Here is a 240,818-nt window from a genome sequence, read left to right as displayed (position 1 = left end):
ACCCTATGGAACCTATCTGAACATAGGAAAATAAGGCTAAGATGATACAGCATCATCTTAAGGATACAAGCAGAATTCCACAGGAAAAATGTCACAATATATTTTCCTCTATTTTTCTGTGCTATTCCCTTGGTACCCACCATAGGCCATTTCTAGATGCAGGACACAGGAGCTAGACTGCATGTCCAAACAGTTTGCTTCTTAAGTTCAAGGGATTGTTGTAACAAAATCACCAAAATAATTTAGGGAAGTACAATTTTAATATCTATTTAGCCTGTTGGCCACAGCAGCCAAACTGGCTCAGTACTGGCCAAGGCTTCATTGATATTCTCACACAGACCTGAAAAGAAAGAAAGGCAAAAAAGTTAAATCTATCATCTACCTGGGGAAGAAGACATGACACAATCAAACATTAATAGATATACATCACTGAATGGAAACCTTAAATACTATCAATTTAATCACTAAATCAGGCAAAAATCCTCATTAGGGGAGAAAATAACTCAGTCGTAAAGAACTTGCAAGTGAAATGAGTTCTAAGAAATGCTGATCTCAGACTATGTTATGCAGCCTCTGCAAGTTTTCATTACAAAACACAGACACTTTCAAGATACGTTTCCTGAAAGCTTTTTATTTTTAAAGTTCACAGAAAGAGGGGAATCAGAAATAAATTGGAGTCATATAATCTTCCATGAGAAACTTTCTCAATTTTTTAAATTTGCCTTTCACCACTTAAGAAATGCAAAAAAAATATTATGCTTATTATGGCACAGAAGTGCTGAAGTGATGGTCGTGGCATGAGTGATTCATTTGTGGAATACTGAAAAGAAACTTCTGCAGGACATTTATCAATTTTTTAAATTTGCCTTCCACCACTTAAGAAATGCAAAAAACTATTATGCTTATTATGGTACAGAAGTGCTGAAGTGATGGTCATGGCATGAGTGATTCATTTGTGGAATACTGAAAAGAAACTTCTGCAGGACAACTATTGGTACTGAGCCCAAACTCTCTGTCAGCTGCAGCCTGGAGTTCAATCTTCACATGGTTGAGAAGACACTTTCATTATATACACTGCTTTTTTCTGCAGTTCATAACTTTATGGATAAATTAGTCTCTTGGGTGAAATATTTTATGCTTGTCTCAATCCAAAGGTTAATTAGTCTGGAAGCATGATACAATTCTACCAGCTCACAGAGCTCTGTAACACAGAGCTGAAGGTCTGCACATGAGGACACTGATCTTTCTTGTCCCAACCCTTGTCCCACACTGCACCATATACAAAGGTTGTGTTCTCTCCAAATACCACAGACTCTCTGAAATGCACCATTCTCACTTTGTGGATTGCCTTCCACTTCATCTATTTTTATCAAGTCTGAATAATCCTGACCACATAGAAGCTTTTAACTTCACAATGCAAAGATGGATGAAATCTTCACTATTTACCAGAAACTAGCAGCATCTCACTTCCTCAGCTATACTGAAAGGATAATTAGGGAAGCTTTCAGATCAGAAACTTCCTTTTTATTCCTTCCCTCTAAGCATCCATCAGAGAAGAGAAAGCAGCAGTTCTCCAACATGAAAAAACCCCTTAGTGACATGCAGTATCAGGACTGCCAGGGCTGCAGACTTCTGCCCTGCCTCAGCTGGTCCTTCCAGTCCCTCTCACAATAATACCTCCCTCACCTTATCACTGCACAAATCCCCCTCCACCCAGGATAAACTCACAGCTGAACCTGGCTTTAGCCCCTAAATCACTGATTTATTGCAAGTCAGCCCTGCTCCAGCAGGCAGTGATGCCCCTCTGAAGGCAGACTGGGCCACACGTTCCATTTACTCCTGTCGATGTGGTAGCTGAGAATAAAAATCCCTGACTGAAACAAGAGACTGAAATGGGCTCAGTGCAGGCACTCAGCAAGAGAATTAGACCCAGCCTACATTTGCTTTTCTGTAATCAATAACAGATACCAGCTTTCAGGAGGAAAAAGCAACAGAGAGAAAAAACCTTCCACTCTCTAGAAGAGACACAGCATCACTAATGATGTTTGTAAGGATACCTGTGAGCAGGCTTTGGTATTTGCTTATGCCAAGAGAACAGCACTTCATCAGAACAGTCATTAAACATGAAAATATTCAGCTGGCATAGACCAAGAAACATGGATTGTCTCCCCCCTGCTCAGGTTTCTTTCTCCACTTATTTTTTGTAGGAACCTCACTTTTCAGTCTGTAACAGAAGCACAGCTTAGTCACACACTGTGTCAGCCTTTTGGCCTGGTCACAGGCACTCCAGGGGACAGGAGAGCACCTGGATGTGAGTACAACCCTACTGGGCACCTACTTTTTCTTCATTCAATAATAAAAATGCTTTTTAAGATGTGATCCTGAAAGAGAGCTGAAAAACTGAAATGAGCAACATCTATTTTTATCATCCATGAGTGTTCTAAACAATCTCTTAAAACGCCATTGCAGGACCTGTCAGTGCAGTTCCACAGTACAGGGTGCAGACATGAATACACTGAGTCATGAGTGTTCTAAACAGTATCTTAAAACCCCATTGCAGTGCAGTTCCACAGTACAGGGTGCAGACATGAATACACTGAGTTTTGCAGGCATGGGCACGCTTAGTTCACAGACCTATCCATGCAGAGTCACAAAATGCTGAAATTCAATTCTGCTCAAAAGGTTCCCATGCAAAGCATCATCAGGAAACTGCCATCTGGCTTGTCTTCTGCATTCCATCAGAGATCATCTGTGCACCTTGGAGGAGGCATCCATACTGCAAGGCACACTTGGCCTGCAGAACTCAAATGGTTTGTGACAGGGTGACGTGGCTGGCTCCCAGAGGCCACATCCCAAACTGAGCTTGAAGGCCTCCTGGGGAAAATGAGAAGGTTAGTAACTTCAAATAAAAAATAAATATACAATATTTACAATATACAATATTGTATATTGAAATATACAATACACAATAAACATACACACATTTACAGACAATTCTGTGACATTCCTGTACTTGCTTTCAGACTGTAACTGTTCAAGGAATACCAGCTATCACAGCATAGAAAACACTGGCTCATAGGTGTAGCATAGGCAACTTTATGGTGTCTCAGAATGATCCATTTCAACTCCTCACTTCTGTGCATACAAAAATGTTAAAAATGCCTGAAGCAGAGTTTGCTGCATTCCAGTCAAACTGTTGTTCTCACTTCAATTTAATCACCTTCACATGCATACTTACTGAGTGCCTCTATTCATAAATTGCATTTTAATAACCCACCTAATTGCCTCCTTTTCCCTAAGCAGATAAGCTTTTAAAAAGACAGAATCTTTGGTATCTACTGCTACTGGCAAAATTCAGATTAGTTCTGTAGATGTTTCTATCACTTCCTGCAAAAGGTGGCTGAAAGAGGGAAAGAGAAAAAATTGAATAAGGCCTGAGGAGTCCAAATAAGTGTTACTGCAAATGAAGCAAGGCACAAAGCTCTATCAACTTGACTTTGTACACTTTTTATAGTGTGGCAAAACTTGCCTATAAAATAAATATTTGATTAAAATATTTACTACAATTGAAAGAGTTGGATTAGGAAAGGAAAGCTAAGCAAATCCTCTAAGGAATTCTCTAAGATTCATTTCTATACTGGGTCTAGACCATTTCTACATGGTCTGTGCACAGAAGATTTCACTTGGTTGTTGTATTAGAAATTGCTCAGGATAAAAAAAAAATAAAAAGGTTTTCAGACTTTATGAAAAGTCACCATTATATCAGATTTTGGATATGAAATCATTCCTTTTGAAGGACATTATCTAAAAAAACCACCCCCAAACCCAACACACTATAGGCACTGTAGGAATGCTTTAGTTTTAATCCCTACTCCTGGGCCTTAAGCCCCTGCTACTGCAAACAATCCCAGCTCTTCACCAAGAAGTGCCACAGAGAGGTGGAGTAGGCAAATGTTTACCTTCCCATAATGGATCATTTTGTACCTTCAACATCTCCAAGCCTAGAATATCTTTGGAGATAAAAACCAAGGCTTTAGTTCTCGAGCTGCACCACTCTGCTGTTTTCTGTTCTCTGGAAACCTCAGTGGCTTCCCCACAGCCCTCCCAGGCTCACAGGGCTCTGACAGTTCTCCTCCTCTCACCTGAGGCTGGGATGCCACAAGCAAGCTGGAAGAGAATAAAACAGGACAAAAATGTTTATGCACTCAGATTTGTATGGGCTGTGCAACAGGAAATGCTCAGAATCACATTCTAAGAAAAATATACTGACTCTGATATTATGTGTGATTATAGATAATTCCTAATAACTTTAGAGATATATGTATAGTACTTACACCACGACTGCATCAGGTAAGCTTTATTTTGGTTAAGGTGGAGAACAAGTTCCAAAAGCATGGGACAAAAGCTTCTCCTCACTGACTGATGTGTTTCTACACAGGCACAGATTTGCTCTTCTCTTCACAAATATCACTGTATTATACAGACAAAACCCTTTTAGCATACATTCATCAGTAAATGTCCAGGAAGAACAAATCAATATTCCAAACCAGAATGTACAAATCACAGGCAACAAAGCACATTTTCTGGGAACTCAGAAACTACAGAATACAATGGTACAATTTATAATGTTCTTCATCCTGATGCCACAGTCGATTTTCTTCAGTGCAAAATCCAGTGCACTGAAAATTCTGAAAGCACCTAAGTTCACATTATATGCAGTCAAAATACAACACCTGTTTTCTACTGGATGTGGTGAAGTCCTTTCACGTTTTTTGGCCTTCTTTTTAAGTAGATTCAGCAAAGTCATAATTTTCGTTTTACTTTCACCAACTCATAGAATTCTAGACTTAAAACTGCCTAAGGTGAAAGGACTGATCTAAGGGTTTTATTTAATGGGGAAGAAAAAATAATAATAAAAAAGAAATCAATATATTCCAGAGTATTTTTATTTTTGTGAAGAAAGCTTTCAATATGCCATGCCGAAGTCTGCAAAGTGGGTTAAGTTTTTATTGTCAGAATGACATCTTAAATAACGTTCTCCACAATGTCCAGTTATTTAGTAAGAGGTGACTTCTTCTAAGATTTACTTCAAAGTATGGTGGAAAGAATTTGCCCATTTACAATCCAGAAGCAACCACAGAAATCCTGTTACTGGGTTTAGGTCCTGCCCTTTTTTAAGCTTAACCAAAAAGAAAATATGCTCAGAAAAGCATTAAAGTATTTTTAAATCAAGACAAAGTGAAATAACAGTAACATTAAAACCGGTTTTTAGAATCTTTCCAGAAAAAGGGGCAGAAGAGATGGCTTCAAAAGAACCTTTAGCAGCGAGATGTCAACACAGTGTTTGAACACAACCATAATCCACATTCAGAGAACACAGGAGCTACCCATGAACCCAAAGTAGCAGCCAATGCAAGTATCTTGTTTGCTCCAGTTCAGAAGACATGTTTCATGTGCTTGATTCCATATGTTTTGAAGAAAACCATGATGATCAATGCCCACAGTCCTAAAATAAATCCTCCAGGAGGATGCCAGTCCTTTTGTTTTGGTTTCTGGAAAAAAAGAAAAAACAAAGAAAAAAAAGTTGTACTTAGTTCTTACAATAAGAAGTTCACTGTGTTTATCAACTGCAAAAATATAATCCTTGCAGTAGAACAAAATAAGCTGTATTTCTTCTAGAAGTAGAAGCATCTTTGTGATTGATGGAGAGGGTAATGGGAGGCAAGTTGCCACTCAAGCAGGGAGGGTAAGTACCACAGAAAGGCCACTGGAACTGTGCCTGAGACAGCACTTTGCCCGTATGTATTGGTATCGTGGGACATGTTCCAACTCATTTGTTTGGACAGATTTTCTTGTATTTGGTCTCATGTTAATACAAGAGAAGAATTCTTTAAGTATGAAAAACAGCTCCTACAAGTGAAAATGTGAAAGAGAAAAGAGAGTGTTGTTTTTCCACTACCTGTTTTCTACAGCTGCTTTTGTACTCAGAATTATGTGAATAAATAGATATCTGACCACATAACAAGCAAAGACTCATCATTACAGCAATATAATAAAACAAAAGAGGATTGTTTTCAATGTCAATCACATTTCCCAGGGGCCTCATTGAGTCTGTCTTTCCCTAATGTAGAAAGATATTGTGCAATTCAAACTTTTGCCTCCCTTCAACAAATTTTTCATCTTCAGTAAAAAGCCATACACAGCCTGGAATTGAAGGCCTTTTCTGTCTCACACATAGCAGCTAGACAACGTAAAACTTGCCTGTCTTTTTCCTTCCCTTACTAAACCAAAAATTCAGATACTCCGCAGTCAGAGAATAGAGAAATGGATTGTAGGAGGTAAGAGCTGCCATGTACCCCAAGATCTGTCTCTGGGGCTAAAAATAAGGTGACTATATGAATGCAAAATTTTAGTTAAGACTATCATGACAAAAATACCAGAATTATAGTATTTAGAAGTATAACAGTCCCTCAGGCCTGTGCCTGCTCTTGCCCTCAACAGGTATGTTTTACACATCTCCCAGGCAGACAGGGATGATTTACTATTACGATAATAAATACTGAAGCGCTTGCTGAGATTTTTATTCCTGCCTTGCTGAAAGATTTGCACCATTTTGTCCTTGTGCAGAATGAGACACAAGGGGTACAAACCATTTTGGTTTTGTTGCATTTAAGTCAAATTTAAAATTCTCTTTCTGCCAAGTGAATAACTATTACAAAAGATGTTGCCGTTTTAATTTCAGCATCAATCCACACAGAGAAGCTTGCTGTTCTCTGCTAAGTGTACCAGTGAGGCTGGTGAACTTTAATGAAAGAAGGAACAGTCTGCAGTATCTGTTCTTTCAAAACAGCTTTCCTATCAACTGAAAAACAATGTTTGTTGACTGCTCAGCTCCCACTTTATAAATCACACATTCTTAGCTTTAGGATTTTTCTGTAAGTGCTGCAATTTCTGCTGTGCCTGCAATTAAAAAGTAGAACAAATAGTTGTATCACCTGAGACACCCAAAGAACTTGGCAGTCTGAAATATTAATGATTTTACTCTGATACAGGAATCACAAAACCAGCATTATAATTTGCATCAACCACAACAAAACCAAAGATGTGAGCAGAGCAGGTGGCTCTGTATGCAAAGCACTGAGCTCCCTGAGCAGCACTCGTCAGCTGCAGCGGGTGCTGTTGGTGATCTGCCACCTCGCAGACATTCACAACTGCACATCTCCACATAAACATCCCTGAAAATCAACTCTGCCTGTTCAAAAGGCTGCCAGCACACCTTGCTTCTGAGAGTAACAGCACATGACACTTCTCCACACAAAGGGACTTTCTTGTTTAAATCTTTCTAATTAACCTGTAACTTCGTATGCATATTGCAGTGCCTGTTCCATCAATCTCTTTGTACTATCAATCTTTCCCTTCTTGGATCTCAGACAAGTATCTTACCACAAAGTGGCACCTGACCCTTCAAGACAAATGACTTCAATTTGCAGCCAGTGACACTAAAAGCCTCTCTTTCCTATTTTGTATAGAACACGTAATTTAATTTCTTTAAAGAATTTATATGAATAAATATTTATAAGGTGATCTATGAGTATGGTTTTACATTTTGTCATGTCTTGTACTGAAGTCTCCATGGAATTGTGCAAGGGAAGAGAGGCCAGTCAGCAGTGGCTCTGCACTGGGAAATCAAGGACGTGTATATAGTCAGTTTAAAGTCAGGGGATGCAATGTTAAAATGTAAAGGATTAAAACCATGAAGGCATGACGAAAATTATATGAGGCTGTATAAGAGCTACATACTCAGTAATCTTAAAAATAAATTATCCTAATAAGAAAGATTTACAGACCCAGAAACTGAAATATACACATAAATACTATACCACAATAAAAGGGCAAAAATATTCAACTCTGTTGAATATCTGTGTAAGTCAATATCTCTAAATGGTTAATTGAGCACAAAATCATACAGAAATAGGCCAGTATTTTCCATGAGGACATCAAAACCTTATGAATATCTAAAATGGGATTACACAGATTCACATTTAAATCCACAAAGTATACCTGCAAGAGCTGAAATACCTAATTTCATTTAAATTAACTTGCTCATAGATTCCCAAGAGAGTTCACCACTAAATTAAAAATATAATTAGTTGTCAAACTAACAAGTTCATCTTTCTAAAATCCTAACAAATACAACACAGAAAGCATCAATAACAAAACTCTGCCTAGGTGGGCACATAGCTCAGCAGCAGAGTGCTGGAGTTCCTTTACAAAAAGCTGCTTTTGGCAGCTGTGCATGGCCCCATCTGCACAGGACATGGAGCCACTGCCCCCATGGCCTATGCCAGCCAGCTGTGCTTGTCACACTCCAGCTGTGCCCCTGCCAGCACAGAGCCAACAACTCCTCCCCTGGCAGCACCGGGCACTGGGATGGGATGGGATGGGATGGGATGGGATGGGATGGGATGGGATGGGATGCCCCCCCAGAAACACACAAGTGCCTCACCCATACTGCTGCAGAAGCTGCCGTGGCTGTTTTGTGTAGGCAAAAGGGGAAGAGTCACAGAGATATTTCTCTTAATGGGAAGGACTATTACAGTAAGAAAGAATTCACTTTAACAGCAAATGAAAATCTTTTTTAGACCCACATCCTGGAAAAGGATTTAGAAAAGCCAGAATTTCTTTCTATGCTTATACGGGTTTTGTGGCCACAAGCCTAGATAAATTATCTCTTTATATCAATTTTAGGATTGATCGGATAGCATTAATTTAAGTAAATTTTTTCACAGATTCCGAAAAAACAAGTATTTCTCCTATGACTATTGCCTAGTTCAGAGTCTTATTTCAGCAGACTTCAGTGACATTCAGGCAATTTTTACACATCAGGCCATTTTCTCACCTGCAAGAAAATGCTAAATGGACCAAAACCATGTTAAGTGTCATAGTATTTTGATCTGCAATTTATTATCTATCACTATTATGTTTCAAATTGATGTGAGAATGTGTACTACAGACTGGCTGCACTACCTACAGATGACACAAAACTTGTTCATATTTGGGACCGCTCTGGAGGAGCAGAGGCAACTTTTCACTCAAGTTATTCTGAATTTCACTGTGGTACCCACCAGTAGGAACTGCCTCTGTAACCAACATTTTTAGGTATTGTGATTCACACAACACAATCCCATTCCAAACACCCTCGTTATTCCCACACTAATGGCAGTAATGCATAGGTGAAATGCACATTCAGAATGTGCATGTGCACAGTCTGTCATGAACAAATACATTTAGCAGCTTAAGGACTAGTCATTATGGAATTGCTGGAGATTCCAAATTAAAAAGACAGGTAGCTAAGCAACAGCAAGCTTCCTCCTGTGAACAGTTTTTTGCTGTACACTTTCTAGTTCTGGTAGACTCATTATCCTGTGGAACCTAAAAACAGTTAACAGAGAGTTGCTCCAAGTACTGTAATTAAGGAGAGGATAAAACAGTGTATTTTCAAACTGGATGGGTCTATAGGGACCTGAATGGAAAGTATCCAAGACTTTCAATGAAGGTGTTTCATAAAACATGCAATACATGTTACTCCAATTAAAATGTGCTTTATGAAAAAAATAATTTTAAAAAGCTGAAGTGTTAGTTAGAGGAAGAATGGTTTAATTTTAAAATTTTACATCACAACAGAAATAAGATTTAAAACATCACATATTAATATTTCACATGGACAACACTGTCTAAAACTAATCTACAAGGATAAATTCAAGTCTTTTCCACACCAGAAGACTGTCGGATTATAATATCCAACAGTCTTCCAACAGAACTCTGTCTTAATGTTCTCAATAAGCCCAAAAATATTGGTACAGAAAGCTTTGGGTTAAACTCACAATCCACATCTGAACAAGCAGACAGGAATTAAGTAATTGCCAAATGAAACAGGGATACAAAATTCTTCAATCTCCTCCAGTACCTTTTTCCAAAGAGGGCTTTAAGAAAGGGTGCAAATGCTTAGAAATGAGTGTGCACATCATCCTTGTTGCAGGGGATGTTCTCCTACCTGAGGCAGATGGTGTGTGTTTGTAGCAGGAGTGCAAAATATCCCTGTGCAACTGCACAAAAATAACACATCAGAAGCACTGGGTGCCAGTGAGTCCATTAAAGTGGCAGCTATTGGATTTCAAATTAATCCCTGCTTAATTCTCACTGCACTTTCAGCACTGAGTGTCCTAGAGCCAGTTCTGGCCTGTTTATTGCAGCACACGTGGTCTAAAACATCCAAGGGTCTGGGGCTGCCTGGCAGACAGCAGCAGCTACAGCCAGGAGAGGGGTTGTGCACATCCTCTGGGGGCTTCCCCATCTCCCCTAGTCCTGGGGGCCAGCAAGCACTCACAGAAAAATGAAGCACACTTGTCTGTGCAGTGCTTGCACTCACTGGGATGAATTTCACGTACTTTGGGGGCAAGTTCCAAATTTTCATCTTGGTCATTCTCCCTTTAAATTAATGTTTCTTTTTCTTCCACTGCACACCAAACGTTTTCTTTCTTGTTCTTCAAAGTATCAAATTTTATGTGAGGCTCTGTTGTAAAGACCAGTATAGAAACCTTAAAAAAAATATCCACGTCCCAAAACAAGTCTTTGGAATTTAAGGTGAACCTCAAATCCAAAACTGGAACAATCCATTGGCTTCTCATCTCAGAAACCTGATCTCAAACTGAAGGAAACTCCTTGGAAAAGCTAAATTCTGCTACAGAATGCACTGTGCCAAGAGTACACTATGTATTTTCTAGAGGCACTCTCAACAACTCAGGTTTACTTGCAATTTGGAATTTCAAACTGGGTAATCCTTTCAATTCTCATGATAAAGCAGACAACAAAGTTTCTTTTCAGAATGAATTTATATGTATCACAAGCAAATCACAGCATAAAAATATGTCCTCAAAGCTTTCAGTGGAAGTCTGCACTTCTAATTTGTTGGGTACCGTTTGGACTTTGGGGTCCTCACAGGGGAGTGGAGGAAATCAAATAACTGCAGCCACCAAGTAATAGTTTAATCCTTTCTGTGCCCACAGCAAGATTAAAGTCATAAGAGAACTCCAGCATCAACGGTGCCTGTTAATCTGCAAAACAATTTAAAGTACTTTTGTCTAATCTCCTGGTTTGTATTTATTAACCACACTGCCATGATTACTGATATCTCCAATATTAATAAAATAATGAGGGAAGTTCATTCATCAACAACAAAAACTCACAAAGGGTATGGGAAAAAACAGCAGCTAAACTAAATTAACATCAATACCAACAACTGCATTTTAACATTTACTTTGTATAATCATTGTAATATGTACAATACTGTTATGATAGCTTTACTTTTTCATTTCCTTCCAGAATTCATAATCTAGAAGGGCTTTTTTAAAATGAGCTTCTACTTATTACTGCCTGCTTTCAGATTTATCTCTTACCGTTTCACAGCACTGTAAAGTGCTTTTAGTGGTTTAACAATTATTCACTAATCTTCCAACCTGTGATACAATACATAATATACAACTTCTAATCAAAGGGAGCCTTGCCAGCACCTGGGAGCCAGGGCAGTTGAATTCCCAGACAAGTCAGTGCTCAGCTGAGTGATGCCCACCCAGCAAACACAACAGGGATTGCAGCAGGGGGACTCCAGCTGCAGGTGTGTGATTTGCTACACCCAGAAAGAACACAGAGACCATTCCTACCTGTCCTCAACAGCCTGGCACAGGGCTGAGCTCTCACCTGCTCTGCTGACACTGAGCTACCTACTGGAATTCACAAATGCTTTAGAGAGGAGATGAGAAAAGTCAGATTAGGTTTTATTTAGAAAAAAAAAACCAACAAAACTGCCTCTATTTAAGGTATGCTAAGCAAATTGTTATATTTTAATCAAATTCATACCCATATATGAAACCATGATCATGATTTTCCACAAAGGCCACCTAAGTCAACAGCAAATATATGAATTACATTTGCAAACACAAAGGTTCACACCAACTGAAGCATGCAAAAATACCAGATGAGCAGCTTAATTAAGTAGACTTGGTATTCAAAACTCAGTTACAGCTACTTAGAAAAGCATGTTCCTTTTTTAATATGTTTATATTTAATTAATTTAAACAAGAGGAGGATTATTAGCAAAAACAAGACTAAATACAAGAATTCAGTGCTTAGTGTCACGCCATGAATGGAAAGATAAACTCCTTGAGGTCCTTACAGTGGAGGGAGTCAGAAAATGACAAAAACACACACTGGTGAGGCAGACCTCAGCAGAGAGAAACCTCCAAAAATCATCACATATAAAAGCAAGTCACTGCCACTGAAACTATGGGTTAAGCAGACAGAGACAGCAGAGAACAAAGGAGGTGAAGGCTGCTAGAGGGACAAGAATATTTTGTATTCACAGAAATACCGTGGTGTAAATAGGGCCAAGCTATTCTCAGAGTGTAGGAGAATGGATCACAAGCAACCTCACCCCTGATGAGTTGCACTGTAACAGCCTTCCCTGAACAGGTCACAGCCATGTCCAACAAGGATGGGTGTTACACAGAGTGGCTTAGCTGCTAGGAGGGAAGAGTCTGCTGGCCGTGCTGTGAGGAGGAAGGCTCAGCAGCTGTGCAAGGGACAGGAAGGAGCCGGGCGGTCTGCACCAAGAAACAAGTGAAGTGTCCTGTCTGCCTCATTTCCATCCCCTACACAGGTCTGTAGCCACATCAGAGCACTGTTTTCCCAAGAGCAGGCACTGTGCACCTTCCCCTGGGAAAAGATTATCTCAGTCTTCTTCTGTGCAGATCTTGTTCACACAAATGCAACACTGCACTGCCAGTGGGATCAGACCAGAGGCAAGCTCTCAGCTCTGCAGAGCCAAGGCCCCCACACAGGGGCACAGGCACTCATGGGCTCCCACTGTTTCATGTAGGATCATTATTCCAAGTACCAGCCTCATCCAGCCCAGCCCTTCTGAGGAGCACAGCCCTCCTACTTCCTCCTAGGAACTCTGACTTGGATTTCCCTTAACATGTCTCTGAACCACAAGGTGAGTCCACTCAAATGCTTTAAAACCAATTTTTCTAAGGAAGGTTTTACTCCTAATCTTATAAAATTAATTGTATGCTTACAACTTCCATGATGAAGTGTCATTCTGAGTATTCACATTCAATCAAAGTTCTTTTTCTGTTTATATAGAGAAACCATGATGTTAATAAATTATTATGCTGTTTCTTTCAAAGTAGTAGTGATGGTTCCAATCACACTTCTGTTTCTGCACGTCCCGTAAGTATCTATTCATTTACTGCCAGGTGACAGGCTGTATTAACAGCAGATGTTAGACTGCATTAGTTCTCATACTGAGTATGCCACATTGAGTACAAGATCTAATCAAATACTTCAACGGCTACATTTGAAATCCTTATACACATAGTTTTAAATGTCCATTTCTCAAATCTCTACAGCTATAATTTAAAATGCTCTCCATTACCCTAAGCTCTGTGCTGCATTATATGCATGTGCAGTAAAGCTCAACATTTTCTAGCTCCAGTTTGTACAACTTGAAACAGCATTACAGAAGGCAGGCATGACCAAATGAATGGAGGGAGAAGCAGGGCTGAGGCAAAAGATGCCTTCACACTTATAAGAGCAAGATCAAGTATGGCTGTACTTTTACTGCATTTCATTTTCATTTTCAGTGACAAACCAGTGAGTAACAGCTGGTGACAGACCTGTTTGTTCCCCACCGCCACCCAGCTTTTACAGGTGATTCTGTATTCAGTAGTTTTGAACTCATAAGCCAAACAAGTGTTCTTACCCAAGTTTATGTTGTATGTACTCTCTTATGGGAAAAAGAAAAAAGACCTGCTCTGAAATATCAATCCAATACTTTTGGGTACCCAAGCTGCTATAGAAAACAAATCATAAAACATGGACACAGTAGTCACACAGGCACTTATTTAGTGGCTGCACATAATTACACCTCCACAAAACAGCCATTTCTGTTACACTTAGTATGTCAAAGGACAAGGAGTCCCAGAGAGCAGATCCATTGCTGCAGAGAGTTTTTGTAGGCATTAAGACAAAATAACAGGTTTATGGTATCATAAATAAGCACTGCTCCCGTGACATTTGCATGACACAGCTCATCAGTCAAATACTATGTGGGGCTCACAGAGAGCATCTTCCTGCAACAATGAATGAGTGCAGCTGAGGACACACCCCCCCAACACCCTCCCAGAGCACCACACGTGACAGGTACAGAATCAACAGCTTCCAAAAGAGTCTGTAAAAAGGACCAACCCACACACGGTTTTATCTAGGGGCAAACCATTCCTGCCTCCATCTACACTAACCACAGGTTACTGCTCTATTGTCCAGCTGTCATTCAGTCCCCTCTAAGCACCACTCATCACCCATTTGTCAGCCGTGTATTTGCAGATAGGCTTTCATGTCAAGCACTCCTGAAAAGAATGAAATCACTGGCTAATTCACAGGAACGCCCATCATGACAGAAGGAATCACTAGCACAAAGCTCAATCACAACCCCATGCAAAGAATTTGCACAGGAATCTGGATGCTGTCCTGACTGTCCAACAGTATAAACACAACTGCTCCATTACCAGAGTCTTCATTCATTTACCCCTTCCGTTCATTCTTCAAATGGAAATGATTTCATCAAATTTCAACTCTCTGAATTATTTAGGAAAACAATTCTAGACAGAGCACTAGAGAGCAACCTGCCAATATCTCTGTCTGTGGCCATTCATCAGTCCTGTCAAGAGCTCGTGAGTTACATTTCTGTGCTCCTCACAGCATGCTACTGAAGAGTAAACAAAACATAATTAACTTAACACAAAGAAAATCACCAATAACACCTAGGATTACATGGTTAAGTGGGATAAATGTGTGAATATATTTGCCTTCCCCTGAGGAAAAATGTTCAGAAAGGTATTTGCTGTCACAGCACCACAAAATATATCAAGATTGATAACATTTATTTTTTTCCTTATCAATGTGAGCTTATTGGTAACACCTACTTTTTATGCTGCATAAGCTCAGAAGAAATACTGTTGATAGAAGAAAAAAATCTAACAAAACTCCTACTGCTAATTTTACCACTCACTGGAATACCATTTAAATAAACACTGTCTATCAGGGAAGCTTTCATGTGTAAACAATAAAAAAGTAATGATTAATAAGCACTCTACAAGGTTATGTGAGAAATGAAAATGTTACACAACACTGAACAGACACCAGAAAATGGAATTAAATCTTGCATCTTGGACAATGTACTATAAAATACTTCAGTAATGTGTTTGATACAGCAAGGTCCCAATCCAGCATATATTTAGTGACAGGTAACATAAACTGGGTCAAAAATTTAGTCTTACACTCAAATTACACGTGTGCTTATACATACACCAATACTGTGCAACATCAAGCAATACAATAAGAATAAAGACTACAAAATACATTTTGCTTTGCCTAAGGATCTTACAGCATCCTCTCCTTCCCTCTACCCAACACACATCCATGCTCACACCTGGCTGTGTAATTCCTGACATTTTATTGCAGGGACACAAATACAACCCATCAGAAACCAGAGATCTCAGTTAACAGCCACAGTGGCTGCTGAGCCTCCTCTGCAGCTTCATCTCACCAAAACTGCAGGAACAACACTTTTAGTCAGGCAATTCCCAAACACAGCTTTGGGGAGAGAAGGGCTAAGGAACAATCAGAGCCCTCTAAGGTTCATGTGAAGAGACACTGCAAGTGGGTTTTGACAGAAACCATTCAGCAGCACCAGGAAAGTGCTGAAGCAGAATGTGCCTCACTCCTGCAAAACAGCAAATCTCTGTTCTTTCACCAGTTTCTACTGCACACAGCCAGAAAAAATCTGGCCTGGGTGTAATCTGGGGATGCCAAAGCAACATTTTCATAGCCCAAACAGGCTTCAGCAGAAAAATCAGCTGCAAGCTAGGAAAGGGGCCCTTTCTCTGCATATAAAAAACAGTGTCTTACTAATCAATGACCACTATGGAGCATTGCTTACTTTACATTTGCCAGTAAATCTCGCTCCAAATGCAAAGCCTGGTCCAAAGACTCCTCCTATGGAACAGCAAAGCTGTTCCAAAATAAAAAGTAACCAAAATAAAAGTAACTTTGAAACAGCATTCCTGCTGTTAATACTGTATCTAAGAAAAGAAAAAGATATTTGATTTACCATTAAAAGGATTTGATAAAGTCTTCTGTTACCTAGGGAAGTCCTAAAATTTATTCTAGGCCAACCATAAATTTTGAATTACTACACCACAGCAGTATATAGACAAGATTTATATTTTTTTAATTTAAGAAAGATTAAAAAAATAAATGTAGCAGTAGCTCTTCATTCCACAACATCTTCAGCTTTTACTATACATTAAAAGACAATGAATAAAGTAATTTCTTTTAAATGTAGACTTATAGTGCTACTGTTCACAATAATAATAATAATACTAATAAACATTATAGTCTCTACAACCCCGTAATTCTACTGCTAGGAATTATGTCTTCTCACTAAGGTTTTTGTGGCTTAATTGTCTTCATGTAATATTGATATCTGGTACTTGGATGTAATTAAGAATAGGGGAACCATTCTTAGAGTACTATTCCAATCCATTAGGTAAATTTTCTCACTATGATATGAAAATTTTCATCTACTTAATTAGCACACCTACTTCTTCCATGCCTAAGTGCACCTAAGCTGTGTTTTATGATGGCCCAAGGAAAGGAAAAAGAAACCACAACACATCAATTATGCCTCCACTCAGTTGTACAAGTATTTTAAAATGTGTGAACAGTTAAGACAAAATTGAAAAATTACCATAATAGGCTTTTGACACTTCCCCGCTTAAGCAAAAATTAATTCTAACTCCCTGTTTTTATGCAAAGCCTTTATAATTTCTCTAATCTCAAGTTCCCACGAGAGAGAACACAATTCTTTCAAGTACAAGTATGTGAGGCTTGGCATCTTCTCTTTTTAGTTATGCAGTTTATTTGATGGAAGTCTAAACTGCTAAGCCTCCCTTTGTGCTTAATATAAGCCATCCTCAGTGGAAATACAAGTTAATTTAAGTAAAATGAAGTTTTAGGAAGGATGCATTCTCTTGCACAGAAAGCCTCACTTAAATCAAAGCTTTTTTAAATGCAGCATCTGTTTCCTGAATTGCTCTAGAACCTGTAATAAAATAAACTAAAAAGAAGAAAAATTTTTAAAAGGTACTTTTACACATTAAACATATAAACATAAAACCAGAGAAATGGAGCAGCTTACCTCCCATTTTACTGTGTTTTGCAGCCTCACCTTGTATTGTACATGAAGACACTCTTGCAACACAATGAATTAGCATGTTTCAAGCATCATCTGTTTTATTAATGGCCACTATTATTAAAACCTACTGCTTGTGTTACTGCTTGTGCATCAGCTGTATTGTACTGCTGGGATGCACTGCCATACACACTGAGCTGTGTGGACCACATCCTAAATTCTCAGTTTTTCCACAGCACTGCTTAGCCCTGAAACACACCTGAAGTATTTGTACATCCCATACTTTGCTGCAGCAAAAGTCAGGGGTCTGTTCTGATGCCTACAAACCTATTAAGGTCACAGACAGCTTGTGCAGTTCTTTAGTCTGTTCCCATGAGAGGCAGAGGTATATTATTTGCATACCATTATGTACTGAAAAACCTATTCAGCTATCCCCACTGGAGACAACTCACCTCACTGCCCTAAATAGCATTCACTTTTCCAATATTTGAAGGAACAGCAAGTAAATGGAACCCAGTGCAGACAAATCCAAAAAGACTCAAAATATCTAAGAATTTTGACTTATAAATAACAAATGCGAATGAATGCAGACCAACATATCACATAAAAATATCATGGAAGCAAGGAATGATGAAAAAAGTGAATTATATGCTTAAGAGAGGAATAAAATGTTGAGAGTGGAAATGGCTGAGGAGATAATTTTAGGAAAAAAGCCGATATTAGCCAAGCTTATTATGACCACAAAGGAGAGAAAAGAGTCTCAAAGCACAGAACTCACTTAAAAATAGCCTCCTCACATTTGCAGTGACAGCTGCAGTTCTAATATCATCTGCCCAAAACAAAGTGAGACAGGTATTGATATTTTACCTATAGCAGGGTGCAACAGTTCACATGATGTCAGTAACTGAGACCCATGGGACCTGTACATGTTGGTTCCTCAGTACCAGCTGCAGTACTGTGAATATTTGCTGCAACCACAAATATGTTCTTACATGCCCTAATTGTCCTCCTCGGTTTTATTCTCCCCATAATTACCATGTTTGGAATAAACATCTCCCAGCCTCTGCTCAAACCCTTTTTCCACTTATCCTTCCTAATGTCAATACAGCCACAAAGAAGGGAGAATATAAATAAAGTATGTGTGTGCTTTGTGCAGAAAGTCAGAAGAGATTAACATAATGGTCCTTTACAGCCTCAGTCTGCAAATCAGAACCTCTCGCTGTTAACCTTGGCTTGCTTTATGCCAACCTGCTATGTGAAGTTCACTTCAAGCTCTAAGCATTTTTGAACCTGTCTGTTTCTGTAAAGCTCTGAGCACAGATAAAGCACAATAGAAACAGTAACCACTGCCTTGAAATCACAGTTGTGAGCAGGTCCTGAAGAACAACAAAAGGGGATCATGGCACAATCAGTCCCATGCCAAAACAAAGACACAGAAACATCAATAGTGCGTAGTGAAAGGCTTGTGCACACAGGACCTTCAAACACATGGCTGCTTCAGCTGACAAGAAGCAAATCAATTTTTTGAATATAAGGAATATAATAATTTTTTGAGTCCATGGCTATACCGTTACTACCGACCCTTGAAATGCAGTTATTTGAAGTTCAGATGAGTAAACCCCAGAGATCTACAGCACTCTATAAAGCCTGTCATGTTACAGTCATTTCCTGAACATCTTCCTTCATTTTACATCTTAAATAGTGCTTATTAAAAAGAAATGGTTACAGGAATTACCTCTTAAAGAAGCTGCAAATCCAGTGCAGCACCTCTAACAATTATAGCTACTATAGAGCCAGGGTATCTTTTCATATATTTTTTAATAGTACATCTGACAATTCTATATGCTGGTGGGTAGGAAACTGATGTCTCATAATCCACAAAATGGATGAGGCTACAGTCACATATAAAGCCTCATATTAGCAGTATTCTCAAGGGCAAACTGAGCACTCCCATGATATGCACAAAAGCCCCAAATTTATTTCCATTTTAACTTTCCACAGTAACAGCTATTTTTACTCTCATCTACTTATGAGAAATATAAACAAAAACTTTCAGGAATACACTTTATCTGATACACTTTTTAGCTGATACTACATATCCTAGTTGGCTTTAGAAATTCTGTAGTCACATACCCAGCCAGCATGAAAAATGCCCTTTTTTTCCCAAGCAGTACTTTGCACCATTGCTGTGCTTAATGAGCACAGGACTCTACCAGCACTGGTGAGAGTGAAGTGTGGCCACTTGAGGGGCAGCCCCTTAAATTGCTCCAAGCTGTCTGTCAAACTGATCTCCCATCCTGTGCCAAAGAAGAATGGAGATAAAATGCCAATCTGTACATGTCAGGGTTTCACAGGCTGGGAAAGAGAAAAGAAAGATGACCTCTGAAAACTGACAGATCAGAGTTAAAACTTCTTTGTCCAAACTGCAGGATCTGGACAGCCTAAAACAGTCATTTTGAAAACACTGCATCAGTTGTGTACACGCCTGCTACTGCATCTCCCTGAAGAGGAGACTGGTTTTGAGGGAGAGCATGGACTGGGGGTTGCTGTCACCTTGCTGGGAGCCACTTCTGTGAAGAGGGGATAAAGTCACATTCCAAGACATGTGACAGCAGAGACTGGATTTTACTGATGCCCAGAGCTCATAATGTACATGCTCATTAAACAGAACATATTGATAAGTGTTCAATGAACTGTTCTTAATAGTGTGTAGGAGGAAAAACAGGTCATTCTTTAAAATATCCTTTGGTTTCATTTTTTAAAAATGCAAGAAAGGACATAAAGTTGCATGTTTTAATGCATAAACAGGGAAGAATAGGTGGAGCATGCATGCAACAGTTCTGGCAAGAAGAAGCTGCCAAACACCATCTCAAATGTCTCTGGGATGCTGGAATGGGTAAAATTTCCCCTTCCTGGCTTACAGAAAATGTTCAATGTGGTATTTCTAGTATGAAACAGTTAAAAACAAGAACCACAGAACTGACTGTTCAGGCTCCTCATGCAAGATACCTTCCAATGCATTTAGTTATTCAATCCATTGTATTCAGCTATAATTGGAAAAAAATCTAATTCTACATTCAGTTCCCCTGTAATGCTTGGTCAGCAACAAAAAGCACTCATGGTTCTTTTCTGGCTCTGCTGAGCAGTGTTGTGTACAGACAAAGGAAGTGCTCCCCATGCATTAATACTTTGGCACTCCAGCCCTACATAAATGAAGGTCTCCGTAATTGTTGCTAAATTTTTAACATTTAGGAAGCAGCATTTGAAAGAAAAGTAATTCTCAGATACTTATCTTTATTCTGTCTTGAAGACTAAGAAGAGATTCCATGTAATATTTCAACAACAAAGAGATAAACCAGCAGAACTTCCCCTGTGGTTGAGAAACAGTAAAATAATGGCCCTGGATAGGCAGAGAGTGATCACCCACAAGAGTCCTTTAATGGGAAGATGGAAGAGAAGAGACTGTTTTACTACATCTCTGCTTCCAAGAGGGAAGATAATGGTCAGATGAAAAACAACAAAACAGAAGCAGCCCTGTCTTGTCAGTAAAAACAATCAGTAATTTATGCTAACTCCACATCATGGTATTCTGTGATTTGAAAAATTTTAAAAATTACATTGTCTGTATTTTACAAAAATACTTTACGCTGCACTCAGATAAGCTGTATTTCAGGAAAGTTATGAAGTTTCATGTGGCTAATGAGCTATGTAATTTCTGAAGAAGAAAAGAAGAGAGAGAACCTCACTGTTTGTGTCGACTACTGGATACATTTGAGTACCATCCCCGTCTCTGCAGTAGTCCACTAGATAAAAAAAAAAAAAGCCTGAAAAATCTCTGGTTTAATGGTTTGCCAGTAAAATATTTGTACCATCTATAAGCAAGTCAAGATTGCATTTGGTGATTTCTTGCAGCGAGTCAGAGAAATAGGGGACTGTGCCACTCTTAATACATTACATGACTCATACACATTGCAAGATTCTGCACCTCACCTGTTTGAATCAAACTTAGTATTAGAAGAAATCTTAGGGAGTGAACTTCAAAGCACCTATATGCACCAAGTAGCACAAGGTGTTGGCAGGAATACCTCTGCTGCTCTGTGACATTATTTGGTTTGGTTGGCAAAAGTGTGCAGTAATAGCTCTTTTCTTTTGGTCCTTTTAAGCACCAAGTTTTCTACTAGGTAGCATTCAATTTAAAGAAAGCTCAAAGGATTTAAATAATCTCTAACTTATGCAGCAGTAAGAGAAACTAAGTCTATACACTGTTTACAATTTAGGGGAAAAGCAAGTTTTTACATGCTGGATGACATCTAGTCATGATTCCACTTGAGACCACTTCCATTATAGTTATAAAATGTAGCCAAATCGCCTCTAGGTTAAACAATTCACAAACATATGTTTAATACAGAAAAGAAATGGAAAAAACCCAAACATAGCAGACACATTAATTTCTAACTCCAATACATCCCAAGTGTCCTAGATGAAGAAAGGTTGAGCAGAAGGGGTACAGCACACCTGGGTTTAGCTCTGCACAGAATGCCTGAGCCTCAAAAACCACTTCAGGTGAGCTGGTGAGGAAGAGCAGACAACACATTTCCATGAAGTGCATCAGCAACATCTTTTCTCACCTGTAGTCTGGACCAGACAGATGAGAGCACTGGCAGGACAGGCTGCTGTTCTCCAGACACTCCAAAATGGCCACAAGAAGGGGCCATGCTAAGGGGACAACACTCGTCTTCAGCAAGTTGCTCAGCACTGCAGTGGTAAAGCCTGAGCAGGCAGGTGTCCTAGGGCAGGCTGACATGTCACAAGGCTTTTTGGTAGGAAGCCAAGTGATGTATTTTGTTAAAATAAAACTGGACTCTGAAGTCAGTGTACTTTTTAATATTTCGTATGAAAAATTCAATTTTCAATCATCCTGACAAAATCCATTTTTGACAAAGAAAAGCATCCCTGCCTGAGCAGACCTGTGTCTGTGCTAGCAGGTACAGCAGAACCTGGACCTTTTGGTGAAAGGTTATATTTTATCTCTGACATCATCCAGCTGAATACCATGACCAGAGTTCTAAAAAAGTTCTATGCTTCAAAGTTATTTTCAAACACAGCTACATGAATGGATTTTCAAAGAATGTATAAATAGCTGTGTCTAAAACTCTGCACATCAAACCTGAGACATCTAAGTATTACAAGTTGTTTTTGAAGCCCTTAGCCTGTAAAGACACAGTAAAATGCAAGTATCACTTACCAAAGTACTTTAAAATTTTTAATAAATTAATATTCATAAACAAAACCTCCTGTCTGCATCAAAAATAAAAATAAAAATCTGGGTTACTGTTGTGCTATTAAACACCTTGCATACTAAGCCAAAGTTCTGAACACTAATGGCTTTATAAAACATTTATAGGAACAAAGACTCCATCATCAGGACAAAAGCAGACTGGGAGTGAAGGGAACTCCTGAACTTTATAACTGCCAAAGAGCAGCTACAAGGCAATGGGCAAGGAGCTGGTGTGATCCCTGAATTTTAAAGCTATGTTTTCAAGACTGTATCACCATCTGATGGGTTACTTTTCATACTGAACGTTTCACACAGATTGTAAGCCACATAAAACCACTTCAATGTTTGTGAAAATATTTTAAGTCAGAGAGCTAAAATTGTTGTGTTATAGATAATAAAAAGATACTTCAAAAAAAATCTATACGACATAGTGTGTTCTATTTTCTTAATACTATTTCAACAATTTCTGGCAAATGCGGCTGAAGAAAACCTCTGTCAATTAAATCAGCATGAAACCAGAATAACATCAACAAACACAATAAACTAACCACCCTCTACAACGTGAACATGAACAAAAAATTGATCTTCAAAGCAAAAGGATTTTATCTGGGGGAAGGGGTGGGGTGGGTCACAGCTGCAAACTTGTTACAGAAGCACAGAAATTATGGAAACCAAGGCCTTCCTGCCAGAATTACTGCAGAACTGCAACCCTGCAGGATCCTTTGATGGCCATCAGGCTGCGCATTTTGAACTCTGGCGATGCCCCTGCCATCATCTTTCATAAACTTCCTGTTTAACTTCCCTGTGGTGACTGCAGCCAACACTGCTGCCCGAGGCTGGAGTGAGCCCAGCCCCCAGTGCTCCACACCCTGGAACAGAGACATCTCCTCCATGGGCCAGCACAGCCTCCCAGCCAGCTCCTGAAATTACTGAAGGCTTTTGCCACTGAGCCTTCTCATGGACAGGCAACACAAATGCACAGGTTAAAACTTGTACAAACCAAACCAACTTATATCTCCAAAAGGAAGCTCAATCTAAATTAATTGGCTATTACATGTAACATTGAAAAAATACCTAAGGAACTCCTTATTTTTAAGTAAATCTGCAACTGTAAACCATGTCAGATTTCAAGTAAACTGTACAATTTCCACTGCAGGCTGCAAGTCACTTTCCTGAAATACCATCCTAGTTTAACAGCATGTTCATTTATCTGCTTAATGGTTTGAAATGGACTAAAATAAGTATGCAAGTTGATTGTGGTCTGAGTTTGCTGTTTCATTTTGTTTTCAATTATAACACCATCAGGAGATCTGGTGTTTATCTGCTGAAATGTGCCTTTCATCAATAAAACATTCTTCCATCAGTAAGACACCTATAACAATTTACGTCTCTTCAATATCCTAAATCCTGATTAGGCCAAATATGTTAACACACACTGACATTCCAAGCACAAGCACTGGCACTGAAGTTAGGTACTTTTATTAAAATGACGTGCTGAACTGCAAGGCCAGCAATGAATATCATTTATGATAAATGGAAACAATCTTCTCAAACGCAGTTTGCCCTGTTCTTCCACCAGACCTGTTTTGACTAAAGACAAGTGCAGAATTAAAATCATTGCTCCTTTTCCTCCTCCTTCTGGTTTGGGTTTTGGTTTGGGGGTTTTTTTTTTGCCTTATTCTAAGTAGCATAAACTTACTGTAAGTAGCAGCATTGTATGCATGGCTGTACAGAGAGAATCTCATTAAAAAGGCTGTCTCATGTGGGCATTACTCTGAAAGTTCAATTTTTGCAAGTTTATATTAATGACTGCATTCCTTTACCAAGCACTAGAGGCTTTTTATTTCAGTTAAAAGCACAAGGAATATTTTAGTTGTGTTCAGGAGAATAAATTTACCCAATTTTAAAGTTGGATAGTAGTAGTGGCTAAAAAGTATAATTAAAATGTACTTTATACATTATACTCATTCAGGATACCTGTCCACCACTGTGAAATTTTAATGCATAGTTATGCTATAAGTACACAGCACTGATGCTGTTATGTATGTTTAGAGTATGCATGTATCCATTTGGATACAGCATCATAACACCACAAATACTATTCACTGTTCTTACTCTTGTCACTTTTTAGTTTCTTATAATTATTTCCTTCTTTAGAGCAAAAAAAAAAATCATTTTTTATATAAACAAGGCCACTGCACAACTTTCCCAGCTGTGCCAGGTCCCTCAGAAAGGGTCCAAGGGGTTCTCTGCAGAGCTGATTCAGCATGATGCTGGTGCAGTGATGCTCAGCTGGTTGCAGGCTCAGACGGGGCATCAGCCTCACACAGAGACAGGGCAAAAACTCCCTGTCCCCACAGCTGAACAATGGTCCCTTTATCTGGCTTCTCTGCATCCAAGACATTTGCAGTTCTGTTGGGTCTGCTCTGCTGCCTCATGCAGACCCCAGCTCTGTAGTACTGGCAAGTTCAGCAAACAGGTAAGAGCACATAAACCCAGCTTTTTGCCTTTCACACACAATGTTCTATTGCAGTGTAGCACACAGTGGCCAAATGAACACTCTGTGGTTATTACCCACCTAATGCTGTAAAAATATTGCTATGACATTTGGTCTGCTCGACCATTTTAAAGGTTAATTCTGTTTCCTATTTGAGCTTTTCCTCTAGGTGAGCCATTCCATGCACTTTCTATTTACTGATTCCAAACAACCCCCAAACTGTTTCATTGCTCACTCTCACTGTTAAGAACATATTGACTGGCTGCCTGCTCTGCTGTTTAATTCATTTATGCTGAGAGTCAGGCATGAAGACAGAATTTTAAATGTGACATTTGCAGGCTGTTGGGTCATTTGAAGCTCTGACAACACCAGGGAGTTCCTGACATACAAACTGGTCCTGATTTCCAATCTTCCATGTTCTGAACACATCAGAAATTCTTCCCGAAGGTGCAGATTTCAGCCAAAAGTTTTAAAATCCCTTGTGCTTACAACTTGCAGGAAAGGCTTGTACACTTTAAGGTTTTAAAATAAAGTTTATGTTTCCTTTAAGGTAAAACCAGCACTGCCTGCAGCATGAGACTCAATGCTTTAAAACACTTATTGACTAAGGTATTTGGGAAGATCTACAATAATAATTGATACACAAAAAGTTGTTTACAAAATTCTATTAAGGGACTTAGTAGACTTTTATTTGCTCCTGTTGATCTTCAAGTGTTTAAAAACAGCTGAGTCTGAAACCACAGATTTATCTGATATTGCCTATCTGGCTTAGTGCTACTCTAACCAGTACCAAGTCCCAGTTTTCAGTCTGGAGATTTTCCTTATCTCAAAGCAGTGAATGGACTGCACCATTTTGTCTCCCAACATGAATTGTCATTATCTTCCCCAAATTTCAGGTCAATTTTTCAGAGCATACTTGATTACCTGGAAGACACCATACAGCCAAAATACCATTAGGAAAATAGTAATGTGACCTGTTTAGCCCTGACTTAAGAAAACTATAATTACTTATCCCTGAAGCAGGGCTCACATCTACAAAGTTTAACAATTATTTATTTTATTTTAGGAAAATTCCAAATGACTTCAACAGAATAGGTCATTTAGCCTCCTTTGAAGGCATCCCCAAGAAGGGGGATGCTAAGTCTCCCCAGCCGTGTCTGACACAGGTTTTATGTATGCTATTTAGCCACAAGCTTTTCCACACAACAGGCAGAGCTCTCTGTGGCTGACAGCAAAGAATGAGGAGACACCTGAATGCAGACTGGGTACCTGATCTACCCAGCAGGATGGACTGAAAACCAGGCCTTGATCTCTGAGGAAAGAGGAAGAAGGGAATATAGAATCTTCTGCACAGAAAAGATGTCTTCTTCCTCCTTGCCATGAATTGGGGGAGACATGTTGCAATAAAAGCTTTAATTCCAGTTTGTATGTCCACATCATCCCTCATTTTTTTAACCTAAATCAATAGCACAGTATTGCGTTTAAATGAAGACAAAGTTAGAAGGCACAATCTAGGAAAAACAGAAACCTTTTTTTTTAATTGTGCAAAACAAAAAGCAAACAAAAAAACCCTGTTCATAGCAGCAAGTATGATGATACTCCTATAGTCAGAAATAAAAATGCTGCTAATTCAGGATTGTATTAGGAGGAGAGATTGTTTTCCCTGCTCAACTCATCATGACAATTATTCCACAATGATGACTCCATACTTTGGCTGCTTTTTCAGGAAGGGGAATATGATTTAGGTCAAGATGCAAATTCAGATAAATTAATGGATTTTTTTTCTTTTCTATCAGCAGACATACAACAATTTTAACAAGTAGCTCTGAAGTGTTAACCATGTCATACAGCAAGCATCTTTTCATTGCCATGTTCAGAATGAGACTTTTATAATTTAATAGTTGTCATCTGAACAAGAGTATCTTGTTTATACATACTTCCAGCACAAGGACATTAATTCTGTGTGACCTAGAAAAGCAGTTTAAGTATTACAGCTGTTCTTTACTTTCAAAGGAATTTTTAAAATAGAAAGACTTACCTGGTGTATTATCTGAGCTACAGGAAGTTGTTCAGCATATTTTAGTGGCTCTGTTGCCAACTCCTCCTCTGGAAACCTAGGAAGAAAGTAAGTTCAAGTTCATGTTTATCAAAGTTAGTACAATGATTACCAAACTAAATTAATGAAATTAACTGTTTCAGGCTACTGTTTTTTTAAGGACGGAGAAAAATTGTATTGTATTACAATAATGGAATGTATTTTTTATAAAGTTGAGTGAAAAAACAAATTTATAGTAAACAGAAATGCTCATAACATTGTGCATTTTTTTTCCCTGACATAAGACACAAATTTAACAGCAGAAACCTAAGAAAACCTTTAAATTTTGTTTTAGGTGAGCGAGGACTGATGAAAGCTGGATTGAAATCCCCATGGAAAAAAAGTCTTATGCATTTACAGAGCAGATTCAGCACTGTTAACAATACAAGCTTCTTCACTCAATCCTGCCATCATAACTCAAGTATGACCATCTCAAAAGGCAGGAGGGATTGTTCACCATTTCCCAGTTTTGCTGCAAGTGCACAGCCGTGTTTAGATGTGGTAGAAGTTCAACACCACAAATATTCATGCATTTGCCAGTACAGCAGTGTGTAGTTCTGGTTACCAAAAAGCCAAAAAGCTAGTGTGAAAAAAAATATAGAGAGTCAATACTTCCCAAAGAATATACATCATAACCCTTTAAACTTTGAATAAACTGTGGTTGCAGCTGAAAAATTGGAATCCAAAAGCAGTGTCTTAAAAGAATATTTACATGATAGTAGATTAATATGAAAGCATGTTTTAAACCCTTCAACCATGCTGCTTTCATCTACTGGAACTGCACAGCATGTGCTACATTTTCAAAGTATCACTCAAATTTTTCATCAGCCATTCCTCTGTTTTTCTGAAGAGTTCTGAATATAGGAATTTGAGCACTTTGACAAGAAGTGAAGGGGGAAAAAAAGATCCTTACAAAAACAAAGCCCTTCTCTAAGCTGATGCAGAATTATTTTCAGACAAAACTGTGGCCAAGACATTATTTTTGAGGCTCAAACCTTATACCTATGCTGATCAAAAAGGATCCATACCTGCTGGGTTCATTGACCTGCAGACCAGCTGCCAGGTAAGTGTGAGAAACTCCTGGCTTGGTGTCTGCACTGGGAGTCAACAGGCTGTGGAAAAGGAGAGGACAAAGTGCACATCTCTTCCCTTTCCCACTACTGAATTTCTGCTGTGGTTTGAAAGGCTTTAAGCTCAAATAAGAGTCTGAATATCCAGAAATTTGTAATGAACAGAGTATGAAAGTCTTACAGTATAAGAAATTTAAAAGCAGAGAACAAAAGAAACACAGCAATATTTCAAAGATCATAGTGGCAGCCTGTCTAGAACTGTTTAATGTGCTTAAGACAAATTAAATAAGCAGGCTCTGAACTGCTGAAGCTGGTCTACAGATAGAGCTCATTTACCGATATGCTTTTTAGAGCTTTTGGATTATTATGACAATGATGAATTCATACTTTTTCCCATGAAATACACTGCTGTTGTAGTCCAGTGCAACCATCAGAGCTTAGAGGGGGCTCAGCAACTCCACCACAGAGTGCAGAAGGAATCTTTCCACTCAGTTCCTCCCTACTGTCTGTCATTGGTCCTGATTGGCAAACATGATGTGTGAATTGGAGATTATTTCTGTTCTGCTGGGAGCCCATTAGCTGACACAACACCTTGATTTATGGATACCAGCTACCTAAGCCTATTTTTTAGCCATAGTTCTAGACATGAAACAACTGTACACACAACACAATATTCGTCAATATCTTGAATGCTTATCTCTACAGTTTTTGCAGGGACACTGCAAATCTGGGGGAATTTAAAAAAAAAGAGTATCTCAAGTCCCAAAATTAAACACTTGAAGCTGAAAGTAGGAGCTCAAATTACTATAAATGAATATTAGCAGAAACAAAACAAAAAAAAAGTTTGTCTGTCTGTTGTGTCAAGGACCTTGTACATTTGGCAGTGTTTCTGTTTAGATGGAATCACCATTCCCTTGCACTGTCAAACATACTCCTTGTCAACTGCATGAAAAAAAAAACTTTCCTTCAAATTACAAAGGATTAAAAAAGATAAAGAAAAATTATCAAGATAATTTTAAGCCTTAGGAAGCTTAACTAAAAAAAAAGAAGAAGGGGAGAGTAGTAGCATTTTGAAGTAATTAGATTTAAAATAAAATTATGCTGATAGAAGCCTTTCAACATCAAGAACATCAAGAAAGACATTTTATTGTTTTTCTAATTTACTTTCTGAAAAAAACCCCAAGTCACTTGAACTACACAGCATTTTATATGTAAATGAATTATAAGATATAGATTAGTTAGGTGGACATTCTAATGTATTTAAACAAACATCTACATTTATATACCCACACTCTAAAATGTTTACACACACGCACAGATGTTTTGGAAGAGATGTTCAGAACTGTTTTTCTCAAATTTTTTGCTGTAATGCCATGAACTTTTTGTATATGTGTTTAGTGATGTACTAACAGTCAAGTCTACAAAAGACTTTTGATTCTTCTCTCCTGCAGATAAGCCTAAAATCCCCTGCAAGTGGGAACAAAGGGTGTGTTTTACCCAGTCATTTCTGTAAGAACAGAGACAGCTCAGGACCATTAAGATCAAACCCCACGACAGAGCTCACAAATGGCTGAATTCTCTCCCCCAAAGCAGGGGCTGCATCCCCAGCTGGCTGCTCCAGGCAGGTGCTAAGCCTTGAACCACTCACAGACTTTGTCCAGCTGGGGTGAGCCACACTGGTGACAGGGGCCACACTGACAGTGACACTGACGTGGCTGCAGGACAGGACGTCAGCGTGGCTCACAACACAGCTGCAGCCTCATCCTGTCTTGGAGAAATCATCTTGGTCACCTTGGTCAGTTTTGCCATGGATCAAAGAAAGCCCATCAGAGCAGCCTGTACCCAGGAGAAAGAAACCTGCTGCAAAACTGCTCCTTCGTTTTAGCCCTAGGAATAGCAGCCCACCAGCACTCCTAGACTGGCAGAATGACCTGAAAAAGCAGTCCTCTTCATAAAAGCACCAGGGATAGAAAGGCCTAGGGGGCAGAAACAGGTCAACACAGAAGAGGATGTTCTACTTCCTCCTCTTTTGCAGGGTGGAGGGGGAGAACATGTCAGGATAAAGATCATGTCCAATACAATTCTTCTGACCTTGTCTCTCCCTTTCACAGAGGGACACAAGCAAATTGGTTACTCCTTCCAGAGATAATTTCCAGATGCCTGGGGATGCATTCCCTTTTGCTCAGACCTAGTTATGTCAGGAAAAAAATCCAAATACAAAAACCATCTCAGCTGATGGAATTTATGCTCAAATCACATGTGGCAATTTGAGGCTGTAATTTCACTACATTAGTTGGCCTCATTGTGTTTAGTTCATTCATATTTGACACTTAAACCTTTATAAAATTAAGGACTAATTTGTTGTAATACAGTTTTCTTTGTATGTTTAATTTCTTTCAAAACAATTATATTACAGAATCAAAGGTAGTTTTTCATGAATTAATTTTCCAGTAAAAAACAGCCCTTTCTGTCTCAATTGAGCATGACAGCAGAGTGCTGCCAACAGTGGCAAAGCAAGCTAACACAGTGGCATATCAGCATATACGGCATCATGCCTGACAGCTGGTAATGCAAAGCATAAGGAGATCTTGATTTTCAGGGAGAAGAGTAAAAAGAATTGTAAAATCAGAAGAGAAGTGGGAAGCAGAAAGAGATAGCAGAAGAGGAGGATCTTGAAAAACTCAATTTAAAAGCTATTTTCATACTGCCACTATGACTGCTCTTAGATGAAGGAAAGTGAGCATGAAACAGAAACTGTGGAAAGTGAATCTAAATCCAGTAAAACGTGTCAAGATATTTGGTGAAATATCTTATTTGTTATTTATATTTGTATGCTCGCTCTTAGGGAGACAGTCAATGTGTGCTAAAGAAAAATAAATTCTGAGCAAGAGGAGGTGGCACATTCTTCCACAAGTGCAAACCCAGCCCATGGTCTTCCACACAGAATAGCTGCAGTGGCTTTTGAGCAGAGATGTATTTTATCTTCTGCAAGTATTACAAAAATACAGGGGAGAAAAAGTACATGTGATCACTAACTGGTTTGTTCATGGCAGAAACAGGCTGTTAAGACATTTAAGAGACAGAAAAGTCTAGATAACATAAAACCTGGCTCTCTGAGTTAATATAAACATTTACTAATTATAACAGGCAGCAGGACTAATACTAGTATTTCTTTCTTCTTATATGTTCTCTAGACTTGATGGCTCAGAAAGGTCACAGAATTTCACACCTATGACCCATGTACAGGTAATACTGCATCTCTTTTGAAATTCCTGTTCTTTGATGGTAAGTCCTAATAAGGAATCAACTCTCTTGGAAACTACCCAAACTGGCAGTCAGAGTGTGAACAGGGCACAAAGGGCTATCAGACACAAAACTGAATGAGCAGAAGGGGTTTGGGGATCGCCATCTTTCTTTCCTCTGTTTGTAGACACAAACAATTTGTACCACTCAAGTGCTGCCTGGCCTGTTTGAGACATGACCTCTGAATAATGTGAATGAAAATACAGGAATGGGCCAGCATTGCCCATTGTAGAAGCAGCTCTGAGCAGAAACATTGCAGTTGCTCGGACAGACAGCATGAGCCCGAGGGATGCAAATAACACAGCAGTGCCTAAACCTGATACCCAAGACTGAAAGGCTGAAATTATTAATCTAAACCTGTGTATAGCACTGATAGCTTTATTGACTGTAAATACAGGAACACACTTGCATCTGGCAATAAAAAGAAAACAAAATACCAGAGCTTTATGCACCACATCAGAAAAAGTTATTAGCTTTCCTATTAAAGAGAGGCTGAAATGGGCTATGTCGGGTTTGAGTGAATAGTTTTTAAAATTGGCCATTGAGAAATTTATCTACCATATCCATAGTACAGAAGATTAAGAATTAGACATTGGATTGATGCCAGGTACTTGATCTATCTGTTAAATCCTAACTTCATACATATTTAAGAATTGGGTATGTTTAAACAACAGAAGCACTAAGATACATGGAAAACACCACTGCTTGAAAAGGTGGGATCATACTTCACTCTGCTCTTCTCTCAAGAGTATGCTCATCAATGCTTTTTTCCTCTTTATAAGAGAATGCCAGATTTGTCTACACGAATGTTTACCACATGGATAGTCACAAATAAGAGAAGCAAATACTTGAGAGCATCATCATTCCAGGGAACTTCCTCACAGCATCTCCTTCCTGGCAGTTTCTTTAGTTAAAGGGTCAAAACTCAGTGTACATTTTGTTGCTGCAACCTTTGCTCAGGTCAGTGTGGATGTCTCCCTGCAAAGACCTAAAATGCAAACCACTTCCTTCACTACCCTAGTCCTGGGCTTTGAACGCTGAGCAGCTGGGGGCTGACCTTGCAGGGCTGTCTCACAACACTAACAATCATCTCTGCCCTTCACTGCTGTGCAGTCTGAGTACCTTTGGATGGGAAAACCACTGCTGCACATCCAGAGATGAGGAGAGGGGGGAGCTGTGGTGGAAATGTACAGGCATTTCACAGGCACAGCCAAGATTCTCTTCTGCAAATGCTGTGACTCAGTAACGCTTGCAGATGGCAGACTATCAAAGACACCTTCAAAGGAAGATTGTACAAAAATGAACAATAGAGTATGAAGATAAAGGAAAAAAATAAATTGACAGAAAAAATATCTTTGATGTGATGAAAAACTAAATCAGTGTTAGACAAAATCAGTTTTATAATTTTTTGAAGAAGGATGCTACTGACTTGCATTGTGAAGTAAAATTAACCACTTCAGCTTGTTGGCCTTTACAAAGAGATATTCCTGTGGAATAAAGCAGCAAAAACATCTTGCAGTTCAGAAATGCAAAATACTTTCTGTAATCTGCTCATTTCTTTTCAAATAAATGTGAAAGATTTTGACCCAAACTAGTCACACAGAGTTATTCCTGGAGTTTAAAAAATACCTGAAGTCTGTGAGTGCACAGCACTTTTTCTTGGACCTGATCACAGAAAGGTCTGCTGGTGTTCCCAGAGTCTGCCAGACACAGAATAAAAACAGAATAAAAATTGACTGAAACAAATGTTTCCTCTGTCTTTCTGTGATCCACACAATTTCTTATGTGAAGAATTTCAGGTGATTAACCTTTGTCAAGCCACATATTCTTAGCCATCCTAAGATCCTAAAGAGGTAATAGAAATCTAAAGTGTGTTTTAACACAGGCTGACCAGTATTGTCTCCTCTTTTCTAGCCAATGACTTTTGTCAAAAAAATGTTGCTGAAGGGATTCTCTGTTCTGCCTGTCCTATTTTTATTCTGAGGCAAGACAGAGGGAAGGAATTAAAAAGAATATTAGCTTAAGTAAGCAGAACTGACTTTCCTGCTACTGGAAACCACATGACCTATAGGGCTTCATTTTGTTATCTCAACTATTCCACATTTTAGGTAAATTAGAAAATCTCTTTTGAATTAATTTAAAACTTCCACACGATGATGCTGCTGAAGCACAAAATGCTAATCAAAAGTTGGAGATAAAAAGACTCACTAAGTCTCTCCTCTATCACTGAAAATCACCATTTGAGTCCACAGCTAAAAGTAGGTGCTCATGGCTTAATGTCAATTCATTCTCACAACAGGCAGGTTTTGTGGGGGAAAAAAAGAATACAAGTGTCAAATTTCCCAAACTTGGGCCATGTTTATAAAGACAAGTCCAGCAATATCAGAGGATCTTCTACTGATGCTTCAAGTCAGTCAAAAGAGAACATTTCCCACCTCACTGCGCAAATGTTTGATCCAGTTTGAAGTGTGTATGTGTTGCCCTTAAGAACCAAGGCTGCAAATTTGCCCCTTGAATCCATTCCCTCCTAATTGCATGGGAAATGTTTCCAAGAGTGGTTAAACACCACACAGGTTATTAATTATCGCTCTGTGTCTGGAAACCTATGAATGAATTTCACAGGAAACTCAAAGAACAAAGTCCAAATCCTCCCATGCCACCACATCCAGTTTAAATACTGCTACCAGTACATGTTGGAATTATACCTTCAACTGGATAAAGCACACTTGTTCATTTTTCACAACTGAAAGTTTATCCACAATGCCTGATCTTTATGTAGACCAATTCAACACCACCTGCCAGTGCACTGCAAGTCAGGAAAATCAGTAGGAAGATGTTTTTAAATCAAAGAATTAACCTGGGAACTTGCCAGGATAGCAGTTCCATTATTTAGTGGCCACAATTAGTCTTTATAGCAAAGTTGATTTTGTGTTTAATACTACTGTTCCTTCCTGCACATATTCAAATTAAACAATGTATCTGTATTGGTTTGTATTGTTACACTCTTCAATAAGCACCTTCTAAAAACCCCATAATACACATATTTTAAGTCCCAATATTTCTACAGCTACAGTATATATTTCTATTTTTTCAGTTCAAGAGTCACATAATGTTCTATCCAGCTGTAATTTCTCATGAGATTCTTAGTTCAGTACACAAATCTGTCAGAGTAGCAGTGTTCTCTGCCAGTTCTCTGCCCAAAGCCATCCTCAGACCTTTTACCTTACCCCCTTTCATTTCAAGCTTCCCATTTTGCTTTTTTGACCCTTTACTCCAGTCCACCAAGGGAGGTAACCACACAGAATTACAGAAGTGTTGTGTCTAAGGTACTTTCAGAGACCATCCAGTTCAGCCTCCCAACATGAGGTCAGGTCAGCCATGGCTTTGCCCAGCTGAATCTTCACAACCTCCACATGCTAACTCACCCTTCTTTGCAAACATTTCTCCTCATGCACAGCCTGAACCTCCCAAGTCACAACCTACAGCCAATGCCTCTTGCTGCCACAAGAAGAGTTTACCTTAACCACCTCTGTGACTGCATTCCAAACAGCTGCAGCCTGCTGCTACATTTCTGCCTTTGAAGGGCAAGCAAGCCCAAATCTCTCAACCAGCTCTCTCACAGGATGTGTGCCCTCAGCCCTGACCATCTTGACAACGTCTCTCAAAATCTTTATTGAAGGGGAAGGCCAAATGCCAGACACAGTTTCAGGTAGGGCTTCAGCAGTATCAAAGAGAAATTACAACAGTATTGCTCAATCTGCTGATCAGACTCGTCCTCGTGGAGCTGAGAAGGCAGCTTGTCTTGTTTATTGATGGTGATGGCACTGGTGCCCATCACCACCTCCAGGTCCTTTACAGCACGGCTGCTGATCCTCCTGCCAGATCCCAGCCCCTATGGACAGGATGCTACAAGGGAAGGCACCAACTGTACTTCTATCCACAAGTGTATAAAGGAGCATACACTGGTACCAGTAATAGAGCCAGATTTTCTTGAAGCATGCTATACCCTAGGTGCTCAGAAAATTAATCATAAAAATTACAGTTCTGGGCTTTTGAGAAATGGTTTACTGTGCAATCATGTCTCTCCTGAATACTAGATGTTGCTTTTGATCTTTTTTGCTACAACATGATCAGTAACACATTTCCATAATGCAGACAACCAAGATACACCAAGAATTGCAGAACACAGTACTACAAAATTTAATCAACTGTTTTCCCCTTTTTCACCAGTGCTGTTCTTCTCTGTAGCCAACTCTAAGGGTCCTAAGAGTGGTCACAGCAGACAGAAGCGAGTAGCACTCCAGTCAGCCAGCAAGAAATGCTTTATTCTCCTGTCAATGCATGTACCTATGTAAGAATATATTGCTAACCACTTTAGAAGGGATTTGCTTCATAGAAAGCTGCATAGAATATATGTAGCTCTTAAGCTTTTTATCAATTTCTTTGTCATCTCTGGGACCATGATTTTCTTTTATTTATAGATGACTTGTGCACTATTTTTGTCTGCATTCTGGTTTGTTTGTTCTTGTTAATGGCAGATGAAACCTCCAGTTCAAGTACAAACATTTAGACATTATATTCTCTGAGGCCAAGGTACTGCTGGTTACTGAATCTGCTGATGTTGAACAAAGAATCTATTAATGTTTGATCCCTTAAAGCAGTCATCCTTTTCTTCATATTAGTATTTTATGGGCTGCCTTTCTATCCTCACTTATTTCACAGTATTAGAACCAAAATAGACTTGTCTCCTGTCCACCACAAACTAGTGTATATTAACTAGTATTCTATATGAAGTTCAGTGACTTTACAAGATTTATAGCCTTTAAGCCCATACAATTTAAGTAATCCCAGGAACAAATGCAGAAGCAGCAAATCATACTTTTCCTGGGTCAAGCACAGGGCATGCCACTTGCCAGCCTCCCAACAGGCACATAAACTTGGGAACTCCCCTACCCATCCAGGCAAGCCACTAGGTCTGAGGCCTGAGGAACACAAAGAGGGACTTTATGTCCAATATACCTACACAAGACATACCTGGATTTGCAAGTTATTCCTAGCTGCAAAGCCAAGCAATAGGCTGGAGAAGCCAAACTTCCAATATTCACAGGTGTTTCTAATCCAAATACTTTACACAAAATCTGGCATCTCAGACACCTGCCAAGTCCAGGTTCCTGATTACCTCACCCCTCTTGCTGGGAAGGGACAGATGCAGTAGCTCAGAGCGTGCCACAGGCTATCAGCACCCTTTCTCTCTGCAGCCTCCCAGGGACAAGGCTAGAGCAGGAGCACAAACAGCTCTGAGGGATACAGGCATGTCCCTCCCATTTCTTTCTTCTCAGTTACCTTAAATTCTCTGTACAGATTTATTTGTCTTACTGCAAGAGTAAAGAGATAAAAGCATTTTAGTAGGGAATATTTATTTACAAAGTTTGCATTTATTTACATATCAATTCTGCAGCATGGTAAATGCCAAGCAATTTTTAAGCAAAGACCTTCTTTATAATGCAATAAAGCAAAAGCTACTTCTATGAAATGTAAGTTCCTAAAATATTAATTGGCACATTTTTCAACAACACCTATATGGGACGGACCCAGCTGACTGTAAAAATATGTTAGTAGAACTATTACACTAACAAAAATGTCTAATGAAGACTAGTATTAAATAGTTATTTTTGAAAATGTGACTTAAAGTTTTAAAATTAAACCTTCAGTATTCATTCATGCCCAAACTTAAGCTGACCGTGACTTTCTGAGACTGCCTTACGACAGTGGAGTACATACAACAAATGGGTTCACCTGGCTTTACTTTCAAAAATAAACCGGAATGGAATAGCAAGTTCACTCTTTTGTCAGAGGATGGCTCCATGTAGTTTCTTTTTAAACAAACACAAGGGTTTCCACTAAAATTATTTATAACTTCAACTAAGATTGGAGGCCTAGTATTTTTAATGTAATCTCAGTCTTTGTCTCATTCTTATGGTAGGTTCTTCCATTATTTGTAAGTAATTTTCTGCAAATGTTTATAATCTACAGAATATTGCATCAATAAATCTGAATGTTAAATGTATATTATCGGTAGATATCAGCACCAAGAGGCTGTGTAAAGTAAAAAAGATCACAATGCCAATCTGTCACTCAGTTTTTAGAATTTCAGTCTCTCAGCACATCTTATGTAAAAGAAAAAACTCTCCAGTACTTTTGCAAGGTCTTTCACAATCCCACACACACACACACACGTATGCATAAAAGGCAACTTTGAAACTAAGACAAAAATTAAAAGTTCATTTAGCAGAGATACTGAAGCCAGATTTCTCTTCTGACACCTTCAGATGGAATAAATAACAGTTAGAGAAACAATGGAACAACTCCAATTACACAGTAATATGCTTAAGGAAAAAACCTCCAAATTAACAGAAGCACAAAGCAGGCAAGAGCCGAAAGATTTCATTCTAAAGAATTTTACATTCTACATTATCAAATATATGAAATCTAGTAAAGAATTTACATTGTCTTGCACCTTTTAACTTCCTGTTTTACATGTTCCATGGAAAACAAACTTCCTTTTTAAATCACCCATTTTCTCTCATATTTTCATGAATGTTCAATGTGCCTGTCACCAAAACTGTTAAGAGTACTTTGAATGAGAACACCATGGTGTAAGGTGTGCATATGCAGATGTTCATTGCTCAGCTACAGTGGATCCTCACTCATAAGTGGCACTCCCATACACTGTCTCCAGTACTTTTGCAAGGTCTTTCACAATCCCCCCCCCCCCACACACACGTATGCCTAAAAGGCAACTTTGAAACTAAGACAAAAATTAAAAGTTCATTTAGCAGAGATACTGAAGCCAGATTTCTCTTCTGACACCTTCAGATGGAATAAATAACAGTTAGAGAAACAATGGAACAACTCCAATTACACAGTAATATGCTTAAGGAAAAAACCTCCAAATTAACAGAAGCACAAAGCAGGCAAGAGCCGAAAGATTTCATTCTAAAGAATTTTACATTCTACATTATCAAATATATGAAATCTAGTAAAGAATTTACATTGTCTTGCACCTTTTAACTTCCTGTTTTACATGTTCCATGGAAAACAAACTTCCTTTTTAAATCACCCATTTTCTCTCATATTTTCATGAATGTTCAATGTGCCTGTCACCAAAACTGTTAAGAGTACTTTGAATGAGAACACCATGGTGTAAGGTGTGCATATGCAGATGTTCATTGCTCAGCTACAGTGGATCCTCACTCATAAGTGGCACTCCCATACACTGCTACAACTACAATACAAGTAACCATTGGCACTGGATTTTTGTACAGCAAGAATATCAAAGTATTTTAATAGACATACCACAATGCTCTTCTACTCACTTCACCATATAATTCAGCTCTGGGTTTGGAGTTAGTAATAGCCAAAAGTGCATGATGGCAATTGAGTACGCTGGTCCTCTGCCCAAGGAAACTAAGGAAAAAAATCTTTTCTTTCTGCATTTTAAGACTGGTATCTCTGTTGCAATTTTTCTATGTGTACTCTGTAGAGGCTATACAGTACAATAGAATTTTACTGCAAAACTCAGAGTATATGTTGACTGTGGTTAGTGTACATGTTCTTTATGGCTGCTGGTCAACTGAGATTTCATGGGCGTAAGCTTTAAAAAAAATAAAAATAAAAACAACCTCAAAAGCCCCTAATCAAAACACCAACCCAAAACCCTGCATTTCTCAACGCTGGGATGAATGCAGCAAACACACCCATCCCAGCTGCTGAATACCTAAGTCACTCTGAAATGAAACATTTCCATTTCAGTAAATACACTGCACAGTACTACACTGAACTTTCACAGAGAGCTGCTCAGTGACTGCAGCCGGGTCTCATCCCAGAGTCCTGCACTGCAAGGAGATGATGCAGCATTGAGTGATGCGCTGTGCTCCCGGCTGGCACACGGACAGACAGACAGACACCAGGGCAGGTGCAGCAGGGAAGGGCAGCTCTGCCAGGCTGATGGCTGAGCAGGAGCAGCATTCACCCCCTGACTGCAGCGCCTGCCCCTTGGCACCCGCAGCCTCTGCTCAGCACCGCAGCGCCGCTGCCTTCCCGCAAGAGCTGGCAGCCTGCAGGCCACAGGGAAGCCATGCAAACTCTGCTAAAACACGATTACTGACAAGAACATGGGAGTGCTGATGGCTCTCCACAGGTAGAAATTCCTGGGGTCTTCCACTTATCTCAAAAATGTGCGGTTTCTGGTTATTCAAAAACTTTTGCTACTGATCTTATGGCTATAAAAATATGTTGACCATGTGTGGGCCATTGCATCTTCAGTAAAACCACCATTGCACAAGAGGTGTTTTCAGTGGAGGGTGGAGGATATTGAAAGGTTATATAGACTGAATTTAAGACAATGGCATAGCCAAGCACAACATGAACTGGAAAGGTTATGTTATAGTCACCTCAGGAGTACAATGAAAAAGTACAATGAAGATCTGGAGTTTCGTTTTGTGGTTTTCTGTTTGTTTGTTTCTAAATAAAACATAATAGAAGTACTGATCTTTTTGACATACACATTAACCCTTACAGACTAACCACACACATGGTATGTCAAAATTATTTTCTACTGGAACCTTATTCACTCCACTGTAAACTGGCAGTACCTTACTGTAACTTACTGTTTGAAATCTTTTCTTTGAACAAACAAATAGTTTTGACTGTATGTACACAGTAGAGCTATAAAGGTAAGTAAACCCAAAGGGAAATATAGGATAAAATGCATAGGATGAACTGCAACAAGAGAGATCCTGAGCGGGAATACTCTAAGTAGATGCCAAGCCTGGAAATGCCTCAGTCAGCTCGTAGGAAGGCTGTTATGTGAAAAAGACCAGACTAGGACAGCATTAAATATTAAATTTTAATAACTGTTGTACAAAACCTCAAATGAAAAAAACCAAAGTAAACAATCAAATAATATATTTTAATTTGGTGAAAGACACACTTTTCCCAAGTTTATTCATCTGGAGAGAAGTATTTTGCAAGGTGGTTTATTTACTTGCACCACCTAGTGGGGTTCAGTTTCATATACCAAAATAGAGGTCAGTCAGTTGTGTTCCTACCTCATGAAGTTAGTGACAGACTGCATTTTCTCACAATATAATGTTTCAAGCCTCCACAACCCACTAATAGCACCACACTGCTAAGTTCCCACACATCTATAAAAAGACAGCACAACAAATGCAAGACAACAATACTTATTTTGCTTGTATTAAGTTCTGCAGGAACTTCACACAGATGTCATAGAAAACTGTTTCATAAAGTGGTGTTTATGAGTTTCAAATGCAAAGTACATGTCAACAGTACCCTGTCAGATCACACCATACATAAACTCCAGAGTCTGAACAGATTGTTCGGTGGTAATAAGGCCACACACTGAGATTTGGAAGACTCCTGCAGGACTTTTGAATCAAACCCCTGGCAGAGGCAGGCACCCAGTGCAAAGGGTTCTGCCTGCAGGAATGAGGGCTCCTCAGACAGCAGCAACCACTTGTGACACAGCCCAGCTGCAGCAGAGCAAGCACCTCTGCCTCTGTCTGGCTCCAGGATGTTCCACCACAGTCTGTGCTCATTGCCTGGCTGCTTTATAATTCTCTGCCCCAGCATGAAACTACTACATGAAGCCCAGCCACACTGGAAAAGTTTATCAGGTCAAACCCCAACCTAATAATAGACAAGAATTAATTAAATATGCCATGTAAGGCATAACACTAAACTGATCTTGTCCAGATTGCATCCCTTTCCTAATTATTCCTAGGGAAGAACTCACTGGAGTAAGCAGTCTGTTGCATTTGATCTGGAGCAGAAGTTGTGCTATAGAGGCACTACAGAACATTTTTAGATGAGGAAATTAAACAAGAGATCAGTGCCAAAGTGCCTCTACAAATTCCATGTGAATTTTGCAGAGAAGGGACCTTAAGCATTTACAGAAATTCACACCACCTTTCCTTCTTACAAAACTCATAATTTCATTATTGCAACTTAATCAGTTTGAATTCTCTCTTCCATACAGATGTATATTTGTAAGTCTGACAGAGTTACAGCAGAGAAGACGCTGTACCCACTTTACAATATGGAGCTCATCACAAATGTTTCATTATGCAAGACTTTTTACCCTTCCATAAACTTCCACATGAGACGAGAGGAAAATACTTCTGTTTCACAGTGGTTTATAAAATAACCAAAATCTGTTTGCTCAGAAACAATGCCTTTTTTTTCCAAAAGAAACAGATGCCAGTAAGAACTGCTGTGACACGCACGCAAAGCCCCAGGCTACAGCTCTGTCTAGGACAGTTAAGTACCATCTCCTACTACACAGAATCATCTTCTAACAATGGGAGAGGATAACTGTGCTGCAGCCAAGCACACAACAACACAGTCCTTTGAAGAGAAGGCAAGAATTGAATCAGACTGTATTATAAAGAACGCATAAAGTGTTTGTTGTTCTCCTTTTCGTACTCAAACTTTTAGATTGTTTCAATCCTCATATGGAGTGGTTTTCCAGGACAGAATATTAAAGTGGTTTTTTCATCGTTTTCTTATTTGGTTACAGTTGCAACATGGGGCATTTTGCTCTATGAGGACTAAGATCAAATTTAAGACAACAGCTACACAGTAATTGGGAAAGAAAAGATGCTTGCCATTTTATCCCATGAACATTTGATGCTCATCCACATAAAATCTAATCCTGCACAACTATGAAGCAATATATAGGCAAAACACCAGACTTCTTACCCAATACAAATGCACTGCAGAATGCTGACTCCATTCAGAAAGACAAAAAAACCAAAAGAAGTATGAAAGCTCAGCCTTAAAGTTAATCACTGATATCACAATATAGGTTCAGATACAAAGAATTGTAAGACTGTACCTCTTATTTTAAGTAAAGGTGCTATTAATGGGCAGCTCACACCCCTAAACTTACCAGTGTAGCTGTTCCCTGAAATTTTTGTCTATGAATTTTAAAGCTGCCTTTGCTACTCCTGTCCTGAAGGGTCGTGCTGTGTGGTGATGGGGAACTGACAGTAGTGTCACTGTGGGCCCACATTTATCAGTAGGACTTTTGGTCATGTTTGTACCATAAACGACATTTTCAGAGCCCACTGTTCTGCATAGATTAAGACTGCAGTTGCTCAGAAAACCATTTGAAAAGGGGAAAAAAAAAAGGTACGAAAAAACCCCCAACAAACAACGACTCATAAAACTTTCAATCATTTTTAATCAAATTCACAAAAGTATCTCCTTAATAGGGTCTAATGGGGACTAAACACTAAAACTTTATCAACACTAGTCCTGTATTTAAATAAAGACAAGCTGCTGCTTATCAGGGATTTCTAAGATAAAAGCTGAGCAGTAATAATATTTGCCTTAAATTTCATTTTTATTTTTAATGCTTTATGAAATGGCCCTCATATTTTCTGTTACATTTCTGCTCTTTTTACTCAGCTATTTTCTAAAGCACTGGTGGTTGCTATGGTAACTTTGGCTTTTTTCCCCTCAATGTTCATACAGGTTTTCATCAAATCCAATGACTTTTTTTAAAATCTTATCTGCTCTATAACAATAGCTCTTTGACTAAGGTGCTGGATACTGTACCAGATGAGAATCCTGGTATTTCACAAGAGCAAATGAAAAAATTGTAAGTTTTGCTAAATTCTGAAAACTAGCAATTAAAGTGGGAGTTTTTAGGGGGTTGGTTTGTTTGTTTTTAAATGTCCGAGTACATTTCTTTCTTCCTTTCAATCTGCATATTGTGCAGTTGAAGATAAAGCCAATTTTTAAAAATAGCAATGCTTGAGCAACAGAAGACCTTGCGTAGAAACTTCTTGAAAGAAAAGTAATCACTGCTGTCTCATATAGGCTAAGAAGGACACAACTAAACTAGATGAGAACTGTGTTATTACTGCATTTCCACTATGGATTAGCATCATTCCAAATCTTCCTGTCACAGAAAAAAATCCTTCTGGTCACATTAATCCAGTATTTCTTAAGATCAGCACACAGTCTGTTACCAAGTTGATCTGTAACCTACAAGAAACAAACTGCATATGTCAACAAACACATGACACATATGCAAAGGTTTGAGCCATTTCCAAACAACACTCTTCCCTAAAAGTCTAGTTTAAATCTATTTTTCCAAGAATATTTAAATTTAGGGCTAAATTTTTCAATGTGGATTTGGTCTTAAAGGTTTGCTTTCCCTTGCATTAATGCAAAGGAGATGCACTCTTGATATTTTCTACAGGACAAGGTTATCTTTTTCTGCTCCAGATGGGAATAACCTTTCAGGAGAATTTACCACCTTACTCACCGAAAGTAACACACACAGCCATTCAATCAGACCGAGCTGATTAAATGACACAAAATTAAATGACCATACAGGACTGAACATTAAAAAAAAATAAACCCACACCAAACTTTTGGCAATAAAGAGATTAACTACTTCACTCCCTAAACAAAGAGGCAAAAGTAGCATTACTGGACTGAAGTTTTACTCCAAGATAATTACCTGAACCTGGCCCCTGACTTGCAATGCTTACAGGCAGGGCCATGCTGGAGACAATTTGATCCAGTTCAGCAGAGTGGGCTATTGAAACAACCCTTGCTACAATTAATTACCTCTAACAGTTTCATTTTCTTAAGCAGTATCAAAAACATGAGGAAAAAGAAAAAGGCTTTCCAAGCTAAGAAAATTACTGTTCTGCAGAATTCAACTCCAAAAACGATTTTGTATTACTTTGGGGATGGGTTGCATTCAATATCCATTTGTCTTGACAGTAATAATTCATCTTTTTGTCTTTTATTATGGTTATGGAAATTTGCCTTAATTTCAGGTTTTATAATCAGAAGCACACTTTTTTTTTGTTTTAGTAGATGACTAACCTGCATATTGCTCTTATTTCTGATTATATTGATTTCCTGATTCACTCCTCTCCTAGTAACTTTTTTCAATTCCGTATGTAAGAAGCATACCTAAAAATTACACTTCTATTTTACAAGGACAGGTGAAAATAAATAATCTACAATTTGCTTCACTTCATTTCAGCAATTTTTTTTCTATTCAAATTTCTGGTGAAGTTAGCTTTATTACATAATTATTCTTTTTACAATTCTAATTACATTTAACAAAATAATCTGATTACTAGATGAGCACAGTAGGCATAAAAGGCATTAACACATTAATTATTCCCTGTTTCAATTTGCATTACCCTAGTTTTACTGAGAATTCAGTTTGTTACCATGTGATGGCTGCATATTCATTTGGCACATTAAAGATGGTTGGATTTCCTCAGTAGGTGGGATCTCCTTTCCAATGATATTTGTATCAGCCACAATTTTTACAGCTTTCTCTTATGCTCACAGCAAGATACAGGCAATAGTCACACAGCAATTAGGTCTCTTCCATAGCTGCATTTTATGATATAATTACCAAGAGGTAAAATGAGCATCCCCTCCCCCCACTGTTTCTTTCCAGTCCCAACATATCTCATAAAGGACTTCATTTTACACCCAGAGAAAGCAGAAAGAAGCAGTCAGAAACTGGTTAGAAACAATTACCTAGGCTATCTAAAAACTTAACTAAGTATTTCCTCACTGATGTACTACCATAAATAAATACCACATCAAACTACTCATAACTATTATTCATCCTTTGCATCTATTATTTTCATCCATAAAACTCACAAAAAACCTAGACAAAATTCAATGCAGTGATAATGATAATCTTTTAAGAACTGCACTGCAATTTTAAATGCTTTATATTTACTATTATCTGAATTTAAGAACAGTTATAATATGGCACAGAATCACAAACTGGCTCATGCATACTCTCCCATAGTGTTAAAGAAATAATTATGTTTGCACAAAACCTCAATAGTGCAATATAATCAGAATTTTGTGACCAGAATGGAATTCCTCTGTTTGCAGAACATGTACAACTATATATAAAAACTACTTTTTTTTCTCCCACCCTCCACCACCAACTGGAAATGTGTCCTCATCCATGACCTTTCCACAGCTTCCAGTGTTGCTGGAAGCACCCTCAAGAACGACAACTGGAGAAGCTGTTTTCATGGCACAGCTGCTCGTTAGTAACTGAACAGACACATCAAATCAACACAACGATTATTACTATAAAATATTTAGAGTGACTGATGTAAACCACATCTTTGAATCTATGGCATGAGAAGTCTCCCTGCCACAGCTAGCTAGTATTTTCTCTTGTCCTTCCTAAATTACTTTATAAGCCCACAGATTAATAAAAAGCCTAGTATTTTTCAGCAGCGCCACTGGATTTGCAAACCACATAGAAATATTCTGATTTAAGGACAATTTTCTACCTAACCACATTTTTTGTGTGCACAAGGCTTCCAGTCTTAAAACATTACAGCAGAGTGCAGATTTATCCATTTTACAGATATGCCATATATTTTTATGGAGACATCCATAAGCATCTAATAAGATAGAAGTCAGCTCAGAATATTTCGTAATAAAGTACCTGTTAGTAAAAACTATATCAGAAGGAAACCACACACAAAGGAAAAAGGAACAAGGGCACTCTATTTGACAGCTGAGGAAGAAACAGAGGTTACGTCCTCTATGGCTGAGATTTAGAGCAGTTTCACTTAGTGGCTGTTCTGCTCCAATTCCCCAGCTAAAATTTAGACCTACAGCAAGAAGTCTTCATTCCTATTTTATTCTAGCAGGAAGTCATGGTTCAGACTCTTAAGTAACCAACAGAAAAAAAAATACTAGCCAGTGGGGAATTATGAAGCTTAAATATTATGTTACAGTTAAATTGAGATAAACCTAGGAGCAACTACAGAGTTCACTATATTCTCCCAAACTAAAAAGAGTTATAAATTGTTAACTATTCAGAGCTGTAACTTTTGGCCTACTATTTCAAACACAAAAATACTACTGAAATATTCGAGCATGTCTATAGTAGGTAACTTGTCTTGCAGATTACACAGGACCAGGAGCCATCTCAGAATACAAGTAACCCTTTCTGATTTTTATCTCACTCCAATTATTTAGTACAACTATAATATTATATGGACTACCCCACCTGTCAAGTTTAAATAATTACTGTGGAAAGAGAATACAACTATAACATCAAGTTTAAATAATTACTGTGGAAAGAGAAGAAAAACATCCTCTTATCTACTCCTTTCAAACAGTTTACGCTTAGGTACACTTTCTGATGGCACAGAAGATCTAACCATTCCTATCCTTCAGAGCACTGTGCTGCTTGGGAGGAAACTCAGATGGATAATCTATCTGCAAGCCAGTTTTGGAAAGCTTCTGCCAGCAGAGCAGTGGCCCTGGACTGCAGTTCCAGGAAGGCAGCCATGGGGAGAACAGATTGGCACCAGCAGCCCCAGCCTCCCGCCCCTCTGAGAGCCCAGGTGGGGTCTGAGCAAACTGCAGTGAGCGGAGCTGCTCAGCCTGACAGCCCAGCCCTGCCCCTGTACCACAGAGCCCTCCGAGAGGAGCACACAGAGCATCTGCTCTCCTTGCAGTGCATCCCCTTCCCTCCCCAGCGAGGGCAGCAGATCTGCCATGACAGCAGAGTGCGAGAGGTGAGCAAAGCGCCCGGGAACCGCTACGGCGCAGCCACGGCGTCCGGAGATGCCTTTCAGTGGCCTGCTCTGACAGCCACCTTGGCTTTCCTCAGCAGGACAAATGCACCCAGCTTTGGCCTAAGAACATTCAGTGTCCCAGGACAGCAAACCCACTTTCAGCAATGGTTAACTTGATGAGGGTACTCAGATTCCTGATGTTAAATGTGAATTCAAACACTTTTCAGAGTAAGTACAAGAGGTAACCCACTTCTACCGAGTACCTTCCACACATTCTGATGCTGTATGAACCCTAGCATGTGTCATTTATCACTGACTGCTGAAAACCCAACAGACTAATGAACAATTTTAAATATTGAGACATGAAACATAGAAATAGTGAAAGCATAAGATCAATTTAAAGATTATCATCTGTTGAAGATTAATCCGAAAGATTAGCAGAGCTTTTCCTTATCCTTCAATCAGTGTCTAAAATCATACCAATATACTAGTATTATTCTGTCTCTTCCTCTGCATCTGGTCCCTTCAGAATTGACTTCTTTGTATGTTTTTCACATAGCAATTACACAGAGAATTACACGGAAAGTACCACTGTAAAATTAAAAATCCAGCAACAGAAAGCAGGAGGAAAGTGCAACATTTTTAATTGTTTCAGTTTCTGATAAACCATTCCCTTAGTACTGTGACCAGAATGGAATCCCTCTGTTTGCAGTACATGTACAACTATATACAAAAACTACTTTTTTTTCTCCCACTTCCACCACCAACTGGAAATGTGTCCACATCCATGACCTTTCCACAGCTTCCAGTGTTGCTGGAAGCACCCTCAAGTACATCAGCTACACTTCAGCAACTTTTTTAACTAGTAGGAAGGGAAATTTAAAATGGCTATCATATAATTCAAGGAATTTATTCTAAAGCAACTTTGTATACCAATGCCCAACAATTATTCTTCCCTTCGGTACAGGAAAGGAGATTCTAGCCTTCATTGTGGTCTTGCCTTCTCTTGGGAACTGCTGGACTGAACTATTCTTGCCTCAACACTTGGCTGAGGTGGGAAGAAGACACATTCTCCTTCTCCAAACTTGCTTCTAAATTCTCATTCCTTCCTGTCACCAAAATGCTGTTCAGGTAATGCAGTGCTCACTAATTTCATGTCATATGGTCAAAGTGAAAGGGGAATTCCCTAAACAGCTCATGGTTTCAATCTATGTATTTTGGGAGCCCACTGATTTGAACCATTTCTGCATCCATAAGAAACATATTAATATTTTGGTTACATAGACAAAATAGTAATTTCAGTTTGCAATAAATTCTGGTGCTACATTACAGAATATGAACACATCTTCACACTTATACCCAGAGCAGCAACTCCCAGTTCATTTTGTGAAAGAGAAATCCTGCCTGTCTTTGTGTTCTAAATTAGCTCTGATCTCTGGGCAGATGATTAAGGGGGTTTCAACCTTTTCTGCTCTTTTTCAATATCATATAAACTTGTGCCAAATTTAACTGGCAGAGCAGAGGTGGGCTGTCACCACTCTGTAAAATCTGAACATCCGTAGTTCCCATCCCACGAATCTCCAAATAGTAAACTGGAGCCAAATGCAATTAAGTTTACTAGGATTCAAAAGATACAACCCCTGAACAGGTATTCCTCCAGCTCCCTATGTATCCTGCTTTCACCCTTTCTGTACTTGCTCTGCTTCAAGGGATACAAAAGACTATTGTGCTTCATTATTGCTTGTTTGTTTCTCCTGGTATTTACCAATAACAAACCCTTCATGCAATCAGGTTCTGCCTGCAAAAATGCTGAATAAATCCCATTTTGCAGTAAATTCTTTGTTTACAATATTACTGTCTTTTCCTGAAAGATCAATCTCACCAGAGAGTTAATATTTCGCCATCCTACAAATTTTATAAAATAATCTTAACAGTAGCTTGGGCACTTCAGTAGATGTATTCAGCATCTGTTTCTATAGATTTCTGATACTTTTGACCAAACACATAAAACAATCTCATTTTATAAAGTAATACTAAACAGTGCTCAGCATGCCATCTGTAAATCCAGTGCTTTATGTGATCAGAATCACCTTTTGTAATCACCTCTAGTTTTCTTCCCATCCTTTGATGCAGCTGTGACTTTCTTGCTCCCCTGATATCAGAAATTTGCACTGGTCTATTCAAAGACCTAGCTGGATAGAAAAGACATGCCTGGCAATAATGCAATGCTTTTTTTTTTTTAGAGTTCAGCTCTTCTTTCACAACTAACATTTCACTTCTTTGCTACAGAACTAGGTCTCAGTGCGCCCACTGAGCAGCATAACCTCTGTGAGCGTAACAGAGCCTTCAGAAACAAGCAGGGACACATCTCAATCTTCCAGACCATCATGCAGCTCACCAAAACCAACAACAGGGCTTCAGGGACTTGCATTCCAGTAATAAATGTAACAGCTCTATGATGAGAGCTTTGGTCCAGCAAACACCTGACCTGAGAAAGATCCCTCCTATTGAGAGGGCTGGAAGGTGTAGACCAAGATCAGTTTATGGTCTTTTAACCATTGTTATATAAATACAAAGGTACTCCCCTTTCCCTCCACAGCTTTGGGCAAGACATGAATTTTCAGAGGCAGAAATTTCTGACCATCCAGAAGGTCATCCCTCAGGTGCTCAAAAAAATCAAGGAAACCAGCAAAGACTAAAAGCATTTGCATATGGCTTAATACTGTATTTTTAAAAAGCATTAATGCTGCTTGAGCCTTAGAAATTTAACAGTTATGTGCACAGATTCATTTCTAGGGCATAACAAATGTTAATGTGAGCTTGGCCTCTAAATTCCAAAGACCTAAGAGCTCCACAGTCACTGCTTCCAGAGGTCTGCCTCTCTTCACCCCTGTTTTTTTTTCACTCTGCTAGAAATCACACAAGAAGGGCGTCCTAACAAACATCAACAGCAGCTCTGGTACTTCTGACAGGAAGCAAATAATAGTAATACAGTTTTATTGAAATTCCCATGCTATCTCACAGTGCTGAAAACATGCCAAAATTACATGAAAATATTTCCTGGTCAGACTGATGCCAAATACTACAGCTGTTTTCATGGTCTTCTTCAGCAGCAACATAGAGCACACAGCTACAGAAATACCACTAGGAACAGACATTAATTTTTATTTAGCACCTGGGCAGCAAAGCAAGAAGATCAAGCCAGGACCTCCATATAAATAGCACTAGAAAGAATAACAAGCACTTCAGGAGACTGCAATTATAAAGCAGCCTGCTCAACTGCAAAAATAATAGCAGGTAAAGATCACACAGGGAGAAGAGATGAAGAAGAAATAATGAAACAAAATAAGAATTTTAAATAGGAAGGTATAAAAAGGAATGAATAAAGGAGAACAAAATAAAAATATCCTGTTTCAAATATCCTGTGATATCTAGATATTTTCAAGCTGTCTAGATGATGTTAAACTCTACTAGATATACTTAAGATCTCCCACTAAATCTGCCATGCAACAATGTCAGACTGCCTAACAATATACGTGCCCAAGTCAACTGGCAAATCTAAGTCACCTGTGAAGAATGTAAAGGTACTGAACTTGATTCAAAAGCTGAATCAATAAAATACTGCCATTGACTTGCATGTGCTTCATGGCACCTCTACAGACCAAGAGGTTTCTTTGCCAATTAAAATTATACCTAGAAATAACTAACTATATATAGGTTCAACAAAGCAGTGTTGTATGAAAACATGAAATGATAGAAGCACAACAGTTGAAGGTTTCTCATAGAAAAAATACAGGATTCACACACAGAACAAAAATTTGGAGGAAGGGGGGGGTAAATCACCAAAGAAAATCTGGGCCAATAGCTACAGTTTTGAATCAAAAAACTTTTTCTTTTATAACCAAAAAAACCCCAATATCTGTTAAAATGCATGGTCAAAAATCCTTTCAAAGGAACAAAAATAAATTGTTCAAAGCTGCTTTTTAAAATACCTTGCTAGACAGGGTATGTAATTAACAAGCACAGCACTTTAGTGTATTTAAAATCTTCCCAACACAATTTATACCTGCAGTTCCTTTCGATATTGTCAGTCATCCTTATTTATTTCATACCAACATTATGATGGTTGACATTGTGCCCTCCTATGTAATTTTTCCTTCTATAGTCTTCATAATAATTTCAGTTGTATTACCTTGAAAAATTATTTTACACTAGCAGGTATAGGAGTGTGTGTACATGTATCTGTGTATATATTGACCTATCTTTATGTAAGCAAATAAAAGATATTTTATTTTATTTAGTAGAAATAAATACTTTAAAATACTTTAGGAGATCCAGCAATAATATTTAACAGCAAGTACTGGCTCACCCATTTCTTTAATTACTTGTAGGCTATTAAAAAGCACGTGGACTACAAAATCCAAATTTAGTGGAAAATAAGATAAAAAACTTCCCATTGTCCCGTTGAATTTCCACCGAGCAAGACCAAGTGGAACTCCCCGTTTCCACGCCCGCCTGATTCCAAAGGGATCCCGCAGAGCGGGGCGTGGGGCGGGCACGGCGGGACCCCCCGGTCCCGGTCATGGTTACAGCTCCGGTCCCGGTTACAGTCCCTGACCCGGTTACAGTCACTGTCCCGGTTACAGTCCTTGTCCCAGTCCCTGTCCCGGTTACAGTCCCTGTCCCGGTTACAGTCACTGTCCCGGTTACAGCTCCCTGTCCCGCTCCGCTCCGGCGCGCTGCCGCCACCTGCCGTCGCCGGCCGGGAGCAGCGGGACTCCCGCCAGGAACCGGGAACTGTCCCGCAGTTCAGCTGGCAGAATTAGTCCTGAAAGTGACTTCTGAAACGTGAAAGAACTACACATTTGTGGCACCCGGTACAGACAGAGCGGGGGTCTCGGAACAAACCCGGGCATTCTTAAAGGAAAGCGCTCTGAGCTGAGCAGCATCCACTTGCCAAATAAACAAATTACCTATGGGTTCATAAAGTAAGTTCCCCAAGGCTTCAGGACCACACAACAGCAGCTTTAATTATTAAGCACATGAAATTGAAAATAGATGGTGGAAAAGAAGAAAGGACAGGAAAGAGATACCAACACACACACGTAAAATAGACGGAGAGAACATTAGTTAGTAATATTCTGCAAATGAACCAATTACTCATAATTAGCCTGTTATAAGCATCCCTCCTAACACAAGTGACCAATTTATTTATTTTTAGGAAAACAGTCACTGCCAGTAGTGAAGAATCACAATTCTTCATAATAGAAGCATTAAATACAAAGCCTAATTCTCAAAAGAAATGAAATTAGGATGGTTTTATATGATGCTGTCTTTAATTCACTCCTTACTACCCTCAAGGGAAATATTCATCCCAATTTTTACCAACACTTTCTGCTGATACAGGTCTTTTCCTCATGACAAGAACTGAAAAGGATAAAGTGTTCCAACTGGCTGTACAGTTACAATCCAAGTTTAAAAGACACACACTCCTAATTTATTAGATGTTCCAAAACCTGATAGGTTCCTCCTCCAAAGAAGCAGGATTTCTTCTACTCCTTAATGTTGACTTTTTGCACTTGCATGGGGATTTAGACAAAACACAACCATCTGAAGCCTCAGAACCTCTAGACTGTCAGATTTTCTGCTAAAATTGGCAGCTACAGATCCTGTCAGGACTGAGGCAGCTGCAGAACAAGCCCTTTGAAGTGAACACAGCTTAGACTGAAACAGCTATGAAGAAAGGAAACAGCAGAGGAACCTTCTCTTTATTTTTTAAAGCTTTTGCTCGCAAATATTCACCTACCACTATGTGGATAGAAAGAAAGCCTCTTCTCTTGGTTAATTAGTAGTTGTTCTCTGTATGAGCCTCAGCCCAAGCCAGAGGAAACTTCAAAGGCCTCACTCATCAAATGTCACGGCACGAGCTCCACATGAAGCTGCCAGTTCTGATCTGGTTGCACAGCTATGGCTCACGCTGGGCCTGGGAGCGGATCTGTACAACCAAGTAATTGCTAAGCAATTGTGTAACAAAAGAACAAACTTCTATTGAGAAGATTTGGCAAAGTCACAGCAGTGGGCAAGATGAGAACTTGAACAGTCTGCCAGCAGTACAATCCTGCTACATGTTCATGCCTCACATGACAGCATCTTCCTTACCCATAATCTGTGTAATCAGTGGTTTACCTCTTTTGTTCATTTGGCTTTTAATGTCTTTATCTGCACCTGTGACACCTACAGCTTTAAAACAAACAAATCAGATCTAACACAGACTACTTAAGACTGTGTCAGAGTTGAGGCCTGGATTTAATTTTCTGGCTATGTTCTGTAACACAAACATTCTGTAGCATTCTACTGCCACCAGTATGTAAAAGGGGAAGAAAAAAGGTATCAAGCTAACATTGAGGGAAGAATAAAACAGAGGACATGATTCATAAAGGAATAAAGCCTTGAGACTTCATCAAATATTAAACCAATAACATCTTCACACTCAGTAACCAATGTAATATAATTGCTGATGCACTAGCAGCATATACTTGTGATCTATCAGATACCTCTTGGTCAATAAATCTTACAAACTCTTAAGGGCTCAAGTTGAATTCTCTATTTCTTTTTACTGCTTCTTCAGGGCTTTTAAAACAATGTTGGGCATGAACAAGAGTATTCATTACTATTTTGGAAGGATTATTTCACTTTTTTTTTTGTTTTGTTTAGTTCTCTCCTAAGGAAACAAAAAATAATAAACCAGGCTGTGATAGCCCCATCCTTCCCCAGCTGTTTCACCTCAGAGTGTCAACAGCCATCACATTCCCAAAAGGCACCAAATGGTTTAACTGACACTGAGAGGGTTAAGAATAAGCACTCATATTCTTTCATTCAGGAGTCATTCTTACATTATTTTGGGGCAATCAGTGGTAGCACCTATTCAAAAATTATGTAATTTGTGTTCTGCCTTCTCAACATCCTCAGTAAGAATGTTATGAACATTTAAAGAATGTTCATAATATTCTTTAAAAAAACAGAGTAATTAGTTCTTGTAGATCAGACACTCCAAAACTGCATTTTTAAAAGGCATTAATATTTTCATTTAATAAATTCACTTCAAACTGTAATTCTTATATTTGTTATAGCTAAACAGAGCTGTCATAACGAGAAGTACTAACCTCAGAATTCTGCTTAAGGAATTTATTAAGCACTCCACATCACTCTCTGCTAGAGCTATACTACAATTTTTCAGTACTTTTTAAACAAATTCCATACTTCCTCCTCCATTAAAAACATATTGTCTATAAACTCTTTCTAAATGGTAATAAGACACTGACAACTTAAGTACTTTTTCAGAAAATTGTATAAAGGAGAACTATTAAACCAGATATTAAACCAGCATGTCCCCACTCCTTCCAATTTCACAGACTGAAGTGGATTGCCATGATAATGTAATACAGCTTTCATGAAATATCAGAACATTTCACAAGGATAATATTCCTCTCTGTGCATGAGTGCCCATTTCTCAACATGATTCCATGTACGCATTGCAGTAGCATCAGGCACCAAAAATCTCTCCATTACTGACACCAAACTAAAACACACACCAAAAAACGCTGAAAATTCCAGCCAGTCATTTCCTGTTTCAGAACAGTAAAGTCCTTCAAAATCTATTTCCCCTTTCACTTATCCACAAATTAGAAACCCACACAGGTAAGTTTTCATCATGGTTTTTGACTAGCAAAGTATCTGTTACTTGCCAAGAGCTTTTTTATTCATTAGTGAAAAAACAAATTTAGTGTCACTAAGTACTGTTCTACACTAAGGAATCACAAAACTAGCTTAAGATTTATATGGTATGTACTAATGCATATGATCCAGATATAAATACTGGACCCAGTATGAAAGTAAAATATGAAATACACTAAACCTTGCAGGATGTTAATAATGACAAGGACCAGAGTTACTGTTACCTCTAAAATAAATAAAACTGCCATCCACAGGCTTGAGCAACAGTAAACAACAAGGCAGACAAGAATTTACATAAATTTATGTGTTGAAAAGTATTTAGTCCCTAATACAACACAATATTTCAATCCTTTGTTTCCCCCTCATACAGGGCAGTATCATCAAGCACAAAAGACACAGCAGAAATGGAAATACAATGCTAAATAAATCCTACAGAACAAGCACATCTTCCTTTACATCTTCCCAATAGGTGGCAACACAATCCCAAAAATACAAAGAAGTTTATACTTCTTTCTTCATCCACAAAATAATGGAAGCCCTGTTACAACTTCAATCAATGAACTTGCACCAGCAATTTTAATCAAATGAATCACTGCATCTAAGGTACAGAAATTCTCAGGACAGAATAATGTCAAAGCCCAGAGAATTCAGAGAACTGAAACAAAGCATTTATTAAAAAGCATTAGCTATTGAACACCTAATCTGATGGCTTATACTCAAAGCATATCTGGGGGGGGGCAAACTACCACAAGCAGAAATTGCAGTAACAAAATATTTAAGCACTAAAGAAGAAATGTTAAGGAAGAAAGAAAATCTAAACTACTTCTGTTGTTGTTGACATCCACACCTTGGTCTTAAGCAGCATTTATTTCCAAGGGTCAGGAAAGGAGTGGACACTTTTAAACAAAGTTTTCAGCTGACAACTTTATGACAGTAGGAGGTCCACATTTAACTCCCTGACTCCTTGTAAAAAAATGACAGGAAGTCAGAGTTCTTTTTCCTTGGCAGTTAAACAACTTTGTTTTTGTGCACAAAGCTATACAACTCAGGTCTAAACAATGACCACTCACTTGCTTTCCAAGCCAGCCACGTCCCGGTCCAAGGCGAGTGTCTCTGTGGTGATCTCCACCTTCCTGACGCTGCCGAAGAAGTCTGTGATCAGCACGTTCTGAGGGTCTCGCTGGAACAGGTCTGTTCGGTGCCCAGGCGTGGAAACACACAAGCTTTTTGGACAGACCTGAAACTGGAAACCAAGATGGACAATCACATCCTGTCCTTCATTCAACACCCTCTACACAGACCTTCCAGAATGAAACCACTGTTAAAAAGAAAGAAAAAGAATACATATAACTTGTAATGATTTCAGTGTAAGCTCCACAGCTGAAAACAATGGTTGAAAAAACACATTAAAATGCATAAATATCTTGATTAAGCATTTCTGAAAACCTTTTTCCTTACAATAATGCCACTGGAGTTTAAAAATGCTCCTGTGAAAGCCAACCATCCATTACATCTAACTGATAAACGCACAAATATATTGCTGAATATAGATGCAGCAATGCTGCTATAACCTTCCAGAAATCACAAGTGGGCATAAATTCTTCATATTTACCAAAGGGAAGCATGCAAAATTAAACAAGCTTTGATAAGCAGCTACATTGAAGGCTTCATAAAGAAGCAAAAATTTACATTTTGATGGGGGAAAAAACCACAACAGTCTTGTTTCTAATTTATAGCCTACAAATTAATGCATAGTATATTCAAATACCAAAAATGCTTTATTTAGATTAAATTCACAAACATCCTGTGACACCTACAAACCTTATTATTTATTTTATCCATGTATTTTGTCTACATATCAGATCCCCTATATTCTGCACACACTGCAACACCTGAAAGACAAAACCAGCACTAACAAAAGCAGAAGGAACAGATTTGTTGCAGCATTAAGAACACCTATTAAGTAATAGGTTTGTTATGTACCCAGCAATACAAATGCATGTTGGACACAAAGCCATTTTGCAGAAGTCCTACCACGCCTGCCACAACACAGATCACCTGGTAACAGTGCAGGTTATGTGAGTCCTTCACATTCCAGCCACACAGAACGTTCTACACAAGAGATTTAACATACAGGACTAAGAATGGCACTCTCCACGTGGGTGCTCATCTTTTTTAATCTTACATTTTCCAAGTGATTTTCACAAACAGGTCCATCGACCATAGGAACTAGAGCTCATATACCTAAATTACACCATGGGTCAGCTCTGACAAGGTTCCATCCTCATGACAAAACCACAGGTCCTAATCAGCTCAGTGCAAATACAATGTGAATTATCCCAGACTGTGACTGACAAAAACTTCTGAGTCTCAAGTCATACTTCCAGCAGCAATACTGTGCTCAGCCTGACACAAATGCACAGGCTTCTGCTGCTCATTCTCTTTGGACAACAGAGCCCTACATTACAAAAAGTTTCCCATAGAGGAAACAATCTATCTGGCTTTTCTTCATAGAGGACAGATTCTACCTCCCCATTCCTCCCCTCTGCTCTATTCCAATTTCTCTTTTATCCCTTTTCAGCCCAAGTCTATAAGCATATGGCATTAGGCTGCTTGTCCAGAGAGACCTCAGCTCACTTTCACCTTTACCTGAAGCATACAAGCACACATATACACTTAGCTCTTATTTTAACAATTCCCAACTCTCTTGCTGGCTGCTATCACACAGTTGCTAAAGAAAAGATGGAGCAAATCAAACGTTGCTATCCTCCCTGTGGTGAAAATTAACTAGACTCATCAGCATCATACTTCCATACAAAAGCCATTTGTTAATGCACACACACAAACTCTTTACAGTTTTCATTTTCATCAAAATGCTATCAATTTTCTCCAGCTTTGCTCCAATTAAGGACACAAACACAAAAACTACGTCTCTGAACTAAACTATAAAAAGTATTTGTTTTAATCCCACTATTTGAAACATAAATTTATGTTGCAGTTATACAATTAAGTCTCTTGCCAAGGTTTTGAGAGTATGAATGTCCTAAAAAACTGCATCAGCACTGAAAGTGGGAAACTGATACTGCACCCAACTAATTCTAACCTGTCCCACAACAGTTAACAACAGTTTACTGCCACAACATTGATATGAATTTGAACAAAAATATTAAGTGGCAGTGAGAAGAAAATTTCAGTGTTAAAAACCTACCCATCCACTACTACTCTGAGAAAGGACTGCAAACCAATTATACCACAGCAAACTAACAATAATAACCAAGGTCTTCTGACAAAAAAAAAAAAGGAAAAGGAAAACACTGGCTAAGTTAAGCACACTTTTTCCTATATTAATATTTTCCAAATTTTTAAAACTTCTCAGAGCTAAAGAACTTGCCCAACTTTGTTATCTTAACTTTTCTAACAACAATTTAGCTATTTTATGACAAATGACATCTAAATTAGAAATTAATTTGAATCTTATTTTAAAAGTTCAAATGTATGACATTTCAATGTAGTCTTTATTTTCAGGGAATTGTGATCAAACCTATAGTCAGTCATTTGCACAGCTTTATGCAATCCCTTAGCAACACAGATGGAGCAGGTGGGGAGTAGGTGGAGTGGATTATGAAAAATTATGTATCATTCTTTGCAGGAATGCAATAACCAAATCCTAGGTGATGTGAAGAGAAGCTGTTTCAAGAGTGGTTAGAGAAAAGTAAAGAAGTAACAGGATAGAAGTGGTGTAACAAATACACAGTACTTCACAAAGAGAAGACATTAGACAGATCAGAAGATCAAACAACTGAAGATCATTTAATTTTAAAGCTAGGTAGTGAGCAATGTAAGTTACCCTGATCTTGGAAAGCATTAATTTAAACTTAAAAAATCAGAGTTGGAGAGCTGGATAGAGTACCTCCAGTGCCAGAGTACCTCCTGCAGCTGCTGGCAACAAACCAGGTTTATATCTTTACCATGGACTAACCATATGTCATTTTGGAACTCTTAGATGAAGCCTTGAAAAGCACAGACTCAAAGTTAAGTGGTCGCATTTGCTGAAATGCGTGCAGATCATGACTCAGTACCTGATCACACAATGGTGTGGGGTGGAAGAGACCTTAAAGATCACCTAGTTCCACTTTCCTGCCAAGGGCAGGGACCCCTCCCACTAGACCAGGCCTTGAAGTCTCATCCAACCTGGCCTTGAACAGATTATCACAAATCACAACATATTTGTGTCCCTTCTCTTCCACTCCCTCAGCACCAATCAGCAGATCAATGCATGATGAGATGACTTACATGACGTGAGGAATTTACCAGTATGGATAACCTCCCTCAGCTCTTCCTGAATATTTGGCATATAAGCAAAAGTACAGCTAGGTATCTTCTCCAAAGAGCTGAAAAAGTAAACTACTTGGCCAGCTAACAAATTTCTACACTTTTCACAATAATCAGATTAACATCCTCCTGGCCAGCCACCTATACCACTTCCCAGAGAATGTCTTATGCAGTAGAAAGCACTGTTCATTTTTACTACCTTTTATTATTAACACAAATTAATTTTCTGGTTTACAGTGACATTTGAATGAACAGGCTAGACAAAGATACTTAATCAATAAAGAACTTGCATATTTTTCTTTATCAAGATTTATTTTTAACTTAGCTGTATCTCATAATTAGAAGGTATTATATTATAGGTCAGAATTTCATTCCCATAGAAATAAGAAACTTGAGTCTTAGCCACTGAATCAATTCTGTATCAACATAAAATCTGCCAAGTGTGGGTTGTTTAGAGAGAATTCTAGCACACACGTAGCAGTCAGGCTAACACCATCCTCTGTAGACAGAGAGTGGCATAAAACTTTTGAGCAGCTGCTCCTTTTACAGAAATGAATCTATGACAATATGTTCTGTAAGTGGTAGCTCTTAGATTACTGATGTGGCACAGCAGGATTTACAGCTACAAAGTACCAAAGTATAAGCCATTACTACAAACAAACTAGCACTGGAAAAGGTATAAAGGGTTAACGGAGCAAATATAATATGGTTACTTTTTATGTCATCTCACCACTGTATACATGTCACTGCTAGAGAGGCATTTTCATAAATTTTGTCATATGTTACCTGGCTGGCTTCTTTTCTTCCTTCTGCTTCATACCTGAAATCTACAATAATGTTGCCTCAGCTATAATTAAGTCCAAACACTGATGGATTTGTACCTATCTTGCTCTGGAATCTATGCAGATATACAGATTAGTCTTTGCAGGCATTTGTGATAGCACTGTTAGGATTTTAACTGTTTAATCACCTTTGTAAAACAACATCAGTGCCTGGTTTTCCACATCTGCAAAGTGTCTGTTATCCTGGTTTTAGAAGCTTCCTGTTAAAATATTTCACATGCAAATGCTTCACTCTATTGGTATGAATACTTAATGAATACTTTATTTTTTTTTTCAGCGAAAATACAAAATCTGCCTAATTTTGGTTATTCTTTTCTGGAGCTAGCAAAGCACTTCCAAATGAGGCCAATCCTTGAAGTGTTACACAACTACATTTAACAATGGCAAGAAAAAAATCCCTCCCTCCAAAGCTGCTTCCGAGAGAAACAGCAGGAGCATAAAAAGCATTTGAAGAACCCTACAGACAAAATAGATTAGTTTTGGAACTATTAAAGTCATTAGCATATTCATGAATGTTGAGTATTCTACTTACTAGGTCATTCATATTTGTCTGACTGGCAGGATGGATTTCTTCCAAGAACTCTAGCACATAGAAGGTGTATCTGTCCATGAGATGAACGCCAATCCCCAGGTCAGGCTGATGCTTTAAAGACAACACACAACAGTTATTGGGCATTTGCAGGAGAGAACCCAGCATTCAGGAGAAGGAACAGAATGTAACAGCATATTGCAAAAGTTAAGCATAATTTTTTTTTTGTTCTTAGGCAAATTATGCAAAGAAAATGGCTAGCTGTGAAAAAATCTACTTCTGGTAGACTGAACAATGCAGCTCATCTATAAACTGTGTCCTGGTAATATCCATGTTTCCCAAAAGGCAGGGAACCCCTTCTTATTGGTCCAGCATGGATCTGTGGACTTTGAAAACAGGGCTGGGAGAGTCAGTGCACCTTACAGCAGTGCATGGGCTCAGGTAATCCTGACCAGCTGCTTTTGCTCTGGCTGGGATCTCTCCTATGGCTCCTTCTGTAATTCAGCTGGGATATAATTACAGTAGGAGAAGGTGAGCATTTTGGTTTGTTTTATATCAAGCACAGTAAGTCCTAGATTGACTATTCCTCACACCCATCTCTCAGCAGCCTTCCCACAGGATTCCTTGCTAATCCTAGGCAATGCATAAACTGGCCAGCAAGCACAGAAATCCATCATTAGGCTGGTTCTTTGGGACAGCACACAAAAACAAGCAGGAACAGTACACTTACAAGTTTTGTCAAACCCCCACAAAATACCTTATCCATTCAGCAATTAGAATAAGGGAAATCTTTAGTTAGAAGTCAGCAGTAATTGTGCTTTTAATTCAGGCATTCTGAAAACTGTCTTCAGGATCACATAAATCTACTTACTGATAAAGAATCTTCTCCTACTTGGCTGCTAGCCAAGGCCATTATATTGGGTGAATAAAATCGTTCATACATGGATGCTCCTTGACAAGTATCAATAATAAATAACAATTCATTGTACCTGAAAGAAAGAAAACAGCCTCCTTACCCATTTCTACTTAAACACCATATACATACTTTGCTTTTTAGTTACCAGGGCAGCTGCTCAGAACCTAAGGAACAGGAGCTCACCTTGATCAGTTTTAGGATGTGAGTTTGCCCAAAGCAATACCTTTGAGCAACTCTAACTGCAGGAAGCTGCAAGCAAAAACTAAAACTCTGCTTTCTGAATGCAAGCTCTCACACAATTTTATTGACACCGACAGTATCACTGCTGCAGGTAAGCAAGGCCTACCAGTAAGACAAACTTAAGTACGTGTTCAGGATATTCAATATTCAATGTCTACATAATGCTTCTTTCTCACCTCCTTTTCTGCCACATTTGTTCAAAGGCATCAGCAAGTTCTACATTTGTGATTTCTTCAGAATCTTGAAATTTTAGGAAACCATTTCCACCATGGCCTGCCAGAAAAATCGTAAGTTAGGCAAGGATGTAGTTTAAAGGAAAATAATCAGCCTTGTTGATCATTTTTCTAAAACAAGGTAAACACAATACTCTTTCTACACAGACAGTCCAACAAAATAAAATATTGTTAGAGTAAAAACAATACACAAAGACCATTTCAACTGGAAATTATACTGGCTTAGTACTTCTTTACAGGCATGTTTTCTTAATTAGAATGACATGCTAAAACCAGAAAAAAAATCTTTCTGTCGATCCTTTTGTGCATTTGGACTACTGATGCTTTCAACAAACCCATTCAACTGAGCAAGCATCAATAGACTGTACACAGAAACCAGCAATTACCTGTCATATATATTAAAATATTGCTTCTGTCATCAGAAAGAAGACGTTTAGATCGTGGTGTGCTTGGTGGGATTCTTCCCGTTAAAACACGCAAGAAATTTTCAACAGTAACCTATGAATAGAAGCACAAAGTAATCTTCTAAAGATAAAAATATTGATCAGCTATAGGCTCGATTACAGAAATTAAAAAATGGAACACTAAAATATGCAGTGTATCTAACCAGACATAGCATGGTGTGGTATAAACTGCATAAACATTTTCTGTGTAAGGTTTTACTTCAGCTTAAGAATCATGTGGTACTTTTTACTATACTCCATTAACATCAGCCTATTGCTTAATTATATCAAATAAATCTACCACCATTATAATTTTTAAATATATTTACACTTATCTAAAAACCTGTAAGTATATGGCTTCATTGTGCCAAAGCTGCTCCTGTACTCACAAAATGCTCCAACATTAATGTGTGTTACCATGGAAAAACAAAAGTTGAAATTCCCTCTGCAACTCAGGAAAGAAAAGCAAGATCAATTCGATTACATAAGTCTGAGTGATCAGATACGACCCATCTGAGTGCAAGACATCCTACAAAACACCACTTCCTTTTTAAGTACATTTTAAACGCCAGCAGCAAATCCATACCCAGGAAAAAACATGATGAAAAGAATGTAGCTCTCTTCCAGTTCTGTGTCTTCACTTCTTTGTATAAAGCTTCAGAGAAATAAAACATCTACTATATACTTCAATATAATCCAATAAACCTTTAGCAATAATTCTACAGCAATATTAAACCAAGAAACTCATGTGTAATTTTGTCTCAACTGGTAAAGACACTGCCTGGTATGAAGGAATATTACATGAAAAGAAAGGTGACAGAATACAGATTTGTATACACTAATTGCTTTGCAGTAATTGCTTTGTGATTAAGTTATGGCTTTTGTTTTATTTTAGGAGCATATGCTTAAGATTAGGAATTGAAGTACATCTGCTTAATAAACAATTCACTTGCAAACCAAAATTTCCACAGTAATTTTTGTGTTGCCAAGATGAGACACTGAGCAGTCATTTCCAGAGAAATTTCAGTAATGTGATTCTATTCCATTATTTAAACATGTTTCTAGTATAATGAATTTCAAATACAAACTCAAATATCAAGGAGGGGAGGGATATGTATTTTAGACTCATCAGCTGATATAAAAACCCAGCCTAAAACCAGTAATACGAACAGAAAGACTTCCTCAAACTTCACAGATTCTGTATAAATCTTTAAACTAACACTAAAAAATAAAGACTCAGTGTTTTAATTAAAGCACAGTTACCTCATAGCTTCTGTAATCCACTTCCACATCATCTCCATAGACATTTAGCTCCATGTTTTTATGGCTAAACACAGTAGCAGGTTTGGGATTTCTGGGATTACATGCCATATCATCTGCCAGCATCAAGACAATGTGACTGTGAAAAATAAGAAAAAAAATATTTCAGACATTCTACTTTCACACAACAGACAAACAGAAATTAGAACAACACTCTTCAACAACAACAGCAACAGCTTGGATCATTAAAAAGATTCCTGGAATTGCAAGTGAAACTTTGCACAGTTATACCCCATTTCCTTATGAGCATCCTCAGGATCATGAAGATATAACACACAGAAATCCAGCTGGCTGTCATTTATCCACAGGACTAAGTCAGGCCAAAGATGAGCAGGAGAGTATTTGACAACAGCAACTTTAGCATATAGGCTTGCCTGGACCTAGGGGGACAGAGCTTTTCATAAAATAATTCTGAGATTTTTAAAGGGCACTAAAACCAACCAACTCCAAGAATCATGATAGATACTATTTTTTTATGTGATTTTGAGGTTTGTTGTGTTTCCTCAAATTTTGAGGAATTTTTGGACAACCAACTCCAAGAATCATGATAGATTTTTTTTTTTAATGTGATTTTGAGGTTTGTTGTGTTTCCTCAAATTTTGAGGAATTTTTGGCTGTTTTTTTTAATCTTGTCAGTATTTTGAAAGAAGTCTTGCAGCAAAGAAAGAAAAACACATAAAGTAAGTTTGCCTAAGGAAAAAAACATGTTCAAATCCACACAAAAATTGCTGTAAATGCTAAATAAACAGGCTCTCTCATTCTCTTTAGGTCTTCTCCAATGTCTTGGAGAGTACTCTTGACATTAGTCTAAAGCACTGCTGGCTTTTTGAGATTAATTCCAGATCTTTGGATATGGATAAGCAATGGATCTTGCTACTGAACACAGAAATCTCAGTCACACCATAGTTCTTGTAGTATTTCTAAAACTCACACTTATTTTGAGTTTAATGGTGAAGACAGAGGGATGCAAAGAAGATGAAAGTTCTCAGGTAAGGGCAGGACTGCTGACAGAATTTCTGAGGCAGTGACAAGGGCACCTGTGCTTCAAAGGCTGCACAGGAGAGAGGACAGCTGCTCCTGAATGACATCTGCAAGAACAAAAGGCATTTTTCTGTGCCTTTCAGCCCACAGCACTTCTGCAGTGCATTCCCTTGGATTTATAACCCCAAAATGCATCTAAAAATTCAGTTTCAAACTCCACTCTTTCAAAAACCAGAAAGCCACTAATTTTTTCTTTTTTTTTTTCAATATAATAAACACAGGGTATTCAGTTTCAAAATCCGCTCCTTCAAAAACCAGAAAGCCACTATTTTTTTCTTTCTTTTTCAATATAATAAACACAGGGAACAGGATGATACTGCCAATGCATCCATAGTTGAGTGGGAGTTAACTGGGGACTCCAAGTGTGCAGTTTTGGACTTGGATGAAAAAATGCCATACTCATTCAATCCATCAGAACATGCATTTTGCAGTGGTGAAGCAGGGCACACTTCTTCAGGCAGACATGCTGGAGAACCACCAGTCCTCTCAACTACCATTAAAAACCAGGATCACAAGGAATTCTGTAGGAGCCTATGGTACATATAGGTTATTACACAATGGATGCTGGTGCCTTAAATTCACTTCCACAGTTCTGACAGAAGTAAATCACATTCTGAAACAGCTGGAAGGAACTATGCCAACACTGCTAGAACTTCCAATAGGAGCCTATGGTACATATAGGATACACAATGGATGCAGGTGCCTTAAATTCACTTCCATAGTTCTGACAGAAGTAAATTACATTCTGAAACAGCTGGAAGGAACTATGCCAACACTGCTAGAACTTCCAGTAGGGACACAAAGATACTTCAGAACCTTCCTGCTCCTCTTGTCAAAGAAGATATACTGTTCTAACCCTTGTGCTATCACTAGAGAAACACAACTTGTACAGACAAAAAAAATGGTTTCTCAAATAAAATCAAGCAAAATGTATTTTTTCAAGGCAACTGTCAATATAGAGGGGTTGCTCCTATAGCTCAAAGCCTTTAAAGACTCCATGTAGTTAAAGATGTGGAAGTCTTACATCTTAGTACAGTCACAGTTACCAACATCTCCACAGTAAAAGGAAATTAAAGTACAGCAAGACTCATCTCTCACAGTAGTACTGTCATTGCTGAGTGCATTTAGCAGTTTTCACACTACACTTTCACCAGTTTGCTAAGCAGTACATTTTAGTGGCTAGATCTAATTAGCCTGTTCCAAATGGAAATTTTATTGAGCAACTTGTTGCTTTTCCTTTGGAACAACATTGCTGCACTTTTCACCACACTGATGTGCTTGCATTCTTCTTTTTCACTTTTATCCAGTTAAAGTGGGATGAAAAATGTATTTCCATACTGATTCAAATAGCATGAGATCTTTAGCGGCACATTTGCAAGAACTGGATTCAGCAAGGTTCCCTCACCTATCAGGAATGCCCAGCCTCTTGACACTTCTGTACACTGAAAGAGTATTCGCCACATGACGATAATTAAACCAGAATCGAGATGTACACACCTTGAAACAAAAAAAACAAACATATTAAACAGTGTAAAGATACAAACTGGCCTGACACATTGCATCAGAAGAACATGAATACAGAAGTATTTAAAAAATAGTAACAACTCAGAAAGAATACCGTAACACCAAGAAACTCATTATATAAGTTATGCAAATCTTAGTTGTCCCAAAGCAAAAAATTCTGAAAAGAAAAAGTTCCTAGCATATTGACTCAAGATAAAATTGTCATAAACCCTTACTAAATATAGAAAGTGGCACTTCAGGGAATAATTCAGCAACAGCAAGTGGATAAAATTTTTTCATTTACTTTCTCCTTATCAAATGGAAGAGAGATCAAAGGAAGAGTTCTCATCTCAATAGCAATTCTGGAAACATTCTTCACAAAGGCACAAGTGAATTAATTCATGCAGAAGCCACACAAAGGGAAAATGCACTGAGGACATTTGCATTTATGGAGTCAGAGTAAGAGCAAAGTGAGCTCTAACCAATACAAATATAAATTCATCTCAATACAAATTCTCAGAGTTTAATTTCTACTGTTCTAACAGGCAAGGGGTCAGGGCTCAGCCATTTCCTTTACTCCCTAAATCAGGTTCTGATTCAGACATTCCAAAAGCTTCTAGAATAGGTGACTTTAAAACCACAAAAACAGAGATGCAGGAAAAAGCATTTAGATAGTTTTTTTAATTTTCCAGCTCTAAATGTAGAGCTGTAAGTCACACTACATAGCATCTCTCTCTCTACTCTTTTCATAATAAGAACTGAGTTGTACTTAAGTAATAATAAAATTCAGCCTGAAAGAACCCCTTGTATATCTATCCCCTGTCAGTTAGGAATTCCAAAAAACCTCACAGGAATCAGTCCATGAGGACATTTGCCTTTCAGCAAGACTTAATGCTCTGAAAACAAAGTGTCCAATTTGGCTGAGACATTTTAAGGTACTATCACCTGCTCCCTGTCTCCAGTACCTCCCTTAGAACACAGTGGAAAAGTGTCTAAGCTTCAAATATAGTTACCCACACTGCAGTACATTAATTCAAGCTATTGATGAGGTGGGATTGCAGTTTGATCCCAGGTTTGAAGTGCCTGACAGCAGTAACCTCTCTCTAGTTTGCTGCTTAAAAAATTAGCAGCAACTGTTACAAAACTCAATGATGAACCACTGAGAAAATAAAACCAGCAGAAAATCTGTTCAGCACAGACAGTATAGGTTCTTGGACCTAATTTTCCACCTTCTTTATGTGTTTTTATAGGTACTAATAAAAGCATCTATTTGTTAATGGTATTAAAATAGTATATTTTATTAGTTTCAAGTTTGTACACTGTATAGAAATTATTCCTTCCATTATTTACTGTTAACTTTCCTTTTATATTGCTAAATTTTAGTATCTGGAAAACAAACAGCTGCCACTGAGTAATTACAATAGTGTTCTGAAACAAATTAGTCATTAAGACCTGAATTGTGATTAAGAACCAATTGTGCAGCATGATTCAAAGCTAATAAAAGTTACATGGCAAAGAAAAAAAGAATTAGGGTACAAACAGTCGATCTAAACACTGTGTTGCCTCAACTGATTTTATTCCCAGTCTGTTATCACAAGGTAACAGATTGAATAAGAACAAAAATGAGATACAAAGTCTGCCTTTCTGGTGAAAGAGACCAGACTTCCCTGGTATCAGAATTACACCTTTTTTTCAATATGAAGTATGCTAATTTAACTATTTTAATGCTTTTGGAACTTTTGTTTTATGAATTCTGCCATGTAGCCAGATAGATTGAGTGCTTGAAATTCAGTCATATTGAAAAGATAATTTCATTATAATGTAATAAATGTGCAGGCACAATTTCAAATTTATTCATTTCTAAATGTTTATCTTTCCATTTCTTTCAAATGAGCATGACTCTTGAATGACTGTTGCAATTGCAGCTCCTGATGAAAAACTGTCAACATTATTGGAGGAAAACAACCTGGACTATGCTTACCAAAACTGCCCAGTTATTTGTATGTCCACTTCTAAAAAACTGCTCTGCTTGATCCTGAAAGATGAAAAAAAATGTATATTTTTCAGCACTAAGAAAGAAATGACCACTCATAGTTTTGTTATTTCTACAAATAGTGTTCAGTGCATATGTTTACCACACATTGATACTGAATAGACCTTAGAAAAGCTACAAGAGAGGTGTTTTTCTTAACATTTGCACATTTCATGTCAATTAACTGATCCAAATCTTTCCCTGAAACTTGCTACAGAACAAAGAACTATTAGTCACTTGCACCTTAGCTAAAAAAGCCCACACACCTCTAGTCCAAAGGACACTCCAAGAACAAAATAATATGATTTATTGACCTACAGTTTCATCCTTAATGAGAAAAGAGGCTAGGATTCAATTCAATTCAATTCAATTTTCAAAATGCCGTAGGAGAATCTGCAGTTTGAACCCACGTTAAATTCAAGGTGGTTAAATTTATCTTCCAAAATCAGGATCTATGACAGCAAGCTTCTGTATAACCTGCGTTCTCCAGAGCTCCCACTTTCCTTTGCAGATAAGAGGGCCCTTTCTCCTCAATAGAGATCATAAATCAGGACACAACAAGGGGCTAAGACTTCACAGAGGTATGGGAATTAGTCTGTCACGGGCAACAACCCAAATCTGTTGACTCTTAAATCAGACTCTATTAACTCCGAGGAGTTCTGGGATGATGCTTGTGGTCTTAAACAAAACACACGGTAACAGAAATAGTGTTGTACTTCAAGCTGCAAACAACTTGCAGTTTAATTACTCATCCAGAGATTGTAATATTTCTATTGTTCAGGGTGCGGGGGTTGTTTGGTCCTAGTCGTAATTAATTTCAAGCATAACAACTTGTTAATAACGCAGAATTCAAAAGCAAACAACACTCCAGATGCAGCGTGGGCACAGTGCATTAAGCTAATTGCTGAGACATGAAATGACTCCCACCGTACAAACCCCCCGGCACCTGCCGAGTGCGGGGAGCGCCCCGCACCTGCGGGACGGGCACCGGCCCGGGAGCGGGTCCGGCCAGGGCCATCACACACCGCCACGAGGCACAGTGCGCGGCCAAGGAGACACTGAATTTCAGAAACCCGCAAGAGGATGAAAAGTCTGGGCGTTTGTAACTTCCAGCAGTTTGAACAAGGCACACCGGCGCCCTCGGCACGCAGAGCGCCGCGGGTCCGCCCCCGGGGCAGCGCCGGGAGGCTCCGCCCGTCGGGAGGCAGCGAGGGGAGCGTGGCTCAGTCCGGAGCCCGTGGTAGCGATGGGGGCCCTCCTGCGTGCCGCCAGCGCCTCCGGACAGCGCCGCGGGCAGCCACGGGCGCTCCCTGCCCGCCGCGGGGAGGCGGTGGGGACGCCGGCAGCACCGAGCCCCAGGCCCTGGAGGCCGCCGGGCAGCGCTGCGCCGCAGCAGCCCAGCAGCAGCAGCAGCGCGGCGGCGGAGCGGGCCCGGGAGGCTCCGGGCACGGCAGCCGCCATCTCAGCCCGCCTCCTGCGCTGCCCGGCTGCCGGAAGGGGGGCGGCGGCCTGTGCGCAAGTTCCGCGGGGCGGGAGCGCCGCCGGCCGGGACCGGGGCCGTGCCCTGCCGGTACCGCCGGCGCGGCGCCTCGGGAGCGCTGCTGTGAGCGCGCCGGGGCTTGGTCACGCACCGAGCTCGCTCGGCCTCCCCGCTCTGGAGAGCCCGCCGCAGCCCGGGTGGGCAGGGCAGGGCAGGGCGGCAGTGGCAGCCCGTCTGGCCATTGCCTTGCCACGCGAGTTCGCCGTGGCTCCGTCGTGAGCTGGAAAACACCGGCCGCGCGTCTCGCCTTTGGCTCCTGCGGGTGAAACAGCAGCCGTTCCTCTCAGCCGCCTTCCAAGAATTCTGTGAAATCCTGGGCTCTAAGAGAGCGGGGCATGGCGATCCGAGGGTGTCATAGGTCTTGGTGGCCACAGGGCTGCCTTGGCTCAGGAGAGGGACCACCTTTAGCAAGGAAGGGAGTGGGATCTAAAGGTAGATTTTTCTCTTTTTTTCATGGAGCCTTGCTATAGCTTTGCCTGTAGTGCATACATCGCTCAGAGCTGATGCATCATCAAATTTTTTATTTCAGTGTATTGAACCACTTGGTATGATTCTTTTATTTCCACTATCTCATCTTGTCACTGCTTTGTTCAATTGCCTGATGCCTTCCATTAGTGAAGATGCAGAATCTGCCCTGAACCATGGAAGCTATTTCCTGCTCCATGTACTTGTCACCAGTAATGACTTTCTCAGACAGGAGCACATTTCCATGTATTGATGTTGGAATTTCAATAGCATCACGTTTGCTGTTTTAAAGCATCACTGGTTTCCTTGATAAAAATAATCACCTGTTATTAGATGGTACTTACTCCCTTCAGAATACCATAGCCACCAGTTCCTGTTGTGCCTGAACCCTTCTCCTGTGTGAGCCTATTGTGAACCTGCTGAGAAGTGCTAGAGTTGTCAATGTTTCTTGGTGCCTGCTTGTAAGCTGCACTATTTGTCTTCTTCCACAAAGCTAAATTAAGCTTTTTTCTTGCCCCTTCAAATGCTTCCACTTAGGTCTCTTGATCATTCCCAGATGTGGTCACGATGTGTCAGTAATTCTAAAGGATTGACAAGGATAATACTAAAGGATCTCTCCAAGCATGTATTCATGCAGTTTGGTAAACTGATGAGTTGATTTCATGTGCCTCAACTCAGATAGCACTTCATTACCTTTTTGCTCCCATGTGGAGTTGGCAGAAAACCTTACAGAAGGTCTGAGCCTGTGACTCAGCTTCTTTCCTTGTTAAGGAAAGCTTAAGTAAGTTAAGCTTACTTCCTTGTTCTTTGCGTTTATTACAAATATTCATCCTTTGGTAACATGCACCTTTTCACACAGACATAATGTCAGCAGCTGTATCCTGATGATGCATCTTGGAGCCAGACATAAGTTCTGCTGTTTGTACCATGTGAAAAGTTATGTCAAATATGGCCAAAAGGTAACTTTTGGCTTCCCAAAAAAACATTCCTGACATGAGAAGTAATGAACATCTTTTCTGTGAATAAAATTTAAAATCATCCTGTTTGCTTACAAACTTCTGAACCTCCTGAAATTTGTCTCAGAGGTGACTGCAACTTTTCATTCTCTGGAATGCTTATAGTTTTAATAGCATTCTTTAAAGGTCACTGTATGATTTGCTACTTAAGAAAATAAACTGAAAAATTGGAAAAAACAATCATGTGGCATTGGAATGATATAAACACAGGTTAAAAAACCATAGCAAGCTTTCCTTACATGAAAGATTGCTTGTATGATGTGATACCATGGTTACAGGTAGTTGGGTTTGCAATCACCAGGAAAGTTCAGCTGGCTCCTGATACAAAAGTGTAGCTGCAGACTCTGGTTTCTTGTGTCCCCTGGTGTCATCTGCAGCGTGTGAGCAGCGTTTGGCTCAGCCACAGGCACACTGCAGGGGCTGCTCTTTTATTGTGGGTGTTCAGGTCCTGTTGCTGCCTTTCCATCCCAGGGCAGGGGCAGCACTGAGTTAAGGCAAGCTCAGTTGCACAAGCTCTTTGGAGTATTCCAAAAGAAGGGCCATTATTCCCTCTGATTAATATTCTGTGTAATAAAGTGCATCGCCATCTTAGGTCTGTCTCTGGTTTGCCTTCTGAATTCCCTTAGCCTGTTTGAGTGTCTTTTCTAATGGATCTAATTCTCCTTCTACTTCTGGCTCTTATTTCTTTACAGGCTCAATCTTTCTGGGCTTTAGTATTCATCAGACATGGATGAGTGTGCCAGTGCTTCAGGCATTATTCCTGGAGGTGGTATCACTTCTCTTTTTTTTTTTTCTCCAGTAAGGCAGTACCAACAGCTTTGTCCTCATTTTTTTCATCTTTATTCCCTTAGGCAGCTTTCAGAACATACTTCCATGCCTGTACAGGATTTTTTTTTTTTTTGTCTGGAAGTAAAGCTCTATGCTGTCTGCTTCTGTTTCATCATTCTGCTTTGTTTCTATGCTAGTAACTGCACTTTTCATGCTCTGAGTGCCTTTAGCTTGACCTTTGCCACAATGTGTCTTGTACTTCATGGTGAGTAATTAGAAAGGACACCAAATGTGTATTCCAAAGTTATTTGTAATTAAAACAATTGTTGAAAAAGTTTCTCTATCTGCAGCTGGTATTCACATTGGTGCACATCTTGGTGCCCTTCCAGATTCTTTCCTCCTCCAGCAGGTTGCTTGGGCCCTAATCCTCTAATTTATACCCTCTAGAAATTGCCCTTTATGAACCATCTGCCAGCTTGCTCCTGTCCAGCATGGAGCAAACAAGCCTTGCCTTCCACTGAGGAGGACCAGAAATCCCAAGTGTAACCACATAAGCTCCTAAAGCAGGGATTTGTAATACTAGAGTTCCCCTGACACTTTCTAATCATGAAATCGTCATCAAAAATACCAATTAAAGATCCATAATTTTGTTAGTATTAACCTTGATTGTATTACCTGTTTGTATCATAGTGCATCTCTTCCTTCTTCTATACTCTTATTCACTGTTCTGTGTCTGCTTTCCTGTTTGTTCTCGACTTGCATGTGCTGTCTGATAATTGTCTACTGTGTAAGAGAAAAAAACCTATCTTTGGCTGTATTTATTATGCTTACAAAATAAATATTAAAAGAAGCTCTTGCAATTACGTAAGTCAACAAGAATGATTCTTAAGGAATCATCAATAATAGCTGAATTCTACTATCCCACTTAAAAATGCAGATTTATTGCTTTCTTCCTTTTGACTATCAATATAATAGATTTAAAAAATGCCGAAACAAGTCTACTGTAGTTTGGTATCTCAGCTGATAAAATGGCAACAGTAACTAAATTATTGATTGATCTCACTCATTTGGGTTTTTCCCCCCTTCTGTTAATGGAAGGCTGGCTTGACTGAAGAATGTTTGTACTTTGAAAAGGTGTAAAATAGCAAATTAATACTGATAAAAAATAGGCAAAATTAATATGGTGAGAATAATAGATACAGAACTTCCAAAGGAAAATTATTTGAAAGAAGCCTTGTTCCTAATTTTCCTGAGCTGAAACAGTTGTACTCAAGAGTGTTTGTCAATAGATTCTCTTTGTACTCTGGCTAAATGCAGTAGACCATGCATTTCTGTTCAGCCATAGCATCAAGTGGCTTAACTCCACATTGGAATCAAATGAGACAGTATTTGTTACTGTTATTTACAAAGTGGGATTATAGAAATAATGTTTTGCAGGCCTTCTAAGGTCAGAATGGAACACTGGCAAAAACCTTGAAGCCTACAATGAAATTCAGTTGACATTTGTTCTTAATGAATTAACCACCTACCTTGTCATCAGTTCTGTTCTGTCATTAATGATGTAAATATTACCAGGCATCAAATTTCCATATTGTTGAATTGTGTAATAAACCAGTATTTCATCTTCAGAAGACATGAAATTACCAACCGTTCCAATAGTTTATTCTGTTGGTAAAAAAAAAAAAAAGGTAAAATATGAGAAAAGAAATTATGGAAAAACAGTGGCAGCTTACTGAGATAGTTTATTAGATCACATTTAGTCTTTGTGCACCAGTATTTTTCTCAATAGAAAAAGCTGAAAATACTTTCTCAAATCATTATTAAAAGAGCAAAATTGGGAAAAAGCAGTAAACCCTCCCAATGTATTATTTGTTTAAAACATTATTTAAATTACCCTCCCCATTGTATTTTTTCATTGGTATTTTAGAAGGGTTCATTCTCAAATAGAAAATTAATGGGCTTCTTAATTAGGAACAAGATAAGAATCTTAATTAAATTGCCCTAAATACAGCTAATTTTAGAACCAGTTTTACCTTTAACTTCAAGCAGTGGATAGAACATTGTGTGGTTTAGAATCGTTAAGAAGCCGTCACTTTTATCCCACTGCCAGTTCTGACATCTGTATGATAAATGTCTCCTGTGGGTGAACACACCAAGTACCTGAGCATCTCAGCAAAGTCTTCCCTGTAGGGATTGAGCTGAAGTGGCCTCAGCTCTGCTGGTTAAATTAACTCAAATAAAGGGCAGTGTTGCTGATAGACTCATTTAGCTCCCAAACCAATACTTAAAGCTATTGTGTGTACTCAAACTAGTCTTCAGCCTGCAATCTAAATATAACCTTTTGTCTTTCAAGTAATTGTCTTATTTGCAAGCAAGGGGGTTTGTATTCCATTGAGGACTACTCATCAGCTATATGAGAAAACCAACAAAACATTTGAAAAAAAAAGTCTGAATGCACATCAGCTTTACCTGGAAAAAGTTAGTATTATAAAAATCTTAGTAGAAATAAGATCTACAGTGAGCCCTGAGTCAACTTTTTAAAAGGTTACTCATACTCCAAGTCCAATAACATTGATTAATGTTAAACATTTGTACAGTGACTAAAACTGAATCCAGTGTATTGCCAGGAAAGGTTATGCAGATCAATGTGTGATGGGTAGAAATGTCATTAAACCTGATTAGTGGAAGAGTGTCTTGAGAAGCAAAATTTAATACAAATCCAAAATTAGGCCATTAAGGAATGTAAAGAAATATTCTTAATGAAATTAATAACTTAATATTTTAAAATGTAAGTATACATTGTTGTTGTTGTTCATCTTCTTTTTCTTCTTAATGTTTATCCAGGAGATTTGGGGAAGAGCAGATTGAAATAGCCCAACAAATTTTCAGACAAAACCTTACTTGTAGTTTTAGGAGCAGTTGCTCGAGAGTGGATCAGCAAACCTTAATAATTTCTCAGTCTACTCCAGCTGTGTAAAGCAGAGAGCTCATTTTCTTCTCTCTTTATCTTCATTTACCAGGATTGTGTAAAAGCTGCTGTGGATCAGGTGGAAAGTGCTCATGCTGAACTAAGCATGGAGTATCATTCAATAAACTACAAGTTCTAACTCCATGCTCTTGGAAATTAAAAGTATCTGTTTCTGTAAGCTCATTTACCAGAAACTCTTCCCAAGTACAAATGCCAGAATGACTTCATAAATTGAAATCACAGTGCTTGGCAGCCAGATTTTGCTATGATTTATAAAAATGAAGTCTCTTTGAAATTTCTTTCTGCACAGGTCAGTAAAAGGCCTTTTCACCATGACAATGCTGGCACTAAGCACAAGGTGGAATTTTACTTTAAAAATTAAATGAGCTATTACTAAGCAGAAAGTCTGGAAAAAACCAACATATTCAGCAAGGAAGTAAATCAGTGACTTGTCAACCCAGCAAATACTTTCTTTCTTAAAGGCCAAATTGTGTGGCCTAAGTTAATGCGGATATTGTGCAAACTGAGGAGAACTGCCCACAAAATAATGCATTGTTGTGAAATTTGTGAAAGTTTTTCTGTATTGTTTTGCAACTCATGAATGAAGAATTCAAGCCCCTTGTTTTTACCTGTCTTTTATCTTTGTGCTATGGAGTGTATCCTGATGAGATTTTTCTAACTGAATGAGAACATCCAGAAAAAGACCTAGTGATAATTGGAATTACCAATACATGAACATGTGCCTGTCATTTCTGTGTATCTGTCCTGTGACCTGAACTAGTTGGTTTTGCTCTTAAATGTCTATATTACATGAAAATGTAAAAGCTACGTTTGCTGCAGTTAATGACCTTTTATATTTTAATGTAGGCATTTGAATTTACATGTTCATTCAAGGTGATTGATTTTTACATGGAGAAAAGACAGCCATCAGTCAATCAGTTTAAATTAATCAGTGCCTTAATAGATGCATTTGCAAAAGTATTATCTCAGCAAAAATCACCTTCTTGCACTTGAACTCTCTTCATTTTCAAGGATTTCCTTAAACAAAATTTCTCTCATTATAATATTATGTAAATGCTTAAAAACCCCCTTGCATTTTATTTGCATGTGCATATTAAATATATATCTCAAAAAACAATAATACATCTCTTTACCAGGTACAGAAGTGTAAGTTTCACAAACAGAACAAATTAAGACTATTCTTTTCAGAATAGTTACATCAAAATTATTATATGAGGTCAAGAGTACATAACTTTCCTTGCTATTTAGCTTTAGAATAAAGATGGTAATCATTTTACATTGTTAAATGTAAAAATAATTACTGCTTTCTAGCTGTACAACACCTCTTACACAAAGATCTCAAGGCAGTCAGTGTTAATTTCATGTAATTTCAAACCTGGATACTTCAAACACTATTAAAAAATTTGGAGTGTTGCTAATTTGCATTCATTTTTGTTTTCATCTGATTGTTTGCCTGCATATTTCCACAGGATTAGGAAAACAGTTTAATTTTTTTAAATTGGTATATGTTACCATGTTGTAAGAAGCATTTTTAAACCAGATTCTTTTCCATGGATTGATTTTTGTCACATAGGAGACTAAACATATTTTGCCTTCTTTAAATCCTCATCTAGGAACCAGATGAGTATGAACTATCTTTTCTATTTCCTTCAATAATTCTGTGTCTAGTTATGATGGTCTAAAATTGCCATATTTGTTTTCAAATTCTTTTGTAAAATAAATTATTCTTCATTCATTATGCTATTTATCGCCTGTGAATTCTTGATACAAAATATATTTTCTCTCTTGTAGGAGATCCTCATATGTTCATAAATCAAAAATTTATTTTGGAAAGGAATATGTCTGTCTGTGTATTGGTAATATTGAATGGTAAAACCAGGATATTTTTCCAGAAATTTCTCATATTTCAATAAAATGAAGTCAGCTAGGAAAGCTGTACATTTTAACTCTGCAGGTCATGTTTCACTTTTCCCTTGCCCAGAGGCTGATAGAGTAAGCTTCCAGTAGAAAGCCAGTAATCAATAATTTTCAATCAATGTATATAGAAAAATGTCAGCTACACTATAGGGTAATTCAAAAAACTATTTCCAAAATTGATTTAGGGGTGATTTAGCTGTATATTGTAAAGAAAAGAGTAATTTAAGGGTTCTTCAAATATTCAAGTCTTGTCCAAATAATACCAACTCAGCTGTAAGCCAATGACCACTTTGTCAAATACACAAAAGTTAAAATAGGGTGGGGTTTTTTTTTTTAATTCCTGGACATTTTTAATAAATTAGAAAACCACAGCCACTGAGTTTCTCGCTTGTACATTTTAAATGTCTTTTTATAGTAACCTGCCTCTGCTGCTAAGGAGTTCACATAGGAGCAGAACTTTGTAAGTTCTCCTGAAAGCAGAGATCCTTAATTAACTTCTCCTGAACCCTGCCTTGTGTCATGACTCCCACATCCAGCCAAGGTGGATTTGCTTTCCAGAGCACAATTGCCTAATCTCTAACAAGGTATTTGTAAGGCAGAGCCCAGGGTCCTGTGCAGCCCTGCAGTTCAACAACTATTTCATTTTACTGGGTAGCATGACAAGAAAAAAAAGGTCTTGGTGATTCAGCAAGTGCTGAAGATTATTACTAATTTCCAATGTTATAAACTACATGGTGTTCGGTTCTATCAAATACTAAGCTATAATATTTTCTTCCATTTAGCCAAAAAGTTTTCACCCCATGCCATGCTGAACCTGAGTTCAAGTGCAGCCCTCATGTGGTAGTTCCATCAACAGTTAACTTCACTAATAAGCCATCTGGCAGGGTGTCAGCTTCTATGGGAAACAGGTGTTTGATCCAATTCTCATTTGTTATACTGTCAAGAAAGCGTTCACTGAAGTTGGTGACTAAATTCAGGCAATGTTCTTGTATGTCAGCAAAAAGGCAGGATGAATTTCAAATTAACATTAAAACATTTCTATGGTTAAAACATTTTCCAATTTCTCTCACGTCTCTCAACTCTAGCCCATTGTATCTTCAGGTGCAATTTCTTTATCTTGCCTACATTCTATGTTCTGATTTGTATCTAATTATTACATAATGTGCATATTTTAATCTCTAGATACTGCATTCTATTCATTGCGATGCAAGAACAAGAAGTTAAAGGGATGAGTTCAAGAACATTAGATCATTAAAAAATGACTTAGCCAAAATTAAAATCCTCCCCCCCACCCAAAATGTGTTCCTTACTGTAGAATTCAGAGTTGTGAGCCAATACCTGCCCAAGTTGCAGCCTTTCTGTGTCTAGAAAAGAGGGTTTTGACAGTCATTCCTCACTTTATTATGGAATATAAAATATAAAGAGAGCTTTAGCTCTAGAAAAACTAACAAGGAGAAGTAAACACCAGTGACTGACCAACATTTTGACAGCTACTGCTCTGTGCTGAATATTGGATACACACTGAATATGAAAACAGGAAACTGTACTTTTTTTACCAGAATACTACAGTTATCACCATGGCCACTTTTGAAAACAGAACATGCCATCATTATTCCATTGTGAATCCTAACTATAAAAAATTGCAATGTCATGAAACAAGACTTTTTTTTTTCTTAAGATTTATTTTATTCTTTGGAACACAAGTACCAACCATGTACCTGATCAAAATTAATGGTCCTCATTTTTGAGTAAAATCCTCATTTTTGGTCCTCATTTTTGAAAAAAAAAAAAAAAAAATCTGCACTTATAACCCACTTTCACACAAGAAAATAGCCCATCCAGGAATCCTTCTTGGCCCTAGGTAAGAAAAAATTATATCAAACAAAATTACAGTTTTTTTTCCCTTTGACTTAACATCTCAATGTTTTGAGCCACTGTAAAGATATAAGCATCAAAAAATGTTGTAGTTTTCTCAATGAGAGCAATTCTTGAAATCACTATGTGAGTTTTCTAAGCCCTTCTTACAGGAAGTTGGTATTACTTGCAATTCATTTAGCTAAAAAAGAAATAGTCAAGATGCTTATCTTTTCAAGAGCTGTACATTGTGAAAGATGATTTTCAAGTAGGGAAGATTTTCACTCTATGACTGAATAACAAGTTATAGAAATAGTGTTGTACAGCAGTAGTCCATTTAACCACTGAAATAAAACCCAAATGCCAAGTAACAGGAACTTGTACTGTCTAACAGTCTTGAGCTCCACAGTGTTCCCAAGATGAGGTCTGTAGCTGTGCTTGAGTTCTTTTCTATTCCCACAACCACCACCCACAAGTCATTATTCAGTTCAAGCCTGTTTTAGTGACTGAATTTTGCTGTGTTTTTTTGTATTTTCTTTTAGTGTTTTTTTCCCTACAGCTACACAAGTTCCCTTAGCTCATAAAGAATAAACTAGATGAACAGAAATTATTAACAGGGGACAATGCATAGATTAGAACCTTAAAATCTGTGGTTGGATCATTAGGACTTTATTGGACAGAAACCACATCACATTTGTAAGTTTTTAAAAATCAGTATCTACTGATTTGCAGTATTTAATAATCAGTTACTGAAAAAATGTGGTTTTATTTATAAAATAATCCTCCTGAAGAGGAATTTCTGTAACACTGTGAGGAAAGGGGGAGATTCAGTTTAACTGACATAAAATAAAAGCAGAAACATCAAGAGGCTGTAATGGATCAGACAGAAGGTCTGTGTAAGTGCTCAATCTGTGTTCTCCCCAATAGTGAACCACTGTCTTAGGGACAAGGAAAACCTCTACAGGTCCTCCTGTTTTTCATCTCTCAGAGATTTAAAGATTTTCTTAGGTAATAACCTTGGATTTAGAAAGTTACATAATGCTGTACAGTATCCTCATACTATCTAATTATTAGAAGCCAAATCAAGGATAAAAACTTAAATACAAAAATATGCATTATAAATGGGGATTATTTAAGAATTGTTAACAAGACAGAGAAAAAGAAATTTTACATGAAAATAAAGATGCATAAGAAAAACTTCTATTGCAAATATTAGAAGCTGCAAGAAATATATGTTACAGATTTAAGAACTGCTAAAAAATGAGAAGGGAAACAAAATTACATAAAAGCCAATGGTCAGAGGGGTGTAACAGCATTTAAAAGAGCAGCTTTTCTGAAGAAAGAAGGAAAACCGTCCTTACAACATTTGTGCAATGTGCTTTCATAGATTGATCAAAAGCAATTGAAAGACTTCACTACATATTTCAGTTCTGTATATAAATTATCAGATGATGTGCTTATGCCATAGCATGATAAGGAAACATTCTCCATTAGAACTGAAGTAAGTTTTATAAATAGTAGTCACTAAAAATAACTTGGATAAGTTGTATGGGAGTTTTAAAACAGCTGGAAAGGACAGGAAAGGGAGAAACTGGAAAGGGACTTTAAGAACTCTTGAAATACTTACATTCTGGGAATATGCTAGACGAGTACTTTCTAAGGGTGGTGGAATTATAGCCCGGGCCATCTAACATGGAACTTAGTGAAAAAACATAACTGGTATATAGCTTATATGAAATTTAATTAATGCCTGACAATGCCAGCTTCTGAAATAATAATCTCAGATCTATGCACAAATACTTGTTCAAGAAGGTTCATTTTGGCTGATGAAGAAAAAAAAAATGCTGGTCTGATGCCATTTACTTACTGCTGCAAGGTATTTTTTTTAAGAAACCTGAGTGAATCAAAATTAATTTGTATATCTATTTAATGATTAATTGATTGGCCTCGAAAGTGAAGTGTGAATGGGAAATACTAAGCGAATTTCTGTTTTGGTCCCATAGGAACTATGGTTTGGCCATGTGCTGTATAATGTTTGCAGTGATTACCAAAACCAAAGAAAATCACTGGTACCAGTGGCAGGTAACAAAGACTGGGGCAGTGGGATCTCCCAGAGGGGACAGCTCACTGGCACTGAGCACGCTGATTTCTTGGTAAACTGGGTGCAAGCAAATGTAGGAACTCATACATCAAAGAATAAAGTGCAGGTGTTGATGCTGCAGCAGAGGAACCTGGGAGAGAAAACAGTGGAAAGCAGAGCTGCTGGGAATCTGCCAGGTAGCCAGCTCAGGGCGAGCCCTGTTGCAACACCTCAGCAGGGCACAAACTCAGTCTGTCAGTGGGAAAACAACAGAATGAGGGCACTGAGGGTGTCACAGGCAGGCTGGAAGAGCAGAACAATGTGTCCTGTTTGATGCCTCCACATCCCACTCAAGATGCATATAGATAAATTGGACAGTTCAGGGAAAGGTCACAGGAATGATTATTTAGCTATTTAATTTATCATAACAAATAGGGGACTTGATCATAGCATTTCTTTAATTTATTTTTCTCAGCAGATGGAAATATGCATTTTCAAACTTTTAAGTGGCATGATCTTCTTTCTTCCCTCCCATGTTCTATTCTTCTTGGTGTCCTCAAAATGACATAAAATGTTCATTCTGGGACTTACCGCAATCTAGATCCAGAAATCAGATTTTTCTTCGTTGATTTTTCACTACTTTTCAATCAGTGATATACTTCACTTAAGTAACATGTTCAGGTACCAGTAGAAAAGAGAGAAAGGTCTGTCAGAGTAGAAAAGAAAAAATGGTGTATCAGAGCAGAAAAGAAAGGTGGGGGAAACATCAGGTAAAAAAAAACAACAGTTAATCCTGTAGCAAAAGGGATTGGAAAGGGATTTCTCATAAAAATTAAAATATCATTTGGCAATCTTGGATTAATTTATACCACACTAAATGCAATATGGGGCTGCAAGTAAGTTCCAAATTTACATTAAAATGCATACCATTTCTGGATCAGAAGCATGTAATTCAGCATGTTCTATTAAAAAGGCTGCGCATAATTGGTTTACTTGCAGAATCTAGAGATTCGAGCTGTATATCAGCCTGTATAAGCACATTAATCCAAGGATGTTCTGATTTAATAAAGACATCTAGCAGAGCAGCAACTGGTGTGACAGATCCAGCCACTAGTGCTTGAACAGGCACTAGACAAAAAAAAAAGTTTATAAAATACTGGGGTATTCTGAAGTGATTTTTGAAAACACAGAACCTAATTATGGTTTGACTGAAGGCTATGGGTGTTGTGTAATTGGTTTAACAAGAAGAATAGAACACCACATCCCAGCTGATCCCTGAAAATACTGATTCATCTTAGTGCAGCTTCATGTAGCTTTTGGAGGAAACAAGAAGAATGAGAATGGAATCTGCCCAATGGTATAGGATCCATACAAAGTTTTCAAGATGAATTTTCAGAAATGTTATCATTTTGATAGCAAAATTTTGTTCTTTCTATTGTATCTTCTTGCCCTCCACAAAAGGTAGGAAATAACAAAAGTGATCCTTGTGCCTCACCCAGTACCCTAAAGAGCTGCCTGCACCTTCAGGAGTGGCAGTGCCCTGGAGCTCAAATGAACTCCCATTCCTCTGAGCATTTTTACATCCTGTCTTATTTTCTAAGGCGGTAAGGCCACTTCACTCCCACCTGCACTCTTGATCAGACACTTCCCCAACAAAGAGCTCACCTTCGAACAGCTCCCTTTGTGGTACCTGCACAACAAATAGCCAAGCTTTTGTGCCCCTTTGGCTCATTTCTGCTTAATCCTTCACTGCCAATGTTCTTCAGATCCTTTGAGACGCTTCCACCTGAGACCCTGCTTCAAAAAGGGGCTTCTGACAGCAAACTCATAATACATTGCTTCTAGAAGGAGATACTGTAGTGTTAGATCCAAAAATATCCTTTCCAGATAGATTTCACACCTTCAGTCTGATAGATTTCCTAATGGCTGTATTTGTTCTGAGGTGGTAATTTCTGCAACACAGAATTCGATTTTGTGCAACAAAACAACATTTTGAACAATAATGAAGATGTGCATAATAATAATAATGCCTAATTTTATAGCAGGACAGGTTTTTCTGTTATTTTATTTTCTCTTAGCATTATCTAACTGAGCAAAATGCCTGGAAGCCTACAGTAAAAAAAAAAAAAAAAAAAACCAAACAAAAAAAAACAAACAAGGAGGAAAGGAGGACAAGATTTTACACAAATATATTTCACATTCCTGAGGAAGATGCTATGGAAAGCATATGAAAGGAAATATTTTTCTCTTGCCAAACTAGGACATTGGATGAGATACTAATTTACCCATAAATGTTGAGTATATAAAAATATATATTCCAAAAGCCTATAAATTGAATTTATCCAAGACAATGATAATACAGATTAATTTTTTTTGTATCAAGAAACAAATAAAAAAAATGACACCCACAAAATGCCAAAACCACAGCTCCCAGTTCCTAAATATAATGCCATCTTCTGTTAGCCCTCCTTAGCAAAGACCCTATTTTAAGAAAATATCTATTTAATTTAATTCCATCTTCCTTTTGTCAACCTTCATTTAAGGTAATTTAAAAGCAATTATGTCTCATATCTTTTTATTAGGACATTGGAGCCTACTCATTTTACTCAAAGATTAAGGCAATGTGCTTTTCGATGAATTTACATTTGGATGGATTAAAATTTTAGCAAAAGAAAGTAGGGTTAAAATCACATCCAGATTTTATGGGAGGATGAGAGAAACTGCAGAATGCTGATTAAACTCTTCAGCGAAGACCAAAGTCTTACTTGAACATATGGGAAGTGTCAATTCAGTGACTCCAGCTTCTCTAAGTAGACACCACTGGATTAATAGAAACTGGAGCTGGAAAGTCTCTTAAGCCAAACTGCAGAGACGCTTCAGCTGTGGTTTTCCAGTAGCTTTGCACTGAAACGTGTTTGCCCAGAGAGCTGTGTGTGCCCCAATCCCCTAGTGTCCAAGGCCAGGTTGGATGGGGCCCTGAGCAACCTGATCTTTCGAGTGGCATCCCTGTCCATGGCAGGGGGTCAGAACTTAAAGCCCCTTCCAACACAGACCATTCTATGATTCTATGGGCCATCCATCAGTCAGTTGCTGTGAAGGGACGTTAGTTGCTGCCCTTTATGTGGTAGCTGCTGGGAATATTTGGTTGACTTGGAAAACCAAACAGTCCAATTTGTCATTAGAGGATCATGGGACAGCCTTCTGGGCAGAATTTAGCAGTTCATGGAATGAACAAGGACTGGAAGCTTCTCTGGGAGAAAAAAAAATCTGCATAAAAAGCTGGAGGCTGAGCTGAGGAAAATGAGGGCAGTTCAATTACAGAAACAGCAAAACAAGGAACATGGCTGCAGCTGAGAGGGAGAAGCTTGTCAAACTGATATTGATCCACAAATCATATACAACGGGGAGAAGCTTCTTAAAAGACACCTGAGAAGACCTATCCATTTTCCTATCTGCCTGAAAAATAGGGATGTACATAGAGAAAGTAGTCATTCAGTGTTGTTTATAAGCTTGCAGTTATGTAACCTATTTGTGTTAGGGCGTGCTTCAGCACAACTACAAGGATATTCTGTTAGAAAAGATAATAAAGGTAAAAACTATTTGGAAAATCAGATTTGATATGGAACACTTCAGCAACCAAAATACTCTACTGTGACTTCCAGTGTGCCACAGAGTTACCACAGAAGCTACCCCCTACTTAACACTTCCCAGAGTACATCCAGAATAATGCACCTGGTTTTGGGCTCCCCAGTACAAGAGAGCTGTTAACAAACGAGTGAATTTGATCCCTGTATGGGTCATTCACTTACAAGTTGGATTCGATGTATTTCTGTGATTCTAAGTTGAGCGGGCAGCCACAAAGATGGTTAAGGGATGGAGAGCACTTATTCTTGAAGATGAGCAGAGGGAATTTGGCTTGTTCAGCCTTGTGGCAGGCTTAGAGGTACATAATAGCAACTCTCCAAGGCTGGACAGGAGACCATCATGAAAATGGAGCCGGGCTCTTCACAATGATGGGCAAGGAACAAAATGAGACATGGAATGTCGGAACTGGATAGGAGAAAGCCCTTCTTCATGTCGAGGCCAGACAAGCATGGGTTGCCCAGGAAGGCTCTGCAGTTGCCACCCTTGGAAGGTTTTGCAAGATGAGACTGAATAAAGCCCTGGGCAACCTGGTCTGACCTCAAGAGCTGCCCTTGCCTTGAGCAGAAGGCTAGACCAGAGATCATTTCAGATCTCTTCCTGTGACTCGCCGACAGATGCTCATGATTGATCGTAGTTCGTGGCTTTTTGCCAGCCCAAAGTGTATGAAACGTCTCGCTCCTCAAGACGCCCGAACACCGTGCCAAGGGCAGGGACCGCGTTACAGCGGGAGGTTTCCAGCACCCCTGCGCTAGCCCGGTGCCCAGCCCTCCCCGCGCAGCCGGGGGAGCGGGTCCGCTCGCTGCCGGGGCAGCCTGCCCGCGGCTCGGCGCCAGGCACAGCCCCTCACCGCCTCCGCTCGGCGCCTCACCGCAGGCACCCCCCGAAACTTTCCCCGGCAGCCTGCGCACGCTCTCGCTCCCCGCCGGGGGAAAGCGCGCTCTCTCTCGCTCCCTCCGAGCAGCGGGCACGGGGAGGCGGGCGGCTGCCTCCCTCCTGCCTCCCTCCTGCCTCCCTCCGCCCGCGGAAGCCTCGCCGAGGCTCCCGCATTGCACCGCCGCGCCGAGCCGAGCGCGGGGCTCGGGCTGCCCACCCGCCCCGCCGGCGCCCCCGGCCCCGGCTGGCGGAATGAGCGCCGGCGAGGCGAAGGAGTATCTGGCCCGCAGGGAGATCCCGCAGCTTTTCGAGGTAGGCGAGGCGCAGGGGGGAGGCGTTTTCCGCCCCGTCGGGGGATGCTCCGCGCTGGGACCCCGCGGCGGGCAGGGCTGAAGGTGGCTGGAAGGACGGAGCGGGCGGAGGCTGCGGGGAGCGGCGGCGCGGGGCGCCGGGCGGCAGCCGGGCCGGGGCAGCGCTGCCCGCCGCCCCCGCGGAGCCCCGCGGCCGCGCCCCTCCGCCCGCCGCCGCCGCGGAGCGAACTTGGGCGTCCGCAGGGCAAAGGAGCGCCCAGGAATGCGGGCGAGGGGCGGCTTTCATCGGTCGGGGGGAACAAAAGAGCCGCAAATGTTTAGTGAGGTGTTGTTTAGCTTCCCACAAGTTACCTGCTGCTAATGGCTGATAATTACTTCTCTGTGCAATGTGGATTTACCCCCCCGCCGGATCAGACAAGCTGTCATCTGTACATAACATACACACATATGTATTTTCCCTTGTCTGTGCTGAAGCTAGACGTTTTTCTATATATTTGAAAATTGCAGGACACGGCGAATGTGAATGGTTTAACAACAGATGCAGACAAAACTGGTTTTCTGTTGAGGCTCAAAGCTTGAGCTAGTGATTTAAAAAAATTGGTGCTTAAATTCTGCAAAAATACACTGTTAGTTGCTGTGATCAGTTAAGTGCTATAGTAAGGTCACAGATACATTGAAATTATATCCTATTTTATAAGCTCAAATGTGTGTAAATACCAGTTACTGTATAAACTATAGATAACAACTGATCAAATCCTGAATTGGAGCTATTTATGTTTACTGTTAATACCAACTATGACCCTCAAGTTTATTCACACAAAAATTAGGAGAAGCAAAACGAACAGAAATCATCCTGAAAGACATATATTGTTTAGGGAAGGTTGGATGCAGCAGGCTCGTGGAGAGGTGAGATGATGACTTATGTATCACTTTGTCAAGGAAATGTGTCAGAAGAGGGCCTGGCAGTCTTTCTTTCACACGCCCCACAATGCTCATGAGTACGATGAGTGAAGAATTAATTCTGTAGAAAGGGAGTTTCTAATGGCTTGAAATCTGTGATCAATTAAATCAGAAAGCACCTATGAATTTTGGGATTGTGGGGTATTTTTCCTGATACTGATCAAGGTGATATTTGATTATTTCTCGTGATTTTTTAAAATCCTCTTTTCATTGCTTGTGTAAGTGTTGACAAGAATATGGATGAGACACTTGTGGGTGCAGTGGTCTTTAAGGAAAAGATACATTTTAATGATGTCAAAGAGTACAAAGGATATGTAAATTTTGGGGCTCTCTAGCTTGCACATTGCTCTGTGTATACTTGCCAGTGACAGTTCTAGAGAAAAATGTAGAGGGATTTTTTGGTATTTTTGGGTTTTATTTTAGTGCAAACAGACACTGTAAAAATATAGCCACGAGCTTCCTTTCCAAGTAATTTTTATGACATTGGCAAACCAAAATAATTTGATTTTTTGTGGGCCTCACTTTTACACATTGGATTGCAATAGAGAGTCTGAATATCAAGGGATGTGGTGTTTCTGTGTGCAAAGTAAAAGACAAAGTAAAGGTGCTTGTTTTTCCCTGGCATCTATCATTATAGTCTCTGTTTCTGATCTTACATTTCAGAGTCTGTTGAATGGATTAATGTGTTACAAACCTGATGACCCAATTGAATATTTGGAAAGCTGTTTGCAGAAGGTAAAAGAGCTTGGAGGGCCAGAAAAAGTGAAATGGGACACTTTTGTCAGCCCAGAAAAGAAGACCCTGCCTCCACTCAATGGAGGACAATCCCGGAGGTCTTTTTTCAGGAATGGTAATGTATTAAAATTTAAAATTATTCTATTTCTTCAACTGTGTGTGGTGTTACATCCACTACTGAATTATTTTATACTTTATAGCAGATTATGCCTCATTCTGATTATCTGCAGGCAAAGGAGTCAAGAATTCTGTTCCCTTGCTTTTTGGCACTTGTTTTTCTCCTGCTGTAATGGATGCTAGGCAGGAGAGGAAATTGTGATCACTTTCCAGCAAAACAATGGATGTTTGCTGAGTAAATGTTTAATGTATCAGTGGAGGGATTTCTTGTATCCTACCTAAAACATTTGCAAAGATGGGGCAGATATGACACAGTGAACTTGCCTTGTGTTTTCAGTTGGTCCTTATGGATGACATACGCACCAACTTCAGTGCAGTTACATTATGTGTTTTTTCTAGTTTACATTGGAGCTATATGCTAATTTACTAAATAAAATATAAATTATAAATGCTTAGAAAAAAGTGCATCTCATAAAATCTAAGCAGATGTCATACCAATACCTGTAATTATTTTATTTGTAATGTTAACAAAGAGTAATTAGCTCGTCTTTCAGTTGCCATAGTTATTTTTCCTTGCCATCCAACATTTCATGAAGATAATAAGCAAGAATACTGTCTCTATCTCTGTGTGAAACATGTATCACTAAAAGAGTCCTGCTTAATAGTAGAGGTTATCTGCACAATATAAAGCTTTTCTTCTCAGAGGCCCCCACTGAACTCTGGGTGCTACAGGCACCATGTTCACAGAAAACCTGATGTGCTTGAAAAAGAAACACCAGAGAAAACTGACTCTGTGAGGTTGTGATTTAATAAATCTGTTAAATAGAGGCCAAAAAGATTTAATATAGCAACAGCAAGCACAATGTAAAATTATGAGATATTTATACTTTATGTATGACAATTATTTAAATCTGTGCACAGAACAGATTTTGAGTTTTCTGCCTATTTCCACAATTCCCAGTTTATCTTACTGTTTTACAGTGATGCCTGATAACTCTAACTTCCCCTACCGGCGCTACGACCGCCTCCCTCCGATCCAACAGTTTTCCATAGAAAGCGACACCGACCTTTCTGAAACTGCTGAGCTAATTGAGGAGTACGATGTGTTTGACCCTGCAAGACCTCGGCCAAAAATTATCCTTGTCATAGGTATGAGGGCAGTCATTTTGACAAGATTTTATCACTGCTGCTTTGCCTTTTGCTTTGTTCTGCAAATACACTGAATGCTTATATGAGTTTAAATACATTTTTTTCCATCTGCCAGAGCGAGTGGTGTAGGCCAATTAAGAGTGTGAAATTGTTAATGCTGGACATGGCATTCCAACTGTAAGAATTTTAGGGGTCGCAGCAAGCACCTGCACTCGTGTTCTATAAACGGGATGCCTCTTAGCAGCTGGAGAGCTCATGATTTTCTTATGAGCACATCTGCCAGTTTGGTTTCATCTTATGTAAACCTGGTTCATGCATTTCAAGGCAGCAGGATCATGTGAATCAAAGTGATCTTCCAAAGCAAGCTTAGGACTGAACTAAAACACTCAGATATACTCAAAGCTGATCACAAAAATGGGGTATTTTAAAATATTGTGTAATGTAGCTCAAAAAGGTGATATAGCACTGTTGTCCTCTATACTTAGACCCTTGTCAAATGATTGGTATGTCCAGTTGAAGTGAGAATACATTGTTCATTGCATTGGTAAATTAATCCTCCATTTGGCGAATGAATCCTGTTCCAACTTCGCAGAGAGTGTGCACTCAGTTCACATTAGTTAATTGTGCTCTCTCCCAAAGTTCTCTCTTGTGAGTTGCTTAGTGTTCTTGCTAAGCAACTCATACTTTCCAGCCTCAGACAAGCATAGGTTATTAAAAACTAGCTGCAGTGTAAATCAATTTTTTTTTCTGTTCTTGAATTTAAGTTCTTTGCATCAGTTTCCTTATAAGCTAGGTAGTTGTATTTAGAAATGTTATCACCAGGCCTAATTAATTTGATTCTCTGGATCACTTAAAGAGTTACAGCACAGGTGCCAGGCGATGCAGAATTACCTTTTTAGTGTATGAAGCTTTATTCATATTAAAGACAGATACTGCTTCCATAACAGAGAATATGTGTAGTACAATAAAAGGGAACAGAAATGTCTTCTCTGTACTACAGAATGGAAACTCTAGGAACAGCATGTCCTCTAGGCTCGGCATTCAGCAGCTCTCAGAAACGAGATACTGGAATAGATTGAAAACAGAAGACCAGGCATTTTTTTAAGTATCTGTGGTATGCCAAAGCAATTGCTCAAGGCATTTGAATTTTCTTAATCTTTTGTTTCAGAATTACAGATTTCAACATGCAAATCTCTCTATGTATTGCTGAAATGTGAAGATTGCAATTAGATGGAGAAATAACCCATACCTTCCTTTCATCTTAATTAATTAGCTACCCTTCCTTTTCATAAAGGAGAATAACTGGCTCCTTTTCAGTGACCACAGAAGGCCCTTAATGCATTGAAATCTATGTAGCTCAATTGCAGTAGAGTGATGAATGAAGGTTTGATTTAAGTGAGATAAAGAGAGATTGGCTTTCACCTCTGCAACTGAGTGCGGGTGTATTTGAAGTGAAATCCTTGAACACCAGCATGCAGTGAACAGACTGGATTTTACAGAGCTTTTCTTTTCTCCCATTTATATAGGGAATGTTGTAAACATTCCACAAAGGCTATTTCAGGTTTATATTCCCACTGAGTTTCTCTGAATCTATTACAGTATGATCTGATAGAAACACAATACTCTATGTAGCTTAGCAGCTATTGTCCATTTTTGTACAGTATAAAGACAATTTCTCCCAAATTCAACTTTCTATTGAGAAAGCACGTAAAAACACATGTTGGAAAAAGTAACTGAATAAAAGAGAAAAAAAAAGTATACTGTTCATTTCAAGAGATATTGCACACAAAAAATGTGTTACGTATTTTCAGTTTGCATATAATGACAACAAAAGAAATCACTGAAGTAATGTATTACTGTCTAATTAGAGATAAATAATCATCCTGCCTTGGTCAGGTGGTGCTGGTCCCAGTCACTGTTAGGGATAGAAATGAAGCTAAAATCCTGTCTTCCACTTTGCATATTCAGTGAACTTTTCTTTATTAATGCATTAGCCCAAGATCTTTTTAATGCTTCCATAAAGGTTTTTACAACTTCTTTGCTTTATGAAATCTATCATCCTTATAATGAACCAGGTAGCTCCAGTGCTGAAGAGAACTCACTTATAAAGGTGGGGGCTTTGTTCTTTTTCTGGGTTTGCAGAAGAAAACTCTGGTGAAAGATAAAGCTATAAAGCTGCATAGTGAGTGGATTTTAGAAAAATCAGATGGAACCAGCCAGGAGGGCACTCATCTGAATCAATGGAAAAATTAAGTTTCTAAGGTATTATAACACTAGTAAATGAGATTGTGTTTAAAAATGTTCTTCCTAATATACTTTTAAGAAACAAATTTGTACTGTTAATATAGCTTGAATTTAGAGATCTTAAAATATTAATTATCTGGTGTCATTAGCACCTTAGTTGAGTATGTTTTTAAGCTGCACTTTCTTCAATATATTACTTAATATTAAAAGAATATACCTTCCTTTTGAGATCAAAGTGTAAGGGCTAGATCAAATAAAGTGCTGTCAGCAGGCAGCTGCCTATTGATTTGTTAAATCTAGTCCACAGTCAGATTTTAAAGTAAGAAGTATTTTCAGAAATTTTATTATTAGTTGAATTAATTCTGAATTTACAACAATATATGCAAAATTAAAATAATGAACAAAATTAAATTCCAACAACTGCTTTAATAACACTTTTTGGGTGTACAATCTTTACTTGAACCTGTTAGGAAACATAATTTTAGATGCAACAAGCATTCCCTAGTCTAGACATCTTCTAGAAATATATAAAATAATCATACCTTCTTTGAGTAACCTATCTCAGAATAAGTAAAAAGAACGAAAAACAAAAGGGATTTGATTTTTCTTTCTTGTGAAGTTTGTCAGTGTGGTTTATCAAAGAGCCAGGGATGGATACATAGTACAATAAATTATGATCTGCTGTAGGAAGTAATTTTGTCCTATCACTTTTCCCTTATTTTGTCACCTGAATATTTTCCCTCAGATTGTAAACAGATAATACCATCTTGATATTATGTGTTTGGATTGATTTGGATAATGTGTTTGGGATGTGTTTGGGTTGATAAAAACAAAATGTGCTGAAAGTTTATGAATATTAAACCAAACACTTTATTAGCTATTTTCTGATTGCAATTCAGATTGAAAAAACCAGAAGTGCTGAGCAACACTTTTTTTTGTTTTGTTTTGATTTTTGGTTTCTCTTTACTAGCTAAGCAAGGCTCTCCCTAACAGAAGTGTGAGGTCTATCTACTTGTTTCAATACGTTTTTTATCAGCTATTTTATACTATTACAGACTGATGTTTTATCAGGTATCAGTTCTGGTTTTCTGCCACCTTTTGTATCTGTGCTGGAACACAAGCACTGTGTTCCTTGTTTCCAATTTTTAAATTTTCTGCACATTACCTATGTTTTGCATTTTTATTGTTGCTGGGTGCAACCTAATCTGTTTCAAACTTGTAAGGTTCGGTGAAATGCATTTGTTATGGGGAAGGCTGAGCATGAAAGGGAGCAGGGGGAACTGGAGCAGAAGTGCTTTATAGCCACTTCAGTGGAGAAGATGATTCCTACTGTGTCAGATGCTTGTGTACCCAGAGAAGGGGAACCTTCTTTATTCTAACAAAAAGGATAGATAGCTAAACTGTCTATGAGAGAGAGAGTCCAAGCTGAAAAACTAAGCCCATCTAGATCGCCTGGAATTACTGAAATGGAAGGTAGCTGTAGTCTGCTGAAAGAAGAGAAAAACTTACATCTTTTTACAACAGAAACACCAAGTGAACTGAATGAGAGAAAAAGATTTTTCAATTGTGATCTTACTGTATAAGATACACTTTTTCTTTCTTTTTTTTTTTTTTACATGTGCATTTTATGAACATCTGTAGCTGTGTTGTCTAGTTGGATGTTACAGATAATGCTTGTAGAAACATCATTTAAACTAATTGGATAATGATAAAACCCTTTGGTTTTTTTCCCCCAGGGGCATAACTAAACTGTGGGCAGGGTATGGGAACATGATAACAATTCTCTGTGCACTCTCTTGAAATGGCTCCTGGTCTTTGTTCCAAAGGGCAGGTGCAGCATCAGCATCACAGCACTGGATCACAGAGAGCTCCAAGTGACTGCTGGTGACACTGAAAGCTGTGTGGCACTGATAGTGGGGTGCAGACTGGACCCTGGTTACAGAGAGTGCCCTAAGCATAAATGTACAAATACTGTAAAGATCACCCTGCAACTAGAACTGTATTGATTATAAAAATGTTTAGAAGTTATTTATGGGAATAATACAGATAATATAAAAACAGTTACATGATTACTAACAAGAAGCTCGGTGTATTCAGATTTACTTTAATTGCATTGCTATATTTTTTTAATTAATAAAAAATGTATATATTTTTTATTAATTAAATAAAATAAAATCAATAAATTAAAATTAAAAAAAAATTAAATCAATAAATCTTGATTCTTTTTCTGTTGAAATAAAATTTAGTGTTCTCACAAAGAATCCCCCAAACTACAGCTACTTAGGATTAGTAATTATTATCAAACATTTAGTTTGGGTTTATGTATATTTCTAATAAATCTTGATTATTTTTCTGTTGAAATAAAATCTAGTGTTCTCACAAAGAATCCCCCAAACTACAGCTACTTAGGATTAGTAATTATTATCAAACATTTAGTTTGGGTTTGCTTTGTTGTACTCTTCAGTACGATACATTTTTCTACACATAAACATTTATTTTTATGAAAACAATTTCTTAGTTTTAAATATTGGATTCCAGATTCTCTGCTCACCACATCATAACATGTTCTGATTGTTTTACATGCATTCTTGCTGCTGCTGTCCAGCTCACCTTCCCTGCAGCTTTCCCTGCTATGTAACATAGGTGTTTCCAGTGATTTTGATACCCTTTCAGCCTGGGCTGTATATGTTGAGGGGTCTCTTTATTCTTCAAGTTGTCTAGCAAGCTGAACCCAATTTCTTCTCTGTCAGATGCTTCAAGCATCAATACGAAAAGCTGATATTGCATGGTTCAATAAAAGTCCTTATACCAAATCACTATGGAAACATCTCAGATAATTTTTTTTTGTATTTTTAAAATAAGGAAACCTCAGAAGCTCTTGCAAGCATATTTAGGAGCAGATTTTATTAGTTCCATTTCATGAGTAGTTCATTGATTTAATTGGCTTATTTAACCAAGTATGATTCTTTCTGACATGAACACACTTCAGACTATCTGGCTCTGTCTCTGGATTCATAGAGTTTAAGAAGGGAATAGTTCTGTTGTCTGCTCCTCTACTGTGGATCAAGAAAAATTCCATTCCAGGAATGGCTTTAGAATGAGGTCAGCCTCAAAGAGGACTCTTTTTATTTCGCAAGTGGATTTGTATTATTTTTTAAATTTCATTTTACAAACTATTATGTTTGTGATCCAGTAGATGAGACACATGGTTGGTAACAGGTCATGCCACTGTGAGATTTACTCTAATAATGCTTGGAAAATTGGTGCCAATGGAAAAGATTTCACCTGTGATTTCGTACTTCTGATGAAAGGTTAATTTAATGTTTTGCTTATGATTCACAACAGGTGGCCCAGGAAGTGGTAAAGGGACACAGAGTCTGAAAATAGCAGAACGTTATGGATTTAACTACATATCTGTTGGTGAATTGTTAAGGAAGAAAATCCACAGCACAAGTAGCAATAGAAAATGGAGCCTAATTGCCAAAATAATTACTACTGGAGAACTGGCCCCTCAGGTACACTTTCCTATGTTCATATTTACTTTCAAGGGTTTATACATCTTGTAGTGATGTGCACCATCAAGAAAACTTCCTTTATGATATTAAATAACTAACTTATTTTCTCTGTGAAAGGAAACAACCATAACTGAGATAAAGCAGAGATTAATGCAGATCCCTGATGAAGAGGGGATAGTGATTGATGGATTTCCCAGAGATGTTGCCCAGGCAATCTCCTTTGAGGACCAAGTAAGAGATTGTTTTTACTCTTAAAATAACTTATACATATCTACAACAGTTAAGCTTGTTGAAATAATCAGTCAGATTCCAAGAAAAAGCATTGCTCTTGAATCTTTGCAAGTACATAATTACAGGTTGATAAAAGATTTATGTTATATTATGTCCTGTTGTCTGAAGACAGACTATTTTGTAAAAAGACAATGTGATAATATAACCAAGAATCCAAACCTTTTGTCTCGTAATGAAAGTCCTCTCAGGATGAAGAAAAACAGTGAATATTTTCTGTGTCTTAATGATTCAGAAAGTGGAAAATATTATATTTCCTTTTCTATTTGTTCAACATAATCTCCATTAAGAGAAACATACCTGAAGCAATGTATGTCTTCACAGTGCTTTTACTGTCAAGTTTGTTACAGGGCATTGAAAAGATGAATTAAAAAAAGGTTAAAACTAGCCATGCTTTGCAAGTTTCTGTAAATCAGAAAGCTTTTTTTTTTTTAAGAAAATATGGTAGTTGTGGTTATTCTAAACTACGGTTCCAAGGTTTAGCCAGCTAAAACTGTATTCCTGAGTACTATTGACATGTTGTTTTCATGTGTATATTTTAAACTAATCTAAAAATATTTTAATTCAGTGGAAAAACAAACAACTGATGTCATTTTCTGATCAAGCGCTGCTAACATAACAGTTATGTTCACAAGAAGAAGTTGCAGTTTCAGAGCTAAATTCTTAGAGTGCCTACATGCAGAATGTTTCAGTCTTTCACAACTGCTGGTCTACTGCTGTTTCTGTACTTAGAATTCTTAGTGGCATTACCAAGGCAGAAGTAACAAAACAAAGCAGCTAATGAGGCATTTCATTAGTGTGCTTTATAAGGTATTATTCTGGGCAAAAATTAGAAAACTGAATTGAGGAAATTAAAGGAAACAGACAAAATAGTTATTACAGGAAATAGCAGTAACTGCCAGCTCTATCTTCTTATAATTAACAGAAGAGAAGATTGACTATTTTAGAAGTTAAACAGCAGAAATGTAGACTTAATGATCATTTCCTTGTGTCATGTTTTTGTCCAGTGTGATAGTGTTAAGAGCATTTCTTAGTGGCATAATTTTGTGCTGATGTTGTTTTTGATGAAAGAATGGGGGATATGAAACGGGAGGAAGTGACAGGAATTAAGTTATCCTAGGCTCAGATTAAGGAAAGGAAAGCCAGTTAAATAACACTTGATTATAGTCACAGAGAGTTCTTGCATTCTCAGTCAATTGGGATTTGTAAATCAGACTCCTTAAGGCCTGATTCTACCTGAAAGATAAACCACTAAGTCTTTTAAAAAAGTCCAGGAGCACTTCATATAGGGACACCTTTCAATCTTACCTGTTCTAAAAAATACAGAAAAGAAGGATTTCCAGGCCTTTCATAGGAGCATAGGCTGTCTGTTCAGACTCCTCCATTTCCATATTTCTTTGCAGCTGACCTGTAATATGAACATATCTGAGGCCATGGAAGTAAATGTACAAAAGCTATACATATTTCAACATTCAATCTCATATCAACATCTCCAGTGAGATATATTCAGTGCTTTATTTTGGATTTATATTTTAAATAAATAAAATATACTTGTTGTTTCTTTAAAATTCTCTGTTTAGTAAGCCCTGATGCTACTCACCTTGGTAGGAAGGTTTTGTGTTAAGGAAAAGGGACTATCAGCAGTCATGGTCATCATTCACAGGCTCACAGTCACCCATGGCATGTCAGGTAATTTACATAAAGCATGCAAAAATTTTCCAGGCACTCAGAGATTCCTCAATAGGAAGTGCAATTGAGTTGTGGAGAATTCAGTAATAGCTGTTGTGATTATTTGTCTAGGTCTGCAATTAGAGATAGTAAGGGGTTTTCCACAGCTGAGAAATGTTACAGCTTTCTTTCTAGCACTGTGAAGAAGAGACTGGTTCTCATTAGCCAAAAGTGACAAAGTGAGAAATAATTAGTTGAAATTTCAGCATAGAAAGTTTTGATTAACTAGTAAGACAATTTTAATTAGATCTACTAAGCAATGGAACATCCTTTGAAGAAAATGGTGAAGTCCCACAAAATACAAATTGTTCACGTGCCATATTCTTACAAAGACATTCCCTGTAGAACACTGAGATCTGTTGATAAGAAGTTTTGAAAAATAATTAATTCCTACTGTTATCGCTGGCTTTGTCATGAGCAAATACTTATTCCTACAGATGGTGCCTTTGAGACCATTGCATGCTTATGTGTCTGAAAACAGCAGAAAAATGTATCTGACACACATGAATTCTTTACCATTGTTTACACAAACACAATCTCCAAGAATATAGGTAGTAATACCAAAAATTAATTATAGGGAGTAGCACAAAATGAAAAGGACAACTGAGATGCCTGGTTTCTCTTGAAAGCACATGTAAAATCTAACTGTGCTGTGTTTGCAGTTAATGTAACAAATAGTGTATGCTAAATTATTTCCTTCAGTCTTATTGATCACAGAGCTGTTACTAAAACTTGATATTGGATTTTCATAATCTCTTCATCTTGTGGAAAAATCAAATGGATACATGTATGTCTGAGCTGTACAGGACCTGTCCTGCATAACATTCTGTTATAGAAATATATCATGACAACAACTGCTTGTTAAACTTTGCTTGCAATTGCTCTTGGTACTACCAGCACATTTTTATCCCTTTGACTAATCCAGTAGCTGAACTTTTCTCTGGGAAGAAAAAGTTATTTTTAGTAAACTAGTCAAAGCAAACCAACTTATGCTAACATTCCCATACATAGGTATGGCTAAAAGATGATGATTTCTTCCTTATTATGTTGCCAGACTCTCATGTGGACAGTAAGTTCTCAACATGTTGCTAGGCAGAATTGTATTAAAACACGTTGCATCTCAGTGACTAAAGTGCCTAAAATAAAGCAATGTATCATTTGCAGCACACACAGTATTTCTCTTCCTGCTCAGATCTAGAAACCAGAAGTAACAAACACTGCTGCCATGCAGTAATGTCAGTCTGGAATAAGTGCATTACAAAGCACTTTACACATCACAGGAATTTTATATTTCAATTTAAGCTTTTCTCCCCTTCTCTTCTGTTGAGTTTTCATAATAACACTGTTCCTGTCATCCATGTTTTTTGAGCAGCAAAGAAGTTTTTAAGATAGCATCAGTGATGTTTTCAGAGTTTCAGCAGTGCTCACCAGCCAGCAGGACATTGGCCATTCTGGTCACTCACACCAGCTGCATCTCTTAATGCTCAGCTACTCATTGCAGCCTTCCTGCAGCCTGGAAGAACTCAGCCATGAGCACTGCAGTATTCTTTGAGTTTATCTCAGTTTTCTTTGAACTTTTTAACCAAGTTGAAGTAAGTCCTGTATTTTTCTCTTTGAAAACTGAGTTTAATAAGTAAATTCCTCTTATTGGAAGTCTGGGATTGTTGCCAAGTCCTGACCCTCTCATTTCTTATTTCCAGAGAGCAGAGTCAATACTGCCAATACTTTTGATGGCAGTACTTTTAACAAAGCTATGAAGTTCCAAGCAGTCACAGTTGTAGGGAGAAAATGAAAACATGAATTTTAATGTCTTAAAATCAAGCAGGACTTCCATTTTATATATTCCTTTTAAATATGTGATAATTTCTATATTTTTCTCAGTTTGAACTTTTTCTGCATAGCAGTGCAGATTTAATACTGATGTATTTAGACTTTCAGTTTGAGCCTAAGCATAAAGCTGTCCTAAACCACAAATTTCATGGGTATCCATGATCTCTGCTGAGTGCAAATAGCAGAAAGGTGTTTAGGTTTCAAGGACACATTTGAAAATGCCAAGGAGAAAATGGTTTATTTACCATTAACCTGTCATCTTGAAATTCAGCAAGTCACCTGCAGTCCCAGCATGCTGAAGCATGTTAAATATCTTCCTGTCCTGCAATGCTGCAATAAAATGCTTCTGACTGGTGTATTGAACTCCAATGCCTTGTGAAAAAATTGCAGTTTGTCTTTCTGTGTAATCTCTCATATGGTTTTTATCCTTCCCGAGAGAAACAATTAACTGTATTTTTCAGTTAATTTCAATTACTGCTTTGGTTTATTTTTTTCCATCACTTCCACTCATTCATGTGATGGAAATGAAAGAAGAAATACTTCTTTGTTAGTATCAATAGAGTAAGTATAGATGTAGTTTGCTTAAAATATACTCACTGTAATTTTTTTAATAGTAAAATAAATGTAGAATAGGTATTAGAATCAATGGATGTTCATTAATGAATGTAATTTAATTGGTGATAAAAGAGGACATTTATTTTTGTAGAGATTATTTAAAAAATGTTTTATATGTCTTATATGGCCTGGGTGACAAGACTATGTTTGAGTAAAATCTTAATTTAAATAATAAACAGAGGCAATCAATTTTATCTGATTCTTTGTTTAAAAAGCTCTTAGGAATATTCATAAATGCATATCCCTCCAGTAAATAACTACTCATCTTGGCTGTAATTTGAGTTAAATTTTAACTCTCAGGTATATTCCTTAGGAAAATTATTAAGAGAATAATTGTGATAAAGTAGAACTAACTGTGTAGGTAGCACAGTATATAGGATGGTGAGAAATGCCTGGGTGCTTTCAGAGGCTGAGGAGAGCAGTCCTGTTCCTCCAAGGCTGATCCTTAGACCTCCAGGCAGAAGCGATGCCTGCAGTGCCCTCCGGGTTTGACACAGGTGTTTGTGGCAGCTGCCTGAGGGTCTGACTGCCAAGCTCCAGCTCTGCAAAGAGCTTCTCACAGAAAAGCTGCTGTCCTGGCCAAGAGTGTGGCCTCCAGAGCAGCCAGGGAGGTGGATGCAACCTTGTTGTGAACCTTCTTAAGGGAAAAGTACCTGTTTTTTGCAATAGGTTATTGCTCTGGTAAAGATATTTTTTTCTGTATAATGGCAAATATGTCTTCTTTATTTCTATTCCCCTAAACATCTCTCTCCCTTCTCCCTGATCTGACCTTCTTAAGGGGAAGGTACCTGTTTTTTGCAATAGGTTATTGCACTGGTAAAGATATTTTTCTGTATCATGGCAAATGTGTCTTCTTTATTTCTATTCCCCTAAACATCTCTCTCCCTTCTCCCTGATCTCTACTTCACTGATCCAGGTTCACATCCCTGCTGAATATGTTCCCAGAGATCTGTGTGAGGAGTGGGAGGATTATCACATGAGCAGACTGCTTTGCTGTGGTTCCTTTGTTCACTGTCTTTTCCCTGTGAATTTTACATTGCTCTCTTTAAGCTGAGCCTGGCCTGTGGAATGGTCTTATCATTCTCCTCTTCTCCCCTGGAAGCTGGAGCACTCTCCAGAGAAAGATAAGCAGTGGTTCAATTTTCTGCTTGGTAAGCAACCCTAGGCCTCAGGTTTCCAGATTTTCTGGGCAAGAGCTCTTCTCTGCTAGTCAGAGGAGACAAAGGAGAGCTCATCCATTGCTGGTCCTCAGGACAGGACCTGACGCTCTGAATTCAGAGTGGATGGAGGTGCCTGCTGAGCAGTTCTGAAGCAGAGGTCTGCTTCAGGGTAATTTCTTCATATCGGTAGCTTTTGTGTTAACACATAGGGGTTTTTATTAGTTAGCTGCCCGACACAGGTGAAAAGCTGAATCACTTGTTCCCAAAGATTCCAGTCTGCCTAATTACATACTCTAGGCAATTTGCTGGAAATTTATTTTCTGGGCAGTATGAATATGGTTCAAAAGAAGATACCAGAAGCAGATTCTATGAGCGGGATTCATTATTTGACAACATGATTCATGATTTTGCATTTCTAAACCAAGAAAATCTATGCAAACCGTCTAATAACCCAGCAAAGATGGAACTATAAAAAGAAAATAAGTAATTACAAGGGAGAGCACACATACAAAGGACATAAACCAGCTTGCTAGTAACCTTTACCAACAAGAATAAAATGCACTGTTAAATTAATGGCAATTGTTCATGAGCTGTCAGTTTTCTCAGGAGTATCTAGTAGAACATACCAGGAATTAAGAAACAGAGCATTTTCATCTTTTGCCTAACGAGGAATAATGAGAGAGAGTGTAATCATCTAATTTCTAGCAAACAACCACACTATTCTCACTAACAAGAGGAGATGTAGAAAATATCCCCAGAGAAAAGAGAGCATCTTTCCACTTATACTGCTTAATGTCAATAACACCATCAACTTGCATAGAATTACTCTCAATTTACTCCTGGTTCCAGTTTAGGAAGGAGATTCAGACCCAAAGAGAGTAGGATTTACTTACTAGTAAATATGAATCTAGAAAATGAGAGGATGTACCCACCAGTTTTATTCTGAGTTGATGCCATATGCTCTTCATCTCATTTAAAATGAATAACCAGAAGCCTGTCTGTTCCCATAGGCAAAGATTCTCCCTTCAGCTGAGTTCCAGTTAGTAAGTAGTGAAATTCCCTTCCCTGAGCCCCACAGTCCTACCTCACATGCATTGCTGGACATGAATAAAACCCTCTGCCTTGAGCACAGGATGTGTGTACTGGGGGAAATCAGCATCAAGTAATCCAGCTGTCTGTGCTGGTTCTGTACAACTTTTCTACAGGCTAAGTCTCAGAACAAAACTTATTCCCTAGCCATAACACTCAAAACCAGTTGTGAGTGTGAAAAATGGGTTTATTTTCAAGTGAGTCATAAAACCCCTTCTCTTTTGTTAGAAAAAATGCAATTTATACTCATATTTATGTAGGAGAGTAGATATGTTTCTAGAGAAGTAATCCCAGATCTCCATATATTCACTCTACTCTGTTACATTGCAGGTAGAAATATTTATAAGCATGTCTTCAGGCAGATACAGTTGAGGCAAGTGGAAGCAAAGTGGTTCATGAAAGCAGGAGTGAAATATCAATAGCATTTCAAGGGTGTATCCTAAAGGTGGTAAATGCGTGTAGGAGAAATAATAATATTAAGTGCTATTAGGTCTGTATGCCTATGCATACAGGACAGATGTTACCCTTTTGTGCACCTTCTGTTTCTTACATGGTTTTCAACTACTGCCTGATGATAAAGTTGTGTATTCTGCAGGCAAAAGTTGAATTCATAGAGACATCTTGTAATCAGATTCTGACTTCCTCCCTTGAATATGCTTGAATTACTTTTTTTTTTACACTTCAGAAAACCTTTCTGACAATACTTCATGTGAAACTAGGTTTCTTGAACTGAGAATTTTAAAGCATTGTTTTCATTGACATTTTATTTCTGTGAGTGAAGTGTATTTCAGATTAAAAAACCCACAGTGTCAGAAGAAAGGTAATCTTAGTGCCTGTGATAGTGTCTTTTGTATTATTGCTGTTGCAAAAAAATCGAGAACAACAACAGTACTCAAATTCTGTAGAGAACTTTCAGTTTTCAAAAGCAAAAGGAGAAAACTAAACCTAATTAATGAATTGTCCAAGTCATACCTTGTTATCATCCTCATTTTACAATTATAAGAAAAAAAAAAAAAGAAGAAGGAATAAGCCTAGGGTGCCCAGGGTGTGTTTTCCCATTTTCTTAAACAGTAAGTGACTTCTGCAGCCAGTGCAGTTTGTGGGAAGTAAAAGCAGATGAGAACTTGCACACCTGATGGAACCACGGTGGCACTCGGATCCTTCCCTTCCTGTGGGAAGTTCCTTTAGAGAACTCAGAATTTGATTGTGGCAAGCTGCACTCATGTTTGTGTGAGGCAGGAGACCCTCATCCTTCAGGGCTGATAATTTCATGAGTGGTCTCTTTATCTTAGGTTCTAAGATATGATGTTGTCTGTGAAGTCTTGTGGTGCACAAAAGTTCCAGCCCTGCACTTGAGGAGGTCTGGTATGACTTCACAGCCTGAGTAGGGGCTGTCCTGAAGTGAGCATTGAAAGTGAGGCCAGCTATGGCTTGGAACACCGGAAGATTTCTTACCATCTTCCTGCCACTATTATTAGGATACATGGAAATGGAAATACTAAATAAAACTACTCACTTGTATAAACTCCTTTTGTCCTCCACTGTACTAGATCCCTGATTGCCAGTTGTAATTTCTGAATCTCTGTGTAATGTATGTTAGGAAGCTTCAATCAGCTGGATATCCACACAGGGACATGAGATGTCTCTGTGCTCAGCCTGCTGCAAGGTACATCAGCCATTCCCTTTCATCAGACAGTGTTCCATGACTAACAGGCTTTGAAATCTGTAGTAGCGTTTTCTTTCAGAACCTATCTGTGTCATAATTTGGGGTTTTTTAGTACTGTATGCTTTTTGAATTCCTAAATTCCTCATTATTTTTCTATTACTAGTGAAGCAACCTTAATTTAACCAAGCTACTTTTAATAATGTCCATATTGCATGAAAGTCTAACACAGAAACTTACTTTCATAGTGTTTCATGTGAATAATTATGTGCCTTAAAGCTATTATGTGGTAGTAAAGTTAACTTTCATAATGAATTAATTCCATGAACAGACAGAATAACTCTATTTACGATAGCCTGAAAAGAGAAGGGAAAGTTACTCTGGTTTTGTTGACATTAAGGTACATGTGATAGAAGTAGGAGAGAGCTTCTTTCCCACTGGAAGTTATTTTAAAAAAAAACAGGTAATAAGGTTAATTGTTTCAAAATCTAATAGATACTCATAAATAATTACCAGAACTATTATCTTTGTAGTTTGTGTGCTCATGTCTCCAATCATCTACAATGTGTGTAAAAAATAATTCAATTTTCTTTTAAATCCTATTTAATTTTCTGTAATGATAAAGAGGCCACCATCTTTCTTGCTAGTGCTGCTTTTCAGAGTGTCCTTTACTGTTTGAATATGGCTCTGCTTTTTCACCACTTTCTGCTTCCTCACATCCACGTGCTGCTCTGTCAGTGGCCTTGTTTGTAAAGGCTAATGACCACGCCAGGCTGGAGAAGTTGTCTTGGCTTCTTTTGACTTCCTAAGAACCTTTTTGTACTCAGCCTGACAGTAAAAAAGGCCGGACCACACTTCATGTTGTATTCTCTCAAATGACAGAAACCCAGCTTAAATGGGATTTTTTTTTTTTTATTTAGTTACTAATTTTCCAGATTGTCCACATAGGAAGTTTGGACTATTCAGGCTAGAAATATGGTTGTCTTGATGCAATTGAGTATCTTTGGGTAGAGACATCTCACCAGAGAGAGCATTCAGAATATTAATTGGTTTGCTCTGGACCTTAATAACAATATATTATGACAACTATATAATTAACAAATATATAAATCAGTTATTATTTACACCATACTAGTTAGAATACATGCAGATGTTTTAGTGATGCTGGTGTATTGCTCAAATTTGACTTTCAAATTTATATTGCATGAAGCTGAAAAAGACAAAATTATTCTGTAGATAGAAAACATAATGAGAAAAATGTCTGTTTAACAGTCTTGAGCACCCACCATTGTTTACATTGTAACTAGATTATGTAATTTCTAGAATAGGAAGGCACTGTTTTTTAGTTAAAATTAAAGTATGATTTTTTTTTGATCGAGTAAGTAAAAACAGCAGAAATTACTTTGTGCTTGTATGTGTGAAAAAATAAATCCTTTCTAATCTGTAATCAGATAAAAACTTGAACCTTTTGTTTTCTTCTTAAATGCTTCTTACAGAGAATTCTAATATGTTTTAAAAGACAGCACAATGGTAGTGAAAACTTTATGGAGAGGTAGATTTCTTTGCAACAACCAGATGGAGGAAAGAACAACATCAGATGTTATGAATAAAGTTTATTACATTTATAGCCACATTGTAAAAATCCTGCAAGTTCAGGTGTCTGAGTGACTTTCAGGTGAGAGGAAACAGTCTCAGGCTGTACCAGGGGAGGCTTAGATTGAATATTAGGAAAAATTGCTTTATGGAAAAGATTGTCAAGCACTGGAACAGGGAAATTATTGAGTCACCATCCTTGGAAGTATTTAACAGATGTATGGAGATTCTGTGGATCAGTGGAGGTTTCTGGTTTTTTTCACCATAGGTACTAAGTAGCAGTGACCTCCTAAGATTGCCTGTGAACATTTAGCCTTATTCCTAAGAAAGTGGATCTATCACTGCTTTCCCAACTTCAAGTACCAGAGATATTTCTTCTTTAAATGTTTGATAGCATCTTATAAAGAAGATTTAACTGGGAAAGAGCTAGAGTTCAAAATTTTTTCTTTAGCTCGTTGCTACAAGGCTTTACTTCATGAACCACAGTGCAGGGATGGGTGTGACACATACCAGTGCTCACCACGCAGACTGAAAAGGATAGGGGAAATTAAAACCCTTCTGGCTGTCCCACCCAACCTCTTGCAAAGGGCACTGAAGCTTTAGAGAGATTTAGAGAAATAGAGAAGCTGTTATAAGAAACTGTGGCCCTTGGAACAAGTCTGTTTTCACCTGGTTCTAACCATCAGTTACCTTCATAGTGACTGCTGGATTTTAAATACTGCCTTACTTAAAGAGTTTCCAGATAGAAACCATGCATCTCTTTTCCTGCAGAATATGAGACATCTATATTTTGCTCTTTCAAAAAAAAAATTAGGTAGGGGAGCTTTCTGCTAATGCAAATGATGAACATAGCCTAAAGAAGGTTTTTGCTGTGAAGTAAAATTTTTTCATTAAATTCTTCCTTACATATCAGGTGAAACAAGTTGACTAACTTGAACATAAGATCAACAAGCCCCTCCTTAAACCTTCAAAAATCCCAGAAAATTAATGAGTACATCAAGTTCCAACTTATGCAAATGTAACATATCTGAGCCTCACATAATAATAGAATTGCTGAGTCCTGTAGTGTTGAATAACCAAATTAATCAGACTTCTTGAATTACTCTTTACAGATCTGTACCCCTGATTTGGTGGTGTTTCTGGCATGTTCCAGTCAAAGGCTGAAAGAAAGGTTACTGAAGCGTGCGGAACAGCAAGGGAGACCTGACGATAACCTGAAAGCCACTCAAAGAAGACTAATGAATTTCAAGCAAAATGCAATTCCACTGGTTAAATATTTCCAGGAAAAAGGGCTGATTATCACGGTAAGTTCTTTAGTGTATATCTCTGAAACCTTCATTGTTGTGGCTGTACTTGGCTTCTTGTACCTTTTACTTTAAGACAGGTTAGACGAGTCTAATTCAGTTTTAAATTAATAGCATGCCTATGTAAGTAATTAATGAAGAAAACTTATTCATTGAGCAGTTGACAACAGTTGAATTATTGGCATGTTCTAAGTTACAGACTGTGTCTGGTTGTAATAACACACAGACCTTGGTACCACATGTGGTATGAGAGCACAGATGGCCTGTTTCTTTGCCTTTGATACCCGAAGTATTTCACATTGGTATGTGCTCCTCACAGCAAGTGTGACTAATTCTTTGTGCTGGTCAGACTCATGACAGGTAAAAGCATCCTTAATTGCAAAGTCATCAATTAATGTTAATAGCCTTAATTATGTAATTCAGCATCTTTCTGAATTTCAAGAAGAAAATCCCAGGAAATTATTGCATTAGCTTCTCCAGAGAGTATATGTTCTGGGTTAAGGATTTTGATTAGCTCTGTTTTCAAGGATGAGAGTTCTAAGATTCTTACAAGTTTTTCTTTATTGTTGAGGAAGTGTGTATTTTGAAATGCTCCTATAGCCTTTACAAGTGCTCCTATGGAATGTGTTTCTAGCTCTTCAGGAAATATATGCCTTTGTGCATAAAGAATGTGGGGCATCGGGATAGAATTGCATTTGTGTGATGCAACCTGTAAAACAGATTTTGTTCTTATGGAGGTTTCATCTACTTTTTAACTCTGTTTTTTGAGAGTCCTGAAGATAATTTAAATTGCAATGTTCACCTTAGATATCCTCTTTTCTTTTTGAAGAAAGCAGATGTTTATGATGGGTATGGAAGTGACAATATGGCATATGAAGATTAAATTACTACAGCACAAAGGAAACAGCATATACAGAAAATATTGCACTCATTCATGCTATTTCCCTAGCAAAGGAGGCAGAAAGGAAGAAAATAGCATTCATCCTGCTGCTAATAATGCTGAACCTGGAAGACACTGAAATACTATGCAGATAAGAGCAGTGTAAGAACTAGAACAGCATAAAATAGAATTACAGTAGCCTAATTCCCAGAGGAGTGAATGCTTGAGGCAAGGTCAGACAAGGTCAACATTGACTAGAAGGAAATAAAAATATTTACATTTTTCTTAAATCCCTACCTGCTCCTTGTCCCTGCTATTTAAAGCTGTAAATCTCAGACACTTCTAGCCAGCATCATGATTCTACTCAGGGGAGAGAAGCAGGACCATTTGTCTTATGGAGTGTTATAATTTTAGAATCACAACTCATATTTTATACATGTACTTAATAAATGTTGGTCTTCATCAATATCAGATGGGGAAAAAAGAAAAATTCACTGAAATATAACTAATTATTATTAATAAGCAGGCATCATATATATATATATATATATATATAAAACTGTAATCTACTGTTGAACACTTTATGAGCAAGAAATAAAAAATCTAAATTCCCAAAGAAGATTCATTTTCACACTCAATGAAAATAAATGTTAAAAGCAGTTATTTCATACTGCTTTTAACATACTTTGGTTAATAGAATTAAGAGCCACATTCTTCATTTCAGCTCTCTTACTGGTTAGCTTCCTTAGGTGTAAGTCTTGCCCTTCATCTTTTTTTTTTTTCACATGATCTGTGATAAATTGCTACAGTACCCAGGTTGTACTTGTTTGGTGCTCTGTATGCCTTATGTTCTCAGTCTCAGCCTGGTGTACCTGCTCTCACAGTCTGATCCTGGTTTCTGTTTTTAAAGAAAGAAGTGAGGCCTCCACCTACGGTACTTCTAAGAAATAGGGAAATACAACTCTGTCCTTTCTGAAAAACTCCCTCTTTGGAATAATTATATGTAAAGTTCATTATAATTAACAGAAGTAAATATGTGATATTTTCATGAACACACAGCCTGTGTTTAAAATTCATTTTAACAATCTGTCAGTAATCTAACAAATCAGAGCCTGACTTCACTCAAATTTAAATTCAGAAGTTACCAAGACTATAACAACACAATATTGGACAGGGAGTATGTAAATAGATGCATATGCTGCCATTTACTGTTTCAGAAATTTTTAACAAATGTTAAAACCTTATGTATTGTTTACCTAGACAATAACTGCATACAAATTACCTGGTGGTGGTGGGGAGACATTAGTTTGATTAAGTTTTAAGAGGGAGAACATGCAGGTACATAGGTGACCTCAAGTACTCTAGTGTTTAGCAGAGAACTTCAGTTCTGGACACAGATTTCCAAATCTCCAGTTTATGTGGACTGTAATCCACCATAGTTAATGGTGTAGTTCCTGGAGAGGAGATCACTTTGTTACAAAAATCTTTCAGATCTCTCTCAGAGAGCTTAGCTGTTCTTAGTAGAACATATCCCTTGGTCTAGACAGAAAAAAAGTTTACAGAGCTTATTGTTGTAGTAAGTAGAAGTTTCTCTTACTGGAGGCAGGATTTGGACCAGTGTGCCTTATTGACAATGAATCTACATAATCTTAGAGCTTCAGTGTCAACCTTGATACATTAATAAATCTGTGTGCACTTAAGGGAAAAAAGAAAAGATTGGCTGTAGTGAGACAAAAATACTAAACATTAAAAGAAGACTCTGGTCCTTATTTAAACAGCCAGAACATGACAGCATCCCGTGGCATCCATGAAATGTGGATTTCTCTGATATCTTCATTGTTCCACTTTTCCTTTTAGGGAATTTACCATACTTATGAAAACATTCAGAATGACATTCAGATTAGTCAGAGAAGTAAAGAGAACCCAGAAAAAGTAGCTGAAGCTGGAAATGGATTTTGAGCACAAATTTAGAAGTTAAACAGTTGCGGGTGAGGGAAATAGCTGTCTGCCCTCATAAGCATCAAACAAGCCTAATGGCTGTCAACTGTCACAAAAAAATTCCCCATGGAACTGTGTTATATAAATTTTTTCTCTTGTTTTGGTTAAAAAAGGAGTTTTGCTATAGAACTTGCACATTGACATGAACTTTATCTAAAGGCTGTGACTTATCAAAATGCTGCTGAAGTTATAGTTTATTTCTAAAGTTTCTCTGTTATCGTACAGCTGCCCAACTTGAGATGTTGGTTTGGGCTTGTTATTTGTTTGCTTCAGAATGGTGATTCCAAAAGACTTGCACTTACTCATTCTTCATTTAATTTCAAGCTCGTCCCTAGAGAAATATGGGTCCTGCAATCCTTTAAGCAGATCCCAAGGCCCATTCAAATTTCACTGATAGCAAACTCTTATGAAAGGCTTCACAGGAACTCTCACCCGCTTTCCACGTCCTAATGGCAGCCTCTGCCAGGGGTGTCTCCCAAACCAGAATCCAGCCCAGAGAATCTTCTCCTCAGTGGAGGAACATGCACCTGGTTTGGCAGAGCACCAGACGAGTAGATGCCTTTGTTTTCTCGGTGGCGATATTTGCACGCATCCGTTCAGCTTTTGCACTAAACAATCGTTAAAAAGAAAATTTTAAAAATCCCACTCCTCCTTCCCTGAAGTGATGCTAGGAATAGGGACTGTTAGCCACCACCTCCCCCGCGTGCTCTCACCTCCCTGCTGCAGGCTCAGAATCTCATTTACGTGCCATCTGATGCCTGGATCTTGCGTCCTCGGCTGCAAAATGATACAGACTTGGCAGGAATGGTTTCCCTCAAATGTAGCCTCATTGGTGTCTGAGTATGGCCTTCCTCCCCACAGGTCAGAGATGGGGATTTGAACCTGCTTTGTTTTCTAGAGGATACTGAGCTGAGATTTTCTATTAATTGGTCCAATGCCAATAATATTTCCAGAAGCCTCTCAGTAGTTTTAAAAATACAACAGCCATAAGCCCTATTAATTGGCCCAATGCCAATAAAATATTTCCAGAAGCCTCTCAGTAGTTTTAAAAATACAACAGCCATAAGCACAGTCTTTAAGGAGCATGTGAGATGTGTTTTTAACCTGACTACTACGTAGGATCTTCAGAGTACTTCTGGCTTCTTGGGCATGACCTAGTGGACATGCAAAGAGGAACCCAGACATCTGGAGCAAACCTTCAATGTTTTAGGACTTTTTCAAATCAAACAAGGATTGTAGGCAGCTATTTGTGGGAATCTTGAAACCAGAGGTTTTGTTTGAGATTCAGGGGTCTCCCTCTGTTTTACTGTATGGTAAATCTTTATCTAGCTCCATGAATGTATATGGTTACATAATAATTTTAAAATTTCTGTAGAGAGAAAAGTAGAGGTGGGATGGGAAATAATGACTATCATATTCATTTTTTGGTGATTCAAAGCAGTGAAAGTTAAGTTGAAGCTTAAAACAAGTAACCAGAGCTTTGCAGTCACAGAAAGTCACTGAAAATTAAGGTTTGCTGTGTCTCTCCTACATTTGATAGCCCTTCTGCAGAAAAACTGGGCTAAGAGCAAGAACCTGGAGCTGTTTTCTGTAAAACTGCTGAACTAGAGAAAGCTTACACGTGTTCTAATCACTGCTAGGTTTTACACTGCGTCTCAACACTATTTATGTGGTACTGTTTTGTCAGATTTTGAAGAACATACAAAGAAGGTCCATAAATGAATTTTATCTAGAAATGAGTCTAAACAAACTGTTTGTAAATATATGCACATTTTATATGGGAATGATAGATGAGTAATTTGTGCATATATAGAAGCATGTGCACCATAAACACTTTCAAGTTTCAAAATATTTTCAGTCTCCCATTTTATGCTTTATGTCAACAAGTATATCAGACATACCAATGTCTGCCAGAGAATGACCAAGGATGGAAACTTGCCATCTGTGTACATAGAAGCATGAAGAGAAACCTTGAGGGTAGAAATCCTTTGCTGAGGTGAATAGTATCAGTGCAACACTATGTTCTCTTCTGACTTTGGAAGTATGATAATTTAAACAGCAACAAGCTCTTTGAAACCTGCCCTGCCTTATGTACACCCCGTGACTTGAATGAAAAGATGACTTTGAAAAAAAAAAGGAAACAAACTGGCCAGCCTGGCTGTAGAATTAGGCAGTGATGAGTGCATGGGCCAAGCTGATTTAGGAACTCCAGAAAGAGAGAGGGAATGTTGGTTTTGACAGCCATACTATCCCAGATTTTATCCATTTCTGGCACTGTGAAAGCTGATACATGTTTAAAATTAACAGACCGTTTTTTTACAGATCTGAAACTAAAACTGAGATAAGTAATTAAGCCAAGTTATCATGCAGAGGAATGAACTGTAGGAGATGTTTAAAATAACATGCCCTAAATATTCTTCAAGTTATTTTAAACAGTTCATCTTAAGGTAATTAAGCTGTGTCCTTTGGGTGAATAGCAGCTTCTAATTTCGTTCTTGTAGTTAAAGTGATGCTTAAAGAAGATTAATTTTTTCTTATTTAGATGAGATATATTAAGAAACTAGATTGGAAAAAATATCTTCTCTGAGAAGACCTTTTGTATTGAATCAGGAATATTTATCGTGCATAAGCAAATTTTCCTATCCTGAACCACAGCTGATTTGGTGAACATCCAACTGAAAAACCAAAGCTGCATTTCAGCCCTGCATTGCTGTAAAACAATAAAAACCCAATTTCTTACCCAAAGTACCATTAGTGATTTCCAGCTCTAATTACCAGCAGTGGATCTTCCCACTGGTGAAAAGTTCATAGTTGGTGACTTCATGATTTTATGGCAAAACCACTTTGTTGTCATTTGCTGGAGAAAATTAGCATATTAGCTCATGAAAGTTGCTACTTCAGTAGAATCAAGACAGTCTTTCAGCTCTCACACTCACAGTCCCATAAAAATGTTACTACATCTGATAGCTTGTACTTTACAATCCTAGTGTTTATTACCCTTATTTTCTGAATCTATCATTGCATATAGCATCTAAGTTGCTATCATTAGCTATTTCTATTTCCTTATGCAAGTGGCAACTGAATGTTTTTCCTGCTATACTATTCTCAGCTTTGATTCGAAGGGCAAAATGAGACTGAGTGAACTGGCCTCTAGTAATCCAATCTAGTGCCATTCTGGGATTATTTGAGCATTTCCTCCCGTTCCTTCTTTCCTGTAGATGTGCCCTGAAAGAGAAGGGAAACCTAAAATATTCTTATTTTTTAATGCGTCATAAAGATACATGTATTCAGATTTGTGAATGCTCAGGTATTGTAATGATGGAAGCCTTGAAAGTGTCAAAACGGTCAGCAGAAAGTCTGACACTCTTAACATTATGGGCTTACTCCAGCATTCTGGACTTTTATTTAGGCTTAACAGGGTTAGATGCAGGTGCAGTGTTAGTGGAGAACTGAGAAAACTGAAAGGTTACTCATCCATTGTGTGACTCAGGGTACACACTGCACTAGGCAGCACTGAAGTGAGAACTACAGCCTTCCCCTAGGGCATGTTCCCCATTGCAGAGTATCCTTTGGAGCATTTCTGATAGCTGTTTGGAGACTTTTTTTTTTCTAATGCAGGTAAAGAATATTACCAAGCAGTGCTTTGAAGAACTGTATGAAATGCTTCCTAATTAGTAAAACACCAGTAGTTGTGTCAACTCAGCATTTCACTGAAGTAATATATCCTTGTTCCTTACTTTACTGATACTTACACATCAGAAAACCACTAATATGGATATTTTGTGTTTCTTATAACTGTGGTACATCATTTTGTGTTAGCATGAGCATCTTTGCACAGCACCACTTTTTACCATGTAGACATTATCTAAAATCCTTGGCGGGGACTCTTGTGAATCTCGTGGTTTGTCTTTGCTATAACTATATATGCTTCTGTATCCTCCAGCTCAGTTATCATCTTTCCTACTTCTAGGTTAATGTTGGTATCTTTCCATCTAACATAGTACTGCAGTTAGTTTCATTAAGGGCCAGTGAACACATCTGTTTACTTTGTTGTCACCATACCACATTCTGCAATTCAGTAATCTACTTAAATAATACAACAGGAAAAGAAGCCTCACAAGACATAACACTGAAGTCAAAATTATTGTCATTTTCTGTGAGGGAAGAACTGTTGTCCCCATTCTCAACTGCTCATCTCTTTTTGTGCCAACAGTCAGTCAAACCAGTCACGGTAAAAGAAATGAAGAATTAATGCAGAAAATGTAGCATCTTTTTACTGTAACTTGCTACGATCAGTTATTTATATCTAGGATTGTTCATAAATATGCTACCCCTTGATCAGTTTTGTTAAAAATAAAATTGCTAAAACTACATTGTTTTTTGGCAAATCTTAACATTTTTTCATTGTGTTCTCCACTGAATTTTTCCTCCTGTCTTTAATCAGAATGTCAAATTGAAGCTCCACATTCATGCTTTCAATACCAGTACTTCAAAATTCTCTGCTCTGTATAGCATGCCAGGTCTTGTCTTTTCTTGTATTATACCATCCATTCTATTTTGGTAACACTATAGTTTTTCTAATGCTAAGGTCATCTCCCTCTCTTACCACTGCAAGTTGCCAATTAGGCAATTTGAAAATATACTTTCCTAGTTTCCTGCCATGTCCTGCCTTCTGGGCTTTTTTTGGTCTGCTTTACTGAAAAGAACAGACTTCTCTGTAAATGCATGGTCCTTACTAAAAGGGAACCTAGAATGTGGGCAATACAGCTCTTAGTCAGGTTGCTTATTAAATTTATTGGTCCCTAAGACATCGGAAAAAGATATCCAGCAATCCTCTTTGTGTGTGCACCTTACTGCAAGAATTTCACCATATAGGTTCTACATAATACAGATTCACATAACCCCAAGGTACGTAATTCCTGTTTCTTTTGCGAGAACATTCTCTCTGCTCTCTGTCAGGCTCTGTGTTGTTTCAGTCTGCTGTAATGGCCATTACAGGTTTTGTGGGTACTTCAGCTTTCATCTCTGACCCTGTTCATGGGGTGCAAGACACAAATGAGCTCAGTTCCAGTACTGTGAACAGAGGGTTTTCTTCATTATGCATTTCATGTTCCCTCATATTTCTTGATCTTTAGAAAGAGGGTCAGGAGCCATGTGAATTCTGAAATGAGCTTGGTTTTAAGGACTATTCATTATATCCTTGAACTACAGCCAGGAGACCACTCCTCAGAAAAATCAGTACATTTAGTAGGGTGAGTGTAATAGAGAATAAGTTAAACAAATTTGGGTATTCTCTCATAGGTTAGGTCAGCACTTGGCAACAGAAACCATGTCAGTGTTTCTTGGAAAGACGCCTCTGCTGAAACCCTGAGCTTAACAACCACTCATGTTAGTGGGAACTTTTGAAAGAATTTATTTCATAGCTTCTTGTTAAGGCTGCACAACAGTTTGTTATAACCCCAATCTGATAACATACCTTGTAAATATTAATTATTCCTTAGGGCTAAAGGTTACAGTTGATCTTTTTACATCAAGAAAATTTCAGACAAAACTGAAAGATTCCCTTTTCCCCCATGAATTACACAAGCTTGGGGACCTTTGCCAACTGGTTTTTAAAAAGTGCCTTGGAAAAAGATTTACTAGAAGATAACTGGTATTTGCCATATGAAACAAGGCCTAAATCTAACCTTTTTTCAGTACATGATTTGGCTTGAGGATGAAAAAGGACAAATAAAAAAGTCTTAAGCAGGAATAGAAGCTTGTGAGAACTTCTCTACTGGAGTATGGATGAGAACAAGCACACAGAAAGCATCTCACCCTTCTCCAGTGACTATTTCTGTGTGTACAGGAGTTGTGCTGCTCCGAGAGGAGGGTGTGCAGGGAACCTACTGGAAATGAAGTACAGGGAAGTACCAAGGGTCTCATTACACGAGGCAGAAGAGTGTTGAGCTAAATTAGCTGGTATGCAACAGCAAGAGCTTGCAGAGCCAGCAGCTAATGGGCTCTCTGCAGACTCCTGATTCCCACACTGCAGGGAGGAGGAGGCCAGCAACCTCCTCAGATCCACTGGCTTTTAAAGAAATGGGGGTGATTCTGTTCAGCGGAGAAGGGTCTGCAAGATCTTTTGTTTTATTAAATGCTTGTATTTAGTCAGTTCCCCATTTCCCTTGGCATAATATTAATAGAGAGTAAGCTTTACAGATAATTAGGATATGCCTCCAAATTATTTTTCTTCTTTTTTAGTAGAGACTACTCTCAAAAGTAATAGAATAAATAAGAGATGACAGTTCTCTGGAAGTTTGGACACTGACTTCCAAAAGCTTCTGGGAACTAGAACACTATAGTATAAACTATAGGAAATTTTCTTTCCTTTGTAGCAATAATGGCTGTAGAAAACATAGTCATTGTTTGAATTACAGTTTTAGAAAACTAATTTTAGAAAACTAATTCCAAGAACTGTCTTGGAAACGCTGTAATTCTTGTTGGTTCTGTAAATTATCACAAGTCCACTTTTAGATGGAATGAGTATTGATACTTCCTGCTTAACATTTATCATGCCTATTGGAGAGGATGGTGACCCTTAGAGTGAAAAAATTATTTACCTTTGATATAATACTCTCTAAGAGTTACAAGAGCTAATAAGATTTAGGATATGCAAAAGGAGAGAATTGGAATTGTATTAATGATTACTAATAAGGAGATTTTTGGTGGGAACACATTTAAATGTTTTTTTTGTTAAAACATATTTTTACTGTCAGATTATCCAAGTAATTTTATTCAAAATTAAAGCAAAAAAAGTTATAGAAAAAGAAAGGAACATTCAAAATATTTAGTTTTCTATCTCACTACAGCTTAAACATGTGGGAGAATAGGTACATAAAATCCCCCCAATCCCTTTCATATGCAAAAACATAGGATGTATTCATACTGTCTTTTTTTCCACTTTAAGTAGTTTCATTGCAAAAGTAAACAAACCTTCAATTTCTTTACTGTGTTCTTTTTAATTAGAATTCTAAACAGAAAAAAAGTGCAGTGGAAGATATCTTTGAGCCTTCATAAATGCAGGCTTAAAGATATCCAAGTAATCAAAACTAAACATCAAAAATCTTAATACTAAACTTGTTCTATCCATACAACTTGCTTTTAGAACTTCTTCCATTTGCTGAACATATTAACACAAAAGGCTCAGTTCCTGTTTTCCAAGGTCTGTAAGTGCCAGGATCCAGAGCCTATGCCATTCACTCTGGATCACAATAATGGTTTTAGTAATAGCTTTATCAGTAGTAAAATGTTAATAATAAAGGCAAACATAAATCACGCATTTGTTATCTTAAGGTAAATTAAAAACAACATATGGTTGCTAAATTTTCAAAATAGCTACTATTTCTAGGCACTATTTGAGTTCCAGTCATTACTACAACACTGGGGAAGGTTGACAGAGACAGACCTTCTGTGTACTTTTAACTGCTTTATATTACAAAGATAAACACTTTGAATGCACTTAATTTTGTAATTCGTTGCCCACATTTTGCTGGGGTCCCAGTAGAAATTAATATCACTATGCAGCTGCAAGATCGAGCTTGTTCTGCCAAAGCAAACAAGGGTTGAAACAGCCAGAACCACCCATACTAGCACAAGGCAGCAAATGGAAAGGTGGAAGCTTCACAGATATTTCTTTTACCAGGTCACATTGAAATCAGCCAAACAGCCTCAGTGTGAGGAACAGCACCATTGTCCCACCTAGCAGAAAACCAGAGCAGTGGTGAAGGAGCTGCTGTGATGGAGAGCAGTAGCCAAAACTATATTAATACAGAGAAAACCCCCAATTATAAAATAATTACTGTTCAGTAAATCTAAATTTACTGAATTGATGGATTCTCAGTTAGAATATCAAAAGCTCTAATTTTCCTCATACATTGAAGGAAAAGTCAGTTATAGCAGTTTTTATATGAATACTCAATATATGTTGTTCAGCTTGCTTTTGCAATAAATTATTTCTACTTTAACAATATGTTAATACTAACTATGGTATTAGACCCCAAGTGTTGGAGTTTCAGGCATTCTGTAAAGCACTTAGCTCAAACAAACAGCCAGAAGGAAAGTTGTGAAATTCTAATAAAAGAAAGCTTACAGAGGCTTCATTTTGATCTTTCTCAGGTCTTTGTTTTTATCTTTCACCTGCAACACACATTAACATCACATTACATGCATTTCTTTTCAACATCCCTGTTCCTTAGATTTAATTTAATTTGTGCTTTCCAGTTTTCTGACCAATACGTTGGCCATTTTCTGTGCCAAAATGTTTCTTGGACATTTATCGTGTTTTTTAAAGAAATTAATTTTATTAGTTAGGGATTCCCTATGATTATATTTCATTTAATAGCCTCTGGGAAGAAATATTGTCAAAAGCTTTAAAAAAGTTAAACAAATTATGTCAATCAATTCCACTTCATCCACGTGTTCTATGATATTTTAAAAATGCTTTCAGCCTACATAATCATGTGGGACTTTGTCCTACATTTGTTTCCAAAAAATACATGCTAGATGCAAGAATGTCATATTCCGTGATGACTAAAGCAATCGTTTCTGTCAGTGTCTCCTTAGCTTGCCAGCTTTCATTTATAAATCAAGTAGTCTCCTTTTTGCTCTGAAACAACATGCTCCAATAATTTAGATGTCAAAACAGAACTTTCTGGTACAGAAATTAAAATAGCAGTGGCTCACTTCTTGCTGCAGGAAACAAACTCATCCTTCCTGCAGCAGCACAATTGGAAGTTGGCTTTATGAGCCGTCCTGAACTCAGACTGACATCTGCTGCATATTATCCTCTTTGATAGGACTCCTACTTCTAGAGAAAAATAATTTATTCCATGAAAATTTAGTACTTTTTAGCTCAAGATGACCAAAGGAGGGTTTATTGTCAAGGATTCCAATACCATTTATGAAGTTTATTAATATAGAGACCACCAGTGAAAATGCTGCTTATCCTGGGTCAGAATTTAGTTAAATACACAGGAACTGTGTAACTGAGAATTCAAATTTATTTTTCTCTTCCAAGGAAAACAGAAAAGCCAAAAAATTTCAAACATTCCAGATTTTACAGTGTGAAATTCCATTTTAAAAAGCTACAACTATTGCAGATGAAATTATTTGTGTTGCTAAGGTCCTAGATTACTAAAAATGTCACATTATTTCTTGACTTAAATGCAGATTTTGCATATGAAACACCCACATCATCCAATGTTTAAGCCTATGGTTTATCCTATACTTGTTCTTGCAGCTGAGTCATTAGTCCTCGTGCTTGAATAACTGGCTAAATTTGCAGCTGAAATTAACTCAGGACATTTTTTGCTGGATTTCAAATAGTAGCATTCTTCATAGAAAGTTGTGATGATACATAGGCAAAAATTATATTTTTGTTCATAATTGTTATCAAGTCATCTAATAGTAAAAGACCAGACAACAATATTTTAGTATTTTGCTTTCAAAATCTCTTCCAAAAAGCCAACAGGAGAAATGCTATTGATCTTGAAAGGGAAATATTTGGCTATATTTGGCAGCAGCATCAGTGTTTTTCTTTAAAATTAATTGCAAACTGTCAATAGAAGAAAATAGTATTTATAGGAAGAATATAAATAGTATTTATAGGAAGAATGTATTTTTTTTCTAATTTTTTCTAATTTTTTTTGTTTTCTTATTTGAATTACAGTTGTTGCTCATTGGATCTTTTGGGGAAGCCAGTATCACTGTATATTTATTCAGGGTGCCTGTCTGTTACTTGTACATGCTGTGGGAGCTGATGCTATAAAATTATTTGGTTTTGTTTTAAACAAAACAAAGAGTGACACAGGAGCTCTATAGGCAGGGTGAAATGTATATTTTTAAAAAACTTTAATCAGGAAAAATCTCTGCACACAAACATACTGGTTAATGTAATGTAGTTATAGGGCTCACTCTGCCTGAGAAGTGCTGTTGCTGTCAAAATTAGCAAAAAAAGAAGGGTATTGAGGAAAGCATTTTTTTGGAACATATTGGTGATCAGAGCTGTTTCACTGAACTGAGTTCAGTGCTCTGAGAATGTGAATATTCCAGTATTCATCTCATGGGGTACTGGAAGAAATAAGGGAATTGTGCTGTAGAAACTGATCATTAACTGGTTTATTCCCAAAGAACAAGGGCACATCCAAGTCTCGTAGAAGCCTTCATAGATAAAGGTGGAAGAAATGCTACTGGAAGACAAACATTATTATTGTGGAAAGAAAAAACAAAGGCATCTGGGGAGAGCTGGGTAATTCTAGATCTTTCTGTAATGACCCCGTGCTTTATAAAGCTGAGTGAAAATTACAGCTTTTATTGACTGTGCTTCATGCCACTTGTTTGTATCTCTCTGCCCTTTGTCTACATTTCAAAATACTGAATTTTACATTAATGCTTCATTGTTGCAGCATCACTGAGCTCTGGTAAATAAGAAAGGCAAGCTAAGGCACAGAGGGCTGTTAAAGCTGTGTGAGGATTTGGACAGCTTCGAGTCATACCTGACTGTCTGTAATCAGTAATGTCTTTCCCCTTCCTCTGGGGTTAGGTGCATTAAGGAAAAAATCAAACCATTTATTCTAGACCCAGTGGAGGTAGAGAGTAAGATGATTTCTCCCTCAGGCTGAATGTTTTCCTGGGTTCTACAGGAACAGAGTAAAAATTAATTCATGGAGCATCTCCTAACTCAGACCATAATTAAGTTTTCCATTCAAGCTCTTCAGAAGTGATCTGTCTGCATGCTCAACACCACTGTTCTGTTTCTTTGTAATACCATTTTCCTCTTTAAAAGCAATTTCCTTTAAAAAGTAAATGCATAGTGAAAATAACTCCAATAGTGGAATGTATATTTTTTAAAATAAGGAAAAGTGTTCGTATTTCCAAGGTAGAAAAGATCTCTATTTTTCATATACTAAATAATTTCTTTGATTTTCATTAATCTTCAAAAATAATTAACATAGTTTACTTTGCTATAGAAGCAGCTGAGCAAACATAATACATGTCAGGTGCAAGTTTTCCACGATTTCCAAAGTGAATATGCACTCAGAGTTTATATGCAGAGATTCTGGCTGTATTTATACCTTGAAAAGTTCCTGCTAGAAGTAACTTATCTGAAAAGTCAGATAACCTAGAACACACACATGCAAATCATGTCCTTTTAAATGCTATGTGAAATAATGCATATGCTGCCTAATTTCGTTCTGATACCTGACAATTTCCAAGATAAATAGAATATTTATGGTGGGGGTCATGGTAGTATAGAGAAATGGCTGAAACGTTTTGAATTGTTTATTACTGACTATAATAAACTGACTTCAGGTTAAAGAAGTCAGCCAGAGTTAGAGATACAAATATGGTGGAGGATAATGGCTACTGGAAGCTCAGAGTCCCTCTAAGGAATGGAGAACATGATACAAAAATGATTGTGTTAATTGAAGAGCAATACATTTCCTTTCCACATAATAGTCACCAGCCTTCCAGATTGATACCCTTATTGGGAAAAAAAAAAATTAACCAACCAGTGCTCTTGAATATGTGCACAGGCAGAACGGCTTTGTATGTTAGTGTTATGAAAAATGTGTGTGTTCCAAACCCTCTCTGTGGCACCATCAGCTTCCCTATTAAACAAGCAATTGCTTCATCCTCTCAAGCCCATTAATTTTCTGTTACCTTGCCACCAAATTATTGATTTCTCCCCTCATCCCCAGTCACATCCAACTCTCCTTCAGTTTGTCTGCTTTCTGCTCTACAAGGGCCTGTAATTGCACCTTGTCTTTCCCATCATCTCTTGCCACCACATTGCCCGAGGCGCTCATTATTATCAGCTGAAAACTGCTGTAAGTCAGGGTGTTGCTCAAATGATCACAGCATAAAGACAGAAGTTCTCCCTCTGTCTACCTATCAAAAGCTATTACTTCACATAAATGTACAAAGACAGGCTATTACTTCTGCCACTGTTGTTTCTTCAGGTGAGAGTTACCATTTCCTTGCTGTTGCTCTGTTCAGTATTCCAAGGTATGGAAGCTGGCTTAGCAGTTTTACTGTGAGGGGAGGGAAACTGCCACAGCACCTCCGCACTTGTGTGCTGTGGCACTGTGTTGTTGAGTTTAGCATGAAATAAGAGAAAATCACTTTAAGAACAAACAAAACAAAATAAAACAAAACCATTAAAAAAAAACCACAAAAAAAACCACAAAAAACCACAAGCCTGTGTTTTGTAGTAATTTCATTGTTTATGGACTGCCAAATTAATACAAAGGGGTCTGTGAATAGAAAAATAGAACCAAATAAAAAATTAGTGGCTTTGAATTGCAACTATTTTGAGTAAATGAGTTTGGGATACAGAAAAGCTACCAGCAGTTGATGCAGAACTGTCAGCTCCACTCAGAGCTGGAGAACATTTACCCCCATGCTTGTTTACAAGTAGCCCTGACAGCAATAGATCCTTAGGTACAAGTGAAACTTGAGAAACTAATGATACACGTAGGAGGACTCTACAATTATTTATGAATCCTCTTTGGAACTCCTGCAGTAAAAAAAAAATAAGGCGCTAAGAGGCTTATTTTAGATAACCCAGCACATTTCCTTAGGATTGTAATAATGGTGTTAATATCTCCAGTTCAGTTTTGTTCTAAATTTCTGTCTGATACCAATTTGTGACCTCTGCTAATTGCATAATGTTTAAAAATAATTGGTGAGCTCTAGTGTAATTTCAGTTGTAGGTTTTTTTGTGTATGTGGTAAAATATAATATAAAAATGAATCTGAGATTTCGGAGTATTTGATGGAAAAGAATGAAAATATTAGAAATAGAGGATGGATTAGAGTGAAATATCTCTCCCCTATGTCCTCATCCTGCTGTTTTGTGGTGTTTTGAAAGTTTTTTGGTTTTGTTTAAGTGGGTCACTAAAAATACTTTATAATAGTATTATATTATACTATTTATTATATAATATATTATATTATACTATTATTACTATTATAATAGTTCCCTGAACTCCCAGTCTGCACATTCCAGCTTCATTTCAGTGCCTCTGCTTATTGGTTTTCCTGAACAAGTCTTCAACTAATTTTCTCACCCCCCATCCCATTATACTACCTTATATATTTTTCTTCACATATTTGCTGTCTTCCCATGTTGCTGGTGTTTTTCTTTTGATTTTTCCACTCTCTGTAGAATTAACTGCACAAGTCAATTGTCATTATTAAGAGAAGCAAACTAGGGATGGATCAACAATAATGAAGGAATTTCTGTGTGGGTGTCCAAAAACGGTAAAGCAGCACCTATGCCTCAACAGTGTGTCTCACTTCACCTTTTAGTATTACCAAGGGTAAAATAGAACCAGTTCTTATTTATTTTCAATCCTTCAGGAGCAAATCCCTGCCTAAATCAGGATGAATAATAACAGTGTGTTCTCATCACATTTGTAGCTGCTGAAAATCATTATGACTTGCTCAGTCTTATGACTCTCCTTATTTTACTAGGATTGCCAACTTTTCAACCAAAAATACCAACACTTCAGGGACAGTGGTGCAATCTGGCTTCTACACTAGATATCTCTTAAAAGTGTGGGAAAACCATGGTACAAGAAGCCATGTTCTCTTTTTTGCAGATTAACCTTTGTTTTTTATTTAAGAAAAAATTGATCCTCACTGCAGGTGATAATGTATGGGTAATTTTTCCACTTTCTAAACAACAATTTTGTTTCACTTCCATGGATCTGGTTTATGGATTATGAAGCCCAAAGTGACAGCTCTGGCTACATAGAGCAATACTGCAGACTTCCTGAATTAGATACTATTTTAATTTTATTAATATTTTTCTTTTAAGGAATAATCTAAAATTTTCAAATAATGGGGAATCTAAAGACATCACCAAAGACAGTGACGTCAATAAAAGTTTTGCTGTTTGCTTCCATTCTGAATTTGTCTCACTTGCTCTTCATTATTGCATCCTACAATTTTGTCTTCTGGATGTAATAACTTCTAAATTTTTTCTTTCCCATGGAAAGGTACAGGAAAAAGATCATTGTTATAGCCTGTCTGAAGCCCCTCCAGTTGATCAGCTGTGGCTACTGGAACTGCCTTGAGCATCCAGGAGCTTTCACCCCTGTGCCAAACACTACAATATTATGTTATGTTTAATTTGGACATGGCTTATTTTCTTTTAATTGACATCTACCATGTCCTAAAGTAGAGGACATTTTAATCTACTGTTGTAAATGTTATTTAACTACAAGTTTGCTTGTGGGTTTTTTAATGCTTTCTCAATTTCTAACTTTATTTCATGCTGCACAAACAAGAACTCCCCAGCAAGTCTGCTGCAATCAGATTTCTTACTAGCTTTCCTGTACTCCACTTTGAAAGGCTAGTAGCATCTCCCCCTATTTTGGGAATGTTTTAGATAAACCACCTGCAAAAACCAGCAGTTTCATTGGAGGTGAAACAGTCCCTAAGGGGCAGTGCCAGACTGAATGACACCTTCAGCCAAAATTCTAATTAACTGCGGCTTCTTTGATGTTTGCCCCCTGACAGTTGTGAGGAGAAAATTCTGCTCTTCTTTCTTTAACTCAATACATGGTACTACCAAACCTCCATTTATCATCATGGACCAGTGAGATTTGCAACTTTCAATACATAGATAATTTTTCTGTGGAGCTCCTTCTGTTGGCTGGGATTTGTTTGGTGCTTATTTAGAAACAATAATTTTCTCTCTGCCAGCAGCAACAACCACCTGCATTTCCTAGGGCGATTATTTACAATACAGAAGATCTAGAAAATATTTTTCATCATTTTTATTTAACTCCATGCCAATGACAGGCTCTGCAATTCAACAATGCTCATGTGAAAATGAGATAAATTTTCCAGATAATTCATCATTAAGCCAGTCATAGTTTATTTAAAAAAATAAAACCAAGTACAACCCCCCAATATACTTTAGGAAGGTTTGTGAAACCTTTCAGAGATTTAGATTGGTTTCCTAAAGAAATGGGATGCTCTTATCCACTGAGGTCCTCCCTAATCTTTTCCTGCCCCAACAAAACAGAGACAGCATAGAACAAAAACACCAATTGTGCCCCATGGAGGGACATGCCATAAAATAAGGCCAGACCTCAAACCCCTTTGGCCACACAGGGAAAAAATACTTTGCTTCTTCCTGCATCACTGGTAAAGAATATATCAATGCAGACAACAATACAGTTAATGTTTAATAAAGTTACCCTTCTATAAAACATAAGCCTTGACTATAATTAAACTGAGACATCCATTAAAATACCTCTAGGTGACGTAGTTGCAAATAGCTATGTATTGAAGCCAGTAGGGATTTGTTTTCAGTAAGGAAAGCAACCTATGGATTTAGACAGGTTCTGCTAAAAATACAAGTTTTACTGCTGTTTTTTCTGCGTGACTAGGATTGTTTGAGTACTGTTTATCTTTTATTCAAGCCTCCACTAACTACCAAAGGATTTAATTTTAAAATATTTAGCATTTCAGTGAAGTACAGAATTCACAAGGTTACTTAGTTTCTTTCAAAAATAATTTTTCCATGGAAGCAACCTTGCCTTCCTGTGGCTCAGGGTATTACAATTCTCATTTTGTGAGGGGAATACTGAATCTATGTGCAAGCTTCAAATAATTGGTTTTCTTTGGGTGACAATATAAGCTTTCATTACAAAGCCCAGACTTTTCAGAATGCTGAAGCACAGCTGGTGTTCTTTGAATAGGAAAGTTGGTGTTTCAAATTCTTGGAACCTTTAGAACATTTTGAGATTGATCAAGTGTTTTCTTGTGGTGAACTAGATTATTCAGAGGAATGCTATTAATGAGAAAGCAAGTCTGTCATCTCTTCAAGTGTGGTGTGACCTACACAATAATCAGACACAACCTGATTACAATTTACTGGGTTTTATGCATACACATACCCACAAAGATGATACACGTCTTCTCTGGCATACAATAGGAGCACTCTTTTCCTATCAACAAGGACATTCCAAAGCTACTTCTTGTATATTGATAATAAATTGCCCAAAAGTTTTATTTTATTAACAGATGTTATTTAACCAGCTTTATTTAAAACCTATCCTTCTACAAGCCTTGGTTTTGACACAAGTTAAAGTGTAATCCCTCTAACAGGTAAACACAAACAAATTTCTGCTTTAGATTTTTTTAAAAGCTTTGAGTTATGGCAAACACTAAATGGAGAAGAATTTTGCAAGATTAGATAAATGTCTGCCCAGACAGATAGTGACTGCTGCAGGATGAACTTCTGAGTGGTCTTCAGGTCAGACTCTCAAACTCCATTTCTAGTACCAGTCAGAAAACTCCATATATTGGTATTTATAGTAGGCTCATCTATGTGAATATGTCATGATCTAAATAAATAAAATTTGATAAATAAAATAAGGAAAATCACAAACCCACTGTCAAGCATGTTACTGTAGCAGAACTTCCCCCTGCCACAGTCACCTGGCCATAAAAAGAAACCTGTCAGACAGAGCCTAGAAAAAACTTTACAAAATTAAAGTCAAAATTTAAATTATTCATAGCTAAAGCAATGGACTGCACACTTTAAAATAGAAAGGTTCCTATCAGGAAGGCTTGGGGTGAGAAGTCACAATACACATTGATGTTCAGCCAAGTAGTAAGCAGTGCCTGATTGCCAACTTTTTTCTGTTTTTTCTTTTTAGTTTGATGCAGACAGAGATGAGGATGAAGTGTTCTCTGACATAAGTTCAGCAGTTGACAATAAACTGTTTGCAAATAAAGAGATTGCAGCAGGTGAGTTAATATAAGATTTGAAGAGCCATATTCATTGTACTGCATTTGACATTGGGATGCCTCTTTCATATTCTTCAAATTTGGATATAGATACTGTAGCAGTCTTGACTGACCTCAAACATTTGCACAACTGGGGACAAAAAAATCTCTTTATATTTGGAATCTTCGTATAGCTTATCCAACAACTTGTTTATCTACAAATTAACACTGAAATACTGTGGCAAGTTCACTAAGCTATACTATTAATACAAAAATCATGTAAGTTCTCAGTTTCAGTTGTCAGCTGTTTCAGTTCAGTGATACCTTGGTGTTCACCAGAAAATCAGTCCTGTGAGATTAATGATCATACTTCCTCCCTAATAATTGTTGTGTGAATGTAAGTCAAGTGTTTGGGGATTTATTTGTTTATTTATTATTTATGCTTACTGAAGCTTGAATATCTTCAAAGTAAAGCCTTTGAGAGACAAAGAACTGTAAAAGAATTGAAACTAAAAATCAAAGCACTGAAAATCCGTAACATCTGTCAGAAATGTTTTGCTTGAGGGCAGCAGAGGAATGTTCCTTGGTAACTTCACAACTTCTTCCTTTTACAATGGCATCCCTGGCTGTTTTTCTAATCAACTGCTAGGATTACTATGTAGATGATGTCATAAATGTCTTCTGAACCAGCACAGAAAAAGAAAATTTGGATAATGTTCTAAATGAGATAAAGATGAAGTACCAAGGTGGGGAGGGTGAGGGCAGTGAATGCAAGGGGAGTTGGGGTTGGGAGGATGATGAGAATTACAAGAAGTGCATCAGCTAAAAAGCCCACAGGAATCTAGAGGTCACCCTTGAGATAGGAGGCACAGGAATAAAGATGACTTTCTTTCTCTCTTAGGTGGCACACATTTGTTTTGTGCTTAGCCTTATTCATAGAGGCAAGAGGTTGATCCCAAACCTAAAATGGCATTCCCAGTGTATAACATTGTGTTGATAATTGCCTCTGTACTCCCTAACTGATTTAAATTCTGGACAGGAGGAAGAGGAAAGAAGTGTCATAAAGGTGCAAGCTCTGACAAACAGCTTGACAAGAGCTAAGCAATTTGCACTAACTGTTTGTGATTCCTGATGAGTTCCAGTCAGTTCCTCGAAAGTCTGATCTATTTAATAAATCCCTCACCAAAATAATTGGATAGCTATGAGCAGATGCCATGCCACATTCACCTAATTAATGCCTACTTTGAGCACTGATAATAATAAGAAGATTTGAGGGTTCTCTGAGAGTTTCTATGAGATCAGGTGTTTAATTTCTAGAGGTTGCAATTCCAGCATGTCTTGACCTCACTTCTTGTCTCCTAATCTTATTAGTTATATTGCAATATACTGTAGTTCCTTGTAGCTAACATAAGCATAGTATTTCTAGTATTTTCATGCCTCCACATCAATCTAATTCATGTTATACCTGTAAAATTCAGTTGTAATCAACTTTGTAACAATATGTACCAAAAGAAAACAACTAAAATGTTTATAGATGAGAATAAAATGTTCTCATTGTTGCCTTCTACAACATATTAAGATCGTTGCCAAGAGCAACAACCTGTCATGAAACTCAACAGCGTAAGGTTGCAATAAAATTTGTATTAGAAGCATCTTACCGAGAGGAAAATTAAAATGTAATCATTCTAATGCTAATGAGTGCTTCAACAAATTATTTCTATAATAGTCCACTTGAAATTTATCTTCTAAGCATTTGTCTTGCCCAAATGCTTATATGCAACATGTATTAATTGAGTTATTAGATGGTGCTTCAGAGCATGTTCCATAACATAAAAAGGCATTTTTATTTTATTGAGTTTAAACATGTTATTAGGAGAAGCAGTATATTTCAGGGGATAGGCTGAGATTGCTTTTATGACAGTCAGTGCTGAACTGTGTGAATACTATCATTGTTAAAATATGAATATGGGCATATTTGAGCCAATGAACCATATTGAATAGAATTGCTAGCAGGATTCAAAATAAGTAATGTATTTAAGCAAAGATTGGAAAATCATTAGCTGATTTGCTAAACACAAATGGTCCAAGGAGCAGACTTAATTAATTTGCATGATGGGTCATAGCTACCTTGTGATGGGAAGTGAAGTCAACTGCAGATAAATTTAGACAGATCAGTACAGTCTATTTTCATTGTATAAATTAATTTAGTGAACTGTGAAAAAGCAATGCTTGACATTTGCATTCGTGACAACTTAAGGATGAACACATTTTCAGAGAAAGGGCCATGAACCCAGGCTTAAAACACTGAAATGTTTTATAGGACCAAAGACTTTACAGCCATGATCCCCTAGGCTTTGAGGAATTACACGCCTGCCTGTGGCAGCCACACTCTCTCAGCTTTCCATGATCAATATTGTGCAATTCAGCTTAGGAGCAACAGACATTATGTAAAATACAGCGTAAAACATAAAATACAGCCTCATGGTGAAGGAAGGGACTGAGCACAGCCATGCACCCCTCTGGTGCAGGGCTGTCACTGTCCCTGACTATCAGACTTGGCAGGGGTAGCACCTGTCAGCACATCCTTGTACAACTGCAGCCACCTTTAATTAACCTTGTCCCACTGTGCTGTGTCACTGGATCCTCTTGGATTCCTCACAAGACAAATTTTCATGAAAGATGCCTTCAGTGTCAAGACACAAAACATGGCAAAAAAAAGGGATTGCATTCTAGCTGTCTGCTTTTTTGTATTTCAGCCTGTTCCTCCCCAGAGACCTGATGATTCAGTTAATGGGGATTTAATAAAAACTTTCAACTGCTTTATTTTTTAAATGTGCAGCACTGCACCTAACAAAATCCTCTCTTTTTTCCTCTAAGGAAAACGCAGGGCACATGAAAGTGACCAGATCTCCCTTGCCTTAAGTTTAGTCATGCAATCAAGGAAATATATTTTAAGCCCTGAGGGTACCTTTTCAGATCAGGTGCTGGCAAGTTATTTCTCCATGGCAGTAGAACTTCCATGGGCTTTCATAAATTTTTAACTTGAGTTTCCCCCTTTGCAATTGATAAAGTTACTCAGATCACTTCCTAAAGGTTCATATAAGCACAGGAAGGCTCCAAGTTAACCAAGAGCTTATTTAAGCCAAGAGATTATTTGGTGGAATGGGACAACCTTCTGAAGGAATTAAGACAAATCAAACTGTAAGCCTTTCCTCCTAATAGACAAGTATGAATTGTTTTTATAGCCTAGTTCTCATGGTACCAACTTAGCAAAAGAAAACCAATGCAACTTGCTCAGAAAAGGAAATAAATCTTATTAATAATCAACTGTTTTATTGTCAGACATGAGATGTGCAGCCTGCACATCATTGAAAGTAGCAGGGCATGTTTGCTTCCAAACACTTTAACCAGTCCTTCTTTTTTCCTTAAGACGACATTGTGTATTTCACCTTTGGTAGATAAACATTGGCACAGGTTTTACATAAAATGTTCCCAATTTAAACTCTCATTTAGAAAACCTGAGTTTTGAGCTGAGTTTTGAATTATGCACTTTCCAAGGCTCTCCCTTTGGCTTTAGCCTTGTCTGGAGATCTGCCTAGAGCAGGATTCCCAAGTGCCGGTGCCTTGCCAAGGGGCCCCCTGGTGTGCCTCTGCTGCCTGCCTACAAGCCATAGTTAAAGAGCTCATTGTTCTCCCCTGCAAGACCTGTTTTAGGAAGATTTAGTCCAGCCTTAGCAAAATATGCTCCCTCCAACAACAAACTGAGCTGGAGCATAGCAAACTGCACATGCTGCACCAGAGATATTGCAAGAACTCTGCTATGTCCCTTAATTACTTTATCTTGTCTTGGGAGTAGCTGTTTGCTTCAATTCATTTCTCATGGGTTTGTCTTTAGGCAATTTGAGAAGGGTAAAGAAGTCTGAGCATTGTTCAGTGATAGATGGTTATGGGGTTTGTTAGTTTTCATTAAACCATGAAAGAAAAGACTGATTTCAATTTTTCTTGAATATATCCTAGGAAGAAGCTATGCTTTTCCAAGGACACCAGTATTCTAATTCAAGGAAAAAAGGTTTTAAGATGCTTGACAATATTAAAATTGTATAACCATTATGGCTTTTATCACTTAAGATACATTATGCATGAGTATTCATTTTCAGCCTGACCTTTACATTTAAGTTTGCAGCACCATATTTCATACTAATGTTTCTAGCTAAGAATATGTACTGCTCTTGGTAGTTAAGTGACAGTTAATCAAGTGCCTTTAATAAAGTGCCAACAAGTGCCTTTAGAAGTGATTGATGTGTCAGAGTAGGCCAGTGCCAGTGACAACTGAGACTTAGTTAAATTATATTATCAACAATGACACGGTGTTAAGAGTGAGATGTCAGCTGTATAAGATAAATCAAAAAATTAAGATTCTTTCAGCAGCTGGAAATCTATTTCCTTGCATATATCTTTTAGAGAAAGGTATTTTCAAAAGACCATAAAGTATATATGCCAGAGAACATGCTGTGTGTGTACATGTGACACTGTCTTGCAAGGAGTATAACTCCTTTCTGTAATTTCTCTGTAGCAATCTGAAAAACTATATATGAGCACTGGGGATGGGGGCAGGGGAGTGAGGAATCAAGACAAAATCATCATCAGATGGTAGATGCAGGTCTTTCCCTGGTATCTCTTATGTAGTCCAGAAAGTTAAATTGAAGGTTAATTTGGCAGTAATTGTGATATGGATTGCGAACTATGACACCCTGGAATCATCATTTGTACCATGCAGATACAGTTTTTGGTCATCATGACATCCAGCTCCTCTCCTCTATTCTCTCTGTCAGGGACATTTACTTCACCACCCACATAGATTATTACTGTGTAAACTTCAAAAGCAAACAAACACAGATAATATATAAATGCATCTGGCACAAACTGAACTGCAAAATCTGTTATTGATAGTGCTTGTTACAGCAAGCCACCCATACAAACAACTCTAATGGTGAGAAAACAACTCCAGGTCAGCAATAGGCTTAAAACTATGTACCCCCAGAGCCAGTGCTTGCAGGAACATCATAGCAGAGACACCTGTAACCCAGGAAGGGGGGGGTTGTTTTCTTTATTAGTGATCTTGTTTCACTGAGGACATGAGGAAACAAAACACAGCTTACCCTTCCCCTGGTGTTACCTGTGGCTCCCCACATGAAGTGAGTGGTTGGACTCATCTGTGGCCAGCTGGTTATGATTTTTAGGTTTCTGTGTATCATTACAATATTTTTGTTACTCTCATTTTACTAATGCTGTGAGAGTGACTTCTATAGTCTCATGCTTATTGACAGTATTTGGTTTAGGACTGCACCATCTGGAGGACCTAGGAGACAATTTCCTTCTTTATTGCCCAGGATTGACATAATCTGAATGGGGTGACAGTGCCAGTATATGATGACTGTATTACAGCCTTCCTATGTTTATGTAGAAACATTATTGGTGGTTTATCCTCCCACTGTGGTTTAGCAATGACTCCTTCCCTACATGACTTCTTGAAATATCAAGCTCAGTTTCTGTTGTCCTGCACCTTCAGTAGTTCAGCTGAAGCTAAACTGTAAAGCTCAGCCAGGTCAAGGCTTCTCAGCAATTGGATTTTGTCATCCCAAGGGCAAGAGACTGCATTCTTCCTGGTCCTGCCACAGGAAGATGACAAGGAGAAGGGGCAGAGCCTCACAGTCTCCTTGGGAAGGGGTAGAAGAGGATGGAAATGGAGACAATTGCTGCTGGAAGCATGCTGCTGCTTTGGTGCCCTATCAACACCACTCAAGGACCCTTACCTGCTAATCAGAAATTAGTATTTCCTTTCTCTTTCTTAAACTGGTTTGTATTCTCCCTTGAGTGTGGAAATTTAAAATTGCAAGTCATGGCATGCAGAACACCCTGCCTAATAAATATGCAATCAAGCCAAAACAATTTACCATTTAGCACAGCCCTTCCTTATTAAGACCTGCAGTAGCTTTTATGGAAGTTTTAAAGGCTTTGCTAATGAAATACCATTCACCTGGGTGCTCCAGCAAACCTGAATGGTTGGTTCCTTGGATCACAGTTTTTGCACAGATACAGACAATTGGAAATAGTATAAAATATAAAATTATAAAATAAAGTGAAAGTTTTTAATCCATTTCTGAATTCTAATTTTCTTTCCTATTTTAGGGTCAAACGAACTTGATTGCAGTCTGATTATGGATTCCGGAGATGCTGTTTATACAGAATTTGACTTTGAAGACCAGGTAATTTTTCTGTGTATATGGCTTCTCTCTAGACAGTTTTCTAGTTTATATATACTGTGCTATAAAATTTGTCTAAACAAGGTGATAGCACTTTAAGGATAGGGCAAATGGATTCTTAAGTGCAATATAAGTAACATAACAGAAGTAACATAACATAAGCTGTTTAGGAAAAAAGAATTAATATTATTGTAATATTAAGAGCCTGTATCTTCCATTACTGTGTGTTGCTGAGTTTTCTCCATAAATTTAAAAACGTTGGCAAATGTGACAAATAGAATTGCTAAAATGCACTGTAAGTCTGCTGTATATTTAAGAAGAAGCAAAACTTTTCAAAAGAGCAGTATGATATTATAAGAAGTGTGAAATATAACTACAGCCAAATCAAATGTTCTCCCTATGAAAAAATGTTTTTAAGAATAAAAAACAACAAAGCCTTACAGTATGTTGAAACCAGCCTTTCTACTGATCCTGTTCAATCCACATCTAAAAACTAAATGGTGCTAAGAGTTCTCCTTGTATATAGGAAGAATGCCAGAGAGAGAAATTATAAAAAAGTTTATATATATCTTTCCCCTTTCATATCCACACTGGTAAGGTCACATCTGGATTACTGTCCAGTTCTGGATTTAATAATACATCATATGGAGATACTTTAAAAAATCCAGCAAAGGACCACTAAGATAATTAAGGGACTGGGTCATCTCTCTTACAAGGAAAGGCTGAGAGACCTGAGTGTTCAGTGGGGAAAAGAGACAGCTCAGGGGCAACTCATCAAAGTGTACAGAATTCTGAAGGGAGGATGCAGAGCAAATGGATCCAGGCATTTTCTGGTGCCCAGTGACTGGACAAGAGGCAATGGGCACAAACTGAAGCATGGGAGGTTCCTGAGGCTTGGATGCTGTGCTAAGGATAAGGGTTGTGCCTTGTTACTGTGCTGTGGATAAGCATTAAAAGAATGAGTTAGAATTAAAAAGTATAAAATAAAATTAAAGCCATATGTCTGTCACACCACCCTCCTTAAGGGTGGTGGTTTTGTATGTTTTGCTTCCTGTCTTCCACTTTTGCATGACTCTGCTTGTATTTTCTTCATGAGTACCACAAACATGTCTCTAGATTTGTAAGCAGCTTGGCACAGAATGCTAATTTGTGTTTCTGTTGTCATTCAACAAAATGCAGTTGCAAATGTTCTCACCTCTTTTCTCATTACTTGCAGAAGATATCTTTTCTTGTGACATTTCAAAGCTAGTGACAAAATGAGGGCCAACAAAACTGAATTTTCATTATGATTGAATCATTCATTGGTTTTCTTTCACAGTATTCAAGGCAACACTTTATCCTCACCTGCAAAATGTTATACGTTCTAGCTCCATTCATTTATTTTAATTTTTAGATCCCTTTACTGTTTTTTTTTGGCTCAGTTATTTCAGCTTGGCTGTTTTTCAAGGAGGCGGCTTTCCTCTGTCTCCACATCCCCTTTTAAATCCCATTCTTTCATAAACCCTTCTTAAAACATTCTCTGCCCAGGAAACTTCTAAATTTCCCATTATCTTTGTTTGTACTGTACTTTATTTTTTAGGGGATTAGGTCTATAAAGCAGAATCTATATCTATATTATGTTTGGCTATTTTGATATTAAATTTTGCATTTTAATCACATTTAAAATAGGTTCTTTTGGAAGAGTACATACTAAAGAAATTATACTCTTGGTTCATAATGTTTACATAATAGCCACAAGTTTTATAGTTACAAAATAAAATAAAATGAAAATTATACTCATATCATAATAATTTCAAACTATATAGTTCATTGATGATACATTACACCATCCATAAAAGCACTGCAGTTTTGAATGAATGTGATTCTCACATGAGATTGAATAAGACTATGATGGGACCTTATTGTTTTTGTCATTGGCAAGTATTCCTTCTGCCAGATGTGGCAGTTTGCTTTTCTCATTATTTTGCTAAACTAACCATCGCCATTTTGGCAAGAGTGCAATATTGTTAATAAAGAAGGAGAAATGAAGCTAAAACAGTACTAAAACCCCATCAGTCCAGCTGTATAAAGTGGCTGACACCAATTCACTTCAACTGCAAGTTGGTATCTTGATACTTTTTTGTAACATTTTTTAAAATAAAGATTTCTATTACTAATAAATAAATATACACATAGTTTATATGAAATGCCTTGTAGAAATATAAAGAAAATATAAAGGAGAAAGCAATTGCAACCAATTTGAAATTATGGAAACAAGTATTACATACAGAAGCAAAAAAGGGAATGGAGATTACCATGAAGTCATAATACCACCTAGCTGTCTGGTCTGAAAAACAAAATGAGGAATTATTCTCAGGAAGGAAAGATCAATAACTAAATTCAGTAGTGAGGAACTGCTCACATTCAAAACTTGAGCTCATTTTGACTGTGGCAGTGATTTAATACTCCAGTGATTTGCCACATGCTGTTTACGAATTGTGTGAAGCATCAACAACCTTTACTCAGAGAATCTCAAGTGGAAAAAGAATGTGTGTCTGGATACAAATGTGTCATGCAGTGATGTTATTGCATAGGAAATCTGTCACGAGAATGTGGGGGATAAGAAGGCTGGTTTCCAAGCAACCTTACACAGCTGAGCTGCTAAAAATGGCTGAATTTTAGGGGAACATCTTGCTAGTCAGTGAACAAGAGGAATTGGGGGTCACACAGAAGACAAAGCCACATCTGGCAATGGGTGCCTTGGTGCAGCTGAAATGGATTCACACAGATACTTTTGCATTTTCTCATTTTTGGAATGAGCCAGGAAAATCTCCAGAGTAAACTAAACCAAAAAACCATCTGAATTCCTCAGATATACATTACTTCTTCCAGAATAATGTCTCCTACTGGTAGCCAGGAGCAAGGAGATCGAGTGGTGTGGTTCCAGGCACTGGTGGAGTCCTTGGCTCATGTAGGAGGGCCAAGTGCTCCCAGAAACACCTGATACCTCTCATTGAAACAGTGCAAAGCAACACTAGTCCAAATTAAGATCTGGTTTTCTCTGGAAGAATTTGCAGGGGAAATTGATTTAAAAACAACTCGGAGAAAGCTTGAGCTTTGAATTGTACATTTTATAAATGATCGTTCAATTAAATTTATGTAACTAAATGAAAACTAAGCTGATTGTTTTCTACTGGCTGTGCATGAATACTTCAAGAGCTAGAACACTTATAATCACTAAGTCCCTACAGCACTGAAAGGCAGGAGGGAAATATCCTTTAAAAAAATAATTAAACCACCATTTTTTTCTCCAAATCATTAATAACTATTTTTCTACTCTAGTCTCAGATCTGTGATATCCTGTATTATAAAAGGAATAGTATAAGTTTTTAGAATTACTTAGAAATGCATTCTTCTGAAAAACAGAAATAAGTAAATAAATGAAGGAGATAGTACCTCTTATTGAGAATGCCTTGTAGAACAACCAGCCAAGATTTCATGTCTTAGCAATCTCTACAGCCTTGTCTGGAATAATGATTACACTACTCATGACTTGATTGGATAACATAAAAGCAAAGTAACGTGGTTAGTTTCAGATATTTTAAGCCATATTAAGACTTCAAGAATATATTTTGGGCCAGGCATTTTTGAATGCTGCAACTTTGAAGAGTATTCACAATTTGCAGAACTTGCTGTCATGACTAGTGTCTGGTCTGATAAGGATTGTTTGCTGCTGGAATAATCTCAAGTGTGATAAAGGTTTTTAATGCTCACTGTGTTCATTTATACTTGCCATTCAATTTCTCAACTTTGCCAGAGAGACTGTCAATATAATGCCCACTTGTTTCTAGAGATCAGAAAGTTTTTATTTTTAACTATTGTATTTTTAATTAGAAACCCACCATTTGGCTTATTTCAAGTGCTTTCAGGCCAAAAGGGAGTACTGAAGAATTGGCATCAGTGAATCCTATCAAAGAGGTCCAGAAGAAAAGAGCATCCAATTATTTTCTCATGAAAACAAGCCTTTCGGGACAACCTTAGCCAGCCTGAGGAATATTTAAAGTAATTAAAGGAAAAGTTAATACACACCATCAGGCAACTGGAGAAGGGATACATTGCTGTATAAGTGCTTAGACAACTTTAGAATTTGGGAAATGTGAAAATCAGGTCAACTTGAAGTAAAATCCTCAAAAATATATTTAGCCTCTAGTAATATTTGGAACAGGAGGTCACAGATTTCATAGAATGGTTTGGGTTGGGAGGGATGTGAAGAATCATTTGGTTCCAGCTTCCCTGCCATGGGTAGGAACACTTTCGACTAGACCCGGTTGCTCAGAGACTGACTCAACCTGGCCTTGAATGCTTCCAGAGATGAGACATCCACAGTTTCTGTGGACAACCTGTTCCACTGCCTCACCACCCTCACATCGACAGAACATGGAAACGCATTTTTGTGCCTTTCAGAGAGTTAGCAGTTCATAACTGAGAGATTTCTATGCCCTTGCAGTGTCATACTGCATTTACTGATTCAATTAGGTGCAAAGAAGAGATTGCCTTTTTTCTTGCCCCCCCGCCTCTCCCCCAGGTATCATTGACCTAGGAAAGGTAGATGTAAAAAAAAGGGGGAAAAAAAGAATAACCCAATCTTTGCTGCAAGTTCAGAATGTTTTATAATTAGAAATGTGACAGCTCACTTGAAAAATTCACAAGCAAAACCAAAATCAAGTGGAGGAAGAAAGCCCTGAAAGACACTTACTCATTCTAACAAGAGGAAACAGGCTCTCAATTAAAAGTTTTTGCCATGTAGTTACAATTTGTTTTACAGCTCAGTGAAGTTTTCTGTCCAAAGCACTGAAGAATCCAGGCTTTAGGAGAGCAGGAGGAAAGCTTTTAGTGAACTGATGCAAAACAGACTCCATTGGTACCAAGACTATAACAATATTTCCAGCTTGACTGATTAGCATAGCTTGAAACTTAAATATTCAAGAGACATAATGAAAAGTTCCTGAGATTCTTTTCAATGCAGAGGCAGAACACAAATATTAATAAAACTGATGAGCAAAGTGAAAGCCTCATTTAACTAAAGCTCTGTGGATTAAACCAAAGACCATTTTCCTCAGTTTACTGTGTTTCCTATCAGTTGTCACTTTGTTTTGACTCCCTTTCCCTTACTCTGAAGATTCAGTCCAAGCAATTTATTTAACCCTTTGGACACAATACTTTGGGTTAGCATAACAATACCACAGAGAGCAAACTGCACACCTTCATTAGCAGGAGAAATTTTCATTCAGACTTCTAAAGGTACCTTTCAAAATCAAATAAACATTAATTAAATTCTTCAAGTAGTCAGATTAGAAGGTCATATATTAATCATGCGCTTTCTTTTTACTTGAGAACATAAGGAACTTCTGGTGTAACAGCAGTTTTATTCAGCTATACTGTGCAGCATTAAACATTACAGGTCTTAGGAAAATGACCAAGAGTATCCAGAAGCCATTTGGGCTTTTAATGCTGAACATTTCTGTAGTGTCCATTTCTCTGATAGAAAGTGGTATCAATTTGAATTACAGATTCTGGTTATACAGGGAAACTGAATGAAACAGGAACATGGGATAGAAAAGAAAATGAGAGGATACTCAGAGAATGGTTGTAAAACTCTGTTCTCTCAACACTCGTGTTTGTTAAAGGTGGAGTCCAATCTAGTTGAGGGATATCTGCAAAAAGGCAAAACGACTAAGCATCCAACGACAGGAAAGAGCTGGAAAGGCAGGCCTAACTACAGAGAAAAGATGTTTAATAGAAATGTACTGAAGTCAGTGAACAATCTGTTCAGTTCACATTGCCATGGAAACTATCCTATTAAATGCTCTAAAAAAAAAAAAAACAGTTCTAGAAACAAAGTAATACAGTTTGCCTTACAAAATGTTTCCTGAATAAGCTCAAACCATGTGTATTTTGGTGCTTTGAAATAATTTGCAAACGCACAGAATTTTTTTCTCTTTCAAAATCACCATTGTACACTGTAATAAAGGCATGTGTTGGAAAGACTCCTGCTTTATTTTCCCCCATGCAAACCATGGCAAAATGGGCAAAAAATAACCAAGAGTTAACCTGCACTTTCTTCTGTTAAATGCCAGAAGCAGTTCTTTCCTTCTTCTTTCACAGATGTTTTTTGAACTTATTTCTGGTGATATTTATATTAGGGGAGACTAAACTGCCAAGGTTAGTTGCAGTCTTTGCATTCCAATTCTTTCCAAATTTTGAACCCAAAGCTGCTGCCTGCAGCTCTGGTGGGCAGTACAGGGCATAAGGATTCAGTTAAAATGATGGTGAGCTCAAGTGAGTTACTGGAGATTTAAACAGCAGTGACAACATTATTCTTCAATTTATGCTGCATTTATGCCTCACTGAATAATACTGCAGTAAATTATGAAGTCCTTCTCTGTGGCTTCTGGAAGTGTCTGTAGTAAAAGCATTACAATTTACAGTATCTCACCATCATTGCTGTAGGCAGCAGCAGTAGGATACTGCACCTTCCTTCCTCACACCAGCTTGCCCTTACCCTGGCAAAGTGAGGCTTTATGCCTTCATGAACAAAATATAACTTCACAGCTGAATTAATGAGTTCTACCTTTACAGTCCAAAGAACTTGCATAATTCTTGGGGAATATCAGGTATCCCACACAGTTGATGCAAATAGGATCCACAGCAGAACTTTTCCTCTTCTAACAAAAGCTGATAGAGAAATGTAAAGGTGTATTTTAAACCCATTCTGTGTCCTAGATTTAGAAGCTTTACTCAGGGCTGTGGATTGGTTCTGTTCACGTAGCCAGCATCCCTAAAGACAGCTACCAAAGCTCTTTCTTGAAAACATTTGTAGTAACAATTCTTATATTTTAAAACACTGCAGAAGGAAGTGCCTTTTTATTTCTTTTATATTTCTTAATCACTGTCAAAGTACATCCTGTATACTTTTACATACACTTATAAAACTGCAGTGATTGTAAAGATGCTTTTTTATTCTATGGGATACAAAACTGCTCTTAAAATCACTTATTTGTATTGCATCAAAGCAGAAAAGTGGCTTCCCTGGGTACACTGGAAAATAAAAAAATCCCCTATGTATTTTCAGATATGCCATATGTTTCCTATTTGGTTTTTTACTCCTTATGTGCCCCAGGATTGTGCAGTCAATGTTAGTAATTTTGGGCTTAAATACCAGTCATAAAGAGTGAAAAGTGGCCTAGTTTTAGAACTCCTTCACAGCAGTGCATCTCAAATCAGTGGACTGTTTCTTCAGATAGTTCAATTCCTTCTTAACACAGAAGTCCTTTAGAAATACTGCAGAAGCTGAAAGTTTCAGAACTGCCTAATAATAGATAAATAGATGTTGTAGTAAACCTTGAATATGCTTCTGAAATGTTAAACAGAGAAAGCCTTTGAGAAGCAAAATTTCAGCACAATTGTAAATTTTTATCTGAATAGCAGCAAATAATAAGATCTGAGGTCGCACACTGGGTTTGGGGTCTATTTGCAACACTCTATTCTTGTCCTTCTTCATGTCCATCTTTTTCTTTCTGAAAATTGAGACAGGCCTGCAGAAAAGTCTTTCTTAAGCTTAAAAAACCCTTTTAAAAAGTGCAAAATGCACATTAAAAAAACCCCAAAGCAAACCATTAACAACAAAAACCCAAACGACTGAATTTCACCTCTCAGAAGACAGCTCTCAGGGCAGAGAGGTTCTGCATGAAGTGCTGAGGTGTCTGAAGTGAGGGATCCATTCAGTAGGATTGTTGTCACCTGTCTAAAATAGGAGTTGAGCAGCACCAAGTTTGCAGTTCAAGTACACAGGGAGGCCTTCTGCTCCACTTCTCTGCTGCTGTGGTTTGATGTAAAAAAAAATTGTCCCTGGGAGAATTTGTACCAAACAGCATAAATGCTCCACATAGAGAAGAATAATTTAAGGAGTGATGGTGATTTACAGAAAACAAGAATACCAAAGGAAAAATAGTGATAACTTCCAGAAAGAATTTTGTAGGCACTGGGAGCTTTCTATAAATACAGACCTAACTGAAAACTAACTGAATACTATATGTCAAAGAATTATTTTAAAGTCAGTGATAGATAGAAGCTATGTATAGATAATATAGTTACTGAATGTTTCTAATGTCTTTAAAACACAAATATATTTTAAAATCAAGCTCCAGTTCTTCTTCAAGTTACATATAATGCTGACCCTTCTAGTTCAGCCTTTTAAATCAAATTAATATTAAAATTGCAGATGAGGTGTTTGGTTTACCAGAACACTCTTACAGTGCTGTGATGATGCAAACTGCTGCTACCCTCCTGGGAGGGGTGTTCTGGTTGCACACCTTGTTGCCCTTAAGAGGTAATTTCTATGAAATTTTTTCCAGTGTCTGGAAATCAATGTGAAACTAAATTGACTTTCATGGTTAGTAATCATGTGCATTTTTGTCATTATAAATATGTACAAAAGTTAACAAAAACCAACCCACCCCCACCCCCCAAACTATAGCACACAGATTGTTGCTTTTTTCTCTCTAAACTACCCACAGATATTCTTCTTGATGTTCTTGAAGAACATGAATGCAAAATCTGAAAAAAACAAACCAAATTTAAAAGCTAGATAATTTGATCTTGGCTTGTGACTGTTGAAAATGGGTCAATCTCTAACTAATAGGTAAAAATTTTTATATTATTATTTTTATAACTGATATAAAGTTTTCTTTTAAAAGAATAATCACAGAATCACAGAATGGGGAAGGTGGGAAGAGGGACTGCAGTGGGTCATCTGGTCCAACCTCCCTGCTCAGGAAGGGTCATCCCACAGCCCATGGCACAGGATGGCCCCTGAATATCTCCAGTGAGGGAGACTGCAGAACCTCACTGGGCAATCTGTGCCAGTGCTTGGTCACCTGCACTGTCAAGTTCTTCCTCTTGTGTAAGTGGAATTTCCGTGCATCAGTTTCTGCCTGTTGCCTCTTGCCCACTGCTCAGCAGCACTGAGCAGAGCCTGGTCCATGCTCTGACACCCCCCTTCAGATACTGACTGACTGATTAGATCCTGTCTCAGTCTTCTCAAGGCTGACCATGCCCAGCTCCCTCAGCCTGCCCTCACAAGAGATAATGGCACAGAGTTTTGTCTTTGCTAGAAGCCCGGAATTAAATGGGAATCACAGTGATCTCATCTGTCAGAATTTTGTAGATGCTATTATGAACGCTGATATTTTTGCAGTTGTATGCATTCTGAACAAAAATCACCCTGAAAAACATTAGCTCTGTACCCTCATCTTAATTTCTTTAGTCCTTTTTAACACTGATAACTCCACTCTGCTGAGGAGTATGAAGTATATAAGAAAATCTGATTTTCGATGTAGAAAAAATAATCCTTGAAGTGTGAGGGTATTCCTACTGTGTCTTACCTTATTTATTAGTTCTGGAGCAGAGGGGGTCAGAGCACAGCCACCTCTGCTTTACAGAGGCATACTTTAACACTCAGCTTGCAGAAAGCAGCTCAGGCTCAAAAATTGATTTGAAGTATAAATCAAATTTAATAGTATGGCTCATAAAATCATTCCCAGGGAGCACTGCCCTTGCATAAAACCAGTAAAAAAACATGTAATTTTTATTCGTTTAAATAATTTGTGTCTGAAACATTCCTTGGAATATTTACATTCTCAAATTCAAGCTTGAAAATTGAGCATAATTTTAAGGAGCAGTCACGCTGTATTTTAAATTCAGTCTCTTTCTACTACCTCTTTTCTCCTCTGTCTGTGATTATTTATCATTCTTGGTAAATTTGGAGAAGAAACTCTGGTTATATCTGTTAGAAATCTGAATAAAATGTATCGGGCACTTCTCACCACTCTTTAGAAGCATTCAAACAACACTGAGGTGATAAGGGAGAAGTCTACTCCATATAAAACAAAACAAAACAAAACAAAAACAAAACAAAACAAAAAAAAAAAACCAACCCAACTAAAACAGTCATGGACTGGAACTGGAGCAGAGGTTATTAATGGGTAACAGGAAAGCTTTCCCATTTCATCAGGTAACTGACATTCACAACAGCTGTCACTCAGTCCTAATGAAAAAATGTCCCTTCATTAGATTAAAAAATTAAATCTATTTTATTGCTATGTCTTAAGAGTACTGATTCATTAGCAGCAAAATTGAAAGTTCTGAAGAATTCTGTATCATTCCATTATTATTTGTTGAGACTTACTGTCATGGTTTGTTACTACAGAAATTAGGTGGGTTGGAGCTAGATGATCTTCCAACCCAAATCATTCTGTGACTCTGTGGACTTACCTCCCAACCTAGCAATGACAGTAACTGAAAAGTCATTAACCAATGAAATACCTACTACCAGTCAGATATTTACTAATTACAACTCAAGTGACAAATAAAATGGCAGTCAAAAGCCTGTGTTTTTCAACTCTAAAGACAAATGTCAAATAAGCGATTCTTTACAGGTAGCAAACTTCTCTATTTAGCGATTCTTTTAACATAGTGTTGATATTGTTTAAGTAGTTACACAGCTGTGCTCCACTAATGGGTATGTTTCCAGATAATATTTAGAGATATAACTTGACTGTAAAGGCATTTGAAATTACAGACTACCCATCTTTCTTTGGAGATCATTACAAGATGTAATCTTTCTCACTTTGCTTTCCACTACATGGAAACAGCTATACTGAGAATAAAGAAACTGCTGCTAAATCACTGTATTGCTAATGGCAGTGTGGTGTCAAATACCATTTGCTATCTAACTGGAGGGACTTTGCCTTATATCCACTTGCTAAACCCCACAGTTATTTCCCAAAGCACTCTGGTAAGGAGGCAGAGCAGTGTGTTCAGCCTGATACAGGCCAAGCCATTCACAGTTTAGAGACCTACTTGCTAGAAGGACTCAATGAGAAATGGATACTGTCAAATGCATTAAACAGGGTGCCAGACTGTCACTCTTTGCAAGGGACCTCAAACCAAATGGCACATCCAGCTCCTCACCCAGATCAGCACAAAAACTAGTTGGATTCAGTTTCTGCAATCATAGGAGAGAACAACAGCAAAACTTGAAAGAAGCAATGCTGCTTTCATTTCTTTAATTTGATTGTAAGCTTGGAATTCTGATTTTGGTTTTTGAAGGAATTTTACTCTAAACATAGTGCCTAAAAGTATTTTGATATGTAAACTTTCAAAGGCATTATAAGAAGCAGAATCTAAAATGAAACTTTTTGTATGCAATATATGCTTTGCAGGGTCAATTATTTTATTGCATTATTACATCCAAAACCAACGGACATAGGGTTAATATTGTCACTTGAAATGTAGGAAAGAGACTAATCTCTCATTTGAAAATGACACCTTTCTTTTTGTAAGATGGCAGTTCTTCTGCTGCGGTGTAATAGGCTGAGAATTACTGTGAATCAAAAAATGAAATAATTTGTGTAACCAATGTAATGGTACTTCAGCCTAATGAAGAGTACTTTATTTTCAGTGATGATGGGAACACAAGGAGAAACCTGCAAGGGTAGAGCATGAGCCCTGCAAATTACACTGGGCAGCAGTTTACCCATTCCAGTCACCTTGCAGTTCATGTCACTTCACCTCCTCCTGCAGCTTTACACATTTAAAGGTGGCTATTTCTGAGAGCTGTGCTGCCAGAAGCTATGGCTTGATAGCCATATGCTACTGAGATGACTCACATAACGTGTTTCATGCTGATGTTAGGCACTGATGGTGTAATACTGTCACATGAGGATGTGTTACTGTCAATGCTATTATTGATATTGTACAGACCAGGCTAAAGCATTGTTGGTGTGGGTATATTGACACTTCATAACCTAGACTATGTCCAGCATATATATAATTCTCACTTTTCAGAACAATAAAGAATTCCCATTCTGACAGTCTTGCTGGCCAGAATTTGTAATTTCTCATTGATTGTAATATACAGTAAGTGACAAAATAATTTTAAGTGGCTAAATCTCAGGAGAAAAAACATGCTACATCCCCCATTTCCCTGGTGTAGCTTCTCCTTGTAGTTCAACAGCCTTTATAACAACTTGTAGCTTGTGTTACATTCAGAAGGTAAACATATTTGAGATCAAAGACCAATACCATTTTATGTTATAGCTCACTTTTAGAAGTTTCTCCAGTATTGCTTTCTCACTATTAACAGCTGATCATACCATAGTGACTTCACAAGAAATTCGGGATTTGTTGTTTATATGTAATGTGGGAATTGTGCATTTGGACACTGAAGAGCCATTCCTCACAAAACCAGTGTTACAGCAGAGTTGGAAGGGACCTTAAAGATCATTTTGCTCCAAATCCCCAGCAGGGATATGTTGTACTAGACCAGGTTGCTCAAAGTCCCATCCAGCCTGGCCTTGAACATTTCCAGAGATGGGCCATCTATAACATCTCTGGAAAACATGTTCCAATGCCTCTCTATCCTAACAGTGAAGGATTTCTTCCCAAGAAGGATTTCTTCCCAAGTGAAGGATTTCTTCCCAAGATCTCATCTAAACCTACTGTCTTAGTTTAAAGCCATTCCCCCTTGTCATTCTATCTCCTTGGAAACAGTCCCTCTCCAGCTCTCCTGCAGGCCCCTTTCAGGTCCTGGGAGGCTGCTGTAAGGTCCCTGCAGAGACCTTTCCAGGCTGAACAATCCCAACTCTCTCAGCCTGTCTTCCTAGGAGAGGTGTTCCATCCCTCTGAGCATCTCTTTGTGACTTCTCTGGACTCCCTCCAGCAGGTCCCTGTCCTTGTGCTGGGGTCCCAGAGCTGGTGCAGAGCTCCAGGTGGGGTCTCACGAGGGCAGGGCAGAGAGGTGGAATCTGCTCCCTCAGCCTGCTGCCCACGCTGCCTTTGATGCAGCCCCGGACACAGATGGCTTTCTGGGCTGCAGATGCAACATTGAGGGATCATGTGGAGCTTCTCATCCACCAACAACCCCAAGTCCTTTTTCCCAGGACCGCACTGGATCCATTCTCCACCCAGCCTGTAACTGTGCTTGGGATTGCCCTGACTCAGGAGCAGTACCTTGTACAGGCCCTGAACTTCGTTAGGATCGCGTGGCCCCACCTCTCAAGCACGTCCAGGTCCCTCTGGATGCCACCCCTTCCCTCAAGCACAGCTTGGTGTCATTGGCAAACTTGCTGAGGGTCCACTTGGTCCCACTGTCCATGTCACAACAAAGATGTTAAACAACATTCCCAGCCCTGAGGAACTCCACTCATTATATGGGATAGTGAATCATCTCAAGATGTCTTGGGTTCTCTGTGCTCGTGTTCTAGCAACTGCAGCAGCACTAACAGCATTTCTGTGACACTGTAAACCATATCTCAACATTGACTAAAACTGAGAGTTTAGAGAAATACATATTAAGATATACAGATAAGCAGATATAAGAATAAATGTAAACTATGCAGAATATCCATTTCAATTTGTCAATTGCTTAATTAACAGGAGGAGGATCAGTCAAGCTTTTCTGGTTATGAGAGCACAGGAGGTGAGTTTCTTTTTCAGTGTCAATTGCCATTTAATTTTGAAACATTTAATTTCCTGTTATTTAAATAGTTACTTAGAAAGTAAAGTGAATTCAGATGATTTATATTGTGAACTTTATGCCTCAAGGGATTTTTATCATGTGAATTATTTTGAATGAAATTTAAAGTCTGTAAAAAATGTTTCTATACTCTTTTGGCCAATGGATCCAAAATTATTAGAAAATACTACTATTAATCAGCATCAAATCTCATAGGTGTTTTCAGAAATTGGCAGTTATGAAAGTCTCCTTGGAAAGGTTCTAAGAGTCTAAGAGGAATGAAATGATAAAGCAAAACTTTTCAGGGCTAATGATTATTTTGTAATAAGAGATCTGCACACCACAAAATAAACCCCAAAAATTGTATGAGGCGTCTTGTATGTGATTAACAAAATCACATATATGTCTTGTAAGTGATTAACTCAAAGACGTAATAAAATTTCAGCAGACTGACATGGTGCAAGATCACCTTCTGTACTGTATAATCGGTGCAATGGCTGGGACTCAGACCAGAAGGAATTGCTTTTTCAAAAGATACACTTTCAGTTAAAGACAAAGCTGTAATACATACATAGTTTTGGTGAGTGTATTGCCTGGATTTCAGCTAAGATGGTTATTATTTGGCTGAATTTGAGGCTCAGAGGAATCCAGAACTACATTTCAGAGTGTATAAAATATAAATGGGAGTGGACATAATTCTATAGCAATTATAATGTAATAATATGGTCAGTAGAAACTGCAGTGGCTGAGGAGGCATTGCATCACAATATAACATCGAGATGAATCTGCTTCTCTCTCTTTTCTTTTTTTCAAGCACTGATATGTATTGCAAGGTCTATTTTCAGGTAAAATGTCTTTGAGAGATTAATAGGCTTGTGGATAATAGCTCCTTTTGGAATGGAGAAAGTAGATCTATTTTTTATAGCAGAAAGTAAATCTAGTAAAATCAGATCCCCTTGCATGAGTGTTACACAGTTTGGTGTGGTAAGTAGCTGGCATTAAAATTAATAGCTCTTGCCACTAAAGAATTTTTATTTTCATTTTAGATTTTTCAGAAGATCTAAGGAAATCAAACATCATTTTTGTTTTTGGTAAGTAGAATTCCTAATTTAACTGCTACATTTGAATATTCCCATGCTGTTTAGCTTTGATTGTTTGATTTATTTATTTATTTAGCAAAATAGATTGGCTGAGAATATTTATTCTACAATGTTGATTTATTCTTTTGAAAGAGAGTTAGGATTTAATGAGATGTCTTTGATTGTGAACATGTTCAAAATAACCTTAGTTCTTTCGCAGTTACAGTTGAGTTGTGTGACCTCCCACACCAAAGCTGCCTCACCAGCACTAATTAAAATTTTACTAAATTGGATTGTAACTCAGAAGTTTAAGATTTGGCTGAAATATACGTGGTCTCTTCCCTTCTTTATTTGTGAGGCAACTTCTGTTAAATACAGGTTTCCATTCTGCATGTGTTCAGCATTGTGTTCAAAGCCAACAGACTGCTCACCAGGCATGATCCTTAGCACTGAAGTTCTGCAGGTTCAGGGTTTACTTTATGTTGCTTTTGGAAATCCACAGAGTAAAAGCACCATGTTAATGCCCTTTATCACATGAACGTGAGTAATATAATTAGCATAAACTTGGAGCAGTCTTTTAAAACAAATTATAACCAGAAGATTGATCTTAAAGCTTGGTACTAATTACTTGGAAAGAATAATTGCTTTTGTATTGAGCAGTTTTTAGAACTGCTTTACAATCCAGAGCAGGAACACACATTTCCAAGGACCTAAGGATAGATACCAGAACATGGGGGATTTTACATAAAACTAAATCAATTTGTGCATTGTTCTTCCTGGGGAAAAAGAAAAGCAAAAAAGAACTTCCAAAATTAATAATAAGTGAATGGAAATTTCATTCAGAACTCAAGAAGCATCAAAAAACATTCCAATACCTGCAGGTTGAGGGAGATGATGCTTCCTCTCTATTCAGCACTGCTATGGATGCATCTGGAGCACTGTGTCCAGTCTGGGCTCCCACTACAAGAAAGAATATGATTTACTGGAGTGAGTGTGGGGCAGGAACACAAAGATGCTTGAGGAATATGAGCATCTGTGATTTGAGGAGAGGCTGAGAGAACTGGAACTATTCAGCCTGGAGAAGAGAAGGCTCCAGAGGATTTTGCCATTAAGTATAAATAATTATCTGATGGGAGGGAATGAAGATGGGGGAGCTGGAATCTTTTCAGTTGTGCCCGGCGACAGGACAAGAGAAAATGGATTCAATTTCACCTGAACACAAAACCCACTTTTTTACTATGAGGGTAGTCAAACACCGGAACAAGTTGCCCAGAGACTGTAAAGTCTCCAAGCTCAGAGATGTTCAAACCCCAACCTGACAGAGTTCAGATCAACCTGCTGTAGCTGATCCTGGCGTAACAGTTGTTTGACTAAATGATTCCAAGAAGTTCCTTGCAACCTAAAAGATTCTATTAAAAGAGTGTTCTCATATTGCAATTTTATCTCATGCTCTCTTATGCCAAATACAAGTTGACTCAATTTATTTCAACTCAATTTTTATGTGTTTGAAAAAGTAAAATGAGGATACTGAAGAGTTCACTGGAGACTTTTCTTAAGGGAGGGGTGCATAAAACCTAATTTTCAGTCTTCAAGCAAACTGTAATCTATGCTTACTGAAATACACCTTCCTGCTAGTCTCTACAGTGAAAATTTTTAATTCTCTGTCTCACATATCTTATAGAAAAAAAAAAATGGGTTTGTACAAACAAATTTTTAAGAAAAAAAGAGAGAACACACTCAAGGAATTTGCCTCTGAAATTGTCCATGGCAAAGCATCTTCTTCATTCGCCTCTGGGAATCCTTTTAGTTTACAAGGAGTGATTTTAAATTTTCATCTATAATTTTTTATAAGACATCCAGTAGCCATCTCGCAGATTAAAATTGAAATGACACCTCTTTCCTAGTTTTTCCCCACTCTGATTTTCTAGTAATTACTTACTGGGAGCAGAGATAAATTGTACATTAATCAAAACTCTGTTTTCTTTGTTAAGAAAGGTTATTGTGAAAAGTTTTACTAAGTCCAAACATGGAATAATTTTCAAAAAATTATCTAGAATGATTTATACTTTTTCCCAAAATAACTCCATCTCCACCCCCCATCCTTGCACCCCTGAAAAAGTTTCTTAAAGTTTTATGAGAGGAGTGAGAAGTTTTTTTAGGCTTGTTGGGGGTTTTTGAACAAAATGAGACCCCCATGGTTGCTCATTTGTCTGCAAAATCTTGACTTTATTCCACACATAGGTGGATATGAGGAAATAATTTTCCATGAGGAAATAATAAGATGCTTATAAAGGTGTTTTAAAGCTAGAATTTTAAAGATGTACATTTGAAGAAGTTCACAAACGAATCAAAATAAATGCACCATCTGCCATACCTGACAAACAGAGATACTGTTTATGACAAAAGGGAAAGAAACAGGCAGTTCTCTCTCCCACTAATTACTCTTGAAAATTTTCCAAAAAGGGGAAGAAACAGAAATAATCTAATTAGCAAAAGTTTACATTAGAGCTAATGTAGGAATTAATTGGAATAACAGTCAGGTTGGATTAATTAAGCAACAATGTCAATGTTCTATTCATATTGTAAAGCAGAGAAAGAGTACCAGCAAGTAAAAAATATAGGAGATAACAGCAGGATAATAAAAGAGGCAAAACAAAGATACATTTGGACAGTAAATAAAATTCAAGAGAAAAAAATATGAAGATGCACAAAGATAAAATTGGGTGATGCTCTAACAAATACTCAAAACTTAGGTAATTATTGCCAGTCATTAAAAGCACAAACAAAACACCTAAACAAAAAAACCCCCTATGTCATCAATTTTAACCGCAATGAATGATGAACGATCTTCTAATTGTTAACTACTGCAATATTCCATATTGCATCCACAGAACTGTCATACAAAACACAGTTTCTGGGAGCATTACCCCGCCCTGGCCTCTGCAGAAGCTTCTCAAAACATTTGGCTTCGGTTGAGGCTGAAAGGAAAACCGGAGGTTTCAGGAATCTTTCTGTGCTTTGGATCAGAAACAAACTCCCTGCTGACTTGTAAATGAGGTGTTTAAAGCTTAGCTAATGTAACCACTCTCCTCTACAGAATATTTGTTATATTCTTGCTGATGATCCAAAGCTGGTAATTGCTTAGCTCAAAGTAGGAAAGACCAGCTTTTTAGCTAACACTGAAGTTATTCTCACCACTTACACCTAGAAACAGACATTATCAACTGCAGACAGGAGCTTCTTGCACACACACCAAAATTCAATGAGTAAATATATCACAAAGCTCAAACTCTTTCTTTATTTGTCCCAGGTATGTCAGACCTTGAATGGCATAACCTAATTCAATTTATCATGAATTTAGGCCTGCTTTGAGTATAAGGTTTAACCAGATGAGGTCCCTTCCAATGTAAATTATGCTGCAATACCTGTATTGGAGCTCCTTCTGCAATCAGAAAAGCATACAGTACAGAATGAGCAGTACTGATAATTAAACCCCCAGTCAGTCCAAGCTAACTGTGAATGCTGTGCAAGGCTGATTTCCTTGACTTGCTGTGAAATAAACTTCACATTTGCTTTAAGAAGAATGAAAACTCAGCGATGTCCCAGGATATTGCATCACTCTGCCAAGATGCACAATGCGTTGTTTCCTAATGAAAATAATTTCTCAGAAAACAAGAAATACAAAGAAAGTGTTGAGGGCTTTTGTTGTTGTTGTTGTTGCTAAATAATAGTACAATTACTGTATGGTTTCACTTAGACTAAAATAATTTGTGAACAGCAGATGAGGTGCTATTGAGAAGCCTTCAAATGTCATATTCTGAAGTTAAGGCTTATTTTTACTTGTCTGTATAATCCAAGTAGCATTGGTAAAATTGCCAAACTGATCAAGTCATCTAAAATTTTTGCTTGAATTTAGGGACAGGCTGACTGGAGTTTGGTTTCAATTCAGACTTCTGAGGCTCCCTTGTGCAGCTAGGTTTCCCCTGCAGGCATTTCTCCCTGATACAAGGATGATGCTCATTATGATAACAAGGTCTTGAAATTGAAACATTTTAAAATAAATAGTGGGACTGTCTTGTAAATCCTACTGCTGGCATTTTATATAAATGCCCATGATATTTTGGTATGTGATAAACTTGTAAGATTTAAAATAGAGGCATCTAGGTCTGTCTGCATGACACTTTTGCTCTACCAGTATTTCTGGCAGCAAAGCTGGTCCATGCACTGCTCATGCTGCTTGTTCCTGGCCCTGCTCACTCGCAGCAGCAGTCCCAGCTCCCTCTGTCACCATTAATTCATCTGCTGGTGGCGTTGTGCTCCAGGTCAGAGCTGTACATTTCAGTCACATGGCCAAGCTCCTCGGCCTTCCCACTCTGGGGGACACTGGGGCAGGAGGGAGGGGAGCTGAGACCTTTGATCCAGGGCTGACTGCACCTGACCACCCAGAAGTGCTCCTTGGGCAGCTGGTTGTTACCACACTCACTGAGACTCTTTTTCTCTCCTTGAAGGACTCTCTGTGAAGCATTTCTGCAGTCAATAATTAAATGGGGGAAAGTAACCACCTAAGTCAGCAGTGCTGCCAGAAAGTTATTTACCAGAAGATCCCCTCTCACAGGCTGATGAATCAACATAATGGAAGGGAATACTGCTCTAAGGGATTGCACAGACCTTTTAATCTGGCCTTGTCTGCAGAAAAGCAATATAGAGAACTGCTTTTAATTTCTGTGCTAGTACTCTGGTTCCACATCTTGCTGACCATTTGTATCAAAAAGCACAAAGGGACACTCAAAGAGTTCTGTTTCCAAGAATAACCTCACTGATTAATACAATGTTCTTAATTTCTTTACCTGCAATTTTCGGATTTTTATTAAGTTACCAAATGAGCTTTAAAGCAAGGTCCACTGCACTGAGCAATACAAGGAAAATACAAAAGCATGCTAATATTGAAGAACTGCTGGTAATTCTGTATTGTCCTTATTGCACTCCTAAGTCCTCTGGCTGTTTTCTAAGCTTTAGCTTTTTCTCTTCATGTCATATATAGAAATTGGAAGACAACATGATTAATCTGAACAAGTTATCAGGAACCTACACTTTTTTTTCCCCCAAGTTTACGTAGGCAGATCACAAGATGACAGCATACAGAAAAAACAACAGTGTTCACAGAGAATCTTACGCCTTCACAACAAGAGTGGGGATATATTTTTTTACTAACAATTGAGCCATTGGGAAAACTTGATTACCTTTTTCAATGCCCCAAGTATTTTCCATGTGAAAGACAGTGTAACAAGTTGCAGTGAAGTCTTAGCAGAAAAAATCTTTTTGCTAGCCTTTGTCATGTTTCATATGCAGCTGTTATTCCAGATAAACTTTCTTTAGAAAAATGAACAGATTTAAGAAAAATATCCACTAATAGAACAGGTACACTTTTGGTAATACTACAAATTATTTGTGAGCTTCATAGCTGCAGGATTAATTTGCTGTTAAAGCTGCTTATGTAGCAGTCTTTTAAGTATACAATCTGAGCAAGAAGGCAACACCTAATTAGTAAGAAAATGCACTTTCACATCTTTTCCCACCTGAATAGCTCTATTGCAGTCACATTAAAGAACTTCAGAGGGAGACAAAGTAATATTTTCATTTCAGATACGTAAATTAATACTGGTGTAAAGGCCAAGTTGTGCTCAGCCCTCAATGCTGAACTTCCTGGGGAATTCAGTCTCTTCTCAGATCATGCCAAGCAAGAACTGTGGTCTCATTCATGGATAAGAAAGCACAAGACTTGATAAAGTGGGCTGTATGCATTTGTCAAGCAGTGGGATGCTCTGCTACTCATCAGATGAATCTAAATTAATACCAGTGGCCATAAAAACTACCGTTTTTAGGACATAACTTAATCAAATATGTTTTTTACTCTTTAAAGAGCTCAGCATGTTAATCTTTCCTTTGTTTGAACTCTGCTATTAAAAAATGGTCTTTTTAATTAATGTTTTGTAGGAACACTCATGGTATATGCCCTGCATATTGTGCCACTCTGACAGTGTTCTCTTTACACAAAGGTATTAGAAACATATCAAATTTCGTGAATATTTACCTGCTAAAAACCAAAAAACATCCTTGTATTGTTATTTCTAAAAAGAGATCTAGTTAATTTTGTATATGAGGAGAAATTATGAAATTTCTCATTGGGCTCTGCATTCAGAAGAGAAACAGCTATATAAGAAAAAGAATACAATGATCTTTATAGCTGGGGTTTTTTAATACTGCATATATACACCAAATAGGATTAAATTACTGCACTGTTAGCATATTCAGGGGATAAAATGTGTAAACAAACGTATTGATCTAAAAAAGCCCAAAACAGGCCAGAAATACTATTAATTGCCACTCTAATATTTAAGGGATTCATTACTAGTAATTTGCCTGTAATTTTGTTGCATCAGTTTCTTTATAGCCACTCCTATTTTTTCCTTACTTTCTTTCAGCTAGTGTTTTTAAAAAACAATAATGTTCTTCATATTATGGCAATAGGAAAACAACATGCAATCCACATTGGCCAGAAGATAAGCCTGCAACAAAGATAGTTCTGGAAAAATTGTAGCACAGGTGTGACTCTCACACCACAGGCTGGGTATTCTCCTTGTGAAGCTGAAGTAAAGCACTGCATGTCGCAGAACACAAACCCCTTCCTTTGATGCTACTCCTTTATAACCCAATTTTAATCTCAGCTACAGTACTGCAATTTGCCTGAAAATTATATGCTTGGAGTAATTATTTCTTACATTGAAAGCAAAAGTTAGAAGAAAGTTCAAGTGAGGCAAGAGACGGTGCTAAATTTGCTCTATTGTGAACATGTTATTCCTATATTTGTTTGTGGAAGGATAAGGAAACAGGAAAGCCACATATTTTCTAGCATCTTAAATGCACGGAGCAGAGCTGTGTAGCCCTACCTGCAAGTCCCAGCAGCTGATAAATAACACAGGTCACCTGCTGAAAAAACTCCACTGAAAAGAGTTTGAGCATTGTCTCCCTCCAAGGCTGTAATTACCTCCTGCTGCAGTAGATCTTCTGAACAGATCCATCAGAGGCTGCGAAATTGCTGCTACACGCAGTGAGGTTTTCTCCACAAACTCACAGCAGGAATTGGCTTTTCCCGCCCGCCATGCCCTGGCGCCAACATGGCGCCTCAGGGCCTCGCCTCAGCTGTGCCAGCCACGCTGGGACACCTGGCAAGCGGCTTCCAGCAGGTTCCGTGGGCTGTCCCTCTCTCCAGCCAGGCGGGGGTGGCTGCAGTGCCTCAGCAGGAGCCTGAAGAGAGAGGCCTTCATGCCATGGCTTTCCGTGCCACGGCCTTGGAGCGGAGGAGAAGCGGCCGCCTGCATGGAGGAGCCCGGCCAGGCAGCGCCTGCACCTGCAGAGCAGCACAGGCAGAGCTCTGGGGCTCTGAGCTGGAGGCTGCTCGCTGGCCAGAGGAAGCAGGAGGCTGGAGGAGCCATTCCTGCCAGGAGGACACCCAGAGCATTCCCTGGTTATGCCCTTCCCCTGCTGGCGCTCTGTCCCACAGCTCCGTGGGCAGGACGGGGCCAGGTGCAGCTGGGAGCTCGTCGTTATTCCCCTCACAGCAGTGCACTGAACATTGCTACGATTTGTTGCAGCTGTCAAACTGAACGAGTACTGAGTGAAATACCCTTTTCCACAGGCTGTTTCATGATTTTCCTTAACATGCCAATGGTGTTTTAGGAACAGGTTTTCCTCTGTGAGAATTTCACACTGTTGTGACTCCTTCAACTTCAATGCATTTTTGAGTCAGCACTGTAGTTGTATCAGAAGAGAAGTATATGACTTGTTCCACTGTAGATGGTGTCTCTAAAAAAAAAATGAATTGCAAAATAGTCAGCGTCATCATTTTCCTCCCATTTTCTTGGTGGGTACAGTTTGATAATTGGAAGATTTTTGTTCTTTTCTAATTCTAGTTATTTTTTCCCTCACATAGGTGGCCCTGGTTCTGGCAAAGGTAGCCAATGTGAACAGTTAGCCAAGAAATACGGATTTACTCACCTGTCCACTAGTGACCTTCTCCAAAATGAATTATTGTCATTATCAGAGAGAAGTAAACTGATCAAAGACATTGTGGAATGTGGTGAACCTGTGCCTGGCGTGAGTGATGGTTTTATTTGGGGTTCTAATGGTTGAACAAAGGCAATGGTAGGAATATTGTCTAAAACAGTGGAAATAGATACTGGAGCTGATGGTTCCCATTTCAGTAAAATTAATCTGTAACCTCAGGGAGGCATTTCCTCTTTGCCAAATCTGTGGCACTTGTTTCCCTTTTCAGTGCCAGTATTTCTTTATGTTTCACACAGGCAATAAATCAGAAATGAAATATAGTGAGACAGATGCATTGCAAAATGTAAGTGTAAGTACAGGAAACAGAAACTTTATGTCCTTTTTATAGCGTCACATTTCAGATTCAGAGCTGGTCCTCCTGGCAGCTATTTTAAATTACAGTACCTGCAGCAGTTCCCTGCAGAGCTGGCTGACATCCCAGAGTAGCTGGACTGCAGCTTAATGGAGATTGTGAAGGCAGAGGGTGTTGTTCTCAGCTGGACCTGACTTTTACACGGCAGGTCTGCAGTCCCAACTCGTGGTGGGTCTTCAGCAACTGCAGCTAGGTCAGAGCATGTGTTTGTTAATGAAAGATACTGGGAAATGTTGCTCAGGGGAAACTAAAAGCTGTGCTTAGGCTTGATTTTGATTGCTTTTCTCTTCAGTGTGTTTGGTCAGATGGGGTCACTTCCCATGTGATATCATTATACCAGTGACATAGCAAAATGCAATCAGATTGAAATTGCTGCAGCAGTACTCTAGAGTTTCACAGGCATTAACATTCATTCTGAAACTACGAAATATTCTGAGCTATCTGGAGGGCACTTTGGGAAATCTTGGGTGGATTGCAGCATCAGATTTGTGTGGCATAGCTGGTCCTGAGAGAATAAAAAGCAGGATGCCCTGCTACCTGAGGGACAAGAAAAACACCTGCATTCACAGGACCCACTTAGAGCCAAACAGGACCATTTTCAAGGGTGTAGGACTAAAGTCAGTGCAACAAACAGAGGTATCAGTCTTTCTTATTAATTCACCAACTAATTCCCTCTCTTTCCTGTACAGGGTATTGTTCTGGAGCTATTGAAGGAAGCCATGGTTTCCAAGCTAGGGGACACAAAAGGATTTCTGATCGATGGGTATCCCCAAGAGCTGAAAGATGCAGAAGAGTTTGAGAGCAAGGTGACCATACAACTGTAATGCTGTTGTAACTCCTGTAATTCTGGTGCTGCTTCGGTCCCTCTCTTCAGCTGATTGCAGCAGGAACATGTGAAAAGCCAATCCAGCAGAGCTGTGCTGATGATCACTGAAATTTTAGCACCCCATCAGTGTAGCAAATAGCTGTTGCCTTTACCTACAAAGAATCTAGAATACAAGGAGAAGTAGAGGATGATTTTATCTAAATTTTATGTAAACTAGAAACAATTCACATTTAAGGGAAAACCATAATTTCAGAACCAGTTTCCTTGTTCTAGTGGATAGTGCTGTACTTCTCGTGAAAATGTGATCAAGCACTATCTGATGCAGCATCATAAAAGTATGTATCTTCACAGGTAATATTTATTACCAGTAAGCCAGCTCTGCTCAAGCTTGCTGCCACTTGAAACAGCCAAAGACAGATTTAATTTTTGTGGTGAGTAACAGGTGGCACAGCCATAAAAAGAGCGTTCTGCAAGTGCCTGCGTGGCAGTTCCGAGAGCTCTCGATTTCCTCAGTATGTGCTGAGACCTCGTGAGAAGCCTCAGCCGTGCATTTCTCAGTCTGCAGGAAATACTCTGTCTGAGCCTGTCAGTGAATCTGCCAGGGTTTGGGAGAAAAGACGTGGTGAATTAGGGTTGATAGTTAGTATATGCTACATCATACACTCCAAAAATGTCCTAAACAAGTTTATAAGGTAATAAAACTTTAATGAATCCCCTGTTTTCTCGCTGAGCCTTTAGCTGCTTTATTTATTTAGTTGGTTACCATAAACACCTAGCAAGATTTAGGCAGCAAAAGCCAAACAAAATAATCAGCAATGGGATTTGCCATAGAAGTCATTCACAGAAATGTTTACTTATTAGTCCCTTTAATAAAATGCTGTAGATTATTTAAAAGATTCTGGAGATGTCTCTCATTTTGTGTCTAAGGAGGAACTATTTTAGCAGTGCTGTTTCTCTGGCAGGCATACATGTTGGTGTCCTGTGGACACTCCTCTATATTATGAAGTGGAATTTAGAGATTGGAGTGTCCTGCACTGAGGCAGGCAAATAAATCCTAATGCATCCCATGATGAAGCAGAGCTCCTTAAGTTCCCTGAAAGCAGCAAAAGGTCCCGTAGTCCTGGACTGCATTTGGCATTTGGAGTAAAAGACAAGGACTTTAAGTGACTGTTTTGAACCTGCTAAGTCCCCCCTGTTGTGCCTTGTATCCACTTTCCATAGGCTGGCTGTGAGCCACTCAGTAAAACTGTGCAGTTTTTTATAATGAGTTGTTTTTGAGATAATGCTTTGCAGTTCTTTCCAAAGGGTGATGAGAAGTTCTTAAATTATGACTGAATGAAAAGAGGTGCACATCAGACCTTACTAATTAATGGCAGCAAAGTACAGATGAATAATGCTACATATCTACGTGATATGTGAAAAGCTTTATAATTGTTAACAAAGACCTGTCTATTTAGAAGACATCAAGAATAATGCTTATGCTTCAGAGCTTGATTCATAAACAGAATGAGCTATGTAGAAACAGCTGATTCTCCAGCCAGTTTTATCCAATTCCCTTCTGTGATGCAATTGTATTTTTACCCAGCCATAATTCTACAGAAGCACAAAATTCTGTTCCCTCCTCAGTCTTTCTACAAGGTGAAAAAACATTTTAAAATTATATATTCCACAGCACCAGGCAGGAAGTACCCAGTGAGACAGAGTAAAGACCAAAAACATTAGACTTTTTTTGTATGTATTATTTAAGCTAAATTGTGTCAGGAAAATCATAATTTTAAAAAAAGTAGCAAGAATTGCTGTAATACCTGATAAGGGCATTAGTTTCACTTTTTGTGGATTTTAGTTTGGAAGAAGGATATTTCTGTAATGGTTTGAATTACAGATAGCAATACTGAAACTTCTAAGAAACCGTGTACATTTTTCAAAAGCAAATCAGACTGAGTGTATCAAGCAAGATGCTATTATCTGATTCTATCAGTCAGTAGACTCCTTCATATCCTCATTGTAAGGTAATGATATGAGTATAACTGATAAAAGTAATTATTTCCCATTTGTTCTATTATAATTTAGAACAAACCATGGCATTTCTCATGTAAAACTGGGAGGAAATAACTTCTCACTATCCTAATCCAGTTATACAAAAAGGGCATTTGTTTAAGCCATTGATTAAGCCCACATCTTTTTTTTTTTTTCATTCTCTATGTCTCTTGCACTATTAAAACTGCCTTGTTGGCTTTTTTAATCCCCAAACCCAGTGCTGCTACAGCTAATAGCATTAATGTTTTCTGTGTGGAAAAAATGGGTAGATAAAAGCCTGTCATTGAACTGTCTGACATAATCTCTTGGCTTCAGCTTCTCTTAGAAAGTCATTAAGGGTAGTAGAAAGGTCAACACAATCCAGACATCCTCAGTCAAAGGCAGAAGGCCTGACATGAAATATTTACCTTTTGAGTATTTCTTCCTTTGAGGGATGTCAACAAAGGTAACAATAACAATTTCCATATATCGATCATTTAGACTTTCTTTACCGTAGCCATGGTAAAAATGTGATTTTGTAATTGTCACTAGTGTGAAGAGCAGTCATCTTTTTCCAAGACTTCTCACTTTTTCCTAAAAAGTGTTTTCCAGATCCCTGCTGGAAAGGGAAGGAATGACGAAAAGACTGAGCATGGCATCGAAGTATTAAATACACAACTGCATGGAAAAATTAACTTTTTTCCTACTGATCCTTTAACACCTTTATTTTGCTTGAGACAGTGGAATTTATGGCTTTGGATTCAGCCCAGCAGGTTTTGCTCATACAAGATCCTGTGTCAGAGAGCACTGTGCCTGAGCAGGGTGCATGACAGTGCATGCCAAGATTTATGCTAAGTGACATACATATTTTTCAGTGTTTCAGGGAAAGAATTATGATGAATTGTGTTTAGAACTTTTGGCTCTCTCCTGAAATACCATAAAGAACATTTTGCACTTTCTTGCCATTTCTTTTCTTCCCATAAAATACAGCAATATCTATGATCAAATGTAGAAAGAGATGATTATTTATGATCTTTTCCAGACCTAAGAATAAAAATAAATAAATCTGTATTTATTTTTATTAGAGAAAAGGACAGACTCTCCCTCATGACTAGTTTGGCACTAGCCAAACAACATTAAATGACCAGCTTCCCATAGAATTTGGAAATTACTTGCCAATTTCAAAATGCGGAGAAATGTATCACATCCTTCTGTTGCAGCATGGGGAGGAATGGTGTGGGTACACTGCAAACAGGGATATAAAATACCGTGTGACATAAAGTAATTCACAGGATGTATTCCTGTGAATATTTGATGGTGTCCCTGAGCCTGTTGTTACTCATTTCCATCTCAAGTGGGTACACTTTTATGTGAACATTTCCTGCTACTGCATCTTGAAATACTAAGCTAAGTTTACCACTCCCTTTTCACACATTGAACAAAGAAAAGGCTACAAATATAACTGAGTCAAGTATTGCATAAGTCCTGTACTGTTTACATCTAGCAAATAATGAACTGACACTCTTCAGTGCAAGTAGCCAGAATTTGTCAGATCCTGTCTCGTTATCTCTCTGTGTAGAGCCCAGGCAAGCCCAGCCTTGCTCCTCAGTGCTGGCATCCCTTAGTGCTGCTACAGTGAGAGGTGGTTGTTAATTAGCGTCTCCACGGACAAATACTATTTGCTAACAAATTCCTTGGTGACTGTTTTGGTGTTATCCAAACAAAATCTGTTTTGCTGGGCCAGTGCTTTGAATGTTTGTTGTTTTCCTTTGTCTGTAGATTGGGGAACCAAAGCTCGTGCTCTGCCTGGACTGCTCTGCAGAAACCAGGAGCAGTCAGAACTCTGAGAACACTGAAACCACTGAGGACAGGACTGAAAGCTACTACCAAGCATCAAACCCTCTGATTGCATACTATGAAAGCAAGACACAGTTATGCAAGGTAAATACTTGACCTTTTAAATTAAATTATTGCTTTTTACTTTAACTATATGAGCAGTATTTAGAAAACACCGACATGGCACCATTTATGTCCTGTTTCCACATTTTCCAGTTGTTCTCATTTTACAATTCCCTGGTTTGTTTGCAACTTCTGCAAACTTCTGAGTTCCACAGTACAGTTTGAAAGAATAAAATCACAGATTTATCCTTAGTCAGAGGATTTATCCTGAATCAATAACTCATCTGTATAGAATCTCTTATTTAAAATAAATTCTAGAACGCTTTTCTTTAAGTATTGGGATTTATTACTAAATAAGGGCTTTCAGAATAAGGATGAAAGATTATGTTAATCCAAAGCCCTTTAGTAAAATTTTCAAAACTGACAGTGTATATCCTGAAATAAAACAGGCCTTCATCCAAGAGAGATCTTTTGCTGGAATAAACAACATGGTTATATTAATTTCAGTGAATTGCCTCAGTTTACTCCTGCTCAGGATGTTATATATTCTTTTTATTCTATAATCAATACTTCAAGAGAAGCAAGAAAGAGTGCACTTAGCTGGCACATCTGTAGACTCATTTACGTCGGATTTGGGGAGTTTTTTCCTTTGTTTCTCTGCTCTGTCATGGCAAACTGTCCCTTATTTCAGTTACAGAAAGATCTAGTCCTACTGCTCTGTCTTGTCCTAAAAGAGAAAGAATCCAATAATAGTTTCTGAAAATATTATGGGATCTATTTTTTCTAGAGGCTGTAGCAAACATGAAAATCACCTACCCCAAAATTTTCTCCTTTGCAAAGATCCCAGAAGAGAAATGTGCAGCTAATTTATGCACCAATATCCTGACCTGAGGACAGGGTAAATGACACAATGCTGAGAAAAATGATACTCAAAGAAAGAGTTCTGATTTGTGGCCTTTCCTAATCCAAACAAATGCACATAAGACAAAGCCTAAGTGGCAGAAAAAAGTTCCTGCTTACTTTTCATCCTTAGGCTTACAAAGGATTATGTGGTTTATTTGTTTTTTCTTTGAGAAGCTATCTTGCCAAAACTGCAAGGATGTGCCTAACTAAGAATGCAGTACAATACACAATACACCAACACAGCACAATGCCAAGGAAAACAGAACTCTCTGTCTCAATATCCTATTCCAGGGAGCTGAGCCTACCACAGTGTTTCCCTTTTTGAAGCATCAGGGAAGTGACAGCCCCAAAGAGAGTGAAACTGCACTTAATACTTTCACACAGATTTTGCAGTCGTGGTCTGCCTCATTTCACTTGACAGGGACTTTCTTTGCCCTTCCTTAATGCTTCTGCTGCAAGTTCCTGCTCTGTCCCCTTTGTAATGGCAAAACATGCAGTCCTTTCTTGAAAGCTGGTAGCTCATTAGCTGCTTAAGGAACCTGCCAAATCTGTGGGTCACAGCTGGATATGTGATTTGCACTTGTACCATTAGTTTTGGGGAAGCTGATATTGTGTGTTTGCATGTTAGAAAATACCTGTGCTTTGCTTGAAGTGTCTACACTCCTTTTCTTACAGTGTCTGTGCATTGTCTGCACTTGCTTCTGGTGAATGTGGTGTTTGCCATAGATCCATCTTCCAGGTGGAACCATTGAATATGAAAGCTCTGTAAAATCAGCTTTATAAACATTATTGTGGAAAATGTATTTTAAAAGTATTTTAGTGGTGAATGTGTTTAAGCTACATGTATTGCAGAAAGTAGAGAGTCAAGGGAAAGTTTGCAATTCCCAGGGCATGGGGTTAGTTTCTCATTTATAGCAACAGATTTTACACGCAGCCAAGCACTGACATTAGCAGCCACTGGGTGTTCTCTGAATGATGAAAGGAAATTCAGGTGGAAAGCAGAAAAACTGACAATAATAACTTCTGATCAAATATATAAAATACAGCTTCTGATTGCTTTTTTTTTCTGCAGGCTAAGCTAAAATAGTCTTTGTTTTTGTTTTTTCTTTATTTGTAATATCATGCACACAGAAGACTGAGACTTTACCTAGAGGCAGTCTAACATGTTTAATATTTTTCTTTCCCATTTTAATTAAAACATCACATATTTTCAGTGTTGAGGATTTGTTCATTCCAAAGTGGGTTTATCACTCTCCAACACTGACCAAAGCTGGCTGAAGATGTTAGTGCTGCCATGGAGATGCTGATGCCTCTATAACTCTGTTTCCTGAAAGAACTGTGGTGTGTTTCCTATCCATTTCAGACAAAGCCACCAAAGTTAATTTACCAGGGTTGATTTGAAGACCCCTTAAAAGAAATTCTCATCCGTATTCATGGATTTATTTGAAATCACCCATGGACCTCCCTGTAACTGCAGATCAGAGGCTGGTGTACTCTTTTCCTTAGGCAAAGCTGGTGGGATTCAATAGCTTCAGTGAAGCAACGCCCTCCTGAAGGCACTATTTGGTGACCCAGATCAGTCTGTGATCCCAGGGTAAGCAGTGGCCAAAGCATCTGAAGAGAAGCTGTTTAAGAGAGGAAGAGAAGAAGAGTGTTAAAGAATCCTTGATTCCTGCCTAGGTTTGGTTTTTCAACAGAAGCAGCTCTTCAGTGAAAGGCCCACGTGAGCTCTATGTCCCTTGGGATTGCAGCAATGCACTTTCCTAAGCATGCAGAGGAGTGGGTGTTGAGATTCTAGAGGAATATTAGAGTCTAAATCCCAGTAACTTCCACAAAGATTTTGCATTAATCTTTTCTTGCCAGCTTACTGCAGCATGTGGCTAAGGGCCACTAAATTCTAGGTATTAATTGTGTAAGTGATCATGTTTTATAGGGCTTGACTGTGGCACCCAGCTCCACCTGGCCACAGAAAAGAAAATCAGAAATAGACTTGTGTAACAAGAAAATGGTGTTGGCATACTGGTGTAATTTAATTTCTCCAGTTTAAAATCTAAATTTAGGGTTGGACAAAATTTCCCGCAGACTGGGAACAGCACATGACAACAGTGGGATGTATTTAACTTGTCCTATCCACTCCAAAGGTTTTCAGTCCTGAAACAGGCTGATTAAATATGCAAATGTAAAATTCAGTCCTGGGCAGAAGGCCAGCAAAAGGTCTGGTGTGGGAATTAGATGTTGGCTGTGCACTCAGCAGAGGAGGAACTGATCTGTCACACCACATCAAGGTGTGGTGAGAGTACAGTGTCAAATGAGCTTTCTTACTCTGTGCACTGGAACACAGAATAAGAAATGCTTTACTCCTTTTGGAACAGGCTTTAAAGGTATGGTTGGATGGAGTCTGACAAACACAGTGCAGACAGAAAAACTCAGCTCTGACCTGGCTTGCTCTGCACTCATTGGGAATTCTCTTCCTGCTTTACTTGCACAGGAGAGAAAAAGGTATATGGTTGTAACAGCATTCCCACTTTAATTCTTGAGGATTTTACAACTTTCCCCAACCTGGAGTGATTGTGCATATGTGCACTCATAACTAACTAATATGAACTGGAACATTTTTCCATTCTGCTGACCTCTGAACAAGAACAGTGACCTCGTGAAGCTGACAAAACATCAGGACTATGTTGGATGTTTCCCTTTGGCCAAGATTCCCTCTTTGTGTTTCTGCTCAGCAGTGGAGGCTTGAGGCATGCATGGACTGAGGGTGAAGGCTGTGGGTGCAGATGAAACACCTGTGAACCTGACAGGAATAAACAACAGCAATCCTTCCAGCACCCTGCTGAGATGAAGAACTGTGTACATATTTGCAAGGGAAGATGAACTGACTGAAGAATGAAGGAAAAAGACAACAGTCTCCTCACTTTTCTGCTGAGGCATTAAGTTTCTAAATTGTGTTCTGGAAGGTAAAGTTGTGACTAACAAGTTAGAAATTTTTCAGATTTTTTTAATAAATTCATGTTTAGTTTAATATCCCATAATTTCTTTTGTAGTCAGTTCCAGAATACCCACCTGAGGAGTTGCAAGTGGCTGCTTTTCAGTAAAGAACTTGTACTGGAAATAAAAGGGCTGAAAGCACTGTTCTCAAAAACACTGCCTGCAAGCTGCCTGGTTCTGCCTGCTTCAGATAAATGACATTAAATGAAATGAAACAAAATTCATTATCGTAATAGTAAGCAGGTAGATACTGTTGGTTTTAAATCTATTTCTCAGTGAGTTCCAAGGCAGCTGGACAGGAAAGTGCATCTGAAAATTCAGTAGACACCTACTTGTGTTTTGACATGGTTAAATGTAAATCCCTTTGAATATATGGCTCTCTCTCAAGTAAGAAGAAAGGGAGGGGGGAAAAAAGATTGTTTTTAATATCTGACTCATCCTTTAAAGCTTTTTTGAAGTGACAGTATGTAGGAGGGTAGTAAGTAAAAGAGAAGAGCAATGCCTTGGTAGTCGAGCAAGACAGCCCCGATCCTACCTAGCTAACATAAGACACCTGGTAGGTGTCTTACATACAGGTTTCCTATTCAAAGTCTGAGGAAAAGGGAATGGGTATAACAAATAAGCCAAGCAGGACAGAGCAGAGGATTAAGGGTCCCAAAAACTTTGACTCTTTCAGATCATGTGCTATGAAAGCTTAGCCTACAAAATCCAACAAGAATTAATTTTTTCTGTGCTTATTTCCTTTCATTATTTTTTTTTCTCGGTGCTGTTCTACTATTTCTTTCTAAAATCACTTGCAGGTACATTTTCCATAACCATTATGAAAGAACATGTGACCATCCACCCTCTCCCAGCCTTCCACTTGTGAGCCTTCCCTTGCTGATGCCATTCTAAGTGCGTGTGGGGAGGGGCGACCTTTCCAGAAGGGGTAATCAATGGTAATAGTGAGAGCAGTTATGTGGTTTATTTCCATCTTTTGAAAGGTTCTCAGAGGCCCATTAACCCTGATAGATAAGGATGTGGGGAACAAAGGAACAAGTGATTCTCTATTCCCCCCCTGGTGCCTTGTGGCCCATTAGACGAGAAACTGATCTAAAAAGATACATCAGAAGCTTTAGCAGGGGATCACGGATAAAACACAGCAGAAAATGCATGTCTAATGTGAATAGGTCTTGGGGCAGTGTGTTTCAGTGGATTTACACAGCTTGATCCATTGCTGTGAGAGCCAGGTGCTGCACAGTCTCAGAGAGATTTTCTAACACACTCTAGTGACAAAGACATAAATGTTAGTGACAACACAGCTGAGCTTGCCTGACCTTCAGTACTGAATTCTACCTACTGAATTCATTCCAGAGTCTGTCCTCAGCCATCCTCTCTACAGACAGTCAGGTTCTTCTCAGTGGCAGTATATGTTTAGAGCTCTAAATTTCAAAACCCACAACAGAGGTAGATTTGTTGACAGAAAACTTAATTGGTTGATTTTAATGACAAAAGGAGCAATATTGTACTATAGGGATGGTTACCCCAGTAATTTTTCATATGAGCTCATTAAATTTCTCTGTATTTGAAGTTACCAAAAGCCATAGCTGCATTTCAAAACTGTGGAAAACTGTATATGGATCTTGTTTTACGAGAAGTCAGCCTTAAATAGCCTTGAAAACAGGCCTAATTTATGAGATTTGTTAGAATCTGAGGAAGAGAAGTACACAGTTTTTTCTCTGGAGCCGCTGAGAGTGTTGTTGAATTACTGTAGTACTAGATGTGAATTATTGGCACATTAAGTTAGTTTTGTGCCACAATGTTAAGTTAGTTTTATGAATTGGGCCTTTGTTATTTAGGAGGCCAGCATGGGAAGCACTGGGGCTGTCATTAGTCAGGCCCATCCCTATTTCATTGCTGCTGTTAGGAAGTCAGCATTCCAGCCCATCGTAAAGGGTGGCGGTTTCCATGCTTACAGAACTAATTCTTCATCACAGCTCCCTAGATCTAGACCTGAGTAGCAGCTCCTGTTCTGAAGAGGTCACCAAAAAGCCAGTGGCAATCAGCTGTGCTGATTAGTTTAGGTCAGTTACACAGTGCAGAAGTATTTATGAAGTAAAAAGATAATAATACATAGTAAGATGAGAGTTTTGAAATGGCTGTGGCCTTCACCCTGCATGCAGTATATTTCCTGTGGGATAGCCATATGAAAATAGTTGTCTTGGCAGTTGAGGCAGGCCAAACTAGGTGTTTTATAGCAGGTGAGATGGCAGCTACTGGTCTTGTTTTAGCTGGAGAAGACAGACATTTGGTTCAGAATGGTTCATCACTCCCATTTTCTTTTTCTCTTTGTAAGTACCCCCCACTTCTAAACACTTCTGAAAGAGGTGCAGCCCTTGTGGGAGAACTGCCCTTTCTAAGGCATCAGCGTGTGCCTGCCTCTGCCTCAGCTCTACAAAAAGCAGCTGCAGCAGCATGAGGGGCAGTGAGGGGGCCTGCGGGGTGGCCAGGGTGCCGAGGGCAGCTCAGCTCCCACTGTCACACACGCTTGCAGTGGGACCGAGGGGACAGGGCCCAGGCAGGCACAGCTCCTGAAGGCTGGCCTGGCTGGGTACCCAGAGCTGGAGCTCTGGCTGTGGAAGAGGCTGGTGAGATGTGCCAGCACTTCCCACAGGATGCAACGGGGACCGAACTTCGCAGCATCTGCGGGTGCCACCGAGAGCGAAACCCAGGCTCTGGAGAGAGCCTCCAGTCCCTGCTGGAGCTCTGCAAGGAGCAGCTGCTGACTCCCACACAACTCAGCACCAAAGGACTTAGATGTACATGGACTGCAGTCAGCTGTACAGGAGCTGGCTGCAAGACAACATCATCTCTGAGCAGAATTTCTTGGCCTATTTAAAAATACATTTATTTGAACATGAAACTCCTTTAATTCTCCTGCAGACCAGAGATGGCAGAAAGTATTATAGGCAGTGATATCCCCTTCAAACACTACAATTGCCTGGCTTTCTTGTCAGCAACGTGGAGATGAAAATGCAGCAGTTCAGAAAAAGATCCCTTCACAAAGTTGTCATGGGTCCGTTTGATCTTGTGCAAGCATGAAAGACTAAGCATGGAGAAGCAGAGAAGAATCTTGCTTTTGAGTAAAGACCAAATATCTCAGCAGGCATTTGAGGAAAGGAATAATCAGCAGAAGCATCTGCATGGAGTACACAGCCATTGTGAAAGCTGCTTCTGTCACTGCTGTGAGGGCTGAAGACAGCTCTCCTTCCTCAGCTTGGGATGGTCATGAAACTGCTCAGAACAGCTCAGTTCTGCCTCATGTTTTCCAGGGAACACAGACAAATAATTCTGGCTGCAAGTGTCATTCCTCTGTGCTGAAATGCAGCTCTCATCTTCAGCACAGGAAAGTAAATTCATCTTGTTTTTGTGAAGTACAGTGAAATGAAAAATAGCTTGGTCAGAAAACTGAATCTTTGGGGTGTTCAAGAACAAAATTGCTTCAATGAAAGTTAAGTTTTCATACCACAAAAGCAGTGCCCTTCTAAAAGATAGGTGCAAGGATGTCATAAAACCAGAACCAATTCACCAAGTTTCCAAATACAAATGCACTTGAATACATTGATTTGCTAAGTTACTGTGGAGTGGTCCAAAACCCAGAGTGCTTCAGAAGGACCTCACCTGGTTGGAGTGATGGACAGAGTCCTTGGCAACTGCTCTGCATCAAAGGTGTAACTTTACCTTAAAACATGAGTACTTAAAGCTCCCTCACTTGACTGCTGTGCTTTGCTACAGACAATCCAGCCTGCAGAACCCTCTTACAGAAATCTGTGGAAACAAAATGAATAATCTGGTTTATTAAGCTGTTCCTCTACATTAGAATGCTTCTACCACGAAGCAGAACAACTTCACTTTTATACGAGACCAGTTTTTTGTTGCAGTGTTTAGATTCTGAGATAAATCTTTGTAACTTAATCAAAACTGGTTTTTTTGTGCTTCACAGGTTGATGCAGAAGGAACACAGGAGGATGTTTTCCTGGAAATCTGCAAGACAATTGACTCTTTTCTGAAAAAGGAAGAGGCAGCATTTTTTTCACCAGAAATGCAGTAATGGTGTGTGAGGTGTGTACACAGCCTTGCCCACATGCACCCCACAGCCATGATTTGCTGGTCAAAGCAGAGCTGCTCCCTTGAGAGGTACCTGGAATGTGTGCACGTGGCATTACTCTAGATGAAATCTTAGTTCTGCAAGTACACTCAACAGAAAGTGGTCTGTATGCTAACCCCACTCTGGGAACTCTGTAACATTTTGTTTTCTTGGGTGTTTGCTCTTCATGGGCTAAAAGCAGGAAGGTGAGCAGCAGCTCTGGTTTTGTATTTCATGGTCACACACATTCCATGGGAAACAGGGCAGTGCCTGGCCAGCAGGGAGCTCTCCACCCACCCCAGTCGCTGTCCAGCAGACTGACATTAGGGTTATTGCATACAAGTTTCCCACTATTTTCTTTTTATTAACAGTATTAATTTTTGTGGTGTCACTTAGCTTGTTCTTGGGCTTTAGTGCCTGAAACCTGTCCTCTGTAACATGCAGCTCTAAGAGAGCTGGAATTAGTCAAGCTGCAAGTTAAAATAACCTTTTCACACGTCCCCAGAACACTGTTGCAAGGAGAAAAACTCATTGAAGATACAGCTGAATGTTGTGGAAGTCTGTCAACCCCTTATTGGGAAGCAGACACCATTTTTGAGACAGTCTTGTCTTCTGCTGGGAATGTTATGATTTTACAACTGACTTCCCAGTTTTGTGAGCTGAGAATGATTATTGTATTGTATAGTTAAATGTGCAATCCAGTAATGATCCATATTAACAGCACTTGTGCTATAGCTATTAAAGTCCATATGTAAAGTTGGTTATGAGCCAGAACATCTCATGTCATCTTTGAATTTCACTTTGGAAGTATTTCAAATGCAAAATTCAGATCATCATCTGTTGTCTTGTACTGGCATTGCCAAAACTTGGGAAGGTGTGGTGGGGTGGGAAACCAAAAAAAAACCCAGGAAAATGTCAGGGATTATTTGATTCGTATTGCTTGCACCTCTAGTAAGCCATTTATCTGTAATCTGCAAAAAAGTCTGTAAAAGTGCTGTTGTATCTCCATTAGGTTAACTAAAATATTGTGGAGTTTCTTTGGTAATACTGACAGCTAAACAAAAGCTTGTTTGACATTGCTGTAAAGTAACTGCATCCTCTTACTGGGACTACTGGATGAATTTACAGTGAAAGTGGGTTGCATGATTGCTTGTACTGTCAAAGGTGTACTTTATGCAGCAGATTTGCATTTTTAAAGTTACCTTTCTTGTAATGAAGACATAATACAAATAAAACATGTACAAAAATGAGGAGTAATGATTTCTGTTACAGTATATGTGGGTTTAATCCTTTTCAAAGCACAGTACATGACTTGAAAATATAGCTCAAATCAGCATGCTTACAGAGTATGTCCTTTTTCCAATCAGGGCAGATTCTTCTGTTTCCTTTTCTTCCTTAGCATTTGCCCTGTAGATGCTAATTCAATTATCTTTTAGGGTGTTTTACGTATGTTCTTATCCTTCACATCATGGATGTTCCTTCTTCCCTGGGTCCTTCTATAGCCTACATTTTACCTCTGGTGCTCTGGAAGTGCTTCTCCAGCTCCAGCCACGCCATTGAGCAGCAGCAGCAGCGCCTGCAGTACCACAGCAGCTCCCAGGGCAGCTCTGGCCCTGACACACCAGCAGCTGCTGCTGCTTCTTTTTACAACAGAACACTCTGCAGTTACCACAAAGTTGCAAATTCATCTGGGTAGGTTTTCTGGAGTATTTTCTGTGATATTTAATTACAGAAAAAGTTATAAAGTGTGGAGTCTCACACTTGTGCAGGATGGGAACAAAGGCAACATACAGCTGCTATTTTGTTGGGGTTTTTAAAATCAAATTACAAAAATTATTTACCATACACTTTCAGTTTAATTTTTATTTCTGCTTCTTCTGTCTTTTCTGTGTAAAAAACAACAAAAAAAAATCATCCCATGCTTGATTTGGTGTTATGTGCATTAGATACCTATTTGCATACATTCATAATGTATGCAGGAGCAATAGCTGTATATGCATGCATAGGGAAACATTAATATTTATACATATTCAATAAAATAGGACTTATCCAAGACACTCTTGAGTGATTCAGACTTGAAATTATCCTTTGGCTTCCAACCTTGTTCCAAGGTTACCAAGGATCTTTTGTTCTTTCCAAGCTATCCTAAACTGATGACTATTTTCTCTAATTTACTTTTCTTACTTTATTCCCATTATTTTTTCAGGATATAAACAGAAAATGAATGTAACCACAGATCCTCTTCCTGATAATACACCTTCACCAACTCTAGTTTCCTATAAAGACCATGGATGATGTGGAAAGCATATTTTTATGGTCTTAGAAAGCCTTTCAGAGCAGTATCTTTTTCAATTAAAACTAAAATACATCATGTGAGTTTTGTGTTGTGTTTTTTTAAGGTTTATTAAATTTATCTAAGTATATGAGATACATAAGATATGCTTACATATCATACTTGCTCAGTGTTTTAGTAACTGTACTGTATTACTTTCTAAATAGATTAAATGCCTACATTCTTTTTTCCTGAAGCAAAAAATAGCTACACCTAAAGTTACTGCAAAAATACTGACCAATCTGTAATTAAAGTTACTAGGTGCAGCCAGCCAATTATCCTTCCTATTGCCATCTTTTGAAGTCAAATTAGTTTGTTTTCTAGCTAATTGCTCTGAGTATTCTAGCTTCAAAGCAACTGGAAGTCTTACTACAGTTATAAAATAATCAAGTGTTTCTGAATCACAAGCTATACATTTCAATAAAAAATATATTAAGTAAAATATGTCACAATAATTACAAAGCTTCTCAGACAATGGTATACACTGTACCAAGGCTACTAAAATCTGGATTTTCTGTGGTCTGACAAGGAAGTCTGTGAGTGAGGAAGGAGAGAACTGGAATGCTAATCCTGCCGGGGCGGCAGAGGCGGCGCTGGGTGACCGATCCAAGGGTCCTGTCCAAACTTTCCATCTTGATTAAAGAGTCAGAACTACACAGAAAGGAAGTCACAGCAAGCATTCTATATAATAAACAGACTGTATCCACATAGTTTATTTCTCACAGTTCTCCTGACAATTGAACATTATTTAAGAACATACTGTATACACAGATAAGAAGAAACATACAAAATGTTTTAAATGATGCACAACAAAATCCAGCAGTATAAAAGAATGCATGTGAACCCTTGCTCACTGCTCAGGCTAAATTTAATCACTGTTTAAATAGTAATAAAAATACAATCTTTCATGGATCTTGTGCAGACTACAAAAGAGGAAAAATTATTACCATATATATGATTTATATTAGGCAGTTTTCTTTGATGAGTTGCACTAACAACTCCAAATACAGAGGCAGAAGGCTGTGTATTTTATTTTAAAGGAGTAAATGTTGAGTATTAGAGACTTTACACAGTTACTAGCACTGGCACTTTTCACCATATTTTGTACACATCACATGATCATCTTATATAACATTACATTTAAAAAATATATCTGAGTGACAATTTTATAACATTCACACACCATGAGCTGGTTAAGGAAGCAATGCCACAGTTGCCCCCTGTAGTGCTTCACTGTTGGTAAATAGAGTTCATTGTGGTTTAAAAAAAAATTTTAAAAATTGAAGGTCAACATGATTAAGCAGCTCCGATTTAATAAAGGCCCGTAGCCAACCATTGCTGAGACAGTGAGTATTTTTAGAGTACAGCCTAGAAGCAAACACTGTCATTGGTTAAAACCTTGCCTAAAGAAGTCAGTTACTGTGCTGAAAACTATTTCACAACAAAACTGCAAGCTACTAAACTGTTTTTATATAAATACTTCATCTCCTCTGGATCTCATTATAACCAAGTTCTTCAAAGCCTTTGGAATATACTCTATCTTTAATGTGTGCTCTCATTTCTGGCTCACCCTTTTGTATGTGTTTCTTTTGTTTAGATTCACCACCTAAAAGTGACTAATGTGGTGAAAGAAAAGTCTCCCAGTGAAACCTTCTGCACACTAGGAATGTTCAGCTGCTGTTCAGTGATCTAGAACCATGACAGCTCAAAGCTGTAGTTTGACAAGTACACCCAGGAAGCTGTCATGCTGTGAGTGACATTTCAGGGAAAGCAGAGTCTTTCCAAAATGTGCACAGAATTAACAATGGTGCCATTGTTATTTTTCAAAGAGGATAGTAAACCCAAGTTGGTAGATCTGCTTCCCATGTCATCTATTTGCTGGAAAGTAGTTTGGGTCAAGATAATTGTAACTGGTGCCCTGGGACATGCAGTAGTCTCTGTCTAAAAATGTCTCTGCTCTGTAAATAGGTTCTAACTGGTGATCTTCCTTATGAATCTCTGTTTCATGCAGACTGCAAGGGAAAGAAAAAGATAACAGTTTAAAAGTCAAATACTTTCCTTATATTTAACTTTCAGAAACAGTGATCATATTAACAGATTCAAACCAAATTGCATAGCAGTTCATTCATAAAGTATAATTCCCCCCCATTTAACTGTACCAAACCTATCTGTCCACTGTATTAAAAAAAAAAAATTATACATCCAGAATCTGCTTACAAAATGTATCTCCCACAAAGAGATGCTAAATCATCTTCCACTTTCTTCAACACAGGATACGTGTCCTGTGCTGGAGCAAAGATTTCCACCCTACATAGCAATTCTGCAGCAGAGAGATTCAATCTAATGATAAATAGCAAATAGAGGCACAGGCTGCTCACCAGTCAGAACACGAATCACAGAAATCCAAGGACATTTCTTGAGGGCAGTCTTGGCAGTGCCACCGAACACCCTGGATAGGTTCAATCCCGCAGTTGTCACACTGTGGAGCAGATGGAAGAGCACTGAGAGAGCAGCAGCTGGAGGCAGCACTTCCATGCTAACAGTGCACACCAATTCACCCCAAGGGAATCTCTGGGTGTCCCTGTGCCACTGCCAGCCCCCACAGCTGAATCCTCCTCATCACGTGGATAAAGAAATCCTTATTCTCCAGGAGACGCCCTCCAGAGCCCTGAAGATCCATCAAGCTTTGGCCTTGCTTCCCACTCCCCAAAGGCTCCACCTTGGCATCACCCTGCTTGAGAAAAGCAGCCCAGCCCTGCCTGCAGACACTCAGCCTCAGGTGGCTGCAAGAACTGCTGTGACACAGCACAAGGACAGGATGTTTCACACAAGCCCAGCCACATGGAATGTCAGCCTTTCCATGGCAGAGGGAAGCAGTATGACCCGACCAGGAGAGCTTGTTGGGCTGCTGGGGGCTGTGAATCAGGGCACAACAGAGCACACTGATGCCCTTTCCAGCTCAGGAAATGTAGTAACACATCACAGGTGGGCTGGAACTAAAAGCCAGATGGCCAGGAAGGAAGTGGAATAACATGTTCAGAGAAGGAAACAGAGGTCTGGAACTAAAACTGAGCAAGGTGACAAGAACTGATCCCAAGTGCAAGAGTGTGGTGTGAAGAGATAAAACACAAAGTAAAAACAAAACATGAAAGACTAGATGAAAAATTCACAGTGGTACAGAAGAGGGACAGAAATGCAAAAGTATTTGATCAAAAACAAGAAACCAGGAAAATGGGACTTGCAGGCAAGGAGAACTTTTAAAAAACCTAAACTACGTGGAGTGCTGCAGAGACAGGACTGAAAAGGAAAACAAAATGTGGGACACAAGGCTGTGCTCCCATAGCTCATCCTCTTTCAGAACCTGAATGGCTGTCTCAGCATCTCTGGAACCCACTGGCACAGCAGCTGCTCCTGCCACCACCGAGACTCTCAGGGTCACAAACACCTCACACACAGCCCTGCCACAGCTGCAGCCCTTCTGTCCACAGATGGCTTTTGAGTGTGAGGGCTGAGAATGAGGAGGGACTAAGCACACCAAGAGCTGTTCTTTGAAAATACCAAGTTCAGAACAATGCTACAACTGAAAAATTTGCTCCAGTTATCTGAAGTTGAGAACCAAGACAGTGGAAAGCCTTGACCTTAATTTTTGTGCTCCAGCTCCCCTTTGACCTGTGAAACAGAAATAATACTATGCCCTTCATTTTTAATGAAGAAAAGAAGTATTTGCAAATTGCTTGGATATTATAGCAGTGAAAGCCATAAAAAGCCCACAAGGGATTCAATAATTCAATGTTCAAAGCACAGGTTGAATAATGTGTAGTAAATGAGGCCAAAGGCTGTGCAGAACCAAAACTGCTCTCAATGGCTGCTTATTAGGTGAGGTCTGCCCAGCTCACAGACTGAATTTCCTGAGGGAAAACAGCCCATAATCACCTGATTTCTCAGCTTACTATAATGCATAATACAATCAAACTCAAATGCAAAGAAACTTTCAAACTTCAAATGCTTGACACTGTGTAATGTCAATTTACTTCTCAGGATAATTTTGTGTAGAAAAAGCAGTTTGTTAAAGTCTGGTCTGCCTGATTGAAGTTTAAAATTTTGGGGGGAAGAAAATTATTATTTTTAATAATATTATTTTAAAAATCCCCATGAAATGAAATACCAAACATACCATGCCAACTAAAACCAACAAAAATAAGAAGCACCTTGGTGCTCTAATAACTTAAATCTGTCAGAATCAAATGAGAAGGCTGTCTTAATTTTACAGTCAATTTGAACTGAACCCTGAACTAAAATAAATCCATCTCCATAACACTAAATTAGAAAACCTGTTCCAATAGTTACAGTAACCAGTTAGACACAAAATCCCTTGCAAAATATAAAATAAGATTTCCAGACTGCCCTTTCTTTCATGTTGTCTATTAATGGTTGGTTGTTGCTCGGACAACACATCAGTTTAACTTCATGGTTTTTTCCTTAATTTTACATAAATATTGTTTTATTTAAAAAATTATTAATCTATTACTCTTATCCAAAATATCTGTCCCTTCTTTGGCCTCAGGTGGAGGCAAAATTACTCCAAATTCATAATCACAAAATTATGATTAATAAATGACTATCAAAACAGAATGTAGTGTCAAATGGAATTCTATCTTGATTCAACAAGGCTCTAATACAAGCTGTATTTTCATGATGTGGTGAGAAAAAGACAGCATGTTTATTCATTTCCATATAACATCAGCATTCAGTGAAAGCTGAGCTACCAGAAAGACTGAATTACGTGGGCTAATTTTCTTAAAGAAAATGAGGGAAAACAGACTCAGTGAACAAGAACTAAGGAACCAAACTTGCTATAATCAACGAAATCTTTTCAGGAAATTCAAACCACATTCTCTTGGAAAACTTCTACATTCCACTGAGCAACAGAAGACCATCTCTGTCACTCACCTTAAATCCCACGTGCTGCACAAATCCACTTTCTGCATGCATCTGCTGGAGTTTCTGTTTCTTCAATTTTTTAAACTCTAACAGTTCTTTGTATTCAGGTAACTCTCGATAAGTTACTGGAATACTCTCTTCATCCTGTTCAATGTAAAAAAAACCCAGAAAAATATTCTTACTTCAGAATACAGTAACTAGTAAGACAGGAATTTGTTCCATAAATCACTATGTATGATTAATAGTGTTTAAGAAAATGATGGCATTATTCTAACATATTAGAAAAATATTTTTAAAACCTAACACCCATATCCAGTATTAACTTCTCACCTTTACTGGTAAGAATAAAATGCAATGAGAGGCACCATGCATGACTGAAAGAGCAGAACTCAGTTATCCAATTCCCTTTATCTCTTTACTGTCTCTTAACAGCTTATAAAAACAGATTGCTATTTTTTCATAAATTATGAAGCAGTTTGTCTCCCTGCAGGCCAGTGCAGACATCTTTGCCAGAGAGGTACAACAAATGGTTCTCTCTTTTTCAAAGACATGGAAATTCTGTTTTTTCTCACACAGTTTCCTTCAACAAAGCTTGAGGAACTGCTAAGAAAGGACAGAAGCTCTAATTCTAGTTCAGATGCTCATTTCAAGGTAATGATTTTATTATAGCAGTTGTAGTTGCTAGATGTCACCCATTTTCAAAGATGACAATTCTTTAGTGATGTAGAGCATTTTTCACATCCTACACTGACAGGAACCTTCAGGGAGGGAAAACAACTACAACTACAAGATAAGAGATTAAAATTCTTCTAATGCAGCCTGAATGTGTAATTTCCATTTCTTTTTATGAATCTGTGAAGATAGAAGATTCTGTATTATTTAGTAAGTTTATTAAAGGAAGTGAGGGAAAGAAGCTTTACTACATTTCTGAAAGGCCTTATCAATTATTTAATTGCAATTATGAACCTATGTAAAGGACTAGACTGTAAACTTCAGAATGGCTAAATGACACAATTCAGTTGTGTAGTGATAAGCTACATTTTCTTTAATATAAAAAAGGGATTCACCTTCCACGCAAATCTCCAAAGTTTTTCTGAGAAAAACTGCCAGTCACAAAATAACTCTATACTGCATAAAGTGTGCTTTAATAGCTTCCTGTGTGGACAATTCATTCCGGAATAGTAAATAGCTGTGTTCTAGAATAATTAGACTACTCACAAAATTAAGAAATCATAAGTGAAAAGGAATTGACCTCTGTTAGCAATAGTGGGTCTTCACTTGAAAATAACTTGTTTATACCAAAATATAATTTTCAGGAATAGTTATGACTGGTAATAATCAGGCAAATCTTTTTGTCTTTACACAGGAAAAGCATGTGATAATTCCACTATGAAATCAAAGAAAACATTTCTTTCCTGCTACACTGTTTTTCTTCTGCTAAATGACACAAAGTATTTTTCTCCAAGATAGCAACTGTCACTAAGAGATCTGACTTTCAACACTAGAACAGAATCCTGTGCATTCATCTTGAATATAGTTTACAATCCCTTTTTGCTTCCAAACTGCTATTATTTTTCACTGATTGTGGGGATCTTTTGGGTGACTGAGCTCCCCTGTGTCTTTCTACCTTACTGAAAGCCAGAACTGGATCTATCTAGAAATATTACTCTAATGAAGGAAGAAAAGATTATGCCAAGTTAAAATAATGCCACATGACCACTATTATCACTGCTATGGTGCTCTCACTAATTATGAGTTAGGGCACCACAGCTAAACCAAAATGCTTCAGGAAACTGCTCAGAACAATTATAAAATCTATATTTAAAACCAATACAGAACAAAACCATGTTAGCTCAAAAGCAGTTGCACTGCATCTCTTCCAATATGCATTTTACTTTCCAGGCCTCTTAAGATTCTTATTGGAATATGCAAAGTTATCAGGAATGGCTGTGGATGAGCTGGAAGACCATCACAGAGAGAACACAGAAAATGAGCACAGATGGGATTTAATACTAGGAAATAGGTAAGAAAACGTGATGCTTAAGGAAGACTATGCAGTGCAGGTAAAAAGTCAGGAAGAAAATGAATGGACTGACAGTAGGTGGCCTCAATACTTGTGTTATGCAACAAGGTTTTCACACACAAGATGTCACTAGGCTCACCAAAAAAAATACAGAATTAACTAGTCAGGTTCTTCAGTCTAAAGAAAACAGGAAAACCACAGTGATTCACACCAGCTGTGAAACTTGCCAAGCTCCCAAGCAGTAGGCTATAGTCCCTCTATGATTCTGTATGGAAATGGGAACAACATATGTCTAAATTCCTGTGGTATTATTGCATGGGATAAATTAGGAAAGTAGTACACTCCATGATGCAGCAATTCACTGGGTTAGGATGTCAACTAGAATCTGCCTCTAAGAATACATAAATATGCTTGTTGATTGCCAATTCACTCTGTTAGTTCACACTTTAAAGTGGATTTTACAAAATTCATAATTAATTCAGCTAGTAGAAGATTAAAAAAAAAACAGTGACGCCAATAGCATTTGAATTTTACCAGGGCTGTATGTAACCTTTCTAAAACACATCTTTAACCAGAATCCCAACTATATCATCTACATGATTTTCAAGCCTCTCTCATACCAGATCACTTACTAAAAATATGCAACTAGAACTTCTTCGAGACATTTCAGGACAAAACTGTTTATGACTTGCAGACTTCCTTCCTGATTTGGTCTAAATTCTTTGCTGTCAGAGGCTGTTACATTAATAATGTATTTATAATTCAAAACGGCTCATGATCTTACTACAATTTATTACTTCCTTGATGATATTTTATGGTGAAGAGGCCTTATCTATTAAACACTAAACAAGGTCAAAGTGACAGCAAGCAAGACATTCTCTGACTAATTAAATGACATACCGATACTTCCTCTTCTGCTGCAGTGTCCATATGGCTGTGAAAACTGCATCTGTCATCATCTTCATCCATATAAACTGGAGGTTCATGAGATGTCATGAAAGTTGAAGGTTTGAAAAGATGTTTATTTAAAGGATGTTGCCGTCTACTTGATGACTACAGTGAAAAAATGGCATATTTTTAAAAACACTCATTGGCTATTATTGAAATAATCCTCATTGATAAAACTCTGCCTGGAATTTGTTCTTTCACACTAAATGATCTATGATGCTTCCAAATACTTATATTTATATCTCTGTATCATGGCCTCCCACAGCTGCAGTGCTTCTCCCCCACAACAAGTGGAATCCAATGAGCAGTGCAGTACTTTGGCAAAAATGCAGCAAAGAAAGAGCCCTTACCATAAACCCCGACCATCTAAACAGGTGAGACTGACAGCAAAACAAAGTAAGGCTGTTACAATTTTGAAGACTGAGGACCAGAGAGCAAAAATAGTCAAAAACTTCCCACAGCATGTGAGATGAAGCAAGGAAGTAATTTTGCACAGGTCCAAGAGCCACAAGGTCCATGCTTGACACTCATCAACTTCTTCCACTTGTACCTCAGAAAAAACCCCAGTCTAGACTTATTGTCCCAGTGCAGGAGAGATAAAGCAATTCATTGCAATAAAAAGAGGATTCTAAGAGTTAGAAAGAACTGCTCCCTAAAGATTTTCCTTGCAACTGCATGAAAAAGGAACATAAAAAACATCAGGTGAAATAAATTACTCCATTAGTGCACATCTAGAAACTTTCAACTTTAATGCTGTCTGAAGCTGTAGAATGATGCCAGTTTTAAAGGAGGTTACTTAAAGGCACTCAGCCCCTATTACTTATTCCCCAGTGGGAGAATATTAGATATCAAAAAGAAGAATTTGGGGTGAATGAAACTGACTCAACCCCTTACTTAGCTGCTTTCCAGACTAGCATTTTGACATTTAATGTCAAAACTTACATTCCTCAACTTAAAAAACCCTACAGTGTGAATCAAAAACGTAAACATGAAAAGTGTTTTTTCTAACAATCATAAAAGTGAGGATTGTTTCACATAGTGCCTAGCTGCTCATACAGCTAAAGCAAAAGGAATACTTGCAATAGTTAGTACTTTCTCCTTTTTTAGCAAGAGCTTTTATCCCAAAAGTTTTCTGTATCAGTTACAAACTGTAATATTATAGTACAACCCGTTATCTCTTTAGAGGGATGTAGCATTATTTTACAGTTGTGCAAAGTTTAAAAAGAGAAGGCACAGATGACACCACTGATTTAGATGGAATGCATCTATGCAGACAGAAGCACCAGGAGGAACTGAGATTAGCTCTGCTCGGTCTTAATGGAAGAGATGAGTCTGTAGTAACAACTGGAAGGTGGTACCTCTGATCTGAAGAGCTACTATAGTGCAAAACCAACAATTTCTTCTAAGACTAACCTACTATATCTCTTGTGTTGGACTTTTCCAATTTCTACCTTATGATCACCAGCTACCTGTGTTTTGGTGCTTTTATGACTTCCCTTAAGATTTCCAACCTCTGTAAAATACGTTCATGTATAGATGGCATTTCAGGCTGAGCTGACAGAGTGATTTACATGTTCTGTTAACAGAAAACAGATCTGCATTCAATACTAGATCTGGAATCAGGAAAGGAAAACTCTGCCTATGCTTATACAGCAGCACTGCAATGCATAACAGTGCTGTGACCTACAAATTAAACTCAGGATTTGAATTTGCCTCCTTTGGTGAAGAATGAACTAAAATATTACTTAAAAGCAGACAGTTAAAGATCATTTTCCCTGTAGGAAATATATCTCTACATTAGGCTTAAAAGCAGGTGCACTAATGCTATTATGTAAGGATTAAATTGAAAATGATAAGCCATGATTGAAGAACTGAATACTAGTCGTAAGTCTCTGATCCAGCTTTATTTTCACCAGTAGTACGTAATGGTTATACAGGAAAATGAGCTGATGCATCCTGCTTAATTTCCAGTATCATTAGTTAGAATGATAGACTCACATCATATGAATAGATATACAAAGTTAACTTCAACAAAATGTTCAAAAAGTGAGCAGGCTTCTAACCTCTCCAGTAAGTACTTTAAAAAAGCATATTGAACAATCCCTGTGGAAAAAAATGCAAGTATTTTCTTGTGAAGCATCCCTTTTGACACAAATCTTTACATTACAGATGTCTATGTTTCTTATTTTCCCATGGGTATGTGCTTTAAGTATTAGCATCCAGTTTTCAAACTTCTATTACTGGCAATAAAGCAGATACACTGCAGTTACAGTTACTAAATATCAAAATTAGGACAGGCGTGACACAGGCTTCCAACAGCCCCTGCATTTCCTTTCTGCCACATCATACCTCCACTGGAGACCTGGGAGTAACTAAGCTGGCATGGTGCTGTCAGTCTGTGCTCTAAGCACACAGCTCTATCAGCAGGCTGAGAGCTCAATTTCTCCACATACACTATTCCACTTTTTCATGTTTTATTTCTTACACGGGATACAAATATAACACAGGGATGCTGCTTAATATAAACCAGGGCAGAATGACCTTACTCTTGTGACCTGGCAATAAGGATGTGAATCACACTGCTAAAACTGACCTAAATATTGGGTATCTTCTAGATAGAAACCTAAGAAAAATGTGCATGATGGGACTATTACTCTTGCCATGTGAGATTGTTAAGAATTTCAGAGAAAACGTGTTTTGCTCTTGATTGTACTGGCTTTGTCCACAGTGTGATCACTGTTCAAATTAGTGAAAAATACAGTTAAAATGTCCCACATCGACTGATTAAGTACTCCAAATGTTTATCAAATACAGTGATCTGCTGCCTGACAACATTACACACATTCTGTAATGAAGGTCTTTCCAAACAAAATTAACAGGAAAGAACAAAAGGCGTGACCAAGGTAACTGTAAGTGGTAGAGTGACATAAAGAACTGAATTTTCAACACCTGTTGAAATCAGCCACACAGTATTATTATACTACAGAAATTAACCCCAACTGTTTAAGTAATTTGGAATTCTGACAGATAATCTCTACAGTATTTAAGGTATCACTGTTTCCAGCTGGCTTTTTGGTTCTTCTGCCAGAAAGCACTTTTCCAATAGACAAAGTGGCAGACAGTCATGTCTGCACCCTCATTGCCTCTGTTTATAGAGCACAATAGTAGATTAAAACCCTGGTGAAAGTAAAATGGTATTACCATGGTTGATGGCAAACTGGAAAGGCTCCAATACAAGCACTTACTGTTTGCAGTAACTTCAGAGAATATGAGGAGACAACTAAGGGTGTGTACCACTTTAAAACATTACACACCAAATGTGGTAGATCTTTTTATCAACCCATGGACAGCAACTTTTGTTTCTAACCTTGCAAAGAACTAAGTCTGCAGGTTTGCCTTTTTGTAGAATCAATGGAAAGTTTACTCTATTATTTATTAGAAAATATCATGGATACCTGGATGCAAACCAGTAATGTTACTTCACAAAATGCCACTGTAAGGGGTTTGGAAGAAGTTTTGTAAATACTGAGTAAACAAAAAAACCCTCTCAAACCCAATAAATAAAATGTCCATGAAACTTGAGATGGCTCTCTTTTACTGTCTATAGACCTTATTAGTACCCAAGAGCACCTTGAAGATCATTTAAATCAAAATATGTGACTGATCTGCACAGAAATTTAGTCTTTGCTTTGGTAAATTAAGATTTTTTGGAACCGTATTTTTTCTCATCCATTCCAAGATCAGAAAAGCACTGTATTTTAATGGACACTTTGGCCTTAAGCCTATGCTGAGCTAATGCAGCATGCTCAGTTATACATAATTTTCTATGGTTTTATTAATAAGAAGAGTATGGTTCAGTATGGATTACAAGGCTCCTTATCTTTTCCCAAGAGGGTTTTCATTATCACTTCCTGATCGGTTATAGTAAACTTAAAAATGAGGAAGAAGTACCCCAAGACCATTATTCTACCCTGCCTGTTCAGCTGTAACCTAAACATTCCATCTTCCCAAGAGCTGTCACTGTGAAACCAGAATTAACATCCAATCCACTCCATAGTGCTACTGGCAAATGGATTACCTCATTTTGCAACTTCATTAATCTATTAAAAGTATTACTGATTCCAACTCAACTTCCACATAAATGCAAACAGAAAAACAGGATTCTGTAATATTGTCTCACCTTTTTGGAATATAAATATAAGTTTGGTGTTCTTCCTGGAACTGGAATACCAGCTTTAGTCAGTTTAATAAAATATTTCTGCACTCTACTGGCAACCTAGAAAAAACCAACATGCAACAACTCAATGTCAAATGAAATGTCTTCAAAGTTTTGCCAGGGTTGTTACATTGATTTAGAACAACAGGAAAAGAAACCTCTGGATTCTACTTTGCAACAACTACTCTAACTGCTACATATCTTGCAGTGCTGCATTTGTACTATTTCCAGATGTTTTGACAGCTTTCAGAGAAAAAAATTACCCTTCTTTAAAAATACGAAGAAGATCCTGCAAAAACTGTGATAGAAAGAACTTTAGTAGTTTACTTCCTGCTGCAGCTAAACTTCTTCTTAGCAATGCCAACTATGTTATCCATGGTTAGCACACAGAAAGTAGGTTTCCATTTATTAAATAAGCATGTCTATTTTTTTCAGACGTGGAGAAATAGAGATATGATCAGAAATGAGGAAATCCAGTATACTGAAGTACTTAACTATATTTTTATCTGAAATACACAAATGCAATAAAAGAAATTAAAATACTGTAAACACAAAACACCAGCATTTTTTACTTCTAGTCAAAATGGAGAAATTCTGTCATCTTAGGAGAAAAACTCCAAGTCAGATGCAGAAATACTTGATGTCCCCTCATCTGTGTCCTTCTTCTGTCTGTGACATTTACATGTCTGCCCATTCTAGAGTACTGAGGTGCAGGAAATTGGGCACTACAGTGTAACTCTGTCTGAGCACGGTTGGTGTCACTACAGTTGCTGTATAGAATTAAATTCATGATGTTAAGATCTAATGAACAATTAGGTTTGGCTTTGCCATGGGCTTTGGGGCACATTTAACATTCTTATGTGAGATCCATTGGTACTGGTGAAATGAACCTGCTGCTACTTTCTTAAGATGAAGTGATTACTGAAAATATACTGAATTTTCTTTACTGGTATTAAAGAAGAAAAAAAATTGAAGATTAAGGGATTACTTCTGGAAGTGTTTTACATGTTACCTGCTTTGCTGTTCTATTTCCCAGTTCATCTGCTATCTTCTGCCACCGTCGGGACTCTACCTCCTCTGGTGGATACTTCAAAAGCAATTGCTCCAGTTTTTTCTAAATCAACAGTGAAAAGGAATAAACACATTTTTCCAAGTACAGTTATGAGCTGTCAAATATCTAAATACATGATTCTGATCTCCCAAGTGCTATAAACATTATCACACCATTTGCTTTTATGCTCATGTATGTTGCCACAGCTACAAAATTAAAGTTTCCTGTTACCTGTTCCTCCACAGTCCACAGTTGGTTAAAAGTTTCAGGTTTGGTCTCATCACAAAGTCGCCCTCTTATCATCTGCTCAAATACAGGACATAAAATGGAATATATGTTTAGAAAAATTATAGCTCGGATAATTGATTTGAACCCTCTCCCTACTTAAGTTAAACCAAAGCATGAGACTTCAAAACAAAATTTGTCGAAACCAAAGCTTAGTTCCAAGATTTGAGTACAGGAATGGCATGAAGTACATGAACATTTGAAGTAACAGTTAAGACACATTCCATACTCAAAAGAGGAAAAACAAATTTAAAATTACTATTTTGTCTTTTTTATTTCTTTCCTTTTGAACAACTACCTGTGGACGACTGTTTGTGGAACCTTCTGGACCATCACTTAAAGGCAAGACAGAGTATGAAACAGACTCTCCATCCTTCTTGGGATCCAAAGGACTTTTTGGTCTTGCAGGGATACCTACTGCAGGCAACACAAAGGAAGAATTATTGAACTTCCACACTGGTCATTTCCTTCTTGTAACATATGCCCACTTTCTTTTACCTTTGTCAAAAATCAGCTTCACTCTCCTACTGTTACGTTTTCGGTTTTTGAATTCTCTCTCAAAGTTTCCAAGGCTAGTGGTGTATTGGTCCCAGGCAATCTCAGGGAGCTGAACAACTCTCTGAGGAAATGGAAGACCCATATCAACCTGAAAAAATAAGAATGAAAAGTAAAAAGCAATACTTAATGCAATCACTTTATATCCAAACCAAAACCTACAAATATTGAAATGCTCCAAAATCCAATGCTGCTTTTTATTTGACAGAAGAATGGAAAACCAGAATTTCTGAAGTGCCATGCAGCACAGTTTTTTTAAAGAGAAGGTGAGATCTTTCAAGAATTATACACAACAGTGCATATGAAATATGCAGCGGCACGGTCAATGATGGCTTATTGAGCAGAAAACTTTTGAAGTGTGCATCTCACAGCTCAAATCAGGTGTTTGACACTTCAATAACCTGTTTCTGACTGTCCTTTATTAAACAGACCCTTAGCTCAGGATGTGCACCTTTCTTAACCCAGGAACCCAAAAGATTCAGAGTTTTATCATCTGACACCTCAACCCCTCCCATCAAAGAGATCTATGCCTATTTTGCACTCATTTTGCTGTCTTCTGCCTAGAACAAAACTGTTGCAAAGCTCACCTCATTATTTAAAGGTCAACTGTAAGACTATCATTCCTTTGGTCCTTTTTGGACAAAAGTACATCAGAGTACTTGAAACTGTCATTAGTATTTCCCCATAAAATGAATATCAAATGCAACACTCTTACATCATGCATTGCTATTAACTCATCTCAAAAGAAAGACAACTACTGAAACCAAGGGGCTTACATGTGACCCAGGTATCTACAAACCTAGGAAAAGAGAACCATAACTTCATTCTTCACTGAAATACATGTTGCTATCACACTAGAAGGTAACCTTGTTTGCCAGTGGTAGATGCTGCAGTGATACAGGATTCAAGCTGAAAACATTTTTTTCAGCACTCCTGTTACTACAGGGGTTTTAAAGCTTGAAAAGAAAATGTTTCCTTATAGAAATGGATTCTCCTCTATCAGACAATGTTCTATTCTATTATCTGTAACTCAGGTATGTTTTCTAGTGTTCACTTTGGGTTTAGAATATGGACTACACTTCCTGCTCTTTAAACATACCCTACCAAATTAATTCAAAGCACAACATTTGATTTCTCAAATGAGAAAGATTAGAATTTTTTGATCTGATACTTCCAGTCACCTGTAGACTTCAAGTTGTCTTAAAATATCTACACTATAACCAGAAATATAACAATTACATTTCTACATACCAAAAAAAAGGAGAGGAAGCATACCTGATAAAATCATTGAAGACCTATGTCTTACAGATCCAGTAAGAAAGCAAAGAGCTATTTTTCTCAGCAGTTAAAAGATTCTAAGCTCATAATTTTTATGCAAGTATATATATCTATTCTTCAATTTCTACAGAGGCTGAATTACTAGTTATTAAAAAAAAATTCCAAGGAAGACTTAGGAAAAGTCCATAGAAATACCTTCTTCTGGAGTCTTTCCACAAATCCAATAGGATCTTTCAGTGCTTCTCTCTGGTGTCTGCCTAAACTTTCAAGGTCTTGAACTGCTTGAGTACGTTGAGCCTCGAGTACAGCAATCGTCTGTAACAGTCTCTGATAACTACAGAGACAAAGGAAAACATCTCACTGCAATTGCCTTTAAAAGTGACACCCCCCAGCTAAACACTAGCCATGGTTATCTGCCAGACCTACCAGATTTCATAGCTTATCTGAACCATTTCATACACATTTTTACTGAATTGAAGTAAAAATATATTAAATTAATTTTAAGATTACATGAATTTACATAAACCCATAAGGGAAAATATAAAAGTGGCTTCCTTTAAACCTGTAAATTCTACAGTAGCTGAAACAATATGGTATCAGGGACAAACTATTCATATTCTCAATAGCTGTAACCAACAGGCTTTGCTTACAAAGTTAAAATACCACAAACAAAATGAGCTAATTTCTCTTCATCAGCTTCCTTCTACCCCAATACAAGTGGCTGCCACAGAATTTGAACACTTCCCTCAACCATCCAAATGCTTGACAGGAATGGTTTATATACACAGCATTTCATAGGAGCCCCACCTCAGAGCAAAATATGAGAATCATTTTTGAAATGTAACAACAAATCAAGGAATAAGTAATTTGCAAAATAAATTCAAACCAGATTCCCCTAAGAATACAGAAGCTGAATGAAAATGTCAGTGTTCTCTCAAACGTGGCCCCCCAGAGTCACAGGCAATTTGGAGTGTCTATTTAACAGACACGTTCAAGCATCACTGCTGGGACTGTCATGCCTGTACCCAGTAATGAGTGCATTCCAAACTGGTTTTCATAAAGCTAACTCACACTCTGGAAACCATATGACATTTTAACTCAGCCTTTAAAAAACTTAACTACATTTAATACCTTTTATTAGCTTTGAAGTAAGAGTTGCCCACTTCAGTTTCTGAAATCCCATTGCTACCCATGGCCCCTGTTGTTGCAAATTATTATGTATTAACTTTTTTCATGCCAATGTTTTCTGACATTTAGTATTACAACTGTAATTTAGTTCACACAAAATACACATACTAATATCAGGTAAGAGCAGTTCACTAGAACAGTATTTCAGTATATTTTCTTTCTGTTCTCTTATTGCTAAAACAAAGACAAGCCTGGCACAATTAATTCCATAGGTACTACAGAAAAGATCCAGAGTTTGCTGAGGTAATTCAAGTTTTTTAACTGACTGCACTAATAATTAAGTAAGGGTTTAAGTGGATGGAAGCATACAGTCTTAAGGCAAAATACAGGCTTTGTACCTTCAAATATTTAAGCTTCTACCTGGACATTAAACTGCAGCCTTCTCCATGAGAACAAGTAATTTTCTTTCCACTCAAATGTAACATTTACAAACATAAAATATAGCTTGAAAGTTTGAAACTAAAATACTGAGCTTGTTTAAAAACAGTAGGACATGATTCTGTTATGAATTTATTATTATGTACATTCAGGTTCACATGGAAGCAAGACCTAAAATGCTTGTTTATTAGGCCATTAATATTGAATAGTACTGAATGTTTTCAGTTAATACTGAAAAAAATATATTTTTATATTTTCAGTATATACTACTGGGAAAGTACTCCAGTTTCTTCTAATCAAAATCACTCTGCATAAAGTGAGATAATGAATGTGACTATTCTTCAGCAGGTGCAAAACTAACTCCAGCAGCAGCTTACAGAAGCAGTGACACATCAGAACTGCCTGGGACAGCAGCACGGCTCAGGCTGCTCCAGGCAAGCAGGAGCCAGGGCTGTGGATGGAGGATTTTACCAGACCCTGCCCACAGCAGGCTCCAGGGAAATCAAACAGGCAGGATGCCAGCAGATGCAGCTGTAACAACACAGAAGAGCTTAAGGATACCTGGGGAGAGGATTTACCCTGGACAACAAAAAGCCTGTCTCCGTCAGCAGGTGCCCAAACTTGTGTTAACAGAGCTGCAGTAACAGAGGCTCAGCAGCTGCACAAATTTGCATCTAAAAAAAGGGCAGGTATTTAAATTTTTTTTTCTCAAATCATTTTACTTCATTTATTCAAATTGTATTTAAGCAATTGATTTTCTAAATGAAATTGAAAAAAAAGTAATAATTTCATTTAAAACATGTAAATACATAGAAGTAAAAAGCAATCACATGTTGGAGATTTAAATTAAGCGATAATTTAATGATGATTCACATGTGTAAAGGGAAGAAAGAAATCATCTTAATGAGGTAACTTTAAATAATTTAGTCAGAATGGAAAGAGATGAATTTACGTTTGGGGAAAAATAACACAAATCCAAGAATATTCAGCTTCAGTTACTTCCTTCATTAAAACATTCACAAGACCTCACTGAATTGGTCTTTGTGGAATTAAATAAAAATACAAGAATGTCAGGATCATTCAAAAAACAAGTCATAGGATACAGATCTGTGGCTACAGAGCAGCACTATAATTTGAGAAAAGGGGTTTTTGAACCAACTGTTCGACTAAGAGGTTTCCTAGCACTTTGTCGTACCTCTACTAAGATATGCATTAACTTGGAGCTATTTACTTTAACTTCAATGTTCAGTTTTTATGCATTAATATATTCTGAAGCCCAAGAATAAGACTACAGTTTTATCAAGTGAGTATGAGAAGTACTGAAATACACAAAAATAGGGATTTTGGGATCTTTCATTGCCTGGGGAAAAAAACTGAAAATACTAGTCCTGAAATACATAGTCTGCATACTCCATATTCTGGTACTTGCTGCAGAACTGCTTCTCCCTAAACCACTGCACATCCCTTTTAACTTTCACAGGACCTTTTAGTGAGCTGTGTGTCTGCAAATGTTCTTTTAAGATTTGAACATCTGCTATTTCCACAGGTTTGTACAGGCTCTCTCACCCTGTATGACTGTAATAAAGCCAAGTATTTCTCTGAAAAAGCTACAAGCTACATAAAAACACAAATACACTGAGCCCTTCCTTGAAGCCTCTGTCAATTCTGGTCTCTTAGCCTCAAATGCTCCTGCTGCATTATGCAAGAGATCATGTGAATGAGTAACTTCCAGGAGTATTTTTAAAAGTGGCTAATTCCACTCTCTATCTTTCCAGATTCTCTCTAAGTAAGCACAATTCCGATCCAAACTACTTCCTGCAGGTGTGATAAAATTCTCCAAAATAGAAAAAGTCTTCATTAAAAGTAGGTCATTAATCGCCTGCAAAACCAGCTCCACTCTTCAATGAGGCACTCAAAGAGCAACCACCTCTACATCATCCAGCTACAGTTGCATCATTTTCTCTGAAAGATCTGTCAGGAATTACCAAGGAAAATTATCTCACATCTTTTGCCAAAACCAAAGACTCTCAAGTAAACTCACAGACAGGTCCATTCCACTGACTGAAGTTACACTTTCCTCAGTGCTACATACTAACTTGTTAGCACATACAAAATCCAAAGCAGTTTTCTTTGCAGGAAAACATTCTCTCCATAGAATGCAATTCTGTTTCCACAATCCCAGTATTGAAACACTCTTCCAAGTTCTTACATCATGTTAATTGCCAGGAAGCTTCTGGATGGACACTTGAATCATTTCCCACAGCACAAAACAGTTTCAACAGAATCTCTGTTGAAAAACCTTGATTAACATAGGGTTTAAGGGACCAATATTTCAAAAAGGAAAGCTGCTTCTTACAGACTGACAGTGATCAGCAGAAATTCCTGCTGATTTGGTTTTTCTTTTGCAGTGACAAGTATTCCACTCTTCTGGATTGCTCCATGAAGTAATTATCACAGAGCAGAGCCAGACTTCTGGAATTCATGCCATAAGCAATTAATTCTTGCACAATTAATTTCCATGAATCTTGTTCTAAGTGATTAGGGACACAGCAGCCTCCTCTCTTCCCTGTGACAAAATCTGAGAAGAGCAGAGCTATTGCCTTAGTGAGACCTATGTCCATTCTGATCCCGTTAGCTCAGATCTACTTTCAAAATGCCTCTCCCTCCAGTCCTTCCCTTCTAACAGCATTTACATTTCCCATCACAGTACTCAGAGTCACATCACAGATTGCAGTTTCTCTATGTCAGGACCTAACAGCAATTTTTAGAAAACATTATATTAATACAGAATCAATCTGCCTTAACAATTGCATGTTTCTTAAGCTCTTTTTTTCTATACTAAATAACTTGGCACTGACCTATAAAAGGTGCCACATTATTCAGAATTTTTAAATAAATAATTTCCTTTTTAGAGTCTGTCAGTCACAGAGTCTCTCCGTGGTTTCTGCAGGTTTCCTCTCCCTTGAAGAGAACATCTTTAGCCAAATGAGTGATGTGAGCAACTGATAGTACAAAACAAAGATTTTAACTTTTAGGTAGCTAAATCAAATTAGTGGGAGAAATGAAGTGGCTGTTGATAACATTCACACCAATCAAAAAAAAAAATCAACTCAAAATCAATATCCAAAGTTAGCTGAAATTACTTTGGCAGCTACACTTGCTTTACATCACTCAGTACCTTGAAAAGATATGCACTTTGATGCCTAATCAAAAAGAAGTGATTTATCTTCTTGACTTCTAAAACGCTGTGCAGCTGATGGTCATCAATTTCCATGCCCAAAACTAAGTGCATTTCTTCAGTTATATAGGTCACAGCATGTTGAAATGTACAGTACCATCAATTCTGGGGGGCTCTGACACTAAAAATGAGTACTGTAATTTAGAAGTCCTCATTAGTTCTTGTGCAGGTAGGAACTGTTTTACAACACGTCTCATAATAAAACACCGCTAAAAAATATATCTATAAAAACCTTGTTATTTTGTATTTCCAAGAGCTCTGACACAAAACTGGTTATTAGTCACCAGGAGGATTTGAGCAAGTCTTTGTTTCATTGCCATCTGCTGGCACTCCAGCAAAGTACAGATTACAACCTGCTCTCCCATACCCAGGTCATTTATTACTCTGGACTTTGGTCTACTAACAGCAATTTTTAAAAAATTATTAGCATCCATCATTAGAAGCTAAGATGAGAAAGTACTGGATATTAAAAATGTAAAGACTGTAAATTATGTAGGAAAGGAAAACATTAATTGCACTTAGAATTTTCAAGTCACCCAAGGAGCTGTAGTTAAAGAAATTGGCTCCCTGGAGAAACCTGTGATTCAGATCAAACACAATCCTGCCATTTAAAAAAAGTGTGGTTTTTTGTTTGGGCTTAGTGTATTTGAGTTCAGAAATAACAGAAAATGCACCCAGCTCCTAAGCTTGGCCTGAAATCTTTGCTAGTGTCACAACACAGTAATTACAATACAGTAATTTGCAAGAGTTTCTTGCAAATTATTCTGACGTGTAACTAAGACTTTTAAAAATCTCTAACTGCATTCTGGAAGAGTCTAGGATTCAATGGTGGATGTGTAGAGCACACAACAGCAATGAGAAAGCACAAGAGACTGATGCAGAATGGCCCTTCTTTGATCCTCCTTCAGAAACAGAAATGAGTCAAAGGGTATAATCAATAAGAGCATACAGATAACAACCCCTGTCAGGGCTTGCAAAAGCACCTATGCCAATATATGGTGGATTTTTAGCTACCTAATGCTTTGGAGGAAGCAGCATATGGTGGATTTTTAGCTACCTAATGCTTAGACACTATGACCAAGGTAATCTACTTACAGGCTTTTCTGCAACTCCTTACTAAACTGCTTTCTACTCTGCCTTAACCTCTTTACACATACTGACATTTACTGGACTTTCACTATGCATATTTAATATACATGCTTCAGACATCTTAAAGTATTTCAAAGGTAAGTAAATAATTAAACTGCATCTCTATGTTATACATGAAACAAATAAAGTACATATTATATAGCTTCAAGTCTACTGAGCCAAGAATGGAACACAAAGCACTGCTTCTGTATGTCAGCCTCACACCTATTTAAAACAAAACAGAATTAACCCAAAAAGTACATTTTTAAAGGACATTTTAAAAAAACCAAACAAATCCTAAGGCAAAAAAGTAAATCATACTGCAGTTATTTACTGGGATGCAAAAGAACCATTTTCAGCTCAAATTTTACCTTGCTTTCAACAGCTTCAAATTTTGTGTTTCAACCAACTGAATAGTATTTTATTGGTTATCAACTTGTGATGTCCCATTCTTTGTTAAATTTTTAACTCTTCCCCAGAAACAGAACAACCACTTATTTATTTCCAGAGGCTTCATTCACATCAAGAGCTGTCCAACACACCCAGCAGGATTTAATATTAGCTGCACAAAAGCACCCTTATCAAATACCCACATTTCCAGCAACTTTTCAGAATTTTTAGTAGCAAGTAGGTCTCTGTGCCTCTAAAAAAACCACGGAACTTGTTTCAGTCTTGACAACAGAACAGCACCATCAGTCCTCTCCCAGTTGACACAGCTTTTTTATATTGACAGCACTCTAAACCATCTGCCTGCAGGACAGTGACATTCAGCAGGGAAGAAGATACAGGTCGCTGTCATTCCTCTATTTTCCAGGCTTGAACTGACATGAGACAGTGACAGAAATTGTTTCCTTCACAAATGCACAAAGACAGACTGACAGCACACCCCAAACTTTTTCTCATTCCCTCTCATAATCTCTAATGAGAATGGTCTCAATTCCTTTACTGAGGGAAAATATCACAGATTCCTCCAGCATGCCCACTTGGATATTCTTCTCTAGAAAGAAGCTGGGGAAAGCAAACAATCAGAAGCAGCTTTATTCCAGAGACACAGTAAGAGCACCCCATGTTCCCTTGAAACGGACCCAACTGCACAGAAATCCTCTGGTAAAACAAGCAGAGAAATCTGACAACACTGATCGTTGAACTCCTCCCACTCACTCTAAATTAGTTTCTGCAGGTTTTCACCCGAAGAAGACACACACATGCACTCAATTATTCCAGTGTATATTCTTGCTATAGGAACAAATTAACATATTCCCCTCAAGTACCTGTTACAGTGATATCTGAATATTAGAACCAAATTACAAGAATATGATCTACAATCATGAGTGGCTGAATTTCTAACAGCAATACAAAGTATTATTCATCAATCTTTTTTGACTAAACAAGTGGAAGGAAAGTTAGAAATAAGGAAGAAAATTAGTAAAATATGTAGTTTTATTAGTACTCACTGTAACAAACCATGGACAAACACAGCTGGTCCTCGGCTTAGGAAACTTTCAAAGATTGCTATACAAAACAGCAGCAATATTTTTACTTTGAGCTGTCCAAAGCAAAATAGAAATATGCAATAACAAAAAATGAAAAACCAGCTGGCTATTCCTACCAAAAACAAAGTTTTAAGGAAACCAAAAAGTAGGACCTTTCTAGCTCTCAAATGCATGAATTGTACCAAAGGAACAAGCTAGTACAATATGTAGTACGTGTACAATTTCTTTTTAAAAGATACTGCTGGTTAATTTTGCAGTTCATACTAGAGATGCTGTTAAAACTTGAAAGGCCAGAACAAAAGTTAAAATTAGTCATGAAGCGATTTCAAGCCAGGTTAGTTAAAACTGGCAAATAAAGACAATCCATTCTTAAAGCATATGGCAGTCACTTTGTTCCTGTCTTCTTGGTGGCATCATTATGCTATTATGTAGTTAATAATGGTAACATTAATTTATTCCTTGTTTCACCACACAACTTTACACTGACATAACTGGTATAACCACAATTTTCTGCTTTTAAGTGTCCTTGTGTCAGCAGCCAAAACCACAGCCTGAGCCTCACTCTCCACAAAGCTGTGCTGGGTCAATACATTACTGGCCCATCTTTTCTTGGCTTTCTTGCTCTTTTTTTTTAAATCAGGACTGTGATTCCTATGGCATTTCATATTTGTTTCCAAGTGGTATTTCCTACACCTCAAAACCATTTTTATTATGTATTGATCCTTAACTTTCCAGTTTAGATGAATTTACTAATGAGCATCCTTAGAACAAGCAAATGAATGCTTTTACAAATGAGCATCCAAATGAACAAGCAAAACCAATTTTCTACATTTTCTTGTATTAATGGTAAGCTCTACCAAATGAACAAGCAAAACCAATTTTCTACATTTTCTTGTATTAGCATAACAGGTTTCTTGCTGCTTGTGGTTGGAAATTTTTTTACATTTGTGTATTTTTCCCTCCATGATTTTTGGTCCGTGTTGACCAAAGAAATTGAGAAGACAAACTGAATTCTTGTGCATTCTCCAAAAACTGGCAGCTTGGAAAGGAGATGAGACAATAACTACTGTCACTACAAGAGACAGGCAAGCAGAATTCAACTGTTACTTGTCACAGTCCTCCATCAATCCATCACCCCACAGATCCAGAGGTACCACACCAAGGCAGCCAAAAAGGAAACATCTCTGCTCTGGATAGTTCATACTCTCTTCCAGGTGTGGACTGCTGCAACAGTGGGCTCTTGGAAGTGCCTACACAGATGTAGGCAGAAAAAGGAGACAAATAAGGAAAGAATTCAAGGGGTAAAGGACACGTCATAAAGAAATCAAGCTTTACTTTCCACAGGATGCACTATTTAAGTGGAGACTGCACTGTGTTTGCCAGTGCTGTTCACTGGGATGATGCTGTGGCTGCCAGCAAGATGCCTCTGTTCAGGGAAGAAAAACGAATGTGACAAATGTACCTGACATTTAATGGCTCCCAGAGCGTGCCCATTCCTAGGGAGCAAGAAGCAGATGCAGCACATGCCTAAGGCATCACCTCTTACAAGAGCTCAAGTCTTTACTGAACAGTTTATGTAATTAAAAAATATGATTCTGTGACTACAATATTCTTAATCAAGCCTTAATCTTTAGTCCTGCAAAAATTTTGTGTCACATAGCTTTTCCTTTGACAATATGTATAGACAGAAATTACCTTATAGAACATGATAAAACAGTAATGCTGGCAGTAAAAATTTCTCAATTTACTTCATATGTTAAGCTGTTGTAAAATACAAGGACTTCATAAATAAATGTGGTTGCATGCCTGTTATACTGTCAGATTTTAATAATACAGAGACCAATTTACCAGACAATAGAAACTACTCTCTGTAAAAACACTGACTTTCCATGCTTTAGTTTTGCATTAATAGATAATTTTAAAAAAGTATCACTGTATGCCACACCAGTTTTGTGGAACATAGGATGAATATAAATCACATTGTAATCCAATGCATGTGGCATTTATGCTTGGTTTCCTAAAATTATTAACTTATCTTTATCTTCACTAAAATTGTATACTTCATCAGTTCTTTTATATTAGTGATATATTCTACAAATTACTCAGGGGCATGGATTAAAACTACTACTATGAAAAGTAACTTGATTTACACCAATTCCCTTTATTCCTAAAGATGAAACAAACTCAGAACATACAGCCTTTATTTATAAAGCTGATCTATTATTATTAGCCAATATATTTGAAGACAGACATAGATATTTTTATCTTTTCCAGTTAAGGAAAAAACCATGGTGCAGGTAAAGTTAGAATATCAGAAATTTAGAAAGAGGACATTGCAGTCACACTTTAAGAAGACTGTGTTTAAGGCAGTTCTCAAATAACTGGTATGGCAAGGTACACTAACTCCCATTCTAACAATTCAAGTGCAGTAAGATGAACTTTTACACAAAACTGCTTTAACTTGATTCCGTAGGCAGAAAATTTGTGACTGAGTAAAATATAGAACCTATGCCATAAGAAATGCTAAAAATGTTATTCTTTCTCACATTCATACAACATTAAAGATGGATCCAAAGACAAACAGTACTATCATCAATTGTTAAGTATATCCAAATCTGATTGTTGCATGATCCTGCATGGTCATCTATGTTTCCAAGATCTCTGCAACAGTACAACCCATTGTAGGTAAGAATCCACAAGAAAAATCAAAATCCTGGGTTTTAAGAGATGTATTAAAATCCTTATTTGATCTGTCTTCACTGTAAATGCCAGTGCAGCTGTTGTAATTTTAAGTATTATCAAGCAATAAAGATACATGAAAATACCTATCTACTGAACAAGGTCCTAACTCCCAGAATTAAACATCTGTAGGAATTGCTCATGCCTAAGGCTTCTATTTCAGTGATCTTGCTGCAAGTCTAAGTGGTTCCTGTAAAGGCCAACTGCAGTTCATAGAGTCCTAGAAATGTATTCTGTAACACATTACATGTATGTGAACACCTCAATTCTTCAATCACATTTTCATCTAGAACCCAGGACTAAGAGTCAAACATAGATTGTGCCTCTGTGCAATCTAACACCTGCCAAACATTACAAATCTCCAAAGGAAATAGAGAGGAAGAAGAATAAAAACAAAACCAAAAAGGGGAACTAAATGAAACACTGGGCAAAGGCAGAAAGTACTGAGAATAAAATGCTGCACCAGACAGAAAATTAAAGTAAGCTACTGCAGTATGAGATGGAATTACAGCATAAAATGATACAGCAAAGAGATATGAGAAATGCCTGAGGAAAGACATATGCAAAATACTAAGCACAGCATATAAAATTCAGCAGTGTAGAAAGTTTTACATCAGGAAGTTCAGTCTTGATGAAATATCTCAGGAGAAAACACAAACATTTCTGAGCTAGAAGCAAAATCCTCAAATATACACTAAACCGTACTTTTCTGAGAGCAGTTACAATACACAAAAATTCCTATAATGTGTGTAGCAACAGACAACATTAACAACACTGCACAACTCTACAACCCCCAGATCAGTCTGTTATTATCTACAAAAATGTCTATGTTGTGATAAAATTTCTGCTTAGAGATCTCATCTCTGTCTTTGTAGGACAGATCTAGTTTGATAGAGAAGTTGTGGGAACATCCATCATTTCAGCCTTCTCTCTGAATAATAATATTCCATATAGTGATAGTTATTTTTCCTATTATGTCATCCAGCTTTCCCAGAAATATTAATATATGAACATTTCTCAAACATGTTAAGATTCAAAAAGCAACAAAATTCATACAGAAATATGACAATTTACATTTAGGGTTTTTTTTCTTATAGCAAGTCTCATCAACAGCTCTTAAAGGTTTTGGTATATTCATATTTTACCAATGTCACAATCATTTCTTGGAGAGTGAAAACCAACTGTATGAATACACATGTCACCAAGCTATGCAATGCAACAAGAAATAATATAAATTTACAGCCATATAAAATAGCTTCTATGACACACAGTAAGGTATTTTTTTTTCTGCCATGGAACACACAAAGAATTATACTAATGCCATCCTGCCTCCTCAACCTAGCCAAGATGCTAATGCCTGAACTGACTTTTAAAGAGAACAGAAACATAAACCAGACAGAAAAATCACCCATAACAATCCCAAACTGATGAAGGGCAGAAAAACAGAACTGTACCATTTGAAGATGTGACATGCAGAACACCAGAACACTTGGCTTAGCCAGAACTACCACAAGCAAAGTGAATGTCCTTTTCCTCCAGCAGAACCTGCATTAATAGCATGGAGCTCTGGAATTCTTTGCATCTGACCCATCAGGGAATACATTTCAGATAAACTGGCAGAGTTTGTTTTTGGTTTTTTGGGCTTTTTTTTTTTTTTTTTGTTTAATACTTTAAGAAGTAAGTACCAAATGATTAAACAAGGGTATAACTGAGACACTATTCAAAAACTGTTACACATGAATTAAGAGCATCCTCTAATGAACTTTGCTATTTCTAAAACTGGATAGAGGATATAATGCACTGCACTTGATTTACTTTTGAAGCATGAAATTCTGGATAAATGACAACTGCACTCATATGTCAAAATATTGACTTAAGTTCTTTAGAAGGATCCTATTACCACGCAGAACCATCAATATACCAGACTTATTTTCTTGTAAATGTAAACAACAAAAAAGGATGGCTGTACTTTACCAGTTCTATGGCAATTTTTTTAAATGAAGAAAAGATAAAGTTAACACTCCCTCCCCCCAGCAGCATGCTTCCCTTTGGGAAAGTAGAAATGTAAGACAGAATAAAAACAATAACCACTTCTTTTGGAATTCTGCATTCAGGCAACAAGTTAGTTGCAAGCTACCAAGTCCTACTTGCCATTTCAAAAGCTCCCCAACAAGGTCTCACAAACAGGCTGCCAATCTGAACAACAGATACCCATTTCTTTAGAACTCTGCACGTTCAAAAGCTAACACTAGGGCACACACCTGAAGTTTCCAAGGACAATTTAGATCTGTGTTTAAGAATAGAAAAAATACTGTTATTTTTGTAGTATTTATAATACATATGACTCCTTACATCAAACCACATTACTAATGAATCTGTGTACTAACATCAGATGAAGTCATATTTCATACTGATCCAAAATCATCCTAAGAGAATCAAAAGACAACAGTACAGTTTCCCCATTTGTCATTTTCTCTCTGTCTACTGGGAAGTGTCCACTTTGGACTGATGGCTGAAGCTGCAAATATTTAACCATTATTTTGAAATCACAATTTGTCAAACCCATGCTGGAATTCAAAATTTTCTGATTAGAATGATTTATTAATATCCAATACTGAACAAAATTTTACTATATAAACAGTGCAACTCTAATATCAAAAATCCAGTCATACCAGATTAAACAATCATCTGTGCCTTGTGCCCCAAATTCACAATAACTGTGCTGCGAACTTTTACTACATTTACACTGAACTACTACCAGTGCTTCAACCCTTCATACAAAGAGAACTGAAGATCATCTGCACTTGGCCTTTCAAAACTCACAACAAAATACAGAACACCTACTAAACAGCAAAACACAGGAGTCAAAACAGCATTACAAAGACTGAAATAAAAAACTGCGTTCTGATCTACTACCTGAAGACAAATTTTCTCCATGTAGTTTGTTCAGTGAATTGCTCTTTTGTTTCAAAAGCTCTTGCACATTTACCACAAGGTATAGCTACCACAGTTCTACTTACACATTCCAATAATAAACAATTCAAATTACTCAGAACATAATAATAGTAATAACAATAATAATATTCCTATGTTTACATGTAATTAATATAAATAGCTATGTAGACATAATTTACTTTGGAGAAAGTTGCTGCATTTGTTAAATTCATCTTCCTGAACACAATAACGCTGAGTTGTTTCCCATGACACTGAAAAAAGCATCTAACTTTAACTTTTATGTACAGCAGAATGATTATTGTGTAAGCTTTATCTGCAGTGTCCACTGGATACGCTGATAAATGACTGAAATCTAATTAAAGGTTATAATCCCTTTGGTTTTCCTTCCAGCTAGTTTTTAAGAGAAAATAAATAACAGATGCATTTTTAAAGGAACAAATACCCAAAGAAACTCAGAAAAAAAAGTTCTGGCTCAAGAATCCTGATTGCTAGAAATGTATAAACCACATTGCTGTACCATACTGCATATTAAATAGTTTAATTTTGTTTGAGGTAGAAACAAGAAAAATGAAGACTGAAGAGTATGAAAATTATAAAGTTAATTATAAACTTAAATTTTTGTGGAAGTACGTTAAATACTTAATAATTTTTGTAATAATATTTTTGGTAAGAAACAAAAGCAGAATTCATGGTTACCATAGTTACACATACTCTTTGTTGTGTTTCAATGCCACATGATCTGATTCAAAGTAATACACATCAGGCTCTTCCTCATCCTCCTCTGCAGTGTGGATGTTGGCACTCTCTTTGGCAGATGGTACAAATCCTGCAACAAGCCTAGACTCAGGCTTTCTTAGTCCATCACTCCCATGATCCCCTGTATTACTATTTCTCTCTTTTTCATTCTGTTTGATTTCTTCAGTCTTTTTGGGAGATCCATTGATATTATTAATACCTACAGGTACATTCTTTTCAGTAGGACTAAGATTATTTTCCTCAACCTGTCCATTTTCTCTGCAAGGAGAGTTATTTTTAGTAGGGCTACTTCTGGCAGGGGCAGCCCTTCGTGGTGAAGTTCTCAACGTGTATCTGTGTTCTTGAAGTTCCAACATATTTGTCATCTGAGCCGACACACAGTTCAGCACTGAAGAATGTGGTTCAGGTTCACCTGAGATTGATGCACTGTCATGGTGAGTATTCAGGTTGCTACTGGTGTTTTCAGCACACTGTTCCTTAGAGGCACTGCTATCTCCTACAACATCCACCTCCTCCTCCGAATCCCTTAACAAAGATGACTGGATTTCAGAAAAGGACCCTGCAGCTGGCTCAAATGCCTGATTAGCATGCTCCTCAGGCAAGCAGTCATTTATTGGTTTGTGGTCCTCTAACTTTACCTGTTCTTGAGAGTTTGTGCAAGGCACATAATGGTCTACAACACTGTCCTCTTTGCTGCTATTAAGCAGCAACGAAGAATGGGCAAATGAGTTTCCATTTTCTGCTACTGTTTTGTCCTTGGGCGTATGGGAACCAGCACTGTTCTGCTTAGCATTCCCATCAACCTGACAGTCATCACAGTTAAGAGAATTTGAGTCTCTCTCACCAACTCCATTGACAGTCTGATAACCTGCAACCTCTTCAACTACTGCAGAATTATTAAACCCTTCTGCACAGACATTCACCTTTTTAACTTCCCTTTTCTCACAATCATCCAATATAAGACATCGACAAGCTCGCTTAGTCCCTGTGGAGGCTGCATCATTGTCCACTAAGCTTTTATGCTCCAATGACTCCTTCTCTGCCTTAGTGGGCAAATCCTCTTCAGAACTGTTGGGTGCCTCTGAACGCAGACAACGTTTAATTCTTTTCAAAACCGGTGAAACAGGTTCTGCTTGTTTTTTTTCACTATTTTCCACAGTTTGTTTATCACCATTATCTTTCTCTGAAGTGGACAGCCCTCTCTTTCTAGGGCTCACCCATGACTCCCGAGCACTCTGCTGTTTCAAATCAGTAGTTCTGCCACCGTTGCTGCCCTTCTGAGTTTGCACAGACTCTGGCCTCTTCTTTGGTGACCTGGATCGGATTTGAGGATGGGCTGAGACTTCCTCCGGATGAGCAATACTACGGTTCCTTAATGTTCTACCACAAAAATTTTCATCCAAACCATTTAAACCCACTGTAGATCTTGTAACACGAGTAGATCGAGAAGCAGCCATACTATGGCAAGTCCCTAAAGTATGTTCATTGTGATCCACTCACTGGGAAACCTTCGAAAAAAAGGTAAACAAACAGTCAGAAAAAATATTCAGAAAACACCTAGAGACAGAACAAATCTGAAGAATGTATTGTCACAAACGCACCAGTGTAAATCTGAATAAGCCCATTCAATGTATTCATACTGCTTCTTTCTGTGGCATTTCTTTAGTGCATTAAATTTTTCCATCTCAGCTACCAAGTAGCTGACTTGGTATTTGTGGTTGTTCTGGCTTTAGTACTTGTGTGAGTATTGCTCATATTTATGCCTTATGTAAGGCTGGAATGTCCCAGTTAGGCTCTAGTTACTGAAATACACTATTTTTATGTATTGTACATATAGTATAACTTATTGGTATAATTATTCCAATTTTTCTTTTCAAGTAAAAGGTATGAGATTGCATTTCTAATATCTCAGAGTTTCTAGTTACATGGTTTCACAGACTAAGAAGTAAGCCATTAAAACTGCATTTGCTTTCTCAGTTGTTGCTTAAAGAAAAAACAAATCTCTCATAAATAACAAAACAGAACTGTAATTCTAATTTAGCAGGGAATTAAAAAAATAAAGCACACTAATAAAAAATATTACAGTTATTATCAGTAAAACTTAAATAAAAGAAAATTTCCAAATCAGAATCAAAATCATTCTAGCTGAAAAGGCCTTTGGGAGGCAATCTTATCCAACCTCCCATTCAAATGAACATAAGGCCTAAATTCAGATTTAGTTACATGGAACATAATCCAGCTGGGTCTTGAAAAACACTGAGTACAGATATTCCACAACTTCTCTGGGCAACCTGTTCCAGTCCTTAAAGCAAAAATATTTTTTCTCATATGCAGGTGGGGCCTCTCCTACTTCTGTATCACTTATGACAACAAAAGCCTCACTCTATCAGGAATCTCATCTGAGGTACTGGAAGGTTCTTTCCCTCTCAGCTGGTGAGATGGATCACGACTCAGATCAGATTTAAGTAGTCAGACTCAAAGATAAGTTTAAAACATCCCATTTCAGAGTGCCTGTATGTCACATTTCAGGGTGAAATGCAGGAATACTTGACCTGCCCAGTCTCAAAATAATTTTTAAGAGAACTCAGTTCAGTCTTACCCTTCTATTCATTTAATCTTTAAAAGTTCAATGTGTCAAACTCCATGTCACCACAGACCTGTCATAACAGCCTTGCTAATGAACAGATTCCCATTTTGCATAATGGCACACCTTCCCTTTTTCAGCTTCCCAAATTCCAGATTATATGAATCCTTTCAACTGATATGATTTGAAGATTACAAATTTTAAATATGGAATCAAACCTTTCGCACATTACTTAGAAATGCTGAAAATAACAAATAGAGAAAATTGTTTCAAGAGGCATTTTTCATTTTCAGCAAAGAAGGGGAAAATAACAACACAAATTCATAAATTCTCTCAAATCTACTATTTAAGTGCCAGATGGTCCTAGAACAGAAAAGAGAATTGGACAAGACAAGAACACTCTCATCTAATACAATTCTGTTTAACAATTACCAGTATTTACTATATTGTGTGTTTAGGAATTCACAATGCAAGCAGTATTTCTTAAGGAAAGCAATGTATCCTAACAGCATTGCTTGGTGCAGTTCTAGACAAAACTGTAGAAGAAAGCACATTAATTTTGTGTACATGTGGTATGGCTCACACACAACTGTATGACAGCACATCACTCTGTGCAACCAAGAAAAAGACAATTATAAAGTGAAAATTTCAAATGTTTTCAAAACTGCGATTTATTTGTGCTGCTACAACCCTCCTGCTTGTTAGTTACTCCTGCTGCCTTAGATGAATGCCTGGAAAGATGCAGTGTTTATATTCCTGAAAATATATCTGAAGAGATGCTGCAGCACTAACTTTCATTCTGTTCACTTAAAGTAAATAAGTGTGAGCCCTCCAACACACTCTGCCTTAAGAGAAAATATAAATAACATGTCAAGCAGCAAATGGTCAAACATCAGCAGCTGACTGAAGAGAGCAAAATACTATGTGTTTTCTATAATGGTTTTTACACTTATTTTCCACATGGATAGACTTGCCTGCATATCCTCCCTCTTTGCATGCAAGCTCAATACCATCTGGAGAGTGATCCCATTTGGGGTTGAACCCAAACACGAAAAACAGAGTTTATTTATATATTCCATTTCCTCTAGGTTGCTCTAATTAAAGCTAGCACACATTAGGGGTGAGTAACTGACATTTCAAATCAGTACCAATAAAATAACCTAAACCAAACTCAAATGTATTTCTTGGTTAGTAATTACTTCTGGATTCAACAGACTTTAGAAATCATATGTAAGAGAGAAATCTTTACTGATTTGCTGATACGATACTTTCTGAAGAAATACACCTTACATGACAAGAAATAAAGTTATTATTTCCTTAGTACAAATGTAAAAAAACTTACCATTGCTAAACTAGAAGAAAGGTAAACTTCTGGCATTTCATACAGCAGACTCTTACTGTACCACTCAAACAATATCAATCACCATTGCTGATATCCATCATGTAATCCAAAGCTTTACTAGTTTATGCCATCACATTAACCAGATTTTGAAAACTGTTGAGAAAAAGACAAAGGCATCAATAAAACATTTAAATTACCACACTGAAAATGAAGAAGAATGCAACAGGACATATCAACAGCAACAGCTTTTTAACCAAGAAATTATCAATTTTAAAAGTGTCCTAGCAAAGAAAGATCAATATACTGTGAAGTAATTAAGTATGTGAAATGTTAATTTAGGTTTCAAATGTAAAATGTCTTCCTTGGTAGTTTCTAAGTGATTCACTGTATCACACTGAATGTGCAAGCAAATGAATTCACAGAAGTTGTGTTAGTGTTCAAGTTTAAGAAGGTATTTGACGAGATGTAAAAATCAAGTAGTGAAAGGCAGTACTACAACTAACGAATTATGAAATGCACTGCATTTTATAATTAGATACATGTGCAAGCAAATGAATTCACAGGAGTTGTGTTAGTGCTCGAGTTTAAGAAGGTATTTGACGAGACGTAAAAAATCAAGTAGTGAAAGGCAGTACTACAACTAACGAATTATGAAATGCACTGCATTTTATAATTAGATACACAGTGAAAAACTCTGCTGTTTAATTTTAATTAACTGAACAGACCTCTAAACCCATATTGGCTCCAAGTCCCTAAAAAACTTTCATTAATACAATGGGACTAAACTGCTTTCTAGAGTTCACATTAAACCTCTACTTCATCCAAGGAAAACAATGTGTAGCACCTCTTTTTTAGTAGAAGTGAAATATTTTGGATACTGAAAGACAAAATACATCTACCGATCCAAAAGTTAAACAATGCTTTCAGTCACCTCCAATTTGGGCATCTGTGCCAATGACCAAGTTACTACTAGAAAAAATACACCAGCAATCTCATTTAATTTAAGAACATCTAGTACTATGAAGGCACCATAATTCACTAAAGAATAGTGGTTGTTGAAGCTTTCTTCATATTCTACTGACTTCATACAAGTGACCTTATTTTCATCTTGACAATTCAAAACTCCATGATGTAAAACACGAGCTGACAGGTTCCTCCACATTGTTCATTCTACACAGTTTTTATATTTAGATTACTGAAAATTGTCTTTACTTTCAACCTAGTTAGGATTTCATACTGGTAAGAACAGAAAATTAAGTTGCCAATTCAAAACACAAACTGAGCTGCATAAGAGGAGAAGAGATTAATTATGTCTAATTGCAGTGAAGTTCAGTAACAGAAGGTGTTTTTCCAGTGATGCAACATGAAGTATCACAAATTCTATTATGTAGATAACTAAATCAAATCAGGTTTCATTTATTCAGTGGGATTTCTGAATTTAACAAACAGCAGAGAACTATCATCATGACAAGACAAACAAAGAATGGAAGAAGAAGGCAAAGACAACCACTTGAAAATGCATGGTACTCTTAATCCATATTGCTGCCTTTCCTAAAGATGCCTTTAACTGACACATCTGAAGGCAACAAAAGTATGACAGAGTTTGACCAATTTTTGCAAAAGAACAACATATCCAATAAAAATACTAGCTCAGTAACTTTGGTAAAAATACAAAATATATATATAAAAAAAAAAAAAGAAAACATTTAAACAAAATATTAACACTGAGCCAATCAGAAGGTGGCCTAATCTCATAATTTTTAATTACTTTACCAGTCCTAAGTAAAAGAATATACTAATAAGTTGTTTCAGGAATGGCTGGAATACTAATGCCAGTATTTTGTCAGATTTGTACACCTCATCTCCCCCGATTTTCTTTTGCCCAAAACAACCCTATTTTACTCACAGTAGGAAACACACAACCCCTGCTGTGTCCATTTGCCTTTGGGGACAGCTGAAGCATTTCAGACACAGTAAAAAGACTGTGTAAATATCTTCAGAGAAGAAACCAAGGTGGGTAAAAAATGTTTTACTTAGTCAGAATTTTTTGTGTGGTAGCAGTCTGCAGGTTATGGAGGAGGGAAGAACAATTTACAAAACCAGGAAACTTAAATCAGTATACAGTGAAACGACAGCACCTTAATTATGTTTAAAACCTAGAAAACAACATTCACAAGGGCCTAACAAGTGAACAATAATATAATTTTTCACAGAAGTTTTCTTGGAAAAACTGTCTTGAAAATTAACTATTATTCCTTTACATTGCATAACCAATTACAATGACATTTTTCACTTAGAACAACCACATCTTCTGTGGCAGAGAAATTCAATAGAAGAGTAATTTAGTGTTTTGGACACCACTCATTTTAGAAGCTATTTATGAGTTGGAATGAGGACTGCAAGGGAAACTGAATAAGCTTTTAGATCTAAAAGCCTTTCTTCAGGGAATCACATCAACATTTCAGAAAAAAATACTGAAATACTGCAATAAAGACTAGAAGTTTGAAGAGTAATAATCAGATAAGAAACAACATACTCTGGACTGCAGAGCCCACTAAAAATTAAGAAGTTACAGGTTAAATAGAGTGTAGTGCAGACAGAGCCCTGAAATAAGTAAGGGACTCTGACCTTGTCTCTTGTGGGGAAGGACCTGTGTAAGAAGCCAGTGAGCAAATACTGCTGCTGAAACCACACAGGTCACACATTAATCAGTACAGTATGGACTATCATCAGAGTGAGACTGAAGTTCAACTGCTTGCAAAAATTGTCTGTACATCTTACATACAATCCAGCATGTGATGACACTACAGAATGCATTTCTGGCATTTCTGGGTATGCATTTTTTGCATTTAAGAACCCTTAAACTTACTCAGCTTTAGGCAGACGCTATCAATACATACCATTATACTCACATTATGCTAGAATTTTTATTTAACTTAACCACAAACCTATTTAGTAAAGTTACTGAATGCTGAACTGTGTGCATGAAAACTTCTAGCAATAAAGGAAACAAATTTACATAGAGAAGAAAACCAACAGTTAAAGACAGCAGAATGAGGAAAACCCTTCCTAAACAGACAGAATAACCTTTTTTTTTTTCCTGGTCTGGGTTATAGCTATCTGAGAGTCAATACAAGCCCAATTGTTTAAAGGAATTCAGAAACACAGATGCAGTTACAAGTATGTTCCACGTGGCCTTAAGCTAGAAAAGAGAAAGTGAAAAGAAGCAGTCAATACCTGAACATACTGGGTGTGTACCAGACCTGAAACCAGCCTCTACTATAACTGTGCTGGAACGACATAAATGGAACTTAGGATGGATAAATTAACAGTACATACAACATTAAGCAAATTTTTTAAAAACTGTGCACTGGGGGTGGGGGAGAACAGACTTTCAAGAGAAGCCTCCAATAGTTGTCTGATGTCACTATTTGATGAAAATGGGCAATATCTAATGTCTTCCATAACAATTCAACCCTAGAAAACAGAACAGTGTGTCATCTGATCTAGAGTATAATGAATAATTTTCATATTGAAGAGAAATAATCCGAATAATCTGTTATCTTTCTTCCGAGTCTCATCTGAGAATCAATATGCTCAGTGATAATACTGCAGTGATAAAGATTCAAATCTTTCCTCGTGGTCAGATATGGCATTTGTGGGTATCTGATAGCAGGAGCACTCTCTAGTACCATACTTCAGTAAATCCCCAAACTACTTCAGAGACAGAATCTGCTATGGCAAAGTTACCATTTACAAGAGCAAATGTGACACACATATATAACTGGCCAAAGTAATAAATGGGTGGATCTCTGGGCTATGAAATACCAGCTCTTAAATTCTCTGCAGAGCAAAGCAATGTTACTTACAACAGTACATCTCTAAAAACTGGAAGCAGTAGCTATTTATGCAAACAGAATCTAATCCCTCAAAGATGTATTTGGCCAAGACAAATAAATTAGCACCTCTGAAAAGATGAGAATTTGCACAGACACCAGATTATCAAGATTTTGGATTATCTCCACACAGAAAATACATCACTTCTTAACAAAGCAGTATTACTAAATTAGGGATGAATTTAATTTAACAAATTATATTCAGCAGTCTATCACATCTAGAGTATGCCAGCATCTCTTCCCACACATACTGAGTTTCACAGAACTACATTAGCAAGAAATCAGTTTTCTGGAAACAGCATTTTATTATTCTGATTATCTACACTACATCAAAACAAGCAGTACTTTCAAATTATAGAAACAACCTCCACCAAAAGACATTATGAAGATCTTACTTGAAATAATATGTAATAATAAGCAGCTTAGAGCTATAACAAAAGCTTAAAAGCAATAAAAATTAATAAATGTTACTGGGGTTATTCTGAGATTTCAGCTGTCTCTGACATAGTAGAATTATATTCCATATGGTCTGTCAGAATGGGACTACTTATATTAATCGTATATATAAAAGGCTAGTAAGATAAAATAAAGAAAAAGAAAAAATAGAATAATATGAAAAAAAAGTCAACATGTTTTAAGAGCTAGCAAACTAACACTGGAAACGTTTTACTCAAAACTAAAACTGCAAAGAACCAGAATGGATAATTCAATATGCTATTTTTCTTCCTTAAAAGAGATGGGTTCACTAGGCTAGACAAACCTATTCTTACATAAGAGGAAAAGAATTCTTCAGAAAGAATCTTCTTGTGGAAAGCTATTTCTATTTCTTTCTGGAAGAAAAAAAAATGTAATGGGCAGGGAAAATGAATTGGTACTGAAATAACAGGATGTATGAAAACAAACAAAAGCTCAACCTCCTCCTAACACTGTCTTACTCTTTCTCTAAAACCATGAATAAAGGTTGAAGCAGAAAGTTGTCTGACAACGACCAGCAATGTCCATCTGTTCCTTCGCTCCCCTTCCACTCAGCAGTGCTATCAGAACTGCTGACAGCACTGGCATTTCTCACTCTTCTGGGCCACCTATCTGAGCAAACTTACTGGGAGGATGGGTGTGATATAGGCATCACCCCTCTTCCAGCCAGACATTCCAGGATAAAATTGCAAAATTACTTCACATAAACCTAAATATGAATTATACAAGTGTGACTTTACAGCAGAACTCTAGAAAAGCAACCACTATATCAAATTTCTTCTCTTAAAAGCCTGAAACACTTTAACTGCTTTCAGTTTCTTGTATCCTGGCCAAATTAAGAGTTTGTGCTGAAATTATACATTGAAGCATCTGTCTCAGACTGATATTCCCACCCTGCTGTCTCTCTCCTGAATTCTCAGTCAAAATAATTACTCATTTCTGTGCACAAATATGGAAATTATTTTAAACCCTTCTTGCTGCTTAAGACACATCTGACTGTTTCTTCAAGGTGGTTTTCTTCCTCCATATTCTGGAGTAAGAAATTGGGATTTGGCATAGAGAAGAGTTTGCCTGAGCAGAAAAATCCTGGTGAAGCTGTGATGTGATGAAGGCAGGCTGAGGGAGTGCTAAATGTGAACGCACAGGTAAGGAGACCAGCTACACTGGCAAAATGAGTGGGTGCTGACTGAAGAAAGAGACATACAGGAAATCCTGAGAAACTGCTAGAAGACAGAAAGAACACAACTGTGAAAAAGGAAAACTGGAACTGGGAATAACTGGAAGGAACAGGCAGAATCTGAGATTTTACCTAGTCCCAACTCACCCACACACATCACTCATCCCAATTATCTGTCTCAAATACCTGGGACAACTCTGTCAACACAACTTTTGTGGAACTATACTCTGAAATAAATCTACAAATAGGTCAGAGTTGAAAATATAATTTTGTCTTTTCAGATGGCTCCAGATGAATCAATTTTTCCTGTGGCCATATTAAAGGACAATGTGCTGCAGCACAAGCATGGGATCACATAGCCACAACAAAAGGTGAAGATGTGAACTTTGAGAGGTGGGACACCACAGCCCCTTGGAACAAGAGGCCACATTCCACAATCCAATGCACCACCTGGTGTGTTCACCTTTAGCATGTTGTCTTAACCTAACAGAAAAATGCAAAAAATTATCATTTAATACAATTTGCACTTGTCCTGAATAGACAGGCAAACACTTTAGGTAAACACCCTTACGGAACCACCTACTTTTCTGACTGATATTTAGTTAATAAAGTCACTACTGTCTGACACAATTAACTTGAAATGAAGAAGAAAATTGAAGAAAATAAAGAAAATTGAAATCACCCTATATAAATAACTTCCATGCCCCAGCTAAAAAAATTATGCTTAGCCTCACTTATTGGCCATCCCTCTATATCCCTATCACCATACCTACCCAATCATCATCCTAGGTGAAAGCCCCACTCTAAATTATAATATGGCTTTTTCATGTGAAACCATTCAATTGCTAATTAGCTGTCCTGTTATCCAAAGAGTATCTCCTGTGCAGGATTGCCAAAACACGTGACTTACATCTTTGAGATACATTAAATTGCACAGGTTCTTGAAAAGCTCATTGTAGAATTAATTACACTAACTTAATTACAGTAACCATTTATCAAACTGTTACTCTAGGAAAAAACTCCAATAAGATTTAATATTTTAAACAAAGAACACAGTTTTATATAAATAGGAAAACTATTATTTATTCCCTGAAGAAGTTATTATTACAATATACAGAAAATATCTAGCATAAAAAGACTTTGCTTTTTCCCATAAGTAGGCTGCAATTTTAAGAGTTCATCAAGTACTTAATAATCCTGCTAGCAGTTTACAGATGAAAAGCAACTTGATGGAGAAAATCAGTGCTCCAATACTTTTTTCTTAAAAGACCCAGGATAAGCCAGTTTGCTCATTTTTGTACAATATGACACTGGAAATTAGTACTCTGTCTGATTTAGTTTTGGAGCAGTGACCACAAACATGCTACCTCATGAAGTAAACTGTAAAGCGCATATTCTCTTAAATACTGTCTAGAACATACTTTTATCCCAGATGATTTTCAGTCAAGGGCATGCATTTGAAATGCAACAATTAATAGAGCTTTTTATATGCAAAATTACAGCAACAGCTCTACGAGCCTCACAAGGCTGATGCAGAACTCAGAGCAGCACCACACACACACAACCAGGTGCCCTGCGTGGGCTGAGCTTTGAAGTGTTCCTGCATTATACTAAGGCAAACATAAACCCAGAGATTGGAAAAGGGACATGCGAGGCTTGCAACAGTTCCTGTAAAACATTTTCAGTGTTGTTTCACAATTAAAATGTTTTTGTTCTAATTTTTTCTTCAAAATTTAAAATATGCCCTCACTCCTCAGAGGAACAAAAAGTGAGAAGGCTGTTTTTCCAGCTATCCACATTCATAAAAACTGTTTTAACCACTTATTTTCTATCTGATAATGCTTTTGCCTCAATCTAGGCTTTTTCCCCTATCCAGAAGATACAAATTATTCTATCACCAAAGCAATGGGCTGGCTTTGGAGTCCTAAACGTGGCACCATTCTGCCACACACCCACTGCACCTCCAATGTTCTGAAAAATGTTATGTTCCTCTCTCTGGCCATTTCCAAACCTTAAGGATGGTGAGACAAATTCCAACCCATATATGCACTGACTAGACTGCTTGTGTACAGCAGGGGGCTACTGGGTTCAAATCCCCCTTAAAAAGGGGGCTACAATTTTTGTGAAAGCTGTAAGCTCTCCACAGCTCTGAGATGTTTACTCTCAGCTAAATTTAGGGGAGTTGCTAAGTTGGCCTAAGGATTCAAATATTACTTAGTGACAAAAGTAAACAAATAGAGGGACACCTAAACACTTGATCTAAATCACACTCCAAATGCTGAAAATATATTCCGGACAGACTGGGAGCAGGCAGGGCATGCAGAACTATCCCAAAAAACATGAAGCAAACAAAAAAAAAAATGCAGTTTGTCACAGCTGTGCTGTGGCCATGCTGTGTCTTCTCACCCAGGGCATTTTCATGCTTCCAGAATGACAGGCATCCCTTGGCACACCAGCTGATCCTGTGTGTATCATCATAGCACCAGTCACCACCAGCACACAGATGAGTTCTCACATGCAAGGGGCTAGGCAAAGTAATGGACAGGCTTAGAAGCCAAGTAGGCTTTAAACTTGAATTTAAACACAGTAGTAGCCTGCTACCATAGAATCACAGAATCATTTAGGCTGGAAAAGACCCTTAAGATCATTGTGTCCAATTGTAAATGACTTGCCTTATGTCACTTTTTGACTGGCAGTTATTTTTAAGAGCCCCAGCTCTTTTAAGTGATCATGTGGCTCTATTACAACTGACTTTGATAAATTAATAAAATCATATTACATCAAGTCATTTCTCTGGTGAACAGCCAGAGAAACATCTATTTTCTAAAGAAACTGTCTGAGGTGCTACAGCTGTTGACATGTTTCAGTACTGTACTCTATGTTAGAACCTCAATATTGTGGCAGTTCTCTAAATAGTGATCTGCTGTAAAAAGACCCATCCCTCCTTCTGCCTTCCATAAAGGATGTTGTTTATTTTCATTGCCTCATGCTGCAGCTTGGTCTAATACACAGCACAACTGCTACAGCCATATTTAGCCATCCATGACAGCTTTGCATTGCAGCCTTTCAAAGCAGCTCTGAGCACGTTCCTGCTCCGTGAGCTGGACGTCAGCATCATCCACACCAAGAATGTGCCTTTCCCCCCCAGAAGTACTTGAAGGCAGACAGAAACTTTCTCCCAATGCTTGGGCATCCTGACAAAACTGCAGATATCAGCACTTGAAAATGCTTATTCTTAGATGCTTTCCAAATTCTGCTTTGTGACTGACACTGAGCTAGTTCAGCAGAGAGGTTTCAATACACCTCTACAGCCTGTATACTCAGGCTGTATTTATGCTTTCTGAGTAAGAAGACTGTTATGCATATTTCAGTCTACTTGGCTTGGGAGTTTCCACTGGCAAGTACTGAAGGTGTTTTAAGTGCATTAGGAACTGTGGTTTTCAAAAGCTCTTAAAGGAGCAGGGACCAGCTGCTTTCTGTTTTGCTGCTGTCCTGTCTTCAGGCACAGGAAACAAACCAATATGCAATGTGAATAATATCACATACCCTTCCTTTTAATCACAGCACATCTACTGCTAACAGAGGCCTTTATTTAAAGAAACACTGACTTTATTGTAAGACTGCTTTCAACTAGTATATTACCTTTTTCTAGCTGCTACTGTTCATATCCAACTACTTTCAGATAGGATGGCTAGCCACAATTTCCTTGATTTAACAGTACACCGGTAGCCTAATTTACTTTTCTAGTCTAATATATATAATTCAAATGGAACTATGACCACATCACCTGTAATTTTGTTTTACTTGATTGCCATTCTGCTTTCCTCTCTTGCTGTGCTCAGAAGGTCTTCGGAGGCCAGCACATTCACTGATAAACAATATGCTGCTTTTTGTTTCCCACAGTTTCTGTGTTCTCTCTGGCCTATGCTTACAGTACCAACTGGAAATACAAAGGAAGTTCTGTCTAGCCTACATTTACATTTAAAATTTCAGCCTTTTAGTTACTCTTATTTTCTCAGTATGAACATTTTTTTTTCTTTTGAATACTTTGGCATTAAATTTAATTAATTGCCAATGCAATTGCCCTGTAAGAATGAAGGGAGTTGCTTGTTCTTTTCCTACAGGTTTTTTGCTTTTCCTGTGACCACTGACAAAGAACCTTTAGGCTTGCTCCACTTTCATTTTTCATCTAGATGCAGGCTTACTCATAGGTTTTGCAGTTGCTACAGCCCTTGCACAGTAAAAATTCAGAGTAGTCTGATTCATACTTTCTTTATCTTTCAAAGTCACAAATGTATTTCCTTGAAAGACTAAGCCAGGAGAGTACAACTTTTCATACAGCACCACTACTCATCAACTGTTTCTTCTCCAGGAATCTTATTAATGTGCTAAATATACATATTTGATAGACTTAAAGTACACTTCAAAGCATTTCTAAGACTTTACACCGTTACTCTAAACCTACCATTAACCTGTCAACACACTGCTGAAATACAGCTACAGTTTACCCTACACATACTTTTCTTTTGGCTTCCTTTATTCAACTTCGTAATGTAAGGAATAACCAGATATTCTGCTTTGAATTTATTGTTCTTCAGGGTTTTGTTTTGCAACACTCAGTTTATGATTTCTTGCAACTATACATGACAATTTACTTTCAAAGCTATGCTCACTGTTCAAGTATAAAATGAAAGATTGCCTATGAAGTGAAAAATTTATTCTGATTCTATTACCCTGTCCCAGCAGCTGAAAACTTTATCAAGGGCTTTGTAAAGATCTCTCTTGATATTGAGATGTTGCACTACATTTCCAGAGCAAAAGGGACGTACTTATTACTGCCTAAGCACATGAGCATATCTGCCACCTATGCACAGAGACACTTGATTCCCCTTGCATGTTAATTGACTATTCACTTTCAAAACTTCTCCCTCATTAAATTTAAATGCAAATCAATTATGCTCAACATTATTAAACTTCAAGCCTCTTTTCTCACACAGAGCAAAGCCACACGTCTCTGCAGTCAGTACTTTGTCTCCAACAGCCGTGATAAGCAGATGGTTAGGCAAGAGCTGCTGTGTATAATACCATTATAGCTTCCAAATATTTTTAGCTCAGAGTCCTCCTAAGTCATATGTGATATCTATCTATTTTCTAAACTTCAGTGAATTTCTCTTCCATGAATTTTCCTTGTCTTCCCTTGAGCTCCCATAAATTTCTAGCATTCAGGCTATCTCACTGATGTTTTTGTAAAAAGAGAATTCTGTATTTTTATAAATGGGTATAAAGACCTGGCAAAAAAGAAAAGGCAAGGTTAGGTAACCAATGCAACTCTCACAGCAACTTCATTTTAACTCTTTCTCCATTCTGCCTTCAAATGGCTTTTTTATGTTTTGCTTTGTCTTTTTTTATTGGCAGAATAAGTTTTTTGTGTTTTACTCAGAGTTTCCCCTTCTACTTCAGTTTTCTGACTTTGCCTAAGAAACGCTTTCTCAGGGATGAAAAAAAAAAGCCTTGTGCTATTATTAATGATGGAAAGCTACTACATGCATAAAGCATGCCTTTGCAACTGTAATGCCAAGGATGCTGCAAATACATACACTCAGCCCTAGTAACAAAGGTGCACGTTTGCAGTTGTATCTACCCTAATAAAACACATGAAACTTGAAGGCTTTAAACAGCATTTTGCCTTTTCTCATTTTAGTTTTCTGAAACCAAAGTAATTTTTCACAGATTTGACTTTCCTCTCTTGTCTCAAGACAATAGGATTCATGACTGTGGTAGTATTTAATGGATTTTATACTTCATCAGTCATTAATTCAATAATTCAGGGCAAACTCTGACCACATTTTAGTAGAATAGCAATTAGAGGCATTTAACCTTTTATATAAAAATACATGTCTGGTTATGGTATCTAAAATTATCAATAGTATCTATTTCCATAAATAAAAAGGAGACACTCATTTTACCATTCCCTGCAATTATCCTGTAACATCACGTTAAAGGACTGAAGAAACAATAAAAGGCTATTCAAGTTCCAGGTTCAGCCACTAGAGAATTTCTTGAAGCACAAGAAAAAAGGAAAAAAAAGAGGTACCTTCAGCACATTTTATCACAGATTCAGGAATCAGGAAGAAGCTGCCAGAAGGTGGGTCAGAGAGTGTGAATTATGTCGTTTCCATACCTATCCTGAGCAAACATGAACAGATTGCCAGAGTTCAGACACTTCCCTAAATGGCCAACCCATCACAGCAGTAAAAAACCTGCACTTGCAGTTAAATTCTTTATTGCTTTGTCTCTGAGCTGCACACCAGGAGTGCTCACATACTGTATCAAATGACAACACGTTTAGAAACTTCTCATTTGGAGGCATTAGATAAAGCTTAGACTAAACGGTTACATTATTTACTATGGGCTTAGATACCGACTTACACAAACACAATATAAAATTGACTTCTTTCCTACTTTATCCCTCCAAAACATTCAGCTACAGCGACAGGATTGCTCCAAATGTTTATGTCTTACGAGATCAAAACCAGTATGATCAGCAGCTTTCTAAACATGCCATAGATAAAGTTTGGAATCTTCAGAATATGAACTTGAAAATAATCAATAAAAGCAGTTACAAAGTTAGAAATCATAATGGTTTGCTTTTGCACATTTACATTTTTAGAGTAAAGATATCAGGCAGAAGGCTTTATATATGGTTCTTTTTAATAATAAATAACTTACAGTTTGCCACTGATGTCCTAGAAAAGCCTTACTGGCTCTTCCTAAGGCACAGTTTTTACCAAGTATTCTAAGGAATTTAACAGTACTATAACAAAACAAGAACTGTGCTTATTCCTTATTTAGTACCTCTGAAGAGCTGACATGAAATATTAAGTAAGGATTAACTTGACAAATGTAGTTTATATCCATAAAAATTGTTTAACATTTTAAATAATAGTATAGGAAAAAAAACCCCAACCCCGACTGCCAGTCATCTGGGAGAACGTCTAAAATTTCTGTTAAAAATATGAAATTATTCAGCTGTGAACAACTGTATTACTCACAGCACAATGCTGTAGCCATAAAAGAAGAAAAATAAATACAGTAAGAATATATCTCCTAGGCAGCCTTCACTGTATCTTGAACACACAAAGCCCTCATAACTCAGTGATATATTATCTCTCCTAGGGCAATTAGCAATTAAACACATTCCTTCCTTGATAACAGTAGGTAAAAAAACCCCTACATAAAACTCTCATACCTTTAAAAATTAAGTTTCACAATATCTGAGGACATACCTTTGCTCTAAGATCCTAGAATTAATGGTTACTTTATCTGGTTTATCTCCTTGGTGTTCTGCATAAAGAAGAGCTATCCTGAATTTTGATTATTCTTATTGCCCTTTTCTGTATTAAGTCTAGCAGACAGATCAGTGTGGGATAATCATATTCAAAGCATGGCCTATGTATGTCATAGATTTTTACCACAGAATAGTTAATATCTTATGTCATGACCCCTTTTTTCTATTAATACTCAACTCTATTTACTTTATTTGACACCTAGTGAAAACTGAATTGATGTCTTTACAGAAATGTCTATCAGAAGACTTTCCTGAGCACTAATAGCTGATTTCAAGTCAGGGTTAGGCTTTTTTGCATAAAACTCTTTTATTCTTATGCATTACTTCACATTCCTAACAATGAGTTTCTATTTTAATACCCTTTTGCTCATTTTTTTGAGATTTTTCTGACTCAATACAGTGGTGAAATAAAGAGTCATCAGATTCGTATCACCATTAGACTACAGGAGGGTTTTTTTTCCTGCAATCACTAAAATAATATTATTGAAATATCACTATCAACATTTATAAAAATTGAAATTACCATCTTCTAAATATCTGCCTATTTTGACTTAAAATGCTCTTCTTAAATCACATGCCAGCTAAGGTGGGCACTGCTTCCTTTCTGAGTTCTGCATGCATACAGTTTGGATAATCCTTGCTAGGAAGCTGTGCCCACCTTATTATTATCCAAGGATTATCCAAACTGTATGCATGCATACAGTTTGGATAATCCTTGCTCAATTGAGGAAAATATTAAAACTTTCTTTTTTCTTGCTCTGAGTGATAAGAAAGGAGCAACTCTGCAATGTATGTGTATTTAAGCAGCCACTATGGAAATAAAAATGCAAATCCATGTGTCAGGTACCAGAACAATAATTAAGAACACGTTGGCCTATGTCAAAGGTTACCCATCCACTGACAATGAAGATTACAAAAACAGCAAACAGCTTTTTTACAGACTGGACCCACTTCCAGCAGCTGGCATGATATCCAAAGGGTTTCACTGTCACTCCAAGTGGGTAACTCTCATAAGGATCTTGTCATTTTGCATCTGAACTACTGTAATGGTCCTTTCTCTGCCCCTGCTCAATTACATCCATGCTCCAAAAGAGCATTTCCTTCTTTATTTAGTCCAAGACACCACTCTCCCTCCACCTTCCTATCCCAGCAATCAAAACCACACCCATCAACATTCCCACTCCTTTATCAACAGGGTGGATTCACAGGCTGGTGGTGAGCCTTCAATCATTCTCTCTTTAATTTTGCAATAAGACTTCCTAGGTGAGGTCTCATTTACCATAAGTGATTTACTCTACAAAAAGAAGCAATCCCACTCCCCTGTAACTCAGGTACATCATTCCTATTTTTCCCATGAATTTGTTTTTGTATTCAATCGGATCTCACAGTGAGCTGATTTGGAAATCTCAAGTCCTTACAAAAGAGCCATTTTTCTTCTAGTTTAGCTTCCAAGACAGGCTCACTGTAATGGTGAAATAAGCACAGGTGCCAGTGGAAAACAGGGCCCACGACTGCATTTGGTGACAGACAGTCCTGGGATCAGGTTTGCTGTAATGTGAAGCCCTGCTCTCAGGCTCTCCCTTATGCTTTGTAAGCCTCAGCAGCACGGGTACTCCTCTTATCTTGGAATTCTAAACTTCCACGCTGAGGATAAAAGTATTTTCTAACTGATGCACAGGAACTAATTCCAGCAGGTTATTGTTTCCATCTATCTATACAGCCCAGCTACAACCTGTATTATTCTGGAATTGTGAATGCTGGGGAATTTCATGTCTCTTTCCACACAGCAGAGGTCACAGCATCGTGTTTTACTCTATTTTCATTGTGGTTAACTGTTCACTTTAATATAAATCTGTTAAAATTCCATTGAAAACTTCACTGAAATCCAGCTGATACAAGTCTTCACTAACAGAATCTGAGGCACAAAGGAGAGGCACCTGAAGGGAAAAAAAACCTGCAAACTTTCTGTATTCTTATTTGTTACTGATTCAAATCCCTGGACTCTTTTAGACATTTCATCATGAAAAATATGGTCAGTGAAGGTCAAAAAAGCAATAGTTGTTCACACTTCAACAGAAGCTAATTTCTAAGTATTAGAAAAGCAAACTTTCATTTCAAGGCAGTTGCAGGAGTGAACCAAGCAGGGAAGCCATGGTACAACCCACACAAAGGAAGGGCACATGTAAAGGAGGAGAAGCAAACAAAACTTAAACTGGAGCTCATGCCACGTCTGCAAATCAGGTCTGCTGAACAGACAGGATGAGAAGAAACGTCCACATGATTATTTGGTACAAGTCATATAACAAACCTGCAGTGACACATGAATCCAAACTGAAAATGGTACCCAGAATATCACACAGTAAGCGTCTCCAGAGCTCTCCTGTTTCTCACAGTCTCCTGGCTTCTGGGGATGGTTTCTTCGAGGGAATTTCTTTGGCCAAGTAAATACAGAAATACAACAATCTAAAAAGCTTTTTAAAAGGGTAGTTGATCTGACTGCAACTAATTCAATTATGAAATACACCCTAAAAGCAGAACACAAGGTCTGATCACCAGAGTTACCTCTCAAGTAGAAAATCAATGAGACATGAGTCACACTGGATAAAATGACAGTAACTGGCCTGCTTTTACCTCCAGAACCCAAAAGAGAGGCAAAACATTCTCTCTCCATATTCAGAATTCTGATCAAAATAAAAAATAACCCTTCACGTAACGGGTGTATTTCCAATAAAACTGCTTCTGGGCTGGAGTCAACCAGAGATATTTTCAGATCGTGAGAGATGTAATTAAAATTCATCAATATTAAGAAGCAACTTGTTACCTGTATTGTTGGTGAAGGTTTTTGTTGGTTGTAATTTGTTTTGAGGTGCAGTTAGAACAACCACAGAAGCCTTATCAAGATCTTAACAGCAACAAATCTGTTCCTGTACACTTGTATAATCTGAATGGTCCTGACAGCAAACTGTACTCCAAAAAGCAATCCATTTAAGAGAACAGAGGATTCTGAAGGATTTGCAAAATTCACTTTGGTTCAACAATTCAGACCTCCAAAATACATGTCAAGAAATCTGAAAAAGACAGACTTCACTTTGAGATAGGGGAGGTGTGGGAAGCTTTATTTGCACTAGGACATCATACAAGGAGTGAATGTTTCTCATTGTCCTTTCCAGCACTGGCTGTCAGATAACAGATATGTGAAGAACCTTTTTCATCTGATGTATTTTAGGAATCCTCTTAACAAAGGATCACTGAATTCCCATGATCCAGAAAAACTCTCACCTGACCTCACTTAACAGAAATTATGTAAGTACACTTTATTCTGTTAGGAACCACTTCCTCACAGGTGCATTTAAAACCATCCACGCACATGAAAAGTAATTGCACTGCTATGCAGCCTCTACAATAATACTGTGAATAAAGATTTTTTTCAGTCTGCTTTTTTTAGAATGCACTGAATATAGCAGAATTTCCAGAAAACTGAGGCAATAAACATCACAATTCTGAATGAAAATAAAACACTGGTCAAAAATTTTAAAAAAAAAAGCTATACTGGCTTGTCATTTTGCCTATTTTCCCAAGGTTAAATAAATAAACAAAACCAGAAATGTGACAGGTGAGGATTGAGAAGACCTGAGAACAGATACCTTTCTTTTTCCTGAAGTCTAGCTTTTAAGGAAACTTCCAAAGAACAGTGCTGGCAGCATAGCAAGGCACAGAAATATTGTCTAATCTTTTCAAGTGACAATTAGACGCAATAAACATCACAATTCTGCTGAAAATAAAACACTGGTCAAAAATTAAAAATAAAAAAAAAGCTATACTGGCTTCTCATTTTGCCTATTTTCCCAAGGTTAAATAAATAAACAAAACCAGAAATGTGACAGGTGAGGATTGAGAAGACCTGAGAACAGATACCTTTCTTTTTCCTGAAGTCTAGCTTTTAAGGAAACTTCCAAAGAACAGTGCTGGCAGCATAGCAAGGCACAGAAATATTGTCTAATCTTTTCAAGTGACAATTAGATTAGTTACTAACAAAAGCAATACAATCATGTATCCCTAACCAGTAAAACTTGCTCCTAGTATTACTCTGACTTTTAGCGACATGTATATAGAAAGCACAAGTAAATGAAAAGAAAGTAATGGGTGGAAAACATGTACTAATATATTTTAATTTCAAAATTATTAATAAGACGCAATTTTTGAAGTTGCCAATTTTTTTTTTTTACATTGGAAATAGGAAAATAACCCGAAGCAAAGAAACCATGGCCTCTGTTGCAATGTTAACAGCTTTCTACTCCAAATATTTAGTCAGTCACCACCTATACACTGCTCCAGTCAACTCTGCAGGAGCTGCTGCTCCAAACTCCAGGTTAAAGCAGCCTTTTCCAGGCACTTCTGCCTGGCAACTGCATCTCAGTTCCAGCTCTTCAGGTGGAGCACAGGGAACAGGTGCATCTGCCTAAGACTTCAGCCCTTGTGCCCTTCCTACCTGAGATACCACGATCTCTTTATAACAGGCTACAAAAAAGCCTCTGTACTGCAGTGATACATTGAAGGAAAATCCCTGGAAGACTTAAAATACTTGAGAAAGGAAACAAATTCCTTTTCTGACATCAGTCCAATATGGTGAACAGTGTTTGCATTCTTCCTTTATTGATTTCCAGGTTTATATAGGCAAACACTACACCAGGGTCTAAACCCAGTGCCCTGTCAGTTAGCAACACTTTGTTTCTCAATGATTTAGTCACAATTTCCCATCAATTATAACAAAGACAATGCTCATAGCCTATGCACTGGAAGTACACATAAACTTCAATCCATATAACTGGTGAGATGAAAAAATGTACTAAAAGTCTAATTACAATTAGGCTATGATAAATTGAAAGCATCATTTTATCTAAAGCCTTCTACACTCTTTTTGCCTATCCTTCACTTGCCCTTAACCCTGAGGCAGCTTTGTCAAATTTCAAAAATCAGAAATGCTTGAACAAGGTCACATGGGATGTAGACAGTTGATTTTGAAGAGAAAAAACACAGAATAAGGCATTATATTGAATTTAGTTCAAAAAGTTCTATCAAATTGTTCAGTACTTTTAACTCTAAAAAGCTTTAACTCATTTGTATCAAGGTTAGCTCTTCCAGTTTAATCAAATATTTTTAAATCACCCAGAAGAGTCCCAAAGGATAAATTTTGTATAAAACTAGGATATATAGTAGACAGGACACATTTTTGTTCAAGACTATTTATACTGCTATTACATGGCAATGGGCATAAAAAACTGAAATCTATTCCTAATACATGGAATACAAACTGATTTTAAATAACAATATATTTATATGACAAACCATTCAGGAACCTTAAGACTTTTTCAGTAGTGATTAACCCTTAACATACTCAGATGTTAACATCTCAGATATTAATTGTAATCTCAATTTTATAGAGAGGTGAGGTTGCGTGGTGTGCTCTGTTTCAGAGCCTGGAATGCACCTGACTCCCTGGCTCATCAAAATTTATCTTCTGAGCTTTGCTTCTCTTGAATGAAGTCTTTTAGAAGACTTTGACTGTAGCTCAGTTTCTTTCTTTTGGACCACTAAAACCACCTAAAGGCAAGTCAAAGATATTAAATCTACAATGAAGGCTCCATTAAAGTTACCTTCAATATTACATTACAGATGGCTTTAATAAATACTTTAAAAACTCTTTAATGAATATATTTGATAGAGGTTTTTTTACTAAATATTACAGCTGTTACATCACTTTTTTTTTTCTCCACCATATTGTTTTGATGTTTTACTCTCTTAAATAATGGCCAGCAATATTACAAAAATCTAAAAATTATGAGAGATCTAATGCTAAAAAGTCATCTTACCTCCTATGCCAAGGAGAGAAAACTATACCTCAATCATCTCTAAAGGGAGGTTATTTAACCTTTTCTAGAGCACTTTCAGCAATAGATATCCCATTACTTCCCTCAGATATATAACCCTGTGATTATCTGTCCTGGATAGATAATCTTTCCTGAAGCTGGAAAGTTTTCCCTGACATCAAAATCTCTTTTTATGCTCCTCAGGACTATTATTTCTTTTCCCACCTACAGAGAACAGTTTATTACATTATTCTCTGTTGCAAACTTTACCACATTTGAAGCCTATTATTATGTCTCCCCATCTCTCCTAAGACTGAACAATTCTTTCAGTCCTTCCTTAAAGGTCATTACTGCAACTCTTCTCTACTCTCAGCTGGTCCAAACTATTGGAAGCAGAGTAACAAGAACAGAGACACTGCATTATCTGAGGCCTTACACTGAGAACTGCAGAGCAACTTCCCTCTCACATGCAACAATCCTGTCCATAAATGCCAGTGAGATCCTGGTTTTCACAGAATTGTCACAACTCCACTGTGCTCATTTTGTGATACAGCTGCTTATTTACAGAACTGTTGTCCAGCCAAGTGTTTATCATATTTAAATTTACTACTTCTACCCAAAGGTACTGTTTTGTGTTTCTCTTTATTGAAATGCATGCTATACAGGTCAGGTCATTCATCCAGTTTTCCAAGATTATTTCACACTAATGCTAACACTCACTCCCAGATTTGTCCTGTCCAGGCAATTAGTAAATCTGCTTTGTTCTATCACCCAGGCCACAAAAAAAAAAAAAACCAAAAACAGGAGTAAATTCAGAAAATACAACTGCAAAAGACACACCCATGCCTTCAATCTCCAATGTTCTAAAACATTTATTTAATAAGTAATTAAGCAGCATGGCAGAACTTCTCTGACAGTATCTATCTTTGGTGTTTCAGGTTCCTTGGCTGTGGAGATAACATTCCTAACTTCAACACTACTGCACAGGCAGAGTATGTTTCAAACCCAAACATACACAGGAGGCTCTGTCACTCTGCTCCCTCTTTAATTCATTTCTGTGTGGCACAGTAACCCAGTTGCATAGCTCCTCCAATTTGCAATTTGGGCTCCTTGTTTTTCCTTCCTAAGCTAGACACACTTCACACAAAAAACCCCTGCACCACTGGCTCTGAAAAAATCAGCTCTCATGGACATATACATATATATGCTAATAAAACTAGAACATCAACAAAACCCAGGATGTTATAATTTATGTACCAACAGGAAAACTCTCAGGAACATTCATTTCTTCTCTGACTTTCAAATTTTCTAACTGAAGTGTTTTAAACAAAATTAGAATCATCCTTCTTAGGCAAAAAAAATCAGCTACTTCTCATGACGAGACACTATTAAAACCCCACTTCTCTACTACTAGCATATAAAGAAGAGCTTTTACACTTCTTACTGATACTTTGTCAGCACATATGCACCACCCCAACCAAAACAAATATTTGTGTTTAAATACTGTACTTAAATCTGAACTACTAAAAACATCATTAAAAGCTTGGACAATCAAATTGTCTATCTTGCCAACATTCATATTCCTTTGTCCTGTGATGAGGACAAAGAAAAGACCAGAAAAACTGGAGAGCAGTTAATAACAATCTAAAACACTGCTACAAGGAGAATCAACTCTTCTGAAGGAACAAGAGACAAAGCAGCCACCTATATGCAAAGCAAAAATACTGAAATTCAGGATCAAGTAAAACTTTAGCCATGGAGTGGGTGATGGAGCTGCTGAAACAAGCAACACCAGGAGGAGCTCTGATATCACAGGGAAAGATCCCAGTGCACTTCAAAGGGCAGGGGATTGGACCCACTGAGCTTTGTGTGTCTGTGTTTAACTCAATTCATTACAAGCAACAGAACACTGAAGCAACTCTAAAGAACAGTTCTTGTAAGTTAAGTTACTAAGCTTTTGGACAGAAGATACAACCAACTGTACAAGGGAAAGAAATTAAATGCAAACTGTTAACTAATACTCAAATTTTGAACACAAACCCATACAAATTGTCAACCTACACACCTTTAGTATTTTGATTACAAAGCTGCACTCCCATAAGGGAATCTTTTTAAAGGTCTTTTTGTTTGCAACACAAGTGTCCAATAAGAACACACCATTTAAAGCTCAGCTCTGCACTTCTGAAGTATCTTTTAGAGTTACTCAAACAGAAGGAAGGTTTTCAGAAAACTGCAACTACCATGATGGTTCTTCTACAACCACAGCAGTTTTTGAACCACAAACCATATTTACAGTGTTCTTAAAACTGGAACAATATACCCTTAAGTGTTAGAGTAAAGTTTACCAGGAGCAAATTCTTATCAGCAGCAGCTTGATTTACAGCAAAGTACACTTAATTTGGAAACTAAAAAAAACCCAAAAACCCTCACTACAGAAGTGAGAAAGTTTCTCAGTTTCTGCAACTTCACTCACGCCTACAGAAGTGGCAGAATTTTTCTTCTTCAAGGTTTTTAAGGACAAGGTCTACAAATATCTGTCTGGAATAATCCAATTTGTTTTAAATCAACCTGAGAGAAAGGGAACAATAGGTCCTACAGTACTGCATTTCTAGAACTGTGAGTGCAATCTCTATATATGGATGCAAGTGCCAAATACTTGATGAATAAATTTTCTCATGCAAATTTGGTTCCTTATGACCAGAGAGATCTACATCATCAGTTCCCACACAATGCAAAGACTTCGGGAAAACCAAAACAAAGCAAACCTCAACAGATTAGTCCTAGAGATCATAAAGAGGGGATTGGAAATGTGAAAGGTAATTTAAAAGAAGAAAAAACAAAACAAAACAAGGAAAAGAGCACAACTGAGAAGCAGGGCAGACTGCAAAAACTTCTGTTCCAGCTTCCCCAGTACTTTCAGAAACGTTAAGAAAGGCATTTCTTATTTCCTTTATGGTAAAAGAGCAGAGTAAAAGTCTTTCCACTTTGTACCAACCACACAACTATTACTGATCAGAAGTCAACCTAAGTACCTAAAATTATCTGGAAGAACCAGATACAAACAAATGAACCAAAAAAATCCCAACCAACCAACAAAACCCCACAACAACTTTAAGTCTCCTGGAAATACTGGGAGTGTGAAGCCTTCATTCTGTAAAAGGAACCAAAAAATCCCAACCAACCAACCAACAAAACCCCAAGAACTTTAAGTCTCCCGGAAATACTGGGAGTGTGAAGCCTTCATTCTGTAGGAGACTGAGGACAGCATATCTCACTATGTAATCTCACCAGACAAGTATGTTAGAAACACTGATAAACATCAGAGCAGTCACATGCTGTTCAGCTGTAGAACAAAAGCCCTTATTAGGACACATTCCCAAATTCTGTGAAATAAAGATCTAGTTACTTTTGCATATTAAATCCATAATAACACCAAGACAAAGAATTCTATTTGCTATTTCTCTTTCTCCAGAAATGTTAAAAATTACGAGACAAGACACATGATTGAGCTCCATCACTAAATACCTCAATAACTAAGCTATTTAATACAGCCTCTCACTTAGCAATTATACACTTGGAGTATGCAAGGCAAAGGAAAAATCATTTCACTTAACAGTGGCACAACTGAGAATTGCAACTACCTATGATAGACTAAACAACCAGACACACAAATTATCAGCAGAATTTCAATGTAAGGTCATTCACTGCTGCTGCTTGCTGACACACACGGTTGCACTGCATAACACTCCTTCACAGAAAGCCTTTCAATTCAAGCTTGTAAATTCAAAGCACTGAATTTTTTTATGGAATGAACATGACAGTGCTGATAAAAGCCTGAAACCAAAGTTGTTTAGGTTCTTAATGACTTGCTAGAAGTCACATGTCAAACTGACTTAACTGCTAAGCCCTTCTAAGGTAATGGGAAGTTTCTTCACTTGAGTGACAATCTTCACCTGATAGTTTTTTTTAACATTTTTCCCACATACTCTTTAAAGAGATGCATGTTTCTCCCTTGCTGTTTAACACACACCACGTTTTTTTCTCTTACACTTTTTTTCCTCTTCTGATTAAGCAAATATTAATGCAAAAGACAGTACAATAAGATTGAAAGTTGCTTGAAAACAAACTACAACAGTACCTTGTCAACTTCTTTTCTCAGAAGTTACACTTGTTTATGTCAAGAATCTCATTTTCCTAATCCCAAACCTACCAGTCCCTACTAGATGAGCAGTCCTTGGAGCAGCTAGGATGGGCAGCTAGTATCTAACCACAGGTCAGAAACACACCCGAAAAGCATGTTCTTAAGAGGCTGCAGAAGTCAGTATTTAATGTAAAATACAGGGTACACGTAGAGCTTCACTTGAAAGCCTCAGGAAATAATCACTATGTAGTGATAAGTACAGTACGACAATATCAATGGAAAACATGCAAATATATGTATAACCATGGAATAACTACTAGGTTCTTTTAATAATAACTGGAAGCATATTTACAAAATAAAGTTTGGAGCATCAAAGCCTCAAAAACATACTCTTCAAAAAAAATTTAGCCTCTGTTATGTGTTAGCCTAGAACCAGATTAGCAAAATACTCCAAGACAACAAAACCTGCCAACGTTACTGGATAAAAACAAGGACAGAATACAAAACACCATAAGGAAGAAGAAGAACCATATGCTCTCCCTTAAAAGAGATCAGGATTAGGAGACAAAGGGAATATTGCTGCGCTGGGACACTTGGATACGACGGGAATAATTTTTCTAAATACGAGAGAAAACAGAACTGTATGTTAAAAGTTTGTGCTGCAGCGGGACATATATCCCAGCCTGCACGGAGAGCACACTCGGGATGTTAAAGAGCTCTTTCGGAGCCCTGCCGCCTCAGCCAGCAGCGCCCCGGTCCCTGCGGGGCAGGGGCCGCTCGGGATGCCCGGCAGAATCCCGGCCGAGAGCGGGGGCACAGCCCGGGCAGGCCGAGCCGGCGGGACAGCCGGGAAGGGCCCGGGAGCCCCGGGAGCGAACCCGAGCCACGCGCGCGGGGAACGCGGGGACACCCGGTGCGGGGGAGGCACAGCGGGGCCACCCCGGGGCTCTGCGGGCACCCGCGGCTGGCGGGCCCCGGGCGCGGAGCCGGAGCGGCGCGGGGGAAGCGGCGGGACGGGGAGAGCCCGAGGCGGGGGAGGGCGCGCGTAAAGCCGGGAGGGGGGGAGGCGGGGCCGCCGCGCACGCGCAGGAGGCGCCACGGCGGGCCAGCTGATTCGAACGGGGCGCGCGAGCCGCCACCTCCTCCCCGCACGCGCTGGTCACGTGGGGGCTTCCCCCGCCCGCTCCCTCCTCCTCCTTCCCCCTCCCCGCGCGGGTTCCGAGCTCGCCGCCGCCCGGGGCCCCCCCCGTCCCTTCCCCCGGGGCCGGGCCGGGCCCTCACCTGGCGCCCGCTCCTCGGCGCGGACGGGACAGCCCCGCCCGCGCGGGCGGCCGCAGCGGGAGGGCGGGCGGCTCCGGGAGCGCTGCGGGGCTGTGTGCCGGGAAGGGGCCCGGGAGCGCGGCTCGGGGGCAGCGCTCTGCCGGCTGCAGAGGATCCTGCCCCCGCTGCCAGCTTCGTGCCCCCACAGCGGGGCTGCTCGGGTCGCAGCTCCTGAGCAATTTCCAGCGCTGTCTCCCGACTGAGCTCAAGCTGTGCCGCAAGAACAGGCTCCGTGGGGTACTCCAGCCTTCTGGATTATGACTAAAAATTAATCCATTGTGCTTTCAAATTTCTTCCTGTGGTGCTGCTTGGTTCTCAGCTCACCGGTGTGCGATCACCAAGAGTTACTACTACCCACCGCCCACAGCCTGCTCCAATACATCATTTACCTGTACTCCTACAGAGACAACAAAATACTGTCTCTATTCTTGAACTTCTCATTGCTTTTTTCCTGAAACATCACAGTTAAAATGCATTTGGAAGAGTTTTGTGTAGACAAGAAACAGAGACATTTTCTGTTAAATGCTAATGGAATTTAAAAAAAACCCTTTCTCTTAATTAACATTTCTAGATTGCTGGAAAATCCTTAGGTAAAACAGTTGCCTGTAACAGAGTTAAGTATTGAAGAATATTTTCAGTTGCTTTTAAAAGTAGCTAGTGACTGTATTCAAGCAATAGATACTTTTGTAAAGAAAGTACATTTAATAAAATCCTAATTACCCAAATTGCAAGTCTAGTCATACAGACATTCCTTCTGCAGAGTCTGCAGAAAAACCTCAGCAGCTTTTCCACACTCCTAAGCAGTTCTCACTTTTCCCCACATCTTGCTGACTTGGAAGTCTTCTGTGATCAAATTCAAACCAACAGAAATCCCACAAGAGAGAGAGAGGGAAATTTTCCCTCGGCTCTGTGCGGCTCTCTCCCGTTGTGTGAGCGGTGTTCTCGCTGCTGCAGGAGCACCTGTGTGCACTAAAGCGCCCTGCCTTGCAATCCCTTCAGAAACACGCTTGCTTGGCTGAACAGCTGCAATGGCTGAGGATGTTATTGCACTGCAGACAAGCCTTAGTGCTTTCACAGGAGAACTGAGGGTTCTGCTCAGCTGCTTCGGAGCAAAATCGATTGCGTGTTTTGACGGTGGGGTTTTTTCCAGATTCCCATGGCTCTGCAAAGAGGCAGTTGAGCAACACACCTGACGGACTCCAGGGGCTGCTGACCCGGGAAGTGGCACTTCCCACACCCCTGCCCCACAGTCTTTCCTACTGCCCACCTACACACACGGTAAACCAGCTGGATTTCCTAAACCGCCAAGAAGCTGCTCCTGTTTCTGGTGGGCTCGTTTTCATCTAGGATTAAACTGCACTGGCTCACCGTGGCTCTGATGAGAGCCAGCACATGAGATGGGGAGGGAGTGGTGCCAGTAGAGGCGAGGAACCAGGCAATCCTCCTTTGGCAGCAGTAACTTTCTGGCAATAGGATTAAACCAGTCCGACTGTACTGTAACCACACCCTACATCAGGATTTGCCTTCAATTCACACTTAAATATTAGGTTCTGCCATCTTGCCTAAGAAGCGGTGATGCCGAGTGATGGAAGGTTAACAAAGACCTGTTAACCTGTTAATGATGAGATGTTTGAGGTCATGGTTCCTGCTAACCAAAGGGATAATCCTGAGGCTCTTGCCCCACCTCTGCACGCCCCCTGCTTTTCCCTGGATTTAATCCAGCCATTGTGTACCTACTGTGTAGCTTGGCTCTGTTAACCTTCCAGAGGAAAATTAACAACATGCAAAGAAGAGAAAGCAGCCCATGTGTAGTAATGCCTGAGATCAGGTTCACTAACACCTCCACCCAAAAGAATTTCCATTAAAACCTGGAGAAACCTGCTTTGTTTGAAGCTGCCTGAGGCTCTACATCTACTCGGATGTCCCCACAGTTCAAAATCTTTTTCACCCACTCTTGCTATCCTGCAGCCTCTTCCCTACAGTATCCTATAGCAGCTTTGAAATAATTCCTAAGTGTAAAGGAATATACTCCTCCCTAGCAGCACCATACTGTTGTTTTTTTTTCTCCAACACATTTTCACTTCAGTTGGTGTCCCTTGTTCCTCATATACTCTACCCAAACTATGTCACATCTCTAGTTCTTGTGGCTGCAGCTTCCTCTGTGTCACAGCATCTATCTTTTACCAGTAACTGGTAGCTGTATTTATTATGGGCAGCCTTACATATTACTCATTTATAAGGCAATAACAAATTCTCAGGCTTCATCAGTGTTGGTAGTGGGGAAAAAAAACCCAAACCACAAAACCCAAACCACAACAAAACCACCCCCTATTCTGATCAGGGGATAATGGTGTTAATGACAACTTTTCAGCAAGTTACAATGGGACAAGCTAAAAATTAGTAGATCAGACCCCCCCCCAAAGCAGCATTTTCTAGAAGAGCAGAAGCTTTACATCCCTCCATGATGGTGGGATGCCTCAGCTCACGTTTGTGCTTGGAGAACTGCCAACATTACAAGTTCCAGCTTTGATGAAGCTGTGACACAGCTCCTGCTTTCAGCAGCAACATCACTGTTCCCACCCATCTCAATCCATAAAATTGCATAATTGCTTCTCCTGTTATTACAGCAAATAATATGTGATTTTTTTTTTCTTGACAAAAGATTAATGAAACTTACTCGCTGGAACTCAGCACAACTGAGAAGCTGAGCCTAAGGACATCTAGGTTAGTTCTGACAGCTGCCCTGCTCTCTTTCCAGCGTGCCCTCCAAAGAGCATTATCTCTTTCCAGCGTGCCCTCCAAAGAGCATTAACAAGCTATTACTGGTTCCTGCCCCAGCTCTGGTTAAATGGGGCTTATATCCTTGGCTACAGGATCTACACTGGCTCTTCAGGAGGCCATGCAGGACAAGGGAGATTATGGCTCAATTCAGCTCCAGAGGCTTATTTCATCTGACCCAAGCCTTGGACAGTGAGAATTTTCCTAAAGCCAGATTAGGTTCTGTTGGGTCAACTTCCATAGCCCAAACATAATAAAGAATCCTGGATTGGATGAGAGCTAGCTCAGCACAACAGTTAGATACTTCTGCATCAATTACTTTATCACCTCAATAATTTTGTCTGTAGGTACTTTATGGGCAGCACTTTGGAGAAAGAGAAGAAAAAGTATTTGCATTCTTGTAGATAGTTACAGAAGATAAAGTTATAGAAGGATAGTTTTTGTTGAGACAAAAGGAAACAAAAAATTAACAGAGTTAATTTCAATTTTCTGCTTGAATACATGACACATCCTTACACAATCATGTCATGTATTGTTATAGTTCCTCTGTTTTGCTCAGTTCTGCCTGCTCGATTCCCTGGAGACCTCCACATTCTGATTTTTTTTTTCCCATTAAAGCTACCATATATAAAGAATAAATATAAGAAAGGCTAGATTGCCCTCAGTGAAATGTTTCCACTGGTTTTACCTGAAGCAAAATCCTTTAGAGAAACAATTCTGTTTTGCGTCTAACCTTTAAGAACTATTCTGCCTGAAGACATACTCTACTGATGCATTTAGGTGTGGAATGCCTGGGTTTTATACCTTTTTTTTTTTCCCTTTGGTAGGAACAAGGGAGGGAGAAATAAAATTTCAGTTGTTCATTAAAGAGAACCATCTCCAGTCACTGATAAAGGGTAAGTACATTAGACAATTCAGGAGTCTTACAACCCACACAGATTATTGTGGATTTGATTTTAGTTACTGAAATTAGTAATATTCCATGTTGGAAAAACAACTTACCAATCACAAAAGTTAAATTAATTTTGGAAGTTATTATTCACATTTTCTGTCTGTATATTTAAAGACAATCTAATTCAAATTGGCCTAAGAAGCTGCAGTGAAGTAGTCTGATACCTGTTTTTATTAATTGAATTAATTAGACTATACTGAGTACCATGCATAAATACTCCTCACATATGAGGTATTTCCATTTAAATGGCTTTTTCTAATTTGAGTAGAGGCTTCAATGTCAGGTCGCTAAGAAATGATAGCTAGATTGTAGTGCATTATTAAAAAAAAACATTCTAGATTGGAATCCATTAAACATAAAAGCTGCACACCAAAAGGAAGATCTTTGTTTTTCAGAATGTATTATTCTTCTTAGTTTTTACTACTCAAGAGTGGGGTTTTATATTTCAAAATGGAAATATTGCTACCTATTTCAACCAACTGTATCTTTTAGAATTCGCCTTACTGAAGTTTCTTCGAGCGTGTTATTATTCTAGTGTATGAAATTTGACACAGGCTTCAAGAAAACAACAATCCAGAGACTTCCAGGTTCTGGGACATTTTACCTATGTGAATCAGGGAAGTTTTGACTAAACAGGATGAGAGGGTGAGCTGGACCCATATGGGCACAGAGGTTTTGTGTAAGGCTACAAAAACCCTGAAGCCCACATCACCTCCATTTACCTTCCTGGAGCATCCCCATCAACACTGACTTTGAGTGAGTCACCTTCGTCCCGGACTTTTAGTCCTTACAGATGTTATCAACTCCTGTCCAAACAATCCCTTTTATCTTTCCTCTCTCCTTCAGAAACATCCCTTTGTTACACGTTTGGAGCAGCCTCGGGTATTAGTGGCTCTGCATTAGTATTTTGAATTATGCATAACCTACATGAAGGTGCATCAGGTCACAGAATATGTCTGTTACTGTTTTGACTACCTTAATATTCCTTCAGGTCTTACAAGACAATAAAGGCCTCTGTTGTTACTCAAAACTGAATAGTATGTAGAATGTTCAAGGTCAGAAAAGCATAGATTAGCAGTTTTCAAGTAAGATAGAGGTGTCTAAATGAAATAAATAAATAAATAAATAGACCTGGCACACTTCTGCCTAGCCTTTAGGCACATTTTCTCCAAACAAAAAGCTTTTCAGTGACAAGCTTGTGAATTGGGCCGTCTCATACAGGATGTGAAAGATTTAAATAAAATTTCAAACAAATTGCCATCACATAGAAGTGAACACCAGCACCACTGACAGTTTAAGAAGAGATTCCTTTTCAGGGCTCAAATCCAGAACGGTAGCAGACCCTTTTCAGATTTCACTTAAAAGCAGAGCAGAAGCACAGAGACTGCCTCTTTTACCTGAACCTTTTCCAACACCTACAGAGAGAGCTCACAAACACCAGATTGCACTTGAGTGTGCAAAGGTAAGGTCACATATGAAGCTCAGATTCCTACTGATCAAGTTCAAAAGACAGATTATCTCCACTACCCTGCTTGGCTGGACAGCAAATTAATTATACTACAAGCAAACAAGGTAAAAGAGAGCAGATTTCCCTTACTAAAAATTATTCAGAAGACAGGGCAATCAGAGTTTATAGCTAATACATGTTTTTATTTCTTGCTTCCACAGTTAAATTGTAAACCTTGGTACTACATGAAACACTTAATTGAAAATACTAAGTGAATTAATAGCTGCCAGTTCATTAGCACTTTGGCATGCATGAGTGCATTTCTTTTGTTATAACTGAAAATCTCAGAGTAACCTTACTTCTGGTGCTAAAGAGACACTGTGTGCAGTGGGGGAAACAAACATGCATTCACAGTGTGAGCAAGTGCTGCATGTTCATTTGGGTTTGGCATTTTAACAGACACCCAGGGGAGGTGGGGGAAAAAATGCAGTGTATCCCCATGGTAACCAGGACATCTTGTTTTATAATGTTTAACATGTTTAGCATGTTCAACATTAAACACACCAGACAGAAAAAAAATTAGTCACCTAGAAAAACATTCATTTCTGAGCAAAACTATTCATGAACAATGAACATGAAAAGCTCTTGGCAGTGTCCAGTGAGATATAAAACAAAAATTGCTATTTTTCATTTTTGGCAGCTGACAATTTATTCTAAGCTTTTTTCCTACGCCTATGAATCAAATGCCTCCTCTCTTCTGTCCTCTTCATTCTTCTCAACAAAGTACTTTTAGATTTACTTTCTCATGTGCTAAGTTATTCCAAAAACAGATCTTACTAAAATTTTTTATGTATAATAAATTATTTGTAAGTTCCAAGTGAGGAAGGAGGAACATATCTGGAAACGAAATCTTCTCAACTTGATTTGTGTTATGAAAATATTTTGTGGATGATGACTGCTTTACTTTTGTACCTCCCATGCTCCCAATGACTAGGAAGAAAAGTGTTTTAACATTCACTAGCATTGCATAAAGGCATATCAAAACTGCATTACAAACCAGTGTATTCCTATTATGCCAGCTTTTACTTTTTTACTGATTATACATTTTATGCTTGTATATAAATCAGCCAGTCAAGTGTCAGCTGTATTTTCACATGTCCATTCAACAATCAGAACTTGAAGTTTCAGCTAATCAACTCAATCTTGAACAAGTCATAACAGAGAATGAATTTACTTGCTTATTCATCTTATAAACATCCTACTTCAGTGATCAAGTTCTTACTGCATTTTTTAAAGCCCACACATACACCCATGTGCAACCTAAGTGGAAACTTGCCATCAAGTGACTTTGCAGGTTGTACCACTATCAGCCCAGGTGCAGTAAACCCACTGGACACTTCAGTGATGTCTTTCCCACAAATGGACCTTCTTTTTCAAGAAGGTCTGAGTATGTCTGAGCTGACACACAGAAGAGAGAAAAGGTTTGAGACAGAATAAATAATTCCAGCTTTCTGTGAAAACCAAGACTCTGCTATTGTAAGCAAACGTGTAATATTAGATGCATAAGCATATTTTATCTTGCTGTGGCAGTGTTCACTGGTTTCTATGGAGAAGCAAACTTGTCACCTTGTTGAATGGCTTAAAGCTAGCCTGAAGCTTAACCTAAGACAAGTCATATGTTTTAAACAGATATATATATATTATATATATAATAGAACATATTCAAGAAAACCATTTACACTGTTCATTGTTAGTGAGAATAGCACTTCTAAAATTTTACTGAACAAGGCTATTGTCTAATCTCCTAAGATTCTGAAGGCTAATATAAACCAAGTTTGTTTGTAACTGGATTAATTTCTGTGAATTAACTCTAAAAGTGATTAGTCTTTCTCTGTGACACTTCAGAAACCCAGAAGTCTTATTTTGCTTCCTGCTATTAACTGTCAGCTCTGGATGGCTTAAGTATAGAGGGAAGCCAGAAAAGCCATCTGTTAGGAAGAATGAGAAAGCCTAGTTGTTTTACTCATTTCCTGGGCAAAATGAAGACTGAAAGCTTTTCAGTGAGAAAACTGCTTAGACTGCACTAAGCCAGATGTATAGAGGGAATTCAAAAGGAATAAATGAAATAGAATTTTCTTAGTTCACTATAAAATAGTTGTATGGCAAATATGAAGAAAGTCCTTGGTCCCATTTAAACAGATGATATCTAAGTTTTTCAGTAACATTTACTAATCCCAGGCTTGTTTTTCCAAATGAACTTATAAGTAATGGGATACTAAAAAAAACCCAGTCAAATGTTAGCAGTATCATTACAAATAAATGCCTTCTGCTTTTAGGAGAAGTAGGATATATAGTGATGGAAAAACCAAGTCACTATGTAAGATTTAATCTGAGGAGAATTCTTAAATAATGCATTAGCAGAGCAGATCAAATTATATTAGATTTCATAAGAAAAATTCAGGACTATTGAACTGTGGGCATATTGAACTTTTGCTGCACAAATGAAAACCAATTCACCCACATTATAATATAGCCAAACACATTTCTAACACTTTATGCTTTTTTTATCTTGTCTTGAAACAAGCCATTACTGGTGGGAAGGCTGACACCCACTACAGCAGTCAATTGAGTGTCAACCAAACAACCTTTATCAAATGTAGATACTCAAGGTCACTACTCCAGCATAAATCCCAAAATAATTATTGTAGGGACTCTAGCCATAGTTCAATTAAGATACTGGAGAAGCAGATTATGTGCATTTTTATATACATATATAGAATACATGTGTATGTATATAAATATGCAAGTATAAATATAATATATTAATATACATAAGTATATCAGTATATTTGTATCCCTATACAGAGGACCAACTTGGATGATACCTGCAGAAACACCTTTCTGGACTCCTCAGTTTAAATCATTCAGCAGCCAGCCTATTTAGCTCTCACCTTTGAAAAACATTAGAAAACAGCCTTATTTTACTACTGAGTAATTCAGCTCTTCTGCTATTCTTTTTCCCTCCAATTATACTGTTCAGCTACCTTACACAGTATCTGAAGCAGTCTCCTTGATGTTAGGTGTTCAGATGAACAATTAGTTATACTGCTTGCAAAAAAACCTTCAGAAATTCAGAGAAATCAAACTCTGAGCTGCTAAGTCCCTGACACCCACCATACAGTTTTCCCCAGAAGAGAGGATTCAAGTTACCAGATTGAAGTGCAGGCTTTTAACAGCTCATATCCAGATTTCCAGGCCTACAACAAGGAGTCCACTGGATTTTTCCCTTCTTGAAGTGACAGTTTCTCTGGCACACAAACACATTGCTGTGTTTCCTCAACTGAAAACAAATGAATAAAGAATCCAAATAGTCTGGTGAAAGACTTATGGAAAAAAAAATTTCCACAGGCCCTTCCTGAGATGCATTCTTTCTTTGCTACGAATCATGACAGCTTTTCCCAGTAAAGGCCTCTCCTTTACCTATTCTCTGAATTATTGCCTTCCCTCCAGCATACACAAGCCATCCATCTGGAGTTCTCTCACACTGCCTTCCTTTAAAAGACTACTTCCATTTCTGTGACATAATATAATATCCCTTGTAGAGCTCTCAAAGGGCTGAAAGCAAGACAGTCATCCCTTTGGAACTGTCTTAGTACACATCTATTTATCTCTGCAAACTCAGGGCTTTGGTTTTTAATAAGTATAACAGAGTTCCAGTGTGAAGATGCCTTTTTCCACAGTGACAAAGGCATTTCACAAACTCTGCTGGTGTAAAGTGTCTCCTTACTGATCTGTATGCATCACAGATTATGTCTGACTATGGATTCCTAGACACTGACTAGAAGACTTCTAGATTTCTGAAGTAAGCTTCCTAAACCCAGCACACGTCCCCACTGCTAAACCTGAAGCAAGTATCTTTGCTTATCTCAGAAAAAAATTGTTCAGCAGTATTAATCAATTATTTACACATTGGAAGTCTTGCATTTTCAGCATTCTTTTAAGGGAGAAAGCTACTTATTTTTCAACACTGAGTCTTGTTGCTTTTCCCTTAAATAATCTCAACTTGTATTTCTCATCATATAGCATTCAAATTGGGAACAGTACAGATGAGGTCTCACAACAAGCACAGCACCAAGTAGAGCAGAATAATTACCTCCTGTGCCTCACATCTGATGCTTTTGTTACTATTGCCCAGAACAGGTTTTGTTTTGGTATCACTGGGTCTTAAGTCTTAGTCTGATCTGCTGTAATGCTCAGAATACTCAGCACAGAACTGCTTCATTCCCTGACAAGCTGATGCCCCTAACACTCAATCCGTTTTTCCCTTACAAATTTTACAGGGCCAGTCTGTTCTACCATCCAGACTATTAATGAAAACACTGAATAAATTTGTAAATTGATCACCGTGTTGTGCTTCAACCAAGGAAATAGTTCCTAAGTTTCCAATTTAGAACATTGTGCAGGAAAAATTCTTCTATTCATTGTTCTTTATCTTTAGTATGTTAAAGAACCTTAAATCAAAGAAAACTAGAAAACTTTAGCAAAAAAAAAAAAAACTTTAAATAGACTTGAAATCAGACAGCAGCTCACAGGCCAACATCAGCCAGTTACTAATGACTGTCCATAAGCAAGTTAACTTTACCTTAATCAGTAATACAAGTCAGTAGTAAGCACTTGATGCATTACAGGGGTAATGCAGTATTAGCTTCAAGTTGCTTTATCTACTAACATAAAATCACATTTGCAAATACTTACAGTTAGAGGACATTTTCTCTAGGGCTGTTATAGATGGCTTTTAACTAGAGTAGCATGAAGTCCTACAAACCAATATGTTTTTTAAACTACATATAAAATTATTCAGAGGAATGTTATGTCAGCATTTTCTCACTTTGAAACCAGAACTGTCAACATCATTGTCTAAAGTTAAAATGGTCAAAAAATATAATTGTATGGGTGTGAGAGCAGTACCACAGCATTACTTCAAAAGTTTTTGTATATATAAAATAAATGAAAAGCATTTACGAAAGCTCCCCCACCTATTCCACAGTTAATTTTGTTTGGTTTTTTTTTTATTGATCCAGTCTTGAATAATGCTGCTTATTATTTGGTAACAATATCAGGCAAAAACATGAGCAAGTGTCATTCTGCATTCCAATATGAATCATTCAATAGTTTTGCAATATATACATTTTATCCAGCTTCTGACATTAAAGGTCATCATGCCAATGAAACTGTTTAACAATACAGTAAAATCCTTCAAATATAAATGCTTATGAATATAATTCAAGAGACCAGACAATTTAATTTTCTGAAATTTATATCACTCATGTCCATAGTAATTTTACATTTCACACTTCATGCTCTCAAATGTTACCCTAGAGAAGACTAAATCTTTTTGCCACATATACTATTAAAGACACTAGCCAGGTATATAGAGTTACAGAAGACTATAATAAGATGTAAAATTTAGTAGTAATAAGTTATGACATTTGCTGACTAAACCATTATCCTAATATTTGAGCCACTCAAATACAATAAGTATTTGGATGTTATATAATACCCATTTCATATACTTACAGTGCAAAGTAAGAGACAATTTTTTCCTGAGCATTTAGGAAATGAAAATCCTTTTTCTTTATCTTTGATTACAGTCCATTTAAAATATACTCCTCACATACCCACGCTTGTCAAGACTGTACAATTAAGACAGGCAAAAGTTCGTAGATATCAGAAGCCCAATCAGGAACCAGAAGAGTTACTGAACATCTCAAATTTGTCCCTGTTTTTCAAGTCTAAGGATATAATAGGATTTTGAGTTTTAGCAAAAATTCAGAAATTACATTTTTCCCATGGACCACACATTCCAAAATGTACAAACCACATGCCTTCCAAAACAGAGAAACAGTTGCTATTTAAACAAATTGCAATACATATTTCAACTTACTATTCTGTAGTTAATGTAATGCCCAGTGAGCTGTGCCTCCAACAGACATAAGAGAATAAAACTTTTAGGAATGTGTTTTGGGCATTTTGTAAGGAAGCTGGATTCCTTACAAGTTCATCTTTTTCTCAATAGCTACAGACCATGAGTTTCTAATTCAATCTTCTCTTCTGTTTGCAATATATCAGGTTCTACTGGAGGAACAGGTGGTCTGAGTATAATCTCTGGACCTCCACCATAGATTGACTGAAGAAAATTCCATGTTTCTTCTGATATTTGTCCAGAATCTGCACCTGAAAAAAATTTAAGATTTAATTACTATTTAGAATAATTCTTTAATGAGTTATGTCCAAAAACAGATACAAAAAGGAAAAAAAATCAAGATGATCAAGATGAAAATTTAAAACTGTAAGAATTCTGATCCAAATTTAACACTGTAACCTTTATTTTTGCTTTATCTTGTACCAGCTGCCAAACCCAATTACCTATTTTGTGTTAGTTTCATACTCCTTGATTCGTGCAACCACCCGCTCTAAATTATGCAGTAATTGCAGAAAATACAGGAAAATTCTACTATAAACATCTTATCTAATATCTACCAATAAAGCTGACAGCCAGTAAATCTTGGTACTCAGGAAACAATGATTCATGTTATTATAAGGACACGCAGGTCACGTCAATTACACAGTAAAGTTCAAGGACTCAAGATTCTTGCTTCATCCGAGAAATTAATATTGATAGTAAAGAATAAAAGTATGAGAAGCACAGTGAAATTCCCAGAGACAAAGGACTATTACTAGGATAATAACAGCTCCAGCAATGCTCCTGTAGCACTGATGGCTCAGCCTGATTTCATTCACTGTTAAAGTCTTTGCTTATGATTCCATTGCTGTGGCTAAAGGTCAGTCTCCCATTTCAAGTCAGCATCCAACAATCATTTCTGGTTGTCCACAACTTTTTACAGTGGCAAAGACAAGATGCATCAGCACATCTCCCCTCTAGGTTTCAATACAAGGATCTGTCTGATACTGAGTGATTTCCTCACATTAACCCACAGAGAGGTCTCATTTCTGCTCTACCAGAATAAGCCTCATCTTCTTTTAGCAAATCAAAATCCTGCTTGACAGCAAGTTTCCCCCAACAGCCTTACTAGACATTATTAATTTGTCTTGTTAAGCCTTGTTTCAGCACCCTCATACTTCAAAAAAAGGAAGTCAGCACTATAAATTTCTCCTACCTCCTGTACTTCTCTGTCCTCATCACCTGCTGCAGTGGTGCCTATTGTTGTACTTTATATGTTTAGAGTTTCTAAAGGGGAAGGGTACAAAGAGCTGCACATTTGTTTAGCTATGCTAACTCAACTATGCAAAGCTTCTTCTGGAAGTCATCATGCAGCTCCCATGCCAGTACTAATGATGTTATGCCTCACTTCTCCTCTTCTACCTTTAGGCTCTCAAGAATCAACTCAATCTCTGCAGGCACAGGAGCAGATCTTCACTCACTCATCCAGATTGCAGCCAGTCAGGTTAAACTGAACAGGCACAGTGAACTCAGGCACTGGATCACAGAAATGTGTAGCACTGGACCCTATTTAGGGCCATTCCCATCTCTTACAACTTAAGAGAAAAAATTTCCAGATCCTATTCATCTTTATTTCTACCCAAGCTCTAATCTGTAGCAATGTAGCTGAAAGTAAACCAACAACTGGCTAATTTGCTTCAATTTTAACTACATTTCAAATCCATTCAATTAATTAACTCATTAAAATGCACTAAGAAACTCATGAGTGCCAAAACTCATTGTTTTTAACATAAACTCTTGGCATTCTACAACTGGTGAAGTTTATGGTAGGTTTATTGGTACATCCAGTGTATGCTGAGGTATTAAGCAAAATTGGGGAAAAAATCTAGTTAAATAAATGTTAATCTTATTGATGCAGATTCTTTTTTTAGGCTGAGCTGCAATGAATTTAAAGCTTCCTAGAAAGTCTAAAGACTTCCTAAAGCAGGTCATATAAGAATGTTTTCCTCTGTATCTATGAATTCCAAATAAATGGTATCTAGCATTTAACTCTGAAGAATAATGAAGAAATCTGTATCTTTGCAAAAACTTCTCCAATGTGCAATGTACAGTATCAAATGACTTGCAGAAAAATGAGCAACAGATTTTATGTACAGTGGTTCTCTCTCTGTGAGATGTTTTTCTATTCAAATTAGGTTTCAAGATTCAAATAACTACATGCAGATATAGAACAGTCTCCCAATTTTGTCAAAAACACCCCCATCAAACCAAGTGACACAAAGCCAAAGCACACTTTCACCATTTTCAAGTTAACTCTGCACCTCCTACACTCTCAACTGCACTTGGATTAGTCTATTACATACAGTAATTCTTCATTTTAAGAATGCTTACCCAAAAATGGGCACAACACAGATTAATTAGAAACTGC

At 37.9% G+C, this 240,818-nt stretch overlaps 4 protein-coding genes across 12 annotated transcripts in view; 1 reads left to right on the top strand and 3 right to left on the bottom strand.

Annotated features, from left to right (window-relative positions):
- Positions 1–4,340: 4,340 nt before the first annotated feature.
- Positions 4,341–69,849, bottom strand: PIGK (phosphatidylinositol glycan anchor biosynthesis class K). The gene is made up of 11 exons (XM_039711595.1): positions 69,711–69,849; positions 68,298–68,351; positions 66,219–66,310; positions 63,716–63,851; positions 62,396–62,507; positions 61,953–62,049; positions 61,492–61,609; positions 60,624–60,734; positions 55,988–56,160; positions 27,125–27,200; positions 4,341–5,552 (listed from the first exon to the last, which is right to left on the bottom strand). Exons 1-11 carry the CDS (start codon positions 69,807–69,809, stop codon positions 5,436–5,438), a joined length of 1,185 nt encoding a protein of 394 aa, XP_039567529.1. The 5' UTR covers positions 69,810–69,849; the 3' UTR covers positions 4,341–5,435.
- A 15,497-nt stretch (positions 69,850–85,346) lies between these two features.
- AK5 (adenylate kinase 5) lies at positions 85,347–168,845 on the top strand. The gene is made up of 14 exons (XM_039711348.1): positions 85,347–85,807; positions 87,430–87,616; positions 88,600–88,767; positions 94,357–94,526; positions 94,644–94,757; positions 105,605–105,796; positions 125,395–125,485; positions 131,654–131,730; positions 145,204–145,246; positions 146,329–146,373; positions 154,352–154,515; positions 155,527–155,643; positions 159,459–159,620; positions 167,455–168,845. Exons 1-14 carry the CDS (start codon positions 85,748–85,750, stop codon positions 167,560–167,562), a joined length of 1,698 nt encoding a protein of 565 aa, XP_039567282.1. The 5' UTR covers positions 85,347–85,747; the 3' UTR covers positions 167,563–168,845.
- A 17-nt stretch (positions 168,846–168,862) lies between these two features.
- On the bottom strand, positions 168,863–227,254 carry ZZZ3 (zinc finger ZZ-type containing 3). Of its 5 annotated transcripts, none has more exons than XM_039711343.1 (13): positions 227,213–227,254; positions 203,029–203,181; positions 199,058–200,610; positions 185,423–185,561; positions 183,893–184,040; positions 183,693–183,811; positions 183,341–183,412; positions 183,071–183,172; positions 182,023–182,118; positions 177,795–177,947; positions 174,881–175,015; positions 172,309–172,409; positions 168,863–171,942 (listed from the first exon to the last, which is right to left on the bottom strand). In XM_039711343.1, the coding sequence occupies exons 3-13, from the start codon at positions 200,557–200,559 to the stop codon at positions 171,798–171,800; spliced, it is 2,712 nt and encodes a 903-aa protein (XP_039567277.1). In that variant the 5' UTR covers positions 200,560–200,610; positions 203,029–203,181; positions 227,213–227,254; the 3' UTR covers positions 168,863–171,797. The 5 variants fall into 5 exon arrangements, with proteins under 5 accessions (XP_039567277.1, XP_039567281.1, XP_039567278.1 ...); XM_039711347.1 differs by having other exon boundaries at positions 183,693–183,808; XM_039711344.1 differs by lacking the exon at positions 227,213–227,254 and adding an exon at positions 210,982–214,452.
- Positions 227,255–237,489: 10,235 nt separating this feature from the next.
- USP33 (ubiquitin specific peptidase 33) overlaps positions 237,490–240,818 on the bottom strand; it is a 35,399-nt gene continuing 32,070 nt past the window's right edge. For all 5 annotated transcript variants that reach the window (XM_039711530.1, XM_039711526.1, XM_039711527.1 and 2 more), the window contains one exon: positions 237,490–238,662. In XM_039711530.1, coding sequence (XP_039567464.1) covers positions 238,505–238,662 — 158 coding nt within the window. In that variant the 3' untranslated portion in view covers positions 237,490–238,504. The remainder of the gene's footprint in view (positions 238,663–240,818) is intronic.

The sequence above is a fragment of the Passer montanus genome, unplaced genomic scaffold (assembly GCF_014805655.1).
Source record: "Passer montanus isolate IOZ18808 unplaced genomic scaffold, ASM1480565v1 scaffold25, whole genome shotgun sequence".
NCBI lineage: Eukaryota > Metazoa > Chordata > Aves > Passeriformes > Passeridae > Passer > Passer montanus.
The sequence above is the reverse complement of the archived record's forward strand: the minus strand, read 5'-3'. Positions and strand labels throughout refer to the sequence as shown.

Excerpts from the sequence above, each read along its gene's own strand:
- AK5 (XM_039711348.1), top strand. The coding sequence starts at position 85,748 with ATGAGCGCCGGCGAGGCGAAGGAGTATCTGGCCCGCAGGGAGATCCCG. Across the intron at positions 88,768-94,356 it reads AAAAATTATCCTTGTCATAG|GTGGCCCAGGAAGTGGTAAA; the intron begins GTATGAGGGCAG and ends GATTCACAACAG. Across the intron at positions 94,527-94,643 it reads CTGGAGAACTGGCCCCTCAG|GAAACAACCATAACTGAGAT; the intron begins GTACACTTTCCT and ends TCTCTGTGAAAG.
- PIGK (XM_039711595.1), bottom strand. The coding sequence starts at position 69,809 with ATGGCGGCTGCCGTGCCCGGAGCCTCCCGGGCCCGCTCCGCCGCCGCG. Across the intron at positions 66,311-68,297 it reads CAAATAACTGGGCAGTTTTG|GTGTGTACATCTCGATTCTG; the intron begins GTAAGCATAGTC and ends TTTTGTTTCAAG. Across the intron at positions 56,161-60,623 it reads AGACAAATATGAATGACCTA|TTTCAGGTCTGTCCAAAAAG; the intron begins GTAAGTAGAATA and ends CTTGGTTTCCAG.
- ZZZ3 (XM_039711343.1), bottom strand. The coding sequence starts at position 200,559 with ATGGCTGCTTCTCGATCTACTCGTGTTACAAGATCTACAGTGGGTTTA. Across the intron at positions 183,413-183,692 it reads CCACAAACAGTCGTCCACAG|ATGATAAGAGGGCGACTTTG; the intron begins GTAGTTGTTCAA and ends GTATTTGAGCAG. Across the intron at positions 172,410-174,880 it reads TGCAGCACGTGGGATTTAAG|TGTGACAACTGCGGGATTGA; the intron begins GTGAGTGACAGA and ends TCTGCTCCACAG.